At 40.4% G+C, this 288,358-nt stretch overlaps 5 protein-coding genes and 1 non-coding gene across 7 annotated transcripts; 4 read left to right on the top strand and 2 right to left on the bottom strand.

The window, feature by feature from the left end:
* The first annotated feature begins 619 nt into the window (after nt 1-619).
* On the top strand, nt 620-40,446 carry LOC131243407 (glyoxylase I 4-like). The gene is made up of 3 exons (XM_058242756.1): nt 620-861; nt 37,939-38,047; nt 39,858-40,446. The coding sequence occupies exons 1-3, from the start codon at nt 692-694 to the stop codon at nt 40,197-40,199; spliced, it is 621 nt and encodes a 206-aa protein (XP_058098739.1). The 5' UTR covers nt 620-691; the 3' UTR covers nt 40,200-40,446.
* An 11,931-nt stretch (nt 40,447-52,377) lies between these two features.
* LOC131244220 (glyoxylase I 4-like) lies at nt 52,378-56,522 on the top strand. Its single transcript, XM_058243863.1, has 4 exons — nt 52,378-52,553; nt 53,872-53,971; nt 55,145-55,364; nt 56,464-56,522. The coding sequence occupies exons 1-4, from the start codon at nt 52,378-52,380 to the stop codon at nt 56,520-56,522; spliced, it is 555 nt and encodes a 184-aa protein (XP_058099846.1).
* A 10,814-nt stretch (nt 56,523-67,336) lies between these two features.
* On the top strand, nt 67,337-68,460 carry LOC131244219 (uncharacterized protein At2g29880-like). The gene is made up of 2 exons (XM_058243862.1): nt 67,337-67,773; nt 67,891-68,460. The coding sequence occupies exons 1-2, from the start codon at nt 67,345-67,347 to the stop codon at nt 68,458-68,460; spliced, it is 999 nt and encodes a 332-aa protein (XP_058099845.1). The 5' UTR covers nt 67,337-67,344.
* Nucleotides 68,461-85,935: 17,475 nt separating this feature from the next.
* On the top strand, nt 85,936-174,665 carry LOC131243406 (probable serine protease EDA2). 2 transcript variants are annotated; one of them, XM_058242753.1, is made up of 14 exons: nt 85,936-86,147; nt 94,600-94,725; nt 116,254-116,409; nt 121,756-121,938; nt 122,645-122,761; nt 147,892-147,945; nt 148,035-148,106; nt 160,634-160,742; nt 160,872-160,968; nt 161,736-161,830; nt 165,723-165,797; nt 172,083-172,166; nt 172,547-172,645; nt 174,503-174,665. In XM_058242753.1, the coding sequence occupies exons 1-14, from the start codon at nt 85,974-85,976 to the stop codon at nt 174,541-174,543; spliced, it is 1,482 nt and encodes a 493-aa protein (XP_058098736.1). In that variant the 5' UTR covers nt 85,936-85,973; the 3' UTR covers nt 174,544-174,665. The 2 variants fall into 2 exon arrangements, with proteins under 2 accessions (XP_058098736.1, XP_058098737.1); XM_058242754.1 differs by lacking the exon at nt 174,503-174,665 and adding an exon at nt 172,737-173,036.
* Nucleotides 174,666-188,769: 14,104 nt separating this feature from the next.
* LOC131243405 (fructose-bisphosphate aldolase 1, chloroplastic) lies at nt 188,770-193,022 on the bottom strand. The gene is made up of 6 exons (XM_058242752.1): nt 192,764-193,022; nt 190,718-190,987; nt 190,512-190,621; nt 189,935-190,025; nt 189,585-189,854; nt 188,770-189,221 (listed from the first exon to the last, which is right to left on the bottom strand). The coding sequence occupies exons 1-6, from the start codon at nt 192,932-192,934 to the stop codon at nt 188,943-188,945; spliced, it is 1,191 nt and encodes a 396-aa protein (XP_058098735.1). The 5' UTR covers nt 192,935-193,022; the 3' UTR covers nt 188,770-188,942.
* A 69,468-nt stretch (nt 193,023-262,490) lies between these two features.
* On the bottom strand, nt 262,491-262,597 carry LOC131244859 (small nucleolar RNA R71). The gene has a single exon (XR_009170630.1). It is a non-coding gene; the product is annotated as a small nucleolar RNA R71 (small nucleolar RNA).
* Between the last annotated feature and the right edge of the window lie 25,761 nt (nt 262,598-288,358).

Below are 288,358 nucleotides of genomic sequence, written 5' to 3'. Positions count from 1 at the left end.
GGATTAGGTGCGACACCGGCCTCACCCAACACGGTGTGGCCCTGACGGTGGCCCCACCTTGATGTATATATTGTATATCCACGCCGTCTATACATTTTTTCAGCTCATTTTATGGCATGATGCAAAAAATGAAGAATAAGAAAATCTCAGGTGGACCACACCACCGGAAACAGTACTTGACCATTAAAAACTTCTTGGGGCCACAAAATCTTTTAATTATGATGATATTTGTTTTTTCACTTCATCCGTATCTGTGTGACCTTATCAATAGGTTGGATAGAAAATAAACATTACAGTGGACCATAAGAAGTTTTTAATGGTGGGCATTCAATCACCACTTTTTCCTGTGGTGTGGTCCACCTGAGAGTTGGATCTTCTTTATTTTTTAAATCAATCCCTAAAATGATCTGTAAAAACGGATGGACGGTGTGGATATATTGAACATACATCAAGATGGGCCCCACGTTCGGGGCCGCACCTAATCCGCTCTCGTTGCCGTGAACCGTCAGATCAGATGTCAGGTGGACAAGGGTACTTACGTAATTAGGCAGTGGAGAAGGGCCAATTGTGAAACCACCCCTCTATAAAGGAAAACTTGCAAGGAGCCCCATGCAAACGAAGGCCGAAGTTCGTTCTTCCAATTTTGTCCCTCTTTCGACGGCCGAAGCAAGCCAGGAAAGGGAAGGGCAAAATGGGAATCGAAGAAATCAGCTGCGAGTGTCCGGCGCCACTGCCGCTGCTGTCCCTGAATCACGTGTCGTTCGTGTGCAGATCGGTGAGGATTTCAGTGAGGTTTTACGAAGAGGTGTTGGGATTCGTGCCGATCAAGCGCCCATCCTCTTTCAATTTCAACGGAGCTTGGTGAGTCCGTACAACTCCAATCTACTTGTAATTACCGTAGCATGCAAATGTGATCTTGTACGGGCGATCCGAGGTGGGCCACACCGTTCAGATCAATGGACGGCCAACGATCCCACCCTGATACACTAATGTGTACTGTTGATGTGTGGACGTGGCTGATTTTGCACCAGGTGATCTCCATGGTAGGGCCCACATTTTGCACGGCTCGGATCTCCAAAAAATTTAGGGTGCAGCATTTTAGCTGAAACGCTACCGTGAAAACGGTAGGACCCACCATAAAGATCGTCTGGAAGGAAAATCAGGCAGGTCTAATCGGAATTGGATTCGGTAATGGTCCTACTGGTCGGTACTGGTCAAAGCTATGTGGGGCCTACCATGATGTATTTATTTTATCTACGCCGTCCATCCATTTTTTCATAACATTCTAGGCGATGAGCTCAAAAATGAATTAGATCCAAAGCTCAAGTGGACCATACCAAAGGAAAGAGCGGGGATTCAATGTCCACCGTTGAAATTTATTGTGGGGCACATAAGTTTTAGATTAAGCTGATTTTTGTGTTTTCCCTCCATCCGGTTTATGTGACGTTATGAACGGGTTGGATGGAAAATAAACATCGTGGTGGGCCCTTGGAAGGTTTCAAAGGTGGGGTTCAGCTCCTACGGCTTTATATGGTGTGGTCCATCGGAGCTTTGGATCTTCCTCACTTTTGGGCTCATGCCGTAGTTTCAGATTGCAAAATGAATGAACGGCATAGATAAAACACATATATCATGGTGGGCCCACAGATCTCTTCCAGTCCCGACCAGTACCGAGTTTGGTACTTGGGGGGTCACTACCGAATCCGAGTCGGGTTTAATCATCAGGTAGGCCACACTGCATTGGAATAAATGACACCTGACAGTCTGACTCAACGTACTGGTATGGTGTACGGATTGGCTGTGTACCACACACACCGACCTGGGGAAGCGGATTGGCTACTCCCCCTGACACCAGCCAATGGCTGATGGTCAGTGTTCCGTGGGCCCCACCATGATGTATGTGTTTCATCCATGCCGTCCATCTATTTTAACAGATCATTTTAAGGTATAAGACCAAAAATGAGGTATATCCAAATCTTTAATGGACCACATTAAAGGAAACAGTGTTGAATGAGCATCGACCATTAAAAAACATTTTGGGGCCATAAAAGTTTTGGATCAAGCTGATTTTTGCTTTTTCCCTTCATCTGGGCCTGTATGACCTAATCAACCTATTGGATAAAAAAACATATATCATGGTGGGGCCTTGTCCAATAGCCACCTCCCTATTGGCAACATTAGTAGGAAATCTGCGCAGGGAGCCAATTAGGTGACCTCTGGTGTGTGATTTTTGGGATCCATTCTAAAATGATCTGTAAAAATGGATAAACGGAAAGGATGAAACACATACATCATGGTGGGGCCCACAGAGCACCGACCACCAGCCACGGGGCTGGTGTCAGGGGGAGTAGCCAATCCGTCTCCCCGACCTGGCTGGTGTGTTGATGTCACCAAGTTATGTGGGTCCCATCATGAGGTGTGTGTTATATCCAAACCGTCCGTCCATTTGGGGAGCTAGTCATAAGGCTTTAGCCGAAAAATAAGACGCATCCGAAGATCAAGTGGACCACACTGTAAAAAGCAGCGGGGAATTGAACGTCTACCATTGAAACCTTGTCGGGCTCAAAGAAGTTTTGGATCAACGTGATATTTGTTTTTCCTCTTCGTACAGGTTTGTGACCTTACGAACAGATTGGATGGAAAATAAACGGTGTGGTGTGGCCTACTTTGGCCTTGGATATTAATAATTTTTTGTCTCATGCTCGAAAATGATCTATCCTAATGGATGAACGGCTTGGATATAATAAATACATCATTGTGAGGCCCATGTAACTTTGATCTCCTTTAAACCGTTCGTACAACTCGGAGCTCGTCTTCTCACGACACGTACCTACACCAGCCAAGTCGGTGGTGTGTGGTGCAGCAGCCAATCCGCTTCCGTACTGTTACGGCCCACCTGTTGATTGGATCAACTTTATTTCCGAGAATGACAATCTTCGTAGTGGGCGGTGGATTATGTGAGACGCCAGACTCACCCAAGACGGTGCGGCCCTTACCGTGGGGCCTACCTTGATATACGTATTCTGTATCCACTCGGTCCATCCATTTCTTCATTTCATTTTATGGCATTTTCCCAAAAATGAAGCAGATCCACTTATCAGGTGGACCATACCATAGGAAACAGTGGTGATTGAAGGCCCTACCATTAAAAACTATTGTGGGCCATTAATGGTCAATCACGACTCTTTCCTATGGCATGATCCACTTCATAATTAGATCTGCTTCAATTTCTGGGATAATGCCGTAAAAATGATCTTGGAAAAACGGATGGACGGTGTGGATACAGAATACATAAATAAAGGTGGGCCCCACGGTAAGGGCTGCACCGTCTTGGGTGAGTCCGGGGTCTCACCTAATCCTCTCCGTGCGACAATGGTTTTCATGGTACGGATTCCGTACATAAGCGGCGTGTTGGCGGGAAAGATTGTCCAGTACCGGAAGTTACGGTACGCTAGTAGAGGAAATGCTTTTTGCTAACTCCGCCTCTCACGGATTGAAACTTGATACACGTGTTGGAGATCCAACACGCTCACCTTGCTGGTTCCAGAGTGTCGATGCTTTATATTAAAAATTAGGGTGATCCAATAATCAGTGGGACCCACATGTAGAAAGGAAATGAACGGTTCCTGAGAAATTTCTGAATTGTCCACGTTACATTCAGATCGGCCTCACTTCTAATTTAATAATGCATCTTCACTGTGGGATGCACACGATGGACGGACGGATCTTTCACACGTGCAAGTTTCCATGTCTTACAGATGAGTGCCAAAAGATGGCAAGGTTGGAGTGTACTTAGCAGTCCTCATTTTGAAAATGTCGGTTATGGCCAACGGTTTAGTGATCCAAGCCGTTAATTTGGTGGGCCACAGTCTTGATGTGGTGAGCCTAACGTTTCTTCAATATCAGACGATCCTTAGCCGTAGAATCTTCGTCCGCTTTGAACCTTTGATGTAACATCCTCACCTGTCATTTTGTAGTCCAGTGATGGAATGATCAGGACCTTCCATTTCAAGACATTTCCACGGTGGGACCAGTATCTGGATCAATGAACCATCGGGGGCCTGGATGATGCTTGCAGATCCCATAACAGACCTTGGAACACTGCAACTTATAGTACTCCTAGCTGCATCAGGACACGGGGACCGTCCAATTGAGCATCTGCTCTGTCCGTTAGGTCCAGCACGCCTTTCATTAGATACTTTCTGAAAATCACACCGATAGGATGATTTTAAACATCTGATCAAGAGCTTATAAAAATAGACGGTCATGATTATTTAAAATGACAGCCAACTTACAAATGGATCAGATGATCTGATTAGTCTAAAGTTGACGGTGTGGCCCACGAAATGCAAACTCAGGCAACAGCAGTTTTGATGATCGAATGGAATACCCAAGTGGCCCAATGCAAGTAGGAGTATGATAACTTACGGTGGTCCGACAGCTCTGGATCATTTTTCTGTTCTTACTGTTACTATGTTAGTTCACCACCATCTAAAAATGGTGGTAACTCTTCAACCGCACGCTAGGAAAATCAAGACCATTCAAATCACTGATCCAACTGTTAATGGAGGATAACTAATTATTTTCCTTTCAACCGTTCATTTGATGGCTATCAAATATAATTCTAAAGATGCTTTTCATCAACGAGAACAGAATTTGGATGGTCTGGATCGTTGTGCAGAAATGCCACGTGTGTGCGGAGGACAGGTCATCACCATTTTCAAAATCTCGGCGCACGATCACTGTCAGTGTGTAGTCCTTGTTCGACGAGAATCTGAATTACATATAGCATCCGTCCATTCCAAATCGGATTGAGTCTAATTCCACTCGGTCAGTTGGATTCGTCTGGGAACAAGTCCAGGTCATCTGACTCGATCTGATCCAGACCACTGCTTATCTAATCCGATCCGAGTCCGACTTGGTTAGAGAAAACGAGTCGGATCAGACTGGGTGCGGTTCGAATCGGTCTTGATTTTATTTTTATTTTTTTGAAAATTTATAAATAAAAATGGTGGGCTACCGCTCCAAAATAATCCAAAATACAGGTTAAAATTAAAAAATATAAATAAATAAAAATGAAACCTATGTACCTACTTGATGAATGGAGATGATGAACGGTGATGATGAGTTGGCCGGATCAAGATGGCTGGGTGCGGCGCTCGTTCGGGTATAGACAAATGAAAGTAGCCGGATCGAGATGGTTGCTCATTCATGTAGAGAGAGAGAGAGAGAGAGAGAGAGAGAGAGAGAGAGATTTTAGGGATTTTGGGGATTTGAGAGGGATTTTAGGGATTTAGGGTTCGGGCCGTTTGGGTGCAGGTGCTGCTGGGTAGGGTAAAAAGTAAAAGAGAGAAAAAAAAAAAAACTATATATATACTTAGGGTAAAAATAGTAAAAATATTACACACACACACACACACACTTGATAATAGATCTGGATTGGATCGGATTGGATCCATTTGGATCGGGTTTTAGATTGGATCGATCTGGATTGACCACGATCCGAACTCGATCCGAAAAACTGTCAGATCTGAATGACCTTACTCGATCTGCACTGATATAGGCCATTGGTTCAGTTCGGTTTGGATCGGGTCGGATCGGGTCAGATCCACCGGATCAGGTCAGACGTGCCCAACTCTAATTACATATGATCCTCAGCCCCACGGTCTGCATGTTATCCTTGCATTTTCAGCTGGCACAAGTGGGGCCATGGTTCATTGATCCAAACCGTTGATCCAATGATCCGGCCCCACAGTTGATGGCTAAAGCCCTAAATGTAGGAAGATAGGTCATCACCATCAAACATTCCATCTTTTCCGGATGAATGTAAACTTCCTTAACTGTTAACTGTTTGCTATTTAGTCTAAAGAACCTCCATAGCATGAGTAGTTCCTGTAGTCGGAAGCTGTGGGGGTACACAGAGATGCCTATGACAAATCCACTCTGTCCATCAAGTTTGTAAGACCACAATAGGATAGGAATCTAAATTTTGTCGCGGATCCAAAACTCATGTAGGCAACACCAAATGAAATGGAAAGAATAGAAATGTCCACTTTTGAAACCTCCCTAGAACCAACCATGATGTTTATATGCCATCCAAACCATTCATAAGGTTAGTCGCACTCAAATAGAATGTAGGCACAAATATGGCATTAATGTGGGGTCCATAATTTTTTGATAATTCTGTAAATTGAAGTTTCTTTGATAATTTGGAGAGGAATTCAGTTGAGAAAGTGGTGGGTGTTTAAGGGTCTGGGAATTGTTTGCTTAGGAATATAAAAAGGTTGGGATTTAGTGAGTGGTTCCAAGAAAAAGTTTTGGATTGTGAAGCCAAAGCGGAGGCTTTAGTTTTTTCTAAATTCTTTCCTAGAGTATGTAGATATGTATTAGTGTAATTATTTTGTTCTATGATATGAGAGATATCTTTTGTAATTATGGAGCGTTCTTCTTTAAATTGAGAATTAAATTTAATGGTTGTTCCAATGGCATCCGTGACTGTGATTGCTCACAAATGAGGAAAAGTTTTGAGTAAATTATCCACTTTTGAACTAATTGGTGTGACATCATAATATTCTTTGGAGAGGACTTTTCTTGAGGATAATATTGGTGAAACCAGTTAAAGAAAAAGATGTTTTTTCATTGGGTTTTCATTTCTTGGAACCAAAGAGGCTTTAGCTTTGCTCTTTCAATTTCATAAATTTTTTTGAAGAACCAATTTTTTAATGGATGGGTTTTGATGTTGTCTATCAATGATTGTTTGTTAATTTCACACTCTTCAAATTTTTCGTCAGATGATTTATGGGTTATTGAAATCATATTTATCTAATGAGGAGAAAAATCATTCTCAGTAGGATTATAAGAATCAGGAGAATTTGGAGTAGCTTCTAGAGTGTAGATTGGATGAACAATATTAGAAGGGGAAGGATCTCTGAAAGATTTCGAAGAAGAAAACTTTGAATAGTTTGCAGGCTGAGGTTTATTTTGGGTTGGAGGAGGGTTGATGTTGTGGGACTTATACAATATTAATAGATTCATCTTCATTTGGTATATTATTTGTTTGACTTTCTCATTTTCTTGTCGAGGAGGTTCTGGAACGTTAGGAATTTTCCATTCGCCTATGAGATCTATATCACCACAAGCGATTGGCTTTGGGGTTGTGACTCTATTGGACATATTGGTAAGATGAAGGGTGGTTAAGCTTTTGGTTTGGTTAGAGTAAGCGACACTGGGAGCTATCGTCTTCATTAATTTATATATTACGTTTATATTTTCTGATCTAGGAAGCATATTAAAATCTTTTGTATGGACTCCTAATCATAGGAATTCAAGGAGATTGCAGTCTGTAAGGGATGCTAAGAAATTGGGTATGCAATTGAAGAAAGCTGGCCCTTGACTTAGATTAGCTTTAACTAGGCTGATTGAGGAATCTTTGAAAATAGGAAACCTTTGTCTCTGATGTATGCTAGGGTAGAGACATTTAATCCTAGCCTGGTGAGGGTTTTATCGCTACCTGAATTAGTATAATATGAACATAAAAGAATATTGAAGGAGTTCATTGTGCGCCAAGAGTGGGATATCATCATCGTGATCGGCTATTGGTCTGGTTTGTTCAGTGGTTTAGATAATATAGTGTATTTCTGTTGGGGATTTGTGCTGCGAAATCACACAGATCTAGATCTAGGATAGCAATCCAATGGCACCAAGCACACAAGAGAACACACAGATTTAACATGGAAAACCCTTGCGGGAAAAAACCACGGCACAAAGCGACAGAATTCTACTATGAAAGCATAAATTACGAAGAGAGAGGACTTACTCGATTCGAACAACCTCGAATCTCACGCTTGCTACACCCTTTAGAAACCCTAAAATTCTTTTAGGAACCCTTGGAACCCCTTTTGAAAGTCTTAGAATACCCTAGAATAGCCCTAGGGACCCTTATTTATAGTTTAGGAAACTCCCCTTTCGCACATCCTTGAAATCGCCTCAAATTTACACAGTCCACGCAGAATCCGCGCACTATCTACGTAACCCTCGACTAGTCGAAGGAAGGCCTCGACTAGTCGAGCAGACCCTCAATTGGTCAAGCGAGCCCCTCGACTGGTCGAGCAACACGGAATAGCGAGAGAACGGAGCCGCTGGACTTCGAGTCGAGTTGGCCTCGACTGGTCAAGTAGACTTGAAGACTTTTTTCTGACAACAATTTCTTCATTATTGAATGATCCTTAAAGATAAATTTCTCAAAAGGAACACTTGGAAAGTTCCAATCTTGAAGAGATTGTTCTATACCTTCATATCGGATTTCTTCTTGATTTTTGAGGGAAATTGTGTCTACATTAGATGTTGATGAAATGCTTGATGTTTTTGAAAGAATAGAAGAAGCATCGGATAGATTTTGGAGAAAAATAAACATCAGAGAAAGATTTTCGAGATGAAAACAACTTAGAGATCATTTTGTAACAATCCTAGAAGATTTACTTGAAAAAGATCTTCGACTTGAATCCATTAGGGCTTTTGATTTCAGATAAGTTTCTTATTAACAATATAAATCCCTATACATGCCTATGTTCTCCTAGCTATGGTAAACACGATATTGCGACAAAGGAGCCTCGGACCTTATCTTTAATCAAGTTGCAGTTCTAGATTCAAGAGGAAAAGGTTTTTCAAGTAAACTAATAGCGAGATTACAATATGATTTTCAAAAGAGATAACAAAACATGCTTCGTAAAAAAGATAACAAAAGAAGAAAGAATAAGAGAAGATTTTCATATTGAAACAATATTACGAAAATTAAAGGGACAAATTAAGTGGTTTGTATAACATAGACCATTGGGATTCGTCATGCCTTATTAGAACATTATAGCAGAGTGGGATCTAGGTTGTTTATATAAAAAGACATATTGAAATACTTGATTACCAGTAGAGGAACAACCTTGGCTCTGATTGTAGAATATACAGGATCGGACTGAAGTAACACTCAAAATACAACACAAGATTAGCTTGCTAATTAAGCTATCAATCACTTAGGACAACACTTAACTCGCTATTCGAGTTCTATTTTACGAAAGAAAAGAGTTCTCTATTTATAGACACTTCATTCAGACTTGAAGTCCGGATTTAAAACAACACAAAACAAAAGATAATTCTTACTACAGTAACACTATGCTGCCGACACTACAGTACTACTATAGTAATAACCGATACTACAATATTCGTACAATAATTGTTGATACTACAATGTGTAACAGTAAATATTCCAATGTTGCTATAGTGATTTCATTATTTAGTACTATAGCTACAGTGCTTTTTGTTGGTATGCTACAATGTCTTGGCTTCACTATCTCTTCTTTTGTCATTTTCCTTATTTTGCTTGGTTAGCATGGCTAGATTGAATTTGTTTTGACTATTGTTGGCTTTGGCTGTCGGTGCTACAATATTCTTGATATGGCTTTATTCAACTTATTGTATCTTTAACTAGATGATGGCTTGGTGACTTAATGGCTTCTCTGTTAACTTGATGACAACTTGACGGCTTGACTACTTGATGCCTTCTTTGTCTAGGCTAAATTAAAACATATCTGATTTGGAAGGAACTGCCGTTGATTCTTCATTGGAAGGATTTTGAGCAAAACCAACTTGATTGCATAGGGCTTGATCCTTGAGAAAAGATACTTCCTTTCGAAGTTTACTGATTTCTTTAAGGAGGTCTTGCTAGACTTGAGTATTGAAATCGACAATGGCTCCTGCTTTAAATGATTTTGGAAGAGGGGAAGGAGACTGAGGAGTTTGTTTGTGAAAAGGAAGCAATATTAAATTTATCCCACCATTTGCCAAAGGTTGTTCAAAATAAGCAAGGGGTAGAAGAAGGTGGATTGGGCTTAATTTAGCATTCCCAGCGAATGATCTAAGGAAATGTTTAATGAAAAAATTCATGGTTTGTTGCATTATTGGTGGGGCTTGAGTAGAGACTTCCATTAGTAATTGTGTATGACGTGGCTGTAGGATGATATTATGTTATGGACCACAAATTATCCACCATTTATCCAAGAATTAGGAAGGGATAAACTGAGAAATTTTTTTATATTGAAACTTATGAACTATGAATGAGATTTATTGAAATTTTGTAAAAGTAGGACATTGTCACATGCATCTTGATAATCAAAGTAAGTGAAGGGGAACATAGTTCCATTGGGACTTTTGACATATTTGACCGTGGAAAGATTCATTCCCCATTAAGGTTTTCCAAAACGGTAACGGTGGCCGTAACGGCCACCACCGTTACCGTTATTATATTGGTTACGACCCTTTTTTATATCTCGAAAAAATTGTTACAAGACCGTTACTGGCCATTTATGGGTTGTTTATCTTGTAACGGCCATTATGGCCGTTTCAACCGCGTAACGTGTAACGGTTATGACTGTTACCATTACGTAACAGTCGTTACGTGGCCGATTTTGAATACCTTGTTGCACATTTATCAAGAGAGATGATATGAATAATCTTAAGTTTGCAGAAGACTATTTCTTCAGTCGTATTATCTTTTTTGTTGTGGGTGACATAAGTGCTTTGGGTTTGGAGGAGAATGTATTCATAAAATTGTCGAGAGGTATTGGAGGTTTTTGGACATAAATGTTGGGGGGGGAGTTTGGCAATTAGTTGGTCAATCGAGAGCTACAATAATAAATAGTGAAAGCATTGTAGCAATAGTTGAATATTTATTATTATGTACTATAGTGTCTACAATTACTATAGTAATATTGTAGTGTCGGCAATATAGTATTACTGTAGTAAGAGTTATATTTTATTTTGTCTTATTTTAAATCCGAATTTCAAGTCTAACTGAAGTGTCTATAAATAGATAACTCTTTTCTTTCGTAAGGTATAACTCGAATAGCGAGTTAGGATTGTCCTAAGCAAATGCTAGCTTGATTAGCAAGCTAATCTTGTATTGTATTTTGAGTGTTACTTCAGTCCAATCCTGCATATTCTAAAATCAGAACCAATGTATTTGTAATATCTGCAAGTAATCAAGTATTTCAATAGGTCTTTTGTATAAACAACCAAGATCTTGCTCTGCTGTAATATTCTTTTAGTGATGGATGGACTGGATTTGTCACAAGAATCTCTATGGACCCCACACAGCTTCCGACTATAGGAACTTAGGCACGGGCAATCCACTTCCTTTCTTTGGGGAGAGTTTGGATGGGGATGAGAGTTGCCTATGCCACTGGCCAACAGAAAGTTCCTATATATGGAAGCTATGTGGGGCCTACTACATTGTTGGTGAGAAATCCACTCTGTCCATTGGTTTCGCAAGCTAAGAATAAGACAGGAATCTAAAAATTAAGTAGATCCAAAACTCAGGTGTGACACATGATATGAAATAGTGAGAATGGAAATGGCCGCCATTGGAACCTTCTCGGAACCCACCATGATATTATATGCCATCCAAACCATTCATAAGGTTATTTCCAATGAGATTATTGAAAGCACAAACATTAGCCACATCTAAAACTTTTGTGGCCTTATGAAGGTTTCAATGGTGGGTGTTCAATCCTCATTGTTTCCTGTAGTGTGTTCCACTTGAGTTTTGGATCTGCTTCATTTTTGGGTTTCCGTCTATTGTGAGCCAGCGAAATTGATAGACGATGCGGATTTCTCACCAACATTGTGGCGGGCCCACATAGCTGCCTAGGAGTTTTGGATCATGCACCTTTTAGGATTGTTTCCATTTGGAATTTTGGATGCACCCTTGGGGTCTATAAGGTGAATGGTTTGGACCATATATATGCAACTTCACATAGGAATTTTGAAAAGAGGAAATAGGCAATGCTCAATCAATAGAAGTGTTTGGGCAGGCAATACATTCTATATGTGGGACCCACCGTCATCCACATCCTCCCTGTATTGAGAACACGGTGGATGGAGCATACCTTGAAAATCTCCCAGATTGGAAGACCCAAACGGCCAGTATCAGGAACCATTTCAGTTAAACTGGACTGTTATTGTATTTTTCTTGCTAACCATCTAATTAAAAGTCACTGTCAAAAGCTTACAGTCTTCGCATTGAGTAGACTTTTAAAACATTGTCCATCCACAGTGGAACTTAATAGATCAAGAGAAAAGCTTTGATACTCTGCAGAGTGTGATTGATGATACACATGCACTTATATATTACATTGAAATTGCATACATTTCCTGCATATAATTGAATTAAACTGCTCAATTTATGCATACGGTCTTAGATGTATTGCAAACCAAAAATTACGAGTGTTTTATTTTCTTACTACAAGGTTTGTGGGCATTTAATGGATAGTTAAAATGGAAAAATATCCAATGGTCTAATCTCAACAAACATGCATAAAAAAAAAATAAATCAGAAGCTAGGACTGTGTAGCCAAGCTAAGTTTGCATTTAAACTTGGTGAAGGTGGTTTACACAATTTAGTGTATCAAGCGTCATATGTAGCAGGAGTATCAAATAACAACCCATAGACCAATTGTTTAGATTGCCGAACCATAGGCCTCACTTTTTAGAGTTGAAAACCCATCCAAATCATATATTGTGCAAAGATGCGGGCCATGTATCACATGATTATTACTCTCTCATCAGATGGGTCCAAACATATTATCCGTCCATTCATTCTTATCAACGCTATTAGGGATATTACAACTAATTGAATAATTCATAATTGCTCCATTACAACTAATTAATTGATTCCCAAAATCATGGGATCTTATTTTTTGTCTACATACAACGTACCTTTTGTTGTCAGATGTCTTCAATCTAGATAGAACAGGGTCTGTCGATGGCATCGACAGACCACTCGATCCCATCGATAGCCCATTTGATCTCATCGAGAAAATTCAGATTTATTCCCTTTGCTCACTAGACATTTTTTTTTGTCCAAATTGATCTGATCGAAGGTGGCTTTTATTCCATCGAAGGGCCTTTGATGGCTATCAATCCCGTTGACAGAAACGCGCGGTTTTGCAGAATTGTGGGAATTGTTTTTTATTCCGGGTGCGACACCATATATGGGTGTAATTCCGGGATAAGGGTAATCCTAAGCTATTCTAAGGATGGCTAAATGTTTTGGGGGTTTGGGGAAAGTGAAAACTAGGGTTTTCAAGCATTGTAATTAATTCTCTCTCTTGTACTTTTGCTTTCACAATGATTTGTCATCGCTTTGTGCCATGATTTTGTTTCCTGCAGGGGTTTTTTTCCAAGTAGAATCATGTGTGCTTTGTGATTGCTTGTTTATGTTTTCTTAATCTCGTATGATCTGAATTCGGGATTTGCTTTTGCGGATTCCCAACAAGTGGTATTAGAGCGTACGTTGGGATTCCAATTTGGATTGTTGATTAAGGGATCAAATGTGTAGTATGAAATGGAGAAGCTTACTAGGAACAACAACTTCGAACTATGAAAGGCGAAGATGAGAGGCCGTTTAGTTCAGCAAGGGTTGCAAAATGCACTGCTTCTTGTTGAGAAGCGTCCAGTGTCTATGAACAATGAAGTATAGGAAGAGTTGGATGAAAGAGTGAAAACCTCGGTCCAACTATGTTTGGCGAACGATGTCATTTACAATGTCCTGTATTAAAAGACCACCACGGGACTTTGAAAGAAATTAGATAGCTTGTACAAGACAAAATCATTGTCGAAACATCTGTACTTGTAGAAGCAATTCTATAATCTGAATATGGCAGAGAGGTCATATCTATATATTCAACCCCATTGGGTTGTCTCAAATACACAGAAAAGCTTATGCATGTCTTTGCTTTCAGAACTGCATTCCAGAGTCTTACGATAGCTTTGTAGACACCATGTGCCACGGTAGAGAGACTATTGATTTTGATATTGTCATCTCAGTCCTTCAGTTGAGGGTGTTGAGAAAGAAGGATAGTAGCACAGTTCCTCCATGGATGCGTTGGTAGCTAGGGGAAGGAATTTAGAGCAGGATAAGGGTAATTCATCGTGTTTGCAGTCCAAGTCTAAGGGCAAGGGGGAGATGGAGTGTTGAAACTGTGAAAGACAGGAGCATATGAAGAAATATTATTGAAATCCTGAAGGCCAAAAGGGAGATAAGGTAGACGAAGCACCGAAAGAGGCCAATGCAGAGGAGTAGAGTGAGGATGTGGACACCAGTGATGTTTTGACCGCATCCAAATCCAGCCGCCTCAACGATGAATAGATTTTGGATAACGAGGACGTTATACCACATGACCTCGCATCAGGATTAGTTCACCACGTATGACCTTGCTTATAAGGTCGTTGGATTTGGATCGGCGCGCATCAAGATGGCTGATGAGATGGAATGCATCCTGACAGATGTGAGACATGTTTTTGACCTACATAAGAATCTGATCTCTCTGGGAGCTCTCGAGGAATTGGGTGTAAATTCACCGATTGTGATCATCTCCTGAAGGTTTCAAAAGGGACACTCGTAGCGATGAAGGTATAACGAAATGGTAACATTTATAGATTGATTAAGAATACTGTATCGGGTAGAGCTGCAACGTCTGTAGCGTAGTCCACGTCGCCACATTTGTGGCATGCATGTCTAGGTCACATGAGCGAGCATGGTATGAAAGTACTTTCTAATCATTCCTTGATTCTTGCATTTAAAATCATTAATTTGAATATATGCGAACATTGTATATTTGGTAAACAATCAAGGTTATCTTTTAAGTTGGGAAAAGATGTTAGTAAGGGTACTCTAGATTATGTGCATTTTGATGTATGGGGGCACCTTCCTCCATTGTTTCTATAGGAGAGTTGTCATTCTTTGTGTCATTCATAGATGACCATTTTAGAAAGGTGTGGATGTACTTTATGAAGTACAAGTCGGACATTTTTGCCACATTCAAAGTGTGGAAGGCGATGGTTGAAAAACAGTCAGGGCGGAAGTTAAAATTTTTTAGTACAAATAATGGATGTGAATTCAGTTTTAATGAATTTAACCAATTTTGTAAATATGAAGGGATCGTGCGGCATAACACAGTCAGGTATACACCAGAGCAGGATGGTGTGGCAGAATGGATGGATCAGACTTTCTTGGAGAGAGCTCGAATCATGTTGAGCAACGCTGGGTTAGGCAAGGAGCTATGGACTGAGGCTGTGAACACGGCCTGTTACTAAGTGAATCGGTCATTGTTTACGCCGATCGGTTGTAAAATTTCAGAAGAAGTGTGGAGTGGCCATGATGTTAATTACTTGGGGCTGTGAGTTTTTTATTGCGATATTTGCTCTCATGTACCGTTAGTAAAGAGAGATAAGCTAAACCAAAGGGTTAAGAAGTATATCTTTATTGGCTATGGTGATTGTGTGAAGGGATATAAGCTATATGACTAAGTCACATAAAAGATCACGATCAGCTTCGACGTCAGGTTTGATGATGATTCTTTGTTCCATAAGGAAGAACACAAGAAATCGAGGAAAATTAGCAATGATGGACATTGAAACAACCTAAAAATTGCAGATTACCAGTGAGATACAAGGATGACTCAAACATTGCATTCACCATTATTATAGATGAGGGGGATCTGTCCACCTTTCAAAAGCACTGGATAACCTACATGCTAAGAAGTAGATGGCGGTGATGCAAGACGAGATGGGCTCTCTGTATAAGAATGAAGTGTAGGAGCTGGTGGAGCTCCCCGTTGGGTGTAAAACGATCTGAGTCTAACTAGATTTACAAGAAGAAATATAACAAATATAAAGAAAGGTAGCGAAGGGGTATGCTCAGAAAGAAGGTATCGACTTCAGTGAGATATTCGTGCTGATTGTCAAGTAGGTATCTATTAGGTTTGTGTTGGTGTTGGTTGCCCAATACAACCTTAAGTTGGAAAAGATGAATGTAAATACTACTTTCCTACATGGGGAATTGGAAGAGTAATTCTATATGAAGCAACTAGAGGGCTTCAAAGAAAAGGGGTTAGAGGATAAAGTTTGTAGGTTGAGAAGGTCATTGTACGGCCTTAAACAGTCGCCTAGGTAGTGGTACAAGAAGTTTGATACTTTCATGGTGAGTTAACAGTTTATCATGAGTGAATATCATCACTGTGTCTACTTTAAGACACTGAGTGATGGAGGATTCATTCTATTGGTATTATATGTTGATGACATCCTTATCATCAGTCAAAGCATGTCTGAGATTAATATATTGAAGACTCAGTTGTCAGGGACATTTGAAATGAAAGATCTGGGGGTTGCAAAGAAAAGTCTCGGCATAGACATACATAGAGACAGACAGAGGAGCAGGTTACAGTTATCTTAGGCAGTGTACCTTGAGAAGGTATTAGTGAAGTTTATGATGGATAAGGCTAAGCCAGTTAGCACACCCCATGCTGCTCACTTCAAACTTTCTTCAGAGCAATGTCCTATTACAGATGAAGAAAAGCACGTTATGTCTCGTGTGCCCTATTCAAGCGTAGTTGACAGTTTGATTTATGTCATGATCTCTATGTGACGCAGGGATGTGCGTGATGAGGTCGATCACCATCTTCCTCAAAGGTATCTACTTCGAATCCACGGAGCTTATCTGGACTCCTTATAGAGATTTCTCGAATCCACGAGGAGAGATAAAAATAGAAATAAATTCTAAATAAATAAGAAATAAATTGATTGATGATATATATATATATATATATATATATATATATATATATATATATATATATATATATATATATATATATAAAAGGAGAGGACAACCTCACTTACCGTCCATGGAGGGGTACAATCCCGCTCGTTTTTAAAATCGTGACTTACTATAAATGGTAAACTTACTATTTATAGATGGTCATGATTTCTACTAGACCTCATGGTTTTTGGCCAAAAATGATAAGTGTCCTATTTGGCTTAACCATGTTATTCTCCTAATTTTTCTAATCACATTTCATCTTGGACACAACTCCTAAAACTCAATGGATCAAAAGTTATGATCGAACTAAAACTTACCATAAATAGTAAAAATGGAATTAAAAAGGACTTCCGATTATCGATCTGATGGAATCTTGCAAATTCGGCGTGGGCAACCCGACGTAGAGTTGCATGGTTAAAGTAGCTTCTCTTACCCCAAAATCATATATGGCACGTCAAATAACCCATTCCGGTTTGCAAGATATGCATGTTTTAAGGTTCTGACGGTCCCGATCACTTCCGCCTCCGATCAGACTTCTCTGGTCCATCTTAGACATGAAAGTGTCCGTGACCCACTCTACATCACTATGATGCCAGATATTTCACATGCAATTGGTGTTGTGAGCAAATACACGTTAAACTCCGGCAAGTAACATTGGGAGGCAGTGAAATGGCTACTTTGTTATCTACGAGGTACAACGGACTATGTCTTGACATTTCAGGAATAAGAGGGAAAGCTTATAGGTATGTTGAGTCGGATTATGCAGGGAATGTGGACGACAGAAGGTCAACTTCTGGTTACTCATTTGTATTAGTGGGTGGAGCGGTCAGTTGGATGTAGGGCTGTACACGAGTAGAGTTAGCTCAGTTAGCTCGACTCGAAAAAGCTCGATTCAACTCAGTTTGAAACTGAGTTTGAGCCAAGTCGAGTTAATTTTTTGAGCTCGAAAAAATTTCAAACTGAGTTCGAGCTTACCCGAGGTCGACTCGACTCGGATCGAACCCAACTCAAATCGAACTAGTTCGGTGACTCTGTTACTTTGATATTGCTGTTGCTCATCAAGTGTTTGATGAAATGACTCAATGAAGTGTGGCCGGTGGTAAGGAAGGTACGTATATGAAATGATGGAGAAGGTGAGCCTGAGAAATGATGGACGGATTGGCAGAGTGAATTTATCACGACCATTTCTTTTATGTCCCACAAAGCTTTCGGCCACGGGAAGTTGCTATATGCAAGGTAACTGGCAATTCACGTCCTCATTTCAGCCATTAAAGCTTTTCTTCCCATGTGTAACACCTCGAATTTTCGCTATTTTGAATTAACAAAAATCCTTAATTTTTTTTTCTTATATAACTAGCCACATCGTCACTTGCTGACCCTTGATACTCGAGATGGGCTTATACGTGGCTGGTGCCGATAAAGAATCATACAAATAAGATTGATCAACCGTAGAAAACCAATGAATCCAATCGATCACTCAAACATCGAGTTTAGCCCCATGATTTGTTCACATAGGGCCCAAAGCTAACCGACCCATCGCTAACTAATCAAGACAATTGTAACTAAGTTAAAGATCTACCTAAAGCCGATTCAGCTATGGCCCGGACATTAATTAATAAACTATGGCCCGGACCTTAATTAATAAACTAAGTCAACCCAGTTACTCTTTTAGCCTAAAACTGACGGTTCAAAGTGATTGTGACCGAATCACCCTTTTCGCTAATTTCGAATAGGCCATATTGTGAACTTAGTTAATCCATACCTCAACAACTGTGCCCAAGAAATCTCCCTACCAAATTTATTCCAGAAGTGCCCCGATTACTCGAACAAGCTCTAAACTACTTGTTAGTGGGCCGCTAGTTCCGAAATTATAAAGTCTATCTCATTGGGCTTGTGGTCCATTGCGGACAACGGATTCAAAAGATGCCTTGAAACAGATGATTCGCGCCGTCTAGTCGGCACTTATAAAATGCAACTCTCCCAAGTATTGGCCAAAAATCTGAATTTTAAAACAAATGGCCCGCTACCTAGGACAATAAATTAGGGCATTTCAGCCGTCGGATTTCACCCAAATTTATACCGTAGGTTGAAGATATTTCCCTGCACTCGTCCATCAAATCTGACCCCCGATCGAGAAACGGTGACTATTGATCACAAATCGGACCCTTGCGATAAAACCCCACGTCCGTTTGCCATCAAACTTTGCACAGCCCTTCTTTAGACCATGGAGCACCTATCCCATAAATTAGATGGGCCGGGAGGCCATCAGGGCAGCCCCAACAGCCAGGAATGCGTCCCACAAGGCCGTTTGAAGCAATTAATGGAACCCAAGGCCAAATGATTTAATTCCAGGGTATAAAACCCTTAAACCCCTCTCTTCCATAGAATTTCCAGTAGCTGAGGGGGGGGGGGGGGGGGGGGAGGAAGCTAGGAAATTGGGATTTCCTGTACTCCCACCTCCACATTGCCGGGAATCTCGGCCTTATCGCCGTAAAGGCGAGCTACGTCCTCGACACGTCAAGTTTACGGACCCGACGGCGCTAGAGCGACCACAAGAGCTTCCGGTCAACAAATAGGTGCGGACCATTATCTTTAGGTGGCCAACTATCAATCCTAGGATGAAGTTAATGATTGTGGTTGCTGAAATTGTTGTGCATGTGTGATTTGTAGGAATTTCGTTAATGAATTCTCCTTGTAGTTTGCCTAAACATGCATAGGGAAATCAATGCTTAATTCCAAGTCAAATAGACTAGGCTGAATTGAACATTGCCTTCCTTCCTTAATTTTCCTTCTTTTCATGAATGATTCAAGTTGGATCACCCCCAAATTTGATTGAACTTGAAAATTGTGCTGCATGTTTGTCTATGCATCAGATTTTACTCGAATGTTCGTTGCTTGTTGCATGCATGACTGAATTTCCTGCAAATAAGAGTAACATGTGATCCTTTCTTTATTATTAGGAAATCTAACCTTGTATGCATGCATGTCTAGTTACTGCCATTAGGAGTAGTTCGCATTCCCTTTTTGGTACCTTGCAAACTATGCCATGATTAAATGCATGCTTCTTATCACTCACCTTCCTATGCACTCAATATACCTTACCTCACATGAATTGCTTTGTTAGTTGTAATGCGGCCTGCATATTGGTTAAAATGCCCAATAGATTAGAATTTCCTAATTTGTTGCATATATCCGTTCATATAGATGCATAGTTGATTTATTAGTATTATTGATTGATTGTGGCTATTTAGTTAATTGGGTTGGCCAGCAAAATTAGAAAGATTCACAAGTGCAACCCTACTGGATCAGCTGCCCTAGGCCAATCCGATCGATTTACACCGAAGACGGACAACCGACAGCAATTGGACTACGTGGGATGCTTGCACCCAGTGCCGGTTGCGTCGTACTTCACCTGAGTCAGCCGAATTAGTCCACCAGTTGGCCAACCATGTATGTTCACCATGTATGGTCACGCTTGCCTGAATCTGAAGCACCCCATACCTTTGAGAGGCCACTATTAACCGTAATGATATGATCCCCAAGACTCATGAGTCGGGCATGGTGGAATGGGACACCATGTCCAAGCTGTCGGCCTACGTTAGGGTGATGAGCCTCCCCGTAGTGACTAGTGAGCAACCAAGTCTCGGGAGTCGGGCATTGTGGAATGGGACATTGTGTCCGTGCTGTTGGCCTACACTGGGGTGACAAGCCTCCCCGTAGTGACCAACGAGCACAGGAGGTGATAAATCCTTATTCGAACAGCCCCCGTTACATTACCGGCCGATGGTTCCGTGCCAGAGTATCGTTCGAACGACACGGGCTTGAATGGAATTGGGTGACGAGTCCTTTCCCTTATGGTGATTTGGTTATGTGACAAGCCTACACCTCGAAACTGAGTGATGATACTTGGTGTTTGGGTGACGACCCATACCGAGTTGATCCTCAAACCTTTAGATATCATGCCTTTTAAAATTTTATTATTTGTGAGACAAAGGGATGATACCTAAATTTGGATCAAGGATCGCAGGCTCAGAGCCGCTACGGCTGCCCTGGGCTAAGTGATCTGGGTAAGGCCATTGATTAAATGAAGGTGTTTCAGCTTCCCCAATCTTGCTGGATGAACGGACTTAATTAAATACTCGGCTAACATGAATATTCACTCATTGCATTAGTTAGGTTGGCGACTCGGCAGTTGGGGTCGCATTGAGGGATTGTTTGTCATTTGCGATCGTAAGATGGAGTCGCTTAAGGGAGTGTTTGTCATTTGCGATCATTCTATAATACATGCATATGCACTAACAAAAGTAGTTAGGTATTGGTGTTTGTATGCTTTTTATTAATCTCGCCTTTGAAATTGATATTTTGTGTAAATCATTGCTAATGGCACCCACTGAGTTGATCACTCACTCCCACTTTGGGACGGTGTTTTAAAACACCAACCAAATCCTTCTTTAGATGTAGGTGTCGCGGAGCACGACGCGCTAGACAGGGCTAGCATAGATGAGGAAGAGGAGCTTCCTACTTCCAGCTTTTGGGTGGATCCCCATAGACCGCGTAGGATTAGCGATGGGCCGTTGGGGCGAGGGGATAGTTGCATACCATTTTTTGGTCTTTACATTTGTATATTTTGTCAGGCGTCACCTCGCCGTCCCGTACGATATTTCCTTGTTGGATTTGCACTTAGCCATGTTTTATTTCAGTAGCTTAGCTGTGGTTTGTGGTTCATGATCCAATTGATCTTTCTATTGCTCATTTTGTCTGATTTATACCCGAAATTACTAACTCTTGAGATATAAGTAACACCCAGGAACTTGGGAGTCGAGTATTGCTCGACCCTCGAAAATCCGGGGTGTTACAGGTGGTATCAGAGCAATGGATTGGAATTAAATTGGGCCGTGGACCGTAAACTCGCTATAACACATCCGTTGACGTAGGAGGGAAAGTAGAAACTTAGTGACAATGAAACGATAGGACCAACCCTCAGTCTTTCCCCAACAGTCAAGTCTTAGATAGAAAATCTAACTTCCGAGAGGCTGAGACTAAGGAGAGGGAGATTATGACGATGTTGGAAACTAGATCCGGGAGCCTTAAAGTGTGTTTCAGCCCACCCTTGGGCAAGGGCTCGGAAAATTTAACGGCGAAATCCAATTAGACCAAACCAGGTAATTGAAGTAGCCCATTCTACCCAAATTTTGTACACCTTACGTCCAATAACTTATGACGGTCCCTGATGGGGACATCTCGTGCATACATGCACGCACGCCGCCTCACCTACGCATGTACGCACAGAGTAGGAGGGCCCCACCATCAATCTATCTTGATGACGACGTCCAGGGAGGGCCTCTACCTAGAAGACGAAGTTTGGTTCAAAAGATTGGGCCCGATAGTCAAGAAAAGCCTATCATGGGATCTCATGATCGTGGCCCACTCGTCGGATTGATTTCATATTTTAGGTTTTGTTTATTGTTATTATTTAGAACATTGTGAACGCTTTATATTTCTTTGTTTGGTTTTTATTTTAGTTTACTTCATCGCCAAGTAATAAGTTGCGCACATAGTGCGAGTTTTGGGGTATAGGATTTTTCCTATAAATAAGCACCCCTTGTAGTTCTTTTGATTCATTGAAGTTAATAAAAAAAATTCCTGCTTTATTTTTCTACTCTCTTCGTGAGTCGTGGAAGAATTCAAAAGTGGGTGCGAAGCCCTCCCTTTTCGAAGGGCTAACTACCGTGGTGCGAAGCCACATCGATTTCGACTCACCCCCATCCTCTATCTTTTTTTCCATCTTCCCCCACCATCCGTACTTTAAATCCGTCCTTTTGTTGCATCAGATTTCTTCATTATAGCAGGTTTCCAGATTTCGGCCCGCAGGCGAGCTGAAACTTCGGCGGAGCACCACGCACAAACCGTACATTGGATCGAGCTGAGATTTGGCGGTTTTAGAGACCATCCCTGGCCGACCAGGGCCAAGGTGGCCTTTTTCTGAATAGTGGGCCCCACACACATGCGGCCAGGATCACACGCATGTCCGTCTGGCCATTGTTGCTGTCCACACGCGGGATTGTCTTTTGGCTCAGGTTTTTATCCTCGTTTATCCTCTCATAGCTGTTTTTCATGAATCCTAGTCCTAGATTACGTTTTCCCTAAGTTATTTGCCAATTTTCTTACCCTAGGGTTCCCCGAATTGGAATTTTTGAATCCCTTGGATTAGGGACTGATTACTATGTATGCGTGGATGATTATTTCTTATCTTTGAGTATTGTTTGGTTCATAATTTTTATTGATCCAGCCTTATCATGTGTAGGCCTGGACCCGCATAGATTCTCCTTAATTGAATGTTTAGACTTTCATGTGGGATATGGAATTTGTGTAATTGTTCCTGAACTAATGAGATCTTAAGCCTGAAATCTCGCATATCATATTTAATTTTCATGTCCTGCATCAAGTTTTGTATCAGAGCCTAGGGTTCTTGTAGGGGAATTCACCACATATTTAGGGTTTAGTTTGTTTGAGTCATTCATGCATCTAGTCCATCATATATAGCTGCTAGAAAACCGTAATCCCTGATATATATATAGCTGAATTTTTGTAACGGTGTGTAGTCTCCTTCATATAGAGTCTCGTAGGGTCATTTAGTTTTTAGACGCATATAGTCGTCATAGAAAGTCCTTAGGTTGAGTTAGCCAGTGTATGCCCACACGTACGGGTCATGGTTTTGGCTTGCACCCTACACTAAACATGGAGCAACTGCTAGAGTCAATAAACAAGTTGTCTCAGCAAATCGAGTATTTGGGTTATTGTTATGAACAATATATAGACCAACGCTTTGATCAATTTGATACGCGCATTACCCAACTAAAGGCCTCCGCCAGGACAAATCCCAGCATTGGGGTAGATGTCCAATCTCAGGCAGGTGGCCAGGAGGATGACCAATGAATGGAGGTGGCCAAGGAATCAGTCATGGGCATGCACCCGTGGACCGTTACACCACCATAAACATGTTCCAATTTATAAATGAATGCATATTTGGAATGCTTAGAATATTCCAGATTTAATCCATATTTTTTCATTTTTTTTAGCAAATTTTTTTTTTTGCACCGTTACGGGCCGTCACGCCCCTGTATCCGTATCGGTTTCGGAGGGCACCGTTACACCAACCGATACCGATACGGGACACCTTGGTGATGGTCCACATCAGGCCCTAGTGGCATCCTCCGGGGGTCGTTCGTAAGTTACACGCGTGTAGTGCTGGACCCGTCAAAATTATAAAACGAAACGATCTCAATGCGTATGTGGCAAATCTTCCACCCTCCATGGAAATTAGTTCCACATTCAATCTGGAGGATCTAATTGCATTTCAAGAGGTCATTGATGCATTGTCTAGCCTTTCGCCTAACCATCCTGATTCATCAGACCTTTCCATTGATCCATGACCCCCTCCCGACCCATTTTCCCAGCCTCTACCTCTCATACCTATCCGTCCCGACCCATCTTCCCAGTTACTACATCCCATATCTACCCCTCCTGACCCATTTTTTCAACCTCCACCTCCCATACCTATCCGTCCCGACCCATTTTCTCAGCCTCTACCTCCCATACCTACCTGTCTTGACCCACCTTCTCAGCTTCTACGTCCTATACCTACCCTTCCCGACCTATTTTTTCAGCCTCTACGTCCCATACCTACCCGTCTCGACCCATTTTCCCAGCATCTACCTCACATACCTACCCGTCCCAACCCATTTTCTCAGCCTCTACTTCCCATGCCTATTCTTCCTGACATTTCTTCTCAGTTACTCTCTCCTATACAACCTTCATACACTCAGAGAGGAAATAGAGGATATCCTGGACCATCAGATAGTTTTAACGTCGGACGGCAAGTTTCAGAAGTACCTGGTCAAGTGGAAGTCACGCCCAGCTTCAGATAGCACGTGGCTCACTGCGGAGGAGCTTCAGAGACTTGATCTTGACGTCCTGGAATGGTTCAGGAGTTTTATTTCGCCAGTGGCGAAATCTTTGCAGCCGAGGAGAATTGATGGGGATATCTCGCGAATACGTGCAGGCACGCCGCCTCACCTACGCACATACGCACAGAGTAGGAGAGCCCCACCATCAATCTGTCTCGATGATGACGTCCAGGGAGGGCCTCCTACCTATAAGACGAAGTTTGGTTCAAAAGATTAGGTCCAATAATCAAGAAAAGCCCATCATGAGATCTCATGATCGTGGCCCACTTGTCGGATTGATTTCATATATTTAGGTTTTGTTTATTGTTATTATTTAGAACATTGTGAATGCTTTAGATTTCTTTGTTTGGTTTTTATTTTAGTTTACTTCATCGCCAAGTAATAGGTTGCGCACATGGTGCGAGTTTTGGGGTATAGGATTTTCCCTATAAATAGGCACCCCTTGTAGTTCTTTTGATTCATTGAAGTTAATAAAAAAAATTCCTGCTTTATTTTTCTACTCTCTTCGTGAGTTGTGGAGGAATTCAAAAGTGGGTGCGAAGCCTTCCCTTTTCGAAGGGCTAACTACCGTGGTGCGAAGCCACATCGATCCCGATTCACCCCCATCCTCCATCATCTTTTTTTCCATCTTCCCCCACCATCCGTACTTCAAATCCATCCTTTTGTTGCATCAGATTTCTTCATTACAGCAGGTTTCCAGATTTCGGCCCGCAGGCGAGCTGAAACTTCGGCGGAGCACCACGCACAAACCGTACATCGGATTGAACTGAGATTTGGGGATTTTGGAGACCATCCCTGGCGACCAGGGCTAAGGTGACTTTTTTCTAAATAGTGGGCCCCACACACGTGCGGCAGGGGTCACACGCACGTCCGTCTGGCCATTGTTGTTGTCCACATGCGGGATCATCTTTTGGCTCAGGTTTTTATCATTGTTTATCCTCTCATAGCCGTTTTTCATGAATCCTAGCCCTAGATTACGTTTTCCCTAAGTTATTTGCCAATTTTCTTACCCTAGGGTTCCTCGAATTGGAATTTCTGAATCCCTTGGATTAGGGACTGATTACTATGTATGCGTGGATGATTATTTCTTATCTTTGAGTATTGTTTGGTTCATAATTTTTATTGATCCAGCCTTATCATGTGTAGGCCTGGACCCGCATAGATTCTCCTTAATTAAATGTTTGGACTTTCATGTGGGATATGGAATTTGTGTAATTGTTTCTGAACCAACGAGATCTTAAGCCTGAAATCTCGTATATCATATTTAATTTTCATGTCCTGCACCAGTCCCTGAGATACGTTTGCTTCAAGTTCGGATGGCCCAGGTACCCCACGCTTCTGATCGAAGCGACTTCTGACCCACCTATACTATTAGACCTACGGATTCAAGCCAGATTATTAAGGAATGGGGGTGTGGAGCTAGAAGAACGTAGGATAGTCGCGACCGGCGTCCCGAGGCCCAAATAGGCCATTGCCGACTCGAATCCAACATTCCCGACCCATTTTGAGACAATGGATGTCCCTAGGGGGAGAAAATTCAAGAAAAGAGGAGATAGGGGCTGAGGGTCACGTTGCCCATGCCCGGGACACCATTGGACTGCGTTGCCCACGCCCGGGACGCCAGCAGGCCGTGTGGCCCACGCCCGGGAGGCCAGCGGGCCGCGTTGCCCATACCCGGGCCATTGATAGGTGGCCCCCCTTGCAAGGTCACACACATGTGGGGCCTACTCCACTTGCCTTCTAAGCCCCAAAACCCCCATTCCTCTCATTTTCCTACATTCCATCCATCCCAAAACCTTAGAACCTCCTCTCCCTTCAAAACCCTTTAATCTATTTCAAAAAAAAAAAAAAAAAAACCCATCATAAGCTCTCTCAACCTCATCTTCAAAACCCATCTCCTTCCTTCTTCACATCAAACCCCTTTCTCTTAAACCTCCTTTCTTCAAAACCCATCTTCTCCTCAAAAGTCCAAGGATCTCCATCCCCTCCCTTACAAACCCATCTTCCCTACTCAAACTTGGGCAAGGAAAGATGACATTCCTTACATTCCTTACCTCAATCCTTCCTATTCCCATGATCCTCTCTCTCATGGGGAAGAAGAGACCAGCTCCCGAAGAGGCGGGACCAAGCCGTGAGAGGCAGAGTAAGAAGAACGCCAACCCACGGGAGGAGCTAAGCCGAGAAAGACAAAGCAAGCGAAGGTGCCGATCCGCCGATCCGCGAGAAAGGCCGAACCCCGACGTTCGATCCAAAAGGAGAAATTACCACTAAGCGGAGCTTAGGATACGAGCCGCCCGACCACCCATGGTAGATTTGGGGAACTTCTGACAACGCAAGCTCATCTTCGAGGCCACCGTGGAGGAACATTTGTTCGATAAGTACGTCCTACTGAACCAACTTGTGCAAAAGGGATGGGGCCCCATGTTCGATGAAAGCCTACAGGCCGATGTGGGGCAAGCAAGAGCATTTTATGCCCAAATCAAAAACCCTGAATACGCGCCCCTGGGATTTGATATCATGGTAGGCAGCCATGTTATCCACTTTAGAGTGGAGGAATTCTCCCAGATGAGGTTTGGAAACATGTCGAGGTCGAGAGGAGCATGTGCTCTTCTTGTGCGGACACACGGTTTCGTGGATAAGGGACAACACCGTCTATGCCTCAGCCCTAACCACAGAATATAGTCTCCTCCACCGTATCTGCACTTATAATGTGTACCCGAGAGCGGAGAACCATACTGATTGCACCCGTTATATGGTAGAATTCCTCTACCGAGTGGGACGTGGAGAAGACGTGTGCATTCTCAACGTAGTACTTCTCCAAATCGTGAAGGCCGCAAGGGCGACACGGAAGGACACAGGCCTCCCTTTTGGTCGCCTAGTCTATCAATTGGCCCGCCAACATGGAATCGGCGGATCAGATGAAAACCCCATGCTGACAAAAATCCTTGGTGATGAGACACTAAATTGCATAGGAATGGGCCCTAGACAACGATAGGCCCACAGAAGAATTCGGAAACCAAGACAATGAAGAAGAAGATGAAGATGGTGAGGCTGGTAGTGAAGAGGAAGCTGAGGAAACCGGCGAAGGGCCACTCGCCGCTCAAGGCATACATGAGCACTTGGATGTGCTCGATGCTAGAATGGCTTGGATTGAAAAAAAATCAAGAAAGGCAGGAAAGGTGGAACGAGAAGCTGCATCGTACTATGAAGGCCATGATGTGCTGCAACCAAGGGGAAGGAGCGCCCCCATCTTCGTCCGACCTGGAAGAATAGTAGCTTAGTATTACTGTTAATCAATTGCTTGTTCCTTGAAGTAATTAGAGTTTTACTTCCTTTCGTTTGTCGTACGAGGGTTAAGACCTCTTTTGTTTTGATTAGGCCATAGTTTTCCTTATGTTGGAGTGTTTAGTGACTCATGTGATCCCCGTACAAGTGATGTAATAACCCATGTTTGAATGACATTTTGGTTATAACGAGAATTTATATAGAGATGCTAAATAAAAAATAAAAAATTGCATGTCACCTTTAAAATTTTAATAATTTTTCTACGAATCCAACTGAAATGAAATTTTGCGGGATGATTTTAAACTTAATGATAAAATGTTATAAAAGTTTTAAAAATGATGCAGTAACAAAAATTATAGAAAATGTTAGAAGGAATAGAGATATTTAGAATGATACCAAAAAAAAAAAAAAATCATTGGTTTTGGACAGCTAGTACATTCATAATTTTTTTGTAATTTTTCTGGAACTTCGAATGAAACGGAATTTTGGGAAACAAAAGTACGCTTAATAATGTATCACTAGAAAAATTACAAAAAAAAATAATAATAATTTAGGAACTAAAAGTGATAAATAGGTTACGAACAATAGACAAGTTTGGAAAAAAAAAAACATTTCTGTAACTTCGAATTGCTAGTGAACCGGACGTATCTTTTATATATTAGAGTTTTATAACTTTGTATCTCTTTAGAAATTGCTTCTAAACATGCCAGGAATCATCCTGTATGATTAAATTAGATTATTTTTAGTATATTTTTATATTCCAAGTAGTTTCTAATATGGTTGGATTACAACTTCTTAGTAGGGTTGAATTTCATTGCTTAAGACCTTGTAAGTTCGTATGCGAGGCGGACTTCGCTAAAATATTATGAGTTGATTATTCTCTTGTGGACTCAAGGTTAATACCACATTGAGGATATGATGTTCTTCTTCCTTCCCTTTTCGCATCCTTCTCAGCATCATCAGCCACCCAAATCTCTTAAATATCTTAAAACTTTTGATTCTTCATTTTTTTTTTCCCAAAATCAACGAAACTGAAGCGCGGTTTGCTCATAACCCACGCCCATAAGATCAAAATGATAATATACAGAAAAATGTTTAGGCCATAGGAAACCTTTAGAGGATAATCGTTTGACCATAGGCACAGCGGGAGATCTATAAATCACTAAGTTGGACATGAATTAAAATGAGAGCTCTCTTTAACCAAGACCCAAAAGACAACCTTATGAATGTGAAACTTGAACTTCTTAATAAATTTGATATTCCCCAAATGTCTAGAATAATTGGACTACGGAATTTCGAAACCATACACCTGCGAAACATTCGCGGCTTGACCCAATTCTTAATCCTGGGCGCTACCAATGGACTCACTACTTTGATCGAGCAGAAGACCATGATCCACAGGACTAGGAAGGGATACATCAAAGCTTCTACCCTGTTCAGGTAGATCGATGTATCGGGTTCAAGCACACTACAACTGTCTCTTCGTGATTGGCCAAACGTTAAAAACATATATTTTTACTCTACATAGAGGGGAACTGTCGTCATGAATCCAAATCTTACAATATATATATAAATTGTAGTAACCATCAGGGTGAAAAAGTTTTAAGCAGGGTAGACTACAATAAGCCAGACTAGCATAGATAGAATGCACCCTACCATGCACATGAACGTGAAACCAACGAAACCTAGGCGTATGAAATTAAAATACCTTTACCTATTTACATTAGCAATTTTGATGACGAAATTGTTTTTAAGGGGGGTAGATTGTAACACTCTGAATTTTCGCTATTTTGAATTAACAAAAATCCTTAAATTTTTTTTTATATATATAACTAACCATGTCGTCACTTGCTAACCCTTGACACTCAAGATGGGCTTATACATGGCTGGTGCCGATAAAGAATTATACAAATAAGATTGATCAACCGTAGAAAACCAATGAATCCAACCGATCACTCAAACATCGAGTTTAGCCCCATGATTTGTTCACATAGGGCCCAAAGCTAACCGACCCATCGCTGACTAATCAAGACAATCGTAACTAAGTTAAAGATCTACCCAAAGCCGAGTCAGCTATGGCCCGGACCTTAATTAATAAACTAAATCAACCCAGTTACTCTTTTAGCCTAAAACCGACGGTTCAAAGTGATTGTGACCGAATCACCCTTTTCGCTAATTTCGAATAGGCCATATTGTGAACTTAGTTAATCCATACCTCAACAACTGTGCCCAAGAAATCTCCCTACCAAATTTATTCCAAAAGTGCCCCGATTACCCAAACAAGCTCTAGACCACTCGTTAGTGGGCCGCTAGTTCCGAAATTATAAAGTCCATCTCACTGGGCTTGTGGTCCATTGCGGACAACGGACTTAAAAGATGCCTTGAAACAGATGATTTGCGCCGTCTAGTCGGCACTTGTAAAATGCAACTCTCCCAAGTATTGGCCAAAAATCTGAATTTTAAAACAAATGGCCCCGCCACCTAGGACAATAAATTAGGACATTTCAGCTGTCGGATTTCACCCAAATTTGCACCATAGGTTGAAGATATTTCCCTGCACTCGTCCGACGAATCTAACCCCCGATCGAGAAATGGTGACTGTTGATCACAAATCGGACCCTTGCGATAAAACCCCGCGTCCGTTTGCCATCAGACTTTGCACAGCCCTTCATCGGGCTATGGGCCACCTATCTCATAAATTAGATGGGCCGAGGGGCCATCAGTGCAGCCCTAACAGCCAAGAATGGGTCCCATAAGGCCATTTGAAGCAATTAATGGAACCCAAGGCCAAATGATTTAATTCCAGTGTATAAAACCCTTAAACCCCTCTCTCCCATGGAATTTCCCGCAGCTGAGAGAAGGAGAGGAGGAGGGTGCATGTGCAAGGGAGCTAGGAAATTGGGATTTCCCGCACTCCGACCTCCACATTGCCGGGAATCTCAGCCCTATCGTTGTAGAGGCGAGTTACGTCCGATCCAAGGGCCTCGGCACGTCAAGTTTGCGGACCCGACGGCGCTAGAGCGACCACAAGAGCTTCCGGTCAACAAATAGGTGTGGACCATTTTAGGTGGCCAACTATCAATCTTAGGATGAAGTTAATGATTGTGGTTGCTGAAATTGCTGTGCATGTGTGATTTGTAGGAATTTCATTAATGAATTCTCCATGTAGTTTGCCTAAACATGCATAGGGAAATCAATGCTCAATTCCAAGTCAAATAGACTAGGCTGAATTAAACATTGCCTTAATTTTCCTTCTTTTCATAAATGATTCAAGTTGGATCACCCCCAAATTTGATTGAACTTGAAAATTGTGTTGTATGTTTGTCTATGCATCAGATTTTACTCGAATGTTCGCTGCTTGTTGCATGCATGATTGAATTTCCTACAAATAAGAGTAACATGTAATCCTTTCTTTATTATTAGGAAATCTAACCCTGTATGCATGCATGTCTAGTTACTGCCATTGGGAGTAGTTCGCATTCCCTTTCTGGTACCTTGCAAACTATGCCATGATTAAATGCATGCTTCTTATCACTCACCTTCCTATGCACCGAATATGCCTTACCTCACATGAATTGCTTTGTTAGTTGTAATGCGGCCTGCATGTTGGTTAAAATGCCCAATAGATTAGAATTTCTTAATTTGTTGCATATATCCGTTCCTATAGATGCATAGTTGATTTATTAGTATTATTGATTGATTGTGGCTATTTAGTTAATTGTGTTGGCCAGCAAAATCAGAAAGATTCGCAAGGGTAGCCCCATTGGATTAGTTGCCCTGGGCCAATCCGACCGATTCAGGCCTAAGACGGACAACCGACGGTAGTTGGACTACGTGGGATGCTTGCACCCAGTGCCGGTTGCACCGTACTTCACCTGAGTCAGCCGAATAAGTCCATCAGTTGGCCAACCATGTATGTTCACCATGTATGGTCACGCTTGCCTGAATTTGAAGCACCTCATACCTTTGAGAGGCCACTATTAACCGTAATGATATGATCCCCAAGACTCATGAGTCGGGCATGGGGGAATGGGACACCGTGTCCGAGCTGTCAGCCTACGCTGGGGTGACGAGCCTCTCCGTAGCAGTGTTCGAGTTGTCGGTATCGCTACAAGTTTCGCTGGCCAGAGATAAAGATATAATATCGTTATCGCCGATAATATCGCCGATAACCGGAAATGCAGGAAAAAAGGGGGAAACATGGAGAAAATGGTAGAATTTTTCAGTGAAACTTTAGGACATGCATGAATACACATATTTACATATTCATGAATGAAAAAATTGCAAAAAAAAAATAAAAAATGCATTACATAATAAGTTTTCATTTAATGGAACACAAAAAGCATGCGATCCCATAAAAAATCACTTTAATAGCAACCAAAATGAGTTTATATATTACAAATGCAACTGGCATACAGTAATTAAGACATGTAAAAGTGAATGAACTCAAAGATACCAAATCAAGGATGGATTGGATTATCCAATTAGTGTGGTTTTTGCATGATGGAGATGTACGTCACAAATCCACTCCTACCATCTGTTTTGAAAGGCCACAATAGGACAATGTTCTAAAAGTTAGGCAGATCCAAAAATCTGGTGGTGGGCCATACCACTGTTTTTAATGGTGGGCATTTAATCACCACTGTTTCCCTTAGTGTGGTCCACCTGAGATGCAAATCTGTCTCATTTTGAACTCATTCCTTAAAATTATCTATCAAAATAAATGGACGACATTGATAAAATATTTATCATTATGATGCCCCTACAGAACATCGACCCATCAATCCAAAGATACAAACAAGTGACACATGCGCACCGTATAAATCAGTATGCTTATCGTACTAAGTCAACTATGCAGGGCCCATTGTGATTTATGTATTTTATCCACCCCATCCATCCATTTTACAAGATAATTTTAAGGCTTGATCCCAAAGATGAAGCATATCCAATGCTCAAATGGACCACACCATAGGAAACAATGTGAATTGAACATTCCTACGGTTGAAAAATCATTAGGGGCCACAAAAGTTTTGGATCCATGTCATTTTTGTATTTTACCTTTATCTATCTCCGTGTGATCTTATGAACAACTTGGATGACAAATAAACACCACTGTGGGCCATAGCTCCTAGGAAGGTTTCAACTTGGATGACAAATAAACTTCCCTAGTCCACCGTGATGTTTATATACATTCAAACTGTTTATGGTCCCATTCCTGCTGGGATGAATTGAAAATAAATAATAATAATAATAATAATAATAAATAAATAAATAATACCCCGGCGTATTGACTCCCACCCACTTAGTGGTGCAAGGAGTAGAGTGGATTATGTGCAAACTTAGCTTGACATAAGACAGTACAACACTTATAGTGGGGCCACCTTGATATATTTATTGTATATCTATCCTGTTCATCTATTTTAAAAAATCAATTTAGGGTATAATCTCAAAATTGGAGCAGATTCAAATCTTTGGTGGACCTTTACATAAGAAACAGTGGTGATTGACCATTAAAACCTTCTCATGGGTTACAAAAGTTTTGGACCAACCTGATATTTGTTCTTTTCCATTCATAAAGGTTTATGTGACCTTATTAATGGGTTGGATGAAAAATAAACATTACAAAAACATTAATGTGGGCTTGAAGAAGTTTTTAATGGTGGAGGTTCAACCACCACTCTTTCTTAAAATATGGCCCAACTTAGATTTCTATCTGCTTCATTTTTGGGCTAGCATCTTATAATGATCTGGAAAAACCTATGGTCAGCATGGATAAAAAATAAATACATCAAGGTGAGCCCGCCGTGAGAGCCGCACCATCATTTGTAAAGTGTAATTGCACCGAGTTCACGCTCTCAAAAGAGAGCTTTCCTTTGCGCTGGTGTACTAAGTAGTTGGGTGCATTGACGTTGGCAAGTTCTGTGGGTCCCATCATGAGGTATGTATTATATCCAAACCGTCCATTTATTTTATGAGCTCGTATTAAGGCTTGATTCGAAAAATAACACAGATATAAAGATCAAGTGGACCACACTGCAAAAAGCAATGGGGGATTGAATGTATACCATTGAAACCCTTTTGGGGGTCACAGAACTTTTAGATCAATATTATATTTGTTTTTCCTCTTAATCCAGGTATTTTTGACCTTATGAACAGATTAGATTGAAAATAAACTTTATGGTGGGCCTTACGAATGTTTTAACGGTGAAAATCATTACCCACTACTATTTCTGGGGTGGTCCATTTGAGCTTTGGATATGATTTATTTTTTGACTCGTGCTCTAAAATCATCTTGAAAAATGGATGAACGGTATGGATGTAATAAATACATCATTTTGGGGCCCATTCAACTTTGATCTCCTTTGAACCGTTCGTACAACTCGGAGCTCGAGAAGCATCAGCGCTTGTCATCGCATGACACGTACCCAGGCTGGTGTATACAATCCCTTCCCTTTCGTCTCATCTTCTCCGAAAAACCTCAATCGTTTTTTCCGCATAAAAAAAATCCCAAATCTTTCCCAAAACTTCTCTCTTTTTCAAATCCTAACCCAAATCCCCTTCAACCTCGCTGGAATTGGGGTCGAATCTATTCTTTTCAAAGAAAAAAAAAAGGAGGAGATTTCTTACCTCTGAAAATCCGGCGCTATCGACCGTGATTGGCCCACCAAATCCATCCGAAAGCCACTCCCGCAGGCAGATTTTGAGAAAAAAATGGTAAGAGATTTTTTTTTTCTGCATCTATTTTGTTTTTTCGAAATAATAGGAAGAGTTGTCGCTGATAACTATTTTTTTCCCGATAAAATCGAAAATATCGCCGATATTTCGTCGACATTAGGAAGAGAAACAAATTTTTGGTGTTTCGGTATCGCCGGTCTAGCGACACCGATAATATCGGCGATATTATCGATTTTTCATCGACAATGGAAACACTGCTCCGTAGTGACCAGTGAGCAACCAAGTCTCGGGAGCTGGGCATAGTGGAATGGGACAGTGTTCGTGCCGTCAGCCTAGGTTGGGGTGACGAGCCTCCCCGTAGTGACCAGCGAGCACAGGAGGTGATAGGTCCTTATTCGAACGACCCCCTTTAAATTACTCGGCCGATGGTTCCGTGCCATAGTACTGATTAAACAACCCGGGCATGAATGGAATTGGGTGACGAGTCCTTTCCCTTATGGTGATTTGGTTATGTGACAAGCCCGCACCTCGAAACTGAGTGATCATACTCGGTGTTTGTGTGACAACCTATACTGAGTTGATCCACAAACCTTTAAATATCATGCCTTTTGAAATTATTGATTTGTGAGACAAATGGATGGTACCTAAATTTGGATTAAGAATCGCAGGCTTAGAGTCGATACAGCCGCCTTGGGCCAAGTGATCTGGGTAAGGCCATTGATTAAATAAAAGTGTTTCAGCTTCCCCAATCTTGTTCGATGAACGGACTTAATTAAATACTCGACTAACATGAATATTTACGCATTGGATTAGTTAGGTTGACGACTCGGCAGTTGGGGTCACATTGAGGGAGTGTTTGTCATTTGCGATCGTAAGATGAAGTCACTTGAGGGAGTGTTGTTAGTGAGGGCATGCATCATTCCATAATACATGCATAGGCACTAACAAGAGTAGTTAGGTATTAGTGTTTGTATGCTTTTCATTAATCTCGCCTTTGGAATTGATGTTTTGTGTTAACTCATTGCTAATGGCACCCACTGAGTTGATCACTCACTCCCACTCTGGGATAGAATTTTAAAACACCAACCTGACCCTTCTTTAGATGCAAGTGTCGCGGAGTACGATGTGCTAGACGAGGCTAGCATAGATGAGGAAGAGGAGCTTCCTACTTCCAACTTTTGGGCGGATCCCCATAAACCGCACAGGATAGTTGCATACCATTTTTTGGACTTTACATTTGTATATTTTGCTGGGCGTCGCCTCGTGTGTCCCGTACGATATTTCCTTGTTGGATCTGCACTTACTTAGCCATGTTTTATTTTAGTAGCTTAGCTGTGGTTTGTGGTTCATGATCCAATTGATCTCTCTATTGCTCATTTTGTCTGATTTATATCCGAAATTACTAACTCTTAAGATATAAGTGCACCCAGGAACTTGGGAGTCGAGTATTGCTCGACCCTCGAAAATCCGAGGTGTTACTCCATGGATCCGGATCCGTACAAATAGCCTTGTTTTCTTTTTCTTTTTCTTTTCTTTTTTTTGGTTTTTTGTTTTTTTTTGGTTTTTTTTTGTTTTTTGTTTTTTTTTTGTTTTTTTTTTTTAAATGTTGCTTACAAGGTGTTTGATGAAATACCTGTAAAACCACTGCTACTATTTTACACAGTGAGATTTTGAAGGTGCAGTCCATGTGTTTGTGAAAATGCTCCACAGGCGAACTCGACTTGAACTAAGCTCGGACTGGCCTGAGCTACTGACCGAACTGAGCCAAGTTGGCCAGTCAAGCTCGAGGACCAAGCCAAACCGAGTTCGAGTTGGGGTCAGCAAGTGGCCAAGTCGAGTCGAGCTATGTCAAGCTCGACTCTGTTCAACTCGTGTACACCTCTAGTTGGATGTCATAGCTTCAGTCTATGGTTGCTCTTTTTATAATAGAAGTTTGCTCTTTCTATAATAGAAGTTGAGTATATTGCAGTAATGGAGACATTCAAGGAATCTGTTTGGTTTTGTGGAATGATGAACGAACTCAGGCTTCAGCAGGAGGCCATGTCGATTAATTGTGATAGCGAAAGCGCGATCAATTTGGCGAAGAATTCAGTTTACCATTTTAGAACTAAACACATTGATGTTCGTTACCATTTTATCTGACAGGTGCTTGAGAAAGGCAGTGTCACTCTAGAGAAGATCAACACGAGCGTGAATCGCGAAAGGTTGATGAAGACAGTGTGCACGAGAAGCGATGACGATGGTGAAGCTATGATGGAAGCGATTAAAGATGGAACTTGGAGTTGTGGTTCATAATGATTGAAGCCATGGTGGAGATTGTTGACAGATGTCTTCAATCTGGCTGGAATAGGGTCTGTCAATGCCATCGATATATCACTTAATCCCATTAAGCAGCTGTTGATCCCATTAACAACCCATTCAATCCCATCTAGAAAATCCCAATTTATTCCCTTTGCTCCCTAGACAGTTTTTGGGTCCAAATCGATCTTATCGAAGGTGGCTTCAATCCTATCGAAGGGCCTTCGATGGCCATCGATCCCATTGATAGAAGCACAAGATTTTGCAGAATTGCGGGAATTGTTTCCTATTCTGGGTGCGACACTATATATGTGTGTAATTACAAGATTAGAGTAATCCTAAGCTATTCTAAAGAGGGCTAAACATTTTTGGGGTTGGGTGAAGGTGAAAACGAGGGTTTTTGAGCATTATAAGTGAGTCCATCTCTTGTACTTCTACTTTCTTAGTGATTCGCCGTCACTGTGTTGTGGTTTTTTCCCGTAAGGGTTTTTCCACGTAAAATCGTATGCTTTGTGATTGCTTGTTTACTTTTTCTTAATCTTGTGTGATCCGAATTCGGAGTTTACTTTTGCGGATTCCCAACACCTTTCCTGTATAATACCCCATTGGTATAAAAATTTATACACAGAATAATTCAGAGAAAAATATTAATCATTTTATTATGGTATTAGAGCAGTCCTTAGATACATTGTATCTTTCCTTTATAAATACCCCATTGATACACAAAAAAATTCAGAGAAAAATATTAATCAAATTTATTTTATTATGGTATCAGAGCAATCCTTCGATTTGGGCCATTGTCTATACACAATGTACCTTTCCCATATAAATACTTCATCAATACAAATATTTATCATACATAGAAAAATTCAGAGAAAAATATTAATCAAATTTATTTTTATTATGGTATCAGAGCAGATCTTCGATCTAACCCATTGTCTGTATACAATATATCTTTCCTATTTAAATACTCCACTGATATAGGAATTTATATACAAAAGAATTCAAGGAAAAATATTAATCCAATTTATTTTATTAAAAATGACTCACCTAATGAAATTTGTGCAGGCTGTTTAATTATGGAATCGGGATTCACTTGCTAGAGAGCAATAAGATGGAAGACATTGCTCAACAACAGCAGGTCATCAACCCCAAAGATAACCACATTTCCTTCCAAGTAAGAAACATGTCCACGAAATAATTGTGATGTGAGAATTCCACTTCTAAGCTTAATCAGTTTCTGTTTGCTAGTTGAAAAGTTACTTTGAAATCAAATTGCTTGAAAAGCTTTTGGGTCCCTTCGGGAGGAGATCCTGTATAGTTGGGATTATGTATAATTCTAACTTTGGTGGGCCACATGCCATACATAACGGATTTGCCAAGCTAAAGGGGCGCTTTTCTATTCATAAATGCAATTAGTGGTGTTTTAAATTGTTTCTAAAACTTCAATAATTGCATTTATGTGGAGGAAAGTGCCACTTTAGGGCGGCAAATCCAACGTGCAGGGCGTGGGACATACTAAAATGAGGATTAGACTTAATCCCATTTATTAGGCCCCATGCTCTGCATGTGGAGTTTCCCGCCCTAAAGTGGCACTTCCTCCACATAACTGTAACTATTGAAGTTTTGGGGATTTTTATTTTTATTTTGAAACGACGCTATTTGTAATTATGTGGATGAAACCAGCACTTTAGCATGGCGAATCCAACATGGAGGCCATGGGGCCCGCCAAAATTGGGTTAGATTTGTAATTAATCTAAATTATGCGAGATCCCCTACTTGGTGCTGTGGGTGTGTGGTTGAAAGGGGCAGAAAAGATCCCAATTATGCCAGATCTCCTACCTAGCATGGCTTGTTGATAGCTTTCCAACAACATTGATACATGAAAAATGGACAACTGGTGACAAATTTATGGCCGTTGAAAGCTATAATGCATGCTAGACCCTAGATCAAACTTTCTGCCCGATTTCTTTCTACTCTTTAAGTTGCAATTGGATGCACGATTCAATTAAATTGCGGAAATTCAGTCTCTTTTATATGTTTCCTAGTATTAGAAGTAGCCACAAATTCGAGTCACATCCCTTCAAGAGCAACTTGAAATTTATGTAATTGCAGTGGGAAGGGGAGACCCTCTATATGAATCCTGAGGGTGTATTTGGATCCCACTCATTTTTCATTTCTCATCAGATTTGTAGGAGACTGGCATTTGTTAGGAAAGATGCCCCCTTTTAAAGAAATGAGGTTAGCTAGGTGCAGATTGACCAGCTCTCACACGTGTTCATATGTGCCATGTGTTAGAAAATCCAAACTGTCCATCAAACTAGGCACTACAGAAAAACATCTGAGTGGACCACAAATGTCAAGCTCAAGTGTATATGTTGGTATGCTTCTAACATACAGCCATTGTTGGTGCCTGTTATGAGGAAAATTCACAAAAACTCATTCCCAGTGGCACCCAAACACACCCTAAGGAAATTACAATTTGATTATCTCCACTTTGTTAGTGTAACAATCTTTTCTTGAGTTAAATCAAGGGCACCTTTAATTTCATTTGTCTCCCATTCATGTGATTAGTCCACAAACTGTGGCAAATGGGACCAGCTGCACTATCTGCTCAATCTGATCAGTTGAAAATATGTGCTTGGACAAACCTCAGGCCTGGCCGAATCACTAGGTTGATCATATCCAACATTTTCTTAGGCTATGTTTGGATGCAGAAGCAAATGAAATTGCGAACATTCAGTTTATTTGTGAAGAAATGAAGAAAACCAATGAACAGTACTCAGTTCACATGTTTCTTTAAGTCCATTACGTAATTATCACTACTGTTAGTATGAATCTCAAGGATGGAAATCACAATTTGGTCATTTCCATTTTATTCTATTGTTAAATTCAATTCCATTTGACCGTTCATCCAGATGATATCTTACATGGTTGACAAGATTCTAAGCATGTTTCACTTCCTCTCTTTTCTAACTATATCGCAGTGTTCGGACATGGGTCTAGTGAAGAGAAACCTGGAAGAGATGGGAATCAAGTATGTCACAGCTGTGGTTGAGGAGGGAGGAATTAAGGTCGATCAGCTCTTCTTCCATGATCCCGACGGATACATGATCGAGATCTGCAACTGTGATAATCTCCCAGTACTTCCTCTCTCTGCTTGCCCTCTCAAGCCAAAGGAGAGTAATTTGAAGATTCAATCATCGAAATCTCCATTAATCCTTCCTCTCAATGAAAAGGAGAGAAGTTTCAAGGCAGTTGGGTGCGGAGTAATGGAGAATTTGATGATGGAAAGCTTGAGCATGAATATGTTGAACATGTCCTTTTGAGTGTGAGATCCTATCATATTATCTTAAGCAATGTGTCCTTACTATGAAGTTATGGTTTGTTTGTATGTGGAGTTGCATAAAGATGAAGCATAGTGAAGATGTATTTTATTTTATTTTTTGTTACTTTCTTGTTTTTAATAAGTGAGGTTGGGACAAAATTCAATAAACTTATCAAGTATTGCCCAACTATATTTTGTTTTACTTGCTTTTCTCCAATCTCTACTATTAATGTCAATAGCTTTGGACATTTTTGCCTTCGCAATTAGTCTTAAAAATGTAGCTGCTTGGCAAGGAACAGTTGAGATTTTACCTCACAAGGGACGGCATAGATTTCACTTGCTTCCTTTCACTTCTTTTAATGCGTGTATGCCTCACCGAACCCTCATTTCTTTTAATTAGATGCACGAACATTACAAGACAAAAGCTTGGTGGGTGCACTGTGATGACTATGTGACTTCTGATATTGAGTCAGCTCGTGTTAGGAAGTCAGCCCAAAAAATGAGTTGGATCAGGGACTTGAGTGGGCCACTGTAAGGGAAATAGTGAAGATGGGTTGCCCATGTTCTCTGCTTTCTGCTTTATGTGTAACATGCAACTACATGTAACCTCACCTTTCCTTCCGTCTCTCTTCTTTTTCTTTTCTTGTTTTTCTTCTCTTCGCATCTCTCTCTTCTCTCTCTATTCTCTTGTTGCACATGCAAGTGTTTCAAGTGCCATACCCCTAGTCTAAGCATAATTCAAGTCCCCCTTGGTATGCTTATTCTCTAGAAAATCCACAATAATTGTTACTTTTTCCCTTATCAGTTTTTGAGATTTTCATGCATGCGGGTTTGGTAGGCCTTGCCATGGATGGTCTATATTTCAAAATTTGCACCGAGTGGACAATCCTAATCCTTCAACTAACGAAACCGATAGCAAGAGGTCTACTTTTCATCTTCACAATCATCCATTTCCTTCTTTTGAAGTCCTCCAATACAATCACTTGATAAATCAGGTGATTTTGGCTCTGTTGGGGTCTTCCGCACTTGTTTTGCATGTATGAAAAGTGAGTTACTGATAATTTAAGCAAAACAAAGTGACAAACTCTATATTAGTCTATTTGAATGATGATTTATGTTTTATTACAATAATCAAGTATATGTACACCCATTCTCTTGCATGATAATAGTAATTCAACTGGTCATTTTCTGGACTTGTATACCAAAATGCATATCGGTCTTGAACCATATGTGGGGAACTTGGAGTGGTAAATCTAGCAAGCAAAAAAAAAAAAACAGAATTCTCTGTTTTTTCTTTACTAGATAAAAAGAATTCATTAACAGCTAAAACGTGGTAGAATGATTTCTGTCATGAAAGAAAATCAATTGCTTCAAATTCATTTATCTGAAATACTATTGTAAATTGTTTGTATGTGACCATGTGGCCTCATGCAATTTAGTCATTACTATCTTAAATTCATTTGATGGTTTTCTTAATTATGAATATTAATCAACTATTTTATTACTAAAAAAATAGGAATTTTTTTCCAAATGAAAAAGTTTCAAACCGAAAACGCATCTACAATGGAGAGGCACCTTTTCACTTATGATGGAGGACAAATCTAATCAACGGTTGCAAGCCTTCTTTGAAAGTTGCATCAAAGTCCATTTAAGAACAAGATTAGAATGCTTTGAAAGAGAAATTGAGAGAAATTCCCATCTATAATAGATTCTTAGTCTAATGATTGGTAGTGTGGTCCCCATAATCCCCATCATTATATTTAGGATATTGTTCGAAAATAATGAAGTGATTGCAACTTACTCATTTTTAGAAATATGATAGTCAAATGGTGGAAGTGTGGAATTGTTTATGAAGAATGTATCAAGATTTCAAGGCACTTGTTTGTTTAATAGTGAATGATATATTTGCGAAAGCGTGAAAATCCTCATGACATTGACATCACCATAAAAGCTAAACCACGAGTCAGACGGAGCAAAACCTTGTAACACATTGGTGAAGTTAGTCCTAATAACAAGTGTTGGAAATAAAGTAATAGTGGGTTGCTTGCCTTCAAGTGAAATGATTCCTTTGACAAAGGGTTTGTCTATGTAAATATTCTCGAAGCATGTTCATATCATGGGGCTTAAAAATATATGTTGTTTAAAATGATGGGAGTCACCATTATAGAAACATAGAGGAAAAGACAAGCTGAGTGAAAACCTATATATTGCAGATTAAAAGATAGATTGAGTGAAAATATGTGATAACAATGTGATTATGAGTATATTCATGAGAAGAAAAATCAATTTTGGTATAGCCCACCAACAACTCTGTCATATATTTTATTATCATGGCCAAGTGGGAGATGTTGGGATGTGGTCATGTGGCTCGTGCAATTGGTCATTATCATCTAAACTTCATTTTATGATTTTTCTAATTGTGAATATTAAATAACAATCTGTTAGTAAAAAACTTAGGTCCTGTTTGGATGGAGTACAAACTAAGGAAAACATATATTTTATGTAGATAAGACTTTTGCACTTGTTTGGAAAGAAAAGGAAGTTGTGGTAAATAACTTACCTTTTCATTTTGTTAGGGAAAGAGTTTGCCTTTAATGTAATATTTTAAATGAAAATTTTTAAGTAAAAAAAGAAGAAAAAAAAAAAAAAAAAGAACCCCTTTGTGGGATTGCAATCAAAACATATCCAAATGCAAAGGAAAAGCATTTTGGATGACTTTTCTATTGCAAACTAGTTAGGTGGAAACGGTTTGTTTCCCCTAGCACTAATTTCAAGTACCTCCGGCTAATGTCACATGTTTGCTTTGTTTTGCTTTTCGCTAGTTTGCACTCTATCCAATCAAGAAGGATTTATTTTCAAACCAAAAGGACTTCAATAGAGAGGCGCCTTCTTACATGTGAGGGAGAACAATGTCATCAAAGATTGCATACCTTCTTTGAGGAGTTGCATCAATGTCTATTTAATAACAACATTAAAATGTTCCAACAACAATAAAAAAAATTACAAAAAATTAAGATAAATCCCCATCCATAAGAGATTCTTAGTCTAAAGACTCAAGATAGAAGCATTGAAAATTTTGAAATCATCATTTTTAATAGTTTAGGATTAATTCTCATCTAAATTTAAATAAATTTCTTAACCCTAAGATACATGGTTAAAATTATAATTTAGTACTGCAAGATATGGATGCAAGAGATTAATGTCATTCCTTCGTGAAACGAGAAGGTCTCTCTTATATGCATATTTTCCAAATTAAGGATTAATACCAAAGCCACCAATTCTGTATTATAGAGTTGTAGAGAATGGTAGGGCAAGATGGATCGTGGATCAAATGAATGACATATGATGAATGAGTTGATTAACCCAGGTTTCTTCCTTATTCTCAACCCTTACCCATCTTGGGTCGGAATGGGTTGGTTAGGTTAGGTCAAGTTAGGTCGGAATTGGCTATTAATTAATGTTAACAAATTCAAAGGAAAAGGGATTGCCTGCTCAGGTGGGCTTGACTTCGCTGTTTATTTGGAATCCAACATGACTATCAAGTGAGTCATCTTATGTTAGGCCCAAGACAAAAAATCAGCGCCATATGTGATTCAGGTAGACCACATGATTAGAAACAATATCCAAGGCAATGTTCACCCTCTAAACTGTTTCCCTTAGTGTGGTCCACCCGAATCACGGATGGGCTTGATTTTTAGACCCCAGGCCTAAGTTTTAGTGTGTCATCTAATTGATGGAGTGGATTATATATAATCATCATGGTGGGCTCTGTAAAAATCATGGGTGTACGTTTCTCTCCCAACTGTTTCCCTTGGTGTGGCCCACTTGAATCACTGGTCAGCTTGAGTTTTTGGCTCTTGGCGTAACATGGGATTACACATATGGTGGTTGGAGTGGATCTCACATTCACATCACTTAGGCCCCATAAAAAAATGAAAGGCCTGAATAGTTTTTTTTTTTTTTTTTTAACAGGTCTCTGGTCCAACCTGCTGATAATTTCTGACCTTCTATATGCATATGACATTCAACCTGTCTAATAAATCGGCCCCATCAAGATTCATGAGCATCACCTTTTAAAAAATTCCTCAACAACCATTCATTGAGTGGATCACAGTTAGATAAAGTGTTAGATGTGAAATGTACTTAATACTTTAAAAGTTATCACATGGATGGCGTATAGCATGTGGTCCAACTCGTTGGACTTGAACTCCTCTTTTTGCAATACATCTAGGGGTGTACATCGGACTAAACCAAGTCAAACTGGGCTTAACCCGGCCCGGCCCAGTCACCAGTCAAACCCAGCCCAAACCCAACCCAACCCAGTCACCGGGCCAACATGTCCAGCCCAAACTCGGCCCGGTCAGCAATCGGGCGAGTTCAGGTCGAGTTCAGGCCAATTTCGAAGAGAGATTGAGAGTTTTAGGGTTTAGGGTCAGGTGGCGTTCTCACTTCTCTGTCTCAAATGGTTAGGGTAAGGATTTAGGATTTACGATATATATATATATATATATATATATATATATATATATATATATATATATATATATATATATATATATATATATATATATATATATATATATATAGCCAGATCAAGGGCTCTCTGAGCCCTTTCACATATGACGATGGCAATCTAGGCACGTGATTTGAGCTAAAGAAAATGACCATCCCGGACCGAATTCAGTTTCGGGTCGGGCCGAGTCGAGCGAGTTAACTGGGCTAGCCCGGTTCGTGTATAGCCCTAAATACATCTATGTATCTCTCAAGAATGGGACGGAAGCCCACCCATGATTTTTTACAGGGCCTACCATGACTAAGATCCAATCCAATCATTATATGTGAAATCTCATGTTAGGATCATGTTCAAAAAATCTGGCTGATCTTTGATTCAGGTGGGCCACGTTAAGGGAAAAGAATTAGGAAAGACAAGACCACCCTTGATTTTTAAGGGGCCACCGTGATGATAATATGCAATCCCCTCTAACCAATAGATGAAAAACTAAAAATTTAAGCACGTGGCCTAAAAATCATACTTATCCATGATTCATGTGGGGGCACGCTAAGGAAACAGTTTTGAGGGCAATTGTTGCCATATATACTGCTTTCCAATTGATGTGGTCTACCTGAATAACGGATGGTAGTGATTTTTTTGTCACTAGTCCTAATATGAGGTGACTCACATGATGGTCAGATTGGATTTCACATAAATACTGTGGTGGGGCCCACTCAAACAGGTAATCCCATTTCCTTCTTTCCGTAGTATGTATAATATTAATTAAACATTAATTAACAGCAAAATTTTGGAATCCCAAGTTTCTGTTGTATATAGACTGTACGGCAGGAGACCTTTCGCTCACCAAATTCCACCGGGTAATGCCAACTTAGACAAGTTTGCTACATATGGGCCACACCATGATGTATTCTGTGATCCACTCCGTTAATTAAGTTTTTGATAGCATTTAAACCATAGGGTACATATATTTTGGCTGATTTGTGATATAGTGAGCCACAAAAAGAAAAACAGTGGGAGAAGAGACACCTATCATTGAATTTTTATAGGCCTGCCATGATGTTTATGTTTATGTGAAATCCACTCCATCCTTATCTGCCTAGTTAATGCATGGAGACTAAACATTAGAACCATACATGATGTATGTAGATCACACCAAGTGAAGCAATTTAGATAGTGGGCATCCCTGCACGATTTTCGCTCATATGACCCGCTCGAATTATAAATGTGGCTGATGTTGGACCAATACAGCTAAATTATCATCACGGCCATTATGAATGGAGTGGATTTTACAAACACATCAAGGTGGGCCCATCTCCAGCCGACCAGTATTGGTTGGGACTTAATTTCCCAGACCCTTGGATTGCATGCTGTGACTGCCGCTACCTGATAAGTAGTTGGTGCTCGTAGGCCAACGAGGATGTATGTATTTAATCCAAGCCGTTGAATTATTTTGCCAACTAATTGTATTGTATCATCCTAAAAACGAGTCAGATCCAAATCTAAGGGGAATCACGCCACAGAAAAGAGTGCAGGAAGTCCACAACTAAAAAGTTCTTTGGGCCGATGTAAGTTTTGGATCAAGCTGATATTTGTGTTTTCCCTTCATCCATCGAGCTCTTTTTGACCTAATCAATATGTTGGATGGTAAATAAATATTACAGTGGACTCTAGGAAATTTTAATGGTGGCTGTTTAATCACCATTGTTTTCCTGTGGTGTGGTCCATTTTAGATTTGGATCTTACTCATTTTTAGGCTCATACTACAAATTGAGCTGTAAAAATGGATGGACAGCTTGGATTAAATATATACATCATCATTGAACCTATTAGCACCAACTAGTAGCAAGGTGGTTGTTAGGGGTGTACACCAAGTCGATAGAGTTGATTTGGCCTCGTTCAACTCTGCTCGGCAACTAGATGGCTACAGTTCGAACTCAGCTTGGCTTGGTTCTTGAGCCTAATTGTCCAGCTTGGCTCGATTCGATCAGCAGCTTGGGCTAGTTTGAGCCAAAACCAATCCTTTGTGGCATTTTCACAAACACATGCAGTGCATTTTCAATTTTTCACTGTATTTAGTACAACATCAAAATCAAGAAAAAATAGTATTCATTTCATACCCGTATCTTCCTTGCCACTAGCCAACACTTTGTTGAGTCATTTCATCAAAGACTTGGTGAGCAACATCAATATCAAGTAACCGAGTCACCAAACTAGTTCGATCCGAGTTCGATTCGAGTTGGGGTTCGATCTGAGTTGAGTTGAGCTCAAACAAGCTCAAACTCGGTTCGAAATTTTTTCAAGCTCAAAAAATTCAGCTGGACTCAACTTCGAACCAAATTGAATCATGCTTTTTCGAGTAGAGTCGAGCGAGCTAATCGAGCTAACTCGGTTCGTGTACACCCCTGGTGGTTGCTGATAGGATAAGCATGCAATCCACGTCTCCATGCAGCTACCAGGTTGGCTGGGGTTGGGCCAACCTTGATTTGTCTTTGAAATATACTCCATATATGAGGTGTGTGATAATAACTTAGTCGTATGGATGAAAGATCAGCCATGTCTATAATGTTGGTGGGGCACCTGAGTGGAAACAGTGCAGAGATGGCCATCCAAATGGTTTTATTTGGTGTGGCCCACCTGAATCACGAATCAGCCTTATTTTTGAGACATATATCTAAATTTCTATCACAGACCTAATGATCAAGTTAGATTTTATGAATGCAATACGGTGGATCCTAACCCCCGCCCACCCTTTCTACGTGTGTTGGTGGTGCGAATGATGTCTTTTGTATGTGCTGCGCAGGAGACACGTATATTAGCATATATAAAGAGAGGAATGCTTCATGCGCACCTTCTTACGTGAGCACTCGTGCGCGCCTTTGTACATGTGTCATGGAGACAAAATCTGAACAGTCAACATGATTCGGCACCCCTTGAGACCTTAAATGATTAACTTTCAGCCCGATACAAAACTCTGGTGGGACATGAGAAAGGGAAACAGTTTCCTCCTCTCATTACTAAATTTTTGGATCAGGCTGAAAATTGGGCCCATAAAGGAGTGCCAAATCACGTTGACCGTTCAGATTCTTTATAACTAGAATAATTTTGAAAATCTAACTAACTAAAACTAAAGTTATAAACCATTTGGTCAAGCATACCCTGTTCAATAAATAAATGAAGAAATGATATAAGAGAATCTATCACACACAACTAGTTAGATTGGCCACAACATCAAGTGGGCCACACCATAAAAGTCATTGAGAACCGTACAAAAATCTCCAAATTTAACTTGGCGCTGACATGGGCGTTAGCTGTAGCATTTCATTTTCGTGTTGGTGCGGCTCCGCTGGAAGGTCAACTAGTTTCATGAACTCATTTTCCATGGCTAGCTGTGATTGAGACAGTCTCTAAATATAATAATAATAAATAAATACATAATAACAACTTTTGTAAGTATAATAATAATAAATAAATAAATAAATAAATAATGATAATAGCGTTTAAAAGTATAACATCTGTGGAAATGTTGTATTGTGGATCCAATTCGGGATTTTATTTTCCTTGGGAGGTATTGGAATTGTATTTCATTCCAATGCATAAATTGTATTAATGCGCTCCCAGCAATATAGCCATCTTTACCCTCTCACATCAATCCTAATGAGCATCTTATCCATTCTCATTAGGAAGGAGAGTAAGTCAAAATAGAGAAACTCCCATCTCTAGTGCATGCTTTCAATTGATGTTGCACGTGAAGGCTTTCTCGAGTAAGGAAGCTAGCCCTGAGCACACATATGAGGAAGTTGTATATGATATGGTGCCACCATCTTAGCATAACAGTGATCTTGGCCCTTGGTGCCCATATATCGATTGTGACACCTTGTTGCAGGGGGAAAGGCAATTAGGGAGTTTTTGTATGCAAAGGCCCATTGGACATTTCCTTTCCACACTAGAGCCTTTTTGTAAGAATTATGCCTTAAGTACATTTGTCCATAACCAGGGCAAAATATACATATTTGTGGGAAAGATTACGTTGATATGAAACTCCAATGGGCCGCACCACAGTGTAATGTGGGAAAGTGACTATGCTATTGAGATCTACATGGCACATCATAATGTTTATATTCCATCAAACCCGTTCATAAAGTGAGTACAAACCAAGATGAACAGAAAAACCAAAATCAGTTGGATCCTAAAGGTGAGCGAATGGAGTGGTGTGGCCCACTTGAGTTTTGGATTGTCCTGATTTGGGTTGAATGTTAACATGATTTTGACAATGTTGGATAGAGTGGATGTCACACGTACTTCATGGTTGGCCCTACCCGACTGTGTGTTTCATGCTCTCAAAATGTGGGGGACACATGTGACCAAATACCGAGTGAATCGCCATAGAATTACTCATATTTGTGTATGCTATGCAATGAAGGGAAGTTACACACCAGTTAGTCAACCGTATAAAGCAGAGCGAATCAATGCATGCATGTAACATTCTAATACCCTTTTTATTTTTTTAACAAACATCCACAGCCCACAGAATAATATATACACACTCCACATGAGCACACAATCAAATCTTCCTCACAAGCTAAGCTATGCCCTTAAAATCTTTATAAACAAATTTAGAAAACCTAAAACACCTCTTTGGATACCCAAATCCTAATTACACCCGATATATATAGCATAAAATCGTATCACAATCAGAATATGAAACAAATTCTGCACTTACGCAATTTTGCGCACCCGCTCGATGGTACCTTTAATGGGGCTTCGATGACATTAAGAAAATACCAAAATGTTCCAGCAATAAAATATGAATTTTTTGAATTTTTCCGATGGCATCGACAAATCCTATTGTTTACAGATTTGAGACATCAACAACAATCTCCATCATGTCTTCAATCTTCATTCTTTATAGATTTTTTTTCCTCATCTCTATTTTTGTCTTACATTATATCTCCACCATCGCTTTTCGTGCATACTCTATCTTCCATTTATACCTTTACCAAGCCCAAAGAAGTTACACAGAACTTGAATTTTTTTGTGAGAACTACCTTAGTAAGCATGTCAACCGAATTCACGTTCATATAAATTTTGTCTAGAGTCACGTCTCCTTTCTCAAGTACATGTCCAATAAAATGGTGATGCACATTAATATATTTAGTACATGAGTGATAAACAATTTTTTTAGTCAGATTAGTCGCACCTTCATTGTCACAATTAACCGGCAAGGCATCCGGCTGAAGCCCCGACTGATTTACCATCCATCTTGACCAAACACCTTCTTTGAATAAATTTACTATTTATGAAAAGTTGAACCATTGATCTTGTCCTTCCCTTTTCTCCATGCTCCTACCATGCGAAGTTCTCTAAGATGTAAAGTTATGGTGGGGATCTAAACACATACCACTTACCAGCAAGTCACCATAGTGGGCCCAATAAATTAGCCCTTTGGGTTATAAATGAAGAATCCACAACCATTTGATCTACCGTAGATGTGGCGCACATAAGTAAATCTAACTAAAATCATATGGCCTACTTTGGATTACCACATAGCTTGAAAATTACAATTACAACCCATCTGGATACTACCAAATAAGTAAATTTTTAACTTATATTAAGTATTTAAATTACTTTTTTCACTTAAGTTAATTTGGTAAGCATCGTTGTCAAAATAACTTATGTGTTAAAAGCTGCTTAATAATTTTATTTTTTTCCAGCTTTTTAACTAAGTACGTTTCTACTTCTCTGTTTGTCATGCTCTATGCCAAAGGAAGCTCTCTCTCAGGGTCCATATCAAAGGAGGCCCACATGGTGGACTGTCCACATTGAAGGTGGGGCTCACATGGTGGATGGTTCACATAAAAGGTGAGTCCCACATGATGGATGACCTTTTATTAATGTGGGCCCACATATGGATGGTCCACATCAAAGGCCAACCCATAATGATAAAATGCCGACTTCCAAAGAAGGCTAGTATAATACAACTTACTTCAAAGGTGGGGCTTACATGATGGATGGTCTACATCAAAGGTGGGCTCCACATGATGGGCAGTAGACATTGGGCCTCACATAATGGATGACCCATATTGAGGTGACCCCACATGATGGATGGTCCACATCAAAGATCAACCCCTAATGATGAATGACCCTCATCTAAGGCATGATGAGCAACCCATGTTGAAGGTGGGGCCCACATGATGGATTAATACACATCAAAGGTGGGCTCCACATGATAGGCAATTAATAATGGTGTGCCCCACATGATGAATGATCCGCATCAAGGTAGGCTCCACATAATGGACAGTCCATATCAAAGGACCCTAATAATGAGTGGCCCATATCCAAGGCAGGCCCTGTATGATGGACAACCCACATCAGAGCTGGGGCCCATATGATGAACAATCCACATCAAAGGTGGGCTCCACATGATGGGCGGTTGATATTGAAGACGGTCCCCATATGATGGACAATAACATTGATGGTGGGCCGCCCCACTTGATGGATGACCAACATCAAAGGTGGCCCTACATAATGAATGGTGCACACTAAAGGTTGGGCCATAATGATGAATGACCCACATCCAAGGTGAGCCTCGCATGATGGATGACCAACATCAAAGGTGTGGCCTACACAATAAATAGTCTACATCAAAGGTTGGCCCTATATGATGGATGGTGGATGTGAACTCGAGGGATAATTGCTTATGATATTGGAAACTGAACATGCTTTCTACTTTTTTGTTGAAAAATATGTTGTTTATCAAACATATTTACCGGTTGAATTCGTAGAAACCAAGATAACCTACTTACGACATAAGTAGCTTAATCCAAACGCCCCTTTAGAGCTCATTTATTTCACCAAGTATCGAGTTAATGTAAATTAGGAAATGTGCAGTGATTATAAATTATTTTGCCTTTCTTGTTGTAACATTTGCATTTGACCGTTGATTCCTATGTTTAATTTATTAGCATTAAAATCATAAAGATAACATTTTTTCATTACCTTAATGTAAAATCATTTTGAAAATACACCAATGTTATTATTCAAATTCAAGATTTTCCTAGTGATGTTAAGAATGATTAGAAATTCTTTTACTTGTCTCTCAAATGTATCTGAATTTGATTGGCAAATGTTTGAATTATTAGTGGTATACTCATAATTAATAATGACACATTTACTATACATTGCTAAAATAATTGAACAATACCAACGGTCCAATCAAGGACAGGACAGTTAAAAATAAAATGGAGTCAGTGTGCAAAAATCAGATGAACAAGATTGTCCCACCATTGCCTGTTTGGGTCTATACCACGCAACGGGGTCCACAATGCAGACACTCTGGATCAAACCTAAACATGCTCCCAACCGCCGCTTTAATCAATCCTTGAATGAATTACAAAAGCTCTAGCAAGCATTTCTGTTCTTCTCAACCTAGGCTTATTTAAAAAAACAAAAAAACAAAAGGTTTTTCGGGTCAGCTGCAAACGGTACGGTCCACTCAACCTCCACATGGATCCAGCACACGAAGCAGTGGATGGAAGGGCTTTTCCATTTCCCGTTTTTGGTACAAAAATAGAAAAATAAAATGCTGACTTCCAATCCCCTCCAAATGTGTGTATATATATATAGGCCCACTTGTATTCATCAGAGCCAACGGTTCAGGTTCGAGATCATGGGCATACTTAATGAAGAAGAAGAAAAGCTTCTAACCCCATGTCTCCCTTTGCTCTCTCTCAATCACGTCTCTTTCGTATGCAAATCGGTGGCAGATTCTGCTAATTTCTACCAAGAGGTTCTGGGATTTGTTCTCATCAAGAGACCAACGTCGTTCGATTTCGAAGGTTCATGGTGAGTTAACACGAGAAACGACCTCCCGGGTCACGTTTGGATGGACCAGTGAATTAGAAAGCACTTGGCGATTTGTATTTTCGTGATTGGTGAGGCAATTCATGGCCAAGTGTGTGATATCTGGGCCACTCGTAAGGAAATCCACACATGTATGAGATGAATGGATGGTCCCAGAAATGATGACCAATAATCCCATTCAAAGTAGAGTTGATTCTTGGGCCAGTTCATATTCATGGTGTGGCCCACCTGATGAGTGGCCTTGATCCTCCACACATGTGATGCAAATTACATTTGGCATTTATAGCCAATAGGGCTGAAAATCGCACAGGTTCAACCCGACCGGCCCAAAATTGGGTTGGCTCGGGCAGGATGTAACAGATTTGGTCTCAGGCTTGAGATATACAAACACCAATTTAATAAAACTTGGGTTGGGCTCAAGTTGAGGTCTCGAGTTACCTGACCCAACCCAAACCCGTTCGATATATAAGTTAAAAATTATAATTGAGTGTGGATCATTTGTGTCGGAGGCACAGAAAATTTCAGTGCCATTGTCAATGGTCCACATCATTTTCGATGACTCAAGTTAACAAGATACACCGAATTTCTCTCTCTCAAATAGATTGCGTGCTACACAACACAACTTTTAAACTAGTTGTCCTATATTTTAGCTTGTTTGTTTAGAAAAAACAAAATTTTTTATGATGAATAACTACATATATAATTAATAAAATTATAGGTACAAAAAACAAAATATGTATTGAAAATATATTAATGTAATAGCAAAAATGTAAGTATATATCAACCTGGGCCGAGCCCACTTGGGTTGAGCTTAGGTTAAGAATTCCCAACGTGAGGTTGGTTGGGTTGGGTTAGGGTTGAGGTATAGGAATCTTGGGTTAGGCTATGGTTGAGCACCAACCCAATCCAACCCCCTGACTTTCAGCCCTAATAGCCAAGATGTGCATAATATCCTTGAACCTTGAGTTTGTATAAGTGGCCCTGTGGCTCTAATAGTCTGATGGCATATCAGATGAACTGTCTTGATTCTGAATGATGGGCCCCACGTTTCACAAACTCAATCTAGAGAATTGAAATGCGAACATTCAGTTTAATCAAGAAGAAATAATGAAAATTAATGATTTTTTCAGAAACCTTACGAGCATTAACAATGAGGAAGTAGCCCTCAAGTGCTTAAAACACTATTGCCATTTGGTTATTGTTTAACTTATTGCAATTCAATTCAGTAGTGCATCCAAATGCACTGTTAATTTCGATTTCTTGTTTGGATTTGGGCTGATTTTGGGTGGAATTTTGCAAGGTTGTTCAATTATGGGATCGGCATACATTTGCTACAGTCCAATGACATACGTAAAAGACCACCGTTTATCAATCCAAAAGACAACCACATCTCATTCCAGGTAAGATCATGGTTTCCAAATGTTCCACGTCATTCATAGAACATGTACAAATCATGGTAGAAATGCGAGAGATCTGAGCCATCATAAGACTGTGGGCCATGGTCCAAACTTGCCAGTTTGCACAAGTACACATATATCATTTATATGAGAAAAAACGATACTTGAAGAAGAAGATGATTGACACTCCATACTCAACATACCCATGCGGCCTACCTAATGAATGGAGCAGCTTGATTTTTAGGCCATGGCATGTAGTGCGTCCAATGTAAATGGTAGATCCTAAATCTCCAATGTGTGAAAAAGTGACGCAGGTATGGACATGATGAGGTCAATTACCGTCTTACTCAAGGGGATAACGACTCTGAATCCACGGAGCTTCTTTGGAATCAAAATTTTTTAGAAATTCAAAATTTCATTGATGATGATAAAAATGAATTCGCAACACTTTAAATAGTGATACCAAGCCTTAGAAGAAGTTTCAGAATCAAAGTCCCTAAAATTTGTGGCTTATTATAAATAGTAAATTTACTATTTATAGATAGTCATGATTCCTACTAGACTTTATGGTTTTTGGCTAAAAATAGTAAGTGTTCTATTTGGCTAACCATGTTATTATCCTAATTTTTCTAAAAACTTTTCATGTTGGACAGAACTCCTAAAGCTCAAAGGATGAAGAGTTATAATCAAATTAAAACTTAATATAAATAATAAAAATGAAAATAAAATAGAATTTTGACCATCGATATGATGGAATCTCGCAAATTTGGCATTGGACAACCCGGCATAACAGGTTGTGTGGCTAAAGTAGCTTATCCTACCCCAAAATCATGATCGAATCTCACAAATTTGGTATTGGACAGCCCATTATAGTGGGTTGTGTGGCTAAAGTAGCTTATCGTACCCCCAAAATCATATATGGTACGTTGAATAACTCATTTCGGTTTACAAGATATGTTTGTTTTAAGGTTCTGGTGGTCCAGATCACTTCCGCTTTCGATTGGGCCTTCTTTGGTCTATCTTGAACATGAAAGTGTCGGCGCCCCGCTTTACATAAAAAAATTCAGCACGTGTGCCCTCAATCTCATTAGCATTTAGAGATTTTTGGGCTGTGGGCCATGTCTTATATTACGATTGCCTATGCTCTTTGGGCCCATTTTTATGGAGATTATGCAGTGTACGGACATGGAGCTGGTGAAGAGAAAGCTGGCTGAAATGGGAATGGAGTATGTGAGTGGAGTGGTTGAGGAGGGTGGGATAAAGCTGGACCACCTCTTCTTTCATGACCCAGATGGCTACATGATAGAAATCTGCAATTGCGACAACCTGCCTGTTTTACCTTTCTCGTCACGCCCTCTCAAGCCATCTTACATGGCCTCCATCAATGGAAACTCAGGTATGAATCTCACCCTCAATTCCAAGAACGTGTAACACGTTATTTATGGGGCGGGTTAGATGGTCCACATGGAGTGACGTGCCCCCGTTATTTATGGTGATACTGGTTCCACTGGAGAACTCACATAATGGACGGACCGGATGTCATGCGGATATCATGGTTGGCCCGCATGTTATCAACACTGTTGGATCATTCCCATACAATACATGCCTTCGACCTAGAGCTCAAAAATCAGGCCGATCAAACACTCAGTGGGCCATACCTAAGAGAATGGTGAATATCATGCCTTAAACCTCTAAATTTAGCTGCTGTGGCCCACCTAAGTTTTGGGGTGGCCTGATTTTGATTCTTCATCTTGGTGGTGTATCTCTGATGAATGGATTGGATGGCATACGACAAAAAAAAAAAAAAAGGTGATCTTCTAATGTAGGGGCATTTTCACACCGAGCTCAAGTGAGGATGCTAAATGCAGGAGCACACTTGGGGTGGGTAGCCCATGTGAAATAGGTAGCTTGTGTGAGGCAGTACTCATATGATGTGGGGCCCACAAGAGGGTTCGGCCGAGGTCCTAATTCATGGGATGTGGGGCCTGGGCTACGAGATAATAGGATTAATTCGCTATGCTTTATCAAACTGAGCATTTAGTGCAGGTGGTTAATTGTCCTGCATCATCTCCGCAACAATCCCATTGGCTTGGCATCTCCCTCCCAACTGTTTCACCTAATGTGGCCCATATGAGTTTCCAGTTGAGCTGATTTTGGCCCAATGCCTTGACATCGAAAGGCTCACCTTATTAAAGGAATGAATTTCATGCACACATCACAATGGGCCCTACAGAGATCGATACTATCACAAGTTAACACAACGTCCACACCTATATGTGGCCTCTAGCTCACCCTGAACCGAAAATCAAGCCGATCAGGCAATCATGCAGGCCACACCAAATGGAATAGTGAAAATCATACCTAAAACTTCTAATTTTGCTTGGTGTGGACCACCTAAATTTTCATATGGCCTGATTTTTGGTGCGTCCCTCAGACATGGATCTTCATGTTGTCAGTAAACGACCCCTGAGGTTTATATGCACCTTTTGTGGCAGGTTTGGAGAAAAGGATGATGGAAGCTTTGGCAACTGATATGATTCATATCACATTGTAATTGTGTAAAATTGCTACTTTAGTGATTGTTCCAAATCCAATGTTTGGCCCAAAAGGTTTTCCTCTTGAAAACCATTTCATTGCCATGGATATCTTAATCAACAGTGATTCTTGCTGCACATTTGTTAGTAAACATCATTTTCTTACTTGTCCATATGGCTAAATGGAATATATAAGTGATTTCAAGTCACGCCACGGAGTCGCTTTTCTTAAGAAAGTATTTTCTCCCAACACAAATAAATATTATTATTTTTAGTTGTTCGATGGGTAAATGAAATATTTAAAGTGATTTCAAGTCGCATTACAAAGTCGCTTTTCTTAATAAAGTAATGAATAGAGAAAATGTAAAGTGATTTAAAATCACATTACAGTTCACCACCATTTGTGACTTGTGTGTAAGGCTATCTAGACTATTGAAATCACATTGATAAAAATAAAAATTGTTATCCATCCAACTAATGGTTATAAATTGAATGATCGAGTGGCCCAAATTCCAAGGGTAAATACATGTGATTGCTATCATCTTGTTGGAGGATTTATTTTTTTTGTTTATGCTCCATCTACAGTTTAGATCAGTGATTTAGACAGTTTGAATTGGTGTTAACTGTGCCATGCATTTGGTTAAAGAGTTGCTGCATTTTTATAATGGTGGTGAACTATCAAACCTCATTGTCCAAAATAGTGTCACAAGCCAAATAAGGATTAGTAGCCATTAGATATGAGTCATTTTTCAATCATTAAACCCTCTATACAAAGGGCCTCATCATTATATGATGGGCTCAAAGTGTATGGGAGATAAAATAAATAAATAATAAAAATAAACTCTCGCATTAAAATATTTCAATAATTTGATCATTAACGTTTTTCCTTTTAAATATGGACGGACACTGTAGGGCTGGCTTGGAATGTGAGATTAGGTGGTATTGTTTACTATAGATGAAATTAACACTATTATTACATAATGATTATATGTTAAATTTATCATGGCATTTTTATCATTCAATCTTATGTATGCAATTGAATGCTTCCTTTGAAAAGTTTATTATTAATTTACATGAAACCAACATACTGTAATTAATTAACTAGATTTCACAAGTAATGTTAGTCACTTATATTCATATGCAACTTGAGTGTCACATGTAGAAGCATATATGAATAGATGGTGTGGATAAAACACATGCATCATCATGGGGCTCATAAATGTAGTTGATTTCAAAATCCATCATAAATCTCATTTAATCTCCTTCTAGAGTTGGAAGGTTAAACATCTTGATTAATTCAATCCTTCCCATTAATTCTAAATGCTATACGGGATGTCTATTGGACCAAATGCAATTTGGTACCAGCAAATTCCATCATCCAAAAAGGCCTTAAAGATCTTTCCATGGGCCATTGGTGAAATCTTTAGGACTTTCCAGCTCACATTTTGGGCAAAAGCATCTGCATAGAGTAACCATTTGATGGATGGCTTGGAATGGATCATCTGTGCCAGTTTTAGCGCATGGATTGGCTCCTTTGGACATGTTTAACCTTTTCTTTTTGAGCCACTAATCAAATGTTTAAGATCTTTGGCCACCAAACTATACATAACCAAAAGTATATGGCTGCACAAACAACTATAAAGACCATCTAAATAATTTCATGGACCATATCTATAATTCACACTGACCAAGCAATTCTAACATTTCAATTAATGGCTATAAAATGGATGGTTAACTCTAAAATAGTGATTGATCCAAATTTAAAGGGAAAGTTAGATGGTTACTATTATTTTCTCAGTACAACTTTTGAGTTACAATTTGGACTATTTATCTCTCTATAACTATGCCACGTGTACAGTTGAAGGGTCACGATTATTTTTAGACGAAACAAAACTAAAACTAAGACAGGAGTCTAGCTCAAGTTCAGGAAGATAAGGTTTGTTACAAAATGATCCAAACCGTTTATATGATGGGCCTCATTGTGAATATTTCTAAAATCACATTAATGGCTATCAAATGAATAGTTAAAAGTAAAATACTTGTCAATCTAATTTTCGAAGACAAAATCAAACAATCACTAACATCCTATTAGTGTAAATTTTTATCATACACCATCCACAATTAGGTAAGCGAATTGGACGGTCTGGATTTCAATATAACTATAACATATGTGCAGTTGAAGAATTAGAATCATTTTATAAAAATGGTGATTAAGCATCATAGAAGTCTCACTCAGAAGAGGTTTGTTATAAGACCTGCGAAAGCACGTTTACATATCAACACGTGTTGGAATGTGGAACACACGTGTGATCATAGCTGTCTATCAGGTTGGTCCCAACATCTAGATAATATGTCTCAAAAAATCAGGGCAGTACGCTGATTAAATGAGTCACAATGTTAGGCCTTTCAAATGTTTTCGTATCAATCCATTTTGTATCATAACTTGCAGCTCAAGTGATGAATGGGCTGGCCCACCTTTTCCGAGAGGCCTTAAAGGCCTGTTTGGCCAGGCAGACTGGATGGGATTTAAAGGGATTGAAAGGGATTGGAAGATAGATTCTAGGATTGGGCAGGCGTGCCAAACAGACAAGGGATCCTGATCCCGGGATATAGCAATCCCATGGATCATAAGACAATCCACTGACATCACCATCATTACCTTTAAATCCTATCCAATCCACCCTAATCCGTTCAAAATTGCCTGGGATGCGCTTGGCTGGTTTAATCCTGGGATTGGCCGGGCGTGCCAAACAGACCCGATATAGTAATCCCGGGATATAACAATCCCATAGATCTTGCACCAATTCACTGACGCAACTATCATTACCTTGAAATCCGTGCAATCCACTCCAATCCCATCCAATCTGACCGGCCAAACATGCCCTTAGGGCCTGTTTGGGCATTTGGCTTACAGTGGATTAGGAGGGGTAGGATTGTAAAATCCTCCCCTATTCCATCCCACATCTGTTTGGGCAACCGAGCCACCGTCTCTGCTTAAACTTCCAATATCCTTAAAAAGAGGCGTGGGATTGGAGGTGGGATTCGGCGATTCGGCGGAAGGGATTCGAAGGGATTTCGGAAGACTTCTCGAGGCCATCGTCCCACAGTGATAGGTCTTCAGAGTACAGCCGCAGCAGGACGTGAAGTTCTCAAATGATAATGGAGGCGGATAATGGCAGAAATGGCGGGAATCCTTCGTCGATTTATACCCCTCCAGGCAATGGTTATGTGGACAGGGAGAAGAGGTCTCCTTGTGCTGAAACCAGGATCAGTGAAACCAAAGGTAAGCCCCTTCATCCGTTACCACTTATTTGGGGTTTCTTGTTCTTTTTTATTTTTTCTTCCAACCATTCATTTGCGGGCCAAAAACTAGATTTTCACGATTGCCTGCTTGGGAACTTCTTAGTTTCAATAGATGAATGAAAGATTTGGAATTGTGAAAGGTGGGTGTTGCTTCTGTGGAATGTGCCAGATGGGGCATTTTGCTGTCTGCAACCTTGCCTGTCATGGCCCATATGAGAAACAATCTCGTTTCTTTCATACAAATAGGAATTTCCACTTCTTTCCAGATCATTTCACAGAAAAGCCAAAAGCAAAATCATATATATAGGAAGAGAAGTTGAAACTGAGGCAGATTGAAAACCACTTTCCTTTTAATTCCCTTTCAATAATGATGTCTATGTGCTAAATGCAATTGAAATCACTTTCCTCTCTCTGCATATCCACACTCTCATGGTAAAAATCCAAACCTTAATTTATTTCTTTATTTTATTTTATTTTATTTTTATTTTTTTTAACTTTCCACCGTAGGTTTTGTTGGTAAATCAGGACTGAAATTAGTAGTGCAAACGGGTCCAGGTGACTCAATGGGTCTTTATCAAGTTGGGTCCCAGGCAAATAAATGAGTTGACAAAAAAATCTGATCTGCTGTGTATCATTTTAGGTATTTGTTTTCTTTTACAAGGGCTAGGGCATTTGAGAGAGAGAGAGAGAGAGAGAGAGAGAGAGAGAGAGAGAGAGGTGGGAAACCATCCTTACTATGGGCCATTCAAAGATAATTTGACTAGGGCCTCATTTGAGTTTGGATGACTATTAACCATCCATTTCTATGCTATAATTGGATCACTAGGATTATCTGATGAGGGGTTCTATGCACCTTTGCCCAGCCAAGGTTGACAACTATAAGAATGGTTTGGATTAGATTAGGTGGGCCTACCCATATGGAAGGGGAGTTATTTAATACTCTGGCAGTCTGTAACATCTGATAGGCAGTCACTTAGAAGTTATGGACATGGCATAGATTAACTAAAACTAAACCCACTTGATTGTGGAACCTGCTGTTTTAACAATCTACCCTTGAACCAGATTATTTGAACATCAACAACCCAACTAATAGCTGACGGAATGAAATAAAATTCAACATTTTCACTTGGTAGAGGATTCTTTTTGTGAGAAAGTACTGTAGCGTTGTTTTTTTTTTTAATCAGTTGGTAACAACCATGTAATATTTTTTTTAACAGTTATAGAAAGATAAGGTGGCCCTTCTAACCCCTCTTAAAAAGCCATGTTAGTGTTTATTAACATGTGGTATTTGTGTTGCAGTATCTGCTGATTGGTGCTTTAGGATTGCTAGCCATAACCTCCAAGGACTAATGGTGAGCCTAACTTGTGAAGTAAGCTCAGTTTTCAATAATAGGTGAAATATGGATTTTGTTAATGTTGTTGTGCATTGCCATGTAATACACCACTGCTTTTGTTTTTGCTAATGAATTGTGTCACCTCTATTATTTGATTAGCACATTGTGCTTGGTGAGTTTGTCTGACATGCATGCTAGAGACCTTAACCGTGTGCAAATTTTCCCATTGGAATAATGCGCAACAGATGGATTCAAGTGTAGTGTTGGGATTTCTTTTATGAATCCATTGAAAGGTTAGGATAATACTGTAAATGATATTTTTGAGGCATGGTCCATACAAGGTGGGACACAACAGAAATGGTGTAAATCACCAAACCATAGGTCTGTTGAGTTCAACAATCACGCCATTAGTCTCTTCACTTCACCTTAGATGGAGAATGCTCAAAATTGCCAAGATTGGAATATCTCAGGACCAATTTAGGACCTTTATCAGTTGACTATAGACCATTGACATATTTCTCATCTTAAATATCTACCTATATACCATAAATTGAAAGGTTGAGATCATCGTATCAAGATATTTTTGAGGCATGGTCCATCAAAGGTGGAATATCTCAGGTGAAGAAACACTTTGCTTTTGGCTTTTTTTTTTTTGAAATATCCAAACAATCTTCCTTCTAATATCCATTTTCTCGTGCACGTGCGGCCCACTTGATGAGCAGACCAGCCTTAACTTTGGGGCTAGGGTACGTTGATGATGTACCAATGTGAGTGGTGGCTTGAATTCCAAACATGTGCCACAGCCTGCCTTTTCAATCTCCTCACATGTATTATACTGCACTTCTAATGCTAGTGATCTACTTGTGCAAGGTCAAACAAAAATCAATATATGACAGAAGATTTGACTAGGGCCTCATTTGAGTTTGGATGACTATTAACCATCCATTTCTATGCTATAATTGGATCACTAGTATTATCTGATGAGGGGTCTCTATGCACCTTTGCCCAGCCAAGGTTGACAACTATATGAATGGTTTGGATTAGATTAGGTGGGCCTACCCATATGGAAGGGGAGTTATTTAATACTCTGGCAGTCTCTAACATCTGATAGGCAGTCACTTAGAAGTTATGGACATGGCATAGATTGACTAAAACTAGACCCACTTGATTGTGGAACCTGTTGTTTTAATAATCTACCCTTGAACCAGATTATTTGAACATCAACAACCCAACTAATAACTGACGGAATGAAATAAAATTCAACATTTTCACTTGGTAAAGGATTCTTTTTATGAGAAAGTACTGTAGTGTTGTTTTCTTTTTTTTTCTTTTTCTTTTTTTTTTCTTTTCTTTTTTTTTTTTTTTTAAATCAGTTGGTAACAACCAACAACACACATGGGTCTTCTTGATTTCTTAGTCTGTAAGCATATATAGACATGTGTATACACAATCATCATTTTCACTTGGTAGAGGATTCTTTTTATGAGAAAGTACTGTGTTGTTGGTTTTTTTTTAATTATTATTTTGGGATCTAGACAGAGACATTTGAGAGAGTGTTTACACTACCAATCCGAGTCTCTCCAAGGTGTTTAATGCTTATGTCTAGGCAAGCTTGAGCTTTTAAACCGAGGCAGTTGTACTGCCAGTTTGTATCAGGTTGGACCTGCCTCTCTGGTCCAGCTCACATAACGTCCGTGATGGCTAGCAAAAAGACCAATATCCTTATCAACATGCATGTGAGGCCTACTGGCGAGATTGTACGATAGGCCCGTAGTGGTTTTTGGGTTTTATTTGCTGGTTATGATAATATCTTCTATATGAGATTGTCGAACTTCCATGTAGTAAAGGTTTATAAACTCATTTTCCATGAATTGCATGCAGATCCTACTCTTCACATAATCGGGCGGAAAGTCTTACCTTTTATATTTATTTCAGTCATATTCAATATTCAACAGGTATGTCCTAACTCATTTGCCATTTGTGGTGTCCTTTTCATTTTTCACATTTATCCAACAACAATTTTTTCACCAAATGATCATATACATCTGCTATGTGGACATGTGCATACATAGTTGTCCTCAGTGTTTGAGTTGTCGATATCGTTACAAGTTTCGCTGGCCAGGGATAAAGATATAATATCGTTATCGCCGATAATATCGCCGATAACCGGAAATTCGGAGAAAATTATGATAACAGTGAAATTTTTTCATGAAACTTTAAGACATGCCTAAATACACATATTTGTATATTTAGAAATTAAAAATTTGTAAAAAAATGCATTAAATAATAAATTTTCATTTAATGGGGCCCAAAAAAGCATACATTTCCATAAGAAATTACTCTAATAATAACCAAAATAAATTTATCTTAAGTTTCAAGTTGACCACACCATATGAATCAGTGGTAATAATAATTTCCACCATTGAAATCTTCATAGGGCCCAGTGATGTTTATTTGTCATCCAAACTGTTCATAAGATCACAGGGACATGGTTGAATAAAAAAACGGAAATATCATGTTGATACAAAAATTTTGTGGCCCCCGATAATTTTTCAATGGTAAACATTCAATTCACACAGTTTGGTGTGGTCCACCTAAGCTTTGGATATGCTTCATTTTTTTGCTTGTGCCTTAAAATCATCTAATAAAATGGATGGACTGAGTTGGATCAAATACACAATTACTATGGGCCTATATTTTACTCAGTGTGCAATTCACTTCGTTCCGGCGCAGTCCGGAGTGAATTGGCAGGTGCACCTCGTACCAGCTATTGACATCAGCAAGTGATATGGGTCTGATCATGAGGTGTGTGTTATATCCAAACCGTTAATCCATTTGAAGAGCTCGCCTTAAGCCTTTAGACGAAAAATAAGACAAATAAATATGAAGTGGACCACACTGCAAAAACGAGTGGGGGATTGAACGTCTACCATTGAAATTCTTTTTGAGGTCACAAAAGTTTTGGATCAGTATGAAAATTGTTTTTCCACTTCAATCAGATGTTTGTATTTTACGAACAGATTGGATGCAAAATAAACATTATAGTGGGCCCTACAAATTGTTTAACGGTAAAAATCATTATCTCTGCTGCTATCTATGGTGCGGTCCATATAATCTTTGGATATGATTCATTTTTTGGATAATGCTCTAAAATGAACTCTAAAAACAGATTAACGGTGTAGATATATTAAATACATCACTGTGGGGCCAACGTAACTTTGATCTCCTTTGAACCGTTCGTACAACTCGGAGCTCGAGGAGCGTCAGTGCTGGACTTCGCACGACACGTACCTACAGCAGCTATATAGCTGGTGTGAGGTACAGTAGATGGAACCCTAACTGTGGGGCCCATTATGAACTATGTACCTTACATCTGCACCGTCCATTATATATGAAGGCTTATTTTAGTGTGTGATATAAAAAATGAACCAGATTAAAATCTTCAATGGACCACACCACAAGAAACTTTGTGAATTGAACGCATATCATTAAAAACTTCTTGGTGGCCACAGAAATTTTGAATCAAGCTGATATTTATTTTAACCCTTCATCCATGCCTTTTTATATTTAAAAAAAGGTTTGATGACAAATAAACATCACTGTGGGGCCTAAGAAGGTTTCAACGGTGAAAATCATTATTCTTATTGTTTCTTGTGGTGTGGTCCACTGGAGCTGTGGATATGCTTTAATTTTGGGATTTACCCCTAAAATAAACTAGAAAAATGAATGGACGGCGTGGATAAATCACATACATTCACGGTGGGCCCAGAAAGTTTACTCAGTACGCTGAAGTGCACTGTGCGCCTGTTTGCTTCCGCTGAAGCATAAAAGCAAAAAAAAAAAAAAAAAAAACAAAAGAAAAAAAAAGGGTTTCGTCTGCGAAGGTGGTTTTCCAACGAAGAGGGGCGATTTTCGACGAGGTTTCAAGCAATCTCCCTAAATCTCTGATTTTTCGCCTAAATCATGTGTCTGTGAGTCACACGAGACGAGCGCTGTCGATTGCTGCCCATGAAATTCTTTGCTTCCGAGTTCCGATCAACCATAAACCAGGTATTACCGAAATCAAAGGTTTAATTTTCCATTTTTACCTATTTTGTCAGAAAAAATCAAATATTATCGAAGATATCGCCGATATTTCGCCGATAATCCAGAGAGAAACGAAAAATGGGGGTTTCGGTGTCACTAGACTAGCGACACCGATATTATCGGCGATATTATCGACATTTCGTCGACAATGCAAACACTGGTTGTCCTATAGATCACTATTCATCTAGAAACAGTACTTTGGATGAGCTACAACTCCTTTCTACTAGTCATAGTGAAAAAAATCAAATATGGTGAGTTGATCAAACACCTTATCAATCCGTTGGTTTATATTTCTTACATCATGGCAGTTGAAAGGGAGATTTCAAATGCATTGGGGAACTGTGTTAATGTAATATTTATTTTGACAAACTGTCTTCCTGGCTTTCAAAACCACCTAGAGAAGTACATTCTTAACCCGAAGATTCAAGTATGGTTTTCAGAGGTGATTTTATAGTATGTTGTATCCATAAGTGTAGGTAAGCTTTAGATCATGGATAGCAACAATGACAACACTTTGGCCGATTTTGTTGTGGTTCTTGCGGTGGCCGCATGCGTTGATGCTGTTGGAAAATATTGTCGTCACTATATGTTCAGACAACCGGCGTGTCAAGGGCATGACGAGCGGACAAGATTTATCAACTCTATCGTTCGTGTAAATGACAGGGATTGTCTTACTCAGTTGAGGATGAGACGAGAAAGTTTCTTCCGATTATGTAACATATTGCGTGAGAGGACGCAACTTCGCGATACTCGTAATTTTAGTCTTGAGGAACAACTAGTCATCTTCCTACATACAATTGGACATAACGTGTGTAATCGCGTGATAGGACACAGGTTCATACGTTCAGGTGAAACCATAAGTTGTCACTTTCACCGTGTGCTAAATGCGATAGTGTCTTTATACCCTAAATTTGTTAAGCAGGTCGGTATTGACACCCCCACTGAGATCCAATCAAATCCCTACTGGGCCACTTATTTTCAGGTACTATTTTTCATGTAGGACTCTTTCGTTGTTATTATGGAATAAGTTAACATGTTACATATTGTCTTATGAATGAAATTTGACATAATGCCGGATAGGATTGTATTGGTGCAATTGATGGGATGCATATTCCCGCTCATGTGGAAGCATCTCAGCACCCAAGCTTTCGCAACAGGAAGGGTATCGTGTCTCAAAATGTACTTGCTGCTTGTTTCTTTGACATGACATTTATATACGTGCTAGCTGGGTGGGAGGGTTCTGCTTCAGATGCGAGGGTCCTACATAACGCTTTGACTCGAAGTGATGATCCACTACTCGTCCCACAAGGTAATCGATTTTCACCAATAGTTGGCAATGTTTTCCACTGTAACATCATTCTCAACACACTAATACCAAAACCACAACTTTAACATAATGTAGGAAAATATTTCGTCGTTAACACGGGATACGCTCACTCACCTGGCTTTATGGCGCCTTATCGCGGCGTTCGATACCATCTGCAAGAGTATCGAACTGGGAGAGCACTTATGAATATGATGGAGCTATTTAACTACCGACATGCACAATTGCGTAATGCAATTGAGCGTTGTTTCGGTGTAATGAAGGGCAGATTTCCTATTTTGAAGACGATCGCGCGATATCCATTTGAAACACAAGTCAAGATTATAGTAGCATGTTGTGTGTTACATAATTTCATTCGTCGGGAAGACGAAACGGACTAAGATTTAAAGGATGTTGGTATATCTGTGGGTGACTCTGAGAGTAATCCTACACCAAATGAGGTATCAACAATAGATGAGCGGCAATGGATAGTTCAGGTGACCCAGCAGGAGAAAGATGCCTGGATGAGAGCTCGTGATCAAATTGCAGAGCGCATGTGGGCGGATGCCCAACTAAATAGTAGGAATAGATAAGAGAATTTTATTTCATAAATACTTTGACTGATGAGAGAGTCATTTAAAACACTTTGTATACATGTACAAGAAATTATATTCGAGTTGGCACCCTGTCATTTTGATATAACATATTTTCTTGATACGATTGTTTAGTCTTCATGTCGAATATATTTGGTAGTAGAATTATATACATTAACTTATTTTCTGTTAATAACCATTTGTCCATGTATAATTAGGTGGAATGTCTGACAATTGGATAAGTAGTACACCAACACCGACGCCGTCCCCGGTGAGAACTCCGGTTTGTCCGACGCGTTCTTCTCCGCGTGCGAAGTCTGTGAAATCTCTTGTTGAGCCTCTATCGCGAGCCGCAAAAATTAAGTGGACCAGAACAATGGATCAGATAATGTTCGATATCTTGATTGAGCAAATAACTTTAGGCCGAAAGGCAGATAATGGATTTAAGAGAGAAGCATATCATGCGGCCGCTGAGGAGGTTTCTAGGAGGACTGAAATTACTTTAAATTGGCAAAACGTCCAAAACCGATTGCGATATCACAAGAGAGTGTACAACGAAATAAAAGATATGCTAGCCGCAAGTGGTTTTGGGTGGGACAGTGAGCAAATGGTTGTCACAGCACCTGACGAAGTTTGGGAAGAGTACCTCAAGGTTAGGATCGTTCACAATACCTATTTTAGTTCAACCACATACATTTGTTATAATTATCTCTCTTACTTATATCTATTTGAATATCATCTACTTACCAACTCTCTTCCGTGTATGTAGTCGCATCCGAGAGCAGAAAGATTACGTGGTAAACGAATAGAACGAATGGACGATTTAGCGGTGATCGTAGGTTCAGACCATGCAACAGGCCGCTACGCCCAAGGAAGCAGAAACATGGCCGCGTCTTCATCTCGTATTCAACGAGATCTGAATGAAGCTTGGACGGACCTGGACGATGACACCGATGCGCCTATCGATATTTCTGAGAAAAATTTGGGGGATTCGACTAGAAATTATCAATTTTCGAATGAAAGCCATCGGGCTTCAGGGAATCGCTCATTCCGCACCACTCCCAACCGGGTGATTGATTCCGATAGTAGTCATGGTGGGAGTATAACAACAAAAAGGATGCGATCTGCTCGTCCCTGTGACGTCCTTGATTTATCTTTAGATGGTGTTGCAGATGCAATTGTCAAATTTGGACTTGGCAATTCAGTCAACCTCACAAGTAGAGTCCTGGACATCCTCGAAGAGGTTACGGGGCTGACCAACCATGAGTTCATCCAGGTTGGTCAGCTTCTGAGCAAGGATGAAGATCTAGCATCCTTTTTCGTAAGCCTTCGACCATAACGAAGGGTCGATTGGTTGAAAAAAACACTATCTGATATGAATGGTAATGTTGGTGGGGGTTCTACTTGATGGATATGTCAACCTTAATTACGCTATTATATAGGTGACTAAATTTGATGGGATATGTAATAACTATACTCGTACTTTTGTTGAATTTGGTGATACCGTATTTTATAATTTTGGATTTCATACTCTATACCGCATGCATGACAGTGTGTTTTGGGTCATTCTAAAATGCCCTTTAAAGTGCGATTAGCTTTTTATACTTTTATATATATCCATTGTATAACATGCACAATTGCGTATCTTGGTTCTGTTTATGTGAATGCAGATGGGTTCAAGTAAGTATTACGTCGTACTCATTGGTCGTCGACCTGACATATATATGTCTTGGGATGAGGCATGATTGCATGTAGAAGGATACAGTGGTGCCAGACATCGATCCTTCAAATCAATCCAAGATACGACTGCATGGTGGAATTCTAACCAAGCAAGTACAAGTAGTAAGATAATGACCCAGAGTTGTGATGACGTTGAAAAACCGACCTATGTCACTAATTTCATCCAAGATATTTCTAGATCTATGGTGTGCAGGAGTACCCAAACAGTTGATACCCCCATGTGTGACTGGGAAAGACTGGCTGCATTAGTGATTGGCATCCTGATTACATTCTTCATATTATATATAATCATTGAGCTATAGGAAATGTGTTCCACCACTTGTTCTAACACAGTTGTTGATAGACATCAGATAGTTGATTCCAGTACTGTTTTTCTTTGCATGTATGACTCAGGGATATTTATATATTTTAACTTTATATAAATATGTATGTACTAAATACTAGCTGATCTATTTCCAGTAACATGTGTTTTCATCTACTAAATGCATTACATTCTTTTAACCATCGCCCAATAGTGGGGAACCATCGCCCAATAGTGGGGAGTGAAAATAGATTTCACAGCATTTGGACCGACTGTGAGAAGACAATTTTTCAAGGATCAGGTATGATGTTCCAAAATCCTATCGATTATATTATAAGTATATATAATATGTGCACGCATGTGTAGATATACGAGTCGATCAATTGCATGAGAATGACTACTGGATCAATGGAGGATCCTGCGTTAAATTGGTATGTTTGATTTTTTCCTTCTCTCAATACAAATCATCACATACTAACATATCCCGTCTTTCATAGGTAGTCAACATGATCTGGTAGAAGCATATGAAGTAGTTTACAGGGTCAATGTAGGATGGTTTTAATGTTAAACCATATTGTCTCGTCCTTAGGTTTGACATAATTTCCACCAAATATCTACGTATTCGTAATTTGTGCCTAATTTAATTGAGTAAACAATTTGGGATTGATTGCCTTGATTCTACATCCTTCCACAGTAAGGTCGTGCAACATACAACCACACAAGCCTGGTATTAACCCTGGTATGAATGTACATTTCCTTTTCACATAACAAGTCACAACGTACTGACATCACTCAGACATGAACAAATACTACTCCTACTTAGTAGAAGAACCTGAAAGTACATTTGACTGAGAATAGATGTTCTCTTCATTGCATTATTATGAAGGACAAGTAATGAATCTGCACATTGAGACCTTGGGTTTTTTTTTTTTTGGTGGTTAGTTTGTTAGTACACACACTCCATGTTAGCCACCCCCACTAGGGATCGATACCAAGACCTCAAGTGTTGAAACGAGGTATCTCCACTCAGTCTACCAGTTGAGCTATGGATGTGGGTGTGAGACCTTGGGTTTGAGTTGATTAGCTAGTAATATTTGATTCATTTTTTATTTAACCTGTTTACAGGTTCACCACATTGTTTAGCCGTGATGCCGAATCGATGCCTAGAGTATGGAATGGGTTAGAAGATATTTCAGTTGTCACAAAAACTACACCCTCTGCGGTATGATGACAGCTGACTACTTTGATAATAGACATTTGAAGTTGTACCCTTGCGAAGTGATGAAGAAACCATATGCATAATGTTAGTCGGTGATATCCGTGTATATATATGTTTCTTTTTTCTTTTTATTTTGGGTTTATTTCTTGGTGTTTGTGATTTTGTTCATCTTTTTTGAAGGGTAGGATATTTTCCATAAGAAAGGTGGAAGACTGACGAGAGATGTATTAGGCCGCTTTCATTTGTAGGTGATCAGTTGGTATCTGCACGTAAAACTGATTTTAATGGTTGCAGTGGGCCCTAAGGAGACGTTAGCAACAGGACACCATGGAACGGTCACCGTCTGCCATAGTGGACTGGATCGTTGTGTTTCTTCCATGCCATGTAATTTTTGCTACAAATGTATTTTTGATACGAGTGTATTTTTGTATGAGATACAGGGCAAATAGCAATGGATCCACCAGCTCTCCAATATTACATAAATTAGCATTAGACCACACCAAAGGAAACAGTGGTGATTGAACGGTCACTGTTAAAAGCTCTTTGGGCCCAAAGGAAATGTATTGCCTCTGCACTACAAAAAATAATGTAGAGATTGAGAATTCATACAGTTTCCTCTGGTGTGGTCCACATGGACCTTGGGTGTGCTTCAACTTTCACGTGAACACATGGAATGGTAATAAGAAATGGATGGACGCAGCTGATGAAACACACAAATTATGGTGTGTCAGATGGAGCATCCGTACAGTGGCTGTAGTTGGAGTAGCCCACGGCTTTCATAAAATCCACTTCAATCCCGAAATCCAAACATACCCAAAAGGGTACTTGCAGTGGGATGGTTGCAATCCGTCGTTACCCAAACAGGTGCTTGCGGTGGGATGATTGCAATCCCACGACACCCAAACACAATACGTGCGGCGAATGGGATAGGTGTGTACTCCCAAAACACCCGACCATCCACTGACAATAATAAATGCCCTGACAGAGGTAATTCCATACTTCTCAATCCCTGTCAGTGGATGAGTACAACGTAATACTTACTTGAACCCATCTGCATTCACATAAACAGAACCAAGATACGCAATTGTGCATGTTATACAATGGATATATATAAAAGTACAAAAAGCTAATCGCACTTTAAAGGGCATTTTAGAATGACCCAAAACATATTGTCATGCATGCGGTATGGAGTATGAAATCCAAAATCATAAAATACGGTATCACCAAATTCAACAAAAGTACGAGTATAGTTATTACATATCCCATCAAATTTAGTCACCTATACAATAGCGTAATTAAGGTTGACATATCCATCAAGTAGAACCCCCACCAACATTACCATTCATATCAGACTGTTTTTTTCAACCAATCGACCCTTCGTTCTGGTCGAAGGCTTATGAAAAAGGATGCTAGATCTTTATCCTTGCTCAGAAGCTGACCAACCTGGATGAACTCATGGTTGGTCAGCCCCGTAACCTCTTCGAGGATGTCCAGGACTCTACTTGTGAGGTTGACTGAATTGCCAAGTCCAAATTTGACAATTGCATCTGCCACAACATCTAGAGATAAATCAAGGACGTCACAGGGACGAGCAGATCGCATCCTTTTTGTTGTTATACTCCCACCATGACTACTATCGGAATCAATCGCCCGGTTGGGAGTGGTGCGGAATGAGCGATTCCCTGAAGCCCGATGGCTTTCATTCGAAAATTGATAATTTCTAGTCGAATCCTCCAAATTTTCCTCAGAAATATCGATAGGCGCATCGGTGTCATCGTCCAGGTCCGTCCAAGCTTCATTCAGATCTCGTTAAATACGAGATGAAAATGCGGCCATGTTTCTGCTTCCTTGGGCGTAGCGGCCTGTTGCATGGTCTGAACCTACAATCACCGCTAAATCGTCCATTCGTTCTATTTGTTTACCACGTAATCTTTCTGCTCTTGGATGCGACTACATACAAGGAAGAGAGTTGGTAAGTAGATGATATTCAAATAGATATAAGTAAGAGAGATAATTATAACAAATGTATGTGGTTGAACTAAAATAGGTGTTGTGAACGATCCTAACCTTGAGGTACTCTTCCCAAACTTCGTCAGGTGCTGTGACAACCATTCGCTCACTGTCCCACCCAAAACCACTTGCGGCTAGCATATCTTTTATTTCGTTGTACACTCTCTTGTGATATCGCAATCGGTTTTGGACGTTTTGCCAATTTAAAGTAATTTCAATCCTCCTAGAAACCTCCTCAGCGGCCGCATGATATGCTTCTCTCTTAAATCCATTATCTGCCTTTCGGCCTAAAGCTATTTGCTCAATCAAGATATCGAACATTATCTGATCCATTGTTCTGGTCCACTTAATTTTTGCGGCTCGCGATAGAGGCTCAACAAGCGATTTCACAGACTTCGCACCCGGAGAAGAACGCGTCGGACAAACCGGAGTTCTCACCGGGGACGGCATCGGTGTTGGTGTACTACTTACCCAATTGTCAGACATTCCACCTAATTATACATGGACAAATGGTTATTAACAGAAAATAAGTTAATGTGTACAATTCTACTACCAAATATATTCGACATGAAGACTAAACAATCGTATCAAGAAAATATGTTATATCAAAATGACAGGGTGCCAACTCGAATATAATTTCTTGTACATGTATACAAAGTGTTTTAAATGACTCTCTCATCAGTCAAAGTATTTATGAAATAAAAATCTCATATCTATTCCTACTATTTAGTTAGGCGTTCGCCAACATGCGCTCTGCAATTTGATCACGAGCTCTCATCCAGGCATCTTTCTCCTGTTGGGTCACCTGAACTAGTCATTGCCGCTCATCCATTGTTGATACCTCATTTGGTTTAGGATTACTCTCAAAGTCGCCCACAGATATACCAACATCCTGTAAATCTTAGTCCGTTTCGTCTTCCCGACGAATAAAATTATGTAACACACAACATGCTACTACAATCTTGACTTGTGTTTCAAATGGATATCGCGCGGCCGTCTTCAAAATAGAAAATCTGCCCTTCATTACACTGAAACAACGCTCAATTGCATTACGCAATTGTGCATGTCGGTAGTTAAATAACTCCTTCATATTCATAGGTGCTCTCCCAGTTCGATACTCTTGCAGATGGTATCGAACGCCACGATAAGGCGCCATGAAGCCAGGTGAGTGAGCGTATCCCGCATCAATGACGAAATATTTTCCTACATTATGTTAAAGTTGTGGTTTTGGTATTAGTGTGTTAAGAATGATGTTACGGTCGAAAACATTGCCAACTATTGGTGAAAATCGATTACCTTGTGGGACGAGTAGTGGATTATCACTTCGAGTCAAAGCGTTATGTAGGACCCTCGCATCTGAAGCAGAACCCTCCCACCCAGCTAGCACGTATATAAATGTCATGTCAAAGGAACAAGCAACAAGTACATTTTAAAACACGATACCTTTCCTGTTGCGAAAGCTTGGGTGCTGAGATGCTTCCACATGAGCGGGAATATGCGTCCCATCAATTGCACCAACACAATCCTATCAGGCATTATGTCGAATTTCATTCATAAGACAATATGTAACATGTTAACTTATTCCATAATAACAACGAAAGAGTCCTACATGAAAAATAGTACCTGAAAATAAGTGGCCCAGTAGGGATTTGATTGGATCTCAGCGGGGGTGTCAATACCGACCTGCTTAACAAATTCAGGGTATAAAGACACTATCGCATCTAGCACACGGTGAAAGTGACGACTTACGGTTTCACCTGAACGTATGAACCTGTGTCCTATCACGCGATTACGCACGTTATGTCCAATTGTATGTAGGAAGATGACTAGTTGTTCCTCAAGACTAACATTACGAGTATCGCGAAGTTGCGTCCTCTCACGCAATATGTTACATAATCGGAAGAAACTTTCTCGTCTCATCCTCAACTGAGTAAGACAAACCCTGTCATTTAGACGAATGATAGAGTTGATAAATCTTGTTCGTTCGTCATGCCCTTGACGCGCCGGTTGTCTGAACATATATTGACAACAATATTTTCCAACAGCATCAACGCATGCGGCCACCGCAAGAACCACAACAAAATCGGCCAAAGTGTTGTCATCGTCGCTATCCATGATCTAAAGCTCACCTACACTTATGGATACAACATACTATAAAATCACCTCTGAAATCCATACTTGAATCTTCGGGTTAAGAATGTACTTCTCTAGGTGGTTTTGAAAACCAGGAAGACAGTTTGTCAAAATAAATATTACATTAACACAGTTCCCCAATGCATTTGAAATCTCCCTTTCGACTGCCATGATGTAAGAAATATAAACCAACGGATTGATAAGGTGTTTGATCAACTCACCATATTTGATTTTTTCACTATGACTAGTAGAAAGGAGTTGTAGCTCATCCAAAGTACTGTTTCTAGATGAATAGTGATCTATAGGACAACTATGAATGCACATGTCCACATAGCAGATGTACATGATCATTTGGTGAAAAAATTGTTGTTGGATAAATGTGAAAAATGAAAGGACACCACAAATGGCAAATGTGTTAGGACATACCTGTTGAATATTGAATATGACTGAAATAAATATAAAAGGTAAGACTTTCCACCCGATTATGTGAAGAGTAGGATCTGCATGCAATTCATGGAAAATGAGTTTATAAACCTTTACTACATGGAAGTTTGACGATCTCATATAGAGGATATTATCATAACCAGCAAATAAAACCCAAAAACCACTACTGGTCTATCGTACAATCTCGCCAGTAGGCCTCACATGCATGTTGATAAGGATATTGGTCTTTTTGCTAGCCATCACGGACGTTATGCGAGCTGGACCAGAGAGGCAGGTCCAACCTGATACAAACTGGCAGTACAACTGCCCCGATTTAAAAGCTCAAGCCTGCCTAGACATAAGCATTAAACACCTTGGAGAGACTCGGATTGGTAGTGTAAACACTCTCTCAAATGTCACTGTCTAGATCCCAAAATAATAATTAAAAAAAAAACCAACAACACAGTACTTTCTCATAAAAAGAATCCTCTACCAAGTGAAAATGATGATTGTGTATACACACGTCTATATATGCCTACAGACTAAGAAATCAAGAAGGCCCATGTGTATTGTTGGTTGTTACCAACTGATTAAAAAAAAAAAAAACAACACTACAGTACTTTCTCATAAAAAGAATCCTCTACCAAGTGAAAATGTTGAATTTTATTTCATTCTGTCAGCTATTAGTTGGGTTGTTGATGTTCAAATAATCTGGTTCAAGGGTAGATCGTTAAAACAACAGGTTCCACAATCAAGTGGGTCTAGTTTTAGTTAATCTATGCCATGTCCATAACTTCTAAGTGACTGCCTATCAGATGTTACAGACTGCCAGAGTATTAAATAACTCCCCTTCCATATGGGTAGGCCCACCTAATCTAATCCAAACCATTCATATAGTTGTCAACCTTGGTTGGGGAAAGGTGCATAGAGACCCCTCATCAGATAACACTAGTGATCCAATTATAGCATAGAAATGGATGGTTAATAGTCATCCAAACTCAAATGAGGCCCTAGTCAAATCTTCTGTCATATACTGATTTTTGTTTGACCTTGCACAAGTAGATGAATAGCATTAGAAGTGCAGTATAATACATGTGAGGAGATTGAAAAGGTAGGCTATGGCACATGTTTGGAATTCAAGCCACCACTCACATTGGTACATCATCAACGTACCCTAGCCCCAAAGTTAAGGCTGGTCTGCTCATCAAGTGGGCTGCACGTGCACGTGAAAATGGATATTAGAAGGAAGATTGTTTGGATATTTCAAAAAAAAAAAAGCCAAAAGCAAAGTGTTTCTTCACTTGAGATATTCCACCTTTGATGGACCATGCCTCAAAAATATCTTGATACTATGATCTCAACCTTTCAATTTATGGTATATAGGTAGATATTTAAGATGAGAAATATGTCAATGGTCTATAGTCAACTGATAAAGGTCCTAAATTGGTCCTTGAGATATTCCAATCTTGGCAATTTTGAGCATTCTCCATCTAAGGTGAAGTGAAGAGACTAATGGAGTGATTGTTGAACTCAACAGACCTATGGTTTGGTGATTTACACCATTTCTGTTGTGTCCCACCTTGTATGGACCATGCCTCAAAAATATCATTTACAGTATGATCCTAACCTTTCAATGGATTCATAAAAGAAATCCCAACACTACACTTGAATCCAACTGTTGTGCATTATTCCAATGGGAAAATTTGCACACGGTTAAGGTCTCTAGCATGCATGTCAGACAAACTCACCAAGCATGATGTGCTAATCAAATAATAGAGGTGGCACGATTCATTAGCAAAAACAAAAGCAGTGGTGTATTACATGGCAATGCACAGCAACATTAACAAAATCCATATTTCACCTATTATTGAAAACTGAGCTTACTTCACAAGTTAGGCTCCCCATTAGTCCTTGGAGGTTATGGGCTAGCAATCCTAAAGCACCAATCAGCAGATACTGCAACACAAATACCACATGTTAATAAACACTAACATGGCTTTGTAAGAGGGGTTAGAAGGGCCACCTTATCTTTCTATAACTGTTAAAAAAAATATTACATGGTTGTTACCAACTGATTAAAAAAAAAAAAAAAAACAACACTACAATACTTTCTCATAACAAGAATCCTCTACCAAGTGAAAATGTTGAATTTTATTTCATTCCGTCAGCTATTAGTTGGGTTGTTGATGTTCAAATAATTTGGTTCAAGGGTAGATTGTTAAAACAGCAGGTTCCACAATCAAGTGGGTCTAGTTTTAGTCAATCTATGCCATGTCCATAACTTCTAAGTGACTGCCTATCAGATGTTACAGACTGCCAGAGTATTAAATAACTCCCCTTCCATATGGGTAGGCCCACCTAATCTAATCCAAACCATTCATATAGTTGTCAACCTTGGCTGGGCAAAGGTGCATAGAGACCCCTCATCAGATAATACTAGTGATCCAATTATAGCATAGAAATGGATGGTTAATAGTCATCCAAACTCAAATGAGGCCCTAGTCAAATCTTCTGTCATATATTGATTTTTGTTTGACCTTGCACAAGTAGATCACTAGCATTAGAAGTGCAGTATAATACATGTGAGGAGATTGAAAAGGCAGGCTGTGGCACATGTTTGGAATTCAAGCCACCACTCACATTGGTACATCATCAACGTACCCTAGCCCCAAAGTTAAGGCTGGTCTGCTCATCAAGTGGGCCGCACGTGCACGAGAAAATGGATATTAGAAGGAAGATTGTTTGGATATTTCAAAAAAAAAAAAAGCCAAAAGCAAAGTGTTTCTTCACCTGAGATATTCCACCTTTGATGGACCATGCCTCAAAAATATCTTGATACGATGATCTCAACCTTTCAATTTATGGTATATAGGTAGATATTTAAGATGAGAAATATGTCAATGGTCTATAGTCAACTGATAAAGGTCCTAAATTGGTCCCTGAGATATTCCAATCTTGGCAATTTTGAGCATTCTCCATCTAAGGTGAAGTGAAGAGACTAATGGCGTGATTGTTGAACTCAACAGACCTATGGTTTGGTGATTTACACCATTTCTGTTGTGTCCCACCTTGTATGGACCATGCCTCAAAAATATCATTTACAGTATTATCCTAACCTTTCAATGGATTCATAAAAGAAATCCCAACACTACACTTGAATCCATCTGTTGTGCATTATTCCAATGGGAAAATTTGCACACGGTTAAGGTCTCTAGCATGCATGTCAGACAAACTCACCAAGCACAATGTGCTAATCAAATAATAGAGGTGACACAATTCATTAGCAAAAACAAAAGCAGTGTATTACATGGCAATGCACAACAACATTAACAAAATCCATATTTCACCTATTATTGAAAACTGAGCTTACTTCACAAGTTAGGCTCACCATTACTCCTTGGAGGTTATGGCTAGCAATCCTAAAGCACCAATCAGCAGATACTGCAACACAAATACCACATGTTAATAAACACTAACATGGCTTTTTAAGAGGGGTTAGAAGGGCCACCTTATCTTTCTATAACTGTTTTAAAAAAAATATTACATGGTTGTTACCAACTGATTAAAAAAAAAAAAAAAAAACAACACTACAGTACTTTCTCACAAAAAGAATCCTCTACCAAGTGAAAATGTTGAATTTTATTTCATTCCGTCAGCTATTAGTTGGGTTGTTGATGTTCAAATAATCTGGTTCAAGGGTAGATTGTTAAAACAGCAGGTTCCACAATCAAGTGGGTCTAGTTTTAGTTAATCTATGCCATGTCCATAACTTCTAAGTGAGTGCCTACCAGATGTTACAGACTGCCAGAGTATTAAATAACTCCCCTTCCATATGGGTAGGCCCACCTAATCTAATCCAAACCATTCATATAGTTGTCAACCTCGGCTGGGCAAAGGTGCATAGAACCCCTCATCAGATAATCCTAGTGATCCAATTATAGCATAGAAATTGATGGTTAATAGTCATCCAAACTCAAATGAGGCCCTAGTCAAATTATCTTTGAATGGCCCATAGTAAGGATGGTTTCCCACCTCTCTCTCTCTCTCTCTCTCAAATGCCCTAGCCTTGGTAAAAGAAAACAAATACCTAAAATGATACACAGCAGATCAGATTTTTTTGTCAACTCATTTATTTGCCTGGGACCCAACCTGATAAAGACCCATTGATTCACCTGGACCCGTTTGCACTACTAATTTCAGTCCTGATTTACCAACGAAACCTACGGTGGAAAGTTAAAAAATAAAAAATAAAAAATAAAAAATAAAATTAAGAAATAAATTAAGGTTTCGATTTTTACCATGAGAGTGTGGATATGCAAAGAGAGGAAAGTGACTTCAATTGCATTTAGCACATAGACATCATTATTGAAAGGGAATTAAAAGGAAAGGTGGTTTTCAATCTGCCTCAGTTTCAACTTCTCTTCCTATATATATATATATATGATTTTGCTTTTGGCTTTTCTGTGAAATGATCTGGAAAGAAGTGGAAATTCCTATTTATATGAAAGAAACGAGATTGTTTCTCATATGGGCCATGACAGGCAAGGTTGCAGATAGCAAAATGCCCCATCTGGCACATTCCACAGAAGCAACACCCACCTTTCACAATTCCAAATCTTTCATTCATCTATTGAAACTAAGAAGTTCCCAAGCAGGCAATCGTGAAAATCTGGTTTTTGGCCCGCAAATGAATGGTGGGAAGAAAAAAGAAAAAAGAACAAGAAACCCCAAATCAGTGGTAACGGATGAAGGGGCTTACCTTTGGTTTCACTGATCCTGGTTTCAGCACAAGGAGACCTCTTCTCCCTGTCCACATAACCATTGCCTGGAGGGGTATAAATCGACGAAGGATTCCCGCCATTATCCGCCTCCATTATCATATGGGAACTTCACGTCCTGCTGCGGCCGTACTCTGAAGACCTATCACTGCGGGACGATGGCCTCGAGAAGTCTTCCGAAATCCCTCCGAATCCCGCCCGCCGGATCGCCGGATCCCACCCCCAATCCTGCGCCTGCCATTAAGGATATTGGAAGTTTAAGCAAAGACGGTGGCTCGGTTGCCCAAACAGATGTGGGATGGAATAGGGGAGGATTTTACAATCGTACCCCTCCTAATCAACTGTAAGCCAAATGCCCAAACAGGCCCTAGGCATTTAAAGAGGAGAGGAGAGATGACGCGCCCTAGGCGTTTAAAGAGGAGAGGAGAGACTACGCGCAAATCCGCAAAAACCACGTCTATCAGAAAATACTATGACTAGAAAGCCCAGTGTCAGACCAGTGGGCGGGATCTCTATACAAAGGGTCTTTTTTGAAGGCAATACTACCCACCGCGAAGTGCGGCCCATTGCTGTAGTGTTATAACTGCTGACACAACAGTGTTAGAGTGCTATACTTTCCTCTCTCAACTTTTTTTTATTTAGCGTGGCCTTCCTAATTTTTGGACCCGGGGCCTAACAATGGATGATGGAATTGATGGTAGAGTGAATTTTGCATGTGCGCATAGACTTTTTTTTTTTTTGTTTACCCAAGCACACACACCCACACACACTCACGCTGGTGGAATTTCACCACCTATGGATACTCGAACCCTCGACCGGGTGTTGAAACTCCTGAGAGTCTTCAACCCGAGCAAGAGTAAGGATCCGTGCACACACACGTATATAAGTGAATACGGCAAAAAATCAAGGGTGGGCATCCCTTCTTAACCATTTTAATTGGTGTAGCCTACCTAAAATACAAATCTACCTTATCTTTTTAGCCCAATACCCAAAGTGTGACCATGAATCTATGTTAGAATAGATTTTGACACATCATGATGGGGCCCACCTGAGCAACCCACCCTTTTGCGCACGCGCATAGTGTGTGCATATATGTGTGTGTATATATAGTATGTATATGTAGATATACACACACACACATACATACATATACATGTGTGTATATGTACAGTTCTCGTGTGAACATTTTTGAAAACTCATTACGCATGATGTAACTATAAAATCTGAATGGTCCACGTGTAGAAGCACCTCATGAAACACCCTAGGCCCAATTTTTACTTTGATCCAAAACTTTGGTGGGCCATGAAAAATGAAAATAGTTTCCTCCCTTGATTTGTATTTCTCTTTTCTATGGCCCACAAGAATTTTAGATCAGGGTGAAAATTTGTCCTTTGGGATTTCATATGATCCCGAATCACATGGGCCGTTCGGATTAGATGCCCATGACACTTGGACAATGGTGTGCACATGCGTAGATGCGCAAGTGAGCATGACTCTCTCTTACGCAGGTGAGCATGTCTCTCTCTCTCTCTGGCTATATATGGCCAGGTACCTTAAACATGGTTGGGTTGGGTGGAATTTAAATGAGATCTGCACCATCCGTTAGGAACACTGCCTTGTTTTCACCTTAGATCTCAAAAACCTATAACCATCCAGTACTCAGCTACACCACACATTGGGAAAAAGTTAGGTGGGACACCTACTATTAGGTTTGCGTAGGGCCCATCGTGTTGTTTATGTGTCATCCAATCCATTCATTTGATATGCGTCATCAGGACAGAACTACCCCAAAATCACAGTATTTCAGAACTCAGGTGGACCATAGTTCATAAATTTAAAGGTTCTAGGAATACTTTTATGGGGTGGCCTACCCTAAGTGTTGAATTAGCTTAATTTTAGGATTAAGGCTAAACATGGCATTCACCTGATGAACTTAGGTGGGTTATAGCAAACAAATTTCAGTTAATTTATGATGATGCATACAGGTTTTAGCTGCTTGCCTATCAACCATCCCATTCTCCCCCAAGAGCAGCAGATAACTCCTTATCATAAATCCAAACTTCAGCTGAAATTTTGCAGGTTTTGGACCCATTTCTTCCATTGTTAGCTTCCTGTATGTTGTTGTATATCTGTGCTTATACGATAAGTCTGATGTGATATGTCACTTGAGGCTACTTTTGTTGAGCCGATTGCGTACTGAGTAAACTCTGCGGGCCCCACGGGTGAAATATGTCAGTCTCTGTCTTATCCACTCCGTTCATCCATTTTACTGGCCCATTTCAGATTATAAGCTAAAAATTAAAGCTTTCCGGTGCTCAAGTGGACCACACCATAGGAAGTAGTGGGGTTAATTAATGACATCAACCGTTGAAACCTTCCTGGGGCCCAAAGTAATGTTTATTTTTCATCCAACCTGTTCATAAGGGCACATAGACATGGATGAGTGGAAAACACAAATATCAGCTTGATTCAGATCTCTTGTGGCCGACGAAGTCTTCAACGATATGCATTCAATTCCCCACTTTTTTATGTGGTGTGGTCCACTTGAGCTTTTGATATAATTTTGGATTCATTCACTGAAATGAGCCGGGAATTAAGCAGATGAACAGTGTGGATAAGACATAAACATGACAGTGGCCCCACAGAGTTTAGCATGTTGAGTTACCGACCCACTTTCACTTTGTTGAACCGAATATCATAGAATTTTTTATATTTTAGAGCCCAAACATTAGGCGCATCCAAAACTTAAATGGGCAACATGGTAAGTCAGAGCATGAATTGAACATTTCTCATCAAAATCTTATCGGGGACACAAAAGTTTCATATCAATTTGATATTTGTGTTTTACTTTTAATCTTGATGGTGGGAATGGTTGGATGACATACACAAGAACTTTTATTTTTTTATACTCATGCTCCACATACACCTGCGCACTCACGCCACAGTGGGGATGGATCTAATGCCCCTACTCCAAGGGCTTGTAAGTTAAGCTAAATATACAATTGTCATTCCAGGCCTCTTGGCAATGGTGGGCATTTCCTTTCCTGTATGGCCCACTTGACTTTTGCATGTGCCTTATTTTTTGACCATTTTTAATATGACTTAAGGAAATTGATGGACAATGTATATGTGGCACGAACATTGTAATAGGCCTCATAGAGCTTTTGATCAGCTGCCTAGTGTCATAGGCGCATTTGGTTTTTATCATATATGTGGGTAATCTCTCTTGTGTGTATTGTCTATTGCTAAGCTTCTCTTATGTACCCAAAATTAGTCTGCCAGCATAGTAGCCTACTAGCCACCTTGGAGCCTACTTACATGTGCGCCTGCCTACGTGTGACTACATAGTGACGAAGCGTCACAACATCTCCCATCGAGGGCAGAGCCATTCTCGACTTTGATACCACTTGTAAGGCATATCCCCCCAGCACATGATATTGTTCGTTTTGTCGAAACTCACGGATTTAAAACGTACATGATTGTTAAGGAAAGAACCCAACTTATAGCCACTACAACTTCAGACGACACTTCCAATATAGGATAAAGTTTCATCTTCAATGTGTGCACAATAGCCTATCAGCACAGTAGCCTGTCAATCACACAGTAGTCTACCAACCACCTTGGGGCCCACCCACATATGCGCTCACCCACATATGAGCCCACAGTGATGGGGTGTTACACATGTGGGTTATAGAACCACAAATAATGGGGACGAGATGCCGATCACCAATTTTTATTTTTTTACAGTCACCCAAGTGCATCATTCATCAAAACCAATAATTACGAGTGGATTACTTAAATGAGGGAATATAAAAAATTCAACTGGATCCAAAACTAAGATAGGACACACTACATGAATGTAGAGGTTTAAGATCAATTTTAGATCTTGGTGGGCTCAATTGAGTTCTTTTATTGCATTGATCTTTCAAGCATGTGATTAACATGAGAATTCTCATTTGATGGATGGAGTGGAATTGACATATACTACGTGGTAGGGCCATATAGCATGTTGTGATTCTAGTCATAAAAGGTGGGGCAAGATTTTATAACGAGCATCCTGTACTGTATGTTGAAAGCTCCATAGAACCTATTATAACGTTTGATGAAACTCACGAATTTAAAACACGTCATGCCCATTAAGGAAGGAATCCAACTTATAGTGATAACAATTTCGGATGATGCAATTGATATAAAATAAAGTTTCACTTTCACTGTATGCATGATAACCTGCGAGTTATACAGTAGTCTACTAGCCACCTCGGAGCCTGCCCACATGTGACCACACAATGACGGAAGGTTATACATGTAGATCATAAAACCATAAATAATGGGAATGGGATGCCAATCACCAGTTTTTATTTTTCTAAGGCTACCCAAATTCATCATTCATGAAAACTAATAATTAGGAGTGCATTACTCAAATGAAAGAATATAAAAATTTCAGCTAGATCCAAATCTAAGATCGGCCACACTACATGAATGTAGAGGTTTAGGATCAATTTTAAATCTTAGTGGGCTCAATTGAGTTCTTTTATTATGATGATCTTTCAAACGTGTGATTAACATGAGAAATCTCATTTGATAGATAAAGTGGAATTGACATATACTGCATGGTAGGCCCATATAATATGCTGTGATTCCGGTCATAAAAGATAGTGGCAAGATTTTATAATGAGCTTCCTTTACTATGTGTTGAAAACTCTGTAGGACCCATCATGATGTTTGTGTTTTATCCACGTTGTCCACCCCTCCTTTTTTTAAAGGTCATTTTAGGGCATGAAACTAAATTTGAAGTATATCCAAAGCTCAAGTGGACCACACCACAACTAAGAGTGCGAATTGCCCGCATATCATTTAAAACTTATAAGGGACAAAAGTTTTGGATCAAGTTCGTATTTGTATTTTCCCTGAAATGAGGCTTACGTTTATCTAACCTTACGACATTGATTTGCTTACCATAATAAAACATTATTTACCAACGACATTGATTTGTGTACTATAATAAACCTAAAAAAAATAACGATGTGCACTAACATATCCCCGTGAGGACCAGTAAACCAGCAGCAAGTGGAGTAGATGTTATCCATATAATATCTTAGTAGGTGGTACGCTTACCATGTGGGGCCCACCTTGATGGATATGTTGTATATCCGCACCACCCATCCATTTGATCAGATTATTTTAGACCGTTATCTTAACACGGAAAAAAAGTGGTGAATGGCCGTTAAAATCGTTTTGTAGGCTACAAAAGTTTTGGATCAAGTTAATCTTTGTATTTTATTTTCAGCAAGGTATGTTTCACCTTATCAACGGGTTAGATGACAAATAAGCATTATAGATCTGCTTACGGTGGGCCATCGGAAGTTTTTAATGGTGGGGATTCAATCACTGCTGTCTCCTGAGATGTGATCCACCTGAGATTTGGATTTTCTTGATTTTTTCGACCATATGGGCTGGAAAAACGGATGGACGGTGTGGATATACAACACATCATCAAGGTGGGCCCCACGGTAAGGGTAGCGCCTGTGGCAACACGTAATCCGCTCCCCAACGGACGCGGATTTCCTGCGAAAGGCTTTCGCAGAAAGTTCCCGCGCAAGATTTTGCGTGGTGCCCACTACGATGTTTGTGAGAAAGCCACTCCGTCCATCCGTTTTTTGACTTCATTTCAAGACATGCGACCAAAAATGAGGAGGATCAGAGACTCAATTGGGCCACACGAGAGGAAACTGTGGGGATTTAGTGACCACCGTTGAAGCATTTATATGGCCACAAAAGTTTTGTATCTGTTTAATTTCTTGGCTTTTTCACTTCATCTCAGTGAAAATGACCTTATAAACGGTTTGGATGGAATATAAACATCAAGGTGGATCCTAGGAAAGTTTCAACGGTAGGAATTCCTTTCCACACTGTTTCATTTAGTATGGCCCACTTGAGTTTTGGATCCTAATTATTTTCGGTCTCATGCCCTAAAATGAGTTCAAAAAACGGATGGACGGGTTGGATTTCTAACAAACATCACAGTAGGCCCCATCCAGAATCATCAAGGTGGGCCCCACGGTAAGGGTAGCGCCTGTGGCAACACGTAATCCGCTCCCCAACCAGCGGCCCGCCAATCGAATCATCGTACAAAGTCCCAAAGCGCGAGATATGACGGGGAGCCTGCGTCGCGACGTACGCAAAACGACCGATATAAATTCGCGAGTCTGAACTACAACACCAACGATAGTGCGAGAGAGGACGAGAAAATGGGGATTTCGCTGCAGATGCTGTTGGTGCCATTGATGCTGATACTGCTCTCTCGTGGCGTCTTTGTTGTCGAATCACTTCGGATGCTTCGGCAGAGAAGCGGCAGTAGCAGCTTATATCTGACAAAAGAAGAACACTATTTCCAACAAACCCTCGATCATTTCTCCCCAACTGTACTATTCTCCCTTCTTTCTTTTCTCCTCCCGATTTTCCCACTCTTCATGTGGTTTTGGTATCATAATTCACTTCGTTGTATGCTTGTTTCTGTAATTTCCTCTCTCTCTCTCTCTCTCTCTCCCTCTCTCTCTCTCTCTCCTGATTGGATTCTTGTTGAATTCCGCTTTGCGTTGTTGATGGTGATAATCTTTTTATTAAGTTATTTGGAGAAATGATGAAGTGATTACGATAGGATTTGTGGTGAATTACCCAAGCCTCTCATCCGGTCGGCCTGCCGAGAAAATGCCCTGGCCACAAATCTTCATGAGTCCAAAATATTAAGTTCGGTGGGTCGGTTTGTTGAATATGGTCCTTTGGTCTTCCTTTTTTCTGTTTTCCTTTTTTGTTTAATTGTCCATTTTTCTATATGCAATGCACCAGTTGGGATACAATGAATCAAAGAAAAGTAAAGCAAGATTATAGAGAAGAACCCCAGCAATCCTCTAGCCAATTGCTAGAGATCATAAAAGCCCCCTCTTAGACCTTCCATGGAAAGCAAAAAGAAGAAGAAAAAAAAACACCAAAACCAGAGAAGTTTTATTTCAAATCATCATAATGTCTTATACCTCCAAGCATAGCTTTATATAGTCTTAAAACAAAAGAAAGAAACCCTAATAAAAATATAAAAATGACCAAAATACCCTTGAATCCTGTCCACCACGCATCTTGTTTGAGAGCTAATGAATAACTAACAAAATGGATCAATTTCATGACATTCTAACATTATTTGTCACCCCAAAAGTGGCCCACCAAAAGAGTGACGAGAATACAAATATGTAAATAACTCAAGGCTGAATCTAACCTAAAAACTATAAATACTATGACTTAAAGAGTCATTTGATTGATTCCCGCAGCACCACAATGTAATGTGACAGTTGATTTCATCAAACCATGGATATGGTCCAAATCATCAATCAAGACAATATAAATGGTTGGATTAGTCAGATGCTTGATCAATTGATTTGCATGGTCATTTGGTTGTATCAATTCCACCCTACTTTGAAATGAGCTCAGCCCGTAGTTAAAATCAAGATTTGTTAGTTGTGACGATCCAACTTTGTAGTGCATCGTTGTTTGCTTTGGCAACAATTAATGGTGAAGGCCTACTTGTTGGATTTCTAAACACTCACAAGATGGTGTTTTATGTAACAGCAATCCTTCTTTAGCTTCTTCGTGATCCTCCATGTTCGGGAGTCAACTTCCACTTCTTCTTTAAGAGCGGATTTATAGACCTAGATGCCTGAAACATCGAATGTGGCTTCATTCGTTGTTGTTGATCAACTTCTTATTGTTGTCATGGCATCTTTGCAACAGTCGGCTCTTGATTTGTATACCTTGATCATTGTTTAGACGGCACCATGGTATCATTCTCCATAGAATTTGCTACCATGGTTGATTCCTGTCCATGTTTTTGACCATCTAGTTGTCCATATCTATTGATCCTTCAATCTCTTTCATTGGGTCTTTCGTCAACTGATCTTTTGATTTGGATAGAACTTCTGCCATGCACCGAAAACGGAGTCCGAGCCCCTGAATTTGATCTTGGGATGCAGCTCGGGGATTTTTTTAAACCCTTAACCATGATATCCAACATTGCAAACAAGATGTGAGAGCAACTTAAAATAAAATTCTATTACATTCTCAAATACATTCAACCGTTTGATTATATCGGTACATTTCCAAAAGAAAGACTAAGCTAAATGGGATGTCGTTTCTCTTCTCGCTCAGCTACCTTGGTTGGTTAGGATTTCCTGAAAAAGATAAAAGACAGCTAGAATGAGCTTATCTTTTTCAGGAAATCCTAGTCAGCCAAGGTAGTTGAGTTAGAAGAGAAATGACATTCCGTTTAGCTTAGTCTTTCTTTTGGAAATGTATTAATGTAATCAAACAGTTGTATGTATTTGGGAATGTAATATAACTCTGTTTTGGGTTGTTTTCATATCTTGTTTGTGATGTTGGATATCATGATTAAGGGGGAACACTATTGAACCAATTGTAGAAAAAAATTAACAAATTTCCCCGAGTTGCATCCCAAGAGTGGAGTCAAGGGCTTTGGCTTTGTTTTTGGGGCGTGACAATTTCCTTCGATCTAGTCATGAATTCACCAACAAATCCATTTGTGGATCCACAATCTAGCTTGGTAATCTAGAATTGCCTCTAATCTCACTAGGTTTATCATGAGAACATGGATCTAGTCCAATCATCATTCAAGATAACCTGAATGCTTGGATTGGTTGGATCCTTGATCAACTGGCCTATGTGGCTGTTTGGTTGCAATGGATAAATAGACGGTTTTTACTTTTTGGCTAGGCATATTTATGGTGGGACCCACCTAATGAGTGGCTTGTGTTGGATCAATGGTCGTGGCCTCTTGATCTAAGCTAATTGTAATCCCCATAGTAGCTTGTTAATCAAGCCATTGGAACCCTTTTTTGCATGTACTATGTATTATTATTAATAATCCTATTTTAAAATGTCATTGTGAATTGTTTAAGGAGATTACAAATGGATTACCGCCCCAAATCTTGAGGGCAACTTGGGGTATTGAAGATCGAATCTTACAATGGCGTATCAGTGGCTACAAAAAGGGCTTGGCAATCCCTTGATGAGGCACCACTAGAAAAACAAAAAAGTGAACCTACAAAATTTCCACTTTTGATTTGGCGACGACCTTTAGTTTCTAAAAGGAGCATTACATTAGTTGTTTTTGGTTTGTGTAGCCAAGCTAGCTGCCTTGTTTTTATTGGAAAAGGTGCTTCCCCTTTAAGAAAAGGAGCTATTTTTTAAAAGAAAAATATTAAAGGAAATACCTCTTCCCCTTGGGGCTTGGTGGAACAACACAATCTAAGCCGATAGATGCCTAGCTCGAGCCCAACTCGCGTCCAAGCTCGAGCCTAGGCCAAAGGCTAAGCTCAAATTTGTGCCCAAATGTTGCAACCCGATTCTCGATCCAATGAGATCTCAACACTTGAATTGCAGAGAAACAAACAAGAGAATACTCGCAAGAATATTTGAGTAGAGAGGGAGAGAACTCTATTAATATTAAATTTCTTATAATGCTTGAGAAAACTCACACTTAGAAAATTTGGAATGCCTACCTCCTACACCACCCTCCCTACATGTTGGAAACAAATTTCAACTTTTGGACTTGTACTACCTCTATGACGAATCTTTTTATTCTTTGTTGGAAGCTGGTAGTGCAACCCTAAGCATTGGCTTGACACAATCTTTGTTGGAGTCCACTATAGATGATGTCTCTTTCACTGGCACTTTTGTGGGTACTAACTTGTTTGTTGTAATTTTAAAGTTCCTTGTAGATCCTGAAACATTTGCCCCCTTCTTCGTGCCACAACCATCTTTTGTAAAGGTGTTTCAATCTAAGTATTGAGACCTATTTGTATGTCTATCAATGTTACTGCCACTAAAGTGGATCCATCAATTGATTCATTGGTGAATTCAAGTGTAGGTCCAATGTTAATGCATCAATCACTTTAGATATCAACTTTTTCTTTGACTCTATGGATCTCTTTGTCGTTTCTGGAATTTCTAATTCAATTTTAGGTTATTTGTCACGTTTCAACAATTGAAGGATTCAATCGTTGGTGTCTTCATAAGCCGAGGCTACTTGTTGTTGGTTAGGACCTTGGTAGGCGATCTGCCCCTACGTATCCATGTACTCCAACTTTGCTCTCCAAATTTCCTCGACATTGGAGCTCCATACTTGATTATTGAAATTGCCTATTGCTTGTGTGAGTTGATTTACTGCTCTAGGAGTGTGTGGATCAATGGATTATTTCTACAAACTCTTCTTATTTCACCCCCTTCGAAGCCATTAGGAGATGATGTAGAGTAAGCAATTACCCAACGGTCACTTGCTCTGATACCAAAATGGTGCAACTAGGTTATTGAGTCAATAGGATTTCGATTCTCGAATCACAAAGAAACAAACAAGAGTACCTGCACAAGAATATCTAGGTTATTGGAGCTTCCTATCATACATGCTCAGTCGATTGGGTTTCGATAGAAAATGGAAACGGTGGATGCATGCCTGTTTTGAATCAGCCCATTTCTCTGTCCTTCTCAACGGGACCCCCAAAGGTTTTTTCCCTTCTTCTAGAGGACTCCGCCAAGGAGACCCTTTATCTCCCCTCCTGTTTCTTATGATTGGAGAGGCCTTATCCCAGATGATCTCTAAGGGTGAAAGTGCAGGTCTATTCAAAGGAGTTGCGATTCTGGGTGTTCCATCGACAATCTCTCACATCCGATTTGCCGACGACATCCTAATTATGGTGGAAGCAGACCCTTTATCAGTGCAAAATCTGCAGACAACTTTAAAATGCTTCGAGGCAGTGTCTGGTTTAAGAATCAACATGTCAAAGTCCAGAGTATTTGGTGTTAATTGCACTAACGCCGATCTCTCCGATTATGCTTCCATTCTCGGCTGCTCCCTGTCCTCCTTTCCGACCTTTTTCGTGGGCCTTCCTCTATTGATAGGCCCCCCTTCGACTGCTATGTGGGATCGCGTGATTCAGAAATTCAACAACATGCTCGATTCTTGGAAGACTCGCTACTTATCGATCGGGGGAAGACTGACACTCATCAAAGCTGCGCTGTCTAACTCACCTGTCTATTTTATGTCCCTCTTTACTTGCCCCCCTCAGGTTCTCCAAAGAATAGAAAAGCTGAGAAGAAACTTTCTCTGGAGCGGTAAGGAGCTCCAGGAAAAATTCCATTTATTGGAATAGAAAGATGTCTGCTCTCATTTTAATGAGGGTGGTGCCAGCATTAGAAACTTAAAGACGATGAATCGGGCTCTCCTCGGTAAATGGACTTGGCGGATGGGTACCGAGCCAGACGCGCTATGGAATTCTGTGCTCAAAGGTAAATATGGATCATCTCCTGGGGGTTGGTGGACCAGTGATTCTTCGCGGTACAGAGCTTCCTTCCTCTGGAAAGGTATTTTGCGGGTCAAAAAGACAGTTATTCAAAATATTGGGTTCCAGCTTGGGAACGGCGCTGCCATAAGGTTTTGGGACTACCATTGGATCTGTGACATGCCCCTCAAAAACAGTTTCCAGAACATTTACCGCATTGCAGTCCTCAAGGACCAGCTGATTAATTGTTTCTACTCTCATACAGCTGCCGGCACTGGGTGGGAAATTAATTGCTTTAGAAATCTTCACGATTGGGAGCTGGAGGAATACGCTGCCCTCCTCAATTGCCTCTACTCGTCAATGCCTACTAGGGATGAACCAGACAAGCTTATCTGGAAAGGGGAGAAATCCAATCAATTTTCAGTTAAATCGCTTTATTCCATCTTTTCCCCTTCCTCCATCCCTGTATCCTCGGTGCATTCGTTTATTTGGAAATACCAGGCCCCCCCTAAGTATATCTGCTTTGGGTGGTTGGCGACTAGAAATCGGATTCTAACGGTTGATAATCTCAAGAAGAGAGGCATGCAACTTCCGAATATTTGTCTTTGCTGTATGAACGATGAGGAAACGGTGGATCATTTATTGCTCCACTGCCCTCTCATATCGCACATCCTGTTGGATTTTTTTCAGAGATTCGATGTCAGTGGTTGCCTTCCTAATACCGTCTCCTCCTTACTTCCATATTGGCATGGGGTCAAACTGGGGAAATCAAAATCGAGTATATGGAGAATGGCGATTCTCGCGATTTGGTGGGTTGTTTGGATGGAAAGGAATGATCGATGTTTTAACAACGTTCACGCTTTAGCTCAACTTGTTGGGTCTTGGGCCAAAAACCTCCTTATTGAATGGGCTGTGTCTGTTTTGAATCTTAAGGACTGTAATTTTCTTTTCTTAGGCCTGTAATCTGGTTTCTGCCATCTCGGTAGCGCCTTTTCTTTTTCTAATGAATCGTTGCTTTTGAAAAAAAAAAAATCTGAGTAGAGAAGGAAAGAACTTTATTGATATCGGACTTCTTACAATACTTAAAGAAAACTTACACTTAAAACCTACTTAATTGCTAAAAGATAGATGCTGATAACGTTTCCCAGCATTATCACGATATCGTTATGATCCAACATTATCACGATATCGTTATGATCAGTCAATGGGACTTGGCCATTTGGAATGCCTACCTTCTACACTGCCTCCACTTTTATAGATCGACCCTAAATGAATGTTCAATGAGGATCCCTCCAACTAAGAGATTTATTTTATATCAATCATAATTGATTTCAAATCAAGTATCTCCTAGATGGTTCGGTTGACTGTTATAAGGCACGGTTGGTCGCCAAGGGTTATACTCAAACCTATGGCGTGGATTACTTTGAAACGTTCTCTCCTGTGCCCAAGCTCAACTCTATTCGCGTGGTGATTTCCTTGGTAGTGAGTCTGTCTTGGCCTTTAATTCCAACTGGATGTAAAAAATGCTTTCTTGCATGGTGACCTCTCTGAGGAAGTTTATATGCATCAGCCCCCGTGGTTTTCCCATTCAAGCACTTTGCTCGTGTGTCGATTGGAGAAGTCCATCTATGACCTCAAACTGTCCTTACGAGCCTGGTTTGATAAATTTAGTCATGCTCTCCTTGAGTTTGGATTTGTTTAAAGCTACGCCGATCATTCTCTTTTCATTTGCGGCCCATTAGGATTATGGTGCTCATTGTCTATGTTGATGACATTGTGTTATTAGGTAGCGATACTGAGGGTATGGTGGCCATCAGGTCTCTCCTCAAGACTCAGTTTGAATTAAAGATCTTGGGACTCTTCGGTATTTCCTGGGGATTGAAGTTAATTGATTGAAGATTGGAGTTGTGTTCTCTCAAAGGAAATACGCTCTTGATCTCCTTTATGAGTCCGGGATACTTGGATGTAAGCTTGCTGCTACCCTGATGGACACTACATACAAAATCACTTTGGACGATGGGGAACTCTCCGTCCTTGGATTGTATTGTCGTTTGGTTGGTCGACTTATCTATTTAACTATTACTCGGCCAGACCTATCTTATGTTGTGGGTATCGTCAATCAATTCATGCATGCCCCTCGTACGACACATCTGCATGCAGTGTATTGTATTCTTCGCTATCTCAAATCTGCTCTGGGCAAAGGTTTATTGTTTCAATCGCATGGTCATCTCCATCTTTCCAATTACTCAGATGTTGACTGTGCTGGCAGTCTACATGATAGGCGGTTTACCTCAGGGTATTGTACCTTCCTTGGTGGAAATCTTGTCGCCTGGAAGAGCAAGAAGAAGTTAATTGTAGCTCGATCATTTGCCGATGATGAGTATAGAGCAGTGGCTCATGCAACCTGTGAACTCGTTTGGATTCGCACTCTTCTCCAGGAGCTTGGCTATTCTCCCTTCGGTCCCATTCCATTACATTGTGACAATCAAGCTGCCATTCACATTGCTGGCAATCCGTTATTTCATGAACGCACGAAACACATTGAAGTTGATTGTCATTTTATTTGGGAGAAAGTCACTAAGAAGGAAATCATCATCCCCTTTGCTCGCTCCGACGAGAAATTAGCTGATGTTCTCACTAAATCTCATAGTCAGGATGCTCTATATCGTCTCACTGACAAGTTGGGCATGATCAACATCTATGCTCCAACTTGAGGGGGAGTATAGAGAGTTAATATGCATTTGTACTTTTATTTCTTTTGTATGGGCTTTTGTGTGTATGCATGTGTGCAATGCCCGGTTATCCGGAGGAGTATGTATATGTGCTATAGCATTATAAATTTATAATAAAAGGTGTGGTAGGGTTTTTGGAACCTAAAACACAAGAAACCCCTTTCTTCAAACTCTTTCTCTTATTCTTTTCTCCCTTTTCTCCTTCTCTTTTTCCACCTAAGATCATCCAATCTCAACTCATCCAACCTCAACTTTCCCAATCTAATGATGTTTTCCTTTTGGATTTGGCAGTGAATTTCAGTTTATGGTCCAATTTCATTTTAGCACGGATACTGCACACGTATTACATGTTGGCGTGTGTGGTGAGGTGTATTTAATCCCTCAAACAAATTTGCAACACTTGCATTTATATGCTGTACGAATTTCACTCTATAAAGTGAAATTACACAGAAAAGAATGGTTGGACAAATAACTTTCTTGAGCTGAAGTGAGTTTTTTTTTGGAGAAGATGAAGTGTTTTTGTTGGCGATCCTATTTGATAAGTGCTTTCCATTCTATTTTAAAAAATTTAGATACAGATATCATCATATCTATTTTTAAAGACATCAAAACTTTCTGAACAAAAATCTTTTGTTTGTTAATTTCTTCATTAGTATTACTTTCCCAGAATTATGTGCCTGGAGGTTTTAGCTCATAAATTTATTCTCCATGATGGTTACTTGGTTTGAGACTTTTAACAATGGTATTGCATCTTTGGCTATGCACATTGTGCTTACGGTCTATTTTTGAATTGGCATTTGCAGGATCATCGCCACTTTGAGCAGCGATACTATGAATTCCTTGATTACTTCCGAGCTCCGGATGGTCCTATTTTTCTGAAAATATGCGGTGAATCTGCATGCTCTGGGATTCCCAATGATTATACTGTTGTAAGTTCTATATTCTTGTAACCAATGTTCTACTTCTCAAAGTTTTCTTGGTGGAAGTTTTGATGATAGCTTTAATTTAACATGTGATACTTATTGATCTTGTTCTATGTAGGGTTTTGTTTAGTGGACCTGATTGATTACAATGTTAAAGATGGATGATTAATTGATTGCCCGTGATTATTAATTTTATTAGTATTAGAACTACATATATATTTTAAATTTAAAACAATAAACAAAAAAACATAGCAATACAGCTCCCTGGCAAAATCAGCCCCAAGAAGAAGAAGAAAAAAAACCGTTGCTGGGCCTATGGCCCACCACTAAACATTATACAAGGATCCTATTACCGGCCCACTTTCTCTCAACTGTAAATGATTGTGCACCAAGTGGACTAGAATACTAGAATTGGATTTCTGGAATATGGTCTACTCTTCTGTCAATGTGGGTCCATTTGATTATCATCCCCATGATTTACCACTGTGCCTTCACTGTTTTTTGCACTCTAAAGATTCGATTGTTTTGCTCTAGCTGTGCCATCCACAGGGTTGCTGTAAGTGCAAAACTCCACAGCATGTTGCCTGCTACATTCTGTTTCTTTCCTAGCCAATCTTGCGCAAATCTCTCCCACTGTTGCCAGAGAAGCCCAACTGATCCCAAATCGCAGACCACACTTTTTGATGCAAACTTGCAATGAAGTAACACACGGGCTCAGCTTTATTCAGTTTCTTTGCATGAATAACATCTTTTAGGGATTTGCATTCCTCTTCTTTTAATCTCATCAATCTTCAGGATGCTGTTACGACGAGCCTCCCAGTATAATGTGTTGACCTTTATTGGAGTGCCTTTTGTCCACACCAATTTGGTCCACTCAACCTCCATCTGGGTATTGTTTCCAAACACCTGATGCCATGAACTTACTAGAAACTTCCTGCTTGACTCAAGAGCCCACCTCCTTATATGTTCTCCCTCCAGACTAATGGGGTTCGACTCGAGCAATTGTAACATACTTGCAAGGGACATGATCTTTTCGTCCTTTAGATCTCTCCCAAACAGGGGGTTCCTTACTGCTGTGCCTGACCTTCTATGAATGAAATTTTTTACCATGCTCTCTCCATCCTCAGCAATGTTGAACAGAGAGGTGATCAGCTGAACAATAAATAGGAGTATCTCTGCACTACCTGTCTTTCCAGAACTTGACCTTGCTCCCTTCCCCAACTTTGAAGGATGTGGGACAAGAATTTCTCATAAAGCGTAGAAATTTCTATCCAAATCCTAGGCCCCTTTCTTCCAACTTCAGCCTTGACATCCCATGCATTTCTCGCTTTCACATACCTTTCTATTAATAGCTTTTTATAGGATTGAAGCATCTTTGACCCCTAGTCTCCACCACCATTTTGCTATCATCGTCAAATTGGTTTCCTTTATCGTCCTGATGCCCAATCCCAACTCTTATATAACCGCATACTTCCGTTCACATCACTTGATGATATTTGGGGCTATTTCCCCAGTTCTTCTGCATATATTCTATTTTTGCCGGGCATTTGAAAAGAGACAGGAGACAAATTGTCTAACTTACTAGCGCCGCCTGAATTAAGGTAACTCTTCCCCCATTCGATATGCATTTCCCTTTCCACACTGATAATTTTCTTTTGAAATTTTCCAAGATTGGATCCCATGCCTCCCTTGCTGTTTTTCCCACACTTAATAGCATACCCATCAGCTTCAGAGGGAACTTTGCCTCCTTTTGTTCCATAAGGCTCACCATTGCTGTAATTTCTTCAGAAGTCAGATTGACGCCTGTGATACTGCTCTTGGCTAGATTTATTCTAGACCCTACGCCCCCTCGAATCATTACAAAATGTCTTGGTACCCTTGAATCTCGGACACCTTCCTGCACCAAACATCACCATATCATCTGTTAACTGAATGTTTATGATCTTGCAATCCTTTACTGTCATGCCTCTGATTTTCCTTGCTTTGATAGCCTTGGCCAGCAATCTTCTCAGCACCTATGTTACGTTTGTGAATATATAGCCTAAATGGTGGTGATCCATTTGTGATAATAAAGAACCAAATTGACGAGATGCACCCATGCATCCATTTTCTCAAGTGCAGACCAAAGCCCATTTTTCCCACTAGATAATCTAAGAAACATAAACTAACACAATCATATGTAATGCAGGGGCATTTCACACAGGGCTCGAGTGGGGTAGCCCATGGGATGCGGGGGCACACTCGGGGTGGGCGGCTCATGTGATTTAGGGCTTACGAGCCTACGAGGGGGGTTCGGCTGAGGTCCTAACCCATGAGATGTGGGGCCTGGGCTATGAGATAAAGGGATTAATTCGCCAGACTCTAATAGTTCGAGCTTTTAGAGCAAGTCGTTAATTGTCCTGCATCAAATTGGTATCAGAGCGGGAGGTCTTGTGTTCGAGACTCCTCACGGGGGGTGATTAATGCAGGGGCATTTTCACACCTGACACGAGTGGGGGTTACACTTGGAGTGGGTGACTCATGTGATTTGGGGCCCACGGGGGAGGGGGTCTCATGTTTGAGACTCCTCACCGGGGGTGATTAATGCAGGGGCATTTCACATCGGGCTCGAGTGGGGTAGCCCATGGGATGTGGGGATACACTCGGGGTGGGGGGCCCATGTGATTTGGGGCCCACGAGTAACCCATGAGATGTGGGGCCTGGGCTATATGATAAAGGGATTAATTCGCCATACTCTAATAGTTCGAGCTTTTAGAGCAAGTGGTTAATTGTCCTGCATCAATATGCTTTTTCTAAATCTATTTTGAGCAGAACACCCTTCTTACCTTTCTTCAAGTACTATCAATCATCTCGAGATCAATGAATGGCCATCCGTGATGAATCTTCCTGGAATGAAAGCTGATTGGGATGATGATATAATGCTCTCTATTACCTTCAGCAGTCTAGACGCTAACACATTTGCCTCAATTATTTATAGACTTCTGACCAAACTTATTGGCCTAAATTTGCGGATATCTTTAGTGTCCATTCTCTTTGGTAGCAACACCATGAATTTTGCATTGATGACTTTGCACAATCTGCCCTCTTCATAGAATTCATCCATGGCCTCCATTATCTCGTTCTTGAGGAAGCTCTAGTTATGCTTTTAGAAATCTTTTGTGAAATCTTCCAGACCTGTGGTGCAGTCCCATTCCATGACCGCAATCTCTACCTCTTCTGTGGAAAATTTCTCTTCCAGTGCCTTTATTGTACTGGAAAGGATACTTTCTAATTGAAGCCTATCCACCCACGACCTTCTTGGGAATTCTTCAGAATCTAGTTTCTTGTAGAAGTCTACAATGGCCGTAGACACCCGATTCTTCTCAGGATACTGCTTTCCTTCCACTTTTATGCTGTCAATTCTGTTTGATCTTCTGCAGGCACTTGCTATTCTGTGAAAATAAGTTGTTTTCTGTCTTCTACCTTTATCAATATGGATGTGGAATTCTATTTCCAATTACTCTCCTCTTTTCTCCACATGTCTTCCAACTGGGACTTGATCTCTTGTCTTTCAATCCCGTCTTCTTCAATTAGTAGCGCTTCCTCACTTCTCCTATCTAATTTATCATTTCATTCACATTTTCGAACACCTATTTATTCGATACCCTGAGCATGGTATTCCGTATAGGTATCGGTTGGCGTAACGGTGCCCACCGATACCGATAGCGATATGGATACGGGGGTGTAACGGCGATATGGGGGTGTAACGACCTGTAATGGTGCATTTTTTTTTTTTTTTGCCAAAAAAATATGAAAAAATATAGATTAAATCCGGAGTATTATGAGCATTCCAAATATGCATTCATTTATAAATTGGAACATGTTTATGGTGGTGTAACGGTCCACTCTTTGGTGAGAAGTTGTATCGGACTGTCTGATCAATTTATGAACCAAACAACCTGGATTTGACTACAAAACTCATATATTTAATTTTCTAACTATCTACTATCAATTATAGATATATTAAAATGAATGTAATATCAAAATATCTTACATGTGTAGGTGCTTGCAATCATTTTTCATAATTTATTCTATATTAAGTTATTAACAATTTAACATACCCGTGGCTGTGACCGTGATTCCTGTCCTGTGACCTGTCATCCTCAAGTCAAGAATATTATGTAATTCATATACCTAATAATTTGATATCATTTTCCCCCATAAATCTTTTAAAAAATAAAAATTAAATTGAGGTAAATTGTGTTGTCAATTCGGGGTTGGTTTGGGGACCATTTGATGCCTGAAACTAGCCTCAAATTAATGTAATCTATTGACACTTATTCCACTAATAGATTGGTGGACATTTATTGGACAGTGAAAAATGAAAAATATCAAATGGTCCTATTTCAAAAAACAAGTGTATGCAAACTAATGGTAAAATTGTAGGAGTTACTTAATTTTGGGATTTTGACTTGGCAACAATGGTCCCAAAATTTACTTGGTTAATTTTGAGTTGATATAATGTCATGTATAAATTTTTAGGGCCATGTACTGGGGTCCACTTGATTATGTAGTATATATCCATGTCATCCATCCATCTTGTCAACTCATTTAAGGGCATTGGAAAAAAAAAAGGTAAATCCAGATCTTAGGTGGACCACTAGTGGGCCAGGCTATGTGACCTTATGAACAGGTTCAATGGAAAATAAACATTATAGTGGACTGCATGGATATTCTACACATAAATCAAGGTGGGGCCACTTAACAAAACAATGGTAAGTGCGGAGGCGGATTGCGTACCGAGTAACTCAGTACGCTAAGCGTAATGAGTAAACTCTGTGGGGTCCACTATAATTTATGTATTTTATCCGATCCGTCCATACATTTTACCAAATGATTTTAGGGCCCTATCTCAAAAACGAAGCATATAAAAAGCTAAAATGGACCACACCACAGCAAACAGTGTGAATTGAATGTCTATCGTTGAAAATTTCTTAGGGGCCATAGAAGTTTTGGATCAAGCTTATATTTGTATTTTCTATTCATCCATGTTTGTATGATCTTATGAGAAGGTTGGATGACAAATAAACATCACTATGGGGCCTAGCAAGGTTTCAACGGTGGAAATCATTATTTCCATTGTTTCATGTGACATGGTCCACTTGAGCTTTGGATAAGCTTCAATTTTGGGCTCAACCCCTAAAATGAGTTGAAAAAACCGATGGACGATGTGGATAAACCACATACATTCACTGTGGGTGCAATCCGATTTTCGCAAGTGCAGTGTGCACCGCAAGTCCGCCGAACATTTTAAAAAGAAATTTGAAGTGCGTGGCTGTGAAGTCCATTCGTTTTTCAAGAACGAAATGAAAAGAAGAGAGAGAGAGGGAAACCGAAAAGGAGAGAGAGAGAGAGAGAGAGAGAGAGAGAGAGAGAGAGAGAGAGAGAGAAGAAGAAGAAGAAGAAGAAGAAGAATAAGAAGAAGAAGAAGAAGGGCTGCAGGCCCGAGCAACTGCCACCGCCGCAGCCTCAGCCCGAGAAGAAGAAGAAGAAGGAGAAGGAGAAGAACGAGAAGAAGAAAAGAAAGAAAGAAAAAGGTAAGTTTTGCCCCTTTTTTTTTTTCCCAATTTTTCCTATTTTCTTTAGGCCTGTAACAGTTGTTACGGTACTGTAACGGCCGTTATGGGCACAAAAAAGGGGGCTGGCTGTTACAACCCCGTAATGCGTAACGGTCACAGCCGTTACTATTACGTATCGGCCGTTACGGCCGAAATGTAACCGTTTTGGAATACCTTGACCCTGAGACGTGCCCTGAGCATTCTGAGTTCTGCTGCAGACCTCTTTCTTCCCTTGCCTGACATACTGAAACTGTTCCACCACTATTCCACTGTTTCTTTGAATGACTGGGGTTCCAACCACATTCTTGAAATGAAATGGCTTTGGGCCACATGAGATTAGCTTCAAGGACAGACACCAGTTTTGTGATCAGACACAATTTTGGAACAACCTACCAGTTATCATCTGTGTTCGTTCCTCATTCTTCCCAAGAAGCTCTCAGTCATGTTGGATAGAAACAAGTTATGAAAGATGAGATGGCTGCTCTTCATCATAATCAAACTTGGACTCTAACTTTGCTGCTGGAAAATGCTCAGTTAGGCAATGCACAGTTAGGTGTTGATGGGTGTATATGGTTAAGTACAATCCTGATGGCTCAGTGAAGTGCTTAAAGGCTTGGTTGGTCGCTAAAGGATATTCTAAGACCCTAGGAGTCGACTATTCTAGTGGTAAAGCTTAATTCTGTGTGGGTAATTGTTTCAATTGTCATAAATTTGGATTGGCCCTTATACCAACTTGATGTGAAGAATGTATTTCTTCATGGTGATCTTACTGAAGAAGTCTATATGGAGTAACTTTCTAAATTTGTTGCTCAAGGGGAGTTAGATAATTTTCCATTGTAAGTTTTCCATTGTAAGAAGTCCATTTATGGTCTAAAATTATCTTCAAGAGCTTGGCTGAATGAATTTAGCAAATTAGTGTTTGAATATGGAATGAAATGGAGTCAGGATGACCACTCTATCTTTGTGAGGTGAAGTGAGTAGGAGTCATTGTGTTGGTAGTGTATGTAAATGATATCGTTGTCACCAACAGTCTGTATTGAAAAGTAGAAGACATTTTTGCAGCAAAATTTCTATTACGGCTTGGGTCGTCTTGAATACTTACGTATTGAAGTAGTAAGATCTAAGGTGGGCATTAATTTATTGTAACAAAAATATGTGATAGATTTACCAGCGGAGACTAGTATTCTGAGAGTAAAACCAGTTGAACCTCTTATAGACCCAAGTCAGAAGCTCAGTGTAGACAAGGAGAGTGGATTGGTCTTCTAGGAAGATATTGTCGACTTGTTGGAAAATTGATTTATCTAACGATCACTTAACAAGATATCACTTTTCCTGTAAGTGTGGTCAACCAGTTTATGCAAGTTCTTCCTGTTCCTTAAATGAAAGCAATGTTTCATATACTCAGACACTTGAAGGGAGCTCCTGGTTGTGGTATTCTATATAAGAGCAATGGTCATTTTCAAGTAGAAAGGTATTCAAATGCAGACTCGGCTAGTTCTCCATCTAATAGACAATCAACTACAGGCTATTGTACCTTTGTAGGAGGTAACCTCGTTACATGGAGAAGTAAGAAACAAAGTGTGGTGGCTTGTTCAAGTGTAAAGGCAGTGTGTAGGGCAATGACTCATGCTACATGCGAGCTTGTTTAGCTCAAGATATTGATGAACGAGTTGGGGTTTATGGTTGATGTTTCCATGAAGTTATATTGTTTAATCAAGCTGCTTCTCATATTGCCAATAATTTGGTTTATCACGAGAGAACCAAGCACATAGAAGTTGATTGCCACTTCATCAAAGACAGTTATGAGTAAGGAAATTTGCATATATCTCTCTAAAAGAAAAAGTTAAGGTCACATGCCATTTGTCAAGTCTCAGGATCCATTGGTAGATGTTCATTGAGGCTCTTGTTTGTACTCATTTGGATTGTCTTTTTGGTAGGCTGGATATTCATGATACATATGATCTAACTTGAGGGGGAGTGTTGACGGACTGTGATAGATGGTGATGATCACACATGTGGCCTACTTCACATGGAGATTGTGGTTTCTATCGTTTTATTTTATTATTCCTTTTGTATAATCCTTAAGGTGATGGGTTAGCACAGAGTAAGCATATTGGCTTTGGTTATGGACTAACTTAAGCATGGGGGTATTTTGTATTATTACATATATTATGAAAGCCCTAATAATAATAAGAGGAGAGGCTACGGGCGTCCCAACCTTTTAAGCCTTCTCTCTTTTCTCTATCCTCTTTATATTCTCTCTCCTTCTCAATCTAACTTAAAGAACACAAGATATGGAATTCCTCGGTGTATTTATTCGATTTATTCCTTCGACATAGATTGTGACATCTTTGATAGAGGTCACGGGCAATGTTGTCATATCGCATATGTGATCATGTGCAATCGCATATGCAGTCGCGTATATATATATATATATATATATATATATATATATATATATATATATATATATATATATTGAAAATTAGAGTTTTCCTGGGGTTTAAAAAATGAAAAAATATAAGAAAGTAGGGGGAACTTTCCTAAGTTAATAGATAAATAATTTTATATGCCCTTGCAATACATTTGAGTAAAATAAAACCAATTAAACAATGAATTAAACATTAAGTCATCAACATTCGACAATATATTTAACAAATATCAATCAACAGTCAATACTCAACACACTTTGTAAGTAAACAAAATGAAGAAGCTATTTATTTATTATTGATCTTTTATAAGTTTATAACAAAATAATACTAAATGGTAAATGCTACTATATATATTGATCTATTTGCTATTATGGCATTTGCTCACCACCACCACCACCATCATCACCGTCATCGTCCAAGTCATTTCCTTTTTCCACATACACTTCTTCTTATGTTTCTTTATCATTTGTATGTATTAATACTTCATTAACATCCAACGGTGGATCTTCAGCTTGATCATCATCATCTCCTTCTATCTCCTCAATTTCTTCCACGGGTTGACTGCTACTACTCGCCCCCCGGCCCTCAGATCTTTCGCCTTCGAGTGGAAGCAGAGGTACCTTCTCTAGGTGTCGATCTGTATGCGACATCTTTAACTTGTGCCCCATGTCAGGTCCTCCCCAACAAATGCTGGGTCCTCCGTCTTTACGAGCCACTCGTTATCTGCATCTAGCTCATGTAAGTAGATAGGGTCAAAGAAACCAGGCTTTTCTTTCATAGTCTGGAATCATTCTCGCAATTTCTAATTGTATTGGATGAAGACCAAGTCGTTGAGCTTCTTTTGCTCAAGGCGATTCCTTTTCTTGGTGTGAATCTGATGAAAGAAAGTGTATTTGGCATTGGCTATTTAGTTAATTAGCTTACATTTATAACATATAAATTGAAGTTACATTACTAAACTGTAAGTCCGTAACATATTAACATTTTCATTTTAAACTTACCATCTCGATCGTGCTCTAGTTGCGCTCGCAACTGCTGGCGGAACACGTGAGTCCAAAAATCCTCATAGCCATTTTCTTTAGAGTTGAGTCTTTTCCTGTTCGGGTCCACTCCATAGGCAGTCTGCCAGTCAATTGAGAAAAACAGTTTTAAGTAGGTTGGACTTTGTAGATTACATTGTAAAAAAACTATTTGTAAGAGAGTTGAGACATTCATACTACTTATTGGGCAATTTCATTGTCCAATGCCTGATGACGATATCCCTTGAGAATGTGCCCCCACTCTTTATATAGAAGTCCAGTAGTGTTGAGATCTTGTCCTGTTCTTCTCTATCCGAAATCATTTTTTCCAATACATCAAAAAATACAACCATATGTAAGGTAAGTGCTTCTGCTGGATCAGAAGAAGCGAATAAACAGGCTGGGTTAAGGATGTAAGTAGCTGAATACAATGGAAAACTTCTCATTCCCTCTCCATCGCATCATATATGTAACCTATTGGAGGCTTCTCATCCCTGTCCACCAATCACAACATAATGACTAAGGGCTCAGCTGCTTTTAGCGCCTTTACCAATTGAGTCTAAAAACTTTGCGAAAGGATTGTTTGTTGAACCTGTTTCCCTTCATCATTCTTTGACCAATGCCCACTTATAAAATCGGCCGACATTATAAAGCTTTTAAGTTTTGATTTTTTTGCACGTAATCTTTGTAGTGTTAAGAAGGTTGTAGCAAAACGGGTGACTGCTGGACGTAGCAAGTTACCCCCAATGTGTTTTCTCATTCGACTGAGAAGAAGGGCGTGTTTGTATATAAAGACCGTGATTCTTCTAGCCTTTGAAATCACATTTAAAAATAACCTACCTATATCTTCTAACATTATATCAACACAATGGGCTGCATAGGGAGTCCAAAATAAACGACGCCTCTTCTCTATAAGAAGACGACCGACGGTTACATATGAGGCTGCGTTGTTCGTAATTACCTATATAACTTATTCCTCACCTATTTCCTCAAGTACATTATCTAGTAAGCTAAACAAGTATTCTCCAGTATGCGAATGACCCAATGCATCCACGAACTTCAAGAACATTGTCCCAGCTGGACAATTTACCAGAAAGTTAATGAGAGACTGACCGGATCTATCAGTCCATCTATCGGCTATGTGTGAACACCCATACGTTTTCCACGGTTCCTTATATTCGGCTATAAAGGACAGTGTATAATCAACTTCGGCTTTGAGGCACGTCTCCCTCATTTCATGATATGAAGGAGGTTTAATCCCAGGTTCAAATTGACTTGTAAAATCAATCATAACTTTGAAGCTTCTCGATTTAACTGCGTTGAAAGCAATGCCGGTTTGGTAAAATCACTTAACAATACATTGAATAGTGGTTTTCCTATCTTTTTGTTTATACCGGTTTTCTAAAGTTGTTTGAACCGGCCCTTTGCCCCGACCCGTTTGGTCGACCGCATCCTCGGAGTGTGATCTATGCCATCTCTCCATGGGCCCATGCCCTCAGGCTCTTTTCGAGGCCGTTGGTGGTGGTCTAGACCAGCCTGTCGAAGTAGGGGGAGTAGGACTAGTTTCATCTACATCAACTACGTTTATAATTGAGAGTTGAGAATTGGAGGCTTCGAATTTGAGAGTTGAAAGATGGAGAATGTAATTATGTAAGAGAGAATGAGATATTCGAGACTTTGAAAATGTATGAGTAGAGAGAGAGAGAGAGAGAGAGAGAGAGAGAGAGAGAGAGAGTGCATGTAGTATGCAAATAGGACGTTATGAATGCCTTTTTATATGGGAAAAAGGCTGATTTTTGAAAAAAATATTCCAACAGTCAGTTTCTGACCGTTCGTCAATATGCGATTGCATACATCGCATATGCGATCCGTATTGTTGCACGAGTGGCATATGTGATCGCATCGCATATGCCACTGTTGCATATGCGATTTCCACTCCAGTGTGTGCATATGTGACCGCATATGCGAATGTGCGGTCGCACATGACAACAACGGTCACGGGCATAAGTCACGAGTAGAAACTTCCGTTTTAATTTCTTTTTTAATCTTTTCTCAAAAATTTGTTCTCTCTTTTCCTTGAAGCATTTGTTTGGCATGTAGATTGTCCGACAGATTAACACATGATTGGAAAACTTCATTACTGCTAATTGAACCCAGTGTTCGAAAAATCGGTATCGTGGTACATATTGCATCCTTGGGATACAGATATATAACGGTTATCACATGGGATATATTGTTTGTATCAGGTAATTTATCACACTTTTTGGAAAACATGCGGAAACATTGAGAAAATGGTTGAATTTTTCAATGAAACTTCATGGATTGTTAAAAAAGACCTTAATACACACTTTTAAATCATAATATCTCAAAAAAGAAGTGCATATAATAGGTTTCCTTTGCAGAGGGTCCTAAGTTATGCATTGTTTAACTGAACTAATGCAATATATTCAAATTGAATGCATAACATTTGGAGTGTATGTGATGATAATTTCATCAAACACTCCTAAATACTACGGAATTAGTGTTAATTGACAGTTGGTTGAAGGAAATTTTCAAAAAAAATTAATATTTTAATTAAAAATGATTTCTATTTTTCAAAAATTGACAAGGACTTAACAAATCAGTAGATTAGCCCTCATACATTCCTGATTTCATATATGGAGTGCAACATTGCAAGCAATTTGGGAGAAATTGGAGAAATTTTGAAAATTTCCAATTTTCCCTAAATCAAACCACCTACACTTAAATTTCGAAATTAGAGTGTATGTGATTATCATTTCATCAAGTACTCCTAAATACTTCGAAATGAGTCTCAATGGATAGCTGGTTGAAGGAAAATTTCGGAAAAAACATAGAGAACATGAAGATCCAATGGATATCGAAATCAAAGCTCTAACTCCATGATTTTTCATGCAAAACATGAAGCACTAATGGATTTGTAACAATTTGACGCTGATTTAACATAATTTCAACAAAAGAAGGGGATCGGAAATTGAAAATGCTCATCGGATCGAACATGTGAGATATATGGACACTATCGTGGGATATATCGGCCAATATCGTTGATATTTAAAACATTAATTGAACTTGATAATAGTCCGCAATTTCCTTGTACTCGAACACCTTTTCTCCTTTGCGTAGCCAATCAATGAAGTCCTCAACATGTAAATGACCATGGAATTCCTGAATTTTCACCTCAATTCCGGGCTGTCCATCACGCTCCAATAATCAAAGGATTCTATCATTGGTGTCTTTATCAGTTAGGGTCGCTTGTTGTTAGTTGGGACCTTGGCAGGGACCTTCCCCTACGTGTCTTTGTGCTCCAACTTCGGTCTCCAAATTCCTTCTACTCCGGTGCTCTGCGACTTGATTAGTGAAATATCTCATTGTATGCGTGAGTTGATCTACTCGCTCTGTGAGTGTGTGGATCAGTTTGGGTTGCTTGCAAAAATGCTTCTTATGTCATTGCCTTTGAAGCCATTTGAAAACAATGTTGAGTCGACAATCCCCCAACGATCACCCACTTTAATACCAAAATGGTGCAACCCGATTATTGAGTTAATGAGATCTTGACACCCAAATCACAAAGAATTGAACACGAATATGCTCACAAGAAATATTTAAGTAAAGAGGGAGAAATAAAATCATTCGTATTTAAACTTTTCTTACAAATACTTAAGAAAACTCGTAACTCAAATTAATCAATTGATCTCAAATCGACCTATAATTTATTTAAGATGATAAAAATCTCACCAACAAAGATTTGGCCTAAAATAGCAAAAGCAAATCTACTAAATACCCCCAATATCTTCAATCACATCTTCCACATCAGCCTCCCTATCCTCCACAAATGGCAAATCTGATATTTGACATTTAGGCCCAAAATTCGCACATGTCGGGCCCAACGGTGGGCCATGGGCCTACATCAAGTTCCCAACCAGCTTGTGAAGCAACCCAGAAATCCCTAATCTTTTTTTTTTTTTTTTTTGAAAGATAACAATTATATTAAAGGAAGAAAAAGATTACAAAGACAAAAAAGGAGACCCGCTGAGATAACAGACAACTTAAACACCTAAGAAAGAAAAATCACAGTCCTTTAGCCCTTCAACATAAGTGGCTCATTTGATCAAGCTAAACTTAGCCTTAGACAAGACAACCCCTGAGGAATTGGCAATGTTCTTGAAGCAACCGTTGTTTCTTTCCTCCCAAACTGACCACTAGACTGTTAAAATAGCCATTCTCCAGATCTTCGTTCTATTCTTTCCGACATGAACCCCATGCCACGCTAGAAGAAGAAGATTGGCGTCCTCCGGGAAGCACCAACTGATGTTGAGGCGAAGGAGAAAATCGGACCTGATAGCAGATATAAAAGGGCAGTTAACTAATAGATGATCAACAGTTTCTTCTTCTCGCATACAACATAAGCATATATTAGGAATAATCATCCCTTTTTTCTTCAAATTATCCACTATTAAAATTTTCTTTTTGCCCACAAGCCAACCAAAGGCAACGATTTTAGGAGGGACAGGATACTTCTAAAGAAAGGAGGATTGGCTGAAATCGGAATCAGACTGAGAGGATTGAAGCCTCCTATATAGAGATCTAACAGAAAATCTGCCAGATTTTTCCTCGTTCCAAATAATACTGTCAGACAAAGACTGGATAGGATGGGCATAATAGATACATTCCAGAAGTTTAGCAACTTCTGCAATCTCCCAATCTTGCAGATGTCTTCTACAGATCACGTCCCATACGATCTTGCCGTCAGACACAGCGTAACAGTTAGCCACGAAAGCTCCCCTATCAGGGACGATGCGATAGATATTCGGGAATCCTTCTTTAAGGGGCGAGTCCCCTACCCAAATGTCTTCCCAAAATCGGATATTAGCCCCATTGCCAAGGCCAAACGCAATACCATTAAGCACCTCCTTTTTCAACTTTAAGATATCCTTCCAGATGGCAGACGCCCTGTAGGAAGACTTCTCATTGTTCTACCACCCTCCTAATGATTTCCCACATTTATGCTTTATTATAGTGTTCCAAAAACTCCCCTCTTCTGCCCCAAGCTGCCAAATCCATTTACCGAGAAGAGCTCTATTCATGACCCTAAGGTCTTTAACCCTTGCCTCGCCATCAGCAATTTGGTAGCACACCTTTTTCCAGCTAAGAAGGTGAAATTTCTTCTTGTTTTCCTTGCCATGCCAAAGAAAATCCCGCCTTAATTTTTCCATGATCTCCAAGATCGAGTTTGGACATTTGAGAAGGGACATGAAGTATATCGGGAGGCTGGACAATGATGCTTTGATTAGAGTGAGGTGTTAGAGTGAGGCTCCCCCCTAACGATAAGTATCGACACTTCCATTTGGTGAGATGTTGCTCAAAGCGCGATATGACTTTCTCCCATGTCCTTTTAGGCGGTTGACCTATGCACAAAGGAAGGCCAACAAAAGATGATGGGAGGGCAGCCACAGGACAGTCGAAAATACTCGTAAGAATATCGTTCTCCTCAGTCTCCATGTTGATCCCAAATAGCTTGGATTTAGCCAAATTAACTTTCAGACTTGAAACTGCTTCAAAACATCGGATAGCGGTACGGAGATTGTCCACCTTAGCTGTACTGGCGTCAGAAAAAATCAAAGAATCATCCGCATATTGAATATGAGAGATCGAATTGCTCATGCCATTAATTGAAATACCGCTTAATATACCTTCAGCCTGACCTTTATGTAGCATCCTAGATAAGGCCATGCCAAATATGAGTAACAGAAAGGAGAAAGGGGGTCCCCTTGACGTAGACCTCTCAAACTCTTGAAAAAGCCTTTAGGGGATCCATTTATAAGAACAAAAAAATGAGCCGACCCGATACGTTCACCCATCTAAGCTCTCCACTTTTCCCCAAACCCCATCTGGGTCAACATGTATTGCAGGAAACCCCAATCGAAATGATCGTAGGCCTTTTCTATGTCCAGCTTGCATATAATATTCTTCTTTTCAGATTTAAGGCTAGAGTCCAAACATTCGTTAGCTATGAGAGCCGCATCCACAATCTGCCTTTCCGCAATGAAAGCACATTGGTTACCTGAAATAATCTTCCTGATTACCTTTCTGAGATGAAGAGCGAGGACTTTTGCGAGGATTTTTAGGGACCACCCAATAAGCTGATCGGCTTGTAATCTTTAGAGCGGCCGCACCCGACATTTTAGGAATCAGGGCAATGAATGATGCCCCAATGCCCTTGGATAACCTGCTTCTAGCGTGAAATTCATGGGGGAACTCCATAACGTCTAATTGGATCACTTCCCAGAAATGTTGGAAGAAAATAATGGGGAAGCCATCTGGGCCAGGAGCCTTGCCGCTTTCGAGAGAATCAATCCCATGTTTTACTTCTTTCACTGAAAAAGGCAGCTCTAAAAAATCAGCCTCATCTGCCGAAATACTGTCAATATGAAGAGAATCCAAAGAAGGTCTACGCCAATCCTCCCCCTTAAGCAAGGCAGAGAAGTAAGCTACTGACTTGTTTGCAATAATATCTTTATCAGCTATTCGGACTCCATCCACTACAAGGCTGCTAATCTTATTATACCTGGCATGCATGCTAGCTATACTATGAAAAACCTGGTATTCCTGTCACCTTCTTTTAACCAGCTTGCCCGAGCTTTTTGTTTCCAAGATATTTCTTTTTGAAGAGCCCTACCAGCGAGACGTTGGATGATCTGAATCCTTCTAGCCAGAATTTCGGAAGACATCGGAGTCACTTCAGCCTGAGTATCGATGTTGCGTAACTCGGATAATAAGGAATCTGCTTCCAGTTCCCTGATCTGAAATTCCTTATGGGACCATTGCTTCAGGGCATCCTTTAGCATTTTCAGCTTAGAGCTGAGTTTGAAACCTGCAAAACCTTCTATCGAGAAACCAGACCACTGATTAATGATCATCTGGGAAAAGCCTTCAATCTTAAGCCAGGATACGTCGAAGCGGAACGGTTTGGGGCCCCAGTTTTCATCCTCGACATCAAGAATAATAGGAAAATGGTCAGACGTGATTCTAGGGAGTGCAGATTGGGACGTGGAAGGGAAGTGTTCCAGCCAATTAGGGGATACGAGAAACCTGTCGAGTCTGGAAAGGGTGGGAATAGCTCTCTCGTCGGACCATGTGAATTTGGATCCGAGCAGAGGGAGATCCACCAGCTCTTGATCTTCAATCCACCGGGAAAAGGAAGCCATCGCAGGGGTTACAGAGTTACAATGGGACTTTTCTACAGGTTACCTGATGATATTGAAGTCCCCCATAATGCAGCACGGCCCCGCATACTTTCGTCTAGAGGCCGTAACTTCATCCCAAAATTGATTCCTGCATGCTTCTTGGTTAGGACCATAGATCGAAGAGAATAGGCAGCTAAACCCCGAGGATATATGTTGCAGCGTCGCCGAGACTGAGAAGGAACTGACCTAGCTATTGAGAAGCGACCATTGGGACGATTTCCAGGCTAGAAGGATACCACTCGCACTACCAATGGAATTGAGGGCTATCCATTTGGCATCTCTGGCCTTCCAGAGAGAACCCATCAGCCTGTCGTCAAAGACTCCGACCTTTGTTTCCTGAAGACATATAACCTTTGGATTATTCCTATCGAAGGAATCCTTTATTAATCTTCTTTTATGTTTGGACCCCACTCCTCGAACGTTTAAAGAAATAAACTTCATTAGGAAACTGCACTTCCCCGGTAGCCCTGAGTCAAAATCTTGGCAAGGGGATCTTCTGAATTGCCCTGGAATTCTGCAAGGCGACGCGCTTCTCTGTTGCTGCACGATCTTGAGCGACGACCTCTTGGCGATTTCAAAGGTAAGATGGGTCTGCTGTGAGACTCAACACAATGGAACAGGGCAATGAAATCTTCAGGACAATCTCCAAAGGAAAGGCCTAGCGATCTACCCACATGGCCCATAGCGTCTCTAATCCACTTCTTTCTCTGTATAGTGTCCAGCAGGCCAACTCTATTGGGATCATCGTCAATCAGCTTGGTGGTTTCTTCTGCATGGACCGAATTGGAGCCGACACAGATCTGCAAAGGTTCCGCTTCAATAACCTCTGTATCCGGATGCTCCTGGAACAGCGTTAGCAAATTTTGCTCTGATCCATCGAATAGAGAAGATTGCGGAGATGATGGCGCGTTCGTTGGGGAAGATGGATTATCCGACTGATAGGATCCTTGGTCAAATGCGTTGAACTCGACTTCCGGTAACTTGCTGAGGGATGAGATAAGCTGCGAAAAAGAAGGTTTTGACGTCATTTGAACGGTGATAGACTGCTGAGGACCTGGAACCGGAGAGATATTAGGGTGCGATCGACAAGGCTTAAGAGGAGGATAGGATTTGCCTGATAAGACTGAAATGACAGCATAGGGGTTAGTCGAACAGTTATAACCTTCGATCATCAGGCAGGGTAGACTCTAAAGGAAGGTTAAGATTAAAGGGACTGTATCCGATAAGCACTGATTGACCCCCGACCCGGAAACAACGGAGCCCGATCCGGATCCGATAGATCCAGCGAAATCGGGTCCATAAGTAACACTTGCATCGGGCCTAACGGAACCAACGGGTTCGGGTCCATGCATAGCCGTGCCCGATTCGACACGCATCGCATCCCGTTGATCTTTGGGATGGTGCTCTAACCTTTTGAGGTTGAGGGGCTTGAGAGTGGTACGTGGCGAAATATCCATCGACTGATGTCGCTGCTGATTGCCATGCGTAGCTCCTCCAAGTAAGATCAGTTGAAGAGGCATGGTTTCCACGCCACGCGTCTGACGAGAAGCCGTCTCTCTGACATGAGAATTGATTGTGGTACGTGAAACTGCAGGAGCAGGTTCCGGTACGTCCTGTGAGCACTGAAATCGTAGTCCCATACCATCCTCTCCGACACGACCCTTTGTAGCGACCATGGCCGAAGCAGAGATGGGGGAGATCTCCTTAACGCGCCAGAGATCGCCCCATCTCGGGATTGGAATATGCTTCTCCTCCTTCTGCAGTGGGAGAGGGATCTCTCTATCGCCCACTAAAACTTGGATATGGATTGGAAGGGGATCGCCTTTGTTTCTGCGAACCAAGAATCTAGCAACTGCCATCTCCTCCCCTAGTTTGGTTTTAAGGTCTAGTTCGATGAGAGACCCTAAGAGCTTTGCTACCGAAATAAAAAACTCATCATACCATAACTCGAGGGGAATACCCCATATGAGGATCTAGACCTCCTCCGATCCGAAAATGGAGAACTCATCCTAGCTAAGCACTCTTGAAACAGGTCCGTCTGCATGCAACGCCCTTGCCATGATAAGGATGTCCGGATTCACCCCCGGGCAGAGTTTAATCCACAGCTCGTTATAGCCTATGGGTTTAATCGAATATTGAGACGGTCGTATTCTACTGCAACTGCCTATCCAATTCCTAATTTGAGGGATGGATACCTCTTCCCTGGTGCAGATCGCCACTGAATCCTGTAGAGCTTTCTTCGATTGTTCCACCCGGTCTTGATTGATTCGCATAGAAATCGTTTCGTTGCTTGCTTCTTCCTAGCTTCTTCTTTGTCGTTCTTTAGATTAGAGTTCTCGGGCTGGAATTGCTTCGATGATACTTCCGAGTTCATTAATACTTCCATGTATGAATTTCCTTTTACCGGCGTGGGCTTTCTTTGGTGCATGGGTAATCGACCCTTCTTGATATTGTCGATAGGAGGGCGATCTCCTGTCCTCCTTTTTCGATCTGGGCCAAATCTCGCTCTTTGGACCAGAATCGGGGCCCCTCCAAAACGTTCTCCATGGAGCATAAACACAGCTCTGGAGAGTTCTTCCTCAGAACTCATCTCGACGAGAGCGAAACCCCTGAGCTGTGCTGAGGCTGCATCCCTGGGCATAACTACATCCATAACTGCTCCTGCTCTCCCAAAAACTCTTGCAATATTGATAGGGAGCCAACCAAATGGATATCCTTTCACGAATAAGGTTGGATAGGTATTGAGATTTGGATCTTTTTTATGTAAACCTTGGGGCCGCTTTTTCCTTCGTTCAACCTCTTTCCATTCCCCTGATGTCATAGAACGATCATGGTGATTGGGCCGAGTTGTTTTCTCCACCCTCTTGTTTTTGGATAGGCTGCCTTTTGTATTTCGTATTTGCATCACACGATGCGCTTCGTTTCCATCGGAGCGTCTTCTGTCGAGATCGTCGGATCGTCTTACCTCGGTTCCTTCGGGATCATCTTCCATTTGAGATCGTCTGTGTTATTTATAGAAGTCCCAAATCTTGACTGCTAAGAGGTCTCTTTTTTGTTTCTTGAATCAATAACACGTCCACCCTGTGATTCTGGATTTACTCCTTTGCTGCCCACCTCTTTTCGACAGCTCCCAGGCCTCTCGCATTCCAAGACACCATCTTCATTGAGAAACCAGAACTAGTTCCATCCCTATCTTCCTGTTGTTTCCTCAATTCTTCTGCTATTGTAATTAATCAATGACAGAAGGTTCTTCAGCTCCTAGGTCTGTCTCTGTTTCTTCATGATTATCTTTTTGGAACTGACTTTCTTCTTTGTTGCTTTCTTGGCTTCAATTCTATTAAGGATAATTATAAGTTATCCTCTTATAAAGGGCAGGGCCTCATATAGGAATGATTTGTGAAACAGAATTTGCAAAGCCCATCCCAGATAGTTGGGCAAGCCTGTGATGATGATGATTTAAACTCTAGTTCATGTACAAGTAAGATCAGTGTTTTAAATAGCTACACTATCTAGCGTGTAGCTTTTGCTACACAGCTGATGAAAATATCTTAAGTCGCATGTAGCCCATGCTACGTGATAATTTCATATGCTACATGCTTTGTAGCTCACATTACAAGTTATTTTTCACTACAACATTAAAATCAATTATTTTCAATGATTTGTTACATTTTTTCTATTTTCAAATAAAAGTTAGTTAATTTTTTCAATGCTTTTAGTAAAAATAATATAAATAATAGTATTAAATCAGTTTCGTTGCTTTTTCTTTACTCAATGGTTACTCTTTCCTATTACTTTCGGTTGCATTTGGTTTCACTAAATATTATGAAATTTTGTTAAATTTCATTATTAATCAGTCTAATTCGGTGAATATCATGAAATTAGTGCAACTCAGTGCAACCATGATTAAAAGTCTAGAAGTAGCTTGTAGCTTACGCCTCACACTTCGGAGGGGTGAACTACATGCTATTCGCTATTTAAAATATTGAGTAAGATATAAATGTTTCTAAATACTGAAGATACTTTAGGACTATATCATAGTCTCAAAATATTGTTAAATATAAGTAACAAAAATAAGTTATGTTTTTCCAAGTTAGCATTGTTTGCATGTCCTGACACATTCACATCTGACATGGTTATCAGACAACAATTATCACAAAACGTAGTGTCCCTTTTGTGAAAATGTCATCAGATGTCTTCTTTGCCATGGATGTGGAGGTTTCATGATGTTGATGGTTGGTGAAATTACCTATATATCCTATAAAATGTTCCTTAAGGAACTTCTATTCTTGTAGCACTTGCATTATCCTTCCTCTCCACATTTCTCATATCTCTCATACTTGGAACCACAGTCTACTTTCCATTGTTGTGCTTGTATGACATCTAAAAACACTGTTTTATTTATTTATTATTGCTGTTAGTGTAAGTGGGGGCATATCTATGTTTATTTCTTTAATTTTGGTAGTTGCGCATATGTATGTGCATGGTTATGATGCAATCCTGGCTGATTGAAGGCGCTTTTGACTATCAGATTGAAACAAAAAAAGGTTTTCTTGCCTACCTTTCTGTTCTACTGTGTCCTTTAATGGTGCTAGACTGGGACTTGGGGGGAGCTTACGGGAGTTCCCATTTCAGTAGAACTTCGGGTTTAATATAGGTTGCACATTGAGCTCAAAAATTGAGTTGCATGCCCGAGTTCCCTGTGGTCTGGTTTGGTTTCTGATGAATGGGTGACGGTCTGTATTTGTAGAATACTATGAGTATCTCTTTTAATAAATTTTGGTAAGGAGATATCTGCACAGTCATCTGTTTCCTGGAACAACAGTGCATTAGATGCTGACGATGGAAGCTGATCATTGGAAAGCACAGGACACAGTTGCATAGGGTCACTATGGAGTGCACCCTTCTGTTATTAGTAATTTTCATCAGATTCTTGTGGTACTGGCACAGTTCTGTTTTGGGTTAAAGTTCTCATCAGAAGCAGCAAGAGTTTGATATTTCGAGCTAATGTGCACCTCTGAGTGGTCCAATGCATGAGAGATGATTTTGCTTACCCTCATTCATCTTATCATTCTTTCTTCTGTGGTCACTTCAACTTGTACCCCTCCCCCCCTCTTTCGGCATGTCTGATCAAGTTGGTTTTCCATAGCAGGAATTGGCTTGGGATTATTATGATTTAGTTCACACAGCCATGAATATTATTTCTGAACTTTTTATTGAAAAACAGGCTTTGGCGAAGAAGTTTGGTGCTGCTTTGGTTTCTCTTGAGCATCGCTACTATGGGAAGAGCTCCCCTTTCGAGTCTTTGACAACAGAAAATCTAAGATATCTTTCCTCGAAGCAAGCTATTTTCGATTTGGCTGTTTTCCGCCAGTTCTATCAGGTGATCTGCTGCTTAATCGTCCATTGTCTGTTCCCTCCACAAAATACTTATCTCCATTTATTGCCTGGCAGTTTTAGGTACGTGCTAGTTAGCGTTCTTTATTTTCTTTTTCTTAAAATAATCTTCTGTATTTTTTTATAGCACGTCCAAATCAGTGATTGCAGTATCGATAATATTGGCCGTATTTTTGGTATTACATCCCTACGATACAAAAGTACGAGGGAGTTTTTGTATTGTGTGATAATTGTTGATATTGCATGATATATTGTGGTATTGGTGATATATTGTGGTGCGTGCGTGCAACCGTGCGCGTGTGCCCCTTCTCCCTCTTGCTTACTCTCTCCTTGCTGCAACTTTTCTTTTCAAATAAAGGAGGCTATAGCATTCAAATGTGTCTTCATCTATCATAAAGGGGCAATTGGATGATACACGCATGATATGCATACAATCAGAAATTGTACACCTGGCATATATTAACTCAAATTAAATTGGTTAAATTGTGGAGCCCATTGTCGCTAAGGCGCAGCTCCAAAATCATTTTGTTTGAACGATCCTAACCTCGATCCGTGGACACTTTTTTGTTTAAACACGACCATTGGATATTTTTGTTCATATCCATCCAATTAATGTCCGCCAATCTAATAGTCAGATGATGAAATAAACATAATTTTTGTGTTATTGTGCATCTAAACTATGGGACATAGTTTGGACAATTTAATTTGAATTACTTGTACGCCTGGTGTGCCACTTTTAAGTAATTTCTATGCCTTTGTATCATCCATCATGCTCTAAATAGTCTAAATAGTTGGACATCTATTCCTTGTGTTAGGTGGATAGGAATTTGATGGTTTAACCTCTGATTGCTTATTTGTTGAAACAAAGTGCTGGATATTTTTCATTTTTAACTGTCCAATAAAAATGTCCACCAATCTCATAGTCATATAAATAAGCTAATTTTTGGTTCATCATACATCTAAGTTGGGACCCATAATTTGGATGTTTTATTTTGAATTAGTTGTAGGATATTTATGTTATGAACTCATTTTGGATGTCCATCTCACCTTTGTCAGACAGTGCAGAGTTAGGACTGTATACAATTGGAACTTATTATGCATGATAGTTTTTGCAACGTTATAAGTGTGTAATCATCTGCCTTTTAACATCTCCTAAAGTTTCATTGAAAAAATCCATCATTTTCCCAATCTTTCCCTAATGTTTGCCGCAGACAACGATCCATTCCCTGATACATGCAGTATTTCACTTGTGATATCGTTATGTTTCCATATCGAAGGCTGCGATTCATGCAATGATGCCTTGATGCTGTGGACGCCGATCTAGGTTACTGTGAATGCATTCAGGTTCCTTATTTGGTGGTATATTTTCATATTGACATCAACACTGCATCTGGATGTGCAGATGAATCAAATAGAGAACATTATGTTTAATCAAGAGGAATTTCCAAGGGAAAAAAATGAAGATTTCCTAGTATTCATAGGGAGGTAATAGTCCCCAAATTGATGTTATGTTTCTTTAAACTCCAGTCCTTTTGTTGAATCACAGTAACTACATTGAAAGGGAAAAAAAGAAAGAAAAAAAAAAGATGCATAAAATGAAGAAGGAACACTCCCCTATAATAGCTGTTCTAGAATATGGGGTCTTGTCAAGTAGTTTGGATTTTTTTTTTTTTTTTGGAGAATTGATAATTTTATTTAGAAGAAGCCGAAGCTTAAAATTTACAACACAAATGAAAACTAGAAAAACAAAAAACTTCGATCTTTTACATTTGCCATTTGCCACTACCACCCAATCCCTTCCATTTAGTTTAGCCCCAATGAACACCTCCGAAATCCACCCACACTGATTCATAAAACAAGGATTTTTCTTTAACCCCCAAATAAACCATATTCCAGCCAACATTGCAATCTTTCCAACACCTCCATGCCAAGCCATTGGAAATCACTCTATAGATCCCGACATGACCCATGACACCCCAAACAAGTTCAGGAAGTTATCCCAAACACCTTTAGTGAATGGGCAATGAATGAAGAGATGATCAAGAGTCTCCTCATTGTGCATACACATAATGCGTGCATTCAGAAGCACCGTCTGCCTCTTACGAAGTTATTTCTTAGCCTGCCAGTTGGGCCCTTTGTGAGGGTGGTTAACTGTTCAATAGGTACGTCCCGCCATTAATAAGCCATTGGTGTACGGGTTGGCTCAAACAACCCTAGCAATTCAATCTACAAACTTGATGTAATGCAGACAAGATACTTAAACAAAATTGAGTATGATCTGATTCTAATACCATGTTAAGAAATAAACAAGAAACAATTGACACACACACAATATATATATATATATATATATATATATATAGGAATGCTCACCTGCACACCAATTCTCATGGAAATTTGTGAGAACTTTTTGAGAACTCATATCCTGTGATAGAAGTGCAAGATCTGAACTGTCCACGTGATGCAGCACCCCATGAAACCTCTAGAGCCCAACTTTTACCCTGAACCAATACTTTGGTGGGCATCAGTTTCCTCCCTTGATTTTCCTCTCTTTTGCCATGGCCCACCAAAATATTGGTTCAGGGTAAAAGTTGGGTTATAGGGGTTTCATGGGGTGCCGCATCACGTGGATGGTTGGGATCTTGCACTTATATCACAGGAGATGAGTTCTCGAAAAGTTCTCATGAGAGCTGGTGCACACGTGAGCATTTCTCTCTGTGTGTGTGTGTGTGTGTGTGTGTGTGTGTGTGTGTGTGAGATTTATCAGATATTGTCTACACCATCCTTAGTTACAGTAGTGTAAATTATGCCCACCATGATGAATGCATGACATCCACTCCGTCCATGAAGTGCATCCTCATGTTTAGCTTGCAACCAAGAAATCACCCCAATCTGGAACTTAGGAGGGCCACACCACAGGAAACAGTTGGGAGGGGACACCACCCATTAAAACCTTCTTGATTGTTTATGGAGCCCAGCATGGTGTGTATATGCTGTCCAATCCATTCTTCAGATGTGCCTCAAGGATTAAAGGATCATCATCATCAACTTCATCTAAGCCTTATACCAGATTAACTGGGGTCGGCTACATGAATCTTGTTCCACCTTTCCAAAAATCAGGCCATTCCAAAACTCAGGTGGGCCACACGATGGGAATTTAGAGGTATTAGGCATGATTTTCTCTGTTCCCTATTTAGAGGTCTTAGGCATGATTTTACACTGTTCCCTATGATATGGCCCACCTGAGCTTTGGATAGCCCTCATTTTTGGCGTCTGCATTTAACACAAGGGAGCAAAACTGATGGACAGAGTGGATCTTACATATGCATGATGGCGAATCCCATAGAGCTTGACACTATTGTAACTTATGGTAGTGAGAAGTATGGGCATTATGTGATCAAATCTATATATATATATATATATATATATAACACAAACAATATTTGACGTATCAGTATCCTACTATGTATCGCAAGCTTGGGATACAAAAATATCATGGCAGACATAGGGAAATATATCATGTATCTTGTACTGTATTGCAATCTGAGGGAAACATTAGGGAAACTTTATGACTGGTGGAATTTTTCAGGGAATCTTTAGCAGATGTTAAAGGACACGATGACACACTTATAACTCAAAACATTACACTTTTGTAACTTATGGTAGTGTGAATTATGAACACTGTGATCAAGCCCCTATATATATATATATATATATATATATATATATATATATATATATAGAATGAAGTAGCAGTATTGTGCTATGTATGATGTATCACAAGCTTAGGATACAGACTAATCTTGGCAAGCATAGGGAAATATAGCATGTATCGTGTACTGTATTGTGATTTGAGGGAAACATAAGGGAAACTTAAGGACATTGTTGGAATGTTTCGGTGGAACATTAGATGTTAAAGGACACACTATTACATGCTTAGAACTCAAAACATCACAAAAAAGAAGCTATGCATAATAGTTTTCCATTGTTTAGGGACAAAACTCTGCATTGTTGACCGTAAGTCATACAGTTGCATCTAAAATGACTACATATCATTCAAATATTATACCATTCAAGCAACAAAACCAAGGTAACCAGAGTGTCTCTCTCTGGTTTGTTGTATAAGAACAGGTACATGGTACGTACTTCTTCTAGTGTTCAGTATGCTATTGGTAAACTGGATCAAAAATGATCCGTAATCTGGATTGTGCTATTTGGAATGGAAAATGTTGGGGGTTTGGCAATTTGGGTAACATTGAATAGAAGGCAAACAATACAACAAAAAACTAAAAGAACAAAAAATATAACTTGGTTTTAGATTCACATGGAGTTACTTTGCCATAGAGATAACCCAGTATGTTTGATGAAGTACAGATTTAGCTTCAATGACAAGCATTGTGTGTCAAGAGGAGGGTGAATGTAATTGCCAATGCATTATCCATTGTCACCCTTGTGATGTAACGAAGAGAGGGTTTGTACACTTTTTCTCTTTTCACGGCTGAACTTAAATTGAGGGGAAAAAGTATACATACCAATTGTAGATTTACCAATCCTGGTTAATTGGCACACACAAAAAAATAATCCAATAATGGGCTGTGTAATTAATTTCCAGTAGTTTTCTAGATTATTCAACTAGAAACTAAAGGAAGAAACCTTCCTATAGAACGGAAGATTTAACTGTGGGTACTGGGTACCATGATCAGGAGGAAATATTGCAGATATGATTGGAAATATCATAGACATTGCAATATGTCATCATGTATTGACAGTATTATTGTCGACACATTTTAATTTTTGTATTCCAGGGTGGTATCATCTCCCACACTTAGTGATATTGAGATATCGGCCGATATCTTCAATTTGTTGAACACGGTACCAACACACATGCACACACAGGAGAATTTACAAAGTGGCTTTCTGGAAAGGTGGCATTGAGTGCTCTAGTTTAACTTAGGATTGATTTTTAGATGGGTTCTTGAAACATATGCTGCTGGGAACTCTGGGACAGTACTGTTCTGGTCTCTGACTTTCTATTGAGCATTTTATCTATCACAAATAATGGGAAATAGGGTCATATCAAATGGTAATTTGGGCACTTTCAGTGTCTTTGAATTGGATTTATATCGAAGTATTACCAATGTCACTTAATCCCTTGACACATGTACCATTACTCTTTCATTTCTGGGTATTATTTTCATTGATTATGTTTAACATGACTTCGACCTCATGCTGAAATCTGCCTCTCTTTAAGTTATGAATAATTTTTTAACTCTTTCCATCACGATTCTTTTTACTAATCTATCATCTTGTTTCACTGCTCATTGTTCCTCAGGAATCCTTGAATGCAAAGCTTAATCGATCTAATGGTGAAAATTCCTGGTTCTTTTTTGGCGTCTCATACTCTGGAGCACTGAGTGCTTGGTTCCGTTTAAAGTTCCCACATTTAACATGTGGGAGTCTTGCAAGTTCTGCTGTTGTTCTTGCTATTTACAACTTCACTGAATTTGACAAGCAGGTGATTGATATTTTTAATACCACTAGTTAAATGCAGGCATACATGTGTGTGTGCCTGCACATGTGCGCATGGGTGGGTGTGCATGAGGGTGCGTGCATGAGGTCTAACACAACTAGTTGGAGAACAGTGTTATTGTCCAACTAGCACATAAATGTTAAAGTTTCAAGAGTGTACAACATCCACTCCATCAAAAGTTTCACCCGCCATCCAACCCATCCAAAGGCCACCCCCCAAGAAAATGGTCCAAAAGTACAGGTGGATCACCTGATGAGTAGATCACTCTGGTATTTGCGCCAAGTGATCTTCATGTGTGGAACATCAGCCCCATCCACTCGTCAGACGGACTAAACATATTTTGGAATTCATCAGCTGCTGTACATTATTTTGTATTGTGTGGCCCACCAGATGAGTGGATGGGGGTGATTTTTTTTAAGGTGATCCTCATGGTGGGCCAACCTTTTGGACAGGGTGGATGTTGTGCACACATGATAGGTTGGAAGTCAATCTACTAATTCATCTTGTCTGACTCCTTATTAGGAACTATTGTGCTGCATCTTACCATAGTTCTCTTTCATTTGTGTTACAATTTCGCTATGGTTGCTGCCACTAAAGGCCATCCTCTTTCAAGTCTGTCTCATTTGGTATGGCGAATATCTTTCTAATGAGTAATCACTGTGAACTTTCTGTGTGTGTCTTTTCACGTTAGGTTGGTGAGTCAGCTGGTCCTGAATGTAAAGCTGTACTACAAGAAATTACTGGACTTGTTGAAGAGCAACTTCTGTCAAATGGAAAAGCATTAAAGAGCTTGTTTGGTGCAGCTACGGTATGGATCTTTCTTATTTATGCGAAGCTTGATTTCATGTTTCCTACATAGTTTGCATTTAGGTATGTTTTGGTTGACATTGTTTCCTCTACATGGTTCGTGGGTATGCAAATAGCTTGTGTCAGTTACCCAAAAACATCTAAAAAATCATTAGCTCTGAATGCCATGGTTTTCTGTAATGGTTCTCTTGAAATTCAAGCACAGAAGTAGTTTGTTTTCTATAATTGTTCCCTCCTGCATGTATGATAGCAGCGCCTGCTTCACGATCTGTTTGATAAGCTAAGGGACATTGCTTTCCTTGAGAAAGTTATGGAGAAGAGAAGAACAAGAGGAAGAAAAATAAAGAACTAGTAGGATGATAGAAGCATGCCAAAGTGGGAGCAATGATCTACCAAAGAGAAGTTTTTACTATAATAAAAGAGAATTTTCCAATGCCTGAAAATCCAGCCATCACCCCCATTTTATACAACGATTCTCTCACCAACCCATCCACTGATTACACCAGTCATTTACTCTTATTACAACTTCTAACTAGTGTTCGAAATATCGGTATCGTGCAATGTATCACACCCTTGGGATACAGATACGTATCGGTTATCTCACGGGATATATTGTTTGTATTGCGTAATTTATTGCACTTTTTGGGAAACATGGGGAAACATTGGGAAATGGTTGAGTTTTTTCAATGAAACTTCGGGGATTGTTAAACAAGCCCTTGATACACACTTTTAAATCATAACATCTCAAAAAAAAAGGTGCATATAATAAATTTCCTTTGTATAGGGTCCTAAGCTATGCGATGTTTAATTGAACTAATGTAACTATATTTAAATTGAATGCATGACATTTCTAAATGTATCAAAGACATATATGAAAACACAACCAATTCATTGAAAAGCAAAAGAAGAAGTAAAAATTGATAAATATATATATTTTGGAGATAAGGTTTTGATGAAAGGCGTTTTCACCAGTCATGCACGTGCAAGATCTGGTCCACTCATCAGATGGCATCCATGGAAAATGCATCCTGGCCTAAGAATCAGGATGGTCAATTCATTAAGTGGGCCACGCATCTTTGAGAGAAGAAATAGATGTATAGAAAAAATACGAACGGTTTATACTCAAAGTAAAGGCCTTAACAGCCTGAATTCTGATCTCCTCTTTTAAAAAAGTGGGCTTCACATGATCAATGTCATGGATTTGAAACAGGCATGCTGGAAAGATATGTGGCATTCACCTGCTCGATCTTCCACACGCGTATTAATGCCGCGGATCTGAATTAGGCATGTCGGGAAGATATGTTGACTAAGAAATTCCATGAACATGCAGCTCCCTCCGTACATGTTTGCATATATGTACATCAATCTAAACCGTCCAAATCATAGGCCTAGTGTAGATGCACTAGATCATCAGACTGAGATGACAATCATGACTTCCGATTAATTGATCCTTGTTTCTTGAATTTGGACCGTTGAAATTCTTGAGGACCACAGAAGTTTTGGATGAAGCTTATATTTATGTTTTCCTTTCATCCCTGTTTCTTTGATCTTATGAACGGGTTGGATGACAGAAAAACATCATTGTGGGGCCTGACAAGGTTTCAACGGTTCAAATCATTATTCCCACTGTTTCATATGGTATGACCCATTGGAGCTTTGGATATGCTTTAATTTTGGGCTCAGCCCGTTAAATGAGTTGTAAAAGTGGTTGGACGACGTGGATAAACCACATACATTCACGGTGAGCCCCATGGAGTTTTCTCACTGAGGCAAACGAGGTCTGTTGCGGATTAATCAATAGTGCTCAAGAGTCGTCACCAAGTTCTGTGGGTCCCACCATGATGTATTTTTTGTATCCACATCGTCTATCCATTTGGAGAGATCATTTTAGGGCATGACCCAAAGAATGAGTTAGATCCAGAGCTCGAGTGGACCCTACCACAGAAAACAGTGGAGAGAGTGAAGCCTACCATTAAAAACTTCTAAGGGCCAGAAGAGTTTTTGATTAAGATGATATTTGTGTTTTTCCTTATTTAAAATATTATTTAACTTAGCAATGGGTTGGATCTCAAAAAAACATCACACAGTGGACCTTAGGAAGGTTTCAATGGTGAGCGTCACTCTCTCCACTTTTTTTCTGTGGTGGGATCCACTACAGATTCTAAATCTGCCTCATTGTTTGTGTCATGCCTTAAAATAATCTTTCCAAATGAATGAACGGTGTGGATATGACATATACATTATTGTGGGATCCACAAAACTTGGTGACGTCACTTCGGTGCGAGTCCGTTACTCAATAGCGAAAGCAGATTGCGTAATGAGTAACTCAGCACCATTAGGGCCTGTTTGATTTTCCATGTTACATGTAAATCATGGTAAATAAGTAATTATTACTTTTTCACCTTGTTTGAAAATATGAAAGTAATTCTACCTCAAAAATCGAAACAAAAGTGTTGACTTAAATATGTGGACCCTTCCGTAATGTATATGATATATCCGCACTGTCCATCTATTTTATTAGAACATTTTAGAGCTTGAACCAAAAAATGAGGCAGATCCAACACTCAAGTGGCCCACATGAAAGGAAACAGTGGCCTTAATTCGCCCACCATTGAAAGTTATTTTCTTTAGTAGGCCCACATTAAGGTTTTTCATCATCTAACCCGTTCATAGGATCACACAGACATGGATAAGGGGAAAACACAAATATCGGCTTGATCCAAAACTTTTAAGGGCCCCAAGAAGTTTTTAATGGTAGGTGTTCAATTCTCGTTGTTTCATGTGGTGTGGTCCACTGAGCGGCGTGGATAATTAACATACATCACGATGGGCCCCACATTGATGTTGTAAATTTCTCGATTTAAAGTGTTAAAAAAGTAAGTTGTCACATCCGCATTGGGAAAGATGTGGTAATTACCTAGGTAAATAATTATTACCCATTTACATGCTAATTACACTTGAGCCGAAAAATCAAACGGGCCCTTAGCGTACTGCGTAAACTCTATGGGTCCCACCTTCATATATACATTTTATCTACTCCGTCCATCCATTTTTCCAGAAAATTTTAGGGCTTTATCCCAAAAATAAAGCATATCCAAATCGCAAGTGGAACACACCACTAGAAATAGCGTGAATTGAAATTCTATTGTTGAAAAGTTCTTGGGGCCACATAAGTTTTAGATCAAGCCGATATTTTTGATTTCCCTTCATCCATGTCTGTGTGATCTTATGAATGTCTTGGATGACAAATAAACATCACTGGGGGCCTTAGAAATGTATCAACGGTGGACATCAATACTGTTGAGATCTGGAGCCACATCTGGACAAGGCCGCTCGACCAGTCGAGTGGCCCACTCGACCAGTTGAGGACTAGCTCGACTCAAAGTCTAGCGAGCATTAGTTTTTTGGTTCCGAGGTGCTCGACCGGTCGAGGCCCATGCTCGACTAGTCCAGGGTCCGCTTGACCAGTCGAGGTTATGCAGATTCATTTTGCGGATTTGATACGGACTGCGGAAATTTGAGTCGGTTTCACAAAGATGCGAAAGAGAAGTTGCCTAAACTATAAATAGGGGTCCCTAGGGCTTTTCTAGGGTTATGGGAAGTATTCTAAAGTGTGGGCAAAGGGTTTTCTCTATACATCTAAAGGGAAAAGGTTAGTATATTGCTTATAATCTTCGTTCTTCTTCATAGTTGAAGTTTTGCACCGTGGTTTTTTACCCTTGTTGGAGTTTTTCCATGTATATCTTGTCTTGTGGTTTGTTTGGAATGTTTTGATTCTACTTCTAGATTATATTTCTTTCTATTTATCGTTTGTGGGTGAGATCGGAGATTGGAGCGTTGTTGGCGTGCTGCGCAACAACTGGTATTAAAACTATTGGTTTAGTTCAAGTGGGAGCGATGACGGAAGAAGGGAAGAATAGAATTGAGAAGTTTGATGGTTCAAACTTTGCCTTCTGGAAGATGCAGATGGAGGATTATCTGTATCAAAAGGACCTCTATATTCCTCTAGGAGGAAAAGAGAAGAAACCAGAAAAGATGACAGTTGATGAATGATTTTTATTGGATCGGAAGGCTTTAGGAATGATCCGACTCTCTTTGTCTAAGAGCGTCGCCTTCAATATATCCAAGGTGAAAAATACAAAAGAATTAATGGAAGCCCTACTTACGATGTATGAAAAACCCTCAGTGTCCAACAAGGTTCATCTCATGAAATAGCTATTCAACATGACGATGTCAGATGGTGGGAGCGTGGCTGGACATCTAAACGAGTTCAATACAGTCACGAGCCAGTTGGAATCCGTTGACATTGTTTTTGAGGATGAGGTCAGGGCGTTATTGATCTTGTCCAGTTTGCCAGACGGTTGGGATGGTTTGGTGATTGTCGTGAGCAATTCTTCAAGCTCGACAAAACTAAAATTCAATGATGTAGCCGGTCTAATTCTCAGCGAAGAATCTAGAAGAAAGACATCAGGAGTTTCAGGAGACCCAGGGAATGCTCTAAACATTGAAGGAAGAGGAAGATCGCTGAATAAAGGAGACAATAAACACGGACGTTCTAAGTTGAGGAAGAAGTCCAAGGGATCGAAAGACAGACGGGTGTTGCAAGGTATGCCAAATCGGTTACGTATCAGTCGATACGTAATGGTAACGGTGGGGACCGTTACCCGTTTCGGGGCCGTATCGGCCGTTACGATTTTTTGTACCCGTATCGGCCAATACGGGCCCGTTATGGGCGTAACGGCCGTTACTGGCCCGTAACGGTAAAAAAACGGTAATTTTTTTCTTTTTGCATTTTAAGCTCCGTTTTTGCTGTTTTTTTGAAACTTCTTGCTTCCAAACTGTTTCTCACTCCTACTACTAATTTCGACCAACCTTGGCTAGATATTTGAGGAAAAAACACATTATATTGCGGATTTTGTTGAATCAAAGCTTGGTGGGCCAATTTTCAGAAATTTGTCAAAAATAGGTCTTTATACTTTTTTTAATATGTTTTGCTGTTTTAATCATCTCATATAATGTGTTAATCATAGTAGAACATGTTAATATGCATTTTACAGATTTGGGGTGCCATTTAATATTTTTTAAATATTTTTTTCTATTTACGCATGAATTTTGACCCTTTTTTTAAAATTGGAAAAATCAATTTTTAATGGTTGTTTTGTTGTTTTAATCATGCCATATGATGTGTTGATCATATTAGAACATATTAATGTGCATTTTACAGATTTGGGGTGCCATTTTATATTTTATAAATATTTTTTTCTATTTACGCATGAATTTTGCCCTTTTTTTTTTTAAATTCAAAAAATCAATTTTTAATGATTGTTTTGCTGTTTTAATCATGCCATATGATGTGTTAATCATAGTAGAACATGTTAATGTGCATTTTACAGATTTGGGGTACCATTTTATATTTTTTAAATATTTTTTTCTATTTATGCATGAATTTTGCCCCTTTTTTTTTAAATTCAAAAAATCAATGTTTACTGATTGTTTTGCTGTTTTAATCATGCCATATGATGTGTTAATCATACTAGAACATATTAATGTGCATTTTACAGATTTGGGGTGCCATTTTATATTTAAATTTTTTTTTTTCTATTTACGCATGATTTTTGGCCATTTTTTTTTAAAATTCGAAAAATCAATTTTTAATGGTTGTATTGCTGTTTTAATTATGCCATATGATGTGTTAATCATAGTAGAATATGTTAATGTGCATTTTACAGATTTTGGGTGCCATTTTATAAATTTTTTATATTTTTTTCTATTTACGCATGAATTTTGGCCATTTTTTTAAGTTCGAAAAATTAATTTTTAATGGTTGTTTTGCTGTTTTAATCATGCCATATGATGTGTTAATCATAGTAGAACATGTTAATGTACATTTTAAAGATTTGGGGTGCCATTTTATAATTTTTTAATATTTTTTTCTATTTACGCATTAATTATGACCTTTTTTTTTAAAAAAATTCAAAAAATAATTTTTTAACGATTGTTTTACTGTTTTAATCTGCCATGTGATGTGTTAATTATAGTAGAATATGTTAATGTGTATTTTACAGATTTGAGGTGTCATTTTATAATTTTTTTCTATTTTCGAATTACTGACTTTATGTTTTTATTTGCTTATATTGGACAGGTTTTGCCTTGGAGCTTCTTAGGGTTTAGTTAGAATATAAAATCATCTTTATTAACATAGGTCATACACATACTCGTATCTAATTATCTAGTGTCTACCTAAACCTAAAGAAATGTCTGGGTCTGGCCAACAATAAGTAAGTGATGATATTGGATGGCAACATTGTGAGAGGGTTGGTGGTACTAGGCACCAAATGAAGTGCAAGTATTGTGATAGACTAGTGACTGGTGGAATTACCCGTCTCAAACAACATTTGGCACATCGTAAGGGTCAAGTTGCGCCATGTAGTAGAGTACCGAAAGAGATAATGCTTTTAGTGCAAGCTAGTCTGGATGAGTCGAAGGGTAAACGTGCTGCTGTACAAAAGAAGAAGATATTTTGGATGCAGCTCGACAGGAAGTGTTTGGTTCTGAATATATGGGCATTCGTGATGAAGATATTATTGATTCTGATGAAGATTCAGATCGAGAATTTACTATAGCTAGGAGAGAGAGCTTGCGTCTAGCTCGTGAAGAGGAAGAACATCGCCGCATGTTTGGCGCGAGTGGGTCAATACATGATACAGGGGGGTAGTGGGAGTGCAGTTGGGAGTATGATTGCTTCTGCAAGTGGGGGTGGGGGGTAGGTTTGGTGGGTTACGATGTATGTTTGGGAGCCGACGACAGACATCTTCACGTGATGCCTCTATACGTTTGGATGAAGAAGTAAATGAGCCTAGGAGACCCTCTATTGATCCAATCCTATTTAGGAAAGAATCAACTAAACAAAAGAAGATAAAACAAATGTGGAGTAGAACTTCCGTTGAGAAATTAGGTAGAGCAACAGCAAAGTTATTTATACATGCCAACATACCTCCTAAAGCAGCCAATTCTCCATATTGGCAGGTGGTAATTGATGCAGCAGCAGAAGCAAGTGAAGGAATAAAAGCTCCCACGGCTAAGGAGATTAGGGGGAAAATGGACAGATGCAGAGTATGCGGATGTGAAAGCATACGTGGCTACCGTTAAACCTGTATGGCAAGCCAGAGGATGCACAATCATGTGTGATGGTTGGACTGGCCCAACCAGACGCAGCATGATCAACTTCATGGTATACTGTCACTTAGGAACTATATACCACAAGTCAATTGATGCCTCAGAGGCAATAAAAAATTCTACTTATATTAATGGACTAATGGATAAAGTTGTGGACGAGATTGGAGAGGAGAATATAGTGCAGATTGTGACAGATAATGAAGTAACATATAAGCTTGCAGGACATATGTTGATGGATAAGAGAAAACATCTTTTTTGGTCACCATGTGCTGCCCATTGTATTGATCTTATATTGGAAAATATTTGGAAGAAGAAGAATGTTAAGGAAATGGTCGAAAGGGCAAGGGAAGTGACGACGTTTATTTACAACCATAATCAAGTAGTTACAATCATGAAAAAGTTCACAAAAGGACGAGAGTTGTTGAGGCCTGCGGCGACTAGATTCGCAACAAACTTTATAGCATTAGAGAGTTTATTCCAGCATAGGGAAGAGTTGAGTGAGATGATTGCTTCCCGAGAATGGCTCAACACAAAACATGAGAAGAAGACATCAGGGACACCGGTCGAAGTTGCGAACACCATACGAGACAACAAATATTGGAAGAAGGTCAAGGCGATCCTAAAGGTGATGGAGCCACTAATGAGGGTACTCTGTCTTGTTGAATCCGATGAAGCACTTACCATGGGCTTCCTAGATGATGCCATGGATAAGGCAAAGTTTGCAATTCAATGTGATTGTAGAAGTTAGGAGACTTATTGGAAGATGATCGACAAGAGATGGACAAAACAACTCCATCACGATCTTCATGCAGCAGGTTACTACCTAAATCCTAGGTATAGATATGCCCAATCATTTGTTGCAGATGATGAAGTTCGTGTCGGGCTAAAAAATGTGATAAAGAGATTAGAGCCTGACTTAGATATGCAAATAAAGGCGTTAAATGAATTAGATATATTTGGAAATCGCCTTGGTAGCTTTGGAGATGCTCTTGCACAGCATGCAGTATCTAGATTGCAACCGGCCGAATGGTGTTTTAATGTCGGAGAGAGTACGAAGGCTCTCCGAAAAATTGCAGTAAAAGTTTTGAGCCAGACAACATCTTCCTCTAGCTGCGAAAGGAATTAGAGTTGTTTTGCGCTCATTCATTCAAAGAATAGGAATAGATTGCAGACTAGAACATTAGATAGACTTGTCTTCATGCACTACAATATAAAATTAAGAATGCGACGACGTCATAGGAGCATTACAGTTGCTATTGACGGAGACTACTGTCCAATAAACTTGGACAATATTTATGATGAGGATGACCCACTTCTACCTTGGTTGGAAATAAGAGAAAAGCAAATTGAAGAGGATAGTGAAGAATTGGAAATTGATGACCCAGAAATACGCAGAGCGCAACAAGAGAGTCGTGCAGATGTGTTGGACCCAGTAAGAGGGGCAGCACTTATGCCACGTACGGATACGGCTTAAGATCAACAAGAGAGTACGAGCAGTGGTAGCGTGACCGTGTCGGATGATGACGATGACCCCCCTGCCCCTGGTGCTGGCACTTCTGGTGTTGCTCAGCGCCCTATACAGCCGTCTACAGATCACGATGTCGATGAACATCGACGAGGTGGTATACGAGGTCGGACTTATGAGTGTACCGAGTCACGATACAGCCAGCAGGAGGTGGGTACATCTAGTGGTGCACCGGGTCCGTGAGGTTCGGAACATCAGCAGGCTCATGGTCTTGATTATTATGATGGATATTCTTATGGTGAATTGAATTATGATGGTTATACTGAGCCTGTTCCATCACATTCATGTTGGAGTAGCCCTCCCAATCAATATCCATATGATTATAGATATCCAGATCGAAATCCAAGTTACTCATCACAGCAGACGCACTCTCAATCTCAAGATTCTCAACAGCCTGAGTATGGGCACCAGTATGGCTATTCGACGGGCACTGGTGGATATCCTTACTCCGGGTCAGAGTCGTTGCCTAGTCAGGATCAGTCATCCTCTAGTTTCGTTGATCTAGTATTTCCTTCTGGCACTGGATATTATGGATATGCAGCACCTACACCTATTGGACAGCCTCAGCCTGATGGTGACGATGACGATGATGTGGAGGTCGAGCAACCACAAAAAAGCAGATTTTCATTTTGGTGGTGACTTGTGATTGTGAGTATATATTTGTGTTAAGGTAAGTATTTGCAGCAGACAACTCACAACAGTATTATTGCAAGAAGCCATGCACACACTTGACACTGCCGAACTTGTATTTAAAATAGCTCCCCTGACAACCAATCAAGTAATCCTTAATCAAGTTGCAGGGGAGTATATCAGACACTACTAATTATTTTTTTTAATATTCTTGACTTGAGGATGACAGGTCATAGACAGGAATTACACTATCACAGTCACGTGCACCACACTGCACAGGACCACAGGTATGTTCGAGAAATTCCTCAAAAATAATTGCAAACACCTAATGTAAGATATTTTCATTTTACATTCATTCTAATATATCTATCATTGATAGTAGATAGTTAGAAAATTAAATATATGAATTTTGTAGTCAAATTCAGGTTATCTGGTTCATAAATTCATCAGACAGTCCGATACAACTTCTCACCAAAGAGTGGACCGTTACACCACCATAAACATGTTCCAATTTATAAATGAATGCATATTTGGAATGCTTAGAATATTCTGGATTTAATCCATATTTTTTCATATTTTTTTGGCAAAAATTTTTTTTTGCGCCGTACGGGCCGTTACGCTCCCGTATCATCGTTACGCCCCCGTATCCGTATCGGTTTTGGAGGACACTGTTGCGCCAACCGATACCGATACGGGAAACCTTGGGGTGTTGGCATTGCGGGGAAAAAAGGCATATGAAATATGATTGCAGGGCGCTTAAGAAACAAGAAGGAAGCTTTGAAGGCGGGAAGGATTCGGTGAATCTATCTGAGGAGAGCGACACAGAGGCGTTGATCTTGTCTCTTGATGCGAGGAATGAGTCTTAGGTCATAGACTCGGGTGCTTCGTTTAACGCCACTTCATGTAAGGAAGTTCTGCTTGATTATATATCAGGTGACTTCGGGAGAGTCTACTTGGGTGATGATGAGCCGTGCAGTATTGTTGGAAAGGGAGACGTTCATATAAATAAAAAAGATGGAACGGTTTTGAAATTAAGGGATGTCAGACATGTACCGAGTTTGAAACAAAACTTGATTTCAGTGGGATAGTTGGCCGATACCGGATATGTGACGACCCTCACCAATGATTCCTGGAAGATCACAAAAGGTGCCTTGGTGATATCTCGAGGCAAGAAGGAAGGTACTTTGTACGCGACTTCAGGATAGTATAGTTCACTCGCAGTCGCATCCATTGGAGTGAATGGGCAGTTATGGCATCACAGGATGTGACATATGAGTGAGAAGGGGATGAAAGTGCTATTGTCAAAAAGGAAGCTACTAGGGCTGAAGTCTATTGACTTGGAATTCTGCGAGGATTGCGTGTATGACAAGCAGAGGAGGGTAAGTTTCAAGAAAATAGGACGCACTCTAAAGACACATCTGTTGGAGCTTGTACACATTAACGTGTGGGGACCGGCACAGATATCATCTCTTGGTGGCTCATGTTATTTTGTTTCTTTTATTGATGATGCTAGTAGAAAACTGTGGATCTATTTCTTAAAGCATAAATCTGATATATTTGATGTATTTCAGAAGTGGAAAGTTATGGTAGAAAACGAGACTGGTAAAACAGTAAAATGTCTCAGATTAGGTAATGGGGGAGAATACTCGGATAAGAGGTTTGATGAGTATTGTGTAGCAAATGGAATCAAACGTCAGAAAATGATTCCAGGGACACCACAGCAGAATGGTGTGGTTGAGCGCATTAACAGGACCATCCTTGAGTGCGTCAGGAGCATGATGTTACATGTAGGGTTGCTCAAGGCGTTTCGGGCAGATGCTGTGAATACTGCCACATATCTCATTAATAGAAGCCCCTCAGCACGATTGGATGGTAGGCTACCAGAAGAAATGTAGACTGGGAAAGAAGTGAACCTTGTATATCTTAGAGTGTTCGGTTGCACTTCATATGTTCACATTGATACAGAGCACAGAAACAAGCTGGATGCAAAGTCCAGGAGGTGCACGTTTATAGGCTACGGGCATCATGATTTTGGCTACAGGTTTTGCGATATAAAAAACAAGAAAATCATCAGAAGCAAAGATGTAATCTTCAATGAAAAAGTGATGCATAAGGACAATGTGCTGCAAAACAAGGCCGAGGAGAAAGAATTCGTAGAGTTGGAAGAGTTACCGGACATGGGTGTTACAACGCCACATGATGATCATGCACAAGAGCATTATGAGGCAGAGCCATAGACATCGGTTGTGAGGTCTACTCGGGAGAGGAGACCCACGGTCCTATACTCACCCTCCTTACATTATCTACTGCTGACAGATAATCGTGAACCAAAGTGTTTTGAAGAGGCATTACAGTCAGATACACGGGTTAAGTGGGAGCAGGCCATGGATGACGAGATGGACTCTCTTGAGTCTAATCGTACATGGGAGCTAGTCACTCTACCTAAGGGTAAGAAAGCTCTTCATAACAAGTGGGTTTACAGATTGAAGGAGGAGCACGATGGTTCGAAACGGTACAAGACTACATTGGTTATGAAAGGGTTTCAACAAAAGGCAGGTATCGATTTCACTGAAATATTTTCACCGGTAGTGAAAATGTATATGATTCACATGGTTTTGAGTATAGTGGCTACAAAGGACTTACATCTAGAGCAGGTAGATGTTAAGATAGCCTTTCTTCATGGGGACCTTGAAGAAGAGATATATGCATCAGCTAACAAGATACGTGGCACCAGGAAAGGAGAACAAGGTGTGTAGACTGAAGAAGAGTATATATGGCCTGAAGCAGGCCTCGAGGTCTTAGTACAAGAAGTTTGATAGTTTCATGTCGGGAAACGGTTATAGGAGATGTCATGCAGACCACTGTTGCTATTTGAAGAAGTTTGATACGTCGTACATCATCCTTCTTCTGTACGTTGATGATATGCTTGTGGCTGGATCAAGCATGAAGGACATCTCAAATCTCAAAAGACAACTGTCTAGAGAATTTGCCATGAAGGATTTAGGAGCTGTAAAACAAATCCTAGGCATGAGAATAAAGTGTGACAGGGAAAACAGGAAACTAGTTTTGTTACAGGCAGAGTACATAGCCAAGGTACTTGATTGATTCAGTATGGGAGGTGCTAAGTCGGTTAACACTCCATTAGCCAACCACTTCAAGCTTTCTAAAGAGCAAGGTGCAAAGATGCATGAGGAACGGGACTACATGGCTAAAGTCTCATACCCGTCAGCTATTGGGAGTCTCATGTATACTATGGTGATCACGAGGCCAGACATTGCTCAAGCAGTAGGAGCTGTTAGCAGGTTCATGAACAACCCCGGGAAAGAACATTGAGAAGCTGTGAAGTGGATCCTCAGATACCTGGTAGGTACTGTGGATGTAGGGCTGTGTTGTGGCGGATCGGAAATCAAGCTACAATGCTACGTAGATTCAGATTTGGTAAGTGATATCGACAGCATAAGAAGCACTACAGGTTATGTTTTTTTTACTTTGGGTAGTGCTGCAGTCAGTTGGGTCTCTCAGTTACAGACGATAGTATCTATCAGTACAACGGAAGCAGAATATGTTGCAGCTATAGAAGCGTGCAAGGAGATGGTGTGGATGCAAGGTTTCATAGAAGAGTTGGGTAAGAAGCAAGCAGATTGCAAGCTGTACAGTGACAGTTAGAGTGCAATACACTTGGCTAAGAATTCAGCCTTTCATTCAAGGACCAAGCATATTGACATCAGATATCACTTCATATGTTCGTTATTGGAAGATGGATCGATTGCTCTGGAGAAGATTCATATAAGTGAGAATCCTATGGATATGCTGACCAAGGTAGTCACACGGGAGAAGTTGAAGCTCTGTTTAGCTTTGATTGGTCTTTAGGCTTGAAGACGGGAAGGTGGTGCACTCCGGATGTAGAAGATGAAGGTTTATGGTGATGTGTCTCCAAGTGGGTGATTGTTGAGTTGTGGAGCCATATCTGGACAAGGCCGCTCGACCAGTCGAGGACTGGCTCGACTCAAAGTCCAGCGAGCATTAGTTTTTTGGTTCCGAGGTTCTCGACCGGTCGAGGCCTATGCTTGATTGGTTGAGGGTCCGCTCGACCAGTCGAGCAGCCTGCTCGACCAGTCGAGGTTACGCAGATTCATTTTGCGGATTTAATATGAACTGCGGAAATTTGAGTCGGTTTCGCAAGGATGCGAAAGGGAAGTTACCTAAACTATAAATATGGGTCCCTAGGGCTTTTTTGGGGTTATGGGAAGTATTCTAAAGTGTGGGCAAATGTTTTCTCTATACATCTAAAGGGAAAAGGTTAGTATATTGCTTGTAATCTTCGTTCTTCTTCACAGTGGAAGTTTTGCACCGTGGTTTTTTTTACCCTTGTTGGGGTTTTTCCACGTATATCTTGTCTTGTGGTTTGTTTGGAATGTTTTGATTCTACTTCTAGATTATATTTCTTTCTATCTATCGTTTGTGGGTGAGACCGGAGATTGGATCTCGGTTCACTAGTGTTGTTGGTGTGCTGCGCAACAAATACTTCCACTCTTTCCTGTGGTATGGTCCACTTGAGGTTTGGATATGCTTCAATTTTGGGATCAACCACTAAAATGATCTTTAAAAATGGATGGACGGTGTGGATAAACAACATGCATTCAATGTGGGGCCAACAGAGTTTACTCAGTACGAATTGAGTAACTCAGTACGCAATCTGATTACTCGATAGCTAATCCGCGTCCCTCCATTGCAAACGCCAACCCCTTTTGAAAAGGGAGAGGGCCGTGAGGGTTCCGGAAGCGAGAGGAAGAGGGATGTGGGGGTTCCGGAAGCGAGAGGAAGAGGGCTGTGGGGGTTCCGGAAGCCAGGGTTTCGGAAGGAAGCGGGTTCCTCAATCACAATCAATCCGTCCCGATTTCTCATCAGAATCTCCGAGATATCCCCATATCTTCTCGTTCGAAGAAAATAAAGAATAATGTTCGCTACGGCCACAGGTACTCTCCTATTTTTCCTCCTGTTTTTTTTTTAATTTTCTGGTAAACATGCAACCCCTTGTATCGTCTTTATGGGTTTTTGGCTACAGTGGACTCATGAGTCCTCTGCAATCAACCTGTGACTCTGTCAAATTTGAAAAAAAATGGGCCAGCAATCAACATCCGTGAATGCAGCGTGAGGATATTGTAGATATTGTGTGAAATCTGCGATATATTGCACGATGTCAGCCAATATAACGCGCGATATCTGAATTTGCGGTATTTTTTGAACTTCCGGTGGATATCTTGTGGGTTTTGTATTGTTGGCAAGCGATAACGATAATATCGGCCGATAGTATCAATATTGCAAACACTGCTTCTAACCATGATTATTTACTTTTAATAAGCTTTTGACTACACTATTAAATACATTAGACTATGATCCTCACAAACTCCAAATTGCTACATTCTAAGAGATACGGAAATTCCAAGAAACAAACAATTTTCAACCAGTGTTCGCAATATCGATACTATCGGCCGATATTATCGGTATCGCTGGCCAGTGACATGAAACCCACACAAAACCAGCAAGAAGTTTTTTAAAAAAAGAAAAAAAATATTTGTATCGCACGATACATCATATGATATCGCAGGATTTTCTTCGATATTATTAAGATTTTTTTTTTTTTTAAAAAAAAAGAGGAAAAAGGGGATTTCGGTACTTGGAAATGAAGATTACGTAATTGGAGATCCATCAACAGAGATTCCGGCGAAAAATCTGTAAAAAATTTTGATAGTTGGGTTTGATTGAGAAGGATTTGGGGATTTTAGAGTTCTGGAAGGTTCAGAACCCTCCCTTTCTTCGAAAATGGCTTCTGCCCTATGTTGAAATCGGATTTCGTATTGAGTCCGGTACGCTCTTATTGTACTGAGAAAACTCAGTGGGGCCACTGCGAATGTATGTGGTTTATCCACACCGTCTAATCTTTTTTCGATCTCATTTAATGCGTTGAGCCCAAAATTGAAGCATATCCAAAGCTTAACTGGACCATACCCTGGGAAACAATGGGAATAATGATTTCCACCGTTGAAACCTTGCTAGGCCCCACAGTGGTGTTTATTTGTCATCTAAGCTGTTCATAAGATCAAAAAAACATTGATGATTGTAAAACATAAATATAATCTTGATCCAAAACTTCTGTGGCCCTCAAGAATTTTTCAATGGTATACATTCAAATTCATACTGTTTTCCGTGGTGTGGTCCATTTGAGATTAGGATATACTTCAAATTTGGGCTCAAGCCCTAAAATTATTTGATAAAATGGATGAAAGGAGTGGATAAAATATATAAATTATGGTGGACCCACAGATTTTACTCGATGTGTGGTTACGTGTGGTGCAAAGACGAGCGCTGACATTCCAAGTTGTACCAATGGTTCAAAGGAGATCAATGTTACATGGGCCACACAATAATGTATTTATTATATCAACCCTGTTCATCTATTTGGTGAGATCATTTTAGATCATGAACTCAAAAAATGAGTCATATCCAAAGCTCAAGTGGACCACACCATAAATAGCAGTGGGGACAATGATTCTTACCATTAAAACGTTTGTAGGGCCCGCCATAATGTTTATTTTCCATCCAATCTATTCATAAGTTCACACATATCTGGATGAAGTGGAAAAACCAATATCATATTGATCCAAAACTTTTGTGACCCCAAAATGGTTTCAATGGTAGACGTTAAATCCCCTATTACGTTTTGTAGTGTGGTCCACTTGATAATTGGATCTACCTTATTTTTCAGCTCAAGCCATACGATTCCCTCGCCATATGGACGGACGGTTTGGATATAACACATACCTCATAATGGGACCCACATAACTTGGTGATGTCAACACACCAGCCAATCTGCTTCCGTCCGCACGGGGAGGGATTAGGTGAGACTCCCACGCGGATTTCCTGTCAAAGCCTTTAACAAGAAACCTAGGTGGGGTCCACTGTGATGTTTGTGAGAAACCCACTCCGTCCATCCATTTTGTGAGCTCATTCTGTGACTTTAAACAAAAAGTGAACGGGATCCAAGACTCAAGTGGGCCATACTAAAGGAAAAGGTGGGTGGGGAAATTTCTACCGTTGAAACCTCCTTGGGGTTGACAGTGATGTTTACATGCCATCCATACCGTTTATAATATCATTCCTACAGGGATGAACTGAAAACACAAATACTAACCAGATTCAAAGCTTTCGTGGCCCACGAATATTTCAACTTTGGACATTCAATCCTCCATTTTTCAGCCCACTTGAGTGTTGAATTTGGCTCATTTTTGGTTTAATGTCCTAAAATGAGCTCATAAAACGTATGGACGGAGTGGATTTCTCACAAACATCATGGTGAGCCCACCTAGGTTTCCAACACACGAACTTCTGCCAAGGCTTTTGCCCGAAATCCAGGTGATACTAGGATCCACCTAGGTGGGTGGGACCTTGATTATGGGACTTAGGGTGACGTATTTGTCTTAAATCTACAGCGTCCAACAATTTTGAAAGATCATTTCAGGATATGATCCAAAAAATGAAGCATATCCAAATCTTATGTGGGCCATACTAAAATGTTTATTTGCCATCGAACAGTTGATAAGGTCGCAAAGATATGGATGAAGAGACCACACAAATATCAGATTGATCGATTGATTACCACTGTTTCCTATATTATGGTCCATTGAGATTTGGATCTGCTTCATTTTTTTAATCATTCCCTAAAATGAGCTTTCAATACGTATGGACAGTGTGGGTCATAAGAGATTTGGATCTATCTCATTTTTTATCTCATACCATAAAATAGTCTGAAAAAAATGGATGGATGGCCCGGATGGGACACATACATCATGATGGGGCCCACAGAGCAGTGTTAGTAGCCACCTCGCTATCAGTAGGCAATCCGCGCTAGGGTCGTGGCCACATCATAATGGGTCCACTTGAACTTTGGATCTGCCTCATTCTTTAGTTCCTATGGGCACAATATTGTCGATTTGTGGAGGAGCAATAATATTTCTAGCCCGGTCAAGATGGAGACGATGATTACGAGCCACCGTGCAACTCTATGTGGGTCTAGGCCACAACTAGTTCACATCATTGATATGTATATTTCTCAATTTTTAATTCTTCTTTTGCTCTTTAATGAATTGGTTGTGTTTTCATAAATGTCATGCATTCAATTTAAATATATTTGCATTAGTTGAGTTAAACATCGCATAACTTAGGACCCTATACAAAGGAAACTTATTATGTGCACCTTTTTTTTGAGATGTTATTATTTAAAAGTGTGTATTAAGGTCTTTTTTAACAATCCCTGAAGTTTCATTAAAAAAATTCAACCATTTTTCCCATGTTTCCCCATGTTTCCCAAAAAGTACGATAAATTATGCGATACAAACGATATATCTCGTGCGATAACCGATACGTATCTATATCCCAAGCATGCAATACATAGCGCACTACCAATAGTTCGAACACTGTTTTCAACTGCATGCAATCGTTGACAAAATTTTTACATGCGCATTCAAGTAAAAAAAGCTACTTGACTTTTAGACTTCCTTGTTGGCACCAAAATAGTGTCCACCGAGCTAGATGCATGTGGGACCACAATCCCAAATCCATATCTTCACAAGTGCTACATCAGAAGGTGATAATAATTAGTTCAATTAATGAACATGAAATCACAGTCAACGAGAAAAAGATAGAGCACAAAGATGGTCTTTCAATAATGAAGCAAAATAGGGACTGAAATATTTGTGCTATCGAATAGGATGCTTATAAAATCCTTTATTCATTCGCAGGCCCTTCTCCATTCTTGTGCTTGGATAATTGGCATTGAATATATTTCTTGAGTAGAGATGGAACAGACGGGTTAGTTTTTCCCCTTTTTTGGGGTTGGAGAAAGGTGATGGCTAGGATTTTTGGGATGAAAAAGAAACGAAAAGAAAAGAGGAAGAAAGTAGAAGAGGAACAGGAAGAGGTAATCTTCAATCCTTAAGAGCAAAATTGCTTTTGTGCCCACTCATTGCGATCGGATCACTGGTTTGCTCTAAACTCTAGATTCTGCCAATCAGATTCTCCAATATGAGCCCAAGGACGTGGTTTGCGAGTGATTGCATGCATCCGCAGGGATTAGTCTCACCTTAAAAAGGGGCAGGGATAGCATGTTGTCATAAAAAAAAGAAGACCCCAAAGACTATTAGAATTGAAAATTGAAGAAGAAATCCAAATTTGAGAAAATTACAATTGATTGAATGAAGTGAAAGAAGATGGCAAAATTATGGGTGGCAACGGGCTGCAGCTTGGCTTCACACTATAAGGCCCAAGGCCTAGGCTTGGCCCAATCTCAGCATGCATAGCATGGTGGGCCCAAGCCCGATTTGCTCAATTTAGGTCAAATGATTTTATTATTATTATTATTATTATTATTATTATTATTATTATTGTTTTGCATGTCTCTATACTTTATGGGTGTAACAATAGCTTCACATATCTTCTGCGATCTGATATCTTGGTCCACTTTGTCTAAATCTCATAGTCAAATCTTCTATTTCATCAATCCTGGCATTAGCTTCTAGTTTTGTGGTTTCCCTGTTTGTTTTTGGTTCTCAGTCTTGAGTTGTATAGAGCTTTTCTAGGTTTCTTCTTCATTTTCTTTTCTAAGCCCTTTTGCAGCCTCTATGTTTGGCTGTTTTGTTGTTCTCTGTTTTCTTTATATATATATATATTTCAATCTTAAAAAAAAAAAAAAAAAAAAAAAAAAACCTAAGGGGGCTCACATGTTAACCATGTGGGGTTCTGCATGTGTTCTTTAAGTCCACACTTGTTTCCACATATGTGCTCAAGTGGGGACCCTAACGTGGTCCTGATTGCAATCCAACAACCGAAATAATGTGTCGATGAAGATCAACGGCCTAATACTCCTTGGAATATAGCTCATGATGATCCGGGCCCAGTGGGCCCCATGTACGGGTCGTCTAGCCAAAGAGATATTGGTGCCCTCCTCGTGTACACTCGAACGGGTGACTCGCGGATGTCCTCATTAAATTGGTTTTCTAATGCTTAATGACAAGCCTAGGTATGAAGTAGGGAAAGATGCCGCTTTATATTTAAAGATACTTGCAAACTTGTTCCTTTCCTCATTGGTGAGATAAATTCCTAGTCACTTTTGCTTATTGATGCAGGACAATTAACCACTTGCTCTAAAAGCTCGAACTGTTAGAGCATGGCGAATTAATCCCTTTATCTCATAGCCCAGGCCCTACATGTCATGGGTTAGGATGTCGGCCGAACCCCCCTCGTGGGCTCGTGGGCCCCAAATCACACGGGCCGCCCACCCCGAGTGTGTCCCCGCATCCCACGGGCTATCCCACTCAAGCCCGGTGTGAAATGCGCATTAATCACCCCTGGTGAGGAGTCTCGAACATGAGACCCCCTGCTTTGATATCAAATTTGATGCAGGACATGAAAGTTAAATATGATATGCAAGATTTCAGGCTTTAGATCATACTAATTTAGAAACAATCACAAAAATTCCACATCCCACATAAGATCAAGCATACTTATATTCACCTTAAGATTAGATACTACTACAAAGCAATTGATAATTTTCCTTAAATTGTCCCTCTTTTGTTTTTTTTGCATTACAATGGAGCATTGTGTTGTTCGTATACTGTGGATGAGATACTTGGAAATCTGACCTATCAAACTTCTATTAAACCCAGTGATACCCCTCTTTTTTATCATTTGCCTAAAGCCTCTACCACAACCATGAACAAATAGGGGAAAAGCAGATCCCCTTGTCGCAATCCTCTGGATGCCAACAAGAGAACTTTTGGAGATCTGTTAAGCAACACCGAGAATTTTGGTGATTGCACACAACTTCTATTCCAGCTCCATTTCCGATCACACCATATCCGACTCAACATGTAATTCAAAAATTCCAAGTCCACATGGTCATATGCTTGCTCAATACATAGCTTGCAAATCACACTCTTCTTTTCCTTCCGTATCTTGAATATCTATGCATTCATGTGCAATTTGTGCATTGTCCACTATCTGCCTCCCTTTCCACAAATGCCTCTTGAGATTTGGAGATCACTTTTGCCAACATTACCTGAAATCTTGAAGCTAAAATCTTTGCTAATACTTTACACGGACCCCTGAGAAGACTAATAGGTCTGAAATCCTTTAAACCTTCCTCTCTCTCCTTAAAAAAAAAAAATCCTTTTTATTTATTTATTTATTTATTTTTTAAGGATTAGTGCAATGAAGGTAGCACCCAACTTTTTTGCTAAATGGCCCCTTTCAAAAAATTCCTTCATGTACTTCATCAAAACATCTTTTTCTATTTCCCAAAACTTTTGAAACAAAAAAAAAGCAATTAGGAATCCATCTGGCTTGGGAGCCTTATCGTTGGCTAACTCCTCGAGTAACTTCTTCCAACACCAGCTTTTCCAGTGCATCTGCCTCTTCTTTTGAGATTTTATCAAGTTGTAAATTATCTAGCGGCAGCCTCTTCCACCCTTCCTTGGAGAGAAGATTGATATAAAAATTCACAATACATCACAAACTTTTACCATATCCTCCACTCTTTCCCCATCCACTACTATGCTTTGGATCTTGTTTTCTCTAGCTTGGGCACTAGCTATTGCATGGAAAAATATTGTGTTTTTATCCCCTTCTTTTAGCCACGGCACATTGAATTGCTGCTTCCATTTGATTTCTTCTTCCCTCAATCTAGCACTGTATTTAGCCAAATAGTCTTCCCACCTAGCAATTTCTTCCTCCAATAAATCATCTGCTTCTTCCTTAATATCTTATTCTTGTATGTCTCGAAATAGAGTGTCCAACTTGGCTTCCTGGCCTCCTAAGACCTCTTTCTTCCATTCATTAATCTTTCCTTTTAGAAGCTTCATTTTCTGGAAAAGAACAAAACGGGTGAAACATTCATATGAGAAAGATAGCCACCACTCTTTCACTAACAAGGGAAATCCTTCCACCTCGAGCCATGACAGTTTGAATTGGAATGACTGTGGTCCGTGTTAGTTTGATCATGTGGCTGTGACAGTCAGGAAACTCTATGATAAGATAATTGTTGACAAAAATCACCAATAGTCTGATCTTTAGGATCTTACGCAACACTACTTGAGGATGGCATGTCATTTGTTCTCTCTTACTCTTTATTTTGGACACAAAGGAGGATGCAAGTCCCACATTGTTCACGAACATTCATTTTCCACAATGAGTATAATGAAGTTTGTCATTATTCATGGACAGAGGGGGAGGATGAGACTGTCCCAATCCTGCAAATTCTGCTCAAGAGGTTCTGGACCAGACATCAAAAGTTATTTCCCTGGAGCTATAGTGCTTTGCCCACTAGAGATTACTCACGAATTAGCCTCCCCTAGATATAGTTGTATACCCTGATCCCAGAGATGGCAAGGCCTCTCTGCCAAGGACTCGTACACATTGTCACTCAAAGTTAGAATGACATCCAGCAAGGAATTTGAAAATTCTTCTTTCTTCAATTTGCTTCTTGACTTCTTCAAGAATGGAAGCTGCAGACGGGAAGTGATTTAACTCTTCCCAGTTCTGGCAGTGCTACGAAATAATCCTATATGAACGACTCTCCTTGCTTCATATATGTTATCTTGCCATGCAACTGATAATCCTGTGTCAAATCATAACACCGAGAATGTCTTTGCGACCTTAATCCATCTCTTCTGCTATTTTCAAGAACAACAAAGCACAAGCAATGCTAGGCTGTATGGAGTGAAGAAGCTAGTACATTAACATTAGATTCCCACTTTCCTAGTCGTTGTTGGATGGGTCATCTGCAATTGGCTCCTTATTGCCTGTGATATACTCAAACTTCCTTTTGTTTCCAATAAACAGTTTGGTTGACTGAGAGAACTCCTGGTAATTCCTATAAAGTTTAACGGTGGTGATCATCAACCCAAGATGGTGGTCTTGTTGACTTGACTCCATCATTACAAGGGTCTTTTGATCACCAAATACTACGCCATCTCCCGTAGTTAAAAGAAAACAAATCAACTATTGATACCAAAATCTAATTTTCTTAAGAAATAAACGTCTCAAGAACAATTCAAGTCATTGGCATCTACAACATACTACCCAGATATGAGGAATCACGGGAGACCCAATAGGTTCCACTCGTGGAATGACCGTACTATTAGAGGTTTGTTGGAAGTCTAGTTGGACTGTTGGTAGTTGTTAGTGGTCTGACTGGACTGCTGATGAGTGCTGATACTTCTGGCTGGGCTGTTGGTGGCTGCTGGTGGTCTTGGTTGGACTGCTCATGGCTGCTGATGGTTCAACCGGATTATCAGAAGTCGTTCGTGGCCTAGCTGTGTTGCTGATGATCATTGGTGGTTCTGGCTAAACCATAGGTGGTCGCTGGTGGCACTGGTTGGTCTACTCATGGTTAGACCAAGATGCTAGTGATAATTGAAAGATCAACTGGGCTGTCAGTTCAATAAAAGAAACCAAAAGAAAACGAAAGGAAGAAAAATGAAGAAAGCAGGAAGAAGGAGAGGAAGGAGAAAAGAAAGGAAGATCTATCCTCCTTCTTGCTCTGCTATCATGTTAAAATGCATGGCAGAGAAGGAGAAGAGAAGGGTGTGGAAGATGAAAGGATTAGAGAGAGTTAATTGACTCTCTCTCCTTAAGCATTTTATTAATAATAGCCCAAACTCCATTTAACATGGTGGCCCCCAGGAGCACTCGAAACAGTACATGCGCACACCCATATATACTGCTGATGAGGACATCCGAGCACCATATCGAGTATATCAGGAGGAGACGAGCTGTGGCCCATGCCCTGCTTTCTCTATGGCTAGATGATCATTACGTGGGGCCCGGCTCCGGATCGTAGGTGTGTGGAAGATCCCACTTGCATATTTGGTGTATCTTTGAAGACCCCACACTGGGAAGATGCATGTGGGCTGCATATAGGAGCTTGATGGACACATCTAGACCATTGGTTCGAGTTTTCACATCATTTGGACCGTTGGATCTTAATCGTTGGATCATTGGAGCATTGTGATCATTGGACCATCATAATTATGGACCACCCATTGGTCACGGATAGTTTAGATTTAAGATTTAGATTAGTTTTTGTCATTTATTTTGAAGTTTATTTTATGTTCAGTTAAGATACGAATGTTTTGGACATATTTTAAATATTAGGATTTTTTTTTTGTTTTTTTTTTTTTTTTGTAAAAAAATCTTTCCTGAGATCGTCTATTTGTAGAAAAACTTTTCCGAGACTATATAAGGCCCGGACATCCAACCCTAGCCTCATTATGAGCATATGAAATAAATTTTTTCTCTTGTTCTTGCTTTGTGATGAAGTAAAAACATCCTGTGAATGGATGGATTGATTTGGTGTGAAGCCAACGAGTGAATCCAAACCATCTTCCCCTCGTTCTCTTCCATCAAATGTCTCTCTCTCTCTCTCTCTCTCTCTCTCTCTCCCTTTCTAATTGTTTCGAGTTCTCTCTTCTTCTTTCACCAACAATAGACTATCCCCATTTCCATCTTTGTTTTTCCTTCTTCCAAACCATACACCCGCGACCTAACCCATCCCAAAACACCCCGTTTACACCCTCTCTCTGACCATACAGCCGTACGGCCATATCGGGCCATATCCCACTGTCCGTATGATCGTAGGGACACACTTGGATGACTGTCTGTATGGTCAGCCTTCCCATTCCCTTTCGCCTTTTGTTTCCCCTTTTGAAACCCTAATCCTAAATCCCCAAATCTCTAACCCTAAATCCTGAAATCCCTAGCCCTAAATCCCAAATCCAAAACCCCCAAATCCCCAAACCTTATTTCCCCAAATCTGAAAACCTAAACCTATTTCCCCAATTCCCTACTTTCCAAATCAGCCCAAACCTACCAACTTTTATTAAAGCAAGTACATCCCGTGATTGTCGATTATTACCTATGCTAGATGAGAGTTCTACCTTCCATAGATCCCTATTGATTCATATTTTGTTAGGTGTGCATTACAGGATTGTTTATGGCCTTGAATTCATATTTTGTTAGATCCCTATTTAACTTTGTTTGTGGTCTTCCATGCACCAAATATGCATGTTTCATTAGTTGAATTATGTAACTTTGTGCATAGCCACATGGACACAATCTCCTACAAAATTTTTCTTGAATAAAAAATCAGCTGTGGGGTTTTTCTTGCGATATAGCTTGTGTTGCTTCCCTTGGGGCATATGTTGCCTATGGTAGAAGAGTTGGTGTTCGATAATTAGCATTACAGCTAGTGGATCCTTGGGAACTTTCCTATAATCTTTGTTTCTTTGTTGGTAATTATTCTACAGCAGTTGCCACTAGATCTATGGAAAAACATGACTCAGTTCAGCCTGTTGTGTATCCATTTCATCTCTCTCTCTCTCTCTCTCTCTCTCTCTCTCTCACTTATTTCTCAAAGCAACTGCGGGTTCCAATTGTTTGAGGTATGAACTTGGTAGGAATGGTCATGTCATAGGTGCCATCTAAATGAAAGTGTCGAATACAGATGTTTACTCGTTTTCTAGAACACCTGTAACATAGCACCCAAGCATGTTTTTCAATGCCTATTTATTTGCTCTTGACAAACACATCCGCTGCATACTGATACCTGAGGTTTCTGCATTTTCTTATTGTCAATTATTTATTTCTTCCTCTACACTCTATAGATATTTTAGTGAATTTGATATTATTGTTCCTTATTATGTACTTGTCTGAGTAATGGAGCATAAAACTGTGGTCTGTGTTTGCAGCTTAAAAATGATGCTGATTTTTTATACTTACTGGCAGATGCTGCAGCAACTGCGGTACAGATAATTTCTCAAAGAAGTCATTTAAATTGCATTGTTTCAATATTTGTTCTTCTAAGTACTCATTCTGTTTTCCAAGCTTGCAGATTCAGTATGGGAATCCAGATAAACTATGTTCCCCAGTTGTTGATGCAAAGAAAGCAGGAAACAATTTAGTGGTAGGTTCTTTTTTGGCTATCATTAATCATCCACTGCAAGCATGTTCTTGAAGTCTTCTTTGCGTGAATGTGCTTCTCTCTTCCTAGTTATAATTCAAATTTATTCTACAATTTCTAGTCTAGTAGACAACTGAATGAATACTTTTTGGTTATTTCACTAGCTACCTACTTGGTGGTGGTGATGTTGTTCCACTTCATTAGATTTAGCATTCTCCTTGACATTGAAACTATGAGAAAGTGTAAACCTTCATCATCATTATCATCATTGTCATCATCATCATTGTAGTTGTCGTCATCATCATCATCATTGCCTTGCCTATAGTATTTGTTGTTGGCTTTATGAATCCTGTTTTGCCAATCACCAAGATAGGATGACACACACACACACACACACACACACAAAAACACACAAATAAGAGTATCTAAAAAGTTTTTAATAGAAAACTTATAGGTAAAATTAACAAGAATGATCACAACAAGGATGTCGGCATAGTTTGCAAATGAGGATCACCAAGTCAGGTCATGTACAAGAAATAATATTTTATTTTGGTTTCTATTTTTGAAAGGTAACACAACTTTTATTAAAAAAAAAACCCCAAATCGAGGAGCACACAATCAGGGAGAAAACTACAAACAAAGTAAAGGAAAAAGGGAACAAACATCCTCGGGATTGGCCACGGAGGCCCAATCCCTAACGTATCTCTTAACCCTTACAACATCCATAATTGATCCACTTTGGCTCCGGTAACACCGGCTGTTCCTCTCCCCCCTTGTCGCTAACTCCACACAAGGGTCCCATCCTTGCTGACCCTGCCCCATGCTAGGCCCAAACGAGGCCCACAATCGACCTTGGGATAATCCACAGAGTCAAAAATACCTCGAGGATGCCAGCCCACACTTCAGCTGTGAACTCAGAATGGATGAAGAGATGATCTACTGTTTCCACATCTTTCAAGCATAAGCATGCATTGAGGAGCACCATTGATCTCTGCCAGAGAAGTCCGACCCGCTCACTGGAGGATGGTTGAGCATCTTCCAGAGCGAAGGAACCGTAAAACTTCCTGATTTTTCTCTACTCCACACCATCAAATCACCCGACTGCACTGTAGAATGAAAACTCTGGAGCGGGTCCAAGAGTCTAACAAACTCTGCAAGCTCCTCATCTGACAAGTCCCTGTGGCAAGGAGGAGACTAAACCATGCTATTTCCAATCACTAAGAAACATCAAGCAACCTCAATGCCCTTAACCGTAGAAAGCCGAGCTAGCAACGAAAACCCTAAGAGTCTCTTTCCCACCCACCTGTCTTCCCAAGACCAGATCTATCGGCCGTCAGTAAGGGAAAAGAATACCCGCTTTTCAACCAGGGATGCCGCCCTTGACATCCAGTTCCGAACATGAGAAGCCCTATAAAGAGAGGAATGGTTCACCCACCATCATCCTTTATGGACCCCATACTTGAACGCAATGGCCTCTCTCCAAAGGTTACCCCCTTCCATTCTGAACTGCTACACCCATTTTCCTAAGAGGGCCTTGTTCATAGTTTCCAAGTCCCACAAACTTGCGCCTCCATCAATAAGCTTGCAAACCTCTTCCCACTTAAGTGGATGGAACTTGTGAGTGTCTTCGGTTCCCCTCCACACAATTTCTTCTCAATCTTTTCAACCTGTCCAACACAAATTTTGGATAGCGGAAGAGGGGCGTGTAGTAGAGAGGTAGGTTGGATAGAGCTGCTTTAATAAGAGTTAGCCGCCCGCCCAACGAGACAAAATGACCCTTCCAACTAGACAACTTCCTCTCAAAACCTTTCGACCACTTTATCCTAGAGATGCTTGGCTAGCTTGCTGATGCACAACGGAGGTCCTAAGTACATTGACAGGTGGGCATCGGCCCTACACCCAAACACTTACTCCAAAGATGCACACCAAGCATCTCTCTCGTGAATATGTACCTATAGTCCTGATTTCACTTCAAAGCACCTTACAATCTTTCTCAATTGTCGACATCCCTCTCTCTGTATCGCAAAATGAGATAGTATCGTGCACAAACTAAAGATGGGCGATAAGCATCTTGACCTTAGCCACCAAGGTATTCTAAAATGGTTATGTAATGTGGGCACTACGTAACGGTAATGGTGTGACCAGTTATGCGATGTGGGTGTGTGACAGGCCACCTTGAAAAATGCATTGTAACATTCCGTTATGAAGGCATACGGACCTTTGCGGTGCATCGTAACGGTTTGTTACGATGTAACGACACCACAACTGATTTTCAAAAAAAAAAAAAGTAAAAGAAATTGAAAAATAAAACTTACCTTCTTCTTCTTCTTGTTCCTTCTCTACAAGTACCTCTCTTTCTCTCTCCATCTCTTCTTCTTTGGACCCTTTGTAAGCCTCTCTCTCTCTCTCTCTCTCTCTCTCTCTCTCTCCTTCTTCTTCTTCTTTGGGACCTTTGCAAGTGTGTGGCTCTCTCTTTCTTTGCCTTTTAAAAAGCAATCACATACGTGGCTTCTTTAGAACCATGTTTTTAAAAAAGTTGTTTGTCCAATTTGTTGGACTATAAGTTACAGTCCATCGGCAGATGACTTCCAACCTTGTATGCATGTGGGACATCCAATCCATCCAGTAGGTTGGCCCCATCACGAGAATCACTCTTGGCAAAACTCAAATATATCCACCCATCGAGTAGTCCACACTTGTATTTTGCTATTTATCAATGGCTAAGAATTCTTGTTTGCGGTGCGGCCCACGTAATGACTAGATGTGGATGATTTTTGCACTAGGTGGCCTTCATTTTGGGGCCAATCTATTGGAAAGGTTGGATTTCACATGCCGGTTGGAAGTTATCTGTTGGGTGGATCATACCTTGTGGTCCAAATGGCTTGACTTGAGACCTTTTTTTTTGTCCTTATATGATACTCTACAGGCATATGGCCCTTGATATATTTGCACTCAAAAAATTGTATAGTGGCATATATTAACTCACAATTAACCAATTAAATTATTGGATAGTTGTTGCCTCACAATCCCAAAATCAAATTGTTTGAACGATCCTAACCACTAATTTTTTGCTTTTATTTTTTTATTACGAGGGGCGTACTAGGCGGCCTATGCAAGAATGCAACAAAGGGCAACACTTGAGGGCCCAATAACAAGCTATCGTAGTGGGCTCTCAACAAGCAATTAATTTAATATCATGTGAGCCAATGGCCCACATATCTAACCATTGTTTTGCAAACACTTGTTATTTCAAATAGGACCATTGAATTTTTTTCATTCTTCACTATCCAATAAATATCCACTGATCTAATAGTTGGATGAGGAAAAATGCATTATTTTTTGCCAATTACATTAGTGAGATGAGTGCCAATAGATTGCATGAATTTAAGGCCGATTGGGGCATCAAGTGGTCCCCAAAATCGGCCCCAAATCAGAGAAAATATTCATTCAAATTTAACTTCAATTTTTTCTTAAAATTAATTAGAGGAAATGATGTCAAATGGTTAGGGATATGTATCAGTGAGATGGGCGCGATAGCTTACCTGAATTTGGGGCCAATTTGAGGCGTTTGAGTAGCCCCCCAAATCAAAGACACTATTCATCCGAATTTAATTTTAAAATTTTCTTATAATTATTTGGGGGAAGTGATGACAAATGCTTAGGGATATGCATTAGTGGGATGAATACAATAATTACATGAATTTCGTGACTATTTGGAGGCATTCGAGTTGCTCCTTAAATCAGCGACAATATTCATCCGAATTTAATTTAAAATATTTCTTAAAATTTCTTGGGGGGAAATGATGTAAAATCAAGGTGTCCCGTATCTGTTATGATACGGCCGTATCAGCCGATACATAACGGTAACGGCCGACACCGTTACACGATATGAGGTCGAAATGGGCACCCCCCGATTCTGTGACCGTGATGGGTATTACGGGGCCGTTACGCCCGTTACGGGCCATAACGGTCGTTACGGTCCCGTAACGGCTGTTATGGGCCTAAAAAATAGGGAAAAAAATAGGAAAAAACCTTTTTTTCTCTGTTCTTCTTCTTCTTTTTCTTCTTCTTCTTCTCGCCTTGCTGCGGCTGCGGCCTGGGCCTCCTCCTCCTCCTCCTTCTTCTTCTTCTCTCTCTCTCTCTCTCTCTCTCTCTCTCTCCCCCTCTTCTTTCCCTCTTTTTTCTTTTTGGTTTCCCTCTCTCTCCCGTCCTTTTCTTTTGAAATCGGAAGCGAATTGACTGGTGTACCACACACCAGTATAGCTGTTGTAGGTACGTGTCATGCTAAGACGAGCGCTGACACTCCTCGAGCTCCGAGTTGTACGAACGGTTCAAAGGAGATCAAAGTTACATGGGCTCCACAGTGATGTATTTATTATATCTACACCGTTCATCTATTTTTAAATATCATTTTAGAGCATTACCCAAAAAATGAATCGTATCCAAAGATCGTCTGGACCACACCAAAAATAGTAGCGGAGATAATGATTTTCACCGTTAAACAATTTGTTGGCCCACCATAACATTTATTTTCCATCCAATCTGTTCATAAGGTCAAAAAGACCTGAATGAAGAGGGAAAACAAATTTCATATTGAACCAAAAGTTTTGTGATCCCAAGAAGGGTTTTAATGGTAGACGTTCAATCCCCCACTGCTTTTTGCAGTGTGGTCCACTTGATAATTAGATCTGTATTATTTTTCGTGTCAAGCCTTAAGACGATCTCGTCAAATGAATGGATGGTTTAGATATAACACATACCTCATGATCAGACCCACAGGACTTACTGACGTCAATACACATAGGTACACCAGACGAACTCTCTGGAGTTAGGCAACACGTTTTGTACACGTGCCGTGTGGCCCCACCTTAATGTATATATTTTATCCATGCCGTCCATCCATTTTGCCATATCATTTTGGGTCATGATCGAAAAAATTAGTAAGATCCAAATCTCAGGTGGACCACACTATAGGAAACAGTGGTTATAGAATGCTCACCATTAAAAATTTCTTAGAGTCCACTGTAATGTTTATTTTTCATCTAACCTGTTAATTGGGTCACATTGACGTGGATGAAAGGGAAACACACATGTCAGCTTGATTTAAAACTTTTGTAGCCCCCATTAAATTTTTAATGGTGGACATTTAATTATTGTTGTTTCTTATGGTGCAGTCCACTTGAGCTTTGGATCTGCCTCATTTTTGGGCTCATGCCCTAGAATTATTTGGCAAAATGGATGGATGGTATGGATATAACACATTCATCACGGGTGGGGCCCAAAAAACTTTGACACTTGTGTGCTACACTTCACAATTCGGGTCTCGCCTAATTCGGGCCCTTAAAAAATTGTACACGAGACAGGTATTAACTTAAAATTTATCAATTAAATTATGGACTGTAATTGCTAACTCACAATGCCAAAATCAAATTGTTTGAATAATTTTAATTGTTAATTTGTGGACGCTTATTTTTTAAAATAGTGCCTTTTGAATTTTTTTTTTTTTTAATGATTCAATCCAATAAATGTTCACCAATTCATAAATGGGATAATGCCAATAAATTGCATGAATTTGAGGCTGATTTGGGGCATGGATTGGTCCTCCAAGTCAGCCCCAGGTTGGCAACGCCATCTACCTGAATTTAATTTCATTTTTTTAAAGAACTATTGGGAGAAATGATATCAAATTGTTAAGTATATAAATTAGATATTTATAAAATTAAATACATGAATTTTGTAGTCAAATTCAAGTTATCTGGTTCATAAATTCATTAGACAGTCTGATACAACTTCTCACCCAAGAGTGGACGGTTACACCACCATAAACATGTTCCAATTTATAAATGATTGCATATTTGGAATGCTTAGAATATTCCGGATTTAATCCATATTTTTTCATATTTTTTTGGTAAAAAAAAAAAAATTGAACCGTTACGGGCCGTTACGCCCTCGTATCGCCGTTACACCCCCACATCTATATCGGTATTGGAGGGCACCATTACACCAACCGATACCGATACGGGATACCTTGTGTAAAATGCTTAGGGATGTGCATTAGTGGGATGAATGTAACAACTTACATGAATTGTGGGCCAGTTTGGGATCAATCTGATCCTGCCAAGTTAATAAAATCATCAAACAGGTCAAATTTCTTGCCAAAGAGTGGACTATTATACCATCATAAAAAAGTTGAAAATCATACAAAAATATATAGGAATCCTCTAGATGTTTTTTTATTTTCCTGTGTTTTTCCATGAATTTTTGGCGGATTTTTAAAACTATTACAGGGGTGCACTCATCCCACTAATGCATGGGTTTCATCGAGATCAATTGACCTTTTTTCTTGGCCTGACATTGTGGAGGCGTAGGAAAAATTGGGAAGAGATTTTAACAGCTTTGTTTAGTAGCCTGGATATGGGTTCTTTGGTTAGAAAAGAACAATCACTGTTTCAAGAATCAGAAGGGGTGAATTTTAGAGGTCTTTAGTATGGCAAAACTGAATGTAATGGAATGGGCGGTAACATCAAATTTTATAGCTATTGCCCATTTCCCTGATATATAGTCAAATATGTTATTTGTTTTCTCATTTTCTTTCTTTGTAATTCTTTAGGCTTTGACATCTTTTCAATATATTTATTTCATTGTTAAAAGGAACAAAAAATGGCTGTCGTGCTCCCTGTTACATGTAACGGTGGGGAGTTGTTACCGTTACAACACACATTGTTAGCTACATTAAACCCCTTGAACAACCACGCCACTTCGCCTTTATCCAACATCTTGCTAAAGGTTTTTATGATTACTAGGAAAAGAAATTTCACACCAAATGTTGTCCTCAAAGACTCCGATTTTAAAAGACAACAGACATTTTCGAGTCCCGGGAATGGCGGTATCATCGACCCACACACCCATGTATGTTTGGATACTTTTTAGTTGGTAATTTAAGCTTGTTGATCATCTCTTGTGAGACGAGTTCATCGTATAACTGCCATCTACAATAATGTTATATAACCTACCCTGGTGCTTTACTCGCGTATGGAAAATAGTGGTCCTTCACCAGCTCCATTTCCTCTTCAGTGGTGGTAAGGAGATGTCGTTTGATAATAGTGGGACCTTCAACCTCGAGTTTTACTGCGGTCTTAGCAGAAGGGTCATCTAGCTGTGATGCAGGCTCTACATAGGGTTGTTCCATCTCGATGTACTCATCATAATAATCAGGGCCATCCTGGTAGTATGGGCCCTCATTGCTGCAATAATGGAGGTTCTTGGCTTGCAGACTTTCATTAGAAAAATGTTCTCTTTGACCACAACGGTAACAATTAACATACCATGGATCTCATTAAAAAGAAAGATTAGGATTAGGACGTGACCTGCTCGATAGTGGTTAGTAATGCAATCGGTCTCTGCAAGCTTATTACAATGGATACTAAGTTCATTGAATTTATCATATAATTATCCGCTGATAAAGTTTCCTATTTCAATGTGAGGAGCTCTTAAAGAAGGGTATGCATGTTGTTTGAAGGCAAATACTTAGTTTTCAGCTTCTTTCTTATGTCAGCCCACCTAGTGATATCAGGGCCACCCATAATGAGATTTTTATCATCAATGCTTCACTATTAGATTCTTGTTGGGCCCTTCAGCTTGACCTTGACAAAGGCCACTCTCTGAGCATCGTCCATGTTGTATCATACAAAATAATCTTCAATCGTTGCAATCTAGTTGACAAAAACCTTTCCATCAAGACGATTCGTGAAGTAAGAACTTCAACTTGTACTTTCTTTGTGATTGTTTTTCTAGGCGTTTCTACAGAGTTGTCGTGGGTTCTCTCAGTAGGATCTCCGGTGGGGTCAAGTTGTGGCCCTCGTAGTTGGTCAATAGTGGCTTCCAAACTTGCTACCCCTTACGAATAACTCGGTGATGCAATAGTTTTGCTGTTGATTGGTAAACCTTCCTCAATGGATGTGACTGATATGGGTAGACATCATATCAGGAGAGCAACATCAACAAAGTACTGGACAGAATATCCAGGCTAATTATCAGCTATTACTGCACAGTATATAGGGCAGTTTATGGGCTTTTAATGGGCTGGATTTGGACTGATAATGGGCCAAGTTTCTATGCATTTAATGGGCTGGATTTGGACTGCTAATGGGCTGGGTTTCTGTGCTTTTAATGTGCTAGAACAGGGGCTGGATTTGGACTATTAATGGGCTGGAATTCTGGCTTTTAATGGGTTGGAATAGGGGCTGGATTTGGGCTGATAATAGGCTGGGTTTTTGTGCTTTTAATGGGCTGGAACAAGGGCTGGATTTGGACTGTTAATGGGCTGGAAATCTGTTCTGTTAATGGGCTAGAATAGAGACTGGATTTATGGGTTATAGCCTATAGGGGTGATGAAATTAGGAGTTCAGTGGCTTGCATCTGAGGTTCGACTGGGGCAAAAATAGACAGTTTGATTGGGGCTGAATTAGTAGAGGATTAAGACTGGTTTAGGAGGGTAGATGTCTACTAAAATTTTGGCAGTCTCGCTTTGTCAGTTTGATGTTCGGGCTTTGTAAAAGAAAGAAAGAAAAAGTGAAGGGGATAGAAGAAACAGACGCAATGCGGAAAGTAAAGAAAAATATGCTGATTTTATGATTCAAGAATCAAGAAGTAGAATAATGTGATCTGAATGCAGATTCAGGGCAAAAGTAATAGAAACTAGGGATCGAATCGAGAAAAAAAGATGACCAACTCACCGTTGTTGGTCTTGAACTGCAATCCAGCTGTTAGAACCTGCTTTGATACCAACCTGAAGCAGTTGATTGGATTATGCTGCCTAATTGGAGGCCTGGGCCTCCTGTTGTACATGGTTGTGCCTAATAGGTAATGGGTCAACTGTGGGCTTGCGTTTGGGCCTAATGGATCTGGGCATGGCCCATGGATCTTGGGCCCATTGGGCCCAATTGATGTGGCTCGGCCTATATAAAAATCTTATTTATTTTTCGGTCAACATACTTATAACCTTTACAGGAATGGGCTGAAAACCAAAATCTTAATATCATGCTTTCTTTAAATAGATGAGATGGGTGTGGTAAAAGAAACATAAATATTGGATGTCATCATATTAATGGGGAAAATGGATTTTTAAAGATGATCCTAAATAGCTGGGACGAGTCTATGATGATAATGATTGTGCGTGTTGCCATATAGTAATATTCCTTGGGAGGAAACCCAAAGTAGTGCTGCATGTGCTAATGTTAAGCGGAAGAAAATATTAAAAAATAAACAAGAATGACACTAAAAGTAATACACAAGAATTTGATGCTAAAGTTTACAAGTAATGTTTCATCTTGGCTTCTTATAAAATAATGCAGAATAAACAAGGAATTGTGAAGCTAAAAGTTGACTTATTCTATAATTAGAACAGGATGCTTTCTATTGCTTATTTTGCAATGGGAGTTGGTATGGAAATTTGGAACTATTTCTTCAATCTCTTTGGAGTGACTTTGGTGTGCCAAGAAATGCTAGCCAATGTGATGTACGAATGAAGAAACTATTGAATTTTTGAGGACATGGTGCAGCTTTTGAGAAGATTATGGAAGCTATTCATATCAGCACCTTATAGTTGGACTCTAAGAATAAAAAAGTTCAAATATGTCGGACTCTCAAATTGACATTTGGTCCCTTTTTTTTTTTTTTTTTTTTTTTGAGAATTAAAAACAGTTCTATTAAACGGGAAAGCACTGGCCAAAACAAACCCCTAGGAAGGAACCTGCAATGCAAGTGATCCTCTTTTCAGTCCCTCTTAAACTGCGGGACAAACCATTACAAAGACAATACCGAAGAGAGCTCAAAAACATGGAGAGGCATAGAAAGCCCCACCCAATACATAAAACAACTGAGAGGAACCAACTCCCCAGCACGAACTAAGCTTCTACAATCTCTAAGAATCTTGCTTCTCGAGTAAATTGTGGAATTCCAGTTTCATTAATTCCCAATCCACTAGAGGGGCTACTATATTTCTCTTGATGATCTCAATGGAGGCTTTGCTTTTGGAAGTTCATGTGTTCCTTTTCTTCTTCTCCTCCTCTTATTATTATTATTATTATTATTATTATTATTTTTTTTAATTTTCCATATGCCCCAAATGATAATGGAAGCAGTGTTCAAAGTATTGGTATTGCTACAAGTTTCGCTGCTTGGGGACACGGAAAGCAATATCGATATTGCCAATTATATCACCGATAACTAGAAATGTGGGGAAACATGGAAAAACCAGTAGGATTTTTCAATGAAACTTTAGGAGATGCTAAAATACACATTTGGATATTTAAGAATTAAAAAATTGTAAAAAGAATGCATACGTAATAAGTTTCCATTTAACCAGTCCAACCATCCCATCCATCCCATCTATCCATCCAACCATCCAACTTTCCATCCGAACATCCATTAATATTTAAGAATATTGGCAACAAGATATTTCGCCGAGAAATCGTCGACAATTGGAAAGGAAATGAAAGACTATGGTCTTGATTTTGCGCATGCTGTGATAACAATAATATCACAATATGATCGATATTACCGTTGACAATTTGAACATTGTGTACAACTAGGCGCCCATAAAAAAAAATTCGAAATGGATTTTTTTAATAAACATATTTTTGGCGATATGGATACAATGGCGATATTATCAAAACATCGCCGATACATTAGGGATACGAGAGACCTAGAATTTACACGGTTGAAAATATTAGCGATATCGACACCTTGGTGATACAAGTGACACCTGGAATCTGCACAGTTGAAAATATTGGAAATACATTGGTGATATCGATACCTTGGCATTACTTAGTGATACATTGCTGATACTTGAAATTTCTGAGACTACCGGTGTTATCGGTATCGTTACCAATTTATTGGTTTCGCCAAGTTTGAGATACAGTTAATATCGGGGATACTCCGGACAGTGTATGGAAGTAAATGTTTTCTAAATAATAGATCCTCAGGCCAAAAATGGACCGCCTCCGATCTGTAAATGTGCTCGTTCACAAAGGTGGATGAAGGCTTCAAAGTCTAAGGTAACTGTCCACCTCCCTAGTGTGTGTAAAGTGAGAACTCAATATTTGTGGGAACTTCATTGGGAAACCCTTTAGGAACTATGGAAGGTTTCTTAGGGATGACAATGGCAAGATTATGATGAGATTACTAGGTCCATCTAGGATGGTGGACTTATGAGGTAGAAATGAGGGTCCTCAAAGACGTGATTGTGTATAGAGGTGTACACGAACCGAGCTAGCTCGGTTAGCTCGCTTGACTCGACTCGAAAAAGCTCGATTCGATTCAGTTCGAAGTTGGGTTCGAGCCGAGTCGAGCTGATTTTTTGAGCTCGACTCCGATCGAATCCAGCTCGAATTGAACTTGAATCGAACCAGTTCGGTGACTCGATTACTTTGCTATTGATGTTGCTCACCAAGTGTTTGATGAAATGACTCAACGAAGTGTGGTTGGTGGCAAGGAAGGTATGTACATGAAACAGATACCCTTTTTTTTTTCTTGGTTTTTGTGTTGCTTAGAAGGTGTTTGATAAAATACCTGTAAAACCATTGCTTCTGTTTTTGCATTAAGTGGGATTTCGAAGGTGCAGTCTAGGTGTTTGTGGAAATGCTGCAATGGCGAATTCGGCTCGAACTGGCCTGAGCTGCTGATCGAACTGAGCCGAGCTGGCCAGTCAGACTCAAGGACCGAGCCGAGCCGAGTTCGAGCTGAGGTCAGCTAGTGGCCGAGCCGAGTCGAGTTGAGGCCAGCTCGACTCGGTTCAACTCGATGTACACCCCTAATTGTGTATGGTGTCATTCTCTAGCGTAATCATCATCGGAGGGAACTCTCTAAATGTCAAAAGATTACCTCAAAATCATGGAGGTTGTGATTTTTTGGTTAACAAGGTACATGATGTATCTTGTTCCTCGAGCATTTGTTTTAATCTTGTACGGGGAGACGCTAATGAATTGGCCAATTTGATTGTTAAAGAAGGGTTATGGAGAGTCTTCTCTTTAAATGCCTGATATCTACTTGGTTGGGCACGTGTGTGCCTGCTGTTTACTCTTGTCATCATCATTGGAGCCTTTTCCTATCTATTGGTGTTGGCTCTGTTTTCAAGACTTGATAAAGGAACTCTCACATTTGCCTGGCAAACATATGAAGACCAGCTGCTTCCCTGACATCAACTCTCCTCTACCCAGGCTGGAGACTGGTGGGCACACTACCACTGGTTGTAGTTTCCTAAATTATTTGCTATGCACAAGAAAAATCATCTTTAGATAATCTACCAATTTTAGTCTTTCCGAAAAAGGAAAAAGAAAAAGAAGATAGACAGTACACATGAGAAGACTACCTTTGTGTCATTTTGTTCTGATTCTTATTAAAAGCCTCATGTTTTATTTTTTTATTTTTTTATTTTTATTTTTGGTTCTGAATCTTTCATGTGAACAACCAAAAATTGGGTAATCAAGAGCTATATTCTTGCTTATGTTGATTTGCCACTGTTTATGCAGGACACATATGCCAGTTATGTTAAAGATTATTATCTTGGAAGTTATGGTGCAAGCCTTGATAGCTATGATCCGGAACATCTAAAGAAGACTGATCTTGGTGAAAATAGTGGTATGTATTTGATTGGATTGCCTCTGATTTTTACTTATCTAGTAGGCCTTTGTCAATGGACTAGGGAAAGTTGTGTGGTGTTGCAGGTTACTTGACTATTACTTCAGTATTATTCATAATCTGTTTCAGGCGATCGTTTATGGTGGTTCCAAGTTTGTACTGAGGTTGCTTATTTCCAGGTGGCACCTGCAAATGATAGTGTTCGTTCTTCAAAGATTGATGCAAAGTATGTTTCCTGCTCATGATACTTTGGATCCTTTCTGCTGTTAGGGTAGTAATTAGAACCTTACCAATGGAAGTGGAATTAATGTGAGCACATTGTAATTTAAACTCCACATTCACTAAATAAAATTTGAATGACCTTGCCCTGAAACCTATTTGACTTTGAGGGTTTCATGAAATTATCATAATAAAACTAGATTGCTAATGAGACCTTGTTTCACATCTATGATGGAAGATTTATATGTTACCCAAACAGGATCAATCATATAAAGAGAGGGAAAAGATTCTAGAAATAGGTAGATGATTAGAGGACTTTTATTCATGGAGAATAGGGGAGTAGTTACATGTTAGAGCTTTCCCAGTACAAAGAGAGATCTAGATAACTCTTCTTTAGGAAGGCAACTTTGAACGCATTTACCTGCCTAAATAAATGCTTAGAAACAATTCATGAGTCATGATGTCATTACTAAAAATCATTCTATTTCCTTCCTTGAAAACGTTTCTTGGGATTGAATGAAGAAGAGTTCTCCAAAGAATCTGCCCAGACATTGAAGATTGGAAAAAAATATGCCTTTATTTATTATATTTTCACCATATTTCCAGTTAACTTGCATGTTGAATGTTAGATAAGCTGGCAATAATGGAACATGAAAGTCTAGAGGCATAATGGATAGTTTCTCATGAACCAATAGTCGAGTGCTTTTTATGTTGCCTCTTACCCTTTGTAAAGAGAAGATAACACCTGCGATGCCTGTCATTCTAATGTTACAGGTACCATTTAGACCTATGTGAAAACATATTTGGAAAAGGCATTTATCCGGATGTGGATGCGACAAACATATATTATGGAGGCACAAAAATTGCTGGTATGTACTTTAATTCACTTTTTCCCCCCTTCTTTGAGACCAGATGTTTCTATTCTTCATAAATTGCATTCTATCATGTTATCCTTTATCTTGTCTCTACCTTCTCATCTTCTTTGCAAGTTTGTCATGCTTTCTTCTTCTGAAGACTTTTGTTTTTAAAAAAAAACACTGAGAGAAGGTATGTGTCAAATGACTCTCCCTTTGAATAGTAGATTATAGTGAGCTTATGCAGTTCTTTGTTTCATCAGCAGTTCTGATACTTCGATTCTTTTATTCCTTTTCTTTTACTTGGAGAGTTCCAATCAGTGCTTCTTTAATATCTAGCTTTATCTAGAGAAAGGCTGTGTTGAGGCTGCTTAGAATGGGTGTTACACAAGTACACATGGGCAAGAGGCAAAATATTTTGGGAATCATGATAGGTGGTACCAAAACACAAAGATGCCACGTGAGGATTTCACAAATGAGCTGGAACCAGGAATGTGTTTAATATGTTTGCTGGACATGTGCATGGGGACAACCAAGTTTTTCTGTAACGGTAACGGCAGTTGTAACGACCACCGCTATTACCATTACGATACGGGCCGTAATGGCTGTTACAGCCTCTCTCTCTTTCTCTCTCTTTCCGTTTTTGAGAAAAAAAAAATGTATTGGCCCCATAACGACCTGTTATGGGTCAATTCTTCCGTAAAGGCCGTTACAGCCGTTACGACCCCACAATGCGTAATGGATGCCACCATTACCATTATGTAAGGCTGTTAGAGTGCACCATGGTGGAGCTGGACTTTCATGTTAGGAATCTATGGTGGCACCTTTAGTTTTATTGGCATGGGCCAAGGGAAATGTCAAAGACACCAACTAGAAGAATCTTTGTTCAGGTTGGTGTGGTTGGTGTGGATTGAAGGGAAGATGAGAGATATTAATGTTGAACCTTCCTTTTTGGCATGTATTGAAAGAGACATGTGCTTGCACCTTTGGTATTGTTAGATTGCAGGAAGAAGATGGAGACCAATGTTGCACCATTGGTCTTATTGGCATGGATCACATGGAGGAAAAGAGAAAATGATGATAGATCTCCTATCTCGTGGTGTGGATCATGTGGAAGGAGAAGGATGAATTTTTTTGCATCTTTTGTTTGTTTGTGTGGATTGAGGGAAGGAGAAAGATGCTAAAGCTGCACCTTCGTTCTTGTTACGTATGGATGGAGTGAAGGAGAGACTCCAACATTGCACTTTCAATAACATTGGCTTTGACATAAGTCAAGCAAAAAGATACCTACACAGCACCTCCAGTCTTGTTGGCATGGGTTGAGGGAAGGAGAAAAGGCACTGATAATACACTTACATTCTTCTTAGCATAGGCTGATGTGGAGGGAAAAAGACAACAAGCTCCTTGTGGAAAGTTAAACTACCATGGGACTACTTGAGTTGATAGAAGGCGTTGCTTGCTGAGTTTGAGGGCATAACGTAATTCATCATGTCTAGTTAGAGAGCTGCAGTTCAAGAGGTGAGAGAATCAGGTCTAGGGTGAAGAGGTAAAAGTGGGACTGAGGCAAAAGCCCAAAGTGATCAAGGACCCAATGGCCTGAAAGGAAGAGAGCCAATTTGGGGCAGAGAACGAGGAACTAGACCATCCCATACACAGGGTGAAGAACAAACAACACTATGGAGTTCAACACAGAGTTAACAAGGTTGTCAACACAATCGGCCAATTGGGTGGGGAGAATTTTCATGGAGTTGGAGTTGTATTACATCCCATTCCCATGAAGTAGTATTGCAGTACTGTGGAGAAATATTGCAGGTTCCAAAGGGGCTAGAAAGTAAGTCTAGTAAAAGCCTAGAAGAGTCTAAAAGAGAAAGAATCTAGAAGATTCTTGAAGATTGTGGTAGATTGGAATTCTTTGGAAGGTTCTAAAGAATCTTGTAGCTAGACCTAGGAGTATGTAAAACTTCCCAAGAATATGTAGCTGGTAGAAAAAGCATAGGCCATTCAAGGATCTTGAGTTTCTAAATATGTGAGAGCCTAGTCATTTGGGAATGAATACTTGTAAATGTCTAAACAGTTAATATTATGGGCCCCAATGGGGACAAAATGTCCTAGTGTAAAACTTCTAACACTTCAATAGTTTCTCAACAAATAGACGGTTAATTAAGAAAATGCAACAACAGTTCACATACGACCATAAAATTGCCAAATATTGTATTTAGGATATTCCAATATGAGGGTTTTCTAGTGAATGGACAATCTAGGGTGAGGCCCATCATATCAACAGTTTGGATCACTGAAACATGGTCTACACTTCTACAAATTGAAACCTGAATTTTGTGCAAACTCTTAGCTGATAATTGTATAATATCTCTTTCTGGGCAATTCCATACCTGAAATGACATCCACAACCTCAACAAAGTCACAATGACATCCCTTTTGAGTTATAAGTGGTGTTTCCTTTTACACTAGTTTTCTCTTCCATTTAAAATCATCCTAGAGGAAGGCTGATTCAGCATGGTGTTGAATCACTGTGCGAGTGCCCTACCCTTGAGCAGTGAAGGATTTTGTGAACCCCTGATATTATGTCCACATTTTACTGTATTAGTGTGCATCAGAACCTCACATGATTTTTATGGATTGATGGCCAATCTGAGAGTTTGATACTTAAGATGGTGCTCCAGATTAGTGGATAATCTAGTAATGAGAAAAAGAAATTCAAGAACTCTGAAACTAAGTCAAGAGATTTGCTGGAGGGATGAAGATATTGTGAATGATAGATGAACTACAACATCTAATTTATGTTCCCAATAGTGTTTCTCATCTTTCCTTTTTTGTAAGCGTGTCAGTGACTTCTAGGATATTATTTGTAAGGACTCCAATGGTTTTTTTTTTTCCAATCAATGAATGTTGATAATCCATGTCTTGTACACTTCTGTTTTGATGAATAATCAATGCATGCATTTATAATACTTATGTTTCATGATATGAGGTTCTTTTCTACACCGAAGCATATAAATAATTGATGCAACCTTTATTTGGGTGAATAAATCATCAATTAGGTTACTCCTTTCCCTTAGTTGGTAGACATTATTTCCGTCACTTGGTATCTAGAATTTCATTAAACAAAACTCATTTTGCAAACTAAGATGTTGTCCTTTAATGAATACTTTTTTTTTCTTAAAATGACGTCAATGTGTCCCTACCCCATTTTGAGGTGAGACTATTTCCTGCGGATGTACGCAATCACCCACAAACCACGTGCATCGGGTAATCCCGGAGAGGGGAATTGTCTATGGGGAGCACACCCACGACACTTGCCATTCGCTCAAACCTTGTCCTTTAATGAATACATAACCCAACAAGATACGAGTTTTGGAAAATTGCTTTCTTGAGATTTAAATCTATTAGGTTGTGTTTTGGGTATGGCAATTTAGTTTGATTTCCCTATGACTTTTTATGAAGCATCAAAGATTGATATTTTCTGTAAAATTTGTTCTGTTCCTTGTATAGTTGTATATCAGTTTTATTTATTTATTTCTTTGGGGGGGTTGGGGGGTTTGGGGGTTATCGCTAATTTTGGTTTTACCAAATAATTCCTTACCTGATCATTATTTTGGGAATGTGCTTTTTGAGGAACTAAATGTCCAAAATGCCCTCTTGACATCCAACCCATCCCTCTTTAGCTTTCATTAAAAAAAAAAAAAAAAAAAGAAAAAGAAAAAGAAAAAATTGTTTGTGTTTTTACCCAATGAAAAGATATCTTTAATAATTTAAGAGGTAGCAATGGAGTAACAAGTGCTATAATTGATACAAAATATATCATGACTGTGTATAAATTCACTCTTCTTGGTCATTGAATCTCAAGCTATTTATGTTATATTGTGATGTCTTCGACATGTTTGAGCAGGTTCTAAGATAATTTTCACAAATGGCTCCCAAGATCCCTGGCGGCATGCGTCCAAGCAAACATCATCCCCAGAGAGTGAGTTTGAAAACAATTGCTTTGACAAGAAATCGCAAAGATGTCTATAATCTATTTCACAGATTTATTTATTTTTTGTTTTTAATGTCTGAAATGATAATGTTTCTTGGTATTTCAGTTTTGAATTGTTTGAGCAAACTTGTTATTTATTAGTTGAGTCATGAGTGCTTGATTCTCTTGTATGTTGGAACTATTGGCAATAAACGCTTTTGATGTTGTCATCATCTAAGCCTTATCCCAACTAATTGAGGTCGGCTACGTGAATTATTCTACCATTCCGCTCTATCAAGCTAGGCATTATGTAATGATAACGGTGGTCGTAATGGCCACCACTGTTACCTCTACCATACAGGCTGTAATAGCCATTACAATCTCTCTTTTAAAAAATTAAAAAATACGAAAAACCTATATAGGCCCTGTAATGGACTATTACAGGGTTGTTACAACCTTTATTTTATTATTATTATTATTATTATTATTTTTTTTTATTTTATATATATATATATATATATATATATATATATGTATATATATGTATATATATATGGGTAATGTGCCATTACAACCTTTATGGGGCATAATGGGCTGTTATAGGGGTTATACCAGCTGTTACAGGTCATTCTTTCCATAACAGCCATTACGACCTCCTAACATATCACGGTTGCCACTATTACCTTTAAGTAACGGCCATAACGACACACCATGCTATCAAGGACCATAACTTCAATTAGATCTATTGTTCGCAGTATCAGGATCATAACTTCAATTAGACCCATTATTCGCAGTATCCCCGATAGTATCTAAATATCCCTGATCTTATCCATATCTCTAGCTCAACGATACCGATAACACTAGCAATATAAAAAATTCCAGGTATTGGTGATATATTGCTAAATATCGCAATGTATTAATATTGCCAATGATCGGCAATATTTTTTACTATGTAAATTCCAGATGTCTCTTTTATCACCAATATATTGCCAATATTTTCAATTATATAAATTCCAGGTGTCTTTTGTATCAACAGTGTATCGGCGATATTTCAATAATATCGCCAATGTATCGCTAATATTTTTTACTGTGTAAATTCTAGGTGTCTCTTGTATTGCCAATATTTTCGACTATGTCAATTCCAGGTGTTGCTTGTATCGCCAGTGTATTGGTGGTATTTCGATAGTATTGCCAATGTATTGATATCACCAAAAATCTATTTATTAAAAAAAAAAAAAATCATTTCATTTTTTTTTTTATATATATTTAATGGGCGCATGGTTGTATGATAAAATTCATGTTTGTATGCGTGTATATGTATGCATGGATGGATGGATCATGCATGTGTGTTTGTATGTATGTATGTGCATGGATGGATGGATGGATCCAACATTTTCCCCATGTTACCCCAATGTTTCATTGAGTCAAAGATGCATGCTTTCAGGCCCCATTAATAGGGAACTTATTGTTTGCTTACAAAATATGCAAATATGTGTCTTTTTCATTATTGTTTGATTCTTAAATATGCAAATATGAGACTGTTGAATTCATTAAAGGAGGTTAACCCTTAGAGTTCTCAAAGTGACGCGATGAGATGGTTGGAAGGCAAATCCGACATTTTCTCTATTAAATCTTTCTGTTGAAGAATCAATGGTGGCTCAAGTGTAAATGAGGTTAGTCATACAACTTATCTTTGGAGATATGGTTCCCCCTCAAAGGTGGCCACTTCAGCTTGGTTAGTGGGAATTAATAAAGTTCTCACACTCAACAATTTGTGCAATAGAGGTATGGTGTGCTATCATGTTGATGAATCGGCAGATCATTTGTTTATACATTGCCAGTTTGCAAACAAGGTTTAGGAGGGTTTCTTCTCCAGTTTTGGCATTCAGTTGGTCATGCCAGGTACCAGTGATTCATTGTTCCGGTCTTGGCATGGCGGGGGTAATAGGAAAATAGGAAAGAAGATTTGGTGCCTATGCTTGTCGGCACTCGGTAGGGATTTGGATCCTGTGGCTGGAGCAAAACAACCAATGTTTCAGGAATCGGAAGAGAACTTCAACAGAGGTTGTTCTCATGGCAAGTAGCTAAGGTTATTGTGGTAGATCAGTTGAGCAGTTTCTGGGCAATTTTGTAGTTCTTGTTGTCTTAACATCTTCTGTTTTCCTTTTTCTTGTTCTAGTTATATTCTTTATACCTTTGTTCTTTGTGCAATAAAATTATTGTCGTTTAAAAAAACATAATAATAATAATAATGATGTCTATTTTAGCATCTCTTGAAGTTTCACTGAAAAATTCTACTATTTTCCCCATGTTTCCCCACATTATCGGGAATTGGCGATAAGGATATTGTTTCTGTATTGATAATTTGCATAAACATGGAATGGTGATTCCGAACTATTGCTTTATGTGCATGAGGGACGTGAAGTCAGCGAACCACTTGTCTTGTTCATTCACTGGTGATGGCTTGGTCAGTTTGCAATAAATTCCTAGCAATTTTCAACATACCTTGGGTTATGCCGGGATTCATCAATGCTCTTCTTCAAGCATTTTTTTTTTTTGGGGGGGGGGGGATGGTAACAGTGATAACCGTTACACGTTACGGGGTCGAAATGGTCGTTACAGAAAAAATAGGCCATAACGGCCCATAACGGTCTTGTAACAGTTTTTTCAAAAAATAAAAAAGGGCCGTAACGGCCATTTCAGCCCATATCATAATGGTAACGGTAGTGGCCGTTACGGCCACCGTTACCGATTTGGAACACCTTGGCTTGGAGGCTAGTGTTGGTAGTGATCTGTCTTGTGGTCTTTGTAGGGGGAGAGAAATAGTAGGATCTTTCGGGATATCCATGTGTCAGTCATGGAAATCTTTAAGAGGGCCAAATTTCTTGTGAAACAATGGGTTTCTTGTATTTTCGCCTCTAGCGAATAGGGAGTAGCTAAAAGAGGCTAAGTTGTTGTAAGTTTGTCACCTATTGACATTCTTTTAATAAAAGTTGTGTTATTTTTCAACACAAAAAGAAAGAAAGAAAGAAATAAAGAAAATGGATAGGAGGCCTTATTGCATGTGTGAGCGAGGCACGTGTTTATGAGATATGGGCCATTCATGAGGTTGAGCCCCTGGTGAATAGGGTTGTAATAGGCTGGGCTAGGGCAGGGACGAGGTCGGTCCTAACCTAGACCTAGAGGGCCAGGCTAAAGAGGCCCTTGCCCTCTCCCTCGCCCTAGAGGGCCGAGCTAGGGTTGAGCTAGGGCCAATACAAGGCCAAGTCATTTTAGGGTTGGGCCAAGGCCGACCTGATAATTTAAAGATAAGTTACATATTTGAAATGTGTGTAAATTGGTGCACAAGTGGTGAGTGCGTGTTTATGAACCATCACCCTCTTCTTTAGTATCGAAGCTTTTTTTTTTTTTGGGGGGGTGGGCACCTTTGTCAAATAAGATTATTCATCAACCAAGCATGTGCCCCACCCAATTATCCATCATATGCATGGACTTAAATGAGTGTCTCAATGTATTCTTCGCCATCTAAAGTAGGGCTGACAATTTGGAACAATTTATAAGTGCCTATGTACCGTCCATCACATGCTACCAGAGTATCAATGTTCTTCATATTACCATATACACAACTCTATATTCTACATTACTAATACCTATGTACTATATAACATACACACCGGAGCAATGGGCTAGGTCGGGCTATTCATCAATTCATCATTGGACTTGGACAAGCTCGACTCGGATACTAGGCCTATATTTTAAGCATGAACCAGCCCTCTAGCCAGGTTTAGTGGCCCAAGCCTTGGCCCAAGTTTGGTTACCAGGTCGGGCTAGGTGTCGAGCTCATTGCCACTCCTAATGGTAAATATCCCATGGCCCAAAAATTGCTTGGCCTGTTGCTTAAATGGCCAACATGTGTAAGTTGAATGGTGACCGTCTATCATTTTCTCTAGCCATCTGTTTTTGTCATACAAGTTTGCCCACTTGATGAGTGGATTAGTCTGATTTTTGGGGCAAGGCATGTTCACCATCAGCCACACTTGATGAATGGTTCTGGATCTCACGTGTGCCTCCTTGACATTTGTACAACGAGTTCCTGTCACCATCTCATTTTTATGAATCCTGATAGCAGGCTTCCAATGCTTTATTTTATTTTATTTTACTAGATTTCCTTTCTAGGTGATATCTGTGTTGCTTCTTTCAGCATCTAATTGTGAACTAGAGTGCCAGACCAATGTACGCAAGTAGGATACAAGGATTGAACTAAATCAGCCTCCCTTATTGCAGTAATTGCAAACCAAATCTCTCCTGTTGTCTAATTGGATTTGAAGTAAGCAAGTTGATGAGGACATCACTACATGTACACATTTGCGTACGTATCAGAGGAGGAGGCGAGCCACACCGATTTCCCTGTGGCTAGGCGAGTTTTCGTGATCGTGCTGAAGACCCTATCTGCATGTGCGAGTATCTGGAAGACCCTACACTGGGAAGATGCACATGGGTTGCTTTATGGAGTGATTCAGACCATTGGATTGGAGGGACGTGACGATTGGGCTGTTGGATCACATGATCGGGCCATTGATCATAGATCGTCCACACTAGTTTTCTTAGATTTTATTAGCATTATAGGATTTAGTTTTATTTATGTTTTGTTTGGACATCATTATGAGTGTTTTAGTTAGAGTAGGGCCATTTTCGTCAAAATTTACAAAACAGGTGTTAATTGTAATTTTTCAACTTTCTTAAAGCTATAAAAAGAGGGTGGGTGTGTGATCCTTTCCCTCATTGGATTTTGTGATTAAAAAAAAAGAGAGAAAAACTCTTGCTTTCTTCTTCCATCTTCATTCGATTTGAAGAAACTTCCATGCGATTCGGAAGGGAGATTGGTGTGAGGCTAATCTTCATCAACGGAGGTGCGAGGTCTCCATCTGCACCTGTACCATCTCCTCTCTTCTCCTCCAAGTTATTTTCTTCGAATTCTTCGATTCTCCCATCCTAAGCATTCATCCTTTTATAAACCCAACCTTCCTTTACCTATCCACAATCCCAAACCCTAACCAACCTAACCCATCCATCCCACGCCACACGTGTGACCATATGGCCACACGTGTGAATCCTTCGGGTTGGCCGTACGGCCACACCTTGCCCCTTTTGGCTTTTCATCATCATCATATAAAAACTCCTTTCTTCCATTCCCAAAACCCCAACCTTAAACCTAAAATCCCTAACTTTCCTACTTTCCCAAATTACCCAAACCCTAATTTTAACCTTGGGTCGTATTAGGCCTTCTACTTTGAAATAGACTATATCCTTAATTGGATGTCCCTACATCCATTAGATCTTAGTTTTGTTTTATTTAATGATCTTTTGTGATGATGTTGGTAACTTAGGCTAGGATCATGCATGATGTTCTTTTGGTTTTTATGGGATTCGTGATGATTATGGCAATGCTTGTGTTTTTTTGTTAATTATCTTAATTATGCTACTTGATTTCACATGTTATTTGGTTTATGCATTGGTCTTGCATCACAAGTCATCTATAGTTAGGTCCAATTCCATGGCTCGGTTCTAGATAGACTGCGTTTCAACACTGAGGTCATGGGATCAAGTGCCCATGTCAAAAAGAGTCATCTATAGTTGCAACAGTTATAAAAGGCCGAGTTTCATCTCTGCAGAAGAAACCTAATGGCGTAATTGGTAAACTAAATCTATTATCACATTATACATTAGAAAATGGCAGTACAAGTTGAGCAAAGCTTCATTACCTAACAGTTCTATTAAATAAGATCCTACCAAGAGCCTTTCCTTTAAATGTCACATCATTGGCAAGCCAGATTACTGGTGGGAAGCACAAGCAATTAAGGTAGATCTTTTTCTGGGTTCCTTCCCATGGATCAGTGGTAGAAAGAGTATGTTTTAACACTGAGGTCATGCGTTCGAGTGCCCATGTGGGGTGTGTGTAAAAAAAAAAGGGTTTAATCTTTTTCTTAAGTTATGTTCCCATTTTTTCCCTTCTTCCTCAGTAAGGGTTTCTTCTCATAATCTCATATCTGCAAGTCATTTGATGGAAACTAAGCTGTATGTATTAGATTAGTTTTTTTATTTTTTCCTCATGACCATTGTTATAGAATTTGCATGAATGGAATTCCTGAGTTTTGACTGCTGCAGTATTTTTATGCAACTCGTCTGAAAATTTTGACCAAAGTTGATTAGGATTTACCCCAAATATATTTACTGTCTATGCTTTATTTTATCATTGTTACTGATTTTGTTTTTTTGTTTTTTTTAAACCACCAGTGCCTTCCTACATCGTCTCATGTCATAATTGCGGCCATGGAACTGATCTGAGAGGATGCCCCCAGTCTCCCTTGAACCCTGAAGGTATATTCTGCTTCACTCTACCCTGAAAATTTGCCAGTGCCTCCCAACATGCCCCCCAACAGAGGCACACGGCATTATAGGGCAATGATCCAGTGTGCATTACTGATTGAAAAAGATCACTATGGGTGTAAGTTATCACAGTCAAAGTGGGCTGCCAGATCCATCTCTGAAAGGGTCAAAGAACGCAGACCCTATATCTGATCCTCAATGCTGATAAGATGGACCCTTAGCAAACCTCCACACTGCATCATTTTCTTAGTGAAATACTGGGCGTAGTAACCAACCTGCATCTTGCCATCTGCTTTCTCATTGGTAATGAAGTGGGGAGAGTGCTGCTGCTAAGATTTCTCCTGGTTGATCAAGTGATTGATTATTTGTAGGTGATGCCAGAAACTGCACCTCTCCTGATGCAGTGCTCAAAGTGAGACAGCAGATTGTAAAACATATAGACTTGTGGCTCTCGGAATGCCAAGATAAAGGTAGCAGTTATATCTGAACGTTATTGCCATGGATGCAGAGAAAATGCACTATTATTGTTAACTAATTCTCGTCTTTCATACTGATCAACAGATATGCAATCGCCTATTTACAAATGATTGGACTCTGTGTCTAAATGACATTGGCCTTTGATGTTATTATCACTTTTGTTTATACTAATGACCAACAGAAGATAAAAAAGTTAATAATTTTATTGTAACAGTTTCTGTTTTCATTTCATTTAGTCAATTTAACATGTTGGAACCAATGTTTTAAATATCGACGATATCATCTAATATATCCCACGATGTATCTTGTATCCCACTTGTGCGATATGAAACGCACAGGTAGTGTTGATATATCCTACACGTTTGATCCGGTGAGCATTTTCAATTTCTGATCCCCCCCTTTTTTTTTTGTTGAAATTATGTTAAATCAATGTCAAATGGTTACAAATTCATTGGTTCTTCATGTTTTGCATGAAAAATCATGAAGTTGGAGCTTTGATTTCGATATCCATTGGTTCTTCATGTTCTCCATGTTTTTTTCAAAAATTTCCTTCAACTAGCTGTCAGTTGAGACTAATTTCAAAGCATTTAAGAGTATTTGATGAATTGATCTTCACAAACACTCCAATTTCGAAATAGGTGGCCTAATTTTGGGGAAATTGGGAAAAATTCGAAATTTTCCTAATTTCTCCCAAATCGCTTGCAATATTGCATTCCAAACGTGAAATCAAGCATGTATGAGGGCTGATCTACTGATTTGTTAAGTCCTTAATTTTCGGAAAATAAAAATCATTTTTAATTAAAAATTATTAAAAATTTGTTAAAAAATATATATTTTTTTTCAAAATTTCCCTTCAACAAGCTGTCAATTGAGGCTAATTTTGAAGTATTTAAGAGTGTTTGATGAAATGATCATCACATACACTCTAAATGTTATGCATTCAATTTTGAATATAGTTACATTAGTTCAGTCAGATAGCGCTTAGCTTAGGTTCTTATACAAAGGAAACCTATTATGTGCACTTCTTTTTTGAGATGTTATGATTTAAAAGTGTGTATTAAACTATTAATGTCTTTTTTAACAATCCCTGAACTTTCATTGAAAAATTCAACCATTTTCCCAATGTTTCCCCATGTTTCCCAAAAAGTGCGATAAATTACCCGATACAAATGATATATCCCATGCGATAACTGATACATATATGTATCCCAAGGAAGTGGTATGTAACGCGATACCGATATTTCGAACACTGGTTGGAGCATTGGGTCCTTACCCATGCCTCAGTGGTAGACTCACAAGAGTTTCAACACGAGGTCATGGGTTTGAGTACCCATTGTGGTGTGAGTGCATGGGTGTGTGTGGGGGTGGAGTGTGTTCAAAAATAAAATAAAATAAAATAAGGTGTTGGAACATGATGTCTACCAAGAAAATAATAATAATAACAACATATTGGAACATGATCAAAATTATGGTACGTACTCATTCAAACTAGTGGTGATGCCATTTCAAGAATGGCCTCATTGCTGATACAGTCTTAAAATGGCATTGATACAAAAGCCCGATACTTGAGTTAGGTGACTTGATGCTTACGGTTTTGCTATTATTTTTTATAAAAGCTAGTTTAAAATTTTAAAAGTGAGAGAAGAGAAAATGTGAACATACAAGAGATTATGGATTTGAGAAAAAAATAGAAATAGAAAAAATGAAATTTTATCAATATTTATAGATTTCTAATTCTAACTAGGAACATTATTTGAAGAAAGTGGAAAGAACTACCATTTACTAGTATAAGTTTCTGTTGAGATAAGCATAATCTTTCGAAGGATGTGTTTGATGTTAGTTTTCTTCAGGGAGGAGGAGAAGAATTGAGAGAAGTGGAACTTGTAAGTGAGCTAGCCATCTTGTAGCTCGGCCATTTGGAAGTAAGTTTTCCTGTCAAACTAGATTAGATTGTGATGTAGCTAACGGATGAAAATTGGCACCCACACGCAGTTGTATTAAACCCTACCCTGGGTTTGTAGGAAAAATAAGAAAATTATCCCAAAAATGGCTGGACAAATTTTATTATTGAGTTTTATATGAAAGGAACAAAAGAAAAGTCCTAGAACTAATCTGGGCCTTACATCAAAGCATAGCTATGGTTGGATGCTATAATCTCAACCCTATAATATTATTTTAAAGGGAAAACACTAAACTACCCCTATCTACTTAAGGCATAAGCAAAGCAAAAAAAATAAATTAAAATTCATCCAAAAATAAAGTAAAAAATCGTAACTTAACAAAAATGCCACAAAAAAAAGACACTTTTGTAGACCCAAAAGTGTACCATGGGTACCATAATGCTTGATCCATTGATGGGTCTACGGGTTTGGCCCATTATGGTAGATATTTGGGCCCCTTTCCACGCTCAAACCCATGCCAAAACTCATTAACAAGTAAATCAGCCCGATCCATCAACATTAGGTCGTCCTCATCAAATTGGGAAGAAGTGGAAGAAGAAGAAGTAGAAAGCTTTTGTTTACTGGGGTAAGTAGTTATACCTGAGTATAAGATGCAAGTTTTAGTTGCTTTTTGGGTGCCACTTTAAAATGAGTTCATCTCATTTTAGGTACCAATGATTATGTGTTAGAGATTTTTTTATAACAATTAATAGTAATCTTGATGACCAATAATTTATATAAGCGATAATCTCTAAGGGTGCGTTTGGTTGCATCAAATATCATAAAATTTCATGATAATTAGTCTAATTTTGTGCAAAATTTCATTATATTTCATTAAAATCGGTGCAACCAAGCACAACCTAATACATAATTACTATTAACTTAAATGAGACGAACTCATTTTTAAGTGGCACACAAAAAAGCCCTTAGGTTGCATGTAGGGTGGAAGTTGGGCGGGTGATGTCGGATTGATGGTCAACTTGAGACCAACCTGACATCAAGTTGTCTTAGCCCTTGATCCAATCAAACCTGGCATACCATATCATCAACCATCTTGGGTTGGGAGGAGTTTGGGTAAAGATTTAGTATCTTATACTATATTAGTAATTTAGTATCTTACTATACATATATCAAATATAATAATTTTTACTATGCAACTAAAAATGGTCAGATTTTGTTGAGTCGGGTTGCTCGAGGCCTCGACCCAAGCCCAACTTGACCTGAGGTTGAGTGGGGGATTTTCTGCGCAGCCCAACCTGACCTCAATAACTGGACCAACATTTACTGTTGGGCCAGTCTGCTGACGAATCTTGAAAGACATGGAAGCATAAACTTGTTGAAAAATCTAGATTTTTTATTAACAAAAAGTTCCCCCATCTACATTCAATGAATTCTAAAAGGGATGTAGGCCGAGGTCTAGGATGTTACCTTGGAAATGCGTACTTTGATCATTGTTGAAGTACGATGACAATCCTTTAATTTAGGAGGTCCCTCTCCAATCTATCTCAACAAAAAGAAGAGGAGAAAAGGTCTCTCTCCAATCTATCTACAAAGAGAGAAGAGGAGAAAAACCACTCTTAATATGGTGCTCCTCATACAGTATCCCCTGCTACATCAAAAGTCTGTAATCCTGCCGATTCATGCAACCAAACTGACCAAATCCTTCCACTATCAATGGCCACCATCTTTGGCCATACATCCATGCAAGGCTAAGTGGTGGATTAACAAATATCAAACATTAGATGTCCCATCAAGCACTAGTAAAACACTTTAATAGTTAAAACAAAAATTCAGCGATTGAACTTGATCATTAAAAATTTAAAACATTTGAAACACATTAGACAGCTATAAACCACTTTGATGGATGTTCCAAACATCAAAATCAATCTACAATATGTTTCCAAAATAACAGAGTGGATCCCATGTTAGAGCATATGTGGACTTTAGCTGCATCCTAATGCATGTGTCCAACGACACCCATAAGTCAGTATCTAATATAGCCATGCCGGGTGAGCCAAAACAGGAAACATTTGAAACACATTAGACAGCTATAAACCACTTTGATGGATGTTCCAAACATCAAGATCAATCCACAATACGTTTCCCGAATAACAGTGGATCCCAAGTTAGAGCATGTGGACTTCAGCCACATCCTAATGCATGCGTCCCACTACACCCATAAATCAATATCTAATATAACCATGCAGGGTGAGCCAAAAAAGAAAATACTGAAACATGAAGTCTTAATACGACCTTAAGTCTAAGGATTAGCCAAAGCTAGTACATGATTAGGTCGATCCAATCTAGACATGATGGGCCTCCTGAACTAGAGACTGTGATCCACCAGTGCGAGCATCCAGTCAGACCTAACAACACTTACAATCCCATGTGGACTAGGGCAACGGCAAATAATGTGCAATGGTGGAAATTGTTGATCCTAGCTTGTCATTGCTTCCCAATGTGGGATGACCACAAAACATGATAACGGGCTGCCCAATATTGCTAAAGTGGTCATGGACATTCTAGGTACTTGAGATCCATGACCCATAACTCTCCTCTGACTGGTTGTCGTTCTATCTAATCTCATCTTTCTTAAGGACAACAAGAGGAAACTCTCTCCAATAACCCATAAGCACATTCACATGTTTCATCTGTTCCACAAACAACTAATGAGGGAAGAAGTATTCTATTGAACATAAACAATGTGAAATAAAAGAAAATTGGCTTTCGAATGCACTTATCACTAACAAGCTTCCACTTGCCTTAAAGCCAATCAACCTCCATGCTCAATCACATGTTGCTAAAATGAGTATTAAAATTTTTGTTGATGACTCTTTGGTAATAGGAGCCACAAGATTTTCAACGGAAGTATCTTTAGGACATCTATGATACGACTCTCCACATAATCTCAAATAATGTGATATTTGATCGGTGTGCTTTGGACCTTTATGTTTCAAAGCTCCTTTCATTGTGCTATTGCTCCATTGTTCTCACAATAGATGGGCAACGGCTTTTTAACCGTTGGGACAACTTGTAGCTCCAAGGGGAACTTTCCAAGCCAAGCAACTTCCTTGGTCGCCTCGCTAGTTGCCACATACTCTGCATTCGTAGTGGAATCTATGATGCACTTTTGCTTGACACTCCACCGGCTCACGACACCACTATCCATTGAGAAAATGTTGCTACTCGTCGATCTCCTAGAATCCAGATGTACAGACAAATCCGAGTTGGTGTAACCAACGATTGATAAATCCCCATGTTCATACACGAGAGTGAGATGCATCGTCCTCCTCAAATACTTCATAATGTGTTTCGCTATCTTCCAGTTATTTGTGTCTAGATTGCTTTGGTAGCAGCTCACAACTCCCACAGTGAAAGCTATATCAAGTCTTGTACGCAACATTGCATACATAAGGTAGATTTGTAATACCTTCTTCATCACTAGCTTCTTGTCATGGGTCTTAGGGCAATCATCCCTAGAAAGTGTTGGGAGTGTTAATGTCCCTTGATATACATTGTTACACTATCCTCTAATGGCTCGAGCTTTTAGAGTAAAGTGGTGGTTTGACATGGTATTAGAGTGAAACGTCTTGTGTTCAAATCCCGGGAACAGTAAATATGCCTCCCTAATATATTCTCCCATGGGGGACCGTTTATGGTGTGAGTTGTGTGTGTACCTCCACCCTTGCCCGGTATGTTCCCGTGCAAAGTTCCACCACACAGAGTGTTAAAGTCCCTTGATATACATTGTTACACCATCCTCTAATGGCTCAAGCTCTTAAAGAAAAGTGGTGGTTTGATATAAGTGCAATGTTGTACCTAAAAGACGCTTCTCCCTTCTTAGAATCAAGCATGGCTAACCTCTTCAAGATCTTCTCCATATAAGAGGCTTGAGAGAGTCCTAAAGTTTGATCGGTTGTATTACAATAGAGCCTAATTCCTAGGATGTAAGAAGCCTCTCCCAAGTCTTTCATACTAAATGTGGAAGACAACCAATGGATCAGTCATGAATCCCACATCATTCAGGTGAGGAGCATGCCATCAATATACAGGACCAAAGAGCATAGTTTGGCGCCTCAGGTCTTCAAATAAACGTATGGCTCCTCTAGGTTCTTGGTGAAATCAAACATATGAACTTCCTCATCGAACCGCAGATTCGAGCTCCTAGATTGATGCTTGCTTAAGGCCAAAGATAAATTTCTGGAGCTTGCATACCTTGGATTCAAATCGAGGCTAGAAAAATCCCTCAGACTGCTCCATTATTTTCTCCTCCAAAGAACCATTGAAGAAAGCCTTTTTTACGTCCATCTGCCATATCTCTAAATCCTTATGGGAAGTAATGGCCAACAATACACGAATGTGGCGACCAGGGCAAACATTTCACCTTGGTCAAATGCCCTCCTTGTACATGTAGTCCTTGGCTACAAGCCTATCCTTGAAAGTGTCCACTTTTTCATTCACTTTACGCTTCTCATGTAGATCCACTTGCATTGAATTGACACAATATTGTTAGGGCAATCTACAAGCGTTCATGCATGATTGGAATGCATGGACTTTTTCTCGACGGCCATGTCTTTAACCTAGTGTCGCGCATCAATATCGATCATCATTGTATAGAGCCTCTTTGGTGTGGGAAGCAGCAGCGCAGATTAGGCCGAAGGTATGTGAAGGAGTTGGTTTTTCTCTAGGCAATGGCTTGAAGATAAAGTTCTGGGAAGACATTTGGGTGGGGAATCAGAAATTGCAGGAGGCCTTCCCGAGATTAGCTAGGTTGGCATCGGGGGAGGGGATAGTGGTGGCAACGTGTTTCTCCTTTCAAGGAGACGAGGTTATCTGGACTCCTCCATGTAGAAGGAATTTGGATGAAGTGGAGACAGAGGAGTTAGTCAGACTCTTAACCACTCTGGTTAAATTGAAGCCGGTGCTCTCAGATCCAGACTTGTTGGTTTGGTTGAGAGAAGTCCGGGAAGTTCTCCGTTAGATCCTTTTACAAGAGCTTGGAGGGAGGAGGTGCTGATGGTGAGCCAAGTTCGACTGCTCAGGTGTGGCGCTATGGAGCACCCCCAAAGGTGGCGGCATTTGGGTCGTTAGTAGGTTGTAGTAAGGTCCTGACAGTTGATAATCTCAGGAAAAGAAGGATGATTTTGCCTAACGTATGCATTATGTGTTACCAAGACGGGGAGTCGGTGGATCAGCTCTTCTTCATCCATTGCGGTTTCATGACTCAGTTGTGGCAAAGGTTTTTCAATCTGTTTGGGGTAGTATGGGTTTTTCCAAGCTCCACTAGTCAGCTCTTCTATATGTGGCATGATGATTCGCATTCGGAAGTGGGCCGGAAAGTGTGGTGTCTAGCGTTGTTGGCAGGGCAGTCTTTATGGCTGGAGAGGAATAATAGATGCTTCAGGAATCAGTCGAGGCAAGTCAAGGAAGTCTTCAAGCAAGCAAAATCACTCATGATAGAGTGGGCAGTGGCAATGAGGGCTGTAAACCATTTTCCGGCAACATGGGCTGATCTGTAAGGGTCTGTGGGTAATTGGGCTGACTTATATGGGCCCATTTTTATAAGGGCCCACGGTTTCTTGGGCTGTTTGTACAGTTCTTTCTGTTTTGTAATTTCTCTTTGCCTTTTCAATAAATTTTCATCATCGCTAAAAAAAAATCAATATCGATCATCTCTTCCTAATAAGAACTAGGATCATTTTCACATCTGTCAGGCGCTGCTGGTAACACTTCATTTACTTAGACGAATCTGTTACGTTCCCAGTGTTGTCTCTGGTTATGATATAAGACTGGTGCAGGCTGAGGATCAGGAATCCACCTTTTTGGACTAGATGTCTTGGGAATACTGGGAGAAATATCATCTGAACTTTCGAGAAAGTCCACACTCTGATCAATTTTATTATCCTGCATGAAGTTTACTAAAAAAGAAAAGAACATCCCTGCTAACTATAATTCTCTGCTCTGCAGGATCATAGAACTCGTACTCTTTATATTCCATGAGATATTCTATATATATATATATATAAAGCACCTAATACTCAGAGATTGCAACTTTATGAAATGGAGATGTGACTCTTGAGTTTTATGTGATCGTTGTGTACCACCCAAATTGAGGGAAATTTTATAGGATGGTTATAAAGACCAGCCATGCTTTATGGGACAGAATGTTGGCAATTAAGCAATAACATGTTGATACGATAAGTGCAGCTGGAATGAGGATGTTGAGATGTATGTGCGCAAGATGAGGAAGGATAGAATTAGACATGAATGCATATGGGGGAATTTAGGAGTAGCACCAAATCCAATAGGTAACAAGATGAGCGGAAAGTAGATTTGGATGGTTTGGTCACATGCAATGGAGACCAAGAACTGCGCTAGTCCAAAGGAGTTAGTTGGTGCAAGTTGAAGGCTCTAAAAGGGCAAGGGGAAGGCCCAAAAGGACGTGGATTGAGGTAGTAAGAAATGAGTTAATGATCTATGATATGGCCATTAATGGAGTGGAATGGTGGAAAAAGGTTCATGTAGCCAACCCCAATTAATTAGTACAAGGCTTCAATAATGATGACAATGACTCCTAGATTCCAACTTGATTATATTTTCTTGACCATAGCAGGAAAACTCAAATCACCAAATGAACTTGGGCTTCCACCCAGTCCATAGTTCAAATGGCATCTTGGGAGCTGCTTAGTTTGAATCCTATTCAGGAGATACTTGGCAGTTAAAAGGGTGTAATGGAAACACTCGTCATGGAACCCACCACATCAAGCAAGGTACTATTTCTCTTCTCGGCAATCCTGCTTTACTGATAATTGTAGGGTGTGGTCCATTGAGTGGCAATACCCTCTTACACTCTTTCTTGAGATCACCTTCGAAATTATTTGATCGAGACATTGTCCACCACAATATGATCTCAATACCTTTACATTTTACCAAATTGTTTCAACACTAGTTTTGTATTCTTTGAATGGCTCAAAGACATGTGATTTATTGTGCGAAAGGTATACACAACCAAATATGGAGAAATCACCAACAAACGTCACGAAATGCTCATAACCTCCTTGCACTCACATTCAAGGGACCACAGACATCCAATTGTACAAGCAGAAGGAGATCTGTAGCACTCTCAATGTTCCCTTTAGGGAATGTTTTCCTGGTCATCTTTCTACATAAACCGGCTTCAAATGTAGGCAAATGCTTAATTTTCACTCCTGTCAAAGTACCATCTTTAATCAGTGTCCCAAGTTTATTTGTGTTAAGATGACCAAGGCAATTATGCCATAAAAAAGAAAAAAAGAAAAAAGAAAAAAAAAGAATTGTTTTCTGTGGGTCTTTTCCTCGAATTCAAAATCATGGTACTCACACTTGAGGGATAAGTAGAATCACTTGAAATAATAGAAATAATCAAATAGAATGCCTCCACTAGGGATAAGTAGAATCACTTGAAATCACTTTCCATAGAACCCTTGAAAATGTCAATCCTAAAGAGTGTATCCTAATTTAAAGATACCGTGACGCAGGACATGTGCAACCTTGTATATGTGCATATGCAATTCACATATGCGATCGCATATATGGCATATGCGAAAATATGCGATCGCAAATGAGTTGTATGCAATCACATACAGCATATGCGATCGCATATTGGCCAACGGTTGGCATATTTATTTTTATTTTTGTAATTAAAAGAAAAATTTTTCGTTTATAAAAAGGCCTCCCAACCTCCCCCATTTACAATATTCTCACTCTAAAATTCTCTTACTCTCTTCTTCTCTTGCATTTCTTAATTCCGAGTGCTCTCTCTTTCTCTCTCTCTCTCTCTCTCTCTCTCTCTATTGAAAGTACATGATGTTTAATTGATTTTATTTTTCTCAAATATATTTTAAATATATAAAATTAGTTATCTATTAACTTAGGAAAGTTACCCTTAATTGCTTATATTTTTATACAAATTTTTTTGTTGAAAATTTTCATATTTTTCTATTTTTTATTTTAAAAAAATTAAAATTTTAAAATTTAAAATATGTAGTCGCATATGCGATTGCACATGATCACATATGCGATTCGACAACATTGATTGTATGGACAAGATGGTAAGAAATTGACAACGGTACTAAAATGGGGATATATACATGTACATGGAAAATTACCTTTTCATTATATGTGTGGGAATTTTGTACCTTATTCTCAGGTGTTCATTTTGAGCATTCTTGGTACCAAGCTAATCGAATTATACACCCTTTCAATACCATGATTCAATAGCAAGCAGTTATCAACATAGATGAGTGATATTAGATTTTGTACACCAATACACATGCATAGATCATAGTCATGAATGAGTCCTCACATCATTACATACCCAAAATATGAATGCCATCTATTATGTGAACCATCATAGCCATATTCTCCAAATACATAATCCAAGGCATGTTATGGATTATTTGCACCATCACATGCATTAGAATATGTAAATGAATGTAATCATTTTTTAAATCCTCAGATCTTTGTATGTCATCGGACCCATTCAGACAATATATTCAACCACCTAAGGATGCACCATCCATGCAAGGATCAAATTGGAAGAGTGTGCTCCATACACACACGTGGATAGATCTGGCTAAAACTTACGTATTGGGCAATTCGTCTGTCCATCTGAGTCGTCACATGTGTTCGGTATATTGAAATTGAGCTACCGACGAAGTTTCAGCTCAATTAGATCATCAACAAGTAGGATTCATCAAAAACAAGATAAACGGCTCATATTTAAATCAAACCAGATCTGACGTTCAAATATCATATCCATTCCATCCATCGTTTAGAGCACGTCATAAAGTGTGTCTGCATCAAATTTCAGGTCTATCTGACCGGGATGGAAAAGATATCATCCGATCATGTTTTGAACAATCATATCCATCCAAAATGTTCATAAACTGTATGTCAAAACTCTTGGCCGCCCATAGTAAAGACAGTCCAGCATCAGATCATACTAGCACTGACTTGACGTGGTTGGATTTTCCATTGAAACTACTCAAGCAGGAGTGTCCATTGATCAACGGTCCATATTGCCTTTTTACTGATTGGGTCACATGTAGAAGGCCACATACGATTTATATGCATTGCTGGACATGGGACATTCTCACCCTAAAAGGGTCTAGATGATGGCTCAAACTTTCCTATGCATGAGCGTGCATTGATAAGGCAAGTGAAGAGATGGGATGTTCCCATGCCATCGTGTGATCAACCACACGTGTGAACCCCACATGCTTGATTCTCTTCCTTGTCCCTGAATATGTGAATCCGGAAATTTTGCATTTGATGTTGGGCCACCTACACCTGGATCTTCCATGAATGGTTAAAATAAAATATTTGTATCTAAGTACAAAGAAATTCAGTTTAATCTAGGCCATCCATGATGCTAGATACATCAAGATCTAAAAAAGACGAAATTACAACTCGATTGGACACAGAAACGGTCCATTCTACTACATCCATTGATTTAATTTCCATCGTTGCTGCTCCTCGGTCTTATAAACTTCAATATACCTTATTATATCAAAAGTATATAATCTTATCCATTCATGCACCCAAATTGATTAAATCTTTCTACTCTTAATGGTGATCATGGTAGGCCATAAATTTCATGCAAGCTTAAGTGATGGATCAACATATATGAATCATTGGATGTACTATCAAGCATAATTAAAATACTTCAATTGTTAAAATCGATTATTCAAACTTAAACATTTAAAATGTGTTGGACAACTATAAAACCACTTGTTGGACTGTCCAAATATAAAGATCAGTCCATACTAAGCATTCAAGGTACGCAAGTGGACACCATGTCCAACAACACATGTATGTCATTCATTAATGTATCCTAGCAAGACACCTAAATAACAAAATACTTGAACCATGAAGCCTCGAGGTGGCCTTTACTCTTTAAGGATTAGTGAAAGTTAGTACATGATCAGCTCAATTCGGTCAAGACATGATGGACCTCTTTAACCAGAGAGTTGATCCAACCTACCAAGTACCAATGCAAGTGTCCAATCCGCACTAAGACCAAGAATACACAAACACATTGAATATTTACACTCTCATTTAATATTGGATAATAACACATAATAACGCATAATTCCTGATGGTGGAGACTAGAGGTGGGCACCGGACGACTCGATTTGGCTAACTCGACTTGTCCGACTCGTTCCGATCCGACTCGACCCGAACTAAATGGGTCAGTCGGTCCGAACCGAGTAGGCTTCGCCTAATCCGAACTCAAACCGAGTCGAGTTCGAGTTACCTAGTAACTCGACCCGAAACCCGATCCTGTTAGACCCGACTTGATCCGAAACCCAACTCTCTAACCCTACCTGCCGCACCCTACCCCGACCCGATCCCAAAATCTGTCTCCCTCCCTCGTCCTCCTCATCTTTCAAGCCCGGCAACCACCCATCACCTTCACCCTCCTCCTCATCTCTCTCCTCTCTACTCTCTCAGTCTCTCCCTCCCTCATCTCTCAATCCGACTCACTGCCAACTCGACCTGACTTGGTACTTCTGACCAGATCGGACTCGGTCTGGATCAGTCTAGGCCAGATCAGACTCGAATTGAGTTAGGCATGCTAGACTTAGTATCAAGTCGGATCAAGTTCGGGTCAAGCCTATTTCAAAACCGGATCGAGTTAGAGTTAGCCCTAACTCGGTCCGACTCGACTCAATGCCCAGCTCTAATGGAGACTGTCCATCTCAACTCATCATTGGTTACCAAATCGACATTATGAGTAATTAATATCCATGACCCACAACTCTTCCTTGACTAGTGGCTATTGTGGCCAATCTCAACTTCCATGAGGACACACACAAGAAACCCTCTCCAATATAGATAAGCATATCCACATGTTTCATCAGTTCCATACACAATTAATGAGGCAAGAGGTATTGTTTTAAAAATAAACAAGATCAAAAAAAGAACATCGGCTTGCTTTCGAGGGCATATAGTGCCAACTCAAAGTTGCTTGCAGTTTGAGCCCACCCAAGTTGAACCCCACCTGAGTCGAGACCCATGAGGTCAAACTCTACATGCCCACCGTGATGTATCAAACATCCATCCCATGCCTTTTGTTGGGTCTACTCCGGGTCATGGGATGTACCAACAATCAGCCATATCGAACTCAAGTAGGCCACACCATCTGGAGCCATGTGAAATCATCATGAAATATCTTATATCACTTGGGGGGACTCACCTAAGCTTTAAAATGGCTTGAAATTTCTTATGACCCCTCTTCCAAGTGGACACACACAATGGACAGACTAAATGTCTGAACCACATGATGTAGTTTTGCCCAACTAAGTCATGGATTGCACTGAATTTTTTGCCTCATGTCTCACCATGGAAGGGCTCATCTGATGCACAAGGTGGATGTTTGAAAACTATCACCGTGGGGCCCACAAAGGTCAACCTCATAGTCCACAAAGGTGCGTGAGTGTGTGGGGGTTCGAGTACCCATAGGTGGTGAAATTCCACTAGCGTGAGTGTGTGGGGGTGCGTGTGCGTGTGTAATTAAAAAAAAATAAAATAAAATAAAAAAACAAAAAAAAAAAAACTCATAGTCCATTTTCCAAATTGTGGATTAGAGTGGAATGATTAAGTTTTAATCTTTCAAATTGCAGATTGAAAGTTTAGTACTTCAAATTTCTTTTCTTGCATTAATGAGTGATTGGCCATCTTAAATCACAATTTGCAAGAATCACAATGTCATGCAGCTTGTCCATGAGGGATAGACACCAATTAGCCAAAGTTCTCAAAAACTAATCATTGAATGATCCTAACTATTTTCAGACTTCTGATAAAAATCTTCGGTAATCATATGCACAAGCATGACAGCATGGAATATCGGTGTGAAATCCAAGCTGTCCATCAGATGCCTTGGCCAAAAAAATTGCCAGTTGACTCATCAGGTCGGCCAGATTTTTATGAAACATAAGTGTAGCTGAAAAACAGAATAGCTGTTGGATGTGTGTACTCTAGAAGCCAAGGTCTTGTTGATTGGAAGTGGAATAAAGTCATTAGTGAGTGTGGAGTCTTGTATGTCTTAGTGGGTTATAGTAGATTTGATAGTACACAAGCTTGGACTTATCCTTAGACCTAAGGTTATGGAGGGATTTTTTTGTCTTAGTGTTATGGCTTTGAGACACCTTTTAATTCCATCAATGTGATAGACACATGGTGTGATTGGGTACGTGCATTAAAATTCAGTTGAAACCTTATGTACTATTGGAAAAATGATGAATCTTGTACACAACGGAGGATAGAGGAAAAAGATAATGAGACAATCAGATCTATCGAGTTCAAGGCTTGACTTGAATAGTCAATTTTGAGACACCTTTTAATTCCATCAATGTGATAGACGCATATGTGTGATTGGGTACATGCATTAAAATTCAGTTGAAGCCTGACGTACTCTAATATGGGATTTGCGAGTCACCCTAGACTTAAATCTATAACCCTATCTTGCTTATTAGAAACTCTAGCAAATTCTAAATACGTTGTCACTATCTCAAAAATGTTTTCAAAAGATTTTACAATTTTTTTGAACCATTCGGTGTCTTGATTTCATTATTGAAGTGTTTTTTTAAATCAAAAGATTAATGAAAATCAAACGGTTAGATCTTTTTGTGATTCACCTTTTATGTTTGCGTGGGACTTCGCGCCAAGAGTGGATGACAGTAATAGTGAAAGGATTTGAGTCCATTTGGGTGCATGGGAGAAGGGCTATAGCATGGGTTGGACATCACCCAAGAGGCTTGATTTGTGGGGAAGAAGGGCTGATCTTCTGATTGCACACATTGAAGTGGGGCCGTGGGGCCTGCGGTTGGGTAATAATTCCAACTGGATTTTTTTAAAAAAAATAATGATCCGCATACGATAAGCCAATATGCAAGCTTTGGATAGTCATATCGTGGACTGACTAGCGATCGGTAGTTTTGAAATTTTTGAATGTAGATGCAAGCTGCATCAACCTCTAATCAGTCTCGTTACAACCAATCTTTATCTCTCTCTCAAGGATGGGCAGATCCCTATACACATATGAACTTAGCAAACCTCATACTATTTTAAACAGGCGCGTGTTGGTTTTGGCATCAAAATTTCAAGAGATTTAAGGTGTAGTTGATAGCAAGTGAGAACTATGGTTGTTCTTCATTCTGCATGCTGCTCTAGATGTTGATTGGAAATTGAACTTTGATGGTTCCTCTAAAGAGGTTCAATCCTTAGATATAAGGGCAATAGAAAAATGGCCTCGGCCAGATCGACCAGTGGGAATTATTCAATGAAGCAAAAGCTAAGGCATTTAAGAGAAGGATTAAAGATATTTACCAAAAAACCAAACTAGAAAATGGTGACCTAAGTATTGTTCCATCTTGACTCTTCAGCAGGATTCATGACTTCGTCTCTAGGTAGGGTGACAAATAAGCTGGCCTAGCCAGAGCCATACCACCGGTCCAACTGGGTTTGGGTTAGGTGTTTTGATCAGTAGGTCCATGTTGGGCATTGGTTTCTGATCAGGTCAAAAGAACAAACTAAGAGGAGTCGACTTAATCTATAACTTCAATGGTTATAACTTTGCAACCAGTTATTGGAATCATGCAAATAAGATCATTGGAAAGCTATGAATGAGCCCTGCAACCTAACCAATGGAACATGGTCCATTGACCTCTGAATAGTTTTGCAAATAAATCTGCCTGGGTCAAATTTCAATTCAAATCCAATACTTATTATTTCTAAGTTACAATTTTGCTATTTTTTGTAGTTATTTTTAGGTTTAAAGAATCTTATAATAACTTTAAGTCACTTTGTCAATTTAGATGTTTTTACTATTTTTAGAAAGTTCTACTATTTTGGGTAAATTACAAGGCTAGGACTTATATAAGCCATATCAATTGCATTGTAAAGAAACAATTCATAATTTCCATGCTATTTGAATTTTTTTAATCATTGAGGAAGAAGACAGTGATTTCTTCCTTCTCCTTTCTCCACGCACCTGCTATGTTAATCACCATCGTCATTATAGAGCTATTATGGATCAGCTTTAATAAAATATGGTATCTCTAAAAAAAAATCATATGGGTTTTGTTAAAACCAATTCAAAAAGTGAATTATGTAAGAATTCATCAAGATATGCATTTCAGCACACGAAATAGTATCACTGGCAAGATTTATTAAACGGCTAAAAGTACAATGGACAAAAATAGTCTCCATGCCTATCTATAGAAAAGGGAGCACAAGGCAATTTTTCTTCTTCATCTTCTTCCTCCACTTCTTCTTCTATAAGGGCAGCATCGACTAGTAGTGCAACTTAGTAAACGTAGCCCTTGACGAACATTCCTTGCTTCGATTCCTCCGACTCGCCCTCACCCGTGTATTTCCCGAGCTGAGCCAGAGAGTTGGCTTTGGCCCGAATCAACAGAGTGTCCTGAGCTGCCTTCACGTTCTCAGGTCTTCCTCCCCATGTCTTCAGGCAAGTGTTTTGAAGGGCTCTGGCGTAGGAGAACGAAACGTGCCATGGGTTGGGAGCTTGGTTCATGGCATTCAAGTTGAGGGTCGCTTCCACTTCCGACTGCCCACCTGACAGGAACTGAAACATTCCAAATTTCAAACAAGGAATCAATGAGTCGGTAGTTTATCAAGATCAGAACTTTTCTATGTTACAATTTTGAATTTTGATTTGAAAGTCTTGGTTGCCTCTGTTTGGATGCCCGCCAACCGTGAATTGGGCGACCTGTAGATTATCTCATCCATTGATGTCATCCCATTTGCATATCAGGCTGACAGCCAACCAAGGAAATACAAATAGTGGCCCATCTTAACATGGCCCCCATTTCTCACAATCATCATCAAGAGCAATTAGGAGCAGTTTGGACATTTCAAATATTCAAAAGTTAGTTATAGATTTCCAACTGCCAGAGAGAGAGAGAGAGAGAGAGAGAGAGAGACTTGCCATGATTCCAGGAACGGATGGGGGAATTCTGGTCTGGAGAAGCTTGAGGGTGTATGTAGCGACCTGTTCAGGTGTGGCCCTGTCCTTGCACTCAGCTCCAGGAGTAACCATGCTAGGCTTGAGGAGGATCCCTTCAAACATCACATTGTTTTCAGCTAGGTAGAAGAAGACTTCAGCCCACACCTTCCGGGCCACCTCAAATGTCCTGTCAATACCATGTTCACCATCGAGCAGGATCTCTGGCTCTACGATTGGAACCAGGCCATTATCCTGCCAATCTCGACCAATCAGTTGATCCTTAACTGCAATGTGACGGAATTAAAGAGGAGTATAAATAGCTGAAATCTTACTTGTGAGATCGCAGCATAGCGAGCAAGACCCCAAGCAGCTTCCTTCACTGCAAGTGCAGATGGGCCGTTTGGAATGCTCACGACTGTCCGCCTGTCAGGGAAATTGATATTAGTCCAACACCCACAAATTTCTTTTGGAGATGAAGTGAACATTTCGCCGATGATTGATCTTGTTTTCCATTTTATTAAAGAAGGAAGTCCCTGAATTATGGGAAATGGTTTATAAAGACCATCAAATGCATGTATGTATTGTGTGAAGTGAATCTGAACCACTGTTTGGTCAAGATCAGACACTGATAAGAAGTGGGCCCCACTTGTTTTGAATGTTCATGGAGGATACAGGATCAAGTAACACCCACTTCCTACAACCAACAGCTAAGAAATTCAATACATGAATGTACTTATATAATGAAAATATCCAGTGAGAGAGGTGTTGGTGAATCTCATCATCTTGATCAAAATTGCACAGTGATAAGAAGCTAGTGGGGGCCCGCTTCTTGTCAGCGACGACCATGATCAGTTGCAAAGATTTTCTGATTGGAAACACTTCTACTAAGGATTTTCTGTGAATTTCTACCATTTTGCAAAACGAGCGCCTTGCTGATAGTAAGCGGCAGAGCGGGAAGCAAGGCCATCGAGGCCCTGGCACCAAGATTCATTGTTCGAGCCGGCCAGAGGCACTAGACCCTGAAAGATAACAAACACATGACATGAATCAAATCATTAAAGATACAATGAGAGGATAAAATGATAGTGGGCCTAACTATCACATCCATACATTACCTTGTCAACCTTGATCCCTGGCACTATGTTCTGCTCAACAAGGACATCAACAATCTTCTTGCCGTCGACCGTGGACTGGTAGAGCGTCTCCTCGAACAGGATGGCTCCAGATATGTAGTTGCCAAGGCCAGGAGCAGAGACGAGCAGGGTGCGGTAAGCCTGTCGGTTCGCCTCTGTGTTCTCGAGCCCAATGGACGCGAGTCGCTTCCCGCATGTCGCATTCGACTCGTCCATAGCCAGGATGCCACGCCCTGGAGAAGCAACGATTTTCTGCCAATGCCATGGAAAATGAGTAGGTGTCACAAGGGTAATTTGGTCAATTACATGAACCATCTCCGAACTGGCTTATCTGGGCCAGGTCCAAGGCTGTGCGTGGCCTGGACCATGAATGAGAACTCAGGCTCAGTTGGGTTTATTAAGTTGGGCTAAATGGTCCATTGAGGAGGAGATAACAAAAGTACAGATCCTGCCTATGAGACACGACCAAAATTAGGGGTAGGAATGGGCTGGGTTGACCTGCGGTTCAACTGGCCCGACCCACTTCTAAGGTGGGTTTTGGCCAACCTCGATGGGTAATGGGTCGGGCTCGGGTTGGCCATGGTGCAAAAATCAAGCCAATTAATGGATCCTAAGCTTCCAATCAATAGCATAAAAATGAACAGTCAAGATTGATTCAAGAAACAAAATAAGTCCAATCATCATCTTGGAAACATTTAGTAGATATATCCCACTTTGTATTTCTTATGATTATAAAGTAACATTTTGATTTAATGATTCTAACCATGTGATTTATGATTGGTGAATAATGAATGGTTGTAACAAATTGGTCCTGTTTCAAGGATTAGGATCATCCGATCAGCATAATTCTTACACCATAGCTTGTAGGTCACCACGTGTGGCGTTTAAAAGATTTGGAGACATTAGAAAAACCCATTAAATATCAAACATAATTCATGAATTAGCATATGCATGTTGTAGAACTGGGGAAAAGGGGAAAGTTGTCCACTTATTGCATTACAAAACTAAATGAACAGATAAAATACCCAACTTTAGAAAGAAAAGCCTTAATAGACATCTTGCTCCCATTTTAATTGCTATAGGGCCTGTTTGGACAGCCGACCCGCAATCCTCATTTCATGAAAAAGCAATCAGATTGGTTTTTGGGTTCTCATGGAATTTTCACCTAAATCATCAGGTGGGTTCGAAACGGACAATTGCCAGTGGCGATCCAACAGGCCACGGAATCCTGGTTTCAGATCAAAAGAAGGGTTCCACCTCCTAGTATTGGCTTTTTATGGTGTCCAAACAGCCCCTCAAGAGACCATTAAAAAAATAGGAGCCTTAGAATCCTCTAGTCAATGATATATATGGTATACTTCATTTTCCTGTCTTGAGTTTGTACATGTGGGGCGATGGTTCAATGATCCTAGCATTAGTCTCTTTTAGTGTCTTAAATATGTAAGCAATAGGATCTCTCGATGCCATCAAAATCCTATTTAAGATGTTACTGAGTAGGTATGGATGTCATCCTACCGAGAAAACCTAAAAAAATTCATATTAGTCGCTAAAACTTTTTAGTATTGCTACTCGATGTCATCGAAGTAAGTTTGCTGCCATTAACAAGTCATCGATGAGTAGTCGATGCCATCGAAGTCCCATAAAAAAAATACGCGCAGAATTGTGTGAGTGCAGGATTTGTTTCTAGGTGTTTCCGCAGTTTTCAACATAGACCATGTTGAAAAATCCACTCATCCTAACCTTTAATTTATGGCCTACAAATCCAGGTTCCAAAAACAAGCGAACTCACTAGGATATATCTTTTCACTGGGCTGATTTTTTGGGTCAATGAAACATGAGCCTAATTATACAAATTCCATATCCCCACCTCAGAGTATCCTGCACTGCACTTCCTCTTGATATAAAGCATGACTCGACTCAAAATTCAATTGAGTTGAGTTATTTGATGTGTTTCGAGTCGAGTCGACTCAGCAAGTTTTAATAGTATATTCTACAATGAAAACGAAGGTAGAGAGGAAATTTTCATACCGCAGTCTTGATGAGCTCATCGGAGTAGGGACCGGCACGTACAGTGAGCGTGGAAGGAGCGGAGTGGGACCGGAAGCCAGCGGTGGCCGACGGGAGGCGAAGGGACTGTCCCTTCACCCATTCGGATTTGTCGAGGACCGGAGATGATTTTAAGAGAGATGCCGACGCCATTTCTCCGGTCGACCGACGGTTTTTCTCTTATCGGATTCCGGTAAACACACACCGTTCACTCCTTAGCTTAAGCACAGCTTGGAGTGGCTATCCTTACTCACCATTTATAATTTTACATCGTACCTAAGAGATGTCTCGTTTGAGGCTCACATGCATTGGTCAATGAGAGCCTGCCACGTGTCTGATAACTTGCTGTGTCTACATGGTGGGATGTACCTCCAATCAGGACGTACCACTGAAGCACACGTGATAGAGTTAGGTGTCATGTGCACACGTACCACTGAAGCACACGTGTGTGACATCCTTATCATGTTGCTTGTGCTACTCTCATTTTAGGTGGGCCACTCATTCATGAGAAAATTCAAAGGGTAGGATAAAGACGACATGTGGTCTGTATTCAAGCTTTATTGAGTGGTCCACTTGATGGGTGGGCCTTATCTGAATTTCATGAATTTGGATGGGGGGCTGTGAATTTGCACATGTGGTTTAATCCAAGCCATTGATCTGACAACCCCATCATGGATTTTCCATAGGCCCCAAATTTATCAAATTGGAAGATCCTAACCATTGAATAAACGTGAGAGTTGACAAACTGATCAGATTTTTTTTGGGCAGAGTCAATCTAAGCACGGGCCCATCAGATCAATGGCTTTGATAAAACAACCATGGGACCCACATGTACAAAATAGATGCACAATAGGGAATTTCCCTGTTGGTTACAAACATGGATCAAATTTTGGGGATAAAAGAAGAAGATGGGAAATAGACGGTTGTGATTTGAGGGCCCCTCGTGTGAGCTGGCGGAACATATGTTAGAGATCCAGACCGTTTATCATGTAATTTGCACTGTGATCATACCGTCTGTAAAATATCAGGTGGGTATACACATCAAGTGAGCCACACTTCTGAGTTGAATTTGGAATGTTGGAATTCTTTTCTTAGCCGTCCATTTTTCTGATTAACGTACCAACATTGTTTTTGGTCCATGGCATGTTCACATTGTAACCCAGATGATAAACGGTCCAGATCTCTGATATGGGTTCCATCTGCCCAGATATCTGACACTCCTTTGGACCATCAGTTCAGGAACCACTGGCTGAATTACAGCCAAAAATATATATCATGGCAAGGGCATTTCACCATTACATAAATGTTTTCAGTTTTGACAGGTGGGGACCATGGTCAGGTAATTCAGACCATTGATCATTCATGCTAATGTCTCTGGATTACGACCTAAGAAAATATCATGGATGGGAGAATCTTGACCTTTCAATTTGTGGCATTCACAAGACATGTCAGAATTACAAGGGAGCAGATTAGGTGTGTTGCCCGGGTAACACTTTAGTGGGTGTTACCCTTACTGTGGGGCTCACATTGATGATGTGTTGTATATCCACGCCGTCCATCCGTTTCTTCAGCACATTTTAGAACGGGTCCAAAAAATTAAGCATATCGAAATATCAAGTGGACCACACAACAGGAAACATTGGTGATTGAATATCTTACCATTAAAAATTCCAAAGGGCTTTTTTTTTTTTTTTTTTTTTACATCCAACCTGTTGATAATGTCAACAAGATCTGGATGAATGTAAAATCTAAATATCAGCTTGATCTAAAACTTTTGTGCTCCATAAAAAGTATTTAATTGTTATTCATCACTGTTTCTAGTGGTACGGCCCACCTGATATTTGGATCTTCTTAATTTTTGGGATCACATTTAAATTGAGATGGAAAAACAGATGGACGGCGTGGATATATAAAAATACATCAATCTGGCCCCACAAGGTTAGTGTAACACCCACTAAGGTAGTACCCGGGTAACAGCTAATCCGCTCCCGAAATACAATATAGGTCTTTCAATCAACTTAAAAAAGAGCCCTGAGGCCCTGTTTGGTTACCAGAGGTCTGCGATCAACTGGAAAAGAGTCCTAAGGCCCCTGTTTGGTTGCCATAGGTCCATATTCAACTGGAATAATAATAATAATAATAAAAGCCCGAGGCCTCGTTTGATTGCCCCCAAAAGTATGAATTTATCTCATTTTAGTTAGCAATAATTATGCAGGGATGATAATTAAATAAATAAATAAATAAAATCTTTATAACACATAAAAGATCTCAAGATTGGACACAATTCGAACATGTGGTGTGCATGCCACGTCTAAGTTTTCCAATAGGTGGGCCCCATGACAAGGACCACTTTTTGCAAAACTCAGGCTGATTGCTCATCATGTGGGCCACATCATTGAAAACAATATGTAGCCATTGGTAAATAACAAAATACAAGCATTGTTCACCAATTGAGTGGACGTTAATGAGTGGATGTGGCGCATATGACAGGTTCAACTCATCTCTTGGGTGGACAGCAACTTATGGTTGGGCCTGAGAAATATACATATGGAAAAGGTTCTATGCGGTCGAGTTCATGGGAACTACCACAAGGTCGAGTTGTGTGGGCCCACCGTGATGCGTGTTGAACATCTACCCCATCAGTCAGATGCACCATTCCATGGTAGGCCTAGGGCTTAAAAATCAAGTCAATCCGTGACTTGTGTGGGCCACAACACATACAAAAGTTGAGAGGGTTTACCCTCCATTAAAACATTCATAATAATTTGTCGGGCCCACTGAGATGTGGTTCACAAATCCAGCCCATCCATTATGTGTGTCTTGCTTAGATGAGGGGTCAGACCAAGTTTCAGATGCATCCAAATTTTAGGTGGGCCCCACCAAGTGCTTTTATATGTATTAAGATGTCTTCACATGATTTTAGATGTTATGGCCCACATGAGTTCCGTGGCTGATTTTTTGGGATATCCCATAATTTAAAGGGGACCCATCAAATGCATGGTGTTGATGGTCGACACACATCACGGTGGGGCCCACACAGCTCAATCTCATGGGAAGTTCCTATGAGCTCAACCGCATAGAACCTTTTTACACACACACACATATATATAAAGGGGACCCATCAAATGCACGGTGTTGATGGTCGACATACATCACAGTGGGGCCCACACAGCTCAACCTCATGGGAAGTTCTCATATATATATATATATATATATATATATATATATATATATATATATATGGGAAAAGGTATTATGCGCTTGTCCTCTCGAGTTCATCCCATGAGGTTGAGCTATGTGGGCCCCATTGTGATGTGTTTCGAACATTTATCTCATCAGTCAAATGCACCATTCCATATGGGCCTAAGTCTCAAAATTCAATTCAATCTGTGACTTGTGTGGGCCACACCACATATAGAAGTGGAGAGGGGCCGTGCACCATTAAAACATTCATAATCAGTTTTTTGGGCCCACAGAGATGTGGTTTGCAAATCCAGCCCATCCGTTATGTATGTCCCACTTACATGAGGGTTCAAACCAAGTTTCAGCAGAATTAAAAACTCAGGTGGGCCCCACCAAGTGCTTTTATATGTTTTAACGGTGTTTCACATGATTTTAGATGGTATAGCCCACCTGAATTCTGTATATAGCTGATTTTTGGGATATCCCATAATTTAGAGGGTACCCATCAAATGCACGGGTTGATGGTCAACACGCATCATGGTGGGGCCCACACAGTTCGACGTCATGGGAGCTTATCGTGAGGTCGAGCGTGTATATATATATGGGAAAAGGTACTGTGCGCTCGACCTCACGATAAGCTCCCGTGAGGTCGAGCTGTGTGGGCCCCACCGTGATGCGTGTCGACCATTAACATCGTGCATTTGATGGGTCCCCTCTAAATTATGGGATATCCCAAAAATCAGCCGTATACGGAACTCAGGTGGGCCATACCATCTAAAATCATGTGAAGACATGCCAAAAACATATAAAAGCACTTGGTGGGACCCACCTGAGTTTTGAATGCTGCTGAAACTTGGTCTGAACCCTCATTCAAGTGGGACACACATAATGGATGGGCTGGATTTGCAAACCACATCTCGGTGGGCCCAAAAAATGATTATGAATGTTTTAATGGTGCACGGCCCCTCCCCTCTTTTGTATGTGGAGTGGCCCACACAACTCACGGATTGACTTGATTTTTTAGACCTAAGCCCACGATGGAATGGTGCATCTGACTGATGGGGTAGATGTTCGAAATGCATCACGGTGGGGCCCACATAGCTCGACCTCATGGGACGGTCCCATCAGCTCGAGCGCATAGTACCTTTTCCCTATATATATATATATATGAGGTCGAGCTGTGTGGGCCCCACCGTGATGCGTCTTGAACATCAATATCGTCAGTTAGATGCACCATTCCATGATGGGCCTCGGGCTTAAAATTCAAGTCAATCTGTGACTTTTGTGGGCCACATCACATACAAAATTTGAGAGGGGTTACCCTTCCATTAAAACACTCATAATCATTTGTTGGGCTCACCGAGATGTGGTTCACAAATCTAGCCCATCCATTTTATGTGTCCCACTTGGATGAGAGGTCAGACCAAGTTTCAGACGCATCCAAATTTCAGGTGGTCCCCACTAAGTGCTTTTATATGTTTTAGGCATGTCTTCACATGATTTTAGATGGTATGGCCCACCTGAGTTTCGTTTACGACTTATTTTTGGGATATCCCATAATTTAAAGGGGACCCATCAAATGCACGGTGTTGATGTATGACATACATCATGGTGGGGCCCATACAGCTCGACCTCATGGGAAGTTCCCATGAGCTTGACCCTATGTACACACACACACACAGAGCTAGGCATTTCTGACCCGATCCGAACCGAACCGACGACTTGAATTGGTTCGGATCGATTAAGGCCAATTAGATCCGATCGTTCATCGGATCGAGTTCAGATCAATGGCCAATCCAGACCGACCCGATCCGCACAATGTTCATTCAACACTATTTTTTGTAATGTTGCCCACTTCAGATTGAGATATTCCTCATTTTTGGTTTATACCATAAAATGATCTAGAAAAATAGATGGACGGCATAGATGAAATAAATACATCATGGTGGGTCCACTAAGCACCAACCATCAACCATGGGCCGGTAGTAGGGGAGTAGTTAATCCCTCTCTCAGTTCATGGCTTGAGGTACACATTGAGCACCGAGCTTGAGAGAGAGAGAGAGAGAGAGAGAGAGAGAGAGAGAGTTCTATGCAGCTCATGGGAACTTCCCATGAGGTCGAGCTATGTGGGCCCCACCGTGATGCGTGTCAAACATCAACACCGTGCATTTGATGGGTCCCCTTTAAATTATGGCATATCCCAAAAATCAGCCGTATACGAAACTCAGGTGGGCCATACCATCTAAATCATGTGAAGACATTCCTAAAACATATAAAATCACTTGGTGAGGCCCATCTAAAATTTGGATGCATTTGAAACTTGGTCTAACCCCTCATCCAAGTGGGACACACATAATGAATGGTCTGGATTTGTGAACCACACATCAGTGGGCCCAAAAAATGATTATGAATATTATAATGGGAGGGTAACACGTGAAGCATTCACAGACTGGCTACTTCACGGACTAGCACTCTGGCAGTGGCTGGTAGGTGTATCAGCGCACCACAGGTGATATGAAGTCAGCAAATTCTGTGGGCCCCATCATGAGGTATGTGTTATATCCAAACCGTCCAGCCATTTGGCGGGCTCGTCTTAAGGCTTGAGTCGAAAAATAAGACAAATCTAAAGATCAAGTGGACCACAATGCAAAAAGCAGTGGGGTTGAACGTCTACCATTGAAATTGAGAATTCGATCCAAACTGTACCCAACTCAATCCAACTCGGTTTCCCTGACTGAGTCGGACTCGGTTCAGGTCAGGCCAGCAGTGTGACGAATCAGATCAAGTCAGAGGACTCAGACTTAATCCCACTTGATCCCAGATCGGATCGAGTTCGGTTTGAGCATTGAAAGTTTCGGACAGAGTCGAATTGGACCCAATCCAATCCGACTCGACTCGATGCCCACCTCTTCACACACACACATACACACACATATAGGGAAAAGGTTCTATGCGGTCGAGCTCATGGGAAGTTCCCATGAGGTCGAGCTGTGTGGGCCCCATTGTGATGCGTGTCGGCCATCAACCCCATAAGTCAGACGCACCATTCCATGGTGGGCTTAGGGCTTAAAAATCAAGTCAATCTGTGACTTGTGTGGGCCACACCACATATAGGGTTACCCTCCATTAAAACATTCATAATCATTTGTTGGGCCCACCGAGATGTGGTTCACAAATCCAGCCCATCCATTATGTGTCCCACTTGGATGAGGGGTCAGACCAAGTTTCAGATGCATCCAAATTTTAGGTGGGTCCCACCAAGTGCCTTTATATGTTTTAGGCATGTCTTTACATGATTTGATGTCCGACATGCATCACAGTGGGGCCCACACAGCTTGACCTCATGGGAAGTCCCCCCCCCAAACACACACACACACACACACACCCCTTTAAGAAGTTAAGAAACTTATGGGGCTTCAAGCTCAGTCATTTCCCTAGTTGGGATGCTCTCTAGCAACTCAATTAAGAAGCTAGAGTTATAAAAACTATCATTTCTATTAAATAATGAAGCAGGCTCTAACCACCTTATGTTAAGGTAGTATTGTATGAAAGTAAGGGCCATGTGATGTATTCAGGACATCCAAACTGTCCAACATATGCCCGATTTAAGTTAACCCAAGGTATAGAAAAATCACTCTGATCCATAACTCTAAGGAGTGATGCTTACCATTGATTTGAATAGGAGGACCATCGTGTATTATATGCAATCCAGGCCATTCAGATCCTTCATATGGCTTGGATGAAGTGCAGGCCAAAAATCAGGCATTCTGCAGTTCAGGTGGGCTTCAATACAAATCAAGGGAAGTGTTCCCTCCCATCTTATATCCTATTATGTGACTCATGTGAGTGTTTTGATAGAGATGATTTCTTTATATACAGGGTAAAAAAAGCTCACGTATATGATAGAATGGATGGATGTTCTTCATGCATTGTGCGGGCCTCACATCTACTGGAACGCACCTCATACATGATTATTGTTATCTAAAAAGAGATGAAACTGTTTTCAAGTGTTAGCCAAATAGGATTACAGGCCGTTTGATACTGTAAAGAGATTACAGGTAATCGAATGTTAACCTAACAAAAAAATGCACATGAGTGAGTTCTCATGTGCCCGTAGAATCCAGTTAACGTTTATCCATGATTAATAATCAGAGTAGCCTTAAATTAATGACATCAAAAGTTATGCAGAGATAATAGATTCCAAAGATATATTGCTAATAGTTAAATGTACAATTTCAATAGTGGTGATTGCCTAAAATGTGATTATACAAACCATAATGAACACACAACAAAATCAATACATAAAGCACACCCAGTCAATGACCCTAACGTATACATGCATAAAATTAAAATAAATATGAGGTTTTCTAATTTCGCTTGACACTCATAAGATTTCATGGCGAAAGAGCAAGCCGGTCCAAGCCTACCCGCTGGAGATCTTAATAGCACTTGCATCAACAACATCACTTAATTTGTGTTTTAAAATACCATCCCAAATGGGAGTGAGTATCTAACTCAATGGTTCCATTAGTTCTAAGTTACACATGTTATTGACTCAATATATACAGGTAATGATTAAAAAAAAAATCAAGCACTTTCTAAATACTCTTGTTAAATGCATGAATGAGATTATGAAATGATGCATGCGCCTCATAATCCAGCACTCCCTCACAAGCGACTTCAACGCGTATTTCGCAAATACCAGCACTCCCTCATCACGCGACTCCAACACCAAATCACAACATCTTATTCTAGTGCAATGCGATTGATGTGTATGATTAATAAAGTTATTATTAATTCTAGTTCATACAACAAATTGGCTAAGCTTATATACCGACATTATAACACGAGTCTTTATCTGGATTACGTGGTTCCCTGCAGCATGTAGTAGCTCCTCACTAGTGTCTTTTAATTCAAATTTAGGTATCACCCGTTATATCTCACAAATTAACAATTCTAAAAGTATAGCATGATACCCAAAGGTATTAGGATCAACCCAAGATGGGTCATCACCCAAACACCGCGTATGATCAATTAGTTTAAAGGTGTGGGCTTATCATATAAAAATTGTATCAACATAAAGGAAAGAGATCGTCACCCAATTTCATTCATGCCTGAGTCGTTCAAACAGTACTTTGACATGTAATCATCAGCCGAGTATTTAACGTGAGTTGTTCGAATAACAATCTTTCACCTTCATCAGTGCTCACTGGTCATTACGGGGAGACTCATCATCCCAGCATAAGCCAACAACTTAGACACGGTGTCCCATACCACCATATCCAGCTAGTGAGTCTTTATAGGATCATAACGTAATAATAATTATGAATGAACTTATTCATGGGAACGTGATATCCTAGATTCAATTTGATTGTGTCATACATGGTGAACATACATAATCAGTCAGTTGTTAGATTAATTTTATTAACCTAGGAGAACTCCAATGCAACCGGCATTGGATAAAGCATCCTGTGTTGTCGAGCTACTGTCATTCATCCATGTTCAACTCGGTTCAATTGAACAAGCCTAGGGTGCCTGACCTAACTAAGGCACCGTTTGGCTCAAACGATTTATCGAATAACCTAACATCGTAAGCAATTCTAAACATCACTAAGGACTAACAATTTATTAGACAATCATACTGAGATTTCGCATAAACCATAAATTTAACAACTTATTTATTCAAGTATTTTTCATCAAACATGTAAACATCAATAAATAAGAATTGGCATGACATGCAATTAAAAATTAAAATGTAAACATGTTATCATACACTACATCATTCACTATCAAGAATCATTAACTAAGACCCTCAAGGTTCGATAAACGACAACCTAAGAATAATGGTTTGCACCTTTGCAATAATTCGCCTGATTTAGTGCATCTAGAGTTGGCGTTTTAGGAAAAAAATACCAATTCCTAATCAAATCAAAAGAAACTTAGGTAAGATACATATAATCTAACATGAAATACTTAAACCATAAGGAAAGAAACATTTCTTACATCCAATCGCGCATAGGGGTGGATTCGACAGAGGAAGGTGGTAATAATTTGGATTTCGTCAAATGAATTCTTATGAAAGTAAACACTAAGAACCTCTCTCTCTCTCTCTCTCTCTCTCTCTCTCTCATTTTCTCTATTCCTTTCTCTTTCACCCCAATTTCTACAGAAAATTCGTATGGGGAGAGGGGATGTGAAATGAAATGGTATTTATAATGTAAGATAGTACACAAATGGCCCCAATGGTCCTTTATTCATTATATTAATTCTAGAGGAGGTTGTTTTCAACCAATAAGACTCATTAAGAGGTGTGCGGATCAATCTAAGCCATGGGATAAGTGCCCCAATAAGTGATCTATATTTGGATATAATCATCAGATGATCGAACATGCCGATAAACTAGGAAGGCCCTACCCTAGATAGATAATTATCAAGCGTCGATCGGGTCTATAACTATACGAATGCTAGAAAGGTAATAATCTCGATTGATGCCTTAAAGTTGGTCATCATTTAATGGTCTGAAAGTCACAACTTTGGCAAAGACTGGATATATACAATTAACTTAAGTTCTTATTTGATTTCATAAATATTCACACATCTTATGCACTAACCTTGAAAGTCCAAGTTGATTCGAGACACAATCTCGGCTCGATGTCTTACGATGGACGTCAAACCCACTAAGATGAATGTCTTTTTATAGTATTGAGTTTAGTGGCCCATGTTCACAACCCCAAGTGTAGGGTCGCGATGTAGTAATAATTTCGGTAAAACCGAGGTCGAATTTACAGGGACTGAACCTTATACGTAATCTGAAAGTAAATAGAACTAGAACTTGAAGAAGATGTAATCTAAATCAGAAAATTTTAAGAGAATAATGGTGAATCACTTTAACTAAAACTTGTAAAATTCAAAGGTGAGAAACTAGGGTGCCAAGGATCCACTTGTGGAGATCAGGGAGATCTATGCTTGATTCACGAACACAACTGGACTTAGAGTCCCATCTTCATCCAGTTGGAAGATATAACCTTAAAAATTAAATCTGAACTTCCTTTGATCTAGTTTTCAAGAGATGAGAGGTATGAGGATTAAAACTGATTCCATCATAAAACCATGCCCATGAGACAAAGCAAACAACAGAATTTAATCAATCCACATCCAATCTGACAGAGTTATGAACATTAAGAAGGCTTCCATCATCCAACCATGCCTGTGAGACGATGGTGAACAACAAGGCTTCCCATCTTCACAATCTCACTAATGCAAAGAACATACCCAAAGCTATCACAGATTCATTGTAATTTAAGTCACAATAAACCATTAAAAACTAAAGGCATTCCTTATAATCAATCTAAAATCAAATCAATTCAGTTTAAACATGAATCAAAAGGCATAAAGAAAAATCTCTCATTACACTACAAGCTTCATCTCTTAGCCCTAGCTAAGAGGCTTAACCTATCATAGACATGATGGACTAAAATCTCTTAAAGAAAATAATGCCCGGGAAGGAAATAAAAATGAAGAGGAAGGAGATGGACACTCCTGGCTGACGGTCTCCATGTCTCTCTATCTTTCTCTTTCTCTCTCTTCCCACGTTCAAGATTACCATCTTCACGTCCTTCTTTCTCTATTTATAGAAATAAGGTAGGGCGGTGGAAACTTCCTACGCAAACTCTTTACGCAGCTAAGAAATTCCTTGTGTAAATCTGTTTACACAGCCAAGAAGACGGGCAAAAAATTGCCCACTTTCCTTGCTGATCAGCGAGTAATCCTCCACGTCTTGATCAAGGTTTTCGTCCCTACAGGATGGACAGTGCCGATTTTTCATTACCTTCAAGACGGAGGCCCACAACAATCCGCAATCACCAACACCCGCACTCTGTTCTTGCACCGCAAACCGACTTGCGTTTATTCTACGTTTGGCGTGGATGGTCGACAAGCCCCGCCAATCTAACCTCTTGGGTACGGGTCGGAACCTCCTTCCTTGAAGCCTGGATGGTCTATATATTCTTCCTGGTCCCAGATCTACTCGTCCATCTTGCCGGACCGTCTGGGCTCCATGGACGCACGTCTCTTTGTGTAATACTGGTTACGGTGATGTCAGTGGGGTCCACATACGAATCCACCCCATCCATTAGTTCCGTTGGGATATCTTAGTGAAGGAGGAGGTGTTTTGATTTCTTGTGAGCGTGGCCCACCGTGACGATCACCCGATGATGGTCTAGATGTTCAGCACGATGCGGGCAGATTCTGCTTTCCTTCGTGGCGTGGTTTTTATAGTCTAGGTCAGACCGTTCGTCCAATTCCAGTGGACATTCCAAATCGATCATGAAGATCAAGATCGTGGCCCATAGAAACCATCTGTAATGCTCTGTTTGCATAGCGGGAAGAAGAAGGATTTCTAAATCCTTTTAAAATTCGTCGGTCAGCGGTCTTTTGACCGAGCTCTCTAGTTTGGTGTACAGTGGGTACACTCCTGCTGTGCACGTGCACAATACAGGGTGTGGCCCACTGTGAAGTTCTTGGCAAATCCCCATTGTCCATCCATCTTCCCATCTAATTTAAGGAGTTTAGACCAAGATTGAAGCATATCCAGATATCAGGTGGGCCCTAGATCAGTGATTTATGAGTTGATCTGTCCGTTGGGCCACTTACACAAAGATTCAATTTCTGAAATTCGATGTGTATAGTTAATTTAGGGTCCTTAGGCCAGATATAAAGTTTCGAATCAAACGGATGGCGGAAACCTTGTGAACTTACATTCAGGATGACTTTCAAACGATTTCCTCAGATCTTTGGCGTGTAAATTCTTCGATCTCGATCTTCTAGGATCCATCCTTTGCCTTGGTGATTTCTGAGCATTAAATTCATGCTTTTAGTACCATTTTTTAGTCCAAGCTCCTAAATTCATCTTTCAATACAAACACAATTAAAATAGGACGTTAAACAGTATCATGTTCGTAAAATCAGGTAATAACTGCGGTTTAATATGCAATATTTGACCCTCAACAGTCTACTAACTAGCGATTTAGAACTTGTTCGGATAATCAAGGTATTCCCAGAATGAATTCGGTAGCGAGATTTCTTATGTATAATGATTAGTGTTTGGATTAACTAAATTCATATTGCGGCATATTCATAATTAGTGAAAATGACGATCCGATTATAATTACCATAAATCGTTAGTTCTTATGCTAAAAGAGTAGCTGGGTCAATTTGGTTGCTAATTAAGATATGACCTGTAAGGCCCGCTCCCGCAACACATGATATTATCCGTTTTGTCGAAGCTCACTGATTTAAAACATGTCATGCTTGTTAAGAAAGGAACCTAACTTATAGCCACCACAACTTCGGATGACGCTTACGATGTGGGACAAAGTCCTACCTTCATTGTGTACATAGTAGCCTGTCAACCACACACTAGCCTACCAAACACCTTATGGCCCACCCACATGTGCGCCCACCCACGTGTGCCCGCCCACATGTGTGCTCCTACGTGTACCTGCCCACATGTGACCACATAGTGACGGGGCGTCACAATATCCCCACCAAGGGCAGAGTCGTCCTCGGCTCTGATACCACTTGTAAGGCCCCCCCTCACAGTACATGATATTGTCCGCTTTGCCGAAGCTCACGGATTTAAAATGCGTCATGCCTGTTAAGAAATGAATCCAACTTATAGCCACCACAACTTTAGACGACGCTTCCGATGTGGGACAAAGTTTCACCTTAATTGTGTGTATAGTAGTGTGTCAGCCACCTCAGAGCCCTCTCACACGTGCTCCCGCCCACGTGTGCCCGCCCACATGTGACCACACAGTGACGAGACGCCACATAACTCCTAGTTGTCTCAACTTTAGGTAGGTTTTTATTTAGTTACGACTGTCGTGATTAGTCAGTGATAGGTCAGTTACATTCGTGGCCTTAGATGAGTAAACACGAGGCTAGACTTGATATTTAAGTGATCGACGGATTTGTTAGCTTTATATGTCTAATTAATCAAATTCATGCAATTATTTACTGGTAACACCCACATATAAGCTAACATCGAGTGTTAAGATTCAGTGAGTGACAACACAAACTAGTTATAGCAAAAAAAATTCAAGGATTTTTAAAATCCAAATGTCGAAATCTAGAATGTTACGAGAATACTATGATTGATATATGCTCCTAATTTATGGGTCCACCATTATATATATATATATATATATATATATATATATATATATATATATGGGAAAAGGTACTATGCGCTCGACCTCACGATAAGCTCCCGTGAGGTCGAGCTGTGTGGGCCCCACCGTGATGCGTGTCGACCATCAACACCGTGCATTTGATGGGTCCCCTCTAAATTATGAGATATCCCAAAAATCAGCCGTATACGGAACTCAGGTGGGCCATACCATCTAAAATCATGTGAAGACACCGTTAAAATATATAAAAGCACCTGGTGGAGCCCACCTGAGTTTTCAATGCTGCTGAAACTTGGTCTGAACCCTCATCCAAGTGGGACACACATAATGGATGGGCTGGATTTACAAACCACATCTCGGTGGGACCAAAAAACTGATTATGAATGTTTTAATGGTGCACAGCTCCTCCCCACTTCTGTATGTGGTGTGGCCCACACAAGTTACAAATTGACTTGATTTTTGAGATCTAGGCCCACGATGGAATGGTGCATCTGACTGATGGGGTAGATTTTCGAAACGCATCACAGTGGGGCCCACACAGCTCGACCTCATGGGACGGACTCGTGAGGTCGAGCGGATAGTACCTTTTCCCTATATATATATATATATATATTATATATATATATATATATATATATATATATATATATATATATATATATATATATATATATATATCCAATTTGTCCATCTTGTGCTTTCTTTGATATGCCATGTTAAAAACGGTTAAAAACCCAATGAGAGTAAAGAATGAAACGACCACATTAAAAACTTTCAAATTGCACTGGAGGCTTACTATATATAATGGGGTGGAGGAGATAACCATTCCGTCCAGTGCATGCATGCTTTATTAAACAAATCACCACTTAAAAGTCAAACAAAATAATTAATATGAAACAGTATTAACATTTGAAACTCTTTTAATGTGAAAAGTGTTTGCATTTAGAAACTTTAAAGGCATCCAAACGACCCCTAACATTATTGCTGATAGATTTTGGCCACCCCCAGCATGGATAGGACACAACAAACCAATGGTCTGGATTATCAAACCATGGGCCCTATTTACAGGAATTGAAAACAAGCATTACTATGCAAAGATGCTGAGTCACGTAACATATATATGTGGTAGAAAGATCAGGAAAATGACGTTTGAATTTTTCATGTCACAGATAAAGGTTGCTTATATATGGTAGAGAATCCTTTTTCCAATGAGAATTTGAGGTCCTCAGTTTTTCCTCTCTCTCTCTCTCTCTATCTTTAAAAAAAAAAAAAAAAAACTCTCCTTTTATTGTGATCACTGATGTCTGATTGGATTCTGATGGGATTGGGATCCCCATAACAACGGTGGGAAGCGTGCCATGTCAGCTGATTCGCATGAAAGGGGCCCATCACACCACCTGGCATTGAGGCGTACGTCTTGGACAACGATTTAGGAAAGGGAACTAACGAACAAGACAATGTCTGAATAGACAAGAGAGGTTTCTCGCCGTGGGACTTACACTGGTATGGGCCTACTCCTAAGCACCACCATACATACGACTTCGATCTCCAACACAAATTAGTTGGATCTACGTTCGGTGAGTTGGGACAATTCTAGCCGTCCGATTAATGTACTTTTGCTCATTGATGGACCATCATTTGATTGTGTTCTCAACCATCATTTGGGCCACTTATAGGACGGTCAGGATTGCCTGATACGTGTGATTTTTGTAGCAGGTCTCAGGATGTTTGGATGGCCATGATGATGTGGCAAATGGGCTACGGACCCATCACAGTCCAACTCTCCGGACAGAAGAGCATGATGTCGTGACCCTAGGCTGCCCATGGGCAGCCTGACCCGGACCAGGAGAGTGGCTGCTGATATGTGACAGGGCCTGGGCCCCTGATCTTCGCCTGAGGGCCCGACAAGAGATTGAAATCCAGAGCCAGACGGGCCTGGGCTTGAGATCTAGGCCTTTCGATGGGACCAAAAACTAATCCCCTGGCCCAGTCACTTAGATATGCTCCATGTTACACACAAGTGTGAGATCCAATCTATCTATTTCGTGGGATCCACCATATATATGCCTTGGCTTAAAAATCAGGCCTGCCCACTCCAAAAGTAGACATTGGCTTTAGGAGCAAATGGACAGCTAACGTTGACTTATTCTGTAAACCATGGCCCGTGAATTAATGTGATTTTCTGGCAGGGTTTCTATGATACATCATGTTGCATTTTGTTTCGAATTTTATTTTATCTTTTTAAGAAGGAAAATTTTCAAATATTTTGATTTGCCTTTAAATTTAAAATTTCCGTTGATTTTGGTGAGTTTAGTCCCATATCAGATTTGTCCAAAAAAGTTTTCTTCCACATAAGATAGGCTTTTTGCTTTGGAGATTGAGCCCATTTAGAGAGCATGTGAATTTGGTCTTATGTGAATTATGCTTGGGTTAGACCGCGAGTGTGAGTGTACTTCCACAAGTGTGTGTGTATTTGGGTACTTACATAACTTTATTTTGTGCAAGAGTATACTCGCACATGACATGTGGCTTTTCGTTTTGAAATAGAGAAATATGTCTGGTTGGTTAGTCGCATTCGTTGGGTTTAAATTTAACAAACCAAACCCTTTCAAAAGTGTGTTTAATGTACCATTTTGAAGTCTATATAACGACTTACATTCCATTTTTATATACCCACGAAATTTTTTTTGCTTTCCAATGAAAAATTCTCTTTGTTCATTTTTTGTTTTACTGATTTTGATTGCTGAGTTTATCACTAAATTAACACAGTACTTTCGGGTTAAACTACAAGTGGTTCGAGCCATTATACAATGAGTACACCGGTGGGTCCAGATTATAGTCGTTGTATATTGGAGGTCGATTGCTCTGGAAACATGTTGCCCTCGGGATGCTATCCAATGGAAGCAAATTCAATTTCAAGCCGAGTAACTTACGTCATGCTTTGACTCAATTCTACAAGTCTTTTATCTCATTTCTTTTATTTTCTTTTTGACTATTAGTTTTAAATAGTATAACACATGAAGCAACCGAGGTATTGGGAAATCACCTTTATGGCATATTTGGATTCACATGTTTTTTTTTTTTCCTAACACACGCACACACACCCCCACACACTCACTCCATAGTGGGCTTTCACCACCTATGGATACTCGAACCCTTGACCGAGTGTTGAAACTCCCCAAAGTCGACCACCCGAGCAAGAGCAAGGATCCGGATTCACGTGTTTAAGAGTGATAGTGTTGTAATAAACGCATAAAGAGGTTTCCTTATTGAAGGTCTTATTAGCGCATACCAGGACTACAGATGATCTATGGTCAATCGCGGCACAACCTAGACTAGCCCATCGACGCCCAGTAAGGGAAACTAGATTACCCTTTTCAACCCTTCACCCAATCAGGGAAACTAGATCAACCTTTTCAACCTTTCACATCCGCCAATCGTACTATGATCTCGACCATCCATTAATGGTCCCATGATTATCCTAAACATCACACCAATGGTGTCATCCATTTGAATGTGGACCATTGGCTATTTCTTTTAACCATCCAATCCTCAAGGTTAGGTTGTCCATCCATTTTTTTAGTTTTGTACTAATTGCTCAAAGCATGATATCCTGCCCAATTTTCTTAAATGTAAATTCTCTTTGCTACTTAAATTGTAAATAGAGGCACTCTCAACTTTCAAGTCCTATCGGTTAGACGATATCTTGAGTCCAATTAGCTTGGATTTTGTTAATTTAAATTAATACTATTAAATATTAAGTAATGGTGGGTAGGGAAATTCCGGCCATTGAAACTTCTTTGGGGTCGACAGTAATGTTTACATGTCATCCACACCGTTCGTAACATCATTCTTACTTAGATGAGTTAAAAACACAAAATATTATTGTAACACCCTGAAAATTGGGGGTCATGCATACGCTCGACTCCCGAGTTCCCGGGGTCACTTATAATCGGTTTTCATTAATATGCGATTAATCCAGGTTTAAAGGCGCAGCATGGAATTACTTGAAACATGAAGCACGATCACAACTAGTTTGCTGAAATGAAAATAGATCATTATATACAGGTCCAAAAGGATATAAAAAGGGTCGCATCAGGCGTTGCCCAACAAAATCACAAAAGGAATATCATGTCCAAAAGAATAGGGCTGAGTCCACAACTCAGCGATCTAAATCCTGTCTACTAGGCCGACGGGGAACCATCCATCAGCTGAAAGTAAGAGAACTCGTCCTCCTCCTCGAGGTTCGCATCACCAGGCTCCACGAAATCTGTATCACCTGCATCTATGAACGGGTCTGGTTGGTGTTTTAAAACACCGTCCCAGAGTGGGAGTGAGTGATCAACTCAGTGGGTGCTATTAGTCTTAAGTTGTAACAAGCATCAATTATAATAAGAATTTAATGAAAAGCAATCAATCATAAACATCTATCTAGTCTTGTTAATGCGCATGCATGCAGGATGATATGATGTATGCCCTTGCCACAACACTCCCTCGTGCGACACCATCTAACGATCGCCAATGCCAACACTCCCTCAGTGCGACCTCGACTGCTGAGTCGCCAACCTAGTTAATGCCATGCAATGATGATGTTAACCGGGTTCTTAGTTAAGTCCATTCATCCAGAAATTGGGAATCTGATACACCACACGTATCAAATGCCCCTGAACTAGTTGAGAGGCCAAGACTCCCAATGTGTGAGGCCGAGACCTCGCGATCCTTGACCTCGTCGGGTTTCTCCCATCCCCGACTTCGACACATGGGGGTCTTGAATGTGGGGTCGCTCGGTCACTACGGGAGGCGCGTCACCCGCGTAGGCCAACGGCTCGGACATAGTGTCCCATTCCACTATGTCCGGCTCACGAGACGTGGATCAATATTCCATCCGTTATCGATGAGCTACAACGGTGGTAGGGTGATCCAGTTTCCATACATATGTGAGCAAACAAGGTTAATAAACTAGGTGGGTCACCGTGGACTAAACTGCACGAGCCTAGACAAGTATGTGGCGGAACGACATCGGGTACAAGCGACCCATGTAGCCTAACTACTGCCGCCCACACGTACTCGTCCAAACCCATGGGTTTAGCCTCAAGGTGGTCCTACCAACGGAACCACCTTCGCTCTCCTCATGTTCCTGACCAACCCAAGGGTAGGAATAGTGACTCATAGCATGCCAACTACCAATGTAACATCAAACATATTCAACATTATGTTCTCATGTTACACAACATATAATTCAAATTTCTCTAGCAAGTAAACTATTAATATCATGAATAAAGTGTATGTGTGTGGTGTGGGTTGGTGAGGAAGTTAAGCACTTCCTACACCTCAAGGGATCAATTACACAAGAACAATAAATCAACACACTAAGAAGCAACACATATGAGAGAAAAGGAAATCAAACAAACGTGAGCATGTAATCATCCATACACTAGATCATGAGAGGCAAGATTTAACATCAAGGAGAACTAAACATGTCATTCCATACAATCCAACAACATACCATTCCTAGGTTCCTCTAGATTCTTCCATACAACATACCAAGCAAACAAAATCATTAAACTCCAACTATAATTGGTGCTAGGCCACCTAAGGATAATAGTCCGCACCTTAAGGGGAGATTTCCATTCTTTGAGATCTTAGGGTTTGGGGATTTGGGTAAAACCACCATTTCCTAAATCAAAATCAAGAAAGACAACATTAATGCCTAGAAATCTACAATAAGTTGCTCTATTGAAGGGAAATATACCATTCTTACCTCCGCTTCTTGGCATGGGTGAGTTTGGTGGAGGTTTCCTTGGAGAATGGGTAGAGAGTTGCAAGGTTGAGCTTCCTTGGGCCCCACCTCCTACCACATACTCCTTTCCTTTCTTCTTCCTCTCTCTTTCTCCTCCTTTCTCCTCTTTCTCTTCTCCCTTTTCTCTCTTCTCTCCTTCCTTCTCTAGGGCAAATTCGTATGGGGAGAGGGGTGCCCCAAATGAGGCCCTTTTATAATATCAGATTTGGTGCAAATGGCCCCAAGTGTTGGGTTTTCACAATACTAGCCCTATGAGAGGATTTTTCTAAGCTCTAGGGCCCACTATGGGGTGTACAAGTCAATATACACCATAGGATAGTTAGCCCTAATGATGATCTATGTATGGATATGATCGGCCCGCCATTTGGATGCGTCAATCGACAGATATGATGAGAAGTCTGTTCAACGGTCGCCGATGGTCGATCAGGGCCGCGGTTATACGGATATGAGCAGAAAAATATCCTCACTTCATGTGTGAAGTTTGGTCGTAAACCGACGGTCTGAAATCCTCAACTTTGCATAAGAGTGGATGACCCAATTCACTTAAGTTCCAGCTCCTTTCTTTGGGGTATTTGCACTTCTCATGCACTCGTCCTTTAGCTCAAGTTGAGCGGTTCTGGGCAGTACCCAGGTCCGATTCCCGCGATGGACGTCAAACCCAGTGAGACGGACATTATTCTATAGTGTTGGAACTAGTGGCCCACCAACGAGCGGTGTAGAGCTTGTTTGGAGAATCAGAGTAGTTCTGGTGGCCCTCTGGCCATAAAACTAATAGGATAGGTGCTCCATGGCCCGATAAAGGGCCATGCAAAATTTGGGGGCAAACGGATGCGGGATTTTACCGCAAGGGTCCGATTTGCGATCAATGGTCACCGTTTCATGATCAGGTCCCAGATTTTTGTAGGCGGGTGTAGAAAAATATATTAGACTCTCATCGTAAATTATGAAGAAATCTGACAGTTGAAATGTCTTACATTTCAGTTTCATTTACACGCGCCAGATTCAAATTTTGACATTGCTGGGGCGCATATGGTAAGTGTCAGATTCCACTTCTGGGTGTCCACTGGGTCCGTGGTCCGTGATGGTCTCCAAGCCCAGTGAGATCTATGCTCCCCTAAATTTTTATAATTTTCTGACCTTCCCGTGTCGCGGTAAACCTGCATGGGTTGTCGCTAAGTGTTAACGGCCATCGAGCTTGGAGGCCCGTACCAGTTTCTATCAGGACCTGTATGACCTATTCAATTGGGCTAATCTTAGTCTAATTTATTTGTGATACCTCACTACGAGTGGCTTAAACAAACGGTCCTGTGGCAAATCCTACGTGGACGCCTCAGGACACTGTTCTGGTTGGGTGGGACATTACACTACACCTGATGTTCAAGTGATCGGGCAGATTCATTGGCTTTCTACGGCTGATTAATCAGACTGGTGCGGCTTTTGACTGGTACCACCCCTATATACACTGACATTGAGTGCTAATGGTTATTAAGTAATATTTAAGTTAATTAAATAAAATAAAAAATAAAAATTGATGGATTTTTTTTGGAAATCCAAAACAGTGAAAATTCAGGATGTTACAATTATCTTGATTCAAAACTTTTAGGGCCCTATGAATATTTCAACTGTGGACGTTCAATACTCACGTCTTATGCACACTTGAGTATTGGATCTAGCCCATTTTTGGCCCCAAGTCCTAAAATGATCTCAAGAAACGGATGAACCGGGTGGATTTCTCACAAATATTATGGTGAGCCTACTTAGGTTTCTAGCGCAGTGACTTCCTTCCAAAGGCTTTGGCGTGAAAATTGAAAATTGCGTCCGTTTCTTACCCGAAATTCGATTGCTACTCGTACTAAGTAAACTCTGTTGGGCCCATCGTAAATGCATGTGGTTTATCCACGCTGCCCATCCGTTTTTACATATCATTTTGGGTGTTGAGCCCAAAATTGATCTATATCCACAGCTCCAGTAGACTATACAATAGGAAACAGTGAAAATATTGACTTCACCGTTGAAACCTTTCTAAGGCCCACATTGATGTTTATTTGTCATCCAACTGTTCATAATAACAAACAGACATGGATGAACGGAAAAAATATCATCTTGATCTAAAATTTCTGTGGCCTCCGTAAACTTTTCAACGGTGGATGTTCAATTCACACTGTTTCCGTTGGTGTGGTCTACTTGAGCTCTGAATAGGATTCATTATTGTTTTGACGCTTAAAATTATCTTTTAAAATGGATGGACGGAGTGGATAAAAAGCATGAATGACGGTGGGCCTCATAGAGTTTACTCATTATGCAATCCGCTTCCTTCTGGCTGGACTCCGACCGGCCGCCGTGATGTGTGTATTCCATCCACACCATCCATCCACTTTTTCAAATGATTTTAAAATAGAATTCCAAGAATAAGAAATATCCATGGCTCAGGCAGACCACACAAAGGGATTAAATTTCTACCGTTGAAAATGATCGGAGACCACAAAAGCTTTCGATCGAGATGATTTTTTATTTTTATTTTTTTTCACTTCATCCATGTGCATACGACCATATAAACAGGTTGGATGGAAAATTAACAACATGGTGGGCCCTAACTAGGTTTCAATGGTGAACGACCTTAGCACCAAGGACCCTTGCTTCCTGCAGTGTGGTCCACTTGAGCATTAGATCTTCCTTATTTTTTAGATTAATAATCTAAAATGATATGAAAAAAGTGTATAGACGGTGTAGATAAAAGTCATACATCAAGGTGGAACCTCGGTGCCCACTCAAACCCTCTGCCTGTACGGAGCTCCGAACAGGCGGGGTATCCACACCATCCATCCATTTGGAGAGATCATTTGAGGGTATAATCCAAAGAATGAGGCAGATCCAAATTTCAAGTGGACCCCACCACAGAAAAAAGTGAGGACAGGGACGCCCACCGTTGAAAACTTTATGAGGCCCATCATATTGTTTATTTGAGATCCTAACCTGTTTATAAGTTAAAACAGACATGGAATAAGTGAAAATACAAATATCAGCTTGATCGAAAACTTCTGTGGCCCAAAGAAGTTTTTAATGGTACAAGTTCAATCTCCACTGTTTTCTATGGTGGGTCCACTTGAGCTTTGGATCTGCCTCATTCTTTGGATTATGCCCTGAAATGATCTCTCCAAATGTATGGACGGTTTGGATACAACACATACATCATGGTGAGCCCAAAGAAAGTAGCGACGTCACTTCAGTAGCCAGACTCGCTGCTTTCAAGTTCAGTACCTAATCAGCCGTCGGTAATACCGATCCGCGCCGGACGCGGATTTCTTGCTAAAGCCTTTCGGAAAAAGTTACTGCGCAACGATGCAGGGTGGCGCCCACAGATATGATTTTGAGAAATCCACCCGGTCCATCCATTTTGAGTGCTCATTTTAAGATATGCAACCCAAAACGAGGTGGATAAAAAACTCAAGTGTGTGAGAGGTAAAATTGGAAAAATAAATTCCCACCGTTGAAACTTTCGCAAGGCTCATTAATGTTTATATGCCATCCAAATTGATTTTAAGGTCATTGCCACTTGGACGAAGTGAAAATACCAAAAAAAAAATATTAACTAACACAAATTTTATAGCCCCGAGGATGTTTCAACCATTCACATTGAATTCCCACTATTTCCTCTCGTGTGACCCACTTCAGTTTTGTATACATGTATTTTTGGTTGCGCGTTCAAAAATGATCCCACCGAGTCGATGAACGGGGTTCACAAACATCTCGGTGGGCCCCACCCAGCATCCCTGTACAGAAACTTCTTGCAAAAAGGCTTTTGCAGGAAATCCGCGTACATCCACACCGACCTGCCCGTGGCTAACGTCTAGTGGTCGGTGATATGTGAGCCCCACCGATGTTTATGTTTCATCCATGCTGCCCACCCATTCTTCTGGATTATTTTATGGTAAGAGACCAAAAAATGAGGTTGATCCAAATCTCAAGTGAACTACACAGTCTAGATTGAATGCCCACCATCAAAAACTTCTTAGGGTCACAAACTTTTTGGATCAAGCTTATATATATGTACCCTTCATCTAAGTCCGTATGATCTAACAGGATGTCACAGTGAGTAGGCTCTAAGAGGTTTCTAACGGTGGACATTCAATCACTACTGTTTTCTCATGGTGTGGTTCAGGTGAGATTTAGATCTACCTCATTTTTGATATAAAGCCCTAAAATTATCTTTCAAAATGGATAGACGATGTAGATAAAACACATACATCATGGTGGGTCTAAATAGCACCGACCACTGGCCACCGTGGCAGTGTCACTAGCCAAACCGCGTCCGTTTCCCGGTTTCTTCAGCACGAACGATCGGACGCGGAATTCCCGCGAAAGGCTTTATCAGGAAGTTCCTTCTCTGGGGTGCAAGGTGGGGTACATTATGATAAATTCAACCCATCCATCCATTTTTCTAGCTCATTTTAGTGCATGTGACAAAAAAGTATGAGGATCTAAAACTCAACTGGGCCATACAAGATGAAACAGTGGGAAAAAGGAATTCCTATTGTTGAAGCCTTCCTAGGCTCTTCCTTGATGTTTATATGTCATCCAAACCATTTATAAGATCATTTTTACTGGGATGAAGTGAAAACACTGAAAACTTAGACCGATACAAAACTTTTGTGGCCATATAAATATGTCAACGGCGAAAACTAAATCCCCACTTTTTCCTCTCTTGTGGCCCATTTGAGTTTTAGATCCACCTTACTTTTTTTCACATGACCTAAAATGAGATCAAGAAATGGATGGACGAGTTGGATTTCAAAGAAACATCGCAGTGGGCTCCACTCGGAATCCATGCGCAGGGCTTTGGCTGGAAATCCGCGCCCCCAACAATCCACGCTCTTACTCAAAGCGCAAGGTTTATACAAACACTACCAATTTGAATTAGAGTAGGCTTGCGAGCGTTGAATATAAATAAGATTCTCTTTTACCTTTCTTTCTATCCTTGCAAGTTGGAGGAAATACAACACAATCTCTTGGTGTATTGTTGAAAAGGCTGGCCATATTCTCACGATGTTATTGGAGTTTCTTTATTCGGCCTGATTTGGTTGGTTTCTTCACCCATGGCTTACTGCTCTTCTACTCTCTATACACAAAACCACGGTGCGGTATGCAATTTTAGTTTTTTGTATTATTACTATTAGACATTGAATTTTCTATTAGTTTGATATAAGAAAGTTACTTGTGTGAAACTTAATTTGTAGATTTAGGGCTATGGTTGGTTTATCTAAACCATTGATCTAATGCCAACATTACGAAGGTAGCATTCTTAAAAAATTCCCTCAATCAATCAATTCTAACCTTGCCATTCATAGCATGCACATGCATGATTAATGATATGCATGGACATGTTCAATGGGGCCGTACTCATACATGAGTGGTAGAGTAATAAGAGTTTCAACATGAGGTCATGGGTTCGTGTAGCCATTGTGGCCATTATGGTGTTAGCGTGTGGTTCATGAGCGCATGTGTAAAATTTTCATGATGAGGTTTTTATTTTTATTTATTTTTTAATACCCACACACATCGAATGGTATTGGAACCCATGACTTCAATGTCGAGACACTTGTGAGTCTACAACTAAGCCATGAGTAAAGACCCTCCATGATGGGGTCCAAAAAATGGATTGGATAGACCAAACAGAATCCTTGAGGTAAAAAAAGGAATACTAATTTGAACCAAATTTCACTAGTGGAGTACTTGTCTTACTAATGCTTAGCATTTAGATCATAGATACATCATTATTGGAATATGGTGTAAGCAGAATCGTTGAAAAAATATGTTAATTTTAACATTTTCAAAAACATAATTACCTTACATATCTAATTATGATCATTTTTTTTCACTGCATGAAAACATGTATGAAGATAAAGAAAAAAAAACCCCACTAGGGATCTCAACCGTGAAAGAAAATAATAATATATACACTGAAATTTTTAGATTTTGTGAACTAAAATTTCAGGGAGAGACAGGACCCTAGGTGTGTGTATAAAGGTATCCCACAAGTTCATTTAGATCTCCCAACCGTGAAGTTAGATGCATTGAAAGCCATGGGGATTCCACCCTTGCCTGGGCTTGTGAATTTAGAGGATTTGGATGATTGTCCGTTGTTTTTTAAAAGTGTCAATGGTTGAGACTAGGGTCTGGCAAAACCCTTTCAAGCCCGGCCAACATTGTTCAACGTCAGCCAAGCCTTGACCCGAGTCCATAATAAGCAAGACTAGTCTAGCAAATGTTAATTCCAGGCTTTAGCCAAGAGTTGGTACGATTGAAAAGTAGGTAAGAGAGGGAGAGAGAGGCCAGTTTGTTAGCATGACCTTGGGACATCATACTCCGGTCTGGCCCATTGACAGCCCTAACTATTTTATATGGTGTGTTTCAACGTATTATGCATGTGCCATCCAAATCTAGGATGCACCCGAAATTATGTTCCTGTCATAGCACTTGATGTAGAGTAGGTCGCAAACAGTTTCATGGCCAAGATGGATCAGAAAACGCCCGGTTGACGACAGAAGTGATCTGGACCGTTATAACTTAAAACGGACATATCTCGCAAACCATAATAAGTTATTGGACGTACCACATATGATTTTGGGGTAGGACAATCTACTCCAGACACCCAACCCATTACATTGGGTTGCGCATACCAAAATTTTGAAATACCATCAGAATTCCCATTTTAATTTCGTTTTTACTGTTTATAGTAACTTTAGTTTGACTATAACTCTTCATCCGTTGGGCTTTAGCTGTTGGGTGTGCTTAGAATAGTTAGGTGAACATCATGGGTTAGCCTAATACATCACTTACTATTTTTGCCGAAGATCATGCGCAGTAGTAGGAATCATGAACCTATATAAATAGAAGCTTACTATAGCTCCTATTTATAGTAAGTGGTGATTTCTAGGAGTTTTACTTAAGGTGTGATTGTGAGACTTCTCCGTAGGGTTTGTAGCCTCATTTAATGAGTCGTAAACTCATTTTTCATCACGAATAAAATTATTTCAAATATTTTAGAATTATTTTTATTTTCTTGTGTCCGAGGTTTCTCCATGGGGAGTTCATAAAAGCTCTATGGATTCCCCTTAGGAAGACAGTGCTCAACGTCATCATGTTCATACCTGCATCAACAATCAATGGACAACATACAAAAATCTCTAGATTTACACGGTGGCACACATAATGGTTCAACCAGCCTGATTTTTGGGGTGTCAAATTTCCAAGTTGGGCTGATCCTGATGAACAGGTTGGATGCCGTACAAACACATACCTGTTGGCGGCTCACTCATAGAACTTGTAAAATATATAAGCTCATTCTATGGAAACTTGAAGGACTAGCAGAGAAGGAAACGGTAAAGGATTGCCTCCCCAAATTCTTGTAGTCTGATGCTGTGGGGCCCATGAAGATGCCCTCCACAAATCCACTCAATCCATAAGTTTTTCAAGGCCACGATAGGATTCGAATCTAAAAATTAGCAAGATCCAAAACTCACGTGTGCCACACCATACAAACACTAGAGCCGACCCTCGTGTTTATATATGCTATCCAAACCATCCATTGGATTACTGCCACTCGGATAAGCTTTTCGCACAAATATCATCCCGATACAAAATTTTTGTGGCCCCCAAAAAGTTCCCAATGGTGGGCGTTCAATCCTCGCTGTTTAATGTGGTGAGGCTCACATGAGTTTTGGATATGCCTTATTTTTAGATTATTTTCCTATTGTTGCGTTGCAAAATTGATGGACGGAGTGGATTTGTCACAGGCATCTCTCTGCGCTTGATACAGCTTCCGACTACATGAACACTTGCAATCCACGTATAAAAACAAACGTAAGCTCCATGCAAAATTTCTGTGGCCACCAAGAAGTTTTCAACGGTAAAAGTTTAATCCCTATTGTGTAGTCCATATCTGTCTTGGTTCTGCCTCAGTTTTGGGTTTATATGCTCAAATGAAAAGAAAAAAATAAATGGACGGTGTGGATAAGATCCATATATCACGGTGGCCACTCAAAGCTCCTGCCCGTTCCCAGCTGGAGACGGGCGGAAATAGGACGCAATCCGCGTCCGGATGAGTGGGGCTTGCAAGGGCTACTTGCAGCTCGACGGGTTAGAATCCTACTCGCAGGCAAAAGTGCAAGATCTGGTCCAATGGTCTTATCCACACCGTCCATCCATATTTGCAAATAATTTTAAAGTATAAGGCTCAAACTAAGGCGGAACCAAGGCTTAAATGGACCACAAAGTGGGGAACGAATGTCCACCATTAAAAACTTCCTGGGGTTTGCGAAGTTTCGGATCAAGTTGATATATATATATATATATATATATATATATATATATATATATATATATATATATATATATATATATATATTTCACTTCATCCAGATTCGTATGACCATATCAAATAAACAAAATGGTGGACCCTAAAAAGGTATCAATGGTGGGCATCCTTAACACCATTGCTTCCTGTGGTGTGGTCCACTTGAGAATTGGATCTGCCTTATTTTTGGTCCATTAGTCTAAAGTGATATGGAAAAATAGATGGATGGCGTGGATAAAATTCACACATCACGGTAGCCAGGAAATCCTCGTCCCCTGTTTTCGCTGCAGACCTGATGTACTCGTACATAGGTCTAGCTCCTGTCTGGTCGTATAGCATTCAAGCGGGACATACTAAAGCTGAATCTGAAATCTAAAGCGTGAATCTGAAATCTAAAGTCAAAAAACTTGTTTGGTAATTATGGCTGAAGTTTGAAAATTAAGTACTGAATTTGAAACAGCCTGTTTGTTAACAAACATATGAATTGTTTGAAATATGTTGATTTGACACATTTGCCTCTATCTCCTGTTTGAAAATATTTTACATTATAAAAAAATTATTTTTTATTAAATGAAAATAAAATTATTCTATTTAATTCAAATAAACTATAAAATATTTAATAGAGAATTAAAATGATATGTAAAAAATGAATGAACTGAATGGACGAAACACATACATCATGAGGCCTCACAACACTGACCATTACCCACCAGGCCGGTGGTGGGGGGAGTAGCCAATCTGTTGATACGTGGATATGTGTCGTGTGAAGACGCTCCTCGAGGTCTGCCTTGTATGAAGGTTTCAAAGGAGATCAAAGTTACATGGGCCCTACAATAATGTATTTATTATATCCGCACCGTTCATAAATTTTTCAAAATTATTTTAGAGCATTGTCCAAAAAATGAATCATATCCAAAACTCAAATGGACCACACCAAAAATAGCAGTGGAATAATGATTTTCACCGTTAAAAAACTTGCAGGGCCCACTAGAACGTTTATTTCCATCTAATGTATTCATAAGGTCAAAAATATCTGGATGAAGAGGAAAAACAAATTTCATATTGATCCGAAACTTCTATGACCCCAAAAGGGTTTCAACGGTACACGTTCAATCCCCTACTGTTTTTGAAGTGTGGTCCAGTTTATCTTTATATATGTCTTATTTTTCAGCTCAAGTCTTACGACTAGCTTACAAAATGGATGGACAGTTTAGATATAACAAATACATCATGATGGGACCCACAGAACTTACTTACGTCAATACACCAGCCAATCTGCTTCCCAATCCCGTCCCTGGCTCGGACCAGGATAATATTTTTATTTTCATTTCATCCCAGTATGAATGACATTATAAACGGTATAGATGGCATATAAACATCACTGTCTACGCCAGTAACATTTCAATGGCAGGAATTTCCCTGTACACGTTTTCCTTTATTGCGGCCCACTTGAGTATTGGATCCTTCTCAATTTTTCTCTAAAGTCCTAAAATGATCTCAAAAAATGGATAGATGGATGGTGTGGATTTCTCACAAACATCACGGTAAGCCCCACCTAAGTTTCCAGCGCAGGAACTTCCCGCGAAAGCCTTTAGCAGGAAATCCGCGTCACCCTGGCTCGAGACGGATTGGCTACTCCCTGGGCAGTGCTCTGTTAGCCCCTCCATGATGTATGTGTTTCATCCATTCCGTTCATCCATTTTTACAAATCATTCTAGTGCTTCTTCCCAAAAATTAGAGGAATATAAATCTCAGGTGGACCACACCATAGGAAAACAATAATGATTGGATATGCATCATTAAAATCCTCCTAAGGCCCAGATGAAGGGTAAAAACAAAGATCAGCTTGATCCAAAACTTTTATGGTCCCCAAAAGGTTTTTAATGGTCGACGCTATTCAACACTGTTTCCTGTAATGTGGCCGACTTGAGATTTTGATATATCTAGTTTTTTGTTCCATACCATGAAATGGTCTAAAAAAATAGATGGATGGCATGGATGAAACACATACGCCATGGTAGGGCCCACAGAGCACCGACCATCAGCCACTGGCCGGTGGCAGTGGGAGTAGCCAGTCCGTTCCCGTAACGGAAGAGGATTTCCGGCGAAAGTCTTTGGCAGGAAGTTCCTGCGCTGGGAATGCATGGTGGGGGCCACCGTGATGTTTATGAGAAATCTAACCCGTCCATCCGTTTTTCTAGCTCATTTTAGTACATGTGATTGAAAATTAGGAGGATATAAGACTCAAGTGGGGCATACGAGATGAAACAGTGGCAAAGGAATGTCCATCGCTGAAACCTTCCTAGGCTCCACCTTGATGTTTATATTCCATCCAAGCCGTTGATAAGGTCATTTTCACTGGGATGAAGTGAAAATATCAAAAATTAGACTGAGACAAAACCTTCGTGGCCATATAAATGTTTCAACGGTGGTCACTAAATCTCCACTGTTTCCTCTCGTGTGGTCGATTCGAGTTTTGAATATACCTTATTTTTGGTTGCATATCATAAAATAATCTCTAAAATCGGATGGACGGTGTGGCTTTCTCAAAAACATCTCAGTGGGCCCCATCCAGATTCCCTACGCAGGAGCTTCCTGCAAAGGCTTTCGCAGTAAATCCGCGTCCGTGTTTAACGAGGACGCGGATTGCGTACGAGTGTACTACCCCCGCCCGTACCTGGCTCCGAACGGGCAGTTCTGTGGGCGGGCCCACCGTGATGTATATGTACATCCAAACCGTCAATCCCTTTTCTTACATTATTTTAAGTCATGAACACAAAAATGAGGCAGATCCAACCCTCAAGTGGACTACACCAAATAATAATCTTGGTTGCATTAAAATGCACCAGTTGCATTAAATGCAAGAGTCATCTGTGATGTGGTCCATTTGATCGTTGGATTTGACTCATTTTTGTTTTGATGCTTTTAAATAATATGAGAAAAGGGATAGAGGGTTTGTATGTACAGATACATCACGGTGGGCCCGCCCACAGAACTGCCCGTTCGGAGCTAGGGACGGGCGGGGGTAGTACGCAATCTACGTCCAAACGGTTCAAAGAGATCAAAGTTACATGGGCCACTGTGATGTTTTTTTACCATCCAACCTCTTCATTAGGTCATGTAGACATGGATGAAGTGAAAACACAAATATCAGCTTGATCTGAAACTTCTCCAGCTCTCAAGAAGTTTTTAACGGTGGACGTTCAATCCCCACCTTATGGTCCAATTAATCATTGGACCTGCTTCTTTTATTGGATCACAAATTAAATTATCTGAAAAAGTTGATGGACGGTGTGGATCAAACACATAAATCATGGTGGGGCATAAAGAAGTTTCAGTTGATTTTGTATTGCGCAAACAATTGAAAAGAAAAACTTTCCGTAGTAACTTGAAAAGGGGTACTTTTGGAAGCAAAAAAAATTTGTTTAATGAAAAATCACAGAGCGCATTCCGCGTTCACCATTAAGCCAAACTCCTATCACGGAAAGAATTCAGTGAAAAACCACTTAGCGCTTTCCGTCTTTCGCGTTACCAACGCATTAACAAACACCACTAAACACGGAAAATTTCCCCATTCCGCGTTCAGGACGCAATCTGCGTCCCAAGATAGGTGGGGCTTAGGCAATGTCTGTGAAGAGCGCAGATCCTCTGTTTCGTGAAAATAGAGAGTTGCTGACTCCCCAGTTTTCATTGGTCAACCTCATTTTCCTGCCACCTAGGCAGTTATTTAAATATATTTTTTAAAAAAAGAAAAAAAAAACTCCAGCAAAAATTTCTAATGAGGACGGCCGCCTCTATAACGACAATTTCTATTTACGCTTTTTATTTTGAAATTTTTGTTGAAATCTTCTTCTTTTATCGAACCTTTTCAATTTGATTTTCAAAATCTTTCATATTTTAATAACGCCTTCTATCAAAGCTTTTATTAGAAAAAAAAAAAAAAACATCTATTTTTCTGCAATTGATTCATGGCCCCTCCTTCCTCAATCTCTCCCTCATGCTCTCTCGAGTGTATAAACATGCTTAATCACCTAGGAGTTTCGACATGCTATCTAACCGATCTCTGTGCATTGAAGTCTTTTTCATTCATTCTTCCCGCGACAATTCACGGCATTTTACAGGTATTTTTTAAAATTTTTTTTTATAGATTATTTCAATAAACGGCATAGATTTCCAATGCATACATCAAAGTGGGCTCCACGGACATGTTCCACTCACATCACAGGATCTGGGGTCCCAATAAATCCCTATCCATGTTGCACCGAGTGGCTAAACGCCCGAGCCTTGTGGTGCCCATCATGTTGTGCGTGTGGCATTAATCCATCCCTCAGGTGCGCACTCTACTATTCACCATACATCCGGAAAACAGCCTGTTCCTAAACTCATGTGGGCCATACCACTTGGAACAATGTAAATTAATGCCTAAAACCTCTAAATTTACCCGGTGTGGTAGGCCCGAGTATTGAAGTCCATTCTTCCTGGTGAGAGATCTAACTCTTCCAAGGAAGACAATTCTCCAAAAAGAGTGGCAGGAATTGGAGGTGTTTAAGATTTTTGAGTTCATCAAACCATCCAGGAATGCGCGCATGCCATATGGTACCCATCCAATGCATAGGGTAAAATGCCATGGTATGGCCCACATAAGTTTTGGAACAGGCTATTTTCCAGATGTACGGTGAATAGTAGAGTATGCACCTGAGGGATGGATTAATGCCACACACACAACATGATGGGCACCACAAGGCTCAAGCGTTTTAGCTACTCCGTGCAACTGGTGTATTGGTGACATAGAGGGGGCAACTATTTCAATTCCTCAGACCTTCTTTAGACTCATCACAGAGATGCCTCGAACACACAGGGAGAGATAGAAAATAGAAAATAATTCTAATAAAATTTGTAATAATTTGATTGATTATGAAATATGAGCTTCCAACCTCTTAAATAATAACATAAACTCTCCAAAGAAGTTTCAAAATTAAACTATAACTAAAACTTGTAGAAATCATTGTTTTTTTATTTTTTATTTTTTAACTTCTCAATAAAAGCTTTGATAGAAGGCATTATTAAAATAGGAAAGATTTTGAAAATCAAATCGAGAAAATTTGATAGAAGAATAGATTTGGGCCAAAAAATATCAAAATAGAAAATGCAAATAGAAAGTCTTGTTAGAGAGGCTGTTGTGTCCATTAGAAATTTTTGCTGAAGTTTTTTTAAAAAAATATATTTAAATAACATGGTAGGAGAATGTGGTGGACCAATGAAAATGGGGGAGTCAGCGACTCTCTGTTTCCAAGGAACAGAGGCCCCTCCTTCCTCAATCTCTCTGTCATGCTCTCCCGAGTGCATATGCATGCTTAATCACTTAGGAGTTTCGGCATGTTGTCCGTCGATAACTGATCTCTGTGCATTGAAGTCTTTTTCATTCATTCTTCCCGCGACAATTCACAGCATTTTATAGGTATTTTTTTTAAAAAAATTTATAGATTATTTTAATAAACGGCATAGATTTCCAATGCATCTATTCCAAATCCTCAGACCATCTTTAGACTCCTCACAGAGATGCCTCGAACACACAAGAAGAGATAGAAAATAGAAAATAATTCTAATAAAATTCGTAATAATTTGATTGATTATGAAATATGAGCTTACAACCTCTTATATAATAACATAAACTCTCCGAAGAAGTTTCAGAATTAAACTATAACTAAAACTCCTAGAAATCATGATTTCCTATAAATAGTAAACTTACTATTTACAGACGATCGTGATTTCTACTAGTGCGCATGGTTTTCAACCAAAACTAGTAAGTGTCCTGTTTGGCCGAACCATGATGCTACCCTAACTATTCTAAGCACTTTTCATGTTGGGCTCAATGAAGAGTTATACTTAAACTAAAACTTCTTATAAATGGTAAAAATGAAATTAAAATAGGAATTCAACCATTGATCTGATGGTATTTCGCAAATTCAGCATGCCCAACTTGACTATGCTCGATTAGGTGGCTAAAGTAGCTCGTCCTGCCCTAAAATCATATATGGCATGTCAGATAACTTATTCCGGTTTGCAAGATATGTTTGTTTCAGGTTCGAACGGTCCAAATCACCTCCGTCTCCAATTGGGCCTTTTTTGGTCCATCTTGGCCATGAACTTATCCACGACTCGCTCTGCATCAATCCCCTCCACTTCAAAAGAACTCGTTCTCAAGTTCTTATCCTGCTTCAGTTCATGATACTCGGTTAGGTCCACGACGTTGAAAGTACGCGAGATCTCCATGTCATCCGGAAGATCAAGAACGTACACATTATCATTGATCTTTCAGAGGATTAGTACCAGCCTAATCTTCTTATTTTTTAATTTTTTGTATGTCCCAATCGGAAATCTCTCCTTGCATAGATAGACCATAAATTGGTCACCCACCTTGAACACCTTTTGTCGTTGATTCTTGTCGGCTTGGTCCTTGTACTTGTTGTTCGAGGCGTGTAACTTGGCTTCGACCTCCCCGCATAATACCTATGATCCTATTTGACATATGTTTCACTACAGCACGCATGCCTGGGAGCTTTGGGCAAATGGACCGAGTCAAGTGTAGTGTCTCGATTTTATATAACCAATTATCCGCACACTTAGACATATATATATATATATATATCTAACTTATGAGGAATATAGTGAAAAAATAAACCAAATGAATTAGTGTAACTAGTATAAATAATTAAATTTCGAGGACGAAATTTTGTATGAGGCGATAGATTGTAATACCCCGAACTTTTCAATACTTAGTATTGAAAGTTCTCGATTTCATATAGTCAATTATATGCACACCTAGACATATACATCTAACTCACGAGGAATATAGTGAAAAAATAAACCAAATGAATCAGTGTAACTGGTACAAGTAATTAAATTTCGGGGACGAAATTTTGTTTAATAGGGGTAGATTGTAACACCCCGAACTTTTTAATACCCGAGTATTGAAAGTTCTCGAGTGTTAGCATGAAATTTAACTTATTATGTACATGTGTATAATACCAATCTAGCTATCCTAACCTTACATCTATTTTCCAACACAAATCTAACCGTTGAGAATAATCTTCATTCATAGATCAAGCCATCTGACCGTTGATTTTAAAATAAGATTATCGTATACCTAAGTATTCTCATTTGTCCATCATAACCAACTGTTCAGTCAACTATTCACCACTAGGTAAAGATATATAATTGTCCACTCGGAGTTTGGACCACCTGATCATAGTAAACTAACTAATTGATCTCAGCATCCATTTATACACATATCAAATTGAGATTCTGATCTGTTCATCTTGTTCGCCACCTATAAATATGCTTAACCCACCATCAAAACTACAATCTGATAAACTTATACATATGAACAAGTTATTTGAATCTAATGGTATACGTGTTTTACCTCTTGACTAATCTAAAAACTCACTTGTGATCATCCGTTTAAAAAATTGACCGTACACCCACTTATATACATGATCAAACTACTAACCATCAAGTTATTCTATTTTTAACATATCATCTAACCATCCATTATGTTATATGTACATTCCCCTAATTAGTTTGGTGAATAATTCCTTATTCATAATGATTTAAATATAAGTTATTTTGTAAGAATTACTTAGAATCGTGTCTACAGCCATGTAGAACCATTAGATTTCTCAAAACTCTTATATCAATAATAATTATGAAAAGACCATTAACCTAGACCCCTAAATCCTAAATCATATGGTTCCCACGATCCGTTTGATGTGAAATTTTATACCATGCCTATGTATCATGAATTAACCATACATGTTAAATTTCAGCCCTTAGATCATTGTAAAAAGTAATCTAATTGACAAATCATCCTCTTAACCGTTGATTTTGGTGTCCATCGAGTTAAGAAATATCGTGGGCAATTGTAATAGGATATTTTCCTTCATATGAGATTGCCCATCATATAGACCAAGTATGAAATATTAAGACCTCACTTGGTAAATTTTTCCTTAGGCGCGAAATTATCCTGTCAATGCCTACCAACTCCTTATAAATCTGGATCTTCCAATTTAACCACTTACTTCCATCCATCGTAACTCAAATTTAGACCACACTCTAGTCTTATATGACTACAAGGTTATACAAAATTTAGGCCCCGATGTATGATCTTACACCGTTGAAGGTTGAAGTCAATTCCTTCCTTATAGTATAAAAGTTATAATTTTATATTTAAGCTTTTTCCACCATCTATCAACTATCAAATTTTGTCCAACCGTTTGCCTATCTTAACTACACATTTTTTTCCAAAATCGGGCTCTGATCATTAAGTGTGGACTGTTAATTGAAATGTTTTGGCACCCATTAGGAAAATTTTCAAGATAGGCCAATCTGAATTTCGGATGACCTAGAAAATCTTTGACGACCCTGACACAATGGAGGAATTAGATTTAAAGAAAGATCATTAGAAAAGGAAAAATTGGAGTAACCCAATCTAAGTGGGATGTGAAACACACCCCTCTCACATGCCCACTCCTTTTAAAAAGGAGTGTGCGTTCCCCTCTCCACTCACACACCCAAATCTCCCATTGCACAAGGAGAAAGAGAAAGAGAGAAAGATAAAGAGAAAGAGAAAGAGAAAGAAAAGCCTAGACGCTATCTTCTTTCTCCATATGCATAATGTCTACCTCTTGCTCAAGCAATGTTGTAATTCATGTCGAAGCTTTTCATGTATAAGCTTTTCTACATGGATATCTACCTAGGGTTTGTATTTAAGGCTAAGGTGAGGGATTCCTTTAAGCTTACAATAATTTAAGTTGATATACTTTATCTTACCTTTTACATGCTATGTTTTCATGTTACTATGATTCTTTCTCTACAATTGGTTAATTTACCACCAACAATTATTTATCTTTTAGGAATTATGGTTAAGATGTAATTTTAATTACGTGTGATCTTTATTAATTTATGTGAGGCGATGGATACAAGCCTTGCCTTTACCTTTACCAATTTTGTTGAGTTAACCCTTGCTACTCTCTTCTTTGTTAAGCTAGCCCTTGTTACTCTTCTCTTTGTTGAGTTAGTCCTCCTTTATTATGTTAACTTTATGCTATCTACCTTTATGGCTTGGGCATGTTTTTTGAAATTTTAAAATTCTCATGATTTAAATTATTTCTCTATCGATGCAAGTGATGTGTTAGAGGTATCATAACTAGTAATTCAAATATTTATCATGGACATAATGCATTACGGGTAGCGGCCCTCTTGGTTGGCATGTAATTCTGTAAGTTGGTTGGCGTGATGCACAATCGATGTAAGTAGATCGTCATCATAAATAGTCGCTCTATGAACACATCGTGTTACGTAAATTCCCCAATCACATTGTTATTTACCTTTATATGTTTGCATAAATCGACGTTAACGTTAAACACGCCGGCAAATTTTCATAGTTTGAGATGCGGGGCGAGTTGGGTTTTCTATGAATTATATTCCACATTGTGATATCATTACGAATGATGAGCAGCACATACTTTGCTAGACATGCATTCATGTAGATTGGTTGTGCATGTTGATACCTCTCGTAGTGGTGGAGTACGAGACATATCAGAACCCTTACATTGATTTTATTAATCTTTTGAATTACCTTTAATCTTAAAGGACAATCATCACTATGAGTAGGGCATTGACTCTCTCCAACCGTATAGATGATGCAGGTGATGTACAGATTGAAGACCTAGAGGACCATCTCTCTATGGAAGATTATACTGAATGAATAAGAAGATAGTTTTATATTTCTGCCGCGAACTCGATAATTTAATAAGCTCCCATTGAGAGGGCATTTGATAATTTGTTAAATTCTTTTACTCTAATGAAATAATAAATACAATCGATTTTATTCTCATGAATGGATTCTTTCATGAATGTAACTGGATGTGATCTAAATGGAAAAAAAAATATGGTGCGATTTTTAAAGCATCCAATGTATACATTATTAACAAATTAGATACTTTAAAATTGAATCATATATTTTTTTTCATTTAGATCACATCTAGTTACATTCATAAAGTACCCATTCACGAGAATAAAATCGACTGTATTTATTATTTCATTAGAGTAAAAGAATTTAACAAATTATTAAATGTCCTCTCAATGGAAGCTTATTACGTTATCAAGTTTACAGCGGAAATATAAAGCTAAATCATAAAATTATCTTCCATAAGGAAATGGTCCTCTGGATCTTCAATCTATACATCACCTGTATCATCTATACAGTTGGAGAGGGTTAATACCTTACTCATAGTGATGCTTATCCTTTAAGATTAATAGTAATTCAAAAGATTTATAAAAGTAATGTAAGGGTTCTGATACATCCCGTACTCCACAACCACAAGAGGTATCAATATGCACAGGCAATCTATATGAGATGCATGCCTAGCAAAGTATATGCGATTTATCACACTTAGTGATTGCCACAATGTGGAATATGATTAGAGTTATCTGACTTGCCCCACATCCCATACTACGGAGATTCGTCGGTGTGTCCCACGTTTAACATGATTTTATGCGGTTATCCCAAGACAAACACAACACATGACTGCATAAATTACGTGACACGATTTGTTCATGGAGCGACTATTTGCGACATCCAATCCTGAAAGTGGTGTAACACGCATTGCAAATTACTTACATCGATTTGTGCACTACCCATGAAACATGGAATTACGTGCCAACCAAGAGGGCCGCTACCGGTAATGTATTATGTCCACGATAAATATTTGAATTACTAGTTATGATACCTCTAACACATCACTGACATCGATAGAGAAATAATTTGAATCATGAGAATTTTAAAATTCCATGACACATGACCAAGCCATAAAGGTAGATAACACGAGGCTAACATAATAAAGGAGGAGAGTAGCAATGACTAACTCAATAAAGAGGATAGTAGTAAGGGCTAAATCAACAAAGAGGATAGTAGCAATGGGTAACTCAACCAAGAGGAGAGCAGCAAAGGCTAACTCAACAAAATTGGTAAAGGCAAGGGTAAGACTTGTATCCATCGTCACACATAAATTAATAAAATCACATATTAATCATAGTTCCCAAAGGATAAATAATTATTGGTGGTAAATTAAATAATTGTAGAGAGATACTTATAGTAACATGAAAGTATACATGTAAAAGGTAAGATATAACATATCAACTTAAATTACTATAAGCTTAAAGGAATCCCTCACCTTAGCCTTAGATATAAATCATAGGTAAATATCTATGTAGAAAAGCTTATACATGAAAAGCTTCCACATGAATCACAACATCGCTAGAGTAAGAGGGAGACACCATGCATATGGAGAAGGAACAGGGCATCTAGGCCTCTCTCTCTCTCTCTCTCCCTCTCTCTCTTTATCTCTCTCTCTTACTCTCTGTACGTTGGGAGAATTGGGTGTGTGAGTGGAGATGGGAACGCACTCCTTTTTAAAAGGAGTGAGCGTGTGAGAGGGGTGTGTTTCACATCCCACTTGGATTGGGTTTCTCCAATTTTTTCTTTTCTGACGATCTTTCTTATTTAATTTGTCCATTGTGTCAAAGTCGTCGAATAAAGCCAAGGTATATGATTTTCTTAGTCATCCAAAATTTAGATTGACCTATCTTAAAAATTTTCTTAATGGGTGGCAAAACAAACTTGATCTCAATTAAGGATTCACACTTAATGATCAGGGCCCAATTTTGAAAAAATGTGTAATTAGGATAGGAAAATTGTCAAAAAATTTGGTAGTTAATCGATGGTGGAAAAAGTCTAAATCTAAAATTTTACCTTTTGTACTAAAATGAAAGAACTGGCTTCAACCTTCAATGGTGTAGGATCATAGATCGAGGCTTAAATTTTATATAACCTCGTAGTCATATAAAACCAGAGTGTGGTCTAAATTTGAGTTGCGGTAGACGGAAAAAAGTGGTTAAATTAGAAGATCCAGATTTATAAGGAATTGATAGGCCTTGACAAGATAACTTCGCGCCTAAGGAAAAGTGTACTAAAGTGGGGTCTTCATATTTCACACTTGCTTTATATGATTAGTAATCAGAATCATTCAAGTGAAGAAAAATATCCTACTACGATTACTTATGAGGTTTCTTCACTCAATGGACACCAAAATCAACGGTTAAGAGGCTGATTTGTCAATTTGATCACTTTTACAGTGATCTAAGGGCCAAAATTTGACATGTATGGTTAATTTATGATACATAAGCATGATATTAAATTTCACATCAAACGGATCTTGGGAACCATGTGATCTAAAATTCAGGGGTTAGGTTAATGGCATTTTTATAATTATTATTAATATAAGAGTTTTGGAAAATCTAATGGTTCTACATAATTGTAAGCACTTTTCTAAATAATTCTTATAAAATAACTTATGTCTAAATCATTATGAATAAGGAATTATTCATCAAACTAATTAGGAGAATGTACATATATCAGCCAACATAATGGATGGTCTGATGACATATTAAAAATAGAAAAACTTGATGGTTAGTACTCTGATCATGTATGTAAGTGGGTGCACAATCAGTTTTGTAAACGGATGATCACAAGTGAGTTTTTGGAGTGGTCAAGAGGTAGAACATGTATACCGTTACATTCAAGTGACTTATTCACATGTATAAGTTTCACATATTGTAGTTTTGATGGTGTGTTAAGCATATTCATAGGTGGCAAATAAGATGAACAGATCAAAATCTCAATTTGATATGTATATGAGTGGATACTGAGATCAAGTAACTAGTTTACTATGATCAAGTGGTTCAAACTCAGTCTCGACGGTCAGATATCTTTACCTAGCGGTAAATAGTTGACAGAACGGTTGGTTATGATGGACAAGTGAGAATACTTGGATATATGATGATCATATCTCAAAATCATCAGTTAGATGGCTTGATCTATGAATGGAGATTATTCCGAATGGTCATATTCGTGTTGGAGAATGGATGTAAGGTTGGGATAGCTAGATTAGTATCGTATACATATACATAAGAAGTTAAATTTCATGGTAACTATTGAGAACTTTTAATACTCGGATATTGAGAAGTTTGGGATGTTACATCAAGTGTGTGGCAAGGCACTCAACCGTAAATAACCTGGAATGGGGACTTCCCTGTCGAGCAGTTCACTATGTTATTGAATGCAAACTCTACTTGTGACAAAGCTAAATTCCACTACTTTAACTTTTCTTAGACTTTCCCAACGTGTGATTCGCAACTTCAGTTTGCCCATCGGTCTGTGGGTGGTAGCTAGGCACTGCTGAACTAAAGTCGTCTACCTAACCGGTTCCACAAAGTCCGCTAGAATGGCTAATGAACTCTGTATCATGGTCAGAAGTGATAGTTTTGAGGACCCCGTGTAATCGCACAACCTCTTTGAAGAATAAATTTGTCACGTTCGTCGCGTCGAGGGTCTTTTTGCATGGGATGATATGTATCATTTTCGAGAAACAATCTATCACCACAAACACCGAATCTATGTCACGTGTGGGAGACAAAACACGAAGTACATTAATATGTCATCCTAAGGGCCATCAGGTACAGGTAACGATGTGTAGAGGCCTGTATTCTGAGAATTCCCCTTAAAGACTTGGCAAACATGACATTGCTACACCACTTTACCCACATCACGTATTAACTATAGCCAATATTACCATTTTTCAACAAGAGCTTGTGTCTTATCCTATCCAAGGTGTTCACCAAGGCTACATCCATGTAGCTCTTAGATGATCTACTCTCTCAAAAAACTTTTCGGGATGCACAGTCGATTCCCTTTGAAAAAGAACCATCTTACATGTGTAGTTCACTGGGGAGACCTTCTTGGCATCTAACTCATGTGTCCTTGAAGTCGTTATTCTTGGCTTATATGTTATTGAGGCGCTCGAACCCAACAACCTCACTGCTTATAGTGACTAATAGAGTTAAATGGCAACTCAAGGCAATGGCCACTTTGTTCTACTGTCTAAACTTATGTTTTAGCACAAATGTGAATTCTTGCAAAAATAAAACTCACTTAACATGCACACGATTCATGTTAGCTTGAATATTAACGAATTTAAGAGATTAACGGTATAACATCCCAAATTTTCACGGCCTAAGTTTATAATTGTGCTCGAAAAAATCAGGTGTTAATAATATATAAATTGGACGCTTTAAAAATCACACCCTTTTTTTCATTTAGATCACATCTAGATACATTCATAAAGGTAACATTCATGAGAATAAAATCGACTATATTAATTAATTCATCAGACTAAAAGAATAATCAAATGCTCTTCAATAGAGCTTATAGTTGAAGATGGAGCTTGATCTTCTACTAGATCTTTAGTAGAACTTGAACTCAATCATCTTGAACTTATTGAACTTTCCATCTTTGTCCACTACTTGACTTGAACTTTCCATCTTGATCCACATTAGACGGGCCACTTCGTAAGCTATTTTGTTAAAATAAAATTTGATAAACAAAGGTGTACTTTATACAATATAGCACTTATAGATACATCTCACATTCCACTATTACAAGGAGCATTAGAATGCACAGACAACCTATATGAGATGCATGCCTAACAAAGTGTGTGCAGCTCATCATACATTGTGAACATTTTAATGTGGAATATGATTCATAGAAAATCCAAATCGATCCGCATCCCATAACTATGGATATTTGCCAGCATATCCGACGCTACCGTGGATCTACATAAACACCTCAAGGTGGCACAACACATAAGTCAGATGAATTATGTGACACAATTTGTTCATGGAGTGACTATTTGCGACATCCAATCCTGAAATTGGTGTAACATGCATTACAAATTACTTACATCGATTTGTACACCACTACTCAAAACCTATGAAATTATGTGTCGACCAAAAGGGTCTCTATTTAGAGCGCATTACGTCCATGATAAAATATTTGAATCACTAGTTGTGATACCTCTTAATGCATCACTTACACTTATCAAGAATATAAGTCGAATCATGGGGGTTCTGAAATATTAAGACACATGCCCAAGCCTTAAAGGTAACTAGCACGAAGGTTAGTAAAGTAAGTAAGAAAGTAGCAATGGCTAACTCACAAAGAAGAGAGTGACAATGGTCAACTCAATAAAAGGAGAGCAGCAATGGCTAACTCAACAAATAGAAGAGTGGCAATGGCTAACTCAATAACAAGGAGAGTGAAAGTAACGAACTCAATAAAGAGAAGAGTAGTAAGGGCTAATTCAACAAATTGATAAAGGCAAGGGCAAGGCCTATATCCATCACTCCACATAAATTCATAAAGATCACTTATAATAAACATCATATCATAATTTTCAAAAGGGTAGATAATTGTTGATGATAAATTAAATAATTACAGGAAGGAAATCATATCAGTATGAAAACATAGTATGTAACAAGTAAGGTAAAGCATATCAACTTAAAGTACCGTATGCTTAAAGGATAAAACCCTCACCTTTTACTGCCAGTGCCCTCTTTGAGTATGAATACACGTTGTTGAGTTGGAATCTTAACCTAGTATTTTAATGATTTAAATGGTTAGGTTTTTTGATAGTTTGTCTTAGGTTAGTATGCGTATTACTGAGGGTTATGAGATTAAGAGGCTTAATCTCAACCCACCTCGACTCGAGTTTACACTCGAATTCTTAGCTGAGTCGACCCTTCTTGACCCTATGTTTGACTCGATCAGTTGGAAAGGAGGAAGAAAAAGAAAGAAAACCTAGAAGGGACTGTTGCTAGTTTACCCCGACTTGGTGTGACTTAGTGACTCGATTGACTTCGGCACTCGGCTCGTCCTTCTTCTTATTGATTTTTCAGTCGGAGGAATTCTTCTTCCTCACTTTCTCTCTTTCTTTCTCCTTTCTTCCCTGCATGAAACTTGATTGTCGCTCCCTTCTCTCAGCGTAGGTATTTTTGCTTTCTCCCTCAGCGAAACATGAATTTCGGATCGAGTGAAAAGTTGCTTCTCCGTACTCTATTTACACAGAGATCTCGTAACCGGTCGGTGAGTGGGTCTGGAATCACACTTCCATTCAAGATTTAATCTGATTGGTTTATTGGGGAGGTTTTATATGATGAGAGGCCATCATATGGACGTTTTTTTATTCTTCTTGATGTTTGTCCCTGTTCTCATCATTTTGCATTTTTGATTGAGCAGGTGGTCACTGCTCTAATGATCGTTTGTTTCCCAACTGGTCTTTGTTTGGGATCTTGCCCTTGGATGGTCAGGGACCACTATCTGACTGTCTCTGGCCCACAGAACTCCTCTTCTGATCACGCTATTCTTCTACGTGCATGATTTCTGGGGATCTTACGGACGGGTTTGTGGAGGTGTGTTTTCGTAAGAGAGTGTGACATGTTCCAGGTTCTTCTCCTCCTGACGTCTCATTCGGACGACGTGAGTATGGTCGGATCCCTATTCTTGAGGTTTTGAACAGCTTTGATCAGTAGGGTTGTTAGCATAAGAAGATTGGAGTGACTATGTTCTCTGAGTTGAAGTTGGTGCGGCACTCTGCTCGGCCGGATTGCCGAGCAAAACTTCATCTCTTTGCATGGAAGTTATGTTGTTTCCTTATCATGGGAGGAGATAGTATCTGATGGACAGTTTGGATCCATGCACTGCTTCTTGATGGTGGGTCCCACCTCCATCCGCACCAATGCTCGGGTTCATCACTATGTATAATGAACTGCACACACTTTGCGGAGCATGCATTTCATGTAGGTTGTTTACGTACGTTGATATCCTTGTATTAGTGAAGTACGAGATGTATCTGAACACTTACATTACTTTTATGAATACCTTGAATTATTGTCAATATTAGAGGATAACCATCACTATGAGTAGGGCGTTGGCCCTCTCCAACCGTACAGATGATGTAGGTGACACCTAAAGGACAATCTCCATATCAAAAATTATGCTGAAAGAATAAGAAGATAGTTATATGATTTAGTTTTATTCTTCCGCTGCGAACTCAATAAATGTAATAAGCTCCAATTGAGAGGGCCTTTGATTTTTTGCTGAATTCTTTTACTCTAATGAAATAATCAATATAGTCAATTTTATTCTCATGAATGTTAATTGCATAAATGTATCTAGATGTGATCTAAATGGAAAAAAATGATGTGCGATTTTTAGGGCATCCAATTTATACAATATTAACACCTGATTTTCTTGGGCATTAATATAAACTCTGGCCGTGCAAATTCGGGATGTTACAGATGGTCTGTGTAAAGAATCCCTTTAAATCAAGTAATGTCGCCAATAGTCACAATACTTGGACCACTACGTACAATTTAAGCTCATATGCAGACAACTTTTTGCGTGCATCGCTAAACTTTTCACTGTAGAAGGCTACCAGCAGACTTTCTTAAGACAAGACTCTCACAATCCTGACATATGAAGCATCACATTTAACTTTGAATAGTTTGTCAAAGTTGGGAAGTACAAGAACCGGGGTTGTGGACAACCTGTTTTTAATTTCAGCAAAGCTCTTATTGGCTTCGTCAATCCACTGAAATTATCACTTTTTCATGCAGTTTGTAATCGGAGATATAAGGCTGCTAAAATTCTTCAGAAACTAATGATAGAATGTTATCGATTCATGAAAACTTCATACCTCATGGATGTTTGTTGGGACTGGTCATTCTCTGATGGCTTTTACCTTTTATTCATCCACTTGAATGCCTGTGGATGTCATGACAAAGCCTAAAAACAATAGGTCATTGGTCAAAAAGCTTTATTTTTTTAATTGAGAACTTGCTTTTAATGAGCACTGAAGGACTTCCCTGAGGTGCTCTATATGGCTTGCTTCATCTTGACTGTATATGAAGATGTCATCGACATAAATTACAACAAACCACCTAATGAATGGCTTCAGAACTTGGTTCATCAACTTCATGAATGTACTAGGTGTGTTCGAAAGACCGAATGGTATGACCATCCATTCATACAACCCTTCCTTAATCTTAAAAGTTGTCTTCCACTCATCACCTAATGCTGAGGCATTTTCACACCAGGCTCAAGTGGGGTCGCCTATGGGATGCAGAGGCATACTCGGGATGGGCGGGGCCCATGGGGGAGGTCTCGTGTTCGAGACTCCTCACCGGGGGTAATTAATGCATATTTCAGACCGAGCTCGAGTGGGGTAGCCCGTGGGATGCGAGGACACACTCGGGGTGGGCGGCCCGTGTGATTTGGGGCCCACGAAGGGGGTTTAACTGAGGGCTTAACCCATACGATGTGGGGCTTGGGCTATGAGACAAAGAGATTAATTCACCATACTCTAACAGTTCGAGCTTTTAAAGCAAATGGTTAATTGTCCCACATCAAATTTGTGTAGCCCATGGAAGAGGTCTCGTGTTTGAGACTCCTCACCGAGAGTGATTAATGTGCATTTCACACCGGCCTCAAGTGGGGTAGCCCATGGGATGCGAGGACACACTAGGGGTGGGCGGCCCATGTGATTTGGGGCCCATAAAGGGGGTTCGGCTGAGGTCCTAACCCGTGCGATGTGGGGCCTGGGCTATGAGGTAAAGGGAATAATTCTCCACTAAGGACTTTCTACTATGACTATATGCAACTAAATGGGACTAAATGATCTAATGAGACTCTATATGAGGGAAACTACGCAGTGCTACTAAAATTAGCAATATAGTTGTCAAAATAAGGGAATAATAGAAAGTTACAGCAATGTGAATTGCTAGCTTCCTAATAACAAAAATTTTAGCAACTAATATTAGTAACTACGAACTTCTAAACAATTATATATGATGAAACCAGATACATGATGGACTTAAACAAATTACCCTAAACATGTAATGTATTCCCCTATAAGAACCCTAGGTTCTGATACCAAATTTGATGCAGGACATGAAAATTAAATATGATATGTAAGATCTCAGGTTTTAGATTATATTAATTTAGAAACAATCACATAAAATTTCACATCTCACACAAAAGTTCAAACATTCAAGCAAGAAAAATCTGTGCGGGTCTAGGCCTACACAGGCTAGATCAGTAAAATTATGGACCAAACGATACTCAAAGGGAAGTAAAAATCATCCATACATGCACAACAATCAGTCCCTAATCCAAGGGATTCACCGATTCCAATTCAGAGAACTTTATGGTAGGAAAAGGGGTAAATAAATTGAAAGTAATACAATCTAGTGTTAGGATTATGGAGAATAGGTATGAGAGGAGTAAAATAGGTGAAAATATGAATCTAAAGATAGTCCCCGCACGTTGACAGCGGGCTAGGCCTATCGCACATGCGCAGGGGTTTGGCCACATGTACGAGGGGGCGCCAAATGCAAAAAACACCTCCTTGGCTCTAGTTGGCCAGGGGAGGGCTTCAAAACTCCCAAGTTTCGTGTCGATTGGATGCACGGTCTGTGTGTGGTGCTCCGCCGAAGTTTTAGCCCTTATGTAGAGCCAAAATCTAGAATTCTGCTGTAAAGAGAAAAACTGTTATAATAAAGGACAAATTTGAAGTGAGGATGGTGGTAGGAAATGAGAAATAGAGATGGTAAAGAATGGGGGCGAATCGGGATCGATGTGGCTTTGCACCACGGTAGTTAGCCCTTTGATGAAGGGAGGGCTTCGCACCCAATTGAATTTTCACAACTCAAAAACTTAGAAGAGTAGAAAAATACATAATTTTTATTAAGCTTCAATGAGAAAAAAAAACCTACAAGGGGTGCCTATTTATCGAAAAATCCTATACCCTAAAACTCGTGCCATGTGCATAACCTATTACTTGGCGATGAAGTAAATAAAAATAAAAACTAATTAGAGCAATCTAAACCATCCATGATACTCTAAATAACATTAATAAGTAAAAACTAAAATATGAGATTAATCAGACTAGTGGGCCACAATTATGAGATCCCATGATGGGCTTTATTTGACTATCAGGCCCACTCCAATGAACCAAAACTCTGTTTTCTAACTAGGAAGCCATCCCTGGATGTCATCATTAATCCAGATTGACGGTTGGGTCTTCCTTCTCCTTGCGTATGTACGTAGGGGGCGTGCGCGTGATGTCCCCATCAACTGGAAAGAAAAGTCGGAAAGAGGACATGTATCAAGGGATAGATCTGGGGAATCAGGTCTAAACCGTTTATGATATTCTAAATAATAATAATAAGCAAAACCTAAAATACGAGATTAATTACACTAGTGGACCATGATTATGAGAACCCATGATGGGCTTTACTTAACTATTGGGCCCACTTCAACGAACCAAAACTTAGTTTTATAACTAGAAGACCCTCCTTGGACGTCGTCATCGAGCCAGATCAACGATGGGGCCCTCCTCCTTGCGTACGTGTGTAGGGGCGGCGTGTGTACACGTTATATCTCCATCAACTCTCCTCAGCTACGAAGATTTCGCCACTGGCGAAACAAAACTCCTGAACCACTCCAGGATGTTAGGATCAAGTCTCTGAAGCTCTTCCTCAGTGCGCCACGTGTTGTCTGAAGCTAGGCGTGACTTCCATTGAACTAGTTATTTCTAAAACCCACCGTCCGATGTTGATACTATTTGATTATCCAGAATATTCTTTATTTCCTCTTTTGGTGTATGAAGGTTAGGTTTGGGAGGTAGAGGTTGGGAAGAAAAAGCGGGAAGAGACCATGTATCAAGGGAGAGATCTAAGGAATCAGGATAGGTAGGCGAAGGGCTGAACAAATTATCAGTGGTCCCCTGAAAAGCAATTAGATCTTATACATTGAATGTGGAATTAATTCCCGTGTAAGGTGGAAGATCTACCACATACGCATTGAGACCGTTTCATTTTATAATTTTGAAAGGTCCAGTGCTACACATGTGTAACTTATGAACAACCCCCTGAGGATACTGCTCGGGCCTAATGTGGACAATCACAGAGTCCCCTACATTGAATTCCTTAAAATGTTTATGCTGGTCTGTAGAAATTTTGTAATGTTCATTACTAGTAGTGATCTTTCACTTGATTTCTTGATGCAATGAATGAATGTGATGCGTAAAGGACTCTGCAGACTCTGATGGCCTATGGGACATTGACATAGGGAAAAGATCAATAGGCTTCCTAGGCTTATAACCAGCAACGACTTCAAAAGGACTTAGACCTGTGGACCTATTGACAGAACTATTGAACGCAAACTAGGCTATAGGTAGTATGGCGTCCCATGTCCTGGTGTGCTCCCCCACTAAACATCTGAGTAAACTCCCTGAGCTCCTATTGACCACCTCAGTCTGACCATCAGTCTAAGGGTGGTAAGCAAAAGAAAATTGGAGACTAGTATTCATCATGTGTCATAGTGTCTTCCAAAAGTAACTCATGAATTGCATGTCATGGTCAGACACTATGGTTTTTGGTAACCCATGCAGTTTAACGACCTCACTAAAGAATAACTTGGCAACATGAGATGTGTCGAAGGTCTTAGAATAAGGAATAAAGTGGGCCATTTTAGAAAAACAGTCCATGACAAAAAATATAGAATCGTGTTTTCGAATAATCATGAGGAGTCTAAGCACGAAATCCATACTAATGTCCTACCAAGGGATAAATGGAACTGGCAAAGGTGTGTATAATCCTGTATTTTATTTTTTTTTGATTTGCCAGTTGACAAGTACGATACCGCCCTATAATTCTGGTCACGTCTCACTTGAGGCTTGACCAATGAAACTTATCCTCCACTAGGGCAATGTTCTTATCTCGACCGAAATGACCCATGACCCCTCTTGAATGTAACTCCCAAACAAGAAAATTATGGAGGGAAGTGCGTGGTATGCACAAGTGGTCACTGCTAAATAAATATCCGTTTAAAATCAAGTACTCACTACTAGCTCCCGACAGAGTCTCTAACAACGACGCATACACAACTTCAAAATTTGGACACTCAGAATAATCTTCTTTAATAGCTCGAGGCCCCTGACTTCGATGCTCATGGAGTCGAGTAATGCGACTCGACAACATAACACGTCGGCAGGCTTATTCTCTACGCTGGCCTTGTGCTTAAGCACAAAAGTGTACTCTTGAAGGAATTAAACCTACTTCCCATACCTAGAGTTTAATTTCTTTTAGGAGTTCAAATATCTTAAGGCCTCATGATCTGAGAATAATACGAATTCTTGCGATAATAGGTAATGATGGCAATGGCATAGTGATTGTACTACCACATAAAATTTATTGTCATAAGTGGAATATCTTTATTTTGCCTAATTCAATTTCTCACTAAAAAAGGTGACAGGGTGCCCTTCCTGGCTAAGTACTCCTATGCCGACTCCTGACACGTCACATGTGACTTCAAAAACTTTTAAAAAATCTGAAAGTCACATGACTGGAGCTTCAGTCATCTTGACCTTTATCTCCTTGAAGGCCTTCGAGGCTGCCTTTGTCCATTGAAACTCTCCATTTTTTATGCAATCCGTGATGAGAGCCATAATGGAACTGAAACCTCGAATGAACCGCCTATAGAAGGTGGTTAGGCCATGAAAGCTTTGCACCTCATCAATATTATGAGGTTTAGGCCAATTGACGATAGCCTTGACCTTCTCAGGATCCGCTAATACGCCCTCAGTTGACATAATAAAACCTAAGAAGATAATACTACTAGATAAGAACTCACACTTCTTTAGGTTGGCGTACAATTTCTTGACTCTAAGGATCCCACAAACTTGCCTCAAATGGTTGAGGTGTTGTTTCTTGGTCATGCTATAAATCAAGATATCATCAAAGTATACAACCAGAAATTTCCCCATGAAGAGCCTCAACACTTGGGTCATCACACGCATGAAGGTGCTTGGGACGTTAGTTAGCCCAAAAGGCATAATTAGCCACTTGTATAGCCCATCCTTCGTCTTGAAGGCCGTCTTCCACTCATCACCAGGGCGTACATAGATTTGGTAATAACCACTTTTGAGGTTAATTTTTGAGAAGATAGTAGCATTGGCGATCATATCCAACATGTCATCAAGACGCGATATGGAAAACCAATACTTTACTGTGATTTTGTTAATGGCCCTACTATCAACACATATCCTCCATGTGCCATCCTTCTTAGGTGTAAGGAGGGCGGGTACAGCACACAGGCTCATGCTTTCTTGAATGAAACCCTTCTCTAGGAGTTCGTCAATCTGTCTCTTCAACTCAGGGTGCTCTTTTGAGTTCATTCTGTAATGCAGGAGGTTTGGTAGAGTCACCCCAGGGATTAAATCAATGACATATTGTATATCCCTCATAGGAGAAGCTCATCCAGTAGATTATCAGAAAAGACATCATGAAACTCATGCACTACCTAAATGGCTTCAGTGGGAAACTCTACACTAGCCTTTGGTATACTTTCCCTAACCCCAAGGGCATATACCATTGAGTCTGCCTCTGTTTCTTGCTTAAAGTATTTAGCATTTAGAATATGGAGAGGTTTGGACATGGATTTTGACTCCTACAATTCTTTTGAGCCACTCACACCACTCTGTGTGGTGGACTCCTTTCCCATCATGTTCTTGGGTTGCAGTGGGTTTATCTTGAACTTCTTACCCTCGAACTAGAATATACACACATTTGAATGACCAAATATGGTAACATCTCTGTCATAGAGCCACAGTCTACCCAGAATGATATGGCCAACATCCATGGGAACAACATCAGACGAAAGTGTGTCTTTATATGATCCAAATTGAATAGGAACAAGACAACGGTGCGAAATTGGAATGGAAGTTTCATCAACCTAAGACACTCTATAGGGTTGAGGATGGGCTTCAAGCTTCAAGCCCAAACGGCTCACAGTGCCAATTAATGCCACGTTGGTATAACTACCACTATCCACGATCATCTTGCAGCTCTTATCACCACATTTTGCGTGAGTATAGAGGGTCGTGTTGCGGTGCTAATCGTCGGTATTCTTTGCTTGTGGAAAGGCGCGACACACAACTGCAAGGGTCGAAGACTCTTGCACTCCCTCTTCCTCATCACTAGGGGTTTCTACTGGCTCATATTCTTCCTCCTCACCGTCACTCTCTGGGGCACTACTTCTACTTGCCCATCAATAAGGAATACTTTGGTGTCTTCTCTCATGGCGCACTGGTGGACAAAGTGACCAAACCCCTGACACCTAAAACACCTATTTGCCCCACTTCCATGTGAGCTAAACCCGACAATTTCTTTACCCTTATCATCCTTGGGTTTGGGCTGAGAATTGTTGGAAGGTTTATATTGGTACCCAGTGTTAGGTTTAGCTTCAGAGGGGTTGGCCTTAACAATAGAATCACGAAAGTCAAACCATCTTCCCACAGATGCTTTGAGGTATTGCTCGACATCTAACACTACTTGATACAACTGTTCAATAGTGTCTATCTCTTTAGCGAGTAATTCTCTCCTAATGTCAGGACGGAGGCCCATTTTAAAATGAGCAAGAGTTAGTACAGGGTCCTCATCAACCTTGCAGTGGGTCAAGTACTCTTCGAACTTCTCAATATAGTCAGTAACACTCATGGAACCCTGTCGAAGAGACTTTCACTCATCAATCAATCGTAAGCAATAAGAGAAAGGGAGGTATTTCTCCTTAAGTGTTTCTTTCATTTCTCCTTAATGGATTATTGGGAGTTCCCTCGCTCTTTCTTTCTTTCACTCTACCGTCACCCAAAACGTCTTTACTTGACCTACAAGCTTCATCTTGGTAAATCGGACTCAACGAGCATCCGACATCTCATACCACTCAAAATAGTGGTACATATCCGCCAACCAATCTAAAAAGGCTTTATGGTCCAAGTGGCCATCAAACGTAGGGGCATCTACTCTAACTCCCCTGAGGAGTTACGCATCCGGGTCATATTGATCATGATGTCCCTCGCAGGGTGGGGGCATGAGTGCACGCCCATGACTAATTCCTTGACCACCTCCATTCCTTAGTCTAATCTCCTGGCCACCCGCCTGAGATTAGGCATCTTCCCCAATAGTGGGGTTTGCCCCGATGGAGGTCTCTAGTTGGGTAACGCGCACATTAAACTGCTCAAGGTGTTGGTCCATATGTTGTTCCAGGCTCTTACCCAAAGACTCAACCTGCTAGGTCAACTTGTTCACTGATTCTTGCAGTTGCTCCATGTTTAGTGTAGGGTGCAAATCAAAACTACGACCCATACGTGTGGGCATATAATTACTAACTCAACCTACAGACCTTCTACTGCGACTATATGCGTATAAATGAAACTAAATGATCCTATGGGACTTTATATGGGGAAAACCACACAAGGTCACTAAAACTCAGGAATATAGCTATTAAAATAAAGGGATAACAGAAAATTCCAGCAATGTGAGTTGCTAACTTTCTGTTAACAGCAATTTCAGCAGCTTATATCAAGATTTATGGATCTCTAAACAGCTATATATGATGAGACTTGATGTATGATGGATATAAACAAACTAACCCTAAACATGTGATGCATTCCCCTATAAGAACCCTAGGCTCTGATACCAAATTTGATACAATACATGAAAATTAATTATGAAATGCAAGATCTCAGGCTTTAGATCAAACTAATTCAGAAACATTCACATAAAATTTTCACATCCCACACAAAAGTTGAAATATTTAAGTAAGGGGAATCTGTGCGGGTTCAGGCCTATACATGTTAAGGCTATATCAATAAAAATTATGAGTCAAACAATACTTGAAGGGAAGTAAAACTCATCCACACATGCACAACAATCTGTCCTTAATCCAAGGGATTCACCAATTTCAGTTTAGAGAATCCTAGGGTAAGAAAAGGGACAAACAAAGTGAAAATAATGTAATCTAGGGTTAAGGTTATGGAAAACAGGTATGAGAGGGATGAAATAAGTAGGAAATTTGAACCTGGCGACAGTCCACGGATGCGGACAACGGGCCAGGCCTGACGCACGTGCACAGGGACCTAGTCGCACGTGCAAATGAGCCTCGATTCTGAGAACCGACTTATAGGGTCTGGTCGGCCAAGGGAGGACTTCAAAATCCCCTAATTTTCGAGCCGATCCAATGTGCGGTCTGTGCGTGGTGCTCTGCCGAAGTTTCAGCCCTCTTGTAGGGTCAGATTCTGAAATTCTGCTCTAGGGATAAGAATTGCTGCAATAGAGAACAGATTCGAAGTGTAAATGATTGTAGGAGATGAGAAGTAGCGATGGTAGAGGATGGGAGCGAGTCGGGATAGATGTGGCTTCACACCACGGTAATTTGCCTTCGATGAAGGGAGGGCTTCGCACCTAATTGGATTTCCACAACTCAAGAACTTAGAGGAGTAGAAAAATGCAAGAATTTTAATTAATCTTCAATGAGAATAAAAAAACCTATAGGGGGTGCTTATTTATAAGAAAACCCTATACCCCAAAACTCACGCTATGTACCCAACCTATTACTTGGCGATGAAGTAATAAAAAATAATAACTAATCAAAGTAATCTAAACCATTTATGATATTCTAAATAACAATAATAAGCAAAACCTAAAATACGAAATTAATTAGACTAGTGGGCTACGATCACGAGAACCCATGATGGGTTTTACTTGACTATCGGGCCCACTCCAACAAACCAAAACTCAGTCTTCTAAGTAGGAGACCCTCCCTGAATGTCGTCATCGAGCTAAATCGACCGTGGGGTCCTCCTCCTTGCATACATATATAGGGGGTGTGAGTGTGCACATGATGCCCCCATCACTTAGAAGACTGAGTTTTGGTTCGTTGGAGTGGGCCTGATAGTCATGTGAATCCCACCATGGGTTCTCATGATCGTGGCCCATTAGTTTGATTAATCTCATACTTTAGGTTTTGCTTATTAATGTTATTAAGAGTATCATGGATGGTTTAGATTTTGTTAAATAGTTTTTATTTTTGTTTACTTCATCGCTAAGTAATAAGTTGCGCACATGGCATAAGTTTTGGGTACAGGATTTTCCTATAAATAGACATCCTTTGAAAGTTTTCTTCTCATTGAAGCTTAATAAAAATTCTGCATTTTTCTACTCATCTGAGTTCTCGAGTTATGAAAATCTAATTAGGTGCGAAGCCCTCCCTTTATCGAAGGACTAACTACCATGATGTGAAGCCACATAGATCACGATTCGCTCTCATCCTCTATCATCTCTATTTCTCATCTCTTACCACCATCCGCACTTCAAATCTATCTTTTATTGCAACAGTTTTTCTCTTTACAGCAGAATTCTAAATTCTGGCCCTACAAGAGGGCTGAAACTTCGGTGGAGCACCACACACAAACTGCGCATCCGATCGACATGAAACTTAGAAGTTTTGAAGCCCTCCCCTGGCCGACCAGAGCCAAGGAGGCACTTTCTGAGTTCAGCACCCCCTTGCACTTGCGGCTAGACCCCTGCGCACATGCGACAGGCAGGCCCACTGTCCATGCGCGGGGGCTATTTATAGGTTCAGATTTCTACCTATTTTACTCCTATTATACCTTTTCTCTTTAACCCTAACCATAGATTGCATTACTTTCAATTTATTTACCCATTTTCTTACCCTAGGGTTATCTGAATTGGAATTGGTGAATCCCTTAGATTAGGGACTGATTGTTGTGCATGTGTGGATGATTTTTACTTCCCTTTGAGTATCGTTTGGTCCATAATTTTACCGATCCAACCCTAGCCAGTGTAGGCCTAGACCCGCACAGATTATCCTTGCTTGAATGTTTGAACTTTTGTGTGAGATGTGAAATTTTATGTGACTATTTTTGAATTAGTATAATCTAAAGTATGAGATCTTGCATATCATATTTAATTTTCATGTCCTGCATCAAATTTCATATCAAAGCCTAGGGTTCTTATAGGGGAATGCATTACATGTTTAGGGTAGTTTGTTTAAGTCCATCGTGCATCCAGTTTCATCATATATAACTGTTTAGAAGTCCGTAGTTACTGATATTAGTTGCTAAAATTTCTGTTATCAGGAAGCTAGCAATTCACATTACTATAACTTTCTGTTATTCCCTTATTTTGACAACTATATTGCTGGATTTTAGTAGCACTGCATAGTTTCCCTCATATAGAGTCTCATAGGATCATTTAGTCTCAGTTAGTTGCATATAGTTGTAGTAGAAAGTCCTTAGGTAGAGTTAGTAGTTGTATGCCCACACGTACGGGTCGTGGTTTTAGTTTGCACCCTATACTAAACATGGAGCAACTGTAAGAATTAGTGAACAAGATAACTCAGCAAGTTGATTCTTTGAGTAAGCACTTGGAACAACGCATAGATCAACGCCTTAACCAATTTAATGATTATGTTACCCTAGAAACCTCTCTCGGGGCAAACCCCACCATTGGGGAGGATGTCCAATCTCAGGCAGGTGGTCAGGAGGTTAGACCAAGGAATGGAGGCAGCCAAGGAGTTGGTCATGGGCGCGTACCTGTGCACCCACCCCGTGAGGGAGATCATGACTAATATAACCCAGACGCGCAACTCCTCAAGAAAGTTAGAGTAGATGCCCCAACATTTGATGGCCACTTGGACCATAAAAACCTTTTAGATTGGTTGGCGGATATGGACCACTATTTTAAGTGGTATGATATGTCGGATGCTCGACGAGTCCGGTTCGCCAAGATGAAGCTTGTGGGCTAAGCAAAGAGGTTTTGGGCGACGGTAGAGTGAAAGAAAGAAAGAGCGAGGGAACTCCCAATAGTCCATTGGAGAAATGAAAGAAACACTTAAAGAGAAGTACCTCTCTTTCTCTTATCACTTCCGGTTGGTTAAGGAGTGGCAGTCTCTTCGACAGGGTTCCATGAGTATTGCTGACTACATTGAGAAGTTCAAAGAGTACTTGACCCGCTGGGAGGTTGATGAGGTCCTCGTACTTACCCTTGCTCGTTTTAAAACAGGCCTCCGTCCTGACATTAGGAGAGAATCGCTCGCCAAAGATATAGACACTATTAAGTAGTTATATCAAGTAGTTTTAGATGTTGAGCAATATCTCAAGGCATCTGTGGGAAGGCAATTTAACTTTCACGATTCTAGTGCTAAGGCCAACCCCTCTGGGGCTAAACCTAATATTGTGTACCAGAATAAACCTTCCAACAATTTTCAACCCGGGCCCAAGAAAATGGGCAAATAAATTGAAAGTAATGCAATATAGGGTTAGAGTTAGGGAGAATAGGTATGAGATAAGTAAAATAAGCGGAAATATGAACCTGCAGTTAGTCCCCGCGCGCGGACAGCGGGCTGGGCCTGTCGCACGTGCGTAGGGGTCTGGCCGCACGTGCAAGGGGGTGCCGAATGCGGAAAGCACCTCCTTGGCTCTGGTCGGCCAGGGGAGAGCTTCAAAACCCCCAATTTTCGTGTCGATCGGATGCGCGGTCTGTGTGTGGTGTTCCTCCGAAGTTTCAGCCCTCCTGCAGGGCCAAAATTTGGAATTCTGTTGTAAAGAAGAAAAATGTTGCAATAAAGGACAGATTTGAAGCGCGAATGGTGATAGGAGATGAGAAATAGAGATGGTAGAGGATGGGGGCGAATCAGGATCGACATGGCTTCGCACTACGGTAGTTAGCCCTTCGATGAAGGGAGGGCTTCGCACCCAATTGGATTTCCATAACTCAAGAACTCAAAGGAGTAGAAAAATATAAAATTCTTATTAAGCTTCAATGAGAAAAAAACTACAAGGGGTGCCTATTTATAGGAAAACCCTATACCCTCATGCCATGTGCGTAACTTATTACTTGGCGATGAAGTAAACAAAAATAAAAATTAATCAACGAAATCTAAACCATCTATGATACCCTAAATAACATTAATAAGCAAAACTTAAAATATGAGATTAATCAAACTAGTGGGCCACGATCATGAGATCTCATGATGGGATTTACTTGACTATCGGGCCCACTCCAACAAACCAAAACTCAGTCTTCTAACTAGGGGGCCTTCCTTGGATGTTGCCATCGAGCCAGATCGACAGTGGGGCCCTCCTTCTCCTTGTGTATATGCATAAGGGGCGGCGTGCGTGCGCGTGTGCGTGTGATGTCCCCATCAACTACTCAATTTCATGAGTGTCGAAGTCACGGGCCTCGAGCGCATTAAAGAAGATTAGTCCTAATTTTGGAGTTTTGTACGCGTCATTGTTAGAGAGTCCGTCAGGAGCTAGCAGGGAGTACTTGATTTTATATGAATATTTATTTAAGAGTAACCACTTATGCATACCACGCACCTCCCTCCGTGATTTTCTTGTCTGGGAGTTACATTCAGGAGGGGTCGTGGGTCATTTCGGCCGAGACAAGACCATTGCCCTAGTGGAGGATAGGTTTCATTGGCCAGGCCTCAAGCGAGATTGACCAAAATTATAGGACAGTGTCGTACTTGTCAACTGGCAAAGCAAAAGAAATAAAATACAGGATTATACACACCTTTGCCAGTTTCATTTATCCCTTGGCAGCACATCAGTATAGATTTCGTGCTTGGACTCCCCAAGACTATTCAAAAACACGATTCTATATTTGTTGTTGTGGATCATTTTTCTAAAATGGCCCACTTCATTTCTTGTTCTAAGACCTCCGACCCATCTCATGTTGCGAAGTTGTTCTTTAATGAGGTCGTCAAACCGCATGGGTTACTAAAAACCATATTGTCTGACCATGATGTGCGATTCATGAGTTACTTTTGGAAGACACTATAACACATGATGAATACTAGACTCCAATTTTCTTTTGCTTACCACCCTCAGACTGATGGTCAGACTGAGGTGGTCAATAGGAGGCTAAGGAGTTTGCTCAGATGTTTAGTGGGGGAGCACACTAGGACATGGGACGTCGTACTACCTGTAGCCGAGTTTGCGTTCAATAGTTCTGTCAATAGGTCCACAGGTCTAAGTCCTTTTGAAGTCATTACTGGTTATAAGCCTAGGAAGCCTATTGATCTTGTCCCTATGTCATTGTCCCATAGGCCATCAGAGTCTGCAGAGTCCTTTGCACATCACATTCATTCATTGCATCAAGAAATTAGGTGAAAGATCACTACTAGTAATGAACATTGCAAATTTTCTACAGACCAGCATAAACGTTTGAAGGAATTCAATATAGGGGACTCTGTGATGGCCCGCATTAGGCCCAAACGCTATCCTCAGGGGGATATTCATAAGTTACACGCGCGTAGCGTTGAACCTTCAAAAACAAAACGGTCTCAATGCGTATGTAGTAGATCTTCCACCTTCCATGGGAATTAGTTTCACATTCAATGTAGAGGATCTATTTACTTTTTAAGGGACTACTGATACTTTGTCCGACCCTTCGCCCACCCATCCTGATTCCCCAGATCTGTCCCTTAATACATGGCCTCTTTCTAACTTTTTTTCACAGCTTCTACCTCCTATACCTAACCTTCACACACCCAGAGAGAAAATAGAGGATATTCTGGACAATTAGATAGTATCAACGACGGACGACAGGTTTCAAAAGTACCTGGTTAAATGGAAGTCACGCTCAGCTTCAGACAGCACGTGGCTCACTGAGGAGAAGCTTCAGAGACTTGATCCTGACATCCTGGAGTAGTTCAGGAGTTTTATTTCGCCAGTGGTGAAATCTTCGCTGCCGGAAAGAGTTGATGGGGACATCACGCGCACACGCGTATGCACGTTGCCCCCTTATGCACGTACGCAAGGAGGAGGGCCCCACTGTCGATCTAGCTCAATCACAACGCCCACGGAGGGCCTCCTAGTTAGAAGAATGAGTTTTGGTTCATTAGAGTGGGCTCGATAGTCTTGTAAACCCCATCATGGGTTCTCATGATCATGGCCCACTAGTCTAATTAAACTCCTATTTTAGGTTTTGCTTATTATTGTTATTTAGAATATCATAGACAGTTTAGATTACTTTAATTAGTTATTATTTTTTATTACTTCATCGCTAAGTAACGCAACATGGCCCGAGTTTTGAGGTATAAGGTTTTCTTATAAATAAGCACCCCTTGTAGGTTTTTTTATTCTCATTGAAGATTAATATAAAAAAATTTGTATTTTTTTACTCCTCTGAGTTCTTAAGTTATGAAAATCTAATTGGGTGCAAAACCCTCCCTTCATCGAATGGCTGACTACCGTGGTGCGAAGCCACATCTATCCTAACTCACCCCCATCCTCTACCATACCTACTTCTCATCTCTTAAAATCATCTATACTTCGAATCCGTTCTTTATTGCAGCATTCTTATCTCTATAGCAGAATTTCAGAATCTGGCACTATAAGAGAACTGAAACTTCGGCGGAGCACCATGCACAGACTGCATGTCGGATCGGCCTAAAAATTCAGAGTTTTGGAGTCCTCCCTTGGCTGACCAGAACCTAGAAGTCAGTTCTCAGAATAGGGGCTCACTCGCACGTGCGACCAGGCCACTGCGCATGTGCGTTAGGCCTGGCCCGTTGTCCGCATGCTGGACTGTCGCCAGGTTCTCTGAACTGAAACTGGTGAATCCCTTAGATTATGGATAGATTTTTGTGTATGTGTGGATGACTTTTACTTCCTTTTGAGTATCGTTTGGCTCATAATTTTTATTGATCCAGCCCTAACATGTATAGGCCGGGACCCGCCGGGACCCGCACAGATTTCCCTTGCTTGAATGTTTGAACTTCTGTGTGGGAAATGGAAATTTTATGTGAATGTTTCTGAATTAGTTTGATCTAAAGCCTGAGATCTTGCTTATCATAGTTAATTTTAATGTCCTGCATCATCACCCCACCGTATTCGAATATAATGGTAGCTGCTCCTTATATCAAATTTAAAGAATAATTTTACACCCTTAAGCATGTCCAACATATCGCCCAGTCGCGGTATGTGAAACCTCTATTTTATGATGATTTTGTTGATGACATAACTATCAACACACATGCGCCAACTCCCATCTTTCTTAGGAGTCAATAGAGCCGATACAGTGCACGGGCCCATGCTTTCTCAAATAAGACCCTTACGAATCTATTCCTTCACTTGCCCCTGAAAATTTCACACTCCTTTGGACTCATCCGATAGTGAGGACGATTAGGTAAGATGGACCCAGGGACATGGTCAATATGGTGTTGGATATCTCGCATGGGAAACAGTCCATCGAGAAGGTCATCGGGCCAAATTTCTTTGAATTCATGCAACAAGCGCTTTAGTATTTTAGGGATGATGGTAGACTCGAGTTCCTACCCTTTTACAATTAATGCATAGGCATGTCATATTTCTTTAGATTCTTCCACAAAGTCCCGCAGGGTTAAGAGAAAATGGACCTCAACTTTAAAAGTTTTGTGAGACTTCTAGATCCATAGGGACTACAAGGGGTTTTCAGCCATCGTTGATGAAAATATACACGTTATCTCGCCTTTTATGAGTGGTGTCACGATCGGATTGCCATAGTCGACTGAGTAATATGTGACGGGCCTCCATGTCAACTACATCGCATACTATTTCATCTTTATAATATTTACCAATTAAAAAAAATATAGTGCATTGTTTAGTTACCTTCGTTTTGCTAACATTCTTAATCCAACCGATCATATATGGGGAGGGATGATGCTCTATATATAATTGCACCTTTTCCACCATGACCTTGGAGATGATGTACTCACTACTCCCACTATCAATGATCATGTGACAAACTTTTCGAGTGACTATACACCTAGTTCGGAAGATGTTATGTTGATGTGGGTGAACTTCTTTCATTTGCATATACAATAGTCACCTTATGATGAGTGACTCACCATGATCCTACTGAACCCAACTTGTCTCATCCATCTCGTCTTATGTGGCATGCTCCGGTTCCTCAATATTTAGGCCTTCATTGAAGTTTTCAGCGTTACCATCATTGATGACGAGGTTCTCCACTTATCGTTGGGAACAAGTATTTAATAGGTGACCTAGTTGGCCACAACGATAGCAATTGTCGGGTCTTAGCCAAGCATAGGTGTTCAGGATCTTACTCGAATCAGCAGTAGAGAATACACCCTATTGGGGCCTACCTTGCCTACTACCCTGATCTCGGTTCATGTGTAGGAGGTTGAGAGCGCGCTCCTACAGGTTCTCACTCTGGGTTGTGGAGCTCCCTAGGGCAGACCTGTCATGGCGAGCCTAGTTGTAGGATGGGTCTGTGTGTCGGGACGTTCAAGCTATGCTTCCACTCAGGTAGCCAACTTAATTACATCATTCATCGTCCAAACAAACTACATATGGACCCGATCTTAGATCGTCATACACAATCTACCGTTGAATCGGGCGACTTACTGTGATTTAGTCTCAACCAAATCGTTACGAGCCACCAAGCAATAGAATTGTTCTGTGTAATCTCTCATCGACTGACTACCTTGATGATAATTTTGGTATCATTGGAATAGTTGTAGTTGCTCGCACCAAGCTGAAGTTCCACCCTTCAACTTGTTGGCCACAAGTTTGACCTTTTTCACTTCAAGTATTTCCATATATTCGAAGAATTTCTCAACTTTAGAAAGTCAATCGAGGAAATCCTCAATGTGAAGTTGGTCATTGAAGCTAAGAATATCAACCTTCATTCTGAACTCTCGATCTACTCGATCACCACCTTGCCTGGGATATTGGAGGATCATGTTAACAACCTCATCATCACTGGATCCCCCTTCCTCAGGAATGACCCGTTGGTTCACCACTAGCACCATCCCGCGATCAGGAAGATTACGAGTTCCAATAATTACTGGTGGCGGATTACCACCCGGAACACGAAGTTGCCTTATGGCCTCTGTCATGCAATCAATGAAAGCCAGCAACCCTTGCATGGTTTACCGATTCTCTCGCTGTGCTGCTTCGAAAGTTGTTTAGAAAGCTGTTAAAAGACGATTCCATGGAGCACCATCCATGGGATTATTGCCCAACCCGTCGTTAGAAGTCATCGATCCGAGGAGAAAGCCTTGCTCTAATACCAAACTGATGTAGGAAAAGACGTGTAGAGGTCGAGCACCATTTTCCTCAAGGGGATAACTATTCTGAATCCTTGAAACTTCTTTGAACTCCTCACATAGATGCCTCAAATCCATGATGAGATAGAAAATATAAAATAATGCTAATAAAATTCATAATAATTTGATTGATTGTGAAAAACAAGCTTACAACCTCTTAAATAATAACATAAACCCTATTGGTAGAAGTTTCGGAATTAAACTATAACTAAAACTCCTAGAAATTGTGACTTACTATAAATAGTAAACTTACTATTTATAAACGTCACATGGTTTTAGGCCAAAAATAGTAAGTGTCCTATTTGTCCGAACCATGATGTTCACCTAACTATTCTAAGCACTTTTCATGTTGGGCACAACTCCTAAAGCCCAACGAATGAAGAGTTATGCTCAAACTAAAACTTATTATAACTAGTAAAAATGAAATTAAAATAGGAATTTGACCTTCGATCTGATGGTATTTTGCAAATTTGGCATGCAAAAACCGGCAAAGGGTGGCTAAAGTAGCTCATCCTACCCCAAAATCATAACTGACATGTCAGATAACTCATTCCGGTTAGCGAGATACGTCCGTTTTAGGTTCTGATGGTCTGATCAAGACTTTTCTGGTCCATCTTGGCCATGAAATTATCCGTAACCTACTCTCCGACCGGGACATACAACAAATTGAACAACAAGAAGATTGTGCCAGTACCTATCCTCTGTAAGATTAATAACAATGGGTATGTTGTTGATCTTTCGGATGACATGGAGATGTCGTGTACTTTCAACATCGCGAACCTGACCGAGTATCATGAATCGAAGTAGGAAGAGAACTTAAGGAAGCTTCTTTTAAAGTGGAGGGGACTGATGTAGAGCAGTTCATAGAAAATTTCATGGCCAAGATGGACCAGAAAAGGCCCGATCAGAGACGGAGGTGATTCGGACCGTCAAAAACTAAAACGAATGTATCTCGCAAACCTGAATGAGTTATTTGACTTGCCATATATGATTTTGGGGTAGGAAGATCTACTTTAGCCATCTTATGTTAGGTTACGCCTGCCAAATTTACAAAATACCATCAAATCGACGGTCGAATTCCTATTTTAATTTCATTTTTACTATTTATAGTAAGTTTTAGTTTGAGTATAACTCTTCATCCATTGGGCTTTAGGAGTTACGCACAACATGAAAAGTGCTTAAAATAGTTAGGGGAACATCATGGTTTAGCTAAACAGGACACTTACTATTTTTGGCCGAAAACCATGCGCACTATTAGAAATCACGATCGTTTGTAAATAGAAAGTTTACCATTTATAGTAAGTCACAATTTCTAAGAGTTTTAGTTATAGTTTAATTCCGAAACTTCTTCCTAAGGTTTATGTTATTATTTAAGAGGTTTTAAGCATATTTTTCATCATCAATCAAATTATTACAAATTTAATTAGAATTATTTTCTTTTTTTTCCTCTCCTCGTGGATTAAAGGCATCTTTGTGAGGAGTTCAGAGAAGTTTTGAGGATTTAGAATAATTATCCCCCTGAGGAAGATGGTGCTTGACCTCTACACGTCCTTCCATGCATCAGTTTGGTATCCAAGCGGGGCTTCCTCCTCGGATCGATGGCTTCTAACGACGGGTCGGGCAACAATCCCATGGACGGTGCTCCGTAGAAGTCTTTTAACATCTTTTGAAGCAGCACAACGAGAGAATCGACAAGCCATACAAGAGTTGCAGGTTTCCATCGATCACATGACGGAGGCCATAGCGCAACTACGTGTTCTTGGCGGTAATCTTCCGCTAGCAATTACTGGAACTCGTAATCGTCGTGATCATAAGATGGTGTCAGTGGTGAACCAATGGGTCGTTCCTGAGGAAGGGCGATCCAGCGATGAGGAGGTTGATGACATGATCCTCCAATATCCCAGGCAAGGCTATGATCAAGTAAATCGAGAGTTCGGGATAAAGGTCAATATTCTTAGCTTCAATGGCCAACTTCATATTGAGGATTTCCTCGATTGGCTTTATGAAGTTATGCGATTCTTCAACTATATGGAAATCATTGAAGCGAAAATGGTCAAACATGTGGCCTATAAGTTGAAGGGTGGAGCTCCAGGTTAGTAGAAGCAACTACAGCTCGTACGAACGAGACAGACGAAAGCATCAATTCGCACATGACAGTGAATGAAGAAGTTGTTATGTGCGACTACGATCAAGAACTATTCCAATAATACCAAAGTTGTCGGCAGGGTAGTCAATTGGTGAGAGATTATGCAGAAGAATTCTACCGCTTGGCGACTCGTAACGATTTGTTTAAGATTGAATCGTAATAAGTCATCCAATTTAATGGTGGATTATGTATGGCGATCTATGATCCGGTCCAGATGCAGTCAGTTTGGACGATAAATGATGCAATGAAGTTGGCTCTACCTGAGCGAAAGCACAGCTTAAACGTCCCAACACACAGACCCATCCTATAACTAGGATCGCCACGGTAGGTCTGCCCTAGGGAACACTACAGCCCAAAGGGAAAGAACTTTTAGGAGCATGCACTCAACCTCATACACCCATGAACCGAGATCGGGGAAGAGGGCAAGCTAGGCCCCAAAGGGGCGTATCGACTGCTGCTAGTCCGAGCAGGATCCCGAACCCCTATGCTCGGCCAAGATCCAACAATTGTTATCGTTGTGGCTAACCGAGTCACCTATCAAATACTTGTCCCCAGTGACAACTGGCGAACCTCATCATCAATAATGGTAACACTGAAAAAGCCAATGAAGACCCAGATATTGAGGAACTAGAGCATGCCACAAATGATGAGGCGGATGAGACATGGTGAGTCGCTCGTCATGAGACGACTATTATATACGCCAAGGAAAGAAGTACACCCATAACGACATTGCATCTTCTGTACTAGGTATACGGTAAATTGAAAAGTTCGTGACTTGACCATTGATAGCGGGAGCAGCGAGAACATCGTCTCCAAGGTCATAGTGAAAAAGTTATAATTATAGACAGCACGTCATCCCTCCCCATATACGATCGGTTGGATTAAGAAGGTCAGTGAAATGAAGGTAACTGAACATGCACTATATGTTTTTCAATTACTAAATATTATAAAGATGAAGTAGTATGCAATGTATAGTTGACATGGATGCCTGTCACATACTACTGGGTTAACTATGGCAATTTGATCGTGACACCACTCACAAAGGGCGAGATAACATGTATATTTTCGTCAACGATGGCTGAAAAACCATATTAGCCCCTATGGATCTAGAAGAGCCACCCAAAACTTCTAAAGTGGAGGGTCATTTTCTCTTAACCATACGGGACTTCGTGGAGGAATCCAAAGAAATATGACAAGCATATGCATTAATTATAAAAGGGGAGGAACTCAAGCCTACCATCATCCCTAAAAGACTAAATCCCTTGTTGCATGATTTCAAAGAAATTTGGCCCGATAACCTCCCTGATAGATTGCCTCTTATGCGAGATATCCAACATTATATCGACCTTGTCCTTAGGTCCAACTTACCCAATCGTCCTCACTATCGAATGAGTTCGAAGGAGTACGAAATTATGCCGGGGCAAGTGAAGGAACTGATCCGTAAGTGTTTATCCGAGAAAGTATGAGCTCATGCATCGTACCAGATTTATTAACTCATAGGAAACATGAGAGTTGGCGCATGTGTGTCAACAACTGGGCCATCAACAAAATCACCATTAAAAAAAGGTTTTTCATACCACGGCTGCACGATATGTTGGTCATGCTTGACAGTGCAAAATTATTCTCTAAATTATATTTAAGGAGCGTTTACCATCATATTTGAATACAACCGGGTGATGAGTGAAAATGGCCTTTAAAACCAAGGAAGGGTAGTATGAATGGATGGTCATGCCCTTTGGTCTTTCAAACGCGCCTAGTACGTTCATGAGGTTGATGAACCAAGTTCTAAAGTTATTCATTGGGCAGTTCGTTGTGATTTATTTCGATGACATCTTGATGTACAGTTAGGACGACATAAGTTCTATCTCAATTTTAAAAAGAGCAACTTTTTTAACTGATAACCTGTTTTTTTGGGCTTTGTCATGACATTTACAGGCATTCGAGTGGATGAGAAAAAGGTAAAAGCCATCAGGGAATGGTCAGTCCCAACGAACATTCATGAGGTACGAAGTTTTCATGGATTAGCGACATGCTATCGTTGGTTCATGGAGAATTTTAGCATCATTATATCTCCAATTACATACTGCATGAAGAAGGGACAATTTCAAGGGATTGATGGAGCCGACATGAGCTTTGCCGAAATTAAAAACAGGTTGTCTACAACCCCAGTTCTGGTACTTCTCAACTTCGACAAACTATTCAAAGTTGAATGTGATGCTTCATATGTCGGGATTGGGGGATTCTTGTCTCAAAAAGGTTGGCTAGTAGCCTTCTACAGTGAAAAGCTTAGTGATGCACACAAAAAATGATTGACATATGAGCTCGAATTGTACACAGTGGTCCATGCACTGCGACATTGGCAACATTACTTGATTCAAAGGGAGTTCATTCTTTACATGGACCATCAAGTTCTTTAATTCATTAATAGCCAAGCTAACGTGACTCGTGTGCATGTTAGGTGGGTTTCGTTTTTGCAGGAATTCATGCTTGTGCTGAAACATAAGTCTGTGCAGCAGAACAAAGTGACCGATGCACTAAGTCACCGTGTAACTCTGTTAGTCATTATGAGCAGTGTGGTTTTTCAGTTCAAGTGCCTTAATGACATATATGCCTATGACGACGACTTTAAGGACGTATGACTTAGATGCCAAGAACTTCTTTGGTTTCGGGCAATTCTTCAAATTGTAGCCTCTACCGGTTAACTTCAAGTACTAGCGCAATATCAAGCATGGCGCACATTTCCCTAATCATGTCATCATTAAAATCATGGGAGTGGGCCAGACACATTTCTAGAAGATCAGAGGATAAGGTAAGAGGCATTCTATCTTCCATGAAAGAGTCAATCATGTAAATGTCGTGAAAATCGTCATCATGCTCTAACCGTTTGCCTGTATTGAAAAAGTTGTTCAACTCCAATGTCATATTCCTGAAAGACATACTCATGACTCCATTCTTGCAATTAATGATTGTGTTTGAAGTGGCAAGGAATGGGTGACCCAGAATGACGGGAATCTGAGTGCTCATGTTACTGATGGGTTCCGTATCTAGGATGATAAAATCTACAGGATAGTAGAATCTATCAACCTGGACTAACACATCCTCAATTATCCTTCTCAGTACACGAACAGAACAATTAGCAAGTTATAATGTGGTTAGGGTGGGCTTTAATTCACCCAAACCTAACTGTTTGTATACCGAGTAGGGAATCAGATTTACGCTCGCCCTTAAGTCAAGAAGTGCGTGCTCAATTCGATAGTTAATGGCAAATCTTGCCTTAGGATGGCACTTACTTTCTCAGTTAAGAAGATTTTCTTTTGAATATTTTACCATCTTTTGATCATACATAAGTCTTTTAAGAATTTGGCATATGAAGGCATTTGTTTTACGGCATCAAGTAGAGGAATATTGACATTCACTTGTTTCAACACCTCTAGAATATCCTAAGAGTTAGAGAGAGGTTTTGGTACAACCAACCGTTGGGGGAATGGAACAATCGGTTTCCCTTGAGGTTCCGGTTCCAATTCTTGTGGAACAGTGCTAGGTTTATCATCGTTGTCCTCTTCCGGTTCCTTAGGCTTTTCAGCCCTAATCGGAATGGTTTTGTCAATAGTCTTCCCACTCCTAAGAGTAGTGATAGATTTAGCTTGATCCATCTAATTTGAAGAGTTTGGATCACTTATCTCATATTGCGGTTTAGGATTAGGGAGAGGTTGAGCAGGAAGTATCCCCTTTCCCCAATTGTTAAGTGTGACTCTATTCTTTGAATAGATGACGTAAGTGATCCCAAAGCCAATCTGATTTTCTAGTTGAATAGCTCTTAGTCTCGCATATGTTTTTAAACCGGATCCTCTTGAGGTTTCACTTGATTTGGAATTTGATTGAAGAAACCTTGAGGGGTAGCCGTTTGTCCATTCGTCCAACTGAAGTTTAAATGATTTTTCCAACTAGGATTGCATGTATTGGAGGTAGGTCCATTGAAAGGTCTTTGGTAATTGTTCACGGCATTGGATTCCTCATTCAGCAACCCTCGAAAGGCAGGTATTGTTGGATAATTTTCAGTTGTGTGAATGTTGCCATCACAAATACCACAAACAGTTTCATTAACCTTATCCTTCTTTAATTTTATGGCCTCAAATTTCCTTATGAGATTAGTCACTTTAGAATTGATATCATCGTCCTCTTTCAGGAGATACATTCCACCCTTCTCCTTACATTGAGTCGGCCTAGACATGGTGCTTGATTTTGGGTATGTGTCCCATGATTGTGCGTTTTCAGCAAATCTATCCAAATAGTCCCACACATCATCAACATTTTTATTCATGAATTCTCCATTGCTCATTGTCTCGACCAATTGGCGCATGGAATATGTCAGACCATCATAGAAAAAGTTCATGATGTGTCACGTTTCAAAACCATGTTGTGGGCATGAACTGGCAAGATCCTTGAACCGCTCCCAACATTGGAAAAATATTTCATCTTCTCTTTGGGCGAAGTTCATGATCGAATGTTTAGAATCTGAATTGAGGGCTGCGAGTGTTTCATGCCTAAGCGGGTTCGTGACAACACTCGATGTCTCTTGACTAAAGGAGGATTGGCTAAAGGGTTAACTGTCCATCATAGGACTAGACACCGCTTGAGATCCCCTGAGTTAATGGAGGTTATGGCTGTAAATCAACCTGAAGCACTACCTCCACCTAGGGTTGGGGAAGTCCAGGATGAGAATGAGGTGCATTAAGCACCCCCGCTTCGTACTTTATGAGATTACTTACAACCGGCGGGGGTGAGCACGCCCTCATGTATAGTTTTTTCTGAAAATATGGGACACATGAATATCAAGCTAGGGGTGATCCAACTCCATCCTAAATTTCATGGGCTTGAGTAAGAAAATTCATATTTACACCTGAAAGAGTTTGATGAGATCATAGCCACTTTATATTTTCCAAACATGTCTGAGGACACGGTCAGGCTGAAACTCTTTCCCTTTTCTTTGAAAGAGAAAGCTAAGATGTGGTTGCATTCACTACGTCCTAGATCTACTGGCACATGGAATGATATGACAAGGGAGTCTATAAAGAAAATTTTCCCATACCATAAGATGAACACCCTTAGAAAGTCGATCATGAATTTCGCCCAAAGAGAAGATGAAACATTCTTCCAATGTTGGGAGCGGTTCAAGAATCTTGTCAGTTCATGCCCACAACATGGTTTTGAAACGTGGCTCATAATGAACTTTTTCTATGATGGTCTAACATCTTCCATGTGCCAATTGGTCGAGACAATGTGCAATGGAGAATTCCTGAATAAAAATATCGATGATGTGTGGGACTACTTGCATAGACTTGCTGAAAATACACAATCATGGGACACATACCCAAAATCAAGCACCATGTCTAGGCCGACTCAATCTAAGGAGAGGGGTGGAAAGGAGAGGGGTGGAATGTATCTCCTAAAAGAAGACGTTGATATCAATTCTAAAGTGACTAATCTCATAAGGAAATTCAAGGCCATGGAATTAAAGAAGGATAAGGTTAATGAAACTATTTGCGGTATTGTGATGGTAACATTCACACAACTAAAAATTGTCCAACAATATCTGCCTTTCGAGGGTTACTGAATGAGGAATCCAATGCCGTGAACAATTACCAAAGACCTTTCAATGGACCTACCTCGAATACATACAATCCTAGTTGGAGACATCATCCAAACTTAAGTTGGAGGAATAGACAAACGGCTACCACTCAAGGTTTCTTCAATCAAATTCCAAATCAAGTGAAACCTCAAGAGGATCCGATTCAAAAACATATGCGAGACCAAGAGCTACTCAACCAGGAAATCAGATCGGCTTTGGAATCACTTACGTCATCTATTCAAAGAATAGAGTCGCACTTAACAATTAGAGGAAAGGGGATGCTTCCCGCTCAACCTCTCCTCAATCTTAAACCACAATATGAGATAAGTGATCCAAACTCTTTAAATCAGATGGAGCAAGCTAAATCTATCACCACTCTTAGGAGTGGGAAGACCGTTGACAAAACCATTCCGGTTAGGACTGAAAAGCCTAAGGAACCGGAAGAGGACAACAATGATGGATCTAGTCATGCACCACAAGAATTAGAACCGGAACTTCAAGGGAAGCCGATTGTTCCATTCCCCCAATGGTTGGTTGCACCAAAACCTCTCTCTAACTTTCAGGATATTCTAGAGGTGTTGAAACAAGTGAAGGTCAATATTCTTCTACTCAATGTCGTAAAACAAATACCTTCATATGTCAAATTCTTGAAAAACTTATGTACAAACAAATGACAGTAAAATGTTCAAAAGAAAATCTTCTTGACTGAGAAAGTGAGTGCCATCCTGAAGCAATATGTGCCGTAGAAATTCGAGGATCCTAGTAGCCCAATCATACCTTATATAATCGGGAACTACCAAATTGAGCACGCACTTCTTGACTTAGGGGCGAGCGTAAATCTGATTCCCTACTTGGTGTACAAACAGTTAGGTTTGGGTTAATTAAAACCCACCCTAACCACATTACAACTTGCTGATCATTCTGTTCATGTACTGAGAGGGATAATTGAGAATGTGTGGGTCCAGGTTGACAGATTCTATCGTCTTGGATATGAAACTCATCAGTAACATAAGCACTCAGATTCTCGTCATTCTTGGTCACTTATTCCTTACCACTTCAAAGACAATCATTAATTGAAGGAATGGAGTCATGAGTATGTCTTTCGGGAATATGACATTGGAGTTGAACATCTTTTTCAATACAAGCAGACGGTTAGAAGATGATAACGATTTTCATGACATTTACATGATTGACTCTTTCGTAGAACATAGAACGCCTCTAACCTTATCCTCTAATCCTTTAGAGACGTGTCTGGCCCACTCCCATGATTTTGATGATGACATGATTAGGGAGATGGGTGTCATGCTTGATACTGCGCCAGTACTTAAAATTAACCGATGGAGGCCACAATTTGAAGAATTGCCCTAAACCAAAGAGGTGCATCTATCGTCTAACCTTAAGGCATCGAAGCTTGACCTAAAACCTTTGCCCTTTGATTTGAAATATGTCTATTTAGGTCAAGATGAGACATACCCAGTGGTGATTTCATCCCACCTTAAGCCAGAACAGGAGAGTATGCAAATATCTACTCCCATTGAACATAAGGGAGCCCTTGGATGGACGATTGCGGACATCAAGGGAATTGACCCCCGATTTGTACTCACTGCATTTATTTTAAGGATAATGCAAAGCTCTCTTAGCAATCACAATGTAGACTAAATCCAAACATGAAGGAAGTGGTTAAAGTCGAGGTTCTTAAACTATTGGATGTGGGTCTCATATACCCTATATGCGATAGTCAATAGGTAAGTCCAACTCAGGTGGTTCCTAAGAAGTCCGGAATCACCATCATAGCCGATGCCAATAATGAACTCGTGCCAACTAGAGTTACTACTGGTTGGAGGATGTGCATTGACTAAGGAAGTTGAATACCGTCACGAGGAAGGACCACTTTCATTTGCCCTTTATTGATCAAATTCTGGAAAGGTTAGCTAGTCATTCCTATTACTATTTCCTTGACGGGTATTTGGACTACAATCAGATAGAGATAGCCTTTGAAGATCAGGAAAACACTACATTTACATGTCCTTGCGGCACCTTTACTTACCGAAGGATGTCATTCGGACTATGTAATACCCCCGCCACTTTTCAACGATGCATGATGAGTATTTTTCTGATATGGTAGGGCAATCTAGAGGTCTTCATGGATGATTTCTTTCTCTTCGGTCCATCTTTCAGCGAGTACTTAGAGTGTCTTAAATGTGTGCTGAAAAGATGTGAAGAAAAGAATTTGGTACTCAATTAGGAGAAGTCGAGTCAAACGGATATAGAGTTTCGAGTCAAACGGATGGTGGGAACCCTGTGATCTTGCATTGAGGACGATTTTCAGGCTTCTTTATCATTGATTATGTGATTTTCTCGGATATTTGGGGTATAAATTCTTCGATCTCGGTCTCCTAGGATCCGTCCCTTACCTTGGTGATTTCTGAGCATTAAATTTATGTTTTTAGTACTCTTTTTTAGTCCAAGCTCCTAAATTCATCTTACAACACAAACACGATTAAAATAAGCCGTTAAACATTATCATGTTTGTAAAATCGGGTAATAACCGGGGTCTAATATGTAATATTTGACCCTCAACAGTCACCTAATGACCTACACATGCAAGACAAGTTCATTTTCAAAGGGAATCGATTGTGCATCCCCAAAAGATTGCTGAGGGAGCATATCATCCAAGAGCTATATAGAAGTGGCCTTAGTGAACACCTTGAACGAGACAAGACACGAACTCTTGTTGAAGAACGGCACTACTACCCACAGTTAGTACGAGATATGGGTAAAGCGGTGCAGTGCTGTCGTGTTTGTCAGGTCTCCAAGGGACATTCTCAGACTATGAGCCTCTATACATTGTTACATGTACCTGACGACCCTTGGGAGGACCTATCAATGGACTTCGTATTGGGTCTCCCACGAACACAACGTGGCATAGATTTGGTGTTCGTGGTGGTAGATCATTTCTCGAAGATGGCACACTTCATCCCATATAAGAAGATCGTCGACACGACGTACGTAGTAAATTTATTCTTCAGAAAGGTTGTGCAGCTACACAGGGTCCATAAGACTATCACTTTTGACCATGATACGAAGTTCATTAGCCACTTCTGACAGACTTTGTGGAACCGATTCAGTACACGATTTCAGTTCAGCAGTGCCTACCACCCACAAACCGATGGACAAACTAAAGTTGTGAATCGCACATTAGGGAATCTTGTTCGATGTATTTCATGAGAAAAGCCAAAGCAGTGGGATTTAGCCTAGTCTCAAGTGAAGTTTGCATTCAACAACATCGTGAATCGCTTGACTGGAAGTCCCCGTTCCAAGTTATTTATGGTCGAGTGCCTCGCCACACACTTGACTTGGTCCCTTTACCCAAGCTCTCAGGCATGAGCATTGGAGTAGAACATATGGCAAATAGGATCATGGGCATTCATGTAAAGGTTGAAGCCAAGTTACAGGTTTCGAACGACAAGTATAAGGAGTAGGCCGACAAGCATCGGCGACAAAATGTGTTCGAGGTGGGCGACTAATTTATGGTCCATTTACGTAAGGAGAGATTTTCGACTAAGACATACAACAAATGGAAAAACAAGAAGATTGGACCGGTACCGATCCTCCGAAAGATTAATGACAACGCGTACGTTGTTGATCTTCCGGATGACATGGAGATCTCGCGTACTTTCAACATCGCAGACCTGACCGAGTACCATAAAACGAAATAGGACGAGTTCTTTTGAAGTGGAGGGGACTGATGTATAGAGGGTAGTGGATAATTTCATGGCCAAGATGGACCAGAAAAGGCCCAATTAGAGACAAAGGTGATCCGAACCATCGAAACCTAAAACAGGCGTATCTCGCAAACCGGAATGAGTTATCTGGTGTGCCATATATGATTTTGGGGTAGGACAAGCTACTTTAACCACCTAACCTAGCTATGCAAGGTTGCGCATGCCAAATTTGTGAAATACCATCAGATCAACAGTCGAATTTCTGTTTTAATTTCATTTTTACTATTTATAGTAAGTTTTAGTTTGAGTATAACTCTTCATCCGTTGGGCTTTAGGAGTTGAGCCCAACATGAAAAGTGCCTAGAATAGTTAGGGGAACATCATGGTTCTGTCCAAATAGGACACTTACTATTTTTGGCCAAAAACCATGTGCGCTAGTAGAAATCACGGCCGTATATAAATAGTAAGTTTACTATTTATAGTAAGTCATGATTTCTAGGAGTTTTATTTATAGTTTGATTCCAAGACTTCTTCCTATAGGGTTGATCTTATTATCTAAGCGGTTGTAAGCTCAATTTTCAAAATCGATCAAATTATTACGAAGTTTATTAGAAATATTTTCTATTTTCTATCTCTTCTCATGGATTTGAGGCATCTTTGTGAGGAGTCCAGGGAAGTTCCAAGGATTCAAAATCGTTATCCACCTGAGGAAAACATTGCTCCACCTCTACACGTCCTTTCCTGTGTCATCATGTTGCTCATCTAATAAGAAAATTTTACTGGATATTTAATAAGCAGATGAATAAATGTGGGATATTTAATGGGTATATATTCATGTCCTCTAATGTAAATGTAACTAGGCCCCTTAGATCGGCAGGGTTAAATTGTAAAGCTTGCACAAGTTGGTTTTGATCACCTTCCAAAAATGGGCCCCATAAATCAAATGGCCCAAAATACTGATAAGGCATTCAAGTACAAATTCTTTTCTTTTTTTAAACGGTTTTGGAGTGGTCAAACATGGACCTTACCTTGTTGATCTGATGGTCCCCATACTCAAGCAGCTCTAATTGTTGGGGGCCTTGCACAAAACCTTAGGATCTAGCCTTCCAAAACGATTCAGAATTATGGACTAATAATGCAATGAAATAAATCAAAGTATAAACTACACAACACAAGAGAATTTTACGTGAAAAACCCTCAAAGAGGTAAAAACCACGAGACCTTATCCAGATCAATAATCCACTATGATGTAAAACGTTACAATCTTCTTCACTGACATAGGAGTGGATAAACAATAAGAGAAACAAAAAAAACAGAGAGATATCACCGATTACGAGGACGTGGAAGCACTGAGATATGGTAAATCACCTCTACGAGCATAGCCTCCCTTCCACAAGCTTCCTTTCTCTCTCTCTCTCTCACACTTTTGATAACCTTAAGTCCTCCTAAAAAACCTTTAGGAAACCTTAGAATACCTTGGAATACACCCCAATCCCACATACACATCTTTATATAAGAATAGAAAGAGGTATAATCAAAATAGGAAATAAATTCAACAGAATCTGTGTTTTCGCAATCGCATCTGTGTAACTCTTCGATGATATCGAAGGTCTCTCGATGAGAGTAGATATCCCCTGAGGAAGACGATGATCGACCTTATCACATCCCTACCTGTGTCAGTTAGGATGTCACGCCCCAAACTCGAAAACCGGGCTCACAAAATTTTCGATCGCCGAATCCGGCACCGACAGCCTCCGTAGAACCCCATTCTCGGCTCCTAGCGCCCATTCGCCAGGTTCCGATCCTGGGATGCTACGAGGAGGATTTTCAACATCAGTTTGATTCGTAATAAGTATAACCAAAGGCATAACCCACAAACAACAACCAAAAACTCCATCACATTTTCACTATGATCAAAAACTTTACAAGTACAATGAGCATAAAGGGAAATACAATGATAATGAACAAAAAGCTCCAAGATGATCTGCAAAGCGCTCCTGCCTCAGCGCTGCTGCGGTCCAACGTCACCTGCACGCAACGGTCGTGCATAAGCTTATAGAAAGCTTAGAGGGTGGTGTAAGTGTGTGCGTAAGGTAGTAATACAATTATGCAGTATCAGAGTAATGCGGAATATGTTGATGAATCCATGAATGCTATTAGCCGTACTAAGGCCATGCGGTGTAAGGCATGAATGATGTCGGACATACCAAAGCCATGCGGTGCGAAATGCAACTCAAGTATGTGAATCCTCATCTAAGTCCACATATCAATACAGCTCAACTCTGAAATATCACCAGGGTCTAGTACACTCCAAACCAGATTGCCGCCACATCACGTGCAATAAGGCGAGTGGAAGAGACCTCACTATCTGCCTGCCAATATCAGGCTCGGCTCATCGATAGCGGACCCATTCTTCAAGTTGGTCAAACTCAGCCTAGTTTTGCCCCCTCCTCTCGGGCGGGTAAGGCCGCACTCCCTTCCAGCCGACCATGACACAATGAAAAGCGCGGTCTTCTGGTAATCGGCACTCGACGCTCATGCACCCACTCGGTCTAGACGTTGAAGCAACCTCCTGGTACCATAAGGGTTTAAGGACTTTCACCCAGGGATATCTATAGCATCCCATGTAGAACAAGATTTTCGGTATCCAATCCTGCCATCCACGATACGCCTGTGGAGGATACGGCCCTGATGTCACTAAGGCGTACAGTACCATATCACATAATGCGAATGCATGAATCACACTATCCAATCATGCAGCAATCCTACGCGTATCGTGCACTTATGTAGGGCAACACCGCTCATTCGGGAGCCCCTAAACAATCTGCCCGAAGGCATATGCTATGATCAGTCACTTCTCATATCAAGCATACATATGATGCGTATGATCATGAATCATGGAACTATACTAAACATGTTATATGGTGATGGATGCTATTCATAACGAAGATGGGCCTAGACGACCTACAAGTATGGGCCTAATAATGGGCCCTAGGGAGAATTATAATGCGGACATTTAACCAACATTATTCTTACAATGTGGAGTCAAACCAACATTGCTCCCAAGGTACGACCGTCATAAACATCATTACCCGCATGATAGTGAAATCGCACATTACATCGGGTGCACCTTCCTCGCATTGAGCCCTATGTACATCCCATTGGGCCTCGACCCATGAGCCTCCAATACATCAAACGGGCCTCATATATATCAAGGTGGTCCTCAACGGATGGGCCATAACTTACTTCAAGATGGGCCTCCTCAAATGGGCCTTATAAATATCAAGGTGGGCCTCAACAACGGGCCACCAATACATCAAGGTAGGCCTCCTACAATGGGCCTTATATACATTAGAGTGAGCCCTCATATGGCGAGTGGGCCACATCACATGGGCTATATGTACATCAAGTGGGCCACACCAATAGGCCTCATGCATATCAAGTGGGCCACACCGAACTATGAGTGGAGACAATGATTTCCACCATTAAAAAAATTCCCTAGGCCCACCATAACATTCATTTCTCATTTAATCTGATCATAAGGTCACATGGACCCGAATTAAGAGGGAAAACAGATTTCATGTTGATCCAGAATTCCTATGATACCAAGGGATTTCAATGGTAGGCGTTCAATGCTCACAGTGTTGCGTGGTCCACTTGATAAATAAATCTGCCTTATTTATAGTCTCAAGCCTTAAAATGGGCTTTTAAAAGGGTAGGACGGCTTGGGATGTAACACATGCATCATGGTGGGCCCCACCGTCCAAACAGTAGACGGTGTGGATACATACATTGCGCTGTACCCCATGCTACCCTCATGCTGCACGGAAGCAGCTGTGTACAGGGGGGCGGGCGGGGTAGATAAAACACTTACTTCATGGTGGGGTCCACATGTGTGGCCCACCATAACGTGTATCTACCATCCAAGTCATTGATGGGGTCCCAGAGACCTGGCTGAATAGGAAAAACAATTTTCATATTGATTTAAAACTTCTATGGACCCAAAAAAATGGGTTTCAATGGCAGCCACTCAATCCCACTGTTTCCTACGATGTGGGCCAACTGAGCTCTAGATCAGGCTGATTTTTGGAGTGGGTCCACTTCATGTAGTGGCCAACCCAATGAAAGGGTTGGATGACAGATATACATCATGGTGGGGCCCACGGCTGGGCCCGTGGGCTGCTCCCCATCCGCCCTTCCGATAGTGCGCAAGCAGCACCTGCTGCCTTCTGACAGCAGCAGCGTAGCTACTGCATCTTTTATTTATTTATTTATTTTATTTTTCCACGGTATTTCACATGTGGGGTCCACGTTAGGTGAATCCACCCCGTCCAATGGCCCCCTATGGCTCAAGACAAGCAAAATAAGCCCAATATTGAGCATATTTCGGTGTATAGAAACATTGGAAGGTGTTTCAATGATAAATACACTGTTTACTATGCTATGGCCCGCCTGAAAGTTAAATTGGCCCCATCTTTCGGCTCAACGCCTAAAATGAGCTTGAGAAAGGAATGGACGTGTGGATTGAATACATACCTCGAGGTGGGGCTTATATGAATGGACCACCCCCATAAGCTTGGAAATAAGCTAATACTTGTGTTTTCCCTTTTGGACGGTTTGGCATTGCACATGCCTTGGGGTGGGCCCTACTTAGGTGGGCCACCAAATGATGGATGGTGTGGGTACTACACATATAAGGTGGGCCCCACTTCTAAATGTTTTGGATAAAATACATACCTCATGGTGGGGACCATCCAATCCAGGTGAGCCACACAACCACATCATCATCACATATAAAAAATAGAAAAAAAGAGGGAGAGAGAGAGAGAGAGGGAAAGAGAGTGGGACACGCGTGTGATAGAGGGACCCCGACACTATGGGCCCTCCATTGCAATCAATCATACATCAAGTGGATCCCATTATATGTGGGCCCATTAAATAAAAAAATGAATCCAACGGTGGAGATTCGTTCTCCACGAAAATAGACGGTCTAGATGACGCATTTTCAAATTAGAAGGTAAACATCATGATGGGGTCCATGGAGAATGGCCCCATCATGGAGTGATATGAGGATCAAGGTGGGTCATCGGCCACACCTAGGGTCCAAGGTGAAATTCATACCATCAATCGATAGGCCTCACTTGGCCCATCTTAAAAACATGCAAATCTAATCGGTAAGCCTCACTTCGATCTTCTTGCTCCCTTGGCTTCCTTTGCTCCTTAGCTTCGATCTTAATAGAGGATATGGAGTTTGGATGGTTGAGATGGGAGATGAAAGGGTAGGAAAGGTGTGCCACACTTGTTGCTTGGGAGGGCTTGGAGAGCCTTGGACGTGTGAATTTTTTTCTTGCTTGGGAAAGTGAGTTTGAGAATGAGAGAAAGAGTATTGTAAAGGAGGTGATGTGTGATGGAGTGATGGATGGGAGAGAGATGGATGAGTGTGTAAGACCTTTTTTAACTTTTGTGGTATCTTGGTGTAAGAAAGGCGTGGGTGGTGTAACAACTTTTTGACTTTGGGGTTGCTTGGGGAAGGGTGAGAGGTGATGGTGTAATTGACATGTACTTGACATGATGGGATGGATTGATTGATTAATTGAAGTGACATCTCGTAGAGATTCTCTCAAAATTCGCACGCGTGGCGTTTTCCTCGCACCGAACGCTGGCCCACATCTCCTGGCCAGAGTATCAGATCGGCGCGCGAGTCGCGGCATCGGAACTGCGGTGACGGCGCGGTCGCTAGGATACAAGTCTTGGGTTGAGGCGACTCAGGTTGACAGCCTATGAATCAGGGTCGTGCGCAAATACCAGTTAAGAGTCGAAGGTTACCGAAATTCGACCGGAAAGACCGTGGAAGTCTACGGAACGGTACGGTATAGGAGACGGGGCTTACAGCTATCCCCTCCTAATAAAAATTTCATCCTCAAAATTTACACAATCATCGCAACTAGACATAACTCATGAGGGAGAAGAAACATAACATCACTATATAAAATTAGAGACATCATACAAGATACAACACATAATCAATCATTAAAGAAATGGGGATAGCGCTCTTGAATCTCAGCCTCGTGCTCCCAAGAAGCCTCCTTGACAGAATGGTGACCCCACCGAATCTTCACCAACGGAATGACCTTGGTTCGGAGGACCTACTCCTTCCGATCAAGTATACGGACTGGCTGCTCAATGTAGGAAGCGTCCTCCCGAACCTCTTACGGCTGCCAATCAATAACAGGAACGATGTCTGACCCACACTTCCTCAACATAGAGACATGAAAAACGTTGTGGACGCCAGACAACTGAGATGACAAGGAAAGCCGATAGGCCACGGTGCCAATGCGCCCAGTAATCTCAAAAGGTCCTATGAATCTCGAGGCAAGCTTGCCCTTCACTCCAAATCGAACTACGCCCTTCATGGATGAGACCTTGAGATACACATGGTCCCCTACATCAAACTCCAAGGGACGACGCCGACGATCAGCAAAACTCTTCTGCCGGCTCTTAGCTATGCGCATCCTCTGCCTGATGATATCAATAGCCTCTGACGTCTCCTGCACAAGCACGGGACCTAGGAGATGGCACTCCCCAACCTCGGTCTAACAACTCAGTGATTTGCATGGTCTGCCATATAGTGCCTCAAAAGGAGCCATGTCGATGGTCGCCTGATAGTTGTTGTTATATGCGAACTCAGCTAATGGCAGATGCTCATCCTAGTTATCCTCGAAATCAATCACGCAAGCTCGAAGCATATCCTCAAGGATTTGGTTGACCCTCTCGGTCTGGCCATCGGTCTGCAAATGATACGCGTCGTTGAGCTGCAAATCAGTCCTCATCGCTCTCTGGAAGCTCTCCCAAAACTAAGACATGAACCTTGAGTCTCGATTAGAAATGATCGAGACTGGTACGCCATGCAGCCTCACAATATCCTCGATGAATAATCTCGTAAGCCGGTCTAAAGGCCAAGTCGCACGAATCAAAAGAAAATGCACCGACTTCGTCAGACGATCAATGACAACCCAGATGGCGTCATGACTGCGCTGAGTCCTCGGCAAGCCCATAATGAAATCTGTCGACATGTGCTCCCACTTCCACATCGGGACACTCAACGGCTGCAATAGACCAGGGGTTCTCTAATGATCGGCCTTAACACGCTGGCACGTGTCGCACTCAGCCACAAAACTGGCGATCTGACACTTCATCCCCCCCAAAAATACTGTCGCCTTATGTCACGGTATATCTCCGTCGAGCCAGGGTGGATAGAAAACTGCGATCGATTTGCCTCGATCATAAGATCTCTACGTAACTCAGGAATATCCGGGACACATAATCGGCCTCTAAAGCAAAGTCCACCATCTGTACCAATCTGCCAATCTACCTAACCCTCAGATGTTGCCTCTGCTCGGTAATCCTGTAATAACTCGTCTCTGCCGAGCCTCGATCACCCTTGCGACAAGAGAGGGTTGAATCGACAGGCTCAATAACTCACAATAGAATCTGCAAGCCAAACTCAAAGTCGTACTCGCTATATCCTTCGACCATCCTCCACTCCCCGAATCATCATATGCGCTACCAGGCCTCGTGGTTGACGGCTAAGGGCATCCGCCGCCACATTCGCCTTACCCGAGTGGTACCGGAGATCGAAATCGTAGTTCTTCAGAGCTCCATCCAGCGTCTCGCCTCATGTTCAACTCGGATCGTGAGAAGAGGTACTTCAAGCTCTTGTGGTCGAAAAGAGCTCGAAACTCTATAGAAATAGTGTCTCCACACCTTCGTGCGAAGACAACTGCAGCCCACTCTAAATCATGTGTGGGGTAGTTCAGCTCATGGACCTTAAGCTGACGAGACGCGAAAGCCACTGGTTTCCCGTGCTGCATCAAAACAGCACCCAAACCAACATGTGAAGCATCGGTAAATACAATAAATCCATCACTCCCAGAGGGAAGAGTGAGGACAGGAGTGGACATGAGGCGGTCCTTTGACTCTATAAATGTTAGCTCGCAGGCGTCACTCCAAATAAACTCCACGCTCTTCCGAGTCAACCTGGTCAGCGGGGCTGCAATACAAGAGAAGCCCTCAATGAAATGCCGGTAATAGCCCACTAAACTAAGGAAACTGCGGATCTCGAACGCAGTCGTGGGCTGGCCCCACTGACGCACTACCTCAAACTTCGAGGGGTCCACTACGACGCCCTCCCTCGACAACACGTGACCGAGGAACTTCACCTCCTTCTGCCAAAACTCGCACTTCTCCAGCTTCGCATACAGCTGGTGTGCGCGGAGGGTCTACAACATAACCTCCAAATATTACTCGTGCTCCTCACGGGTCCTCGATCAGAATGTCGTCGATGAAGACTACAACAAACTGATCGAGATAAGGGTGGAAGACCTCGTTCATCAACTGCATGAACACTACGGGCGCAGTAGTCAATCTAAAGGACATGACTTGAAACTCGAAATGATCATAACGCGTCCTGAATGTTGTCTTTGGAATGTCCTCCTCTCAGACCCGAATCTGATGATAATCGGAATGCAAGTCAATCTTCAAAAAGAACTGTGCACCCGGCAGCTGATCAAACAAATCATCAATCCTCGGGAGCGGGTACTTGTTCTTGATCGTGACCTTGTTGAGCTCATGGTAGTCTACGCAGAGCCTCAACGAGCCATCCTTCTTCTTCACGAAGAGTACCAATGCTCCCCACGGTGAACTGCTCGGACGGATAAAGCCCAACTTGCGTAACTCGTCCAACTGCTTCTGCAGTTCCCGCAACTCCAAAGGTGTCATACGATACGGGGCCTTCGAAATAGGCGCGGTACCGGGAACGAGATCAATCTGAAACTCGGTGTGTCGGTGAGGCGATAATCCCGGAATCTCCTGGAACACGTCGAAAAAATCGCAAACCACGGGCAACTGATCAATACAAGCGGCAACTGGCTCCTCAACGGCGTAGGACATCAAGCAAGATAATGGCTCTCCCCAAGGCTCTGCAACGAACTGAAACTGCGGCAAGCCTAGTATACAGAACATGACTGTCCTTGCGGAGCAGTCTAATATGGCGTGGTACTCGGCAAGCCAATCCATGCCTAGGATAACGTTGAACTCAGACATCGGCAATGCAAACAGATCGGCAGGCAAAAAGATATCCCCAATCAGAACGGAGCAAGATGAACAAAATTGGCCCAACACTACAGTCTTTTCCAAGGGAGTCGATACTGACAAGCCCTCATGAGCAGACTCCAATGGCAAACCAGTCGATCAGCAAAAACTCTCAGCCACAAAAGAATGCGATGCACCAGAATTAAATAACACATGTGCAATGCATGCAGATACTAAAAGTATACCCTCGACAACTCCTCCGGATGACTGCCGGTCCTGCTAAGCCGCATAAAACCTAGCCTGAGCCGGCTGGGGAGGCGCCTGTCCCCTCTGAGCGTGCTGCTGCTGTCGCTGAGGTGGTCGAAACTGCTGCCTCTGCTGCTGCAGTCTCGGAGGCTGGTGCTGATGCTACTGCTGAGGTAGCCTCGGTGGTGGGGGCTGATGTGGCTGCTGCTGTGGGGGTCTCTGCTATCCTCTCTGCTGCTGAGGGCGGGGGCACTCCCACATACGGTGCCCCGTCGCACCGTACCTAAAACAAGAGCCGGTGAACTGTCTCGGAGGTGTTGCTGGCGCTCGGAAGGCTGGGCGACCTGTGCGCCTCTACTGTGGTCGACCCTGCTGGGAATCATTGGAAGGAGCCTGCCTCTTTCGGTCTCTCCTCTGACAGCGATCAAACTGAGAACCGGCTCACTCAGCCTCAAAAATTTGGGCCTTCCGTACCACTCCCTCGAAAGTCGGGAGCTCATGCCTAATGACACGGCCTCGAAGACAGTAACGCAAGCCGTCCTTGAATCGGCGGGCCCTCCGCTCCTCATCATCCACCAAGTATGGTGCAAATCTGGACAATGCTGCAAAACGAGCCGCATACTGAGCGACTGTCATATCACCCTGCACCAAGGCCTCGAACTCCAACGCTCGCTATCGTCGGATGTGATCAGGAAAGTACTGTCGGTCAAACTGATCCACAAAATTCTCCCAGGTCCATGCAAAATCGACACCTGCTGCTTGTGAGACTGATGTCCACCAATGCTTAGCCTCACCATGGAGGAGAAATACTGCTAATCAGATTCGCCGCTCAGTCGTACATCCCATCGTATCGAATATCTTCTCCACATCTGCGCGCCATCTCTCAGCTACCGTCGGGTCTGGCTCACCCTGGAAACGCGGGGGATCGAGCCGTCGAAACTCTCGAAGGAGGGCACTCGCGCGCTCCTGCTCGGCCTGTGTAGGTGAAACAACTAGGTGCTTGCCCTGCCCCTAAAGTGCGGCCGTCACAGCCTGTAACATCTACTGTAACTGAGAGGCACTCACAGATACGGTCGGATCCACGTCGGTCTCTGGTGGAGGAGCTGCATCCATAGGCTAAGCAGTAAGAATCTCTGGTGGTGGAGTGGGGATCATAGGTGGTAGGGCGGGAGCCGCAAGTGGGGGAGCTTAAGTCGTAGGTGGTGGTGCGGGAGTCAATTAAGTCACTCTCCTACATGGCATGTCCTACAGGAAAGAGTAAAGACGCCTATCAACTTTGAAAACTCTCGAAGGCACGCTCGTTAAGGGCCTGTAACGGAAGATCGCTAAGCTATCCAAACTTCGGGACTTAATCATTCATAGCAGACATGTAATGTTAATTTTTATTATTCCCGAGTTATGCTCTGATACCAACTTCTGTCATGCCCTAAACTCAGAAACCGGACTCACAAAATTCTCCATCATCGAATCTGGCACCGACAACCTCCGTAGAACCCCATTCTCGGCTCCCGGCGCCCATTCGCCAGGTTCCGATCCTGGGATGCTACGAGGAGGATTTTCAATATCAGTTTGATTCGTAATAAGCATAACCACAAGTATAACCCACAACAACAACCAAAAACTCCATCACATTTCTACTATGATCAAAAACTTTACAAGTACAATGAGTATAAAGGGAAATACAATGATGATGAACAAAAACTACAAAATGATCTGCTAAGCGCTCCTGCCTCAGTGCTGCTGTGAGCTAATGTCACCTGCACACAACGGTCGTGCATAAGCTTATGGAAAGCTTAGAGGGTGGTGTAAGTGTGTGCGTAAGGTAGTAATACAATTATGCAGTATCAGAGTAATGCGGAATATGTTGATGAATCCATGAATGCTATTAGTCGTACCAAGGCCATGCGGTGCAAGGCATGAATGATGTCGGCCATACCAAGGCCATGCAGTGTGAAATGCAACTCAAGCTTGCAAATCCTCATCTAAGTCCACATATCAATATAGCTCAACTCTGGAATATCACCGGGGTCTAGTGCACTCCAAACTAGATTGTTGCCCCATCGCACGTAATAAGGTGAGTGTAAGAGATCTCACTATCCGCCTGCCAATATCGGGCTCGACTCATCAATAGCGGACCCATTCCTCGAGCTGGTCAAACTCAGCCTAGCTTTGCCCCCTCCTCTCAGGTGGGTAAGGCTGCACCCCCTTCCAACCGACCATGACATAGTGGAAAGCGCGACCGTCTAGTAATCAGCAATCGGCGCTTATGCACCCACTCGGTCTAGACGTTGGAGCAGCCTCTTGGTACCATAAGGGTTTAAGGACTTTCACCCAGGGATATCTATAGCACCCCATATAGAATAAGATTTTCGGTATCCAATGCTGCCAACCACGATACGCATGTGGAGGATACGGCCCTGATGTCACTAAGGCGTACAGTACCATATCACATAATGCGAATGCATGAATCACCCTATCCAGTCATCCAACAATCCTGTGCGTATCGTGCGCTCATGTAGGGCAATACCGCCTATCCGGGAGTCCCTAAACAATCTACCCAAAGGCATATGCTATGATTAGTCACTTCTCATATCAAGCATACATATAATGTGTATGATCATGAATCATAAAACTATAAACAGTGGACGGTGTGGATACATACATCGTGCTGCACCCCACGCTAACCCCATGATGCACGGACGTAGCCGTGTACAGGGGCGGGCGGGGTAGATAAAACACTTACTTCATGGTGGGGTCCACACGTGTGGACCACCATAACGTGTATCTGCCATCCAAGTCATTGATGGGGTCCCACAGACCTGGCTGAATATGAAAAACAATTTTCACATTGATTTAAAACTTCTGTGGACCCAAAAAAATGGGTTTCAATGGCAGCCACTCAATCCCACTGTTTCCTACGGTGTGGGCCAACTGAGCTCTAGATCAGGCTGATTTTTGGAGTGGGTCCACTTCAGGGAGTGGCCCACCCAATGAACGGGTTGGATGATAGATATACATCATGGTGGGGCCCACGGCTGGGCCCGTGGGCTGCTACCAGTCTGCCCGTCCGCTAGTGCGCAGGCAGCACCTGCTGCCTTCTGACAGTAGTAGCGCAGCTACTGCATCTTTTATTTATTTATTTATTTTATTTTTCCACAGTATTTCACATGTGGGGTCCACGTTAGGTGAATCCACCCCGTCCAATGGCCCCCTATGGCTCAAGACAAGCAAAATAAGCCCAATATTGAGCATATTTCGGTGTATAGAAACATTGGAGGGTGTTTCAACGATAAATACACTGTTTACTATGCTATGGCCCGCCTGAAAGTTGGATTGGCCCCATTTTTCGGCTCAACGCCTAAAATGAGCTTTGGAAAGGAATGGACGGTGTGGATTGAATACATACCTCAAGGTGGGGCTTATATGAATGGACCACCCCCATAAGCTTGGAAACAAGCTAATACTTGTGTTTTCCCTTTTTGTCCAGCGCTGGACGGTTTGGGCTTTCCAAGTGAAAAAGGTGGGCCCTACTTAGGTGGGCCACCAAATGATGGATGGTGTGGGTACTACACATATAAGGTGGGCCCCACTTCTAATTGTTTTGGATAAAATACATACCTCATGGTGGGGACCATCCAATCAAGGTGGGCCACACAACCACATCATCATCACTTATAAAAAAAATAGAAAAAAAAGAGGGAGAGAGAGAGAGGGAAAGAGAGTGGGACATGCATGTGATGGAGGGACCCCGACACTATGGGCCCTCCATTGCAATCAATTATACTTCAAGTGGGTCCCATTATATGTGGGCCCATTAAATAAAGAAGAGTCCAACGGTGGAGATTCCTTCTCCACAAAAATAGACGGTCTAGATGACCCATTTTCAAATTAGAAAGGTAAACATCATGATGGGGTCCATGGAGAATGGCCCCATCATGGAATGATATGAGGATCAAGGTGGGCCATCGGCCACACCTAGGGTCCAAAGTGAGATCCATACCATCAATCGGTAGGCCTCACTTGGCCCATCTTAAAAACATGCAAATCTAAGCCTATGAAGCACCCACCGTTCGATCTTCTTGCTCCCTTGGCTTCCTTTGCTCCTTAGCTTTGATCTTAATGGAGGAGATGGAGTTTGGATGGTTGAGATGGGAGATGAAAGGGTAGGAAAGGTGGGCCACACTTGTTGCTTGGGAGGGCTTGGAGAGGCTTGGACGTGTGAATTTTTTTCTTGCTTGGGAAAGTGAGTTTGAGAATGAGAGAAAGAGTATTGTAAAGAGAGGTGATGTGTGATGGAGTGATGGATGAGAGAGAGAGGGATGAGTGTGTAAGACCTTTTTTGACTTTTGTGGTAGCTTGGTGTAAGAAAGGCATGGGTGGTGTAAGAACTTTTTGACTTTGGGGTTGCTTGGGGAAGGGTGAGAGGTGATGGTGTACTTGACATATACTTGACATGATGGGATGGATTAATTAATTAATTGAAGTGACATCTCGTAGAGATTCTATCGGAATTCGCATGTGCAGCGTTTTTCTTGCACCGAACACTAGCCCACATCTCCTAACCAGAGTATCGGATTGGCGCGCGAGACGCGGCGACGGCGCGGTCGCAGGAGTACAAGTCTTGGGTTGAGTCGACTCGGGTTGATGGCCTGTGAATCAAGTCATGCGCAAATACCGGTTAAGGGTCGAAGGTTGTCGAAATTCGACCAGAAGATCGCGGGAACTTATGGACCAAAACTGTCCAGCAACTAGGGGTGAAATTTTTGACAATTATCGATGCCATCGAGCATCCTTCGATGACAACCTTCGATATCATATAAGGTCTTTCAATGATGTCGAATAGGACCAAAACTGTCTAACGACCAGCGGTGAAAATCCCAACAATTATTGATGATATCGAAACTGGTTCGATTTTATCGAACCTAGCAATGAGGAGAAAATTTCTATCAAATCTTCCCCTTTTTGACTTAGGAGAAATTCACCTTCTTGAAGCCAGCCTGGTTTCTACAAACCTCAAACTTGCCCTTAAGCAAAGCCTTGGTCATCATGTCTGACCCATTATCGTCCGTATGGACCTTCTCAAGCTGTAACACCTTTTATTCCAAAGTATCCCTGATCCAGTGATACCGAATCTCTATGTGCTTCGACTTGGAGTGCTGACTTGGATTCTTGCTCAAGTGTATAGCACTTTGACTATCGCAATAGACCACGTGCTGCTCCTACTTCAGGCTAAGTTCCTGTAGGAACCTCTTCATCCAAAGCATCTCTTTACATGCCTCTGTGACTACAATGTACTCGGCCTCTGTTGTCGACAATGCTACGACCTTCTATAGCTTGCTCTGCTAAGAAACCGCTCCCCCTGCAAACGTGAACATGAACCCCGATGTAGACTTCCTGGAGTCTATGTCACCTGCCATATCTGCATCTGTGTAGCCCTCTAACATAGGTTTTTCGTCACCATAGCATAGGCTCAACCTGGATGAGCCTCTTAGATACTGCAGTATCCATTTCACCATATCATAGGTGTGGTTCTTATGCAAGGATCTCATCTCCTCTTGCATAGCTTTCAACCACTCCCCCTTATGCTCGTCGGCTAGGGCCTCAGAATAATCTTCTAGCTCTCCCCCATCAGTGAGCATAATGTACTCATGTGGCGAGTACCTCTTGGACGGTTGTCTATCCCTAGATGACCTCCTCACCTGTGGCTCAACAGGTGGATCAGGTGGGGGCTGCTTCCTCGGTCCATCTTCTGTAGGAACTCCCTCGTCCTCTGCACCTTGTTGTACTCCCCCATCATCAGGCACCATGGGAGGAATAACCGGATCTATATCCTCTATCTCACCTAAACTAGGCTGGTTCTTCTCTGGCTTACAAATGTCTTCTATATACTGATCTTCAAAGAAAACCACATCTCTGCTCCTGACGAGCTTCTTCTCGGTCGGATTCCACAATCTGTAGCCGAACTTTTCATCTCCGTACCCCAAGAACACACACTGTCTGATCTTCATATCGAGCTTGGACCTCTCGTCCTTTGGTACGTGAACGAATGCCCTGCATCTAAACACCCCGAGATGATGACGATTGATCATATCCACCCACACCTTCTCGTGCACTTCTCCATTTAACGGGCCGATGGAGACCTATTTATCGGATACACCGCCATATGCATTGCTTCTCCCGAACATCTTGGGCAACTTCGCATGGGATAACATGCATCCGATTCTCTCAACAATAGTGCGATTCATTCGCTCAGCTACACCATTATGCTGGGGGGTCTTGGGAACCGTCTGTTCATGCCGTATACCCAGGGACTTACAATACTCATGAAAGTCGCCAATGTATTCACCACCATTGTCAGTGCGGATGCACTTCAATGATCTACTTGTCTCTCTCTCAACCATAGCATGAAACAATTTAAACACACCAAAGACCTCGTCCTTGGATTTCAAAGCATAAACCCAAACCCTCCTAGATGCATCATCTATAAAAGTAACAAAATACAATGCCCCACCTAAGGTTTTTGTCCTCATAGGACCACAAACATCAGAATAAACCAAATCTAATGCATGCACTTTATTAACATGAGAAGCAGTTTTAATAAATGAAACTCTATGTTGTTTCCCTGATAAATAATCAATACAGGTTTTGAGAGGTGTACCTGTCACGTCTGGAAGGAGTCGCTTCTTTGCTAGTACCTGAAGCCCTTTTTCACTCATGTGGCCTAGACGCCTGTGCCACATGTCAATAGCTGAATCTTCCGCTGCGTTCAACCCACCCTTGCACACACTGACACTTGCCTTGTAAAGGGTGCAACACTTCTTTCCTCTGGCTGCGATCAACGAACCCTTGATGAGCTTCCAGCGCCCACCAGCAAACCGGCTTTCATAGCCATCATCATCCAACCTTCCCGTCGACATCAAGTTGAGGCGAAGGTCTGGGATATGCCTCACATCCCTGAGAACCAATGTGCAACCCACATCGGTCTTCACACAAATATCACCGACCCTTACAATCTTCGATACGCCAAAATGTCTCATCTTCACAGTCCCAAAGTCATCTGACTTGTAGCTTGTGAAGAAGTCCCTGCGTGGAGTCGCATGAAACGAGGCTCTTGAGTCTATCACCTAGTCGGTGTCATGACTCGTAGCTGTGAGACAAACATCATGATCTGCTGAAAGAATAACTACAATGTCGCCATCTGAAGCGACCGCAGTGGAATTTGATTCATCTTCCTTCTCTTTACCTTTTCCTTTCTTGTCGTTCTTTTTACCACGACATTCATGCTTGTAGTGGCCCTTCTTGCCACAATTCAGTATTCAATATCTTTTCTATTACTCGACTTGTCTCTTAATTTATTTTGGGCCTTCCCGCCCTTCTTGTTCTTTCCTCTCCCCTATTCCTGTGTCACAAGGGCTTCTTGTTGAGCAGACCCCTGAGACTTCCTCCTTGTCTCCTCATTGAAGAGACAACTGGTTACCTGTTCCATGAAAATCTTTTCGTCTAGCGTGGAGTTATTTAGAGACACCACCAATGTCTCCTAATTATTAGGCAATGAACTAAGCAATAGCAAAGCCTGCAATTCATCATCCAGGACCATTTTCATAGTGGAGAATTGGTTCACTATATTGTTGACCTCATTCATGTGCTCGGCCACAGAACCACCATATTTAAACTTGAGATTCATAAGTCGCCTTATCAGAAAAATCTTATTACCGCCTGTCTTCCTCTCATATAGCCCTTCCAATTTCAGCCATACGTTAGTGACTGAGGTCTCCGTAGACACATGGTGGAATACGGAATCGTCCAACCATTGTCTAATAAATCCCACCGCCTTCCGGTCTATCTTCTTCCAATCATCATCAGACATATCCTTGAATTTTGCTAATATGCCTAAAATTGGAGAATATAGGTCCTTGCAATAAGTCCTCCATCTTAGCCTTCCATATGGTCCAGCTAGAACCATTGAGGCTGATCATCCTTGATGTGCCACCTTCCATAATTTTAGATATCGTAAAGAGTTTCAATGAGTGAGAGGTCATAGTGGGGTCTCTTGTTGGGGGCCTTGCACAAAACCTTAGGATCTAGCCTCCCGAAACAAACCAGAATTATGGAATAATAATGCAATGAAATAAATCAAAGCATAAACCACACAACATAAGAGATTTTTATGTGGAAAACCCTCAAAGAGGTAAAAACCATGGGACCTCGTCCAGATCAACAATCCACTATGAAGTAAAATGTTACAACCTTCTTCACTCACGCAGGAGTGGATAAACAATAAGAGAAACAAAGAAAACGGAGAGATCTCACCGATTACGAGGACGTGGAAGCGCTGAGATATGGTAGATCACCTCTACGAGCATAGCCTCCCTTCCACAAGCTTCCTCTCTCTCTCTCTCACACACCTTTGATAGCCTTAAACCCTCCTAGAAAACCTTTAAGGAAACCTTAAAATACCCTAGAATACCCTCAATCCCGCATACACCCCTTTATATAAGAATAGAAAAAGGTAGAATCAAAATAGGAAACAATTTCCACAGAATCTGCGTTTCCGCAATCGCATCTGCGTAACTCTTCGATGATATCGAAGGTCTCTCGATGACAGCCTTCGATATCATCTAAGGTCCTTCGATGATATCGAAACAGGACCAAAACTGTCCAGCGACCAGGGGTGAAAATTTTCGACAATTATCGATGTCATCGAAGGTAAATCAAATGGCCCAAAATACTGATAAGGCATTCAAGTACAAATTCTTTTCTTTTTTAAAACGGTTTTGCAGTGGTCAAACATGGACCTTACCTTGTTGATCTGATGGTCCCCATAGTTATCAATCGACACAACCAGATTGGCCGTAGTTTTGGATAGTGCATGCATATGGTTAATGGAGCTCATTCATGTAGATTTGATGGGGCGAGATGATGTGGTGTGGCCCACATATTAGGGGTGCAGATAATAAAAATTAAAAAAATGAAAATGAAAACATAATTACAACACTAAATAGAGAGAGGGCAACATTTGATCGAGAGAGTCCAAATCGTGAGATCAAGAGAGAGTTACATGGCCAGGTATTTATTAGGCTTAATTTAACTAACTGGTTTTGCCTATTTCACCTCTCCTTTCTGACTCTTGCATCTCATCCATTTATTTTAATTCTTACCATCAATTCACCATTCAAAATCGTGAGATCAAGAGAGAGTTACATGGCCAGGTATTTATTAGGCTTAATTTAACTAACTGGTTTTGCCTATTTCACCTCTCCTTTCTGACTCTTGCATCTCATCCATTTATTTTAATTCTTACCATCAATTCACCATTCAACATTGATGTGGAGCAGGTCAGACACTTTCATGGTAAAGATGGACCAGAGAAGGTTCAATCGGAAGCATAAACGATTTGTACGTACTATCATAACCTTAAATATATATATATATATTGTGAGATAAGTTTTTCGACATATTATATATAATTTTGGATTAACTTACTTAAGCCAACCAACCCTGCTATATCAGGTTGACCACGCTGAATTTGCAAGATTCTATGAGATCGACAGTCAAAAGTCCCATTTAGTTTCGTTTTTATTATAAATATTAAATTTTAATTCAAGCATAACTTTTGATCCTTTGAGTTGAGTCATGACCAACGTGAAAATGACTTAGAAAAGTTAGGAGAATAACATGGTTTGGCCAAATTAAACACCTACTATTTTTTTGCAAAAAAACCATGAAATCTAGTAAGAACATGGTAGTTTATAAATAGTAAGTTTACTATTTAGAGTAAGTCACAATTTTAGGGTGTTTGAGTTGGAGTCTTAAGTCTAAAACTCAGGTCCCTCCTCCCTCCACCAGATATTGTTCAACCTCAGAGGATTAGCAAACATTCTGCTAATAACAGAATTCTCACTTTCTTTATTCAAGCCTCCTGTTAATCAGGGCTTATCAGGCAAATCTAGGGCTGTCCACGCACCGAGCCAAGGTCTGTCCAAGTCCAGCCCACAAAAGAGTCTGGCTGGACCTGCCATGAGCCCAAACCCAATTCTGTGTGTTGTAAAGTGTAAGATCCAGGCTGCTCATTAGGTGGGCCCCACTACTCAATATACAGGGATGAAAAACTAATCAATTGGGTGAGAGTACATTTTGATTTTCAGTTTCTAGGAGTGGGCCCATTGATCAGTGATGAAACTCTCAATTTGGTGGGCTATAGTTGTATACCAGATCAAATACATGATTAATGGTTAAGATCATGTATCACACGCCTTGATAGAAATTGATGGGGCCCACTTGTCCAGATGGCGTAGACTGATTAGGTGTGTGCATGTGTCATTGATATTGCCGTTGATGTAAATGACACAATACAACATGGGCCATTGATCTAATGAGAAATCCACATCAATTTTGATTGATTCCCACAACGGTAATTGGTTCACGATTAGATCCAATGGATGATAATTTATCGAAGTAGGGGCTCTGTGGGGCCCACCATGATGTATGGATTTTATCCGCGCCGTCCATTCATTTTTCCATATTATTTCAGGGTAAGAACCCGAAAATGAAGCAGATCCATGGCTTAAGTGGACCTCACCATAGGAAGCAATCGTGATAATGACACCCACCGTTGAAACCTTCCCAGGGCCACCGTGATGCTTATTTGCATTCAAACTGTTTATAAGTTCATATAGATCTGGATGAAGGAAAACGCCAGCTGGATCCAAAACTTCTACAGCTCCCAAGAAGTTCTTAATGGTGGGGGTTCAATCCCCATTGTATCTGCCTCCTTTTTGGGTTCATACCTAAAATGATATAAGAAAATGGATGGACGGCATGGATAAAACCCATACATCACGGTGGGCTCCACAAATTCTTACCTATTGTAGGACGCAATAGATCCTTTTTTCAGAGTTGCCTAATCGAATGCTCCAAAAGCAAAATAAAATTAGTGGAAATGTTATCACTTTGGAGTTTTGATATATATGCGTGGCTAGGGGTGTATACGAACCGAGTTAGTTCGGTTAGTTCGCTCGACTCGACTCGAAAAAGTTCGATTTGACTTGGTTCGAAGCTAAGTTCAAGTTGAGTCGAGCTGATTTTTTGAGCTAGAAAAAATTTCAAACTAAGTTCAAGCTTGCCCGAGCTTGACTCAACTCAAATTGAACTCAGATTGAACTAGTTCAGTGACCCGGTTACTTTAATATTGATGTTGCTCACCAAGCGTTTGATGAAATGACTCAACGAATTGTCGGCTAGTGGCAAGGAATGTGTGTATATGAAACAAATACCATTCTTCCTTGATTTTGATGTTGCCTATAAGGTGTTTGATGAAATACATGTAAACAGTTACTATTGTTTTACATACAGCGAGAAATTGAAAGTGCAGTGCATGTGTTTGTGAAAATGCTATAGATGCTTGATTTTGGCTTGAACTCGGCTCAAACTAGCCCAAGCTACTGACCGAACCGAGCTGAGCTGAGTTTGAGCTGGGGTTAGCTAGTGACCGAGCCGAGATGCATGGCATATGTTACAAAAATTCCATTGAAAACCTGAAATGAAGTGGGCCCGGTGGTGTCAATGGGCCTTTATTCACAACCTGGGCTCAACCCTCAAGCCACATATACCAGCCAAATCCTTGCCCATTGACAGCCCTATCTATAACCTTAGGTGAAGAATCAGGTATACAGCTCATTTGCTGCACCCTACATGTAAATTGACTAAGGCTATCAATGGGATGGGCTTGGGTTCAGACGGTTTACAACACCCAGCTCATTAGGGCTCGCAACGACGATTTTGTAATATACCGCTCCAAATGAAGCCTCAGTCCCCAATCAAGCTCAACCTTAGAATAAACATTTCGAGTCAGGCTCAGACCTATGTTGAACATGCTAGCCAAGCTTTGACAAAGCTAGACCAGCCCTAACTCAGCCCTTGACACCTATGTTCAATTTTTGTTGACCGCGCATTTCTTTCATATGTATTCAGCCCAACAAATTAGCCAACATGCCTGATTTTTGGACCATCTTTCTAGACACAATGACCACCTGATGAGTGGTTGGGGTTTCTTCTAAAGTATATGTTTATGTGAGCAACAACAAGCGTATAAAAAGTCCACTTATGCAAGAGGGACCTAAGCCCAAAACGATAACAAAGTCCAAATACAATCAACTAAATGACCACAAGGTCCATTTAGTAACAACCACAGGACTACAAAGAGACAGCAAATAGCATCAAGAATCAAAGCCATATTTTTGAATTACTATTTCCCTTTAAAGAAAAGAGAAAAAAAAAAAA

Source organism: Magnolia sinica, chromosome 4 (assembly GCF_029962835.1).
Source record: "Magnolia sinica isolate HGM2019 chromosome 4, MsV1, whole genome shotgun sequence".
Taxonomy (NCBI): Eukaryota; Viridiplantae; Streptophyta; class Magnoliopsida; order Magnoliales; family Magnoliaceae; genus Magnolia; species Magnolia sinica.
This window is presented reverse-complemented; position numbering and strand designations above follow the sequence as displayed.

Bases quoted from the DNA above. Each gene is read 5' to 3' on its own strand.
- LOC131244219 (XM_058243862.1), top strand. From the start codon at position 67,345: ATGTCTGACAATTGGATAAGTAGTACACCAACACCGACGCCGTCCCCG. The intron at 67,774-67,890 runs GTTAGGATCGTT...CCGTGTATGTAG, and splicing joins TTTGGGAAGAGTACCTCAAG to TCGCATCCGAGAGCAGAAAG.
- LOC131243407 (XM_058242756.1), top strand. From the start codon at position 692: ATGGGAATCGAAGAAATCAGCTGCGAGTGTCCGGCGCCACTGCCGCTG. The intron at 862-37,938 runs GTGAGTCCGTAC...AAATTTGTGCAG, and splicing joins TTCAATTTCAACGGAGCTTG to GCTGTTTAATTATGGAATCG. The intron at 38,048-39,857 runs GTAAGAAACATG...ACTATATCGCAG, and splicing joins ATAACCACATTTCCTTCCAA to TGTTCGGACATGGGTCTAGT.
- LOC131244220 (XM_058243863.1), top strand. From the start codon at position 52,378: ATGGGCATACTTAATGAAGAAGAAGAAAAGCTTCTAACCCCATGTCTC. The intron at 52,554-53,871 runs GTGAGTTAACAC...GAATTTTGCAAG, and splicing joins TTCGATTTCGAAGGTTCATG to GTTGTTCAATTATGGGATCG. The intron at 55,365-56,463 runs GTATGAATCTCA...CTTTTGTGGCAG, and splicing joins CTCCATCAATGGAAACTCAG to GTTTGGAGAAAAGGATGATG.
- LOC131243405 (XM_058242752.1), bottom strand. From the start codon at position 192,934: ATGGCGTCGGCATCTCTCTTAAAATCATCTCCGGTCCTCGACAAATCC. The intron at 190,988-192,763 runs GTATGAAAATTT...TGGCATTGGCAG, and splicing joins ATGAGCTCATCAAGACTGCG to AAAATCGTTGCTTCTCCAGG. The intron at 189,855-189,934 runs GTAAGATTTCAG...CGAGATTGGCAG, and splicing joins GCTATGCTGCGATCTCACAA to GATAATGGCCTGGTTCCAAT.
- LOC131243406 (XM_058242753.1), top strand. From the start codon at position 85,974: ATGGGGATTTCGCTGCAGATGCTGTTGGTGCCATTGATGCTGATACTG. The intron at 122,762-147,891 runs GTATGGATCTTT...CTGTGTTTGCAG, and splicing joins GCTTGTTTGGTGCAGCTACG to CTTAAAAATGATGCTGATTT. The intron at 172,167-172,546 runs GTATATTCTGCT...GATTATTTGTAG, and splicing joins GTCTCCCTTGAACCCTGAAG to GTGATGCCAGAAACTGCACC.